General features: G+C 35.9%; 2 protein-coding genes across 7 annotated transcripts; both read right to left on the reverse strand.

Annotated features, from left to right (window-relative positions):
• Positions 1 to 15,520: 15,520 nt before the first annotated feature.
• On the reverse strand, positions 15,521 to 47,669 carry LOC123539123 (integumentary mucin C.1-like). Its single transcript, XM_045323606.2, has 5 exons — positions 47,411 to 47,669; positions 22,017 to 22,866; positions 17,213 to 17,357; positions 16,218 to 16,379; positions 15,521 to 15,641 (listed from the first exon to the last, which is right to left on the reverse strand). Exons 2-5 carry the CDS (start codon positions 22,843 to 22,845, stop codon positions 15,587 to 15,589), a joined length of 1,191 nt encoding a protein of 396 aa, XP_045179541.2. The 5' UTR covers positions 22,846 to 22,866; positions 47,411 to 47,669; the 3' UTR covers positions 15,521 to 15,586.
• A 9,349-nt stretch (positions 47,670 to 57,018) lies between these two features.
• LOC123538081 (uncharacterized) lies at positions 57,019 to 232,769 on the reverse strand. Of its 6 annotated transcripts, XM_053530440.1 has the most exons (140): positions 232,365 to 232,769; positions 229,767 to 229,860; positions 221,789 to 221,876; positions 220,702 to 220,933; positions 220,197 to 220,343; positions 219,082 to 219,210; positions 218,484 to 218,553; positions 218,207 to 218,328; positions 213,286 to 213,396; positions 212,605 to 212,820; positions 211,655 to 211,807; positions 210,846 to 211,017; positions 209,796 to 210,074; positions 209,364 to 209,492; positions 207,995 to 208,182; positions 206,911 to 207,147; positions 206,432 to 206,539; positions 204,829 to 205,026; positions 204,223 to 204,432; positions 201,905 to 202,051; positions 201,078 to 201,239; positions 200,312 to 200,461; positions 198,404 to 198,508; positions 197,726 to 197,867; positions 197,307 to 197,446; positions 196,508 to 196,725; positions 195,752 to 195,944; positions 194,509 to 194,697; positions 194,025 to 194,222; positions 192,340 to 192,553; positions 190,779 to 191,125; positions 189,865 to 190,095; positions 189,380 to 189,523; positions 188,554 to 188,722; positions 188,009 to 188,184; positions 186,767 to 187,028; positions 183,480 to 183,673; positions 182,581 to 182,667; positions 180,819 to 181,058; positions 180,379 to 180,540; positions 179,862 to 180,030; positions 178,725 to 179,059; positions 178,229 to 178,342; positions 177,251 to 177,366; positions 176,064 to 176,304; positions 175,080 to 175,271; positions 174,366 to 174,530; positions 173,582 to 173,863; positions 171,346 to 172,155; positions 170,730 to 170,912; positions 169,764 to 169,891; positions 169,075 to 169,219; positions 167,555 to 167,701; positions 166,985 to 167,218; positions 165,836 to 166,087; positions 164,880 to 165,182; positions 162,181 to 162,429; positions 160,111 to 160,332; positions 159,025 to 159,287; positions 157,329 to 157,606; positions 156,606 to 156,895; positions 156,245 to 156,397; positions 155,364 to 155,387; positions 150,984 to 151,187; positions 150,362 to 150,535; positions 149,272 to 149,554; positions 148,366 to 148,613; positions 147,719 to 147,862; positions 146,609 to 146,798; positions 146,004 to 146,185; positions 145,477 to 145,701; positions 144,618 to 144,958; positions 142,795 to 142,963; positions 141,924 to 142,238; positions 141,027 to 141,206; positions 139,619 to 139,840; positions 138,864 to 138,974; positions 138,207 to 138,440; positions 137,818 to 137,943; positions 136,911 to 137,072; positions 136,129 to 136,264; positions 135,170 to 135,320; positions 134,354 to 134,531; positions 133,865 to 133,987; positions 133,198 to 133,414; positions 131,582 to 131,760; positions 128,576 to 128,755; positions 128,119 to 128,291; positions 127,570 to 127,750; positions 125,822 to 126,115; positions 124,105 to 124,353; positions 123,266 to 123,418; positions 122,436 to 122,630; positions 121,212 to 121,714; positions 117,412 to 117,760; positions 116,028 to 116,186; positions 114,889 to 115,120; positions 113,833 to 114,032; positions 112,669 to 112,680; positions 110,917 to 111,213; positions 110,227 to 110,427; positions 108,270 to 108,740; positions 105,296 to 105,794; positions 104,569 to 104,720; positions 103,881 to 104,024; positions 102,404 to 102,655; positions 101,786 to 102,009; positions 99,725 to 99,886; positions 98,460 to 98,648; positions 87,978 to 88,116; positions 86,752 to 86,989; positions 85,837 to 85,999; positions 85,121 to 85,309; positions 84,555 to 84,744; positions 83,475 to 83,620; positions 82,772 to 83,020; positions 81,544 to 81,814; positions 80,873 to 81,085; positions 77,756 to 78,085; positions 76,981 to 77,211; positions 76,181 to 76,354; positions 75,650 to 75,820; positions 74,126 to 74,701; positions 72,721 to 73,838; positions 71,987 to 72,295; positions 71,428 to 71,676; positions 70,420 to 70,653; positions 69,974 to 70,144; positions 69,217 to 69,372; positions 68,690 to 68,725; positions 67,524 to 67,709; positions 67,011 to 67,097; positions 66,104 to 66,432; positions 65,428 to 65,658; positions 64,627 to 65,036; positions 61,432 to 61,587; positions 60,771 to 61,006; positions 60,279 to 60,494; positions 59,915 to 60,075; positions 57,019 to 59,334 (listed from the first exon to the last, which is right to left on the reverse strand). In XM_053530440.1, the coding sequence occupies exons 1-140, from the start codon at positions 232,465 to 232,467 to the stop codon at positions 59,028 to 59,030; spliced, it is 29,988 nt and encodes a 9,995-aa protein (XP_053386415.1). In that variant the 5' UTR covers positions 232,468 to 232,769; the 3' UTR covers positions 57,019 to 59,027. The 6 variants fall into 6 exon arrangements, with proteins under 6 accessions (XP_053386415.1, XP_053386418.1, XP_053386416.1 ...); XM_053530443.1 differs by lacking the exon at positions 155,364 to 155,387; XM_053530441.1 differs by lacking the exon at positions 112,669 to 112,680.
• Between the last annotated feature and the right edge of the window lie 27,433 nt (positions 232,770 to 260,202).

Below are 260,202 nucleotides of genomic sequence, written 5' to 3' on the forward strand. Positions count from 1 at the left end.
CAGACGTTGTAGTTTATGTATTCAGTATTTAATCTATTTATTCGTTATACCTTTTCTATCTAATAGATATCTTATTATAAAAATATGGCATGCCATAAAAATATCATTTTGTAAAATGTATAATAATTGAATAATTATTTATTAAAATATAAACCATATTCTTAAATATTTTTGTTAAAAAGAAATAACGTATATTGTGACAAAAGAGCACAGTTGTTTGCCCTTGGTTGACCATAACGCGGAAAATAGTTCCTCTGTTTGATGGTGAATATTGATGAAGTTTAGAGTGAAAGACCTGCAATAATTGTATGATTTAATAGAGGAGATACGAAATAGTAGTTATATTTATAATCTGACAGTCTGAACACGTAAATGTACCCTGTTATTAGGACGGACGGATGATGTGGTCCAGTGGGTGGTAACATGTCGTTGAGTTCGCGCATCGGCTCATCGAACTTATTTAAAATCAAAATCCCATGTAAGGTGCTTTACGTGTTGAAGGAGCGACGAACCTTCTTGTATTGGTGCATCCATTGTACTTTGTGATGTCCTTCAAAAACCCAGAACAACTAAAATTTCTAAGAGCCGCCGTTATGAGAAACAGGTGGCAACTATTGATAAACTTGGTTGCAAAAGTGGGTAATATATTATTTGTACGATAATCGTGTCTCAAAAATAATATGGGGCTGCAGTATAAAATAATTTGCATTGTCACAAGGCCTTCTTTTTGTTGTGTCGTAGGTCTGTGTAGAGACCCAGTCTGTGAATGTCTGTACATTGTTTTTGGTATTTGTAATGTGTGTAAATGTTGAGTTCTGCTCAACCTGGGACTAGAGGACATGGACGGTAGCACGCATTTTCACTACCGTTTATGAACAGGCTCAATCAAAACGAGCATGCAATATTTTTGTCGTGCTGAACCAGGAGTTTCTACTTAATCTTATTTCACTTGTCCATTAATGCCATAAACAATAACCTACCTGCCACAGAAGTGAGCCAAGCTGCCTCTGGTTTGCTCATACCCATTTCAGTCACTTGGTCCGGTATAAGACTGAATGGAACATCGTGCCCAAACGTACAGAAACACTGACAGGAAGAAAATGAAACAACTAGCATCCCTGAACAGGGTTTCTTTAAATGCCTGTTCACAAAATGTCTTGATAGCTCCCAATGGTACACTGCATTTTTCATTCTCCTCTTTTATATTCGGTTTCCCTGCCGTGTTAGCGTTAGCGTTAGAAGGAAGGTCTTCCATCGCCGTTGTTGGTTTTAGTAGAAGCAATCCAAGAACTACTCCATTTAAAACAATTCCGCCATTCAAAAGCAGAGTTCCACTCCATCCAAACGATTCCAATAGAAAGTGTGTTAAATGATTAAAGACAAATACACCGACTCCTGAAAATTGATCTATGAGAAATTAACAGTTACTTCCAACTTATAAAATGGTTTAAACATACTTCTAGATGTGCTCTTATAGACTCAATGTCATGTACCACTTGAAACTCGATATATCGAACTCGCTTATCACAAATTCTGGAAGACATTTTCAAGTTGTCCGAGAAACACGTTCACAAACTCTTACTTTAAGTCGAATTTCGGTTACTTTGAAATAAGACGCCCAATCTCTTGAAATTCGAGATACCGAGTTTAAACTGTATTTGATACCGTTTATCTTTTATTCAAAATATAAGTTGCTTCTAATAATTTATTTAAAAGCCTATGTCATTTTACCAGGAAGAGATCAAAACTCAAATTCTTTTTTCAATTCTCTTCATTTGTTCTAATATATAAAATAAGGTTATTATAAATGTAACTTGATCCGGGATGCTGTATTTGGCTCGAGTGTATTTTGCAAGGTCTGGTCACACGAGGCATGCAAGCGCCGAGTGTCATCCGACCTGGAAAAAAATCCACTAGAGCCGAAACAAAGTCCCAGATCTAGTAACTGTTTAATTTAAAGAGACTTGTATTATATACCTCCACCTTTTTGTTGTTGTTTTATTATCAAACGAAATCTTCAATGTAATCGACGTTAAAAATAGAACCCTGGTGTAGTCTGTGTGCGCTATTTATAGAACTTTGTCAGGTCATGCATACTGAATGAAAATAGTCCGGCAACATGTAATACAAAGGGTACAATATGGAATTGTTTTCTGCCTGTTCGTATTTCCTTGTAAATACAAGCCAGATTTTTGACAGAATTTACATAGGTATATAAAAATAATGTATACTAGCCTGAGCCAGAGATGGCAATCCCGTTTGCAATAGCCTGCCGTTCTTTAAAATGATGCATCATGCACACGTTTGCTGACAGGTACATCAAACCAAATCCAGTACCTTAAAAGTCAAAGTTTAAATGAAATTAATTCTTTTAAGAGTCAAGAAGCAAACTTTTACGTTATAAGCGATTAAAAATTAAAATGATTACGTTTACGGCAATCAGACTGAATGCTTACATTTGTATCAATCAAGTAGAATGCTTACGTTTACAACATAGTACAACAATCAAAATAATTCATAGAATATGTACGTTTACAGGAATCAAACGGGACGATTACGTTTACCACAATCAATTGAAAAGTTTACGAGTAAGGTAATCAAACGGGATGATTACGTTTCCAGCAATCCATTGAAATGTTTACCTCTAAGGTAATCAAACGGATTGATTAAGTTTAATGCAATAGAAAAGTTAAGATTACAACAATCAGTTGGAATACCTGCATTTACAACAATAAAATGGAAAGTTTACGTTTAGATGAACTAAATGGAATACTGACGTTTACAGCTATCAAATGAAATATTTACGTTCACGGCAATAAAACTGAATGTTTAAGTTTAAAGCAATCTAATGGAATGCTCTCGTTTACAGTCATCAAATGAAATGATTACGTTTGCGGGAATCAAATGAAATGCTCAAACACGTCACAGTGTCTAGCACAGGATGGAAGCCTACTATACTTCCACACAGCTATAAAAATATCAAGCAATTAACTGTGTAAATATGGTGGCTGATTTCTGCCATTTCGCTCTGGCGTGTTGGCGCCTTACAAATGTACCTGAGTCACAAATTAATGCATCGATACGACAAATAACGACATGTCATTCTGGCGCGTTGGTGCTGTTCAGATGTTCTGACATGCCAGAAAAAAACAGCAGAAATCAGTCACCAAAAACAAAAAGTAAACGTAGTGGCTAAATTACACTATTTATGGAATTTATTTGCACTATTTTATGTATTTGTTTCGCTAACTGTAGTTATTGAAATTGATTATGTTTTCACTCTTTATGTTTTTAGAAATCACCCGCTTTAGTACGTCTGCACTTGTTCAGTAGTTTGTTCAATATTCATGAGCGGTGAAGGATTTCATTGATTTTCCTTTTTTCCTTTGAATAAAAACAGAAAATGAAATTCTATAATTTTCGTCTACTACACTTGATTTACTGGTTACATACTGCTATCAATTAATTTTAAAAGCAATTTATATTTGTAATTTAAAATTAGCTAGTATATGATACGTATGGTATACTTCTTATCGATTTCTTATGAGATTTCAAGATTTTTCGTCTACTCCGGTTACATACTGCTATCAAATAATTTTAAAAGCAATTTATATTAGCTAACATACGATACGCCTGGTATACTTCTAATCGATTTCTAAGCATGAAATAGAATTTGTATGTTTACGTTGAAGTGAATTGGCATGCGTAAGAAATAAACCTAATTTAATTATTATTGTAGATATTTATTTTTTCAGTGGCGTAGAAGCGAACTCAAAGTGTGTGGGGGCGCAAAAGATTGGGGGAAGGGGGGCTCCGTGTCTCTACCCCTGCTCCTACGCCTATGTTTTTTCATCAATTCTGTTCAGTCGGGAATCCAACCCGGGTTGCCTCAGCAATACAAAAATCCTACCATCTTGACCAATTCACGACGGAGTAGTTCGCTTTACGATAAAGCCAACACAGCTTTATAATAAAGACAATTTACCTTAGGAACACCATTATTTTGAAAGGAGAAACTAGTAAATATAACTAAATGCCACTATATCATTTGTAGATTTTTGTGTTTCCATAACATATAATTTATCAGTCCCTTAGTTTTAAAGCCTTCTTGAAATAAACATAAATGAATTTCACAGCAACTCTCAGTACACAAACTCTTTACCGCCAAGAAATCCATACGACAGGCATAGATGTAAAATATTCGATGAGAAAGAGCCGATCACAAACCCTACGGCACTAATGATGCTGCCACTGACTGCAATAACACGGTATCCATACTTTGTACAAAGTGCCCCTGATAGTGGCCCTGAAAACATTCAAACTTTCTTTATGAGGTTTTTATCAACATACGCTTTATATGAATACGCGTGAGGTGCGAAACAGTTTTAACTTTTACTCTATATGATAAACTGTTTCATGCACAACTAATACGTAAAAAGGAAGACTTCAGTCTAATTAGACGTACATGTAAAAATGATGTCGACTGTTCCCTATATATCAATGAATTAACTGTATACTGTTACTTTGACGCTGACCTTGATAACAAACATAACATCTGATTTGTTACAGTGATGCTATTTTTTTTTATTAAAAAACTTACCTATACAGTACATCATGCCACTCATCACCGATCCAATCGCCAGGGTTGGTGCTCGCCCTTGCTCAAACACATCCAGTAACTCAACCAATAAAATTCCGAAAGAAAACGTAATTCCGTCTGTGATAAATCCGACACAAAAAGCGCACAACACAACAACCCATCCATATCCGCCGTCAGAATATTTCTTTTCATTGCAAAATAATTTCATTTCAAATAATTTCAATATATCTTTAAGTTGCTCTTACTGACGTGTTTTAAGATTATAACTGATATACTTTTCAAGTGTTAAACGCAAAAACAAGCTCAAGTTGCGTTATTGTTTGTTATGAGACATTATGGATTTGTCAAAAAAACTAAATTTACTGAACTATGACAGATACCGGTCCAATATATACAGGTCAGTCCTGTTTAAAAAAACACTATCTATTGTAACCCATAATAGTATTTATACACGAATGAGAAATACTCTGTATTTGTTTCTACAGTTACAAAAGCATGTACAAAATTTGATGTAATCAGTTAGGTTTAGACCTGTTTTGTTTCTACATTGTTACAGCGGTGCCTATAATACTTTAAAATATACTAAAAATGTTGACAGATTGTAAAAATGCCAAAACGAAGTTTGCAGAAAAAGTCTTGAAAATGCAATAACCCAGAAACGGCCTTAAATTGTTTTCCTGTCGTACTTATATAGATGTATAGATGGCATTTTGGAATATAGAGTACTGGGTGGGGTACATGATATTATTTCTGAGGAATTTCGAAGCTGCTTTAAAACTAACTAAATTCATTGTGACAATAAGCTGAAACCATGAAGTACTGAACTCTAATTATAGTTAAAAGACTGCAGTTGGAAAGGTTATCAGTATTTTTGTTTCGCAATTTGCGGCACAATCAGACATATATGCGAAAAAAAGTATAAAGTTCTACATTGTCTACATTGTTGAAGACTTGTTCAATGCAAAACTGTGCCAAGTGACACATGTCTCCAATATTAGTCCGTGTAAGTTCAAGTTAATTCTAATAAGATCAAGAGTTTATTTATTTATCATTGTTTCAAACTTGATCTGGAATGGTTTTCATCTGAAATTTATTTCAAAATATAACATCATTAAAAAATAACCGTCATGCCTGTCGCCAAGTAAGCAGTTTATCACAAATGTGCGTTTGACATATTACTCTCTAATAGTTATGTTTGTACTAGAATTCTCTTTATGGTTAATAATCCTCTTGTTGAAGGCGGGTGGTGTTCACAAGAGTCCAGGACCTAGCTCAAGCTCTCCATCAACCAGCCCGTCTCACTCCACTACAATATCAGAAATTATCGATATATCAAACCACTTTCCTTTGTTCATCTGAATGTTAAGAGTCTTCTAATACACAAAGTTGATATTCTATATACTGAACTCAACGAATTTGATATTCATGTCTTCACTGAGACAAGGCTTAACGATACAATTCCATCAGGGGACTTAATATTTTCAAATTATCACAAACCGGAACGCCGCGATCGTTTAGGAGATTCACATGGTGGGGTCATAGTCTATGTCAAAGACAGTCTTCATTATAAGAGAAGGCCTGACTTGGAACTTAATCGTCTTGAATGTGTCTGGAATGAAGTAATCCTTTGTAATAACAAACATGTACTTTTGGAGTTTTCTACCGTCCACCAAACTCAGATGCAATATATAATAACCTCATCGAGGACTCTATAGGGCTAGCAGTTGACTCAAATATTAATGACGTTATCATAACTGGTGACTTCAATTACAATGTCCTCAACTCATTCTCAAATCGTAAAATTCTGGGTCGCACTAAACTGCTGACGACTTAGCTGACGATATGGAATATATAGGAAACTGCTGACCACATAGATAAAGAAGGATTATCGAAAACTGCTGACCATATAGACAAAGAAGGAAAATCGATCCACCGTGAAATTGCCTTTGGGATATTTAACAACACAAAACAAGTGTGAAAGTATGATTATAAATTAAGGGTATATTTTCTTTTTATTAAAGGTATTAAAGTAATAACAAAAATGCTATTCAAAGGTACTGTAATTTATTAATTAAGAAATGATCTATCATTTATAAATATTTAATATCAAGAATACGTAAAATGTCTATCAAAATTAAAAAAATGTGTACATTGTGAAATACAAAACATAATTATATATATAAACTAATTTTGTATTATATTGACGGAAATTATACAATATATCATCACATATCTCTGTAATCATTGAAATTTTTACTTAAAGTAAGTATTTACTCATATTTCTTTGACATATCAGTCAAACTTTAATTAAATCATTCACATGAATCAAAGAAGTATGAATAATTCTTTACATGAATACATAAACAACAAAGTAAAATATGAACACATTATATACAAACATGCAAAATTTAAGATATTATTAATGAAATATCTACCGTTCTTTTATCATAATAATGATAATAATATTAATACGCAATATCAAAAGCACATAACATACATTTGGAACATATTCTATGTGACTTAAATTAGAACTATGTACATTGTGCTGCAAACTGTAAGACAATTCAATATATAAATATAAATGTATCAGTGTTGTATAAGCAATAATAATACATTATATTACACAGATCACGGGAATGATTGAATTGTTTATTTGAAGTTCAAGTATATTACATAAAAAGTAAACTATGAGCAAATTATATACATATCTATAATGATGATCTCTGATTCATATTGAACATTGTACGTAATCATCGTAATCATATGTTAACAGACAGAACAAACAAATTCTACGTCGGCATGCGAAACATCTGCAGGCGCCTCCACACAGTGCTTGTGGTACCAGCGTGAACATTTGTCACACTGTACTTGATCGCCTAAGCAGGCGGGTAGGTTACAAAAACAGTAATTTTCTATCGAAATAATTTTCTGCAGTTTTTTACGACGAGTGCTTACAGTCTTTTTTGTTGTTGGAAATTCCGACATTGTTTCGTTTTCTAGACAAGAGATTAAATGTTGTCTTAGTTTAAAGGGATCAAATATCAAATCAAAACAAAGTTTCTGCCTAATACAGTATGAGGTGGCATAAGCCACAGCAAATAATCCACAGTCGATTGAATTGTCTTGTTTTTGGACCAAAGGAACTGTTATATCAAAACGCTCTTCATTTTTTCCATAAATCTGTGAAAGCTGAATTTTGAGGCCGTCTGGTATAATTCTGTCATTTGGTCTTTCGTTGCCTAAACTGTCTATCAAATATATACTATCATTGTGTTGTATAGATGTTACCCAGTGATCCTTATGATTATGATGGATTTGACACGAAAACTTTTCCTTCGCTGGCTGGAATGGCGTAAAAGTTGTCCAAATTTTTTTATTGTCGTCGAACTTTGGAACTTTTTCGCATAACTGCAAACCGCCGATTTTATTTCCAAATTGTTTCCTTAAAAGTTTACTTACAGCTTCTATATGTTGTGAGTGTAACTTTCCGTTTTTGTCATTTATAATAGTTTTATCCTTATCTGTAAGTTTTAAATTGCTTATCCAAAGGTTTTGTTCTTCTTCTTGAAGGCTGTCGTCACGGCGGTCGCTTAACTCTATCAGTTCTAAATTTTCATCTATAGTTGAAAGCTCATTTAACTTAGGAATTTTACTTTTGCTATTATCAGGAGAGGCAAATCGCAGCTTACGTTTTTTATCGCTTGAAGATGCTTTAGGAGTTTTCATAATTGATTTCGGAGTTGATGCGTCGAACAAAGACCGCCTGACGTCACTACATGTTTCTTGTTTGATTTCCGTTTTAAGCGTTGGTGTAACTGCCGGGCCCGGAGTGCTTGAAATATTTTTATTTCCACTTTTTAAAACAGAGTCTGGTGCCGGATTTACAATAATGTCATTATCGTCTATGTCTCCTTTTCTACCTTTTTTCGTTCCACATTTTTTACTACTTTTGGGTCTACAATTGCGCCGTAACTGAGTAAGATTATATACCTTTTTATCATCTGGCAATGTCATTCCGATTGCAATCATGGCTGAGATGATATGATAACACCGGGCAGTTGAAGGACATGTACACTTCTCCTTTGGGAATAACGTTACTGAGTATTTGGTGCCGTTTGAGCCTTGGACCATAAAAGCGCCCATCTGTGGAACAAGAACAATATTATTTTCTTCTATTACCTTTATTGCTAAGGCTTTTTGACTGTTAGATTTTGCTTCTGGTTTGCGCGAGACATTTTCTATTTCGTCACTGTTATCTTCAGTATTCTGATTCATTCTGATGCCTGAGAGTTCTCCTTTTATTAAATCTATTAATCTACTAGGATGACAAACGTTCTTGGGTAGTGATACAGTGTCAGGATCAAGTGACGCGTATTTATAATTTGGCCGCAATGTCCATTCGCTTTCGCCACAGAAGGCACGTATATATATATAGAAATAATACCACATAACTTCATGAAAATTGTTATATGTGTTCTTTTCATGCATTTAATGAGATAATTCTTACTTAACTTGTTTACACGTTTTGTCAATATCAAACGTAATGAAAACATGCAGACAACAATCCAACCGTTTTTGCAGTCAGCAGTTTGTCAATATTAAATAGGGCTATTTAATATGATTTACACTTTATTTAACCGGTCATTTCTGTATCAGTTTATTAGCAATGTTAATTTACATAGCTATACTGTTCGAATGACTTACTCTTTTTATCTATTTATTTTGTGCATTAATCCGGTACTACATGTGCAAATTAATGCAATTAAAGATCTGTGGATTACACAAGCATGCGATGGCCCTAAGCTAGTGTACTTCTTAATTAACAAGTTTATTGGTGTTATCGATAAGTGTGAACAACAAAATACACAGGGTGTCACTACGTTCAATTCTGTAATGATTAAATGCGTTTCATAAAAAAGACCATACAATATCAAAATGATTTTTAAAAGTATGCGAATCATTCAATATAATTATGTCCACCAAATTAATGCAAGCCAAGACTTTGATGCAATTTAGTGTCTTCGTTCTTTAGTCAACTTAAATATGTTAGCAAGAAATGAAATAGTTCTGCTTGAGCATACGTACATCAGTAAGTACTGAAGATTAGCACCTTCGTGTTCATCCAATTAAGGAAAAACTTGTTGATAATTATCATTTTAGATGAACCCCATTTAAATGTGATAGTATACTTAATTTAGTCGACAAAGTAGTATATTAATGATTTGTGTCACAAAACTAACAGTCATGTATTACCTTTGTATGAAGCAATTATTCATTTTTAGCCATTCATAGGCAATAAGAAGTTATGCTAGTCAATATTACAATTCAATCTTATTCAAATTTTATACTTTTCAAAATGCGAGCAGTATGAAGGCATATGTTATATGCTTAGAAATCTCTTATAAAAATACTTATAATTTCTAGACGGCTGGCATACATCAAAGCGGCAACTGTCGTATTCATGTTGGCAAAAGAAATATAGCTGACGTGACATGCATGATACATATATTATGTAATCTGACTTACCGATTTCGATGTACCATTTCATAGAATTCAAGTGTATCTTCCATGAAATCACGCACAGTAAATCCAGAGTAAGAAAAAACTGGACAACGAGCAAAATTGTCCAAGTATTTTGTCTGAGAATGTCCAACTATCATAGCCATTATGGATTTTTCAACAAAGCACAAATTCACACAATTAGAAAATAATATCACAAATCAGTAATAGTATTCCAGTCAAATATTCATATGAATTGAACATATAATATACAAACATTAATTTTCTATGACTTATATACTTACCATTTCTACTCAAAAGTATCAGCTTGTCCGAGGTGGTGAAACAAAAAGTATACGATCAAAGGCCAATTTAATAACAATTAGAAATAGATTAAAAGTGTAACTTAAATATTCCGCCGACAAAATATATTATTTTCACTGTTTGCAGTTTGTATATAATTAAATAGTTCAAAGACTAAAAACATTAAATAAGCACAAATAAAACATGTGTAACATTGTTTGCAGTTTGGCCAATTTGCCGCTTACTTCAAATAATAAAGTGATTGCATTTATTTTCACTTCAAAATTAGTTAAGAATAATTAATTATTTACACGCATTGACCAAACTTAATTTTCTATAATTATATACAATTGGATCACACACTACAATACGTTAATAATATAAATGATTTTTTTTTCGCATTATAAAAGAATATGAATTACAGCTCGGTAAAAAATCATGGTTAAGATCTATTTTATTTAAAATATTTATACAAAATAAACTATTCTGCGCTCACAATAACATCAGTTTAAACACCTGTAGAATTAGACTAGGCTAGACAATATCGATTTTATTATCCTTCTTTGTCTATATGGTCAGCAGTTTCCGATACCCTTCTTTACCTTTGTGGTCAGCAGTTTCCTATATATTCTATATCGTCAGCTAAGTCGTCAGCAGTTTAGTTTGTTCCTAAAATTCTTTCTATTACAGAGCAGTTCAACATGCAGCAGGTGATTGACGAACTTACACATTTTACCGAAGTATCAGTGTCAGTAATTTATCTTATTGAACAAGACCAGCGCTACCACTGTCCTGTCTATGGATTACGTAAATTCAAAAAGCCAAAGCAAAAATGCTTTGATCAACAAATCTGGAAATATGATCAGGGTAATTATAACCAATTACGCTCTAACATCTCCAACTACAACTGGCCTACTTATGTTGACGTAGATATTGCGAATATGCTTCAGATATTTCCTCCAAAATTATATCACTAGCAAAACAAAATATATCTACTAGCACAATTAAAGTGAGACCAAATGACCAGCCATGGATTACCAACACCATCAAGAGGAACATACGCAGTCGAAAAATGGCATATCGAAAGAAGACACAGTCAGCATACCAATGGCATGAATTTAGAATTCCTCGAAACACAACCAATCTTCAAATTCGCTAAGCCAAAAATGAATACTTTTCTAAACTTGCCGTTATGCTCAAAGATGGATTCTTTACCTCAAAGGACTGGTGGAAGGCTCTAAAATTTTCAAAAGCAGACCTTCATTGAGGATGACGACCGGGAGGTACCAGATCTCGGTCCTCCCATGTCTCAGTCTCTTCTCTCTGAAATAACTCTCAACCCAGATGAAATAAAGTAAGTGCAGAAGTCTCTAGATGTCGACAAGGATGCAGACCCAGATGGCATTAATAATCGAATTCTCCATGAAGCATCTTATGAGCTTTCACGTCCTCTTTGTGATCTTTCCAATGCATCTTTGTAAAGTCCCAATTATATAGAAACAAGCTCATATCTGTGCTGTTTTCAAAAAAGGTGATGTTTCACTACCTAGTAAATACCGTCCAATTTCCCGTTTGAATACAATCTAAAATGTTTTTGAACGTCTTATTTTGAAATATATTTTCAATCATTTGAGAGATATTCAATATCTCACACCTGCCCAGTCTGATTTTATAACGGCTGACTCTACTGCAAATCAATTAACCTACATATATAACACAGGGGTCTTCTATCACAGCTCGTACACGCGGGTATAAGTGGCTCTCTTCTCTCTTGAATATCGGATTACCTTTCAAGCCGACGTCAACGCTTTGTTCTTCATGGCACTTTATCTTCATGCGGGACTGTGAAAGCAGGTATTCCTCAGGGATCCATCTCTTTCTCGTATTCATAAATGATATTGTTGTTGAGACTGATTCGTCCGTTAACTTGTTTGCTGACGATACTAGTCTGTATATTGTCGTTGATAAACCAAATGTGGCTGCAATCCTTCTTCAAAGTGACATTCACAAAATTTCATCCTTGGCTGGGAAAATGTTTAGTAATATTTAACCCTTCCAAATCGGAGTCTGTCCTTATCTCTCGTAAAGTCAGCCAACAACACCACCCTGCTCTGTTTATGTATGGGCAGCTGATTCTCGAAGTACCTTGGCGGCTTTGGTTTCGTTGTTTTTCTTTATTGCATATGTATGTTTTACAGCAATATCTATGTCTTAGCGATGAGGTTTTCTCTGTATGAAGGTTACCAAAAACACACATTAATATGTCGGCCGAAGAACCAGACAACCAGGTTTTCGAATTAGGTGATCATGAGTTAAAGTTCTAATAATGGCTTACAAAAATAACCTCCAAATTAATAAGCAATATTGAAGGAGAAAGGTGGGGATGAGAAATATACATGTAGAAAATGAAATTAAAGAAATAAATTGGTGTAAAAAATAAAGGTAAAAACAAACAACAATGTTTATATCCCTGTGACCTTGGCCTTTGACCCTAAAATAAATGGGGGTCAGGTTCACATCAAGACCAACATACCAATGAAGTTTCAAGGTCCTTCGTAAAATAGTTGTCCAGATATTGAGATATGTTCAGGTCCCTTTGACCATGACCTTTGACCCAGTAGCCCCGAAATTAATAGGGGTCATGTACACATCAAGACCAACATATCTTGAATTGTCAAGGTCTTAAGTGAAATACTTGTCTGGAAACCATTTTCAATTTTCAGGTCCCTGTGACCTTGACCTTTGACTTAAAAACCCTGAAATCAATAGAGGTCATGTACACATCAAGATCAACATACGTAAGAAGTTTAATAGACCTAGGTGAAATATTTGTTCAGATATTGAGTGAACAAAAAGGTTAACGTGTTCAGTTCCCTATGACCTTGACCTTTGACCCAGTGACCCTGAAATCAATTGGGGTCACATACACATCAAGACCAACATATGTATGAAGTTTCAAGGTCTTAAGTGAAATACTTGTCCAAATATTGAGCGGAAGTCATAATCAATTTTCAGGTCCCTGTGACCTTGACCTTTGACTTAAAGACCCTGAAATCAATAGAGGTCATGTACACATCCAGACCAACATAGTATGAAGTTTCAAGGTCCTGAGTGAAATACTTGTCCAGATGTTAAGTGAACAAAATGGTTAACATGTTCAGGCCCCAATTTCACGAATAAACTTAAGTAGTTACGTCTGTTATTTTAAAATCATGCTATTGCTTATTATTATTGCTATTTAATGTTGATTATTTTCTATACCATTGTTTTTATAGCTAAATTAAATATGGTTAGCAGTATGTGTCTGCAGTACTTATTTCAGTCACGCAAATGTGATATTTCTATTTAAGCACGATATAACGAACTTAAGTATTTGTTTAAGTATATTTCTTATTTTTATACTTCATTTTCTGTAAAATTCAGAACCGTTGTGCTTTGATCTATAAAATGTTCATGTACGGGTCTGATATAGATGAAAAAGTCAACATTGAAGACGCATGAAGGGCAAAAACAAGCATTTGAAATAACAGACTTAGCTAAGCAATTACTCAAGTTTCTTTCGTAAAATTGGGGCCAGGTCCTTGTGACCTTGACCTTACACCCAGTGACACTGAAATCAATAGGCATGTACATATAAAAAAACCCTGAAATTATTTGGGTCAGGTACACATCAAGACCAACATACCATGAAGTTTCAAGGTCCTAGTTGTAATACTTGTTCAGATATTGAGCAGAAACCATTTTCTATGTTCAGGTCCCTGTGACTTCGACCAACATACGTATGAATTTTTTCAATGGCCTAGGTGAAATATTTGTCCAGATATTGAGTGAACAAAAAGATTACCATTTTCAAGTCCCTGTGACCTTGACCTTTAATCCTGTGACATTTAAATCAATAAAATTCATGTACACATCAAGACCAACATACATATGAAGTTTCAAAGTCCTAGGTGAAATACTTGTCCAGATATTGTGCAGAAACCATTTTCAAATGTTCAAGTCACTATAACCTTGACCTTTGTCCCAGTAACCCTGAAATCATTAGGAATCATGTACACATCAAGACCAACATACCTGTGAAGATTCAAGGTCCTGGGTGAAATACTTGGCCAGATACTGAAGGAAAAACGTTAACATGAGATTCATTATTCTATCCATCCATCCGCCCATCCGCCCATCCAGCAGCCCGGATAGACTTAATCTACAAGCCGGATTGTTCTTCAAAAACCCGGCCAAAAATGAAAACTTGAAAACAACTTTAAGACGATTTATTTCATGGAAATATGTATCAGATAAGTGCAACAAATATGAATGTAAAAGACAATTACCCAACCTTTGCCTTAGATTTTACATTTATAATTTAACCCGCAAATTGTCTTTAACTCATTAAATAAAGAATAATACTGAGACTTATATTAATTCTGCTTACCCTAATGTTTGTCAACGTTTGGTGACGATGACTGACAATACATGTCTGACCATAATGATAACGGTGCAAGTTACAGGGAAATATTTGTACATTCACATGTGGCCAGAATGACCGACTTGCAGGCAAGACAATATAAAACAAATATAATTATGTATAGTACACTATACAAAAACGAGATGAAAAACCATTTTTAGAAAAAAATAAAACATATGTGAGGTCTCAGACAGATGCAAAGACATAAGATGTTATAATAAAAATGTCAAAAATACCCGATGGCGCTTATTTTGAAATGTGACAAATTGCAATTATAACATGTAAAACTGGACAGAAAAGTCGGCAGTTTCCTCCGATTGATACTAAAACAATCTTTGAATTATTTAACATTTTTATAAGAATGATAATTAAAAATGATATGAGCCATGCCATGAGAAAACCAACATAGTGGTTTTGTGACCAGCATGGATCCAGACCAGCCTGCGCATCCGCGCAGTCTGGTCAGGATCCATGCTGTTCGCTTTCAAAGCTATTACAATTAGAGAAACCGTTAGTGAACAGCACGGATCCTGACCAGACTGCGCGGATGCGCAGGCTGGTCTGGATCCATGCTGGTCACAAAACCACTATGTTGGTTTTCTCATGGCATGGCTCATATGACTTTAACAGAAATTAAATGCTTCCATTTCCTTTTTATGAGATAAAATTTGTGAGAAGTGAAAAAGTGAAAAAAGAAATTTCATGCAATACAATCAATTTTGTCAAAGAGCTCCAGAGTTTAAATCGTAATTGTTCCCAAGCGCTCGTGCAGCTTTACTGAAAGAAATAAAGAAAGGCTTCATGTGTTTTTATCAAAATGAGTGTATGGATATTTTAACACTTAGATAAAGATGTGATAAATGAAATAACATTTTCCAGCTATAAACAAACAGACAAGGCTTTAATTAAATGAACACAATGTTTTATATCAGACCTTAGTAAGTTATAACAAACGATCTCATGAACCAGGTTTTGAAATGTAAATTATTATAAACTGAAAATGTAAAATAAATTAAACAATCTCATGATCAAGGTTTGTGACGTAACAAACCAAGATATATCCAACGAAAACACGTATTTAAAACAAAACAAAACGAAACAAAAACAAACTTAAATGGACTCCACAAACATACTTTTGTTTGAAAAAGGTGCAGCTCTTCTGCAAATGAATATATACAATGTCATATATTTGTTTTATTCTCTTGAAGGTACACGTATTTTTTCAAAGATTTCAGACAAAGAATTGGTTGGGCTTGCTTTTTGAGTTGTACTGCTTTATATTCACGTGTCACTCTGTTCTTGAAATCGCTCGAGCTTATTCTAACAGAAGTGATAGAAAAAACATATTCGTACCTATTTCTTTTTAATTTAAGACATGTACATGTCAGGATCAATAGGAGAATGCAGGCCACAGGAATTAGAATACCAAGAGTTATCTTCCTTTCCTTCAATCGGCTTGGTTTGGATATTTCGCAGCTATCCCCACTGTATTCTGTATCATCGTCTGTTTTGCATCTACAAGAAAATCATATCTTTCTTTTAAGCCCTCCCGCTTTAAAGAGCTCAAGGAGAAAGCTCAGATCTACGGATCGCGGGGTCATGAGGCAGCGTAATACTATGATGTATATGACGATTTGATAAAAGACATTGTGTCTGAAATCATTCGTCGTCTGCCTCTGATTCATATTGAGGAAGTTGGCAGTTACTTGCGGAGAACAGGTTTGTACTGGTACAGAATCCAAGAACACTGGTTAAGTTAACTGCCCGCCGTTACTTAACTGAAATACTGTTGAAAAATGGCGTTAAACCAAGAACAAAGAAACAAACCAACCATTCTTTCTTTTTGCTTTTGAGCTAAACCTCCAAAGACCGCCTCGGTAGCCTAGTGGTAGAGCGTCTGCTTCGAGTTCGATCCCTGGCCGCGTCATACCAAAGACGTAAAAACGGTACTAGTATCGACCTTGCTTGGCGCTCAGCATTAAGAGGATAGTACTATGACTTGTCAGCCTGGTGTCAGTATAATGTGACTGGGAGGAGTATCACGTTACCTGTCTATGGTGTGATATTCCATGGGGGCAGCACTATAAAGTTGGGCATAGTGCTCACTGCTACAAGTAGACACCGTCCTTTATACGACTGAAAAATTGCTGAAAAAGACGCTAAACCTGAACACGCACGCACGCACACGCAGACAAACACGCGCACACACACACACACACACACACACACACACACACACACACACACACTAAACGTCTAAGTATGAAAATGTGAAAGAATATTAAAAATTAATTTGAAATTTTGCCAATAAACATATATAGAAATATCTCTGAGTTACTGCCTCTTACCTGCACATAGGCACGGGCTTGTTTCCAGCCATATCATTTACCAAAGTACACACTCCGTCGTTCTGACAGACTTTATCCTCGCACAAGTAAACACATATTTTATCTTCTTTAGCTTTCAATTTAAATCCAAGTCGACAATGATTACCTGAAGAAAACAGCACTATCTTTCAAATACATGTATTTTTTTCTTTAACTTAATCTATACTATACATAGGATTTCCGCCACCAATGTGTGTGTTATTGATTCGACGCCGCCCAGGAGGCGGCGTCGAGTATATGGAATACATTTTTATTTCGGACCCTGTAAAGATGGTAATGAATAGTTTCAGAGTGATAAACTGAACGCAGTGAATAGTTTGTAAAAGGACCAACGATATTGCACAATAGATTTTAGTGAATAAACAAAAAATGGCAAAAAGAAAACATAAAAAATGTATGTAATGCAACTTATTATGTGATATAAAACAATGTTATCTGTCATTCTTCTCATTATTTGTAGAGCAGAAAATATTTTTTTATTTACAATTTCGTCAAAATGTTGATCCGATTTATTGATAAGGGAGGTTACTCTGTAAAAAAAATCTGGAAAGTAGATTCCTCGGAAGCACCGAGAACAAGGCAAACAGTGAAAATTGCAGACAAGTCAAGTTTTCTATTTCTGATCTTAGCATGACCTACTTACCTATCTCATTTTCTATTAAAAGAGCACACCGCAGATATACCATACTGCAACGCGTGAATTGCGGACAAGTGAGCATTCATGTATTTTACAATAACCTTTCAGTAAACTTCGAAGAGAATATTAAAAAATAAAAATACGGAAAATTACACTTTGCCTGCATAAAATTCCTTGAAAAAACGTATTAAGAAATTAAATAAAGGAATCAATAAGCATATATATGTTGAAATGAACGAAGGAAGTGCCGCTGTTAACTTATTTTTAACCTTTTGTCTTATTGTCTTATTTTCTTTGTTGATAGGTACAGTGATGTAATTTCAGAATGCGCACATTTTTGCAGATTCCTATTTCTATTTGTTTGTTTCTTTTTTGTTTTTGTTTTTTGCTTATGTGACATATACTCATTGTTTACAGATATTCACTGTCAACCAAGGTGTGCAATAAAGAGCCATCATTTGGCAGAATTTGTCAGTGACAAGTTAATTCTTTTTTAAATGTGGTTAGATCGAAATATTAAAAGCCATGGGACCATAACTTATCAAAGCATCAGTGACTTTCAAATAGATTTCCTTGTTGAATTTATATTTTCATTGATTTTATATGACTAGTCAGTTGCTCTGGTTGTATTATATCTTGATACTTGTTTCTTTTTTTTTTCTTTTTTTTTTTACTTTTATAGATAGTTTGTTTTTGTATCTGTCCATTCCTGACTTAAAAAAAAAAACATTTTCATTAAAACATTTTCTACACTTTGGTCATTATGCTTGCTAAATTTCTTGTAATATTAGATTTGAATCTAGACACTGACATATTCCTAGTAACCTTAAGGTTCAACGAGGACTTCAAGTTAATCGTTTGTCCGAAAAAAAAATGAATTCTATGATATTCCAAAAGTATATAGGAAAGATTCATGCTTTGTGAATAGGGGCAATATAGAGATTATTCATGTAACATCATTCTTTTCTTGGACAAAATTTTTGGTTATTTTGGCAACGGAAACAGTAAAATGCTGTGTATAATCTGCATTCTGAAATCTATAACGTAGGTGACTAAGGTCCATAAAACTTCATCAGTGAATAGAAAACACTCATTACATTACATGATAATAAAAATAATGGTGTCTGTGAACCACAACTTTGAAATAATTATCTTTTAAAATTTCCTCATTTCCCAACAAACTGCATTTCTATGAAACTTCATACACACGCTCCTGCATATAAGAACTTTTCACAGGTGCTGACCTTAGTGAAATGATTACTTTAATTGTGTATGTAAACGGACCACCTACTCGCAATGTCAATGTCATTGCAAGTAGAGGATTTGTATTGCATGGTAATATTTTTCTATCATGTTTATTCTTCATGTTTTAAACAGTTTATAACATATATTGTTTTATGTGCTAATGTTGATAATTTGTAGTCAGTCAGACTAATAAAGTAATGATTAGGTGATTTCCCATATTGCAATAAATGTACTTCAGACACAACACTTGGCGGGGTCTTTGATCTTGCATCAATGAATTCCCTTGTTACAGTTTGGAAAGCAGAATGGAGATGTATTTAACAATTATTTCAATATGGTATGATAATATTGACATTTAAAAGCCATTTTGACACCTTTTAAAGATCTTGATTAATTAATTAGTCAAAGATGATCACTTTAAATTTATCCATGTCGGTAGTTTGATAAATATTTGTCGAGATCATTTTAATGTCGAGATAAAATCGTTTTAAATATTCACAGCCTCATTGCAAGCATTCTGTTGCAAGACAGCTATGACTGAACACATGGCTATTTTTGGTTGTCGTGGAAAGGACATTTATACTTGCACTCATGTCATTACGGTTTGAAAGCGGTGAAGTTTAAATTAGTGTCTTACTTTATAGACAAAGATCAACATCTTTAAAACTTCATTAACATTTCAGCAATTTTCTATTTATTCCATGAATTGCGTTTTTTTTGTTTGTTTGTTTTTGTTTTGTTTTTTTGCTTGTTGTTGCTTGTTTGTTTGTTGTTGTTGTTTACGTTTTGTAACTACCATCTTTTTTCTAGATCAGCTAATTTTGATACCAATTGACAAAGCTTATGAAAATGTTCCATTTACCATCTGAATGTTGCCTAGAAGCATCTCAAATGTGCACAGAAGGACTTTTTTGCGAGTCGACTAACTTCAATTTTCTATGTTTTTAATTGTGATTAAGTACATAGTTTATTGTTTTTAATATGAATATTTTCCACAGTGCCCCTCACAGTCCATCACAGCTGTGTGTTCGAAAATTGGCTTGAGTGTGTAGGGGGCGAGTGGGGGTGCCCGCCTGCACATGAAATAATAACCAGAGGGGCACCTGAGGACTTCCTTCACCATTCAAAAACTGGAAAGTCTCCTTCCGAGGGTCCTGCAAAAGGTTTGTCATTAAAAGTATTCTGTAGTTTTGCCATTGGTATATTTTAAAACGTTTCACACTACATCAATTCTTTTCTAAATGGCTAACAATATACATTTGCTTTTCAAATGACCGAGACATTTAAGTTTGAAATATGTGCATCATTTTATAAGTCATTTTGTAACATGGACGATCAGATTAAAATTCAAGGCAATATTATAATGTCACATACGGCTTGGTATGAATGCAAAGCTTGTATTTGATGGAATGTGTTATATATGTGGACCTTAGTGCATTTCAATGTGCACAGTATCTAAGTGGATTGAAGCTAAAACATTGTCAGTCAGAGTTGACGACCGCCTCGGTGGACCTAACACTTCTATTACCGAGGCAAACGTCGCTGCTGTAAAGGCTATGTAGGAACGGGATGTCTGGTGATCGGTGACAGAGATAGCTAGTAGCACTTGCAGATCAGAAGACAGCATGTTCACGATTCTGAAACAGCATATACTCCTAACAAAGATTTCTGCTAGATGGATACCTCATTTGGTTCACTGAGGATTAAAAGAAACAGCGTCTAAAATGTGCCCGGGAACTTCTGAAAAAAAAACAACAGAACAGTTGTAAAAGTCGGGTTAGGTCTAATTTGCCAGTAGGTTACAAAACCTTGATGCACGTGGTTTAGCCGCAGAGAATAACCGATAACAGTCAAAGGAAATGAAATATCAAATATGTCAATGCATTGCCAAGAGAATGATCAGTACTAAGAAAATGCTGTATGCCATCTTCTTTAATTCTAGCGAGTCATTGTTCAAGTGTTTTCATCGTGTCATACACTTACTAGACGCCTCTATAAGAATTCTGAGCTGAAGACAGTGAAAAGGTTTTATGATAAGAAGCGTCAGAGCAAAGGATGGTCAGTGGTCCATTTGATTCATGACAACATCTCTTTTCACAGGTGCGAGGACGTTAAGGGCCTCTTGACATCTGAAAACGTGTATGTTGTGAACCACCAGCCTAACTCACCGGATCTGAGTCCATGTGACTTCTTTATATTTCCAAGGCTTTAGAAAATGCTAACTGGAAAGAAATACACGTTCAGAAAATCAGTTGCCAGTGCTATATAGCGGTGTTTCCTACAGATACCAAAATAAGGCTATTAAATGCATTTCACGATTGGGTAAAAGATGTTACAAAAATGTGTTTCGGTAAACTGTGAATACTTTGAAGGGTTGAAATAAAAATGTTTTTAATTAAACGCTGCACTTCTGAAATCTTATCCTTATGACAAAACTTTTCGCAGGACCCTCGTATGATATAAAATTGTGCAGGTGTGACTAAAAACCCATCAAATTAATGTTAATTGACTTTAAGTTACGCGAAAACCTTGTCCATCGAACGTCTGGTAAATATAATGTTCAAGTTGTCTCCATAGCAACGATAATTATAAATACATGATTTGATATTTTTAGACTTGAAACATTTCAATGCTACATACAGCTAATAGTTTAATAACCGCATCTCATTTCTTTCTTAGTTATTTCTTATTGAATCGCCCTCATATCTTGCATACTAGTAAGCTATGCTCTGAAACTTGGTAAGATATGGCTTTGAAATCACTTATGCAAACTCACGGCTTTAATGAACGTTTTTTAATGACAGAAAATGGCTATTTAGAGGGTTATGTCGAATTATTCAGACTTTTTACTTTGGATATCAAGTTTTGTAAAAATTATCTTACCATTTATAGCAGGATGTGTTTCATATTTTGTTGTTACGGGACCACTCGTTAATGTTGGTGCGGAAGATGTGCGTTTTGTAGATATTGATGATGCGGAAGTTGCCGTAGATTTTGATGTTGATGCTATTGATGTGTTTGGTTCTAGTGTTAATAGTGAAAAGGGTCCGTGTGTTGATGCTGATGATTGTTTTGAGGATTGTATTTTTGTGGACTGTGGTGATGGCAGTGTTGAGCTGGATGATAAGGTTGGTTGTGTTGTCAGGGATTTCGTGACTGGTGGTGTTGTTATTGATGTAGTAGGTTGTGCGTTTGATACTGTTGTTGGTTCTGCTGTTGTTGATGGTGTTTGTTTTGCTATTGGTAATGTGTGTGTTTGTGCTGTTGGTGGTGTGGTTGTTTCTGCTGTTGTTGTTGTGTTTGGTTGTGGTGTTATTGATTCTACTGTTGTTGGTGTGGTGTTTGGTTGTGACGCGATTGATTCTCCTGTTGTTGGTGTGAATGTGTCTGCTGCTGTTGTTGTGTTTTGTTGTGATGCGTTTGGTTCTGCTGTTTTTGGTGTGGTTGTTTCTGTTGTTGGTGTTGTGTTTGCTTGTGATTCGGTTGATTCAACTGTTATTGATGTGTCTGGTTGTGGTTTTGATGATGTGGATGGTTCTTCTGTTGTTACTTCGGTTAGTTGTGTTATTATTGTCAGGTTTGTTTGCGTTGTTAGTGTTGTCGTTTCATTTGCTTCTGGTGTCGTTAATGTAGTATTTATTTCTGCGTATACATCGTTTGTTCCAAGGCTTGATATTATAACCCAAAGTAAAGCAATCAATGTTGTCGGCATTTCGTAATAAATCTTCTGTATCTGAAATATTAAAAAACAATTTACCGGACTTGGTGACATTAATTAACAATTCTTGATGCATAATTCTTCTCTGCGATCGAAGTACAAGATTAATTCTGACAATTACTTTTAAACAAATACTTACCAGATCTTCATCAGTATTATTGCTATCAATATTTGAAGTAAGACCAGTAACTGCCACTGCTAGAAAACAATTGACCACCACCACAATGTGACGGAAGCTAAGATAGCTTAGTTAGCTTGAGAAAATTTTTGTCAAAGCGATGAAGGCACGGGATGCCGACAACAAGCGTTCTTTCCAGTTTTATGCTTTGAAATAACGGGTTCGAACCTGAATACTCAATGCATTTTACAGCGCAGCTACTTGATTCAATAGCGCAAGCAAGTCTAATCGGAAATATAGAACTATTTACTTTGTCTGGTATCATAAGGTAGGAAAATATACAAAATGATAATATTTTTAATATAAGTACGTGAAAATTAAAGGCCTTTGGAAATCTAAAATATAATAGCTCTGAAATTGTATCAAATTACATATATATATTTTTTAAAAATGTGAGACAAATGCTTAGTGGTAAGTGGTTCTTGGCATAGTTTAAGCAAAACTTTCTTTCTAAAAGAAATGTCAGTTTTACTTAAAATTATAACAGTAGCCTTGATACATGAAAACAATACTGTATTTCGTTTTGATACAATCAGTTTTTAAGGTTTTAGTGCTTTTTTCAGTAACGTTTGCGGTCGAGCCAAATTTCCTCCAATTTTGAAAATATAAGATGAGAAAATAGCTGTCGCGACACAGTTTATAACTACTTCTCCTGACTGGGACCTTTTTCCATATTTTATCTTTTTGTCCTCTAAACAGCACATAAATTACACTCATTAATTCTAACAGTTAGGCTGTACAGTAGTAAATAAATTTGCTATATGTTCTATATAAAATGAACAATCTTCTGGTAACACATAGCCAGGTCCATTTTAAACAAGAATTACTAGCCTTAAGAACTTAATTGACCTATAAACCACCAGAAAACACCAAGAAAAGTAGGGGTCAAGTATCTTCTAAAAGTGTGACGGGTCAACACTATGGAATATCTTCCAAACTGACAGCTAAAATGTGGGTATCAACACATGAATAATAAGGTTTGTTTACATTTCTACAAATGCAAAAAAAAAAAAATCTCCTCAAAATGTCAATGAAATAAAAACTGGAGCTGGCCTACATAAAACATGAAAGTGCCACTCTAACTGGGAAAAAATGAGGATTTTTTCTTTCCACCATTATCCGATTAGCCCGGAAGTGCTGCCTGATTACCTATTTAGAACTATTTGACATTTACCAGTCCAAACTATGACGTCATAAAGATGGCTATACCGCATGACTATTTCTGGAAGGTATTGGACCACGTCTGTTACTATTATATATGGTGGCATAAATCTGCCACCACTTAGCTTTTAGTTTTCATGAAACCTTTCGTGAAAATGAAGGAAATTTTCAAGTTAATATTGGAGGATTTCATGAAAACAGAAACATATTATGAAGACTATATAGTTAAATATCTTAACACGAAATTATGCTTGTTAGTGCTCTGAACTGACACCACTTAAAAAAAGTTTTCATGAAAAATTTCGCGAAAATAATAGTGGTTTTCATGAAACCAGATAAATTTTCATAAAAGCAAAATTATATTTGCTCTGGACTACACCACTTAAAGAAAGTTTTCATGAAAATTTTCGCGAAACCATATAAACATTTTCATGAAAATTTTACATGACACCAGTTATCTAAAAATAGATATCTGCACTTTCCCTTAATGTCCTCTTTCTATGTATGCAGTTTGAATAAATTCCCTTAAGTACTTCAAGAGTTACGCCCCGGACAAGTAAATTTAATAAAGGGAAATAATTCAAAAAGTAGGCAAGGTAGAGTTATGGTTCTTGTACACTGCACTTTCACTTAATGTCCTCTATCATCGTGTGCATTATGAACTAAATCCCTTTAGCAGTAGTGGAGTTATGGTCCGAACAAGTGTTACGGACGCACACACGAACACACGGACGGAGACCATTACCAATATCCCCCCTTGACTTCGTCGGGGAAATAAAAATATGTAAACATATTAAAGGGACCTTAACTCAGCCCAAAATAATGATGTTGAATTTTAAGTCGAAAAGAGGCCATAACTCCGCAAACATTTGGTAGGTTGTAACCTAAATCGAATTTTGGTCTATTTTATGAACATATACCTGAAATTGTGACAGAGATATAATTTTTGTGACCTGCACTTCCTTTGATTATGATTAATACGGCAAGTTTCAATGAAATATCTTCGGTGCTCTTGAATATTTGACCAAGACAAGCCTAAATTATGCTATTAAAATAGTGCAAAGAGGAGATAATACTGAAGTAACCTGATAAAGGATTATAGTTCTTGCTCTCTGCATTTTCTCTTGTTGCCATCTATCATCATGTAAATTTTTTTTAAATTCCCTTCAATAGTTTTCAGGGGTTATTTGATGGACATCGACATTTTGCTGAACTTTAAGTTGAGAAAGGTCCTTAACTCCACCATAAATTGGTAGATTGTAACCACAATCAAAATGTTTTCACATGGACACTATGAATACTAATATGAAGCGTTCCGAATGTTCTGTTTCTATTTTTAGTTAAGTAGACTAGTTGTTGTTGGTTTTTTTTTTCACGAAAAAACCAACAACTTTTTTCAGAAAGTAAAACATATCATAAAAAGTTTACCTTCCCGAAAAGTTAGCAGGTTTCATGAAACTGTCTGGTATACATGGTGGCATATTTCTGACACGAGATAGCTAGGTAGCTATCACGATAATACTGTAAATTTTTCAAGAAATGTGTGTATTTTTCTGAAAACATTTCGGTAAAACATAACAGTTTCGAGATATTTTGTTTCCAGAAAATATTTAAGCGCAAATTTCGCGTTAGTGCTTGAAACTGCCGCGACATACTTGGTAGCTATCACGATAATATTCTAAACTTTCCAGAAAAGTTGTGCATTTTTCTGAAAACATTATCACAATAATATGGTGACATATTTCTGCCACGAGACTACGGAAACGTTTATGGGCCTCGCAATGTCGCGTTAGATAACGCAAATATCGACATATTTTCGCGAGAAATCGACATATTATCACAACAAGTCGATATATTTTATTGACTTATTGCATTCATTTTTTCAATGTTTAATAATTTTTCTCGAGATCCGCGTAAGCTATAAAGATATCTCGACATAGTATGACGATATAAAACGCCCCTTTCTTGATTTACTAAAGTGAGTTCTCGTAATATATTCTAGCATAAAACTGCTGTTCTTGTCATTTTTGGGGGGTGTTAACAGAGAGATTTTCGCGCTCATGTGCTGTTATAACACCTTTTTATATATGCCCGTTCCGTGGCAAAGCGTAAACGTATTACGGTTCCAAACGAATAATTCAAATGGAAATGACGTCAACGTGAAAAAGCAACTCAGATATTCCCGCGCTTTTCATGGAAATTTAATGACGTTGAGGTAGAATGTATTCATTTATTAGGTTTTTTCCGCGTTTTATGCTAGAATAGCGTTAGCGCATGTTCATTTCGTGTTATAACATCTTCAGAATCCCTCGGGATACTTTGGTACCCTCGCCATACGGGCTCGGGCACCAAACAATCCCTAGGGATTCTGCAAACGTTATAACACGAAAAACATGCGTTATCCCTACATAGTAATTGCTCTCTTTAGAAATATGAAATTTGGGTTTTCAGGCCCGTAGGAAGTATTTTCATATTGGGCGGGCATTTTCAATACCATGCTAGTAAGACAAATCAAATAGCTGGAAGTTTAATTAGTAGAATAAACGCAATTTTGGAAATTATTTTGTGAATTGTAGCACTGACCCTGTTCCTAGAAGCCTGGCTTACCACCAATATAAAGTGACTGTAGTGCAGTTTAAACTGTACTTTAACAATTACAGCACTTAGTTTGCAATTTTTGGGAGCGCAATGTCCTAAGAAGCGGTTCCTAAAAACCACAGTAACGTTACCATGATTCCTTTGAATTCTGACAACACACAAAAGATATATGAATGTACACAAAAACAAGTTCCATATTTCCTGCCATGAATAAAAGTATACACTATTCAAGTTGACCACTTATAGTATGTAAGTTCCTAATCCATGTGAGGTGACAGATAGCAGACAGTGTTACAAACACACTGGTCCATCAAATGCAATGCTACAGATATTTTAGGATATCCAAGCAGTCTTAATTTTCTTCATATAAAAACATCAACATTTTATTTATTTATTTCCTTCAATCACCTTTTTAAGGAAATCCGACTGTATTCTAGATGAACTTACTTATATTTCTAATTAAAAAAATTGTTGTTATTTTCGGACGTTTTTTAATGAAATCCATTCATAAAACATAATCATTGTATTTTCTTTTAATTTGAATATTCACTTTTTCTTATGAAATCCGTGTTGAACCTTTATGAAATCCATAAAAATAGAAAAAATAATTTTCAAAGAATTGCTTTTCTCACTTATCGGACAGAAAAATCTCTATTTTTAGAAATGCTGGAAATAGAGAATCCATCATTGGTCTTCGGTTAAGATCAGAAAATCCCAACCCGAGGGCGCACCGCTCAAGTCTTAAACGAGGCTGAGCCGAGTTTAAGACTTGAGCGGTTCGCCCGAGGGTTTGGGATTTCCGATCTTCACCGAACACCAATTATGGATTCTATTTCTCACTTACCACAACAGAAACAATAAAAACAAGCATAAAAATATGAAACTACTTAAAACGCGGGAAATTGGCGTCCGTAAGCAGAAGTGACGTCGTAATATTTCAGTGACGCACAATAACAAAGTTCCGCTTTAGTTTTATCGTTTGTAGCGTAACGGTACGTTCTTATCATAAAGTAATGAATTTTGAATCGAGAAATACACTATAAGGAACGGAGAGAAAAGATAAAGGTACCTGATTTTTAATTATTTTACATAAATATTATGTATATTCAGTGCATGAAGTAGTCCGTCACAGGAGTGTGGGATAACCCATGTGAGATAAGATTTTCCAGCACTTCTAAAAATAGAGATTTTTCTGTCCGATAAGTGAGAAAATCTTTTCTCACATGGGTTATCCCACATTCCTGTGACGGACTACTTCATGCACTGAATATACATATTATTTATGTAAAATAATTAAAAAATCAGGTACCTTTATCTTTTCTCTCCGTTCCTTATAGTGTATTTCTCGATTCAAAATTCATTACTTTATGATAAGAACGTACCGTTACGCTACAAACGATAAAAGTAAAGCGGAACTTTGTTATTGTGCGTCACTGAAATGTCATGACGTCACTTCTGCTTACGGACGTCAATTTCCCGCGTTTTAAATAGTTTCATATTTTCATGCTTGTTTTTATTGTTTCTGTTGTGGTAAGTGAGAAATAGAATCCATCATTGGTGTTCGGTGAAGATCGAAAATCCCAACCCTCTGGCGCACCGCTCAAGTCTTAAACTCGGCACAGCCTCTTTTAAGACTTGAGCGGTGCTCCCTCGGGTTGGGATTTTCTCATCTTAATCGAAGACCAATGGCAGATTCTCTATCTCTTTCACAACATCTGACGGACGTCTGTTGTGAAAGTAAAACTGTGGATATCTTACTGTGAGGTTGTTTTCTTCTTTAATTTTCTTTATCTGTTTAATTTGTTTGCTGTTGCTGTTTTGGAAAAAAATATGCACTCAGAAAATATTTATAAAAATGTGTTATGTACTAGTGATATGTTATTTGTTCACAGACAAACCAAACTGTGTATGCAGTTATTCTCTGCTTCACACTATCTGTCAACGAGTAGCATTAAAGCACTTACAAATTGCCGTAAACCAGAAATAATTTTTTAGTCTTGCTATAACTAGCAGCTTTACCGAGTCCCTTTATAGAAAGGCAAATGATCCGCCGAGTGAATATTTGGTGCCTGTAAGTACTCGTAAACTGCCTATACACAGTGAATCCGCATTTTATTCTGGAATTACTATACGTTTTTATTTTATATTTATGTTCATTGTTTACTCTGCTTGACAGTCCGCCAGCTTAGCTCAGTAGGGAGAGCGCAGATCTACGGAACGTGGGGTCGTGAGTTCGAGCCCTGGGCGAGGCGTATGTTCTCCGTGACGATTTGATAAAAGACATTGTGTCTGAAATCATTCGTCCTCCACCTCTGATTCATGTGGGGAAGTTGGCAGCTACTTGCGGAGAACAGGTTTGTACTGGTACAGAATCCAGGAACACTGTTTAGGTTAACTGCCCGCCGTTACATAACTGAAATACTGTTGAAAAACGGCGTTAAATCCAAAACAAACAAACAAAACTCTGCTTGACGAGACCCAAGATCCACGCATACATACTGAATCCTTAACACAACCTCACCTTTCCTACGCCCCTGGTCACTGTCATTGAAGTGACTTTGTTTATATATAGTCGGGTTAAGACGAGAACTTGCGTTAGAAAATCAAGAAAGGGATGGTTTATATCGACATAATATGTCGAGATATCATTACAGCTTACGCGGATCTCGAGTAAAAATGATTAAACATTGAAAAAAGGAATGCAACATGTCAATAAGATATATCGACTTGTTGTGATAATATGTTGATTTCTCGCGAAAATATGTCGAAATCTGCGTTATCTAACACGACATTGCGAGGCCCATAAACGTTTCCGTAATTCTACGATAAATCACACTCGGGAACTTATTATTTCGATTCTAACACGACATACTAGTATCAACTGTGTTAGAAAAAATGTACTTTTAACGACCGTGCTACGCACCTGGATCGGATGACGTCATTGCACGAGAGTGGTTTATTGCAGAATAACCCGAGATAGATTTTGCTCTACATGTATGTAGGTTATTTGCTGGTCGTGTTAGAATATGCCATATTTCATTATTATTTCGCTGTTCATGTAATAAGTTACACTCTGTGAACAGGTTCCCCTCTCTATAATCTAGATTGAATGTAATCAAACAATCTAAACTAAATCGTAGTCTTTTCGCTAATCTGAAATTATACTTCTGAGGACTTAACCATTTGAGTTTAAGGTAATAAATATGTCGTATAAAGGTGTTTTTTTTATCATATCTGATATAATAAAAACATTGAAGAATATCATCATAAAAGATATGAATATCTTTTAAGCCAACAAGTCTGATACTGCTGCAAATCGGATTTATTGAATTTAATTAAGATATAAAGGGCCACCAGGTATTCCACACGTTCCCTGCCACATAAGCTATTCAGTATAATTAAACAGGTTAGGACGACAGATTGACAGATCGAGAGTACAATGCCCAGTTGCAGGGTGAAATATGTCTTAAATTTGTCATTTAAAAAAAGAGGGAAGGACCTCGGACATTTTCCTATTCAGATTGCCTATCCGATTAAGGAAAAAGTGACATAGGGATAGACTTCTGAAATTGCATAGTTACGATAGTTGAAGACCATTTCTTGATAAATGCGACTTCATTTTACAAGTTTATGAAGAAAAAAGACGACTTTGTAGACATTTCTCATTCTCTTTTCTATTAAAATATGAACATAAATCATTTTTACATTTTAAACATCTTTCCCCCCAGTGACGCAACAAAATAATTCACATGCCTTTGTAAATAATTGTTATATATGTATATGTTGCAAAAATTGGCACTTGGTCACAGGTGGGAAAGTGTTTAAAATTGAAAAAAAAACTACGTACTGGGTGTCAGCAAATACATTTTTACATAAATATTTGACACTTATTGCATGTGTTTCCTAAACCTTACATATCTACAGCTTTATTCATTTTTGTAAATATTTCAAGCACAGAACATAGAAAGTCAAGCTAGAAAGCAGACAGATCGTCATAAGTATACCTTATGAATTTTTCAATCAGATCTGTTACCTCTTAACAGTCTAAGTCCGTCGATCGAGTGTCATCAGGATTGAGACAACTGCATCTGTCGTAAGTCAAGAACCAAGCAAGTGGCTTCGACATATTACATATGTGTCTTCAACGTAAACTGACAAACAAATACAGACAAACTTCTATGGGAATAGTGCCATTTAGGTGCAAATGTTTTACCTTTTGTAGGGCACAGCTGAAGTGAACCCATAATGCATTTTAAGAGCAACATTTGCTTTTATTCGATCCAGCATCCTATACCATAACAGAACTCTACCAGACACCATCTCATTAACTAACCCAGTTCCATCCAGATCTTACACTGAGACCCATAGAACTAATACTTACTCGCCCAGAACTAACACTGACACCACCAGAATTAACATCAATTCGCTCACACGTCTGAAACTTATTTTGAAGCCAACCGAAATACTAGTAATGACCTCAAAGAACTAACACAGACACCCCAAGAATATCTATATAAATGTTGATACTAGCTAGTGAAGTTCTGTTCCACTGATATAAAATGCTAAAAGTAAGGCATCCCTGAACCCACAGTGGAATAGGCAGTCTCCTGCACCCCTCCGTTTCAACTGCAAAAGGCCAGCTACGCCAATGTATGGCCAGCTACACCACTGCATGTATTCAATAATAATCCTCCACATAATGCCCGGTCAGTATTGTACATGTGTATAAATACAGTATAGCAATAGATGTATAGAAAACAAACAATAGGCTATGATCAATGCATCGGTGTTATCATGGGCACTCGGGTGGAAATAACTGAGTTACAGTTAGGGACCAAAAGGTTTGTTCCACTTTTATTTTTTCCGTTTCGTTTATTTTCAAAAATGTCAATAGAACTGATAATCTGCATGGTATAAGTTTATTTACTGTGTTAAAATATTTCACAGTAGACATATCTTAAATACCAATGTTTATTTTAACTAAAAATACACATTTCAAATTTTTCAAAAATATGACCCTTATTTACAAACTGTTCGATTTTCAAGAAAACAAATATGAAATAAAATTATTTTCTGTGACAGTTTGATAGGAATATAACTTATTTTTCAGTATATGAAGCTGTTTCATAAAACTATCAGCTACTGAAGTCAAGAAATAGCATTGAACTTAGGGCAAAATCCCTAGCATAATGTCCGATGTCCTTTCTATGATTAAATGTTTCAATAATTCGATATCAAGTATTTTTGTCAGAACAGCCTCAAAGTTTACTATGACTTCTGAAACCTTCTAAGAGAAAACATGACTTTGTAAGCTTTTAAAAAGATGGTCAATAATATAAATATCAAAGATCTTCAAGATCGTATTTAGAAGGTACAAGCACTGAACAGAATTACTTCGCTGGTGTATAGTTACAACTTTAAACGACTGAATAGAAGTATCCAAAACTGTATCACTGTGTGGACATTCAATATTTATAAAACTTGAAGCTCCATCAGCTGTTTCTGCATTTTGATTAATAATGTTGCAAGTTCAGTATTTTGTAAATGTCAATTCACTTAAAAGACGGGAAAATATCATTACAGTAAGCCTAAATATGTACCAGAATATTTTGATGTACAATGTATCATAAATTTATATGCATATTCTATAATCATAAGAATTGTTCAAAGTCTATTCTGTCAGGAATAGTTAGTTAATCAATTGACTATTAGGATATCAGATTTAAACAGTAGAAACTTGAATCAGAGTTGCTCATCACCTACACAATATACTATAAATCATCAAAACAACTTTTAGTTTCTTGAGGGATCTGCCATGTGTGTTTGAAATATAATTAGGATTAAGAGTGAGGAGTTGGGCAAAGATGACCGGTTTAACCTTGCTTACTTACTAAAGGTTCTGGTATCCGGGTTCATAAAGTTCTTAAGGTGCAGGGTAAGAAGTGTTGCTGCTACCCTCAAAGCATACTGCAATGAGTTTTTCTTTGTATATGTGAAGAACGATTTGTTTTGCTTCTAGATAAGGCTTTTGACAGCCTGTGATGTTCAAACACATAAAGGGTAGCAAAAATACCTTAATAAAGAATGATATGTAATATTTGAAAGTATGATTTTCATGCCGTAAAATAAACCGTTCAAATGTAATATATAGACATTCGAACTAAACTACAAACTGTAAACAGACACTGTACATATTTGTGATTAATTGCATGAAAGTTCACAATCTGAAAAATATTAAAAGGATCACTTTCTGACAAGGAGATATTTCAGCCGAAAAACAAATGTTCCTGGCTAAAATGAGATAAATTCGCTGAAACTTCATTGTAGTGTAATGTGACTGGGTACTTGCTGTCGATCTGTCAACTCTTTACTAACTGAGTCGCAATCGTTAATATGGACTAATAACACTACTTCATAACTGTAGTGGGCAGCTTCACCCCAAGTATTTTGGGCAACAAGAAAAAGATGCAATACACGCGCTACTTCAATCACTTTTATTCCTTACGTAGAACGTACAATAGTGTAGCGTAGCGTAGCGTAGCGTAGCGTAGCGGTTATCTGAAAGTCAAAACATTCAAACTATCAGTAACCATAATACATAAAAGAATACGCATAAAACCGCATACGAACATACAAGTATTAACATAAAGAAAACATAATACATTGTACATCTTTAACAAAGAAATTGCGGGAATCCTGCACTAGTTATGTGAACAAAGCCATTACTTAATAAAAATACGAAATCATCTACCTTAACAATAAAAATGTGTAATTGTTTCAAAATAAATTATTTGAACAAAATAATTCCTCCGAACAAGGCAGTAAAAAACAAAAAATTAACTTACTGAACAATGCTATCTGTGCCAAAACGTAGTGAATTGAAACTAAATTATAGAACTCGTGCCTTACTCGACAAATTCTAAAAATCAACTGCGCTCTGGCAAGGCGGCAAATTTTGCGCTTGCATATAGTTATTATTTCTAGGGACAGTTTGACCAACCAAAATGCAGAAAGCGCCCTCTAAGCAGATAAATTCAAGATTTCATTTTCTATATATGGGTGACACTCATCTCTTGTGACCCTAAGCGTTGGCAGGAACCAGAACACTATAAATTAACATTACGTTGGACAGCGGACATGATAAATGTCCATCAAAAATTAGTAAACCCGATAATCAAAACCTGAACAAATATTCGGAGTCTGAAACACCGGCCCTCGATGAACTCTTTTACTTAAGTTCATCCATATATTTTAAGGAAGACGAAGAATATAATACTTATTTCATAACAATAAAAAACATTCACTATCCTCAAGAAGAGTGAGACAAACTAATAACTTCAGTAATATATGTACATTTTTACAATATAGTAGCGTCTGAATATTCGCTAAGGCGTTAATTCCCGTGGCTGATCATTGTTATCAGTTAGCATGAAAAGTTTCCTGCTCTAACACGCATAACATCGTAATCGGCCGTACCTTTACGGACCCATTTACCTTGACCTTACATGACCTTACGAGTCCGTCTCTACCTTTGTTTACCTCGAGAACGATGCCTAATGGCCATTTCCCACGTGATGTCTGCTCATCGCAGACGAGAACGAGGTCATTTACGGACACATTCCTTTGTGTATTATGCCACTTTTGTCTTACCTGCAATGTCGGCAATATTCACGCACCCATCTTTTCCAGAAAAGGTTTGCTAAATACTGAACTTGTCGCCACCATCTTTTACAGTAATTATCATTTTTGTCAAACGTACCTGGTGGGAAACATGCGTTTGAACGCATCAGCAGTATCTTATTTGGTGTAAGCGGTTGTGGATCCTTGGGATCGACACTTACCTGTGTGATTGGTCTATCATTCAGTATTTTCTCAACTTCCGTGATAAGGGTGGACAGTGCTTCATCATTGAGAAGCTGTTCCCCAATGACAGACTTTAAAGCTCTTTTTGTTGCTTTAACAAGTCTTTCCCATACTCCACCCATATGAGCGGCGTATGGTGGATTGAAATGCCATTTGATTTCATTTTGCTGAAAAAATTAGACATACTTTGTTCGTTCCAAGAATTGATAGATTCGTTTAACTCCCTTTCGCGGCTACAAAAATTCTTACCATTGTCGCTGAAAATCTTGTCCGGACGTCCTCTACGGCTAATGAATCGCTGCAATGCACATAAAAACGAATCTGTATCTAGGCTGTGTGCAATTTCAAGGTGCACAGCTCTGCTTGTCAGACATGTAAGTAGACAACCATACCTTTTGTAATGTTTCCGACCTGATTTTACGAACATAGGTCCGAAATAGTCAACTCCTACATAGGTGAATGGCGGCATGTCCGGAGTGAGTCTTTCTTCTGGAAGATCGCTCATCTGTTGAACTTCCGGTCGTTGCAGCTGTCGTTTACACGTAATTACACTGGCTAAGGACTGACTTCACAGTTTGCAGCCCGTGAATTATCCAATACTTTTGCCGCAATAAAGACAAAATATGTACCGGACCCATATGCGCATTCTGTTCGTGGTATTTCTGTATCAGGATTCTAGTCACGTGATGGCTACTTGGTAGAATGATTTGATGCTTGGCATCTACGTGCAGGTCGGACAATTCTACTCGCCCACCGACTCGCAAAACACCATCCTTTAATATAGGACATAGCCTTTTCAAAGAGCTCGAATTCGAAACTCGACTGTTAGCCTTCACTTCACACATTTCATTTTCAAACGCCTGTGTTTGAACTAGTTTGAATATGGCCATCTGTGCCATTTGCATTTCCGTCGCACTTAGGATTTTACTACTTACCCTGTTACGAAGACTTCGCCTTTTCGGCAGGAATTTTGCATTAAAAGCCACTTGAAACGGAGTAGCCAACGACTGCACTTTGTAGCTTATGCCAGTCGGAAAACTTACTTAGCAACGTACCATACTCGAATCACGCTTCACTTGTGTGTTTAGTACGCTAGCCTCAGGCTTGAGCTCTATGTCATCCTCGTGCAAGGTTATGTTACTTACCTTAGCTGGCCACTCTGCCTCATTACCTTTAAGGAATTTCGGGCCAGACAACCATGTTTCAAGCCTTTCGTTCTCTTGCGGATCAATACCTCTTGACGCCATGTCGGCAGGGTTACTCTTAGAGGGTACATACCTCCAGTCATGTGGTGACGTCACCTCATGAATTACGGACAGTCTGTTTGCAACAAAGGTCTTGAACCTTTTCCGTTCATTCCTTATGTACCCCAACACAATCATGGAGTCTGTCCAAAAGTATCTTCCAGAAATTTGGATGTCAAGCTCCTCTGTAACTATCTGATAAAGTTTGACAGCAACTACTGCTGCTGCCAGTTCGAGCCTTGGAATTGAGATACGTTTTTATAGGCGCTAACCTTGACTTACCTATAATAAGGCTGCACTTACTGCGTCCGTTGGCGTCGTACGCTTTACGTACACGGAAGACCCGTACGCAAATTCACTAGCGTCGCTGAACATGTGAAGTTCAGCCTTCAACGTTGACCTGTCAAGGTCACTTGGGATTATACATCTGTCAATACTCACCTTGGATAATGCCGGCAGACAGCTTAGCCACTGTGACCATTTTTCTGCTTCCGCATCTGGAATTAGTTCGTCCCAACCTAAGTTCAGCCTACAAGCACGTTGTAAGATCAATTTTGGTATTAAAGTCACTGGTGCTACTAATCCAAGTGGGTCATACAACGAACTTGCGACCGACAAGATGCTGCGTCTTGTCGTGCCCTTATCATGGAGATTAACATCAAACACAAACTGATCCTGCTTAACAAGCCACTGTAACCCGAGAGTTCGCTCACATAACGATTCGGTGTTAAGATCTAATTTGGCCCTCGGTTCGGCCCGATCCCTTTCAGGGATCGAGTTCATGACTTGTTCACTATTGGAAAGCCATTTCGTAAGTCTGAAACCCCTAGCGGAGTAGTTCTCTCAGTTCAGCGGCAAGTCTAATTCCGAAGTCGGATCCAACACGGACTTCAGAAGGTCGTCAACATAGAAATTACGTTCAACCGTACTTACCGCTTCTTGACTGAATTTGTCCATATTGTCATTTGCGGTGCGCTTTAAACTGAAGGCTGCACAACTGGGCGACGAAGTCGCGCCAAATAAATGTACGTTCATGCGGTACTCCTTTGGCTCCTCGTGTAGGTTACCTCGAGGCCACCAAAGGAACCTTAGGGCATCCCTGTCCTGTTCACACACTCTTACTTGGTGGAACATAGCTTCTATGTCCGCAACCAGTGCCACTGGTGCCTGCTGAAGCGCATCAGTACTCCAGTTATACTGTTGGTAAGGTCGGGGCCTTGTAAAAGATTATCATTCAAAGATGTGCCTTGATACTTAGCAGCACAATCAAATACACCCTTACCTTGCCTGGCTTCTTTGGATTAAGCACGGGATGGTGTGGGAGGTACCAAGTTCGACGGGTTCGAATCCTTCTCTAGCATCCACCAAGGAAGCGTACCCACGTTCGATATACCCATTTACTGTTTCTTTGTACATATCAAGTAACCGATCATCTCTTTGAAGTTTTCCTTTCAAGTGACCGAGACGTATACTGGCCATCTTCACGTTATTTGGAAGACTTACATCAGGGTCCTTCCATGGGAGCCCTAACTTGTAGTGACCGTTTTCTTTTTGTTACCGTACCTTCCATACTGGACAGGGCACGACGGTCCTCCTGTGACATCCCTGTGCCACAACTCTCGACATCTCGAAAGTCAGTAGTCCATAGCTTATCAATTTGCAACTGTGTACTAGATGCAAGCTGAAAATTAATACTACCGTGATCTAATGATGGCCTATTACCTATTGGCCCGATAATGCTCCAGCTTAGCATCGTCCTGATTGCATAGGGCTCACCTCTTTTTCCCCTTCGCTGCTCCTCTACCCAGAATGCATCTGGGGTGTCGCTTCCGACGAGCAACTCTACTTTACCGACATCAATTTTCGGTAAATAAATGCCACTCAAGTGTTTCCACTTACCTGCTACAGACTGGTCCGGTAACGACTGCAATGAGATAGGCAAGGTTTTGACAGACCACACCCTTCTAGGTCAATAACTTGACCTCCATTCAATGCACTTACCTGCAACTGCACTTCTCTGCCAGTCTGATTCTGACTAGACTTGTTAAACTGTAGTTAACGTGAACTTACAAGGTTTACCTTCAACCCCTAGCCTTTTGATAAGACTATCACTGCACAACGTTACATCACTCCCTTCGTCTAGGAGAGCATACGTCTCTACTTGTGAAGATTCCGTTCCTACTACTACTGGAACAATGCGCAAACTGACCTGATTCGGTTGAGACGAGATTCGGAAGCAGCGACATACTTATCCTGCCCATTTTCATACTCACGGTTATGACCAGAGTCTCGGTGAAACATTGTATTGTGTTTCCCGGTACAACCAGAAACCTCGCATAAACTAATTTTCCTACAATTTTGTGCAGTATGTTTAAAATTCATGCAATTTTCACACATTTCATGCTCTCTGATAACTCTCAGCTTTGAATCAATATCAATTAGTCTAAACTCTTGGCATTCCCTTAATTTATGGGCCTTCTTGCAATAAATACATGATAATCGTGCCCTAGGGGTATTTTCTGGGAGAGATTTACCTGAGTTTCTCTTATCAGATCCAGTGGACAGTGTTACAACTTTATTTCTTTGTGAAGGGTTATCATGGGACTTTCGGGGCAAGTTTTTTATGTGCTTATTAGACTCATTTGCAAGGTCATAACCATACATAGTATTTGCAACACTAGAACGTTCCTTTACAAAGGTTAACAGGTGATCGAAATTTGGTTCGACTCCCTGTTCTATTAGGCTACTTGCACGTTCAACCCACTTAGACCGAATGTGGACCGGTAGTCTCCCAACAATTTTTCTTAGGTTTTCAGTATTATTCACATCTGACATGAAGCCTAGCTGTGAGAGAGTGATGTGGCATTTTTCCATATTAAGCGACAGATTCAACAATCCTTAACGTCGTTGCTCTTAATGACACTGCCATTTATCAAACTATCTACATGTGACCTGGCCACTAAATGGGGTTTGCCGTATCTGGATTTCAATATTTCTTTAGCCCTTAAATAGCCTTCGTCCGGAGGCAAAATTACACAATCTTCTATACAATATCTGGCATCTCCCTGACATAACTGAATAAGATAATTTAACCTTAACCTACTATCACTTACCCTTGTCTCAATATTTGTTTCAAAGTTACTAAGAAACTTACAGTAATCAGCAGGATTCCCATTGAACTTAATTAATTCCGGTTTTGGTAAACCATGAAAGTCCTGAACACCGAATTGAACTGGTGGCACGTTGTCACAAAGTCTGTCACTATTTCCTTGGAAAGGTACGTCCTTACTACACTTATTCACATAATCACCCACTTTGTTGTCCGGTGATGAACCGTCCGGTAAGGATAGGTAGTCCATGCCTTCGTCGTTATCCGACTCCTCATCCTCTATGTCGGCCCGCTCTACTTCATGCCGGGCAGTCTGTAGTTCGAGCTCCCGCCGAAGCTCCTCACTCTTGCGTTCTAGTTCTTGTTTTTCTTGTATCTGGCGCAGACGCAGTTCCGCTTTCCTCTTGCGTGACGCTGCGGAGTTGTGTGAAGAAACGGAACTTCCGCGGTTTGTGTTATTTTCAGATGAATAACTCATTCGCGATAACAAGAAGCTGTACCGTTCTTTCATTTCCGTGAGCTTATTTTCATTTATTGACGCCTCACATCTTCGACGTACGTCAAGCAATTGCTCCCAGCAATCACAAAGTTCTTTCTGCAACTGTTCGAACCCAGAGTCACCTGCCTTTAGCTTAATGTCAATTGCCTTCGTAATCCTCGAGAAGCTTGCGACGAGCTTCTTCGCTGTAGCTTCGATTTCTTCTCGTGCCGAGCCGTCAGCCATTTTATGAAATACTAATTCTTATGTCCGGAATATACAAAGCACATATAGTCCAGAAAATTTAACTTTGCACTAACTATGCATAATCCAGTTGTTATTCTTATGTCCGGAATATACAAAGCACATATAATCCAGAAAACTTAACTTTGCACTAACTATGCATAATCCAATTAACTGCAACTTTTCTCGTCCCAGATAATGTTCAATAACTGTCGATCTGTCAACTCTTTACTAACTGAGTCGCAATCGTTAATATGGACTAATAACACTACTTCATAACTGTAGTGGGCAGCTTCACCCCCAAATATTTTGGGCAAACAAGAAAAAGATGCAATACACGCGCTACTTCAATCACTTTTATTCCTTACGTAGAACGTACAATAGTGTAGCGTAGCGTAGCGTAGCGTAGCGTAGCGGTTATCTGAAAGTCAAAACATTCAAACTATCAGTAACCATAATACATAAAAGAATACGCATAAAACCGCATACGAACATACAAGTATTAACATAAAGAAAACATAATACATTGTACATCTTTAACAAAGAAATTGCGGGAATCCTGCACTAGTTATGTGAACAAAGCCATTACTTAATAAAAATACGAAATCATCTACCTTAACAATAAAAATGTGTAATTGTTTCAAAATAAATTATTTGAACAAAATAATTCCTCCGAACAAGGCAGTAAAAACAAAAAATTAACTTACTGAACAATGCTATCTGTGCCCAAAACGTAGTGAATTGAAACATAAATTATAGAACTCGTGCCTTACTCGACAAATTCTAAAAATCAACTGCGCTCTGGCAAGGCGGCAAATTTTGCGCTTGCATATAGTTATTATTTCTAGGGACAGTTTGACCAACCAAAATGCAGAAAGCGCCCTCTAAGCAGATAAATTCAAGATTTCATTTTCTATATATGGGTGACACTCATCTCTTGTGACCCTAAAGCGTTGGCAGGAACCAGAACACTATAAATTAACATTACGTTGGACAGCGGACATGATAAATGTCCATCAAAAATTAGTAAACCCGATAATCAAAACCTGAACAAATATTCGGAGTCTGAAACACTTGCCATATCCTGCAAGTTAACTCTTTTTCCTCTTTGCAAGTAAAAAGCATTTTTTAACTACTACAGGTGAAGTTTGAGCCGTAAGTAGGCAGTGATTTGAAAATACAGATATGTAAATGTCAAATGAAGGTATGCCATATAGGGAAATTGTGAAGTTTTCTGCAGAGAAATGTGTGAACAAATACAAGATTCCTTTTAAAGAGATAAACCCCACAGAATATCTCAAGATGAAAAATATTGATAGGGCAAAAATTATCCTACGGACAGAATTTCTTTAAACTTTTTGCAGACTGAGAATCAAGCTTAAAACAGAAATATGTATCAAAAATCATAGGTACCCAGGCTTGATCTTGAATTACCTTTAAGAGAACTTCATATCTTTTCGATCTTTTTTATTACATCTGATATCATAAAAACACTTTTATGCGACATATTTATAATCTTAAAGTCAAATGATTAATTCCTCAGATTTATTCAAATATAATTTCAGATTAGCGAGAAGACCTCAATGTTAGTTTAGATTGTTTGATTAAATTTAATCTGGATTATAGAGGGAACAGCCTACCTATTATGTGAACAGCGTTAACTTTATTATCCCCTGACCAAAGTCGGAGGGATATAGTTTTGGCGTTGTCCGTCCGTCCGTCCGTCCTTCCGTCCGTCTTTCCGTCCGTCCGTCTTTCCGTCCTTCCGTTCGTCCGTCCGTCCGTCTTTCCGTCCGGAGCCATATCTAGGAAATGGTTGGGAATATTTATTTAAAACTTCATATACATGTTCACCACTATGAGTTCTTGCGGCCCGTCAAGTTTCAATCAGATTGCCCAAGTAACAACAGAGTTATGGCCCTTAGAAGTTTCAAGTGTTAACTATATAGGGTACTATAAATATGGCAATTTCTGCATCATAACTTTTGATATATTTCACCTAGAACTATGAAACTTAAACAGAATTTAGATCACCATAATGTGGTTGTGTACACACAATTTCGTTTGGATTTATTTGTAAATTTAGAGTTATTGCCCTTTAGTTGTATAAAAATCCACATATTTGTACATAACAAACTTACCATTTGGTAGAATTTCATTAATTTCTTTCATTCTTTTCCATGAACATTTATTGTAAACATGTGAAGTTGTGTACCCACACCTGGTCACCCCCTTACCTTGATCCCGCCCCCCCCCCCCCCCCCCCCCCCAAAAGAAAAAGAAAATTCATTATTTTACATTTTTTTCAGACAAACTTCATAAACATCTTCACCACTATGAGGTTATGGGGCCCATCAAGTTTCAGACAGATTGCCCAAGTAACACCAGAGTTATGGCCCTTAGAAGTTTCTAGTGTTAACTATAATATAGGGTACTATAGATCTATAGATATGGCAATTTCTGCATCATAACTTTTGATATATTTGACCTTGAACTATGAAACTTTAACAGAATTTAGGGCACTATAATGTGGTTGTGCACACACAATTTTGTACGGATTTCAGAGTTATTGCCCTTTAATTGTCTAAAAATCCACATATTTGTACATAACAAACTTACCATTTGGCAGAATTTCATTAAATTTCTTTCATTCTTTTCTGTGAACATTTATTAGAAACATGTGAAGTTGCGCACCTACACCTGGTCACCCACTTGCCTTGGTCACACCCCCTCCCCCTCCCAACCCCCCTTCCCCTTTTTTTTCATTTCTTATTTTACTTTTTTTTTCAAACCTTCCATGATTATTTATCAACATGAAAGTTGCCCCACCTCACTCCTCCATACAGTCATGCCCACCACTAATCATGCATCCTACCCCCTCCCCCACCCCCCTCCCCAACTTCACCCTTTTACCCCTTTTTTTTTCATTTTTAATTTTCCATCAATATTTATAATCAACATGTGAAATTTTGTTTCCTCTCCCGTTCCCCCGCACCCCCTAAAAAATAAATATATACATATATAATTATATTTCCGTTCCTTTTTTTTTAAATGTTCAAACCTTCAACATGTTAAGTTGTGACTGCACAAACCTTGCCCTCAGCCATGTTCAAGATATCTTACCTGTGTTCTCTTAAGGACATCTTTTAAGTTCAAATGTACATGTTAATCAGCAACACCTGGTGCCAAACCACTCAAAGACAATATTTCATTCCAGTTAAACTTCAAGCTCACATTTCAATTAACTGCATTTAATTTTAAAAGCTAAGCTTATTACAATAAACATATCCCATTCAAAATAAATTCTTTAGTCAGGATCAAAGTATCATACATTTATTGTGTACTCTTTAATTAAACATCTGTTTTCTGTTAAATTGATTTTGACTAATGAAATTATTTGCTTCTTATTAACATCCTTAACTTTTTGACGGATATATTTTTTTGCCATTCCTCACCACAAACCCTTTCGGCGGGGGATACCAATTCATCGAATTTGCTTGTTAATCTTAATCTTATGCATGTTACTTCAGTGCACTAGAAAAGTAATATATCCATGTTATCTGCAAAATTAATACAGATAACACAATCATGCATCTAACCGTCCTCAACTTGTTTTCTATGATTTTCTCATATTTCTAGACATTCGTTGCATAGGCAGTAGAGATAGAGTAAAGCTCTATCCATCTAGGCAACGTTCACTGCCACGTAAGCTATCCAGTAACAATAAAAAGGTTAGGACGACAGACTGACAGATCGAGAGTATAATGCCCAGTTGCAGGGTGAAATATGTCTTAAATTTGTCATTTAAAAAAAGAGGGAATTTCTATGATTAAGGGGACGCATATTGCTACATTCACAGTTCATACAGAAATGCGGAAGGGGTGCATATTCAAGAAATCGATGGTGGGAAAATAAAAAACATATTCCTAAACCGATATAATACTGATGGACACCTGTAATATTCAGTACTTTGTGGATAAGGATGAGGTACTATGAATGTAACAGGAAAACAGAGGTCTTTGTGAAAGTACATTCAACACAAAATATTAAGATTTTGTATAAGGAAAAAACAGGTTTTTTTACAATAACAGTGTTCCAAATAATGTTGAAGGGATGAAATTTTCTTTCTAACACACCAGGTTTGCTTAAACATGTAAAAATTTAACGTCACGTTATTTCAGCTCGGGATGGACGCCATATTTCTCATTGATAAAAAATGTAAACAAAAAAATCAGGGTGGGATTAGCATTGCAAGGGCATAACATGACATTCTACACAATGAGTACCTTAGATCAGATATCTAAGATGCTACACAGGTCAGGCGGGTTAAATGCATAATGTCGATCACTTGAAATTCATATTGAAAAGGTGATTAATTTTAGTTTATCTACATGGTTTTTAATTTTCCCACGACTTCTCGGCGATTCACTGCAAATGTATTACTGCGCCGGACGAAAGGTAACTCTAATAAACAACGGGAGACAACTTAGGTGTCAGCACGAGTACGATTTAAAAAAAAACATGCCGCTTATTATAATTTCTTATCAAATAATGAATCCTATTCAGATATTCGTCTTTAATATTAGAAAATTATTAATTTCTGTGGACATTCATCAAAAAATATTACTTACAGTGGACTACTTTGCGCATCAAACTGGTTTCCGCTTTAGTTGTGAGGCGCTTCCGTTATACTTTTTGACAACAATAACAAAACACAAAATGAATCAATAAAGTCACTTATAAACCGATTGCTACTTAAATCAGTGTAAGTATATTGTTGTTACAACATTATACATGTTCGTTACGTTATGAGATAAAGTTTATCTTGAACAGCATAATCCATTAATTACGTTTAGATGATATTGCATTTACAACTTATTTGACCCCGTTTTTTACGTGAATGACAGCATTCTCGTGCAACTCGTGCAAACAGAGTTATGAAAAGTATGGTGGAGAATTCAAGGACAAATTATAAATGACATTAAAGTGAGGATAACTGTATATTCGTCCAGTTTTGATCATTGACATTCCTGCTGTGTATTAGTAAGTTTTGTGAACAAGATTAGAATCATGTTACTTTTCCACGTATACACATTGATTGGACCTCTCAACCAAATTCCATACCTTATTTTAGGGATTTTTAAGACAATACATTTTCAAAAGTTTGTTGAATGTGTTTTGATATTTAAGTGCAATGTAGTTCATGAATACCAAGTTAAAAATTAATAATGGCAACATTTCTAGGCCCTTATTGTAAGCCACTAGACTTCTGTAACGATAAATGTTTAATGTATTAAGGGGAATATACTCTTTAAGTTTTGGAATGTGGCATTCCTTGACCACCGTATCTTTTCTTATGCACTACTTTGTAAACAAACTAAATAATGTGTTTTAGCTTACATATGCGAAATGAAAAGCAAGACAGTGAACTTATTTCACATTCTTTCTTCAAATTAGAATCTGTAGGACATTGATAAATGTTTGGACAAGGTGAAGCACTATTATTTTCGCACAAAAAAAGTATTAATTGTTGACTTTGAATGTACACAACAAGTCTTGTGTAATTCAACAATAACTTTCTTGTTTCAGTTTTTCTCATTTTTATTTTAGTGAGCAATCCTTTGTGTACTTATAACAGTTGAAACAGTATCCATTTCATGTACTACAATCTTGTACTTTTTTGCAGGTAAATTTTATCATACCCCACCCACTTTTTTCTAATTTCAAAGTATGCGTCCCCTTAAATGTTTCAATAATTCGATATCAAGTATTTTTGTCAGTCTGAGAACAGCCTCGAAGTTTACTATGACTTCTGAAACCTTCCAAGAGAAAACATGACTTTGTTAGCTTTTAAAAAGATGGTCAAGAATATAAATATCCAAGATATTCAAGATCGCATTTAGAAGGTACATGCACTGAACAGAATTACTTGACTGGTGTATAGTTATAACTTTAAACTACTAAATAGAAGTATCCAAAACTGTATCACTGTGTGGACTAGTATATTATCTATTAAAGCTGGTGTTCCGCCAGAAGCTCTTTCTGCATTTTGATTAATAATGTTAAAAGTTCAGGAATTTTTAAATGTCATTTCACTTTCTTATCTTCAAAGACGGAAAACAAATTCATTATAGTTAGCCTTAATATGAACCAGAATATTTTGATGTATCATTTATATGCATATTCTATAATTGTAAGAATTGTTCAAGGTATATTCTATCAGGCATAGTTAATCAACTGACTATTATGATACCTGTATTTAAATTGTAGAAACTTGAATCAGAGTTGCTCATCACCTACACAGCAAACTAATAATCCTATCAGCCGTTCTACTATCCATAGGACTGATATACAGCAAAAACAAAGCAGAGTAACATTCCAATATCAAGTTTATGACGACTGACATGTTCTGAGACGTATTGGTTCGTTTGAATGACGCACTGAATACCACTTTTACTGACAGTCATGATGTAAATGACTTTATATAAGCAGGCAGACACCAAAAGATAAGGTTATTGCTTGCAATGGAATTACAACAGTAAGTACTTTGGCGTCCGTTACATGAAGAAACTTTGTACATGTACTCATAATCGAGGAATAAAAAAATCCCGTATTTAATTTTACTTTATTTTATTTGGTGGGGGGAGTGGGGGTGGGGGGGGGGGGCAAAGGAGGGGGCATCTATATGTAAGAATTTGGGGTTGTTGCTTTTGTTAACATGAAGACACTTCTGCAACAACTTTATCAGATTCTGACTTTAAGGTACGGAATCCTGTTGGGGCCATTTATAATGAAAGAGGTTATGACCCGAGAATTTTGAGACATTGCGCAAGTATGGTTTTCATCCAATGTACAGTTCACTACTACGCTTTTGGTGGTTACTGACGGTACAAGTGAAAGGCTCCATGACAGATTGTTCTAAAAACCCACAGGTGTGCTGAGCTCCTTTGATGTTTGGACTGTTTTGTTGGGTTCTTAATGGTAATGATTGGTTAACTGCGAAGGCATGAAGTACATGTGTTACCATTTGTTATCATTACGTGCATATGGGATCTGCCATGTATCTTAGAAACATAGTTAGGATTAAGAGTGAGGTGTTGGGCACAGTTGACCGGTTTAAGCTCCCCAAGTATGGTTTGCCAGCGTTCTAAGGTGATGCCCCACTGTGTTTCCGTGTTTGTTTTTTCCCATGCTCTCTTTATAAATGTTCATCTCTACCCCTCCGTCAATGCATATCAGAAACTCTTAGACCATCAAAATAGTAAAAAAATCATGAAAAAGTACTCATTAGTTCTATTTAATATCTGTACTGTCAATACGAAGGTTTTACCTTATTAAATACGTAATATTCATTCCGAACCATTATTCTGATAAGGATTTTGATTTCAACTAGCTTATAAACATTTTCATTCAAAACGATTCCATTTCTTCAAGATCAGTATATATACGATATCATCCGATACGCATTTACAAGTGTTAGAACCTTCGTTTTTTCGACATATGTTAGGAAGCCCTTATTTCTACCAATTATATGTATACATGCATGAAAACATTCAGGTCAACAATTAAGCATATGTATAGCTTTCTGAAACCTTGACATACAGACAACATTGTAACTCCATGTGTATCTGTATAATAAACATAATAACTTACCTTATATCTGTATAATAAACATAACAACTTACCTTATAAACACGTTATAACCTTTCTTTATCAATATAAAATTCAAAACAGGATTTTGAATTTTATTCCGTTCGAACCACACGCGGAAGAAGTAAAATAAATGAGAGTATGTCTTATCAATCTTAAATATTTTACTGATAACGAAGAATAGATGTCGGGAGTTTTTAGAAATTGAGTCACACCTTAATAGGATTTTAAACAGCAGTGTCACATTGAGTTGAATAGATTAAGATAACATTTTTCACGTAAAATATTTCGGAAAAAAAAGACAAAAAAAAAAAAAACGCCTAACAACGTACATGAAATTAATTAAATTCGTTACCCCGGCAGATGTGATGTGCAATGTTGCCTGGTTAAGGAGTTTGTTGAATCCAACAGGTAATTACAAAACACGACAATGGTTGGAAAGGACATTTTATCATTAATCGGGATATGTACTAGAAAAAAGCCGGATATGTACTTGAAAAAAAAGCTGTATCCTGTGCAGATTTTATTCACTCGGTTGAATGTTAATGATTTATTTCCCCCAAAAGGATATAGATATATAACTTGCGCATGAAAGGTACAGAAGTGGTGGGAATATTATAGGGAAACTACACTTCGCAACTGTTGGCTTTGCCACTAATTAAAAGATGTATATAACTGACGGTGTACTAATGATGCCGGACTTGCTTCATTTATAAATCGAAAAATGCATGGAACTTAAACAAAAAATAAGTCTGCTGCTAGTCTATTCATTAAGCATAATAAAACAATCAGCTAACGTCTGACGGCGTTTTGGAGGGGGTTTCCGTATTAGGTGATAATGAGTTAAGTTCTAATAAATGCATACAATGAAAAAACATAAATTAACCTTTAGCCGTCCGCTATTCAGTCAGTAAATTTTCAGTTAACACCTCTTCAAATGATAAATGGTTCTGCCCAAATTGAACGATGGACCAGACCATTATAGAAATAGAGCAGGGTAAAGGTTAATAAGTAATACTGAAGAAAAGGGAAAAAATAAATGGACCGGTAGAAAATGAAATTAAAAAAACAAACTGGCGTAAAAAATCAAAGCAAGAAAACACCATTTTTAATGTCTATATCCTATGACCTTGACCTTTGATCCAAAAATAAAACAGGGGTCATGTACACATCAAGACCAACATACATATGCAGTTTTATGGTCCTAGGTGAAATACTCCAGATTTTGAGTGGAAACAATTTTCAATGTTTAGATCCTTGAGATGTTGATCTTTAACCCAGTGACCCCAACATCAATAAGGGTCATGTACACATCAAGACTAACATACCTATGAAGATTCAAGATCTTAGGTGAAATACTTGTCCAGATATTGAGCGGAAACAATTTTCAATGTTTAGATCCCTGTGGCCTTATTTTTTGACCCAGTGACCCCGAAATCGATAGGGGTCATGTACACATCAAGACCAATAAACCAGTTTCAATGTTTATGTCCCTGTGACCTTGACCTTTAATCCAGTGACCCCATTCTCACTTTAGACCAACTAGGGTAATAGGGGATCATTCTGACCAAGTTTCTTGAAGTTCTGATAAATCGCTATTGAGAAAAATGAATGGTCAAAAAGGTTACCAAAAAGGTTAACACGAGACACATTTTATCAGTCCGCCAGCCCTAATCTACAAGCCGGATTTTTTTTCGAAAACTTTTTGATTGGCTAAAAATGAAATTTATAATTTAGGATGACGTTTTGGTAGTAAAAATGGTAGGGTGTCTCATTAATATTTAATATGCACAAATCCGTTAAGTCCCTCTTTTAGTGGAATACAAAACGTAATCTATTAAGTAAAATGCATGTCTCATACGATGCAATACAGAAAGAAACACGATAAAATGACTTCAGATTAACATTATTATACGTTACCAAAATTATATACCTACAAATACACATTTCAACTTTCTAAAAACAGTTACTTTTAAAATATAATTTGTGTCAGATGAATAAGCAAGAGGGTCATTGAGACCGTAAGTCACTTACCCAACCTTGACTGCTTGACCTTGAATATATGTATGACACATTGAATCATGAATGGTAACAACTGTGTTTAGCATATACTAGTGGATTCTGAAAGGGTCCAAGTGCTACCATTTGAACAAATTATTGTGAAGACCTTACGATGTGGCTATAGACCAAGTGTCATGAAGAGCCGTCTAGCAGTTCATGAGAAGAAGTCGGTAAAAGGTATGTCTAGTTTTAGCTCTAGCAGCCTCTAAAAGGGTCACGCACCCCCACTTGAACACATTTTGGGAGAGAACCTTACAATCATGCTACAGACCAAATTTGATGACGATTCGTGAAGCCGTTGAAGGGATAATCGCCACCATATTGAATACCTTTGGGAGAGGATTTTAAATGACGCTACATTCCAAGTTTGATGAAGCTCCATTGAGTTGTTCATGAGAAGTCGTTAAAAAGAAGTTTCCATATTTAGCTATCACAGCCCCTACAAAAGACCGAGCGCCCATATTCTAATAAATTCCAGAGATGAAATTCATGAGAATTCGTCGTTTAAACGTATTTCGTCCTTTAGATCTAGCGGACCCTCAAAGGAGGCATTTTATCCTTAAAGGGGGCAAAATGCCCCCTTTTAAAAAAAAGAATTCGGAGAGGAAAGTTACAGACCAAGATCCATGCAGCAGTTCATGAGATATCATTTCAAGGTATTTCCCAATTTGACAAACAAATATATTGGAAGAAGATCTTATAATGATGCTACATTACAAGATTAGTGATGATCCTAGTGGTTTATGGGAAGAAGTCTATTTTAAGGTCTAGTGGCCTTTACAAGGGACCAAGCGCCCCCATTTCAACAAATAAAGGAGAGAATCTTATAACAATGCTACAGACCAAGTTTGATGAAGATCTATCATACGGTTCTTTAAAAGAAGTCATTTAAAGTTTTATTCTATCTTAAACTCTGGTGGTCCCTTAAAGGAACCAATCGCCTCAACTTGAACCAATTTTGGAGATGACCTTATAATAATGTTACAGACCAATATTGATGAAGGTCATTCAAGCGGTTCGTGAGAAGAAGTCTTTCAAGTGTTTCCTATTTTAAGCTCCAGTAACCCCTGAAATAGCTCATGCATCCCAATTTGTACAAAGTTGGGAGTGGACCTAATAATGTTGCTATAGACCAAGTTTGATGAAAATCCGTCAGGTGGTTCATGAGAAGAGGCCGTTTAAAGGTTTTTCTATTTTAGCTCTACCTTTTAAGTGCCCTTATTTGAATTAACTTGAGGGAAGACCTTACTAGGATGCCTCAGAACAAGTTTGGTGTAATTCTGACAAGCAGTTTCATAAGTAAACAATATTGACGCATGACAACGGACGATGCACCATCCACCTATATCCTGGCATCATGTGTTCTTGGCGGTCTAACACAAACAGGCATATTTTAAAAATAAGACAACCATTTATAAATATAAATAAATCACCATTTTCTCAAAATTGTATTCCTTCTTGGTCTTGTTATAAAAAACACAATTCTATTTTCGTTGAGTTCACAGTAACACACTTTATCAGTGACCTACTTTCTAGTTCCAGGAAGCACCTGTCATAAATTCCCGAGCTATATCTATGTATAGGATATAAGACGAAAACGATCCAATATGTAAAGTACTGGACTGTCCGAAGCGCGTTAGCGCTGAGGACCGTCCAGTATTTTACATATTGGATCGTTTGAGGCTTATATCTTACTTAAAACATTGTTTTAATGACATAACCAATCAAAAAATTACGTATAAACCATTGACGTTAAATATTTTTAAAATAATTCGGTTTTTATTCATTTTACCGCATTTAATAATAGTTGCTATATGATTATAAAATACTCTGTAGATCCTCATGACTATTTTACGCACGTTTTTCTCATAATGCACGACTGCGTTTTTTCGGGTTTCTCGCCTTCGTAATATTGGACTTTCGTTAGCCCGGGATTCTCGTGATGCTATTGTGTTTACACATGTACACTGATGTACGGAATAAGCAGTATTATTCTCATCAGTGGCGGCGGGAGGAAAGAAATTTTGTGACATTTTAGAAACAAAAAAAAATGGATTTATTTTAATTCATGGCAAGGGTAAAGTGATTAATATGCTCTTTTCATTTAAGTGTGTACAAGGAAACGTTCTTTGTGTTAAAATTTACAAGGGCATGGCGGATTAGGATGTTTCACTAAACATGCTAAAAGCGTAGTTGGAATCGGACAGCTGGAGAAAATGAATGCTGCATGTGCACTAAATGAGAAAATGGGTTGTTTGTTTACACGCCTGGCAATATACTGTTGTGATTTATTAGTTCAATGACAGTTTTTGTTGGGTTGTACATGAATTTGCCCGAAAATCTTCAAATTTAGTGCAGGAAGACTTACAGAACAGACATTTTTAATATATTATCGGATACAGCTACTGGTAAGTCTAAATCATACTAAACTTGTGATATTGTTTTCGTTCCTTTTAACTGGTTAATAAATAGTGGCGAGGCGGAAGCCGAAAACTAAGGAAAACTTGCTTTCAATATGAATTTTACTGATGCACTCGAACCTACGCTTATTTAAGTTATTATCACAATGGATGTTTAATGTAGTTCCAACTGGAATACTGAAATATATATTTGATATCATTCACTTTGAATTTATTAGATTTATTTTCACTAAAATCTCAGTATTTCATAAAAATAGCATAAAATGAAACAGAATATACGAGTACAAAATTAAAAGATATTTCGACAAAACTAAGGTTCATGCAAGTACATATGTCCCTTAATTGCAATTGTTTGTCTTTTCCAATAAGCAGTCTCAAAGACTGAACAAATGTGAGCAAATGCTTCACACTGGCTTCAAACACAAGAAATGAAGGCAATTTATTCTACATCCTGTTTTTTTTTACAGTTTTTTTTTTCCAGTACGGATCTAATACTCAAATAAACATAAACTGTAACTTTCAATACCAACAACAGATCTATGAGCTGCACCATGAGAAAACCAACATATTGGTTTTGCGACCAGCCTGCGCAGTCATGCTGTCCGCTTTCAAAGCCTACTGCAATTAGACAAACTGTTATCGAACAGTATGAATCCTGAGCACACTACGTGGATGCGCGGGTTTGTCTTGATCCATGCTGGTCGCAAACGCACTATGTTGGTTTTCCCACGGCGCGGCTCATATCATTTTCAGGGGTTTACATGAACATTAACGTGTAAGCATTTGTTTAGTTTTTTTCTATGTACAGAAGAACGGATAAATTCGGAAAATGTGGAATGTGACATAACAAAATATGAGCTATGTATACGACGATGCAATGCTTCACTTAAATTTCGTAAATCGTAAATTATTATTACTATTCTTTTTATGCTTCCCGAAGGGCGAGCACTTTGGTTGACACTATGTCCGTCTTTCCGTCCGTCCGCCCGTCCGTCCGTTGTATAACTTGAAAAGTATTTACAGCATTTTATTAAAATTTCACATACTCGTAGAGCAATCAAAGAGCAGTGTCAAAGATCCATAACTCTACCTTACCTAGCTTTTGGATTATCTCCCTTTATTATACAAAATAAGGCTTGTCCGGAGCATTACTTGAAAAGTATTAATGACATTTCATTTAAACTTAACAAAATCATAAAGGCCATTGACAGTACGGCCTCAGAAAACTATCATGATTGGTCTTATAAAACTGCTTTTTAAACAGAGGGCAATACATTCTTGCAGAAGTTTTAAAACTGAAAACGTGAACAATATTGAAGAAATTGTTGCTCTATGAAGTCGTCGTTTAGGGAGTAAGACTACGTTGACGCATGCAGAATACATGTATGTATAATGTTATTTTTAAAATTTTGCGATTTTGTCTAGATATATTTTGCATCTAGAGCTATACATAAAATTTAGTTTTGATATTAATATTCCTTTTTATTTTCAGTACTGTGTTATTTTATTGGACTGCTTTCATTTGATTACAATATTTCTTTATGGAATTACGCTACATGTATTGGTAAATATTGGACTACACGAAGACATTGATTCTGTATATAAATCGTTTTCCTCGTGCAGTCCAATATTAAATACACAGTCCAATATTAAAATAATATTGGATTCCACGTGGAAAATACTGTACTAAGTCCCAGTGAAAGCAGTCCAATATTAAAAATACAGTACAGCGAGAACAAAGGAGTGACGTCATGACAATGTTTTAAAAACCGATATTTTTACGAATCCTTAAAATCACTGTTGTGAAACTGTATCAATGCAAACATTTAAAGTAAATGTATGTAATTTGGAAATATTACCTGTTTTATAAAAATGGAATATATTATTTTAAGAATATTTCTAAATTAAAACGACAGGTATACTCAAATGATATTGTTGCCTAGCAACTTGTGTGACAATTGAAATACCGGTAATTCGAAAAACCCCAATTGCTACAGATCTTTTTCGTAACCTACCCATATCAACATCAAAAGGCTAGAAACTGAATTTCTTTTTAAATTAAATTCTTTTCTTCTATAATATTTTCTTTACAGATAAGCCTGATTTATGTTTAAGAAAATAAAGATGTGTTCAGTTCTTTCTCGTAACGCCTATTGCTACTTTACGGTGGAAATCAGGCAGATTGATGTCATCAAGATTTATTTTGATTTACATCCAGTGCAGAAATTTTGATAACTAATAATGCTTGACGGAAGATTTATGGATATTGCTTTGACGCAAAGTAAACTTTTTTTTATTTGTAAAACAGCAGACACAATGTTTACACTCACGGCATTCACTTGTTAGTATTATATTGCATGCACAAATATGAAGGTCATTTCGATTATAACTCGAGAATAAATGAATGTTGGGCACACATGACATCAGAACACTTTATAACACACCTTGAACAAAGAAAAAGTATTTCTTTACAATAAGGAATATAATTAGAGACTAAGACAGGTATGCTATTCTTTTTAACAACTCTTGACGTTGTCTGGGTTTTTATTTCATCTGATGTGATATGTATATAAAAGAGTCACATTTTTAAACACGGTATTTCAACAACATTCTTCAAAATTTGAATCCAAGTTTCATAATATGTATCTTTAAGAGGAGGAAAGGTGAGATGGAAAGAGGTCATCACTGAACTCTAAAACAATCAAACCACCGCATTTTCGGAAGTGGTAGTTTAAAATGGGCATTTAGAATTTCTACAATTTATTTTGCGGCGGTATCTATCAAACTCTGTGTTATAAACGCTATTAGTTATCTGATGAAATACGCTTGCAAATAATCCAATCTCACATCAATACGTTTGTGTCAAATTGTGATATCAAAACACGATTGATCTGTGATAAATACTTGAAAATGCAAACACGTCTTTTAAAGGCAAATTTGATGGAAAAGTATGAAGGACAAGTTATGACAAGAGGGCTATGATGACCCTATACCGCTAACCTGACTCAAAAGAGGATCTCTACACAATGCTATATAGTCCAATGGCAAATATCTAAGCTCTAGTCCTTAAGGCTTTAGCCAGGATTTTTTTTCTAGTTTTTTTCATGTACAAGCCTATGTAAAACAGGTGACCCTCATCGGCAGGGGCAAGATCTGAACGAAGTTGGTAAAGGCCCTATAGACGATGTCACATATCCAAATGTCTAAGCCCAGTGTCTCGCAGCTTCACAAAAGAAGATTTTTTACGTTTTTGCTATATCATATGATATGTCTACTGAAAACAAGTGATTCCTAATTGGAACAATTATAACCCCAGAGATATGTTTTAAATAAAATTGGTAGAGGACCAGTACACAATATCACAAGTCAAATATTTAAGTGCCAGGCCTTGAGGTTTTAGACAAGACGGTTTTTATTTATTTTTTTTCTTACATAAACGATTGAACCCCAGGCGGGGTCAATTTTGACCAAGGAGCATGGTTTGAATAAAATTGGTACAGGACCACTATAACAGGCTACCTGCCAAATATCTAATCTCAGGGCAATACGGTTTTAACACGAAGAGGTGTTTTGGATTTTTTCCTATAAAATTCTGTTTACTAAGCGAACTCCAGGACCACAGGAGCACGACTTGAGCAAACTTGGTGGAGCACCACTACATAATGCTACATGCCAAATATATAAACATTTAAGCCTTCACTTGTCAGACAAGAAGAATGTTTTTTTTTTTTTTTTTTTTCGTAAATAGATAAGTGAACCCCAAGGAGTGGCCAATTTTGATTACATAGGCATGATTTGAATAAAACTGGTACACTGGTACAGAACCTATATGCAATGCTACATATAAAATATGTAATAGAAAGAGTAGGGGTTCACGAGAATAATTAGGTTATTTCAAAGTCGTAGTCTTCGAGAAATAACCTCATTATTTGAGTTTCCCCTACGCTTTCTATTTTGTATCATGGTCCACCAATATGAACAACGCATTCGGCTACTAATTTTGATGGAAAAGTTCACATTCCATTTTAAGCGTTGGTACTATCACGGCTTCAGGAAGTTCAACATTTCCCTACAGTATTCTATATGTAGGTGGGACCTAAGACATGCATGTTCTCTAACTTAGTTTGAGTACGGCTTAACCACGCCTCTTCCTCAGTTGAAGAATATTACAGATAGAAGTTAATAGTTATAATGACACTGCAGGTAAACCATGATACAACAAAGGTTACTTTGCGGTTTTCGAGAAGAAAGTTTTTAAATATTTTCATTTTCAACCAGAATTCTGCATGGAATGAAATTCTTTGAACAGTTTTGGTAGTGGATCATCCAAGGAAAAACAGGGCCAAGTGTCATAAACTTTTGAGAGATATTGTGAGTAGAAATGTTGACGAAAGGCGACCAGACTATCCTTCTAAAAAAGTATACTAATAACTCACCCTAAACAAAGTTCAGGTGGGCTAAATATAGATTCTGTATCGTATATGGTTTGCGTTTCTTTTTGTCCAGATAGAAAAGGGTCGTACTTAACAGTTAAACTTCAATGACAAAATTATTAGAATAGAACTATATGAATATCATTGCTGTAATTATACTGATGCGAGTGTACATTGAAGGTAAATCGATGACTTGTCAGACCACGATATGTAAACCATACACGGTTAATATATATCCCAGTACCATGCGCAATTCACTCCATAGCCATACATTTCTGCAAGGTCGTGTCAGATCGCTTGAGCTATCCAGAGAACGCTTTTTGTAGACTTGCCTTTTGTAAAATTTCAAATGGCCATAACTCCTAAACCGGACTCGGGACATTCAGATCCTAAAAATATGCACACCTTAATACTGATAGTCTGCATGTTTGTATTAGATCCTTTAAACATTGTCGAAGTTATGTGGACAAGGCTTGTATCAGTATTGGTCAATGCTCAGCATTCAACAAAAATTTCAAAGGGCCATAACTTCTATACAGGATACTTAAGTCCTGACAATATGCGCAAGTTCACTTATAGTGATACGTTTATTTCAGTTGGGCTAAATCCCTTGAAAACTATAGGAGTTATCCGACAAAGATTGGACGGCCAGACAGATGGGAAAGGCGGCAACTATATGCTTTACCTTGGAGCTTAATAAGACACAGGCTAAAATAGAAGAAACCACACTGAATTTTGAATTTTTATTAACCAAAAATAAAGAGCATTGAAATATAAACATATTGCTTTCTTTTTCAAATATATAAATGCATAAATCTTAAACAATGGGTAGAAATGTATCAAATGAATGTGAAATTGAAACACACAAACATCAAATCATGTACAGCAGAGAAAAATAGATCAAAATTTAGACAAAGTATTATGCATAGGTTATTGCTATGTAGTGTGATTTGTTTATAGGTATGATAAACTGGAGATACATTTTAACTCATATCAAATACAAGATACATCTATAGGCTGGCAACTTTTACAACTAGAATGTTGAGCTAAAACAGATAGAATATTTTGAAACCACTTGATATAACTGAGCTAAAAAATAATCGGTATGAAATTTTAGGTTGCAAAATTATAAAATAGCTACGGTAACAAATGTAAATTTCAGCAAGTAGAAAAATATTCAGAATGAAATTTTTCTAAAACAACCACAACAAAATAATTATGAAAGCTTATTAACATATGCAAAAAAGTAAAGAACTTAACAATAAATAAATAAGTGTTTTCATTTTTGGGATGTATAGAACACTAAATATAAGAATGAAAATGAGTGTATCACATATAAAAGAAAATACTGAATTACTTTTTGATTTGAAGTAAAATATTGTTCAAAGAAAACTGATCACAGGGGTTGATTTTGATTTGCAAATTAGTATGTTCTTTGGTTTGAAAATAGTCACTTTGATACAAAAATATTGCAAAAAGTCCTTCCTAAACGAAGGAAAGACTCTTGTTATAAACTTTATGATCTTGATAGAAAAGTTCAATTCATGAACGCTGTAACCATATGTAAAATAAAATGTTAAAGTATATATCAAATGCAAAGTTAAGGACTAAGTTTGCAATGGATTGTAAACTCCTTGGACGGAATGTACGCTACATGGACGGAATATAAATTCCTATACAAATGATAACAAGAATATGGCATCAACAAAAGCAGTTCAACATCAAGTTCAAGAAAAAACAACATTAAAATGCAATATGTAATGAGTGAATAATACATTTCAACCCACTGTTTCTTTAATATTGAACTAGATCGCAAAGTTTATCACATTATCATTGTAAATATAACCACTTTAACAAATTACAAACCCTATAATAAAATACCAAAATATATATAAGCCAAAAAAGGAAAATCAGTTTTGATATGTCCAAACACATAGTATAAACGTTTGGGTAAAGCTTCAAGATCAGGTAAATTTGACAAAAAGACAAACCATACTTAGAAATATAAACTGGTTAACGGGAAAGGGAAATAAACATTGTCTAGGGTAGGATGCATCATTTTGCAGTAAAGCCATAGAATTTGACACAAGAGTATGAAAGCGCAGATTTTTACAGCGTATATCATTATTGCGGAATGTCACTAGAAACTGTTTTCTCAATACAATATTCGTAACACAGTATTCGTAACACAGAAGGATGTATATCAAAGTTCAACATAATAATTATCACAGTTTAACAACTGCTGCAAACTTCATCACAGATCATGTTAAATTCTATTGCTGAAGTGTACTAAATAACTAATATATGTTTTTACACACTATTATCTGAGCTCACAGTAAGAGTTTATTGAAGGTTTATTTGCTTTTACTAAAAGACAATTTGTTTTTGTAGATGCAAGCCGCACAGTGTTCTTGAAGCTTTACCCCTTCCATGTCCCAAGTCCAAAGTAAATCTGGGGCATTTCATTTCAGTTTTGAATTTCTTCGAATTCATTTTGCTCCATTTTTCCTAGCAAGGTTTTCATTTATTTTCCTGTAGTGTCTTCAAAGAGCTGGCATAATGTTCCGCGCATTCTTCTTTATATAATCAAAATTAAGTATAAACTTTTTACTGCCCCTTGGCTGTTGCTTCTGTACTTATCCACAAATAAACTTAATATAAATTTACATAAAATAAATAAAGTAACGTTTGATGTTAATTCATATTATCGAGGAGTTTGCGTATTATCGCTAAACATTTTATTTTTTCCTCGATCTCAGCTCCTTTTCCTTTTTCAAAATGTCTGCCTCCATTGAGGAAATTCTCTTAAGCAAGTCATTCTTTCTTAACAATGTGGTTTCTAACTGTTCTTGTGCGCTTTGTGCGTGTTCCCTTTGTGAGGGATCCCTTTCCATATGTCTGATACCTTCCCGTAATCCCGCCTCCATTCTGAGTACGTCAGATAATTCTTCATTCAAAGAGTCATTTTTAGATTGGAGATCTACTAATTGTGAATCCACAACATCTCTCTGTGTGGATATTGGCGGAGGTGGTCTCCTTTGTTGACTGAAACATTAGATACAAATTTACTCATATGAAACAGAAACAACGAATACAATACGGCAAATTAATATCCTAAATTAATATATCATTCAACTTTATTAAGTTTTACAACAAAGCCAAACAGTCTTCCCTATTCCGAAGAACATCCACTGTTCGAGTCAAAAATGTACAAAAAGAAATACCTATATAATTAGTGGCTATATATGATGAATGAATGAATGAGTTGGGTTTTACGGCGAATCGACACAAAAAGGTCATATATCGCCGATATATATGATGAGATTTTGACATCTTCGACTAACCCTATACAGTTAGAAAAGAACATGAGCGACTGAGCATCACTACAACGAACATTCATTCTAAAGGAGGATTCAACAAAACTCGTCACTTCTTATAAATCATTTGAGATTGCGTTACATTTTAACCTAAATTACAATAATATAAAATGTAGGAAATAAATCATGCTGTCAGAAGATAACTATATACTATCTGAATGATTGTTTTAATTCCGTTATTCAATTCAGATGACAAGCAACAAAACAAAATTTCGGCAGATGCCAGATGCCATGTAAAATGGTCTTACCTAGAACGCGAAACTCTGACGGGTCCTGTACCTCTCAATTCTGCCATACGATTGGCCAGGAAGTCTGAAGTTGCTAGGTAACCTCCCTTTGACGCTAAGTACTGACGTAATCTCGCTGTGCCTGACCTATTTTCGTACCCGTACATTCTCTGGTTCATACGCTTAAATAGTAGAAGAGAAAATAGTTGTTAAATAGGCAGATAACAACATCACTTTAAAACCAAAACAGGTACAGTAGCTTTGATGCATCAATCTGCAACCAAGTTTTATTTACGCCGTAGTAAATAGCAATTAATGTTGTAAAATGTCACTGAATCTAAAACAAATTGGTTTAAAGCAACTTTGGAAAAAAACACGATGGTACCTGAGGAGAGAATTCTTCTCTGGTTGGCCCTTCTACTTTCATGTCTACTAATTCACCAATCACATTCGTTTTCTCATCGGTTTTCTTGGCAAGTGGAGCAAGTGCTTGTTCAAGAGCTGGTCTGCTATTTGTTGCTGGTTGACCAATCAGAGATTGTGCAGTAGCTGTGTTCTGTGACCTTGAGAAGAACATGTCTTGGCACACGACCTTGAGGCACTGTTTATTTAATGAAAATACAAAACAATTAGTAAATGAAATGAATTGTTTTCGCATATATGTGAAAACTTTCTATTAGAATACAATGGAAACTTCAAATTTGAACTACAGGCACAAAATCAATTTTGCTATGACCTGGCTGTGCATTTTTATTCTACTAAAACGTCTAGTAATCAAATGGATGACTCGTATGTAATGTTTAATGAAAGAATTTAGGTTTTATATTCATTTTCATAACAGCCGATTGTACAAAAAATAAACTGTGAAATTCCATACCTTGTAAAATTGTCGCAAGAACTGTGAGTTTCCATCATCTGTCATCTGTCCACATTTGATGTGAGACATTGAATGTAAAATGAGCACAACAAATTCACCAATAGAGTCAATTCTCTCTTTACGCACAAACAGAATATTCCTAGCATGCTCATAAAACACAGAGTTCCTAAATGCATTACGTTCATAGTTGTTTGGAGGCAAGTTAGAGGCTAACAGTAGAGTCACTTCAGGTGTTCCTGAAAAAAAGAGTTTTGTTTTAAGATTTCAAGTGAAACATCAAAGCTTAAACACAAATTTGAAACACTTATAAAATTCTTTCTTCTTTAATGTTGAAACAAAGGGGCCGACTCAGTACTTGTATGATCAAAGATATAACGGTGGTGAAAACATCGAGTTTCTATTATCTGTAATTGATTTCAAAACAGGACGTCAACTGGTCATCTTGTAAACAAACAATAATAAGATGTACAAAGTATAACTTACACATCACGAATATAGTATCTATGCTAAAATGTTTATTCAGCAACAGGCATGCTTTCATTTATGTAAATGAGTAAATTCAGCGGACTGCAATGCTGTCATTTACGAAAATGAGTATACAAGATTATTCTTCAAACTAACACAACTCGTAAAACAGTTTTGGTATGTAGCTTTTTCTTACCTATCTGTTGATGCAGTAATTTAATCACAAATACACCAAACCGGTAAACAACAAACTGACTAGATGAGATCTGGTTAATATCAACCGGAACAAGGTCACCTTTGCATGTCCATTGGGCGTCCTTAATATCAATATATGCTCTACTGTAATCAGCCCCTGCAAGTACATTTCAATATAAGGATATCAAATAGAATGTTGTCATTTGAACTTAAGCAAAAAAAAATCAACTTTAGTATATGACTAATCCATGTTATGTATTTTTCACTATGTTTTAGATTTACACAACAAACGCTTATAAAAAGTATTTTCTGGTCAGTTCTGACGTACTTGCAAATTCCATGGCGGGACCAACTTTTCATTGTCAAAGCTGAATTTCGGTTGTTTATTTTAGCTTTTTTCTCATATCATATCAATCATCATATAAAATGCCTATAATAGCACATGCATTATGGAATCAGTGACATAAATCAAAGCCGAGCGGTTACGTTCACTTTATTACCCTTCACCTATTTGGTTCAAGACATGGCTTAGGGTGAAGAATGTCTCACGTGAGATCAAAACAATTAACTTAATTTATTAATTTTGTTGGGTTTAACGTCGCGCCGACACAATTATAGGTCATATGGCAACTTTACAGCTTTGATGGTGGAGGAAGACCTCAGGTGCATTATTTCATCATGAACGGGTACCAGGGTAGAACCACCGACCTTCCGTAAGCCAGCTGGATGGCTTCCTCACATGAAGAATTCAACGCCCCGAGTGAGGCTCGAAACTACATTGATGAGGAGCAAGTGATTTGAAATCAGCGACCTTAACCACTCGCTTACGGGGCCCCATAATTAACTTAAAGTCAAATGACGCAAAACATGGCTTAGGGTGAAGAATTCCTCACGTGAGATCAAAACAATTAACTTAAATGTCATAATTATGATGCAAGACATAGCTTAGGGTGTAGAATTCCTCACGTGAGATCAAAACAATTAACATAAAGATCATTTGGCGACTTTCCATTGTTTGGTTGTGCAGAAAGGTCCTATGTGCACAGACATTATTTCATCAAGATAAGGAACCTGGATTCAACCACCAACCTTCTGTACGCCAGCTGCGCGGTTTCTTTGTATGATAGAGTTCTACACACCAAATAAAGTTTTTGAACCCAGTGGTGAAGGGAAAGTCATTTGAAGTCAGCAACCTTAACCACCCGGGCACAGAGTCTTCGGTCATGTCCGTACATGACCTGAAACAATGCCGAAGGGGTACAAGTGGTCTTCCACCATCTCAGAATGCTCGCACGAAATCGCCATATGATCTAACCTGTATATGTGTGAATCTAAAACCAAACCAAAACAAGAGGACCATGATGGTCCTGAATCGCTCACCTATCCCCACAAGACCCAGTGTTGAACTGAGTATGACGTCGTTATTTCTATTATTTGACATAGTGACCTAGTTTTTGAGCACATGTGACCTAGATATCATCAAGATAAAAAATTCTGACCAATTTTCATGAAGATCCATTGAAAAATATGGCCTCTAGAGAGGTCACAAGCTTTTTCTATTATTTGACCTAATGACCTAGTTTTTGAAGGCACGTGACCCACTTTTAAACTTGACCTAGATATCATCAAGGTGAACATTCTCACCAATTTTCAAGAAGATCTCATGAAAAATATGGCCTCTAGAGAGGTCACAAGGTTTTTCTATTTTTCGACCTACTGACCTAGTTTTTGACCGCACATGACCCAGTTACGAACCTGACCTAGATATCATCAAGCTGAATATTCTCACCAGTTTTCATGAAGATCCATTGAGAAATATGGCCTCTAGAGAGGTCACAAGGTTTTTCTATTTTTAGACCTACTGACCTAGTTTTTGACCCCACGTGACCCAGTTTCGAACCTGACCTAGATATCATCAAGGTGAACATTCTGACCAATATTCATGAAGATCTCATGAAAAATATGGCCTCTAGAGACGTCACAAGGTTTTTCTATTTTTAGATCTACTGACCTAGTTTTTAACCCCACGTGACCCAGTTTCGAACTTGATCTAGATATCATCAAGGTAAACATTCTGACCAATTTTCCTGAAGATCCATTGAAAAATATGGCCTCTAGAGAGGTCACAAGGTTTTTCTATTTTTAGACCTACTGACCTAGTTTTTGACCGCATGTGACCCAGTTTCGAACTTGACCTAGATATCATCAAGGTGAACATTCTGACCAATTTTCATGAAGATCCATTGAAAAATATGGCCTCTAGAGAGGTCACAAGGTTTTTCTATTTTTAGACCTACTGACCTAGTTTTTGATCCAACATGACTCAGTATTGAACTTGACCTAGATATCATTAAGGTGAACATTCTGACCAACATTCATGAAGATCTCATGAAAAATATGGCCTCTAGAGAGGTCACAAGGTTTTTCTATTTTTAGATCTACTGACCTAGTTTTTACCCCCACGTGACCCAGTTTCGAACTTGACCTAGATATCATCAAGGTGAACATTCTGACCAATTTTCATTAAGATCCATTGAGAAATATGGCCTCTAGAGAGGTCAAAAGGTTTTTCTATTTTTAGACCTAATGACCTAGTTTTTGACCCCACCTGACCCAGTTTCGAACTTGACCTAGATATCATCAAGGTGAACATTCTAAACAATATTCATGAAGATCTCATGAAAAATATGGCCTCTAGAGAGGTCACAAGGTTTTTCTATTTTTAGACCTACTGACCTAGTTTTTGACCCCACGTGACCCCGTTTCGAACTTGACCTAGATATCATCAAGGTGAACATTCTGACCAATTTTCATGAAGATCTTGTGAAATATATGGCCTCTAGAGAGGTCACAAGGTTTTTCTATTTTTAGACCTACTGACCTAGTTTTTGATGGCACGTGACCCAGTTTCGAACTTGACCTAGATATCATCAAGGTGAACATTCTGACCAACTTTCATAAAGATCCCATGAAAAATGTGACCTCTAGAGTGGTCACAAGCAAAAGTTTACGGACGCACGGACGCACGGACGGACGACGGACGACGGACGCCGCGCGATCACAAAAGCTCACCTTGTCACTTTGTGACAGGTGAGCTAAAAACAAAAGAGCTTATCAAATGCTCAAATGAGCCCTTTGCGTAAGTAAAATGCAATTAACGACAGAATCAAGGTAATTATAATATTATATACACTACCTTTGATATGTGGCCGAAGCATTTCGTCAGATGTATCTGTCTTTTCTAGCATATGTTCAAGGTCGTTGATCTGCTTGAACAACGGTGACGCCATTAACATATTAACCCAATCTTGTTCCTGATTTCCAGTCAAGGTAACACCAAGACCTGATGTACCAGAACCAGCTGATGGTTGTCTACTGTCCGGTCTAGTTGCTCCAGCTGGCAAGTTGCCAATTAAAACATCAGACGTTTCTGTCTTGTTTGCAGAGTTAGCGCCTGTTAAAAGACTCTCGTTTTGTTTGTTTTCCAAGTTCTTTCTCTGCAGAGCATTCTCCTCCATCAACATCTGTTTGGAAAGTTTTGCATATTCAGCACCATGTCGTTTTTTCTTTCTTGCTTCGAGTTTTGCTGCTAACGATGACTTTGATCTGTGAATAAACAACGTGAAAAAGATATTAATGAAAATCAAGTATTTAAATCATACTTGAACAAAAACAAATTAACTCATCTTCTTTTAACTGTATAACACAAGTTCTTACACCCTTTCATATCTTACCAACGCGATGCGATTAAATAATCAAAGTAATAAGATCTTTTGCAAGCATAGAACATACTTTATTTAAAAGCCTAGCATTCAGTAAGGTCATGTATACCAAATTCATCTCGGAACAAACTCACTTTATCAACATTTACAAATAACTGCCTGTGCATATCATTCAAGAGAATTCAGATTACTGCGTATAGAGAAACGAACAGGAAATCATACACTTCTTTCCTTTCATCTATTGGCTGTGCATGCTAAAGTTCAAACTTTCGTACCTATCCAGCTCTTCCTGGAAGTTTTCTTGCAATTTCCTCATGTTTTCTTCATGTTCTTGCAGCAACCTTTGTTTTTCACTTTCGCTGAGGTTGGATTTTCTGATCTGTTCCTCTTCATTCCTCTTTCTTTCCTCGAGCTGTTTCTGTCGAAGTCTGTTCTTCTCCTCTTCACGTTCTCTCAATCTCTGTTCTTCCAGTCTTTGCTCATCCTCCAGTTCTTGTTGTAATCTCCTACAAATATCAAATATGTTATGTTTTATAGGTTTTACTGGTCCTTACTGATTTCAACTCATTTAGATTTGAAGATTGAATACTGCTTAAGCCGGTGCTAGGGGGCGTGAGCACTATTGCATTTTTTATTACTGCTCATGAACAGACTCAATCAAACCGAGTCTGCAATTTTCACTGTTTGCCTTGTTCTCGGTGCTTCCAAGGGATCTACTTTCCAGATTTTCTTTATAGGTACATATCTGTCATACATTAATCTGTAAGAAAGACAGCACAGGTGTCTTTTAAAGTTACCATAACAGAATTCGTATTTTTTTCAAATTCTTTTAAAAAGAGAAATATGATTCCTCCATGATAACAGGATGTGATGTGAACATTTTTAAACGATGACGAAACCAATCAGAATCAATAAAACTTTTTCAGATCAAAACTGTTCAACGTTACATACTTATAATGTTCCTCCATTTTTCTTTTCTTTTCCGCTTCTCGTTCTTCCTCTTCTCTCTTTCTCTTTTCAAACTCATCTTGCATTCTACGTAGAACCTCATCTCTGAATCTCTTTGCTTCTAGTGCAGCTAAACGAGCCTCCTCTGCATATTTCTTCTTTATTTCATCTTTAGGATTATATGTTTGCATAGCATCTGAAAGTTCTTGTAGTTGTTTCTCCTTTAGTTCCAGTCTCTGGTGTGTCTGCGTAGTCTCCATCTTTGGTGTGATATCCTTTTCTGCTTGTTCGACCAACTGCTGTGTAAGTTTGTCGAAGTCACGACGTTGTTTCTAAAGGAAGAAAATAGTTTGAACGGTTTAGAACAGACACATTACTTTTCGATTTAATTATTATTTTGTACAAGTTCTTACCAATATTCACTATACATTAATATAAACATAATTTCTTGATTTTGTCCTTAAAATCATCATAAAACTAGAGATGCTTTTGAGAAAAGCGCATGTCTCCCACAACTGCCTAATCATCTAAATAGTAAGTCAGTCTTTATATACTGTTCACTTAGAGCACATGTGCATGCGCATTTTTGAACCAAAAGGACTCTTATACTACTTTTTGAGGTTAAAAATGCGCAAGAAAATCTGAGTGTTTTTTGGTAATTCAAGGGCCATAGTTTGGGCTAGTTATCAAACTTGGCCGAGCACTTATTGGCAAACACATTTTGTTCAAGTTTGGTGAAGATCGGATGAGAAATGTTCGATTTAGAGTGCGGACAAGCTTTATGACAGACACACAGACAGACACACACACACAAACAGACTGGAGTAAATCAATATGTCTCCCACACCACTGTGTGGTGGGAGACATAACTAATATTAAGACGTTGACATGGTTAGAAAAAAAACCCTACCTTCTGATCTCTCTTAAGGTCTTGTTTTCTGGCAGCTAGCTCTTCATCACTCATGCCCTTAGAGTTAGCAACGAGATCCATCATTTCCTAAAACATATTTATTTAAAATACTTAATCAGTTCCGCTACAATACGTTTTGTATAACGTCACACGAAGTTCTGCTGAACATAAAAAGGATTTAAATAGAATACACACACTTGAAACAAAAGCAAAGGCTGTCAAAATAACTAGTTGTGTCAAATTTGACTCCAACACAAATCTAATATAAATCGCATGACCAACTGTCTACACAATACCCCGAAATTAACTGATCTTCCAGTTGTAACCAGTCACTTAGGGTGAGCTATGTGGATGTGGAAAATATTGCAGAACAGCTGGACTGTGTAACTACCTATAATAATATAAAAAACTGTTGAGAAAATGGTGTTCATCCATAGAAAACAAGTAGTTAAACAAACAAAAAAAATCCTTTTTCAAGCCAATCTTGTAATGCATCTTCTAGGTAAATCGCACCTGTTCAAAAGCTTGCAACAACATTTCCCTCTCTTTCTGCCGACTCTGTTCTACTTCAGCTTTAGCACGTCTCTTCGCTGCGGCCATCTCTCGAGCTAACTGATCCTCTAAATGTATAGCTTCCTTCAGATGGCGTTGTCGTAACACTGTGTAGATCAGATTCTCTGCTTTCTCACCATTAATACCCTGAAAACACAATTTCTTTTATATTCGGGCGTGTTCGACAAAAACACCAAAGATTACCAAAATCAAGCAAAACTGTCATTGTCATATGTCATTAATTCACAAGCCATTTAACCGTTTTACATTTGTAAATAATTATGTTGGCATGTTTGAAAGTTATTTTGGTTGTAGAATTGTAGTACAAATTGTATATTACTTTGGCCATCCAGATTATCATCAAATATTTCTAGAAAAAGGCGGTAACCTATATCAAAAGAACAAAACGACATCAAAATTTAATGAATTAAATTGCATTACAGTAAAAAATAATCAATGCTTTTATTAATCCAAAGAGGCTGCATGAAAAAAAAAGAACTTCTTTTAGAAGCAAAGAACGCAACAAAACTCGACTTGCATGTAATTTATCACAGACATTTCTACATTTTCTATCCCAATTTTCTATGTACTTTAAATCAAGTTACTCTGTAAAGATAACAGCAAATTAAATCACCACCATGCAGTATCATTACTGGAAAGCTGTTGTAAAAATTTATCATTATAAGAAATGTGTTAATGTTATTACACAAGACATGCAAGTCAACATTCCTGTAAAATCCACTTAAAGATATACATTCAACATGCCAAAGACGAGTCAACATTCCTGTAAAATCTGTCGGTGAGTAATTCTAATTCCAATTAGAGACATGTACATTTGACATGCCCAAGTTGACAGCTTTTAAACATGCCTAACCAAACTGTTATCGGTTGACATATCTAAATAACCACTGCATGACTGATTGAAATTAAAACATGAAGTTACAACAATGAAGTAATTCAAACCAAATCAATACATGCTTCAAATCATCTGAACCAGTCTACAATATTTTCCTGCCAGAGTTTTTTTTAACATTATTTTACAAATAGTACCACATTCTCCACCAAACAAAACATGCTTTAAAATTACAAACTTTTTTCTTCAAAATGACACGGTAGTTATGATTTACCTGCAGAAGTTTTCTAACTTTGTAGCGTCTAAAATTCTTTAAAATATAATACAAACAGTAAATATAAGTTTCTATGTAAGGGACTATATTGGATGCCTTTCACGTGGCATAAAACATCACATCAAAAGATGTTCAAATTTTTACAGAAGAAAATAAAACTTATTCGTAACTTTCCCTTTAATCTCCACCAATATCTTACTGAAAATCACAAATGTTACAGCACATTTATTTTCAAATAGCAAGACAAAAAATATGAAGACAAATAAACACGTATTGTTTTGCCCTGTAATTTTTGTTGTCTATTACTGTCTATTACTGTAAAATGAGTAAAACGTTTTCTTTCCTTTCATCTCCATATTATTTTAAACCACTTCACGATTTTTTTCAATATCTACATTTGAATAGAACAATCATTAAATTAAAGTTGCATGCAACTAATAAAGTCTTTCTTATATGCGACCAATAAAATGAATTGTAATTTTCATTTAAATCTTTTCATATTCAAAACATGAAGAAAAGCAATATACCTGGACGTTCTTTTTCAGTTCGCTATCTTCCACCTTACGAGCGATTTCATCATTGAGCTTGTCACGCTCCTGTTGCTGTCTGGTCATTTCCTCTTCCATCTCCAGGCGGTGTTTCTCCTCTAGCTGGGCATCCCGTTTCTTACGTCTTTCAAGAATCTACCAATAACAGAAAGCTTTCTAAACAATCTGACAAAATCATAAAATAAACGCAAGTAAAAGGTTTTTTCTCTCCTTATTTTCTTCACAAAATTTCACTATCGTGAAAAACACATTTACTCTCTTTAATTTAAAGAACTTGTAAAACGTGAAAATTTTCAAACTATCATTCAACTAAAAAGTAACTTTGATAAGATTACACTAAACAATTTGACTGTTTAATCTAAAAATGCCTGGTTTGCTTACACAGTGTCGCTACTCATGATTTTTTTTCGCAGGTTTTCACTAACAATTACTGTATATTCTCCAGTTAGTACCACCCCTTAATTAACGCCATTCCCGAATTTCCAAAAAAGAAATTAAAACTTTAACTTAAAGTCATTTAGGTCGTAAGTGAATACATTGGTATATTTATTAAATTACTTCATTGTAAGTAGCATGCATTATTTACATTTACTAAGAAAATATAAAAATACCCAATATTAGGGCATTTATAAATACCTCTCTTTTGCAAAAGGTAATGCCCAGGGGGCGTTAATAAAGTTAAAGACAGTATGCACAAACCATACCCAATGTCATTCCTATACAAAGATACACTTACCCTGTCTTTAATAGCTCTCTTCTGTCTGTCTTTCTCCTGATCAAGATTAGCGGTAAGAGATGCCATTTCACGTTGATGTTCCGCCAGAAGACGTTTATATTCATCCTCAGACATATTCTGCCTATTAAGTAACATGTCACGATCAAACTTGTTTTTATGTTCTGCGACAGCCTGAAACAGAAGACAAAATCGTAAAATACTTTAGAACTCTAGGTATCTGTACTTTTCAAATAAATGCCAAATGTACTTTTTCAGACAACTCTAAGCTTGTAAAGCTTGACATTCAGGAATATTAATTTTTATTTCCAAATATACTACATAATTATCTTTTAATACTTCAAAAAATACTGAAAAACCTTAAGCACATATGTAGTATAGTATGACTGTAAGGCTTAGGGTTAACTTGAAAAAGTATCACTGGGTTCGAGGAAGATACGTTTACATACCAATCTCTTCTGCTGCTGTATCTGCGTTTCTATTGCCATTTCCTCTGTTGCCATTTCTTCGTTCAGATGCAGATTCATCTCTCTTTGTTCATCAAGCTGTCTTCCTTCCAAATTCTCAGCTTCCTGGGTCTGTTTTTCAAGTAACTTTTGCTGTTCGGGTGTAAGTTCATCGCCATTAACCTTTTCGTTAATGTCCATGATGACGTCTGCTGCATCGCTGTCACCCTGGGCAACCTATGAAATCATAATGGAACAGATAATGAGTCTATTTTAAACTGTTTGCACATTACATTTACAATCGACATTGTATTAAAAGACCATCCAAGGGACTGCTAAGAAGTGGTCTCTTAATGAATTTCAGTCAGATGAAAAGAAACGTTATTTTAACTCTTAATGTAACTGTATTTAATATGAACATACATGTATGGTTTAAAAATCTGTTTTAATATCGGGAACTCTTTTCCAAGTCCACAAACTGCGAAAATTATGGCTAGATTGTTTGTCAGTTCGACTGATACAAAGGTTAATTGCATTCAGTCATGTGCAAAACGTACTTGCTAATTACACAGATGAAGAAATGCCCGGTAGAATTTTGGTACCCGGTCGCTTAATAGATACTTTTTTTTCAAATATTTTACCTGTCGGGACTACATTAATGTGGTCGCTAGTCGTTTAATAAAAAAGTCGTTTAATGGAATCAATTTTTGTAATGAAAACGTTCGGGAAGGATTTTGACCGGTCGTTTAATACAAAAATCGCTTAACAGAGGTGGTCGCAAGTACGATGTCGCGTGTATTTTAAAAAAAAACATCCTTCAGTGAAAATTTTGAAACGTACGTTTTTAAATCTAACATTTCACTGAAATAGGTACAATCGCTTTCAAATGATTGTTTCAACACACGAGTATGTCAATAGGTCAGATCAAATGATTGTTTCAATACATGAATACGTCAATAGGTCGAATATATATTTGAGGCATTTTACATATCATTTGAGATATATACTTACATGTCTCTTTGTGATTCTGTCAAGTTCTCTAGCAACAGCTTGCTCTTTTTCATGTTCCTCTCGGACACGTTTTCTAGCTGCTAGTTTACCAACAATCTTGTCTTTCTGTGCCTGTCTCGTCTCATCTTGACGATTCATCAGCTTGTCCATCTCAGCCTGGAACTCTGCAAGGATCTTATCTTTCTCCTCCTCACTCTTGTTGCGCATGGCATCACGCAGTGCTTGTTCCTGTGCCAGTCTCTGTTGCTCCTGAAACGAGTTTTTAAAGTTTTGCAAATACTGGCGAAAATCAAAGTAGCTAAACTGTAGTCCTTGAAAGAGCAGATAATTTAGTGTAAAGATAAATTATATAATCAAAGCTCTGAAATAAATTTATGAATCCATATTAGTGTGAACTCATTATGAGGTTTGATAAGCATTGTTTTGCTTATCAAAGACTTTCATTACAACTTTAATCAAACAGAAAATTCAAGATTCGTTCAAGTTTCAAGTTTCTTTTAAAAAAAATGCTTCCCATTCATCTATTTTATTTTAACTCATGACAATAAATAGATACTACCTTCTCGAGAAGTCTTCTGGCCTCCAGTAGTGCCTTGTCTTCACGTTCTCTGTCAGCCTCACTCTGAATTTCTCTTGCGTCTATCAGCCTCTGTTGCTCTTCTGCAGACATGCCATTTCGTTCTTCATCCATTAACTTCACTGGTTTCTTCCTGTCCTTTCTATTTCGCAAAGCAGCCTTCATTTTCTCTATTTGATCTTGCAATGATAGGTTACGTTCCCGTGCCTGGCGAATCATTTCTTTTTTAACTTCATCATCAACATCTAGACTCTTAATCTTCCTTTCAAATTCATGATCAATTTCAGGTACCTGTAAACATGTTTAAAAAAAAGACTTTCATGTCTTGTCAGTTCTACATAATTTTAACCACAACACAATGTGGTTTGCGTTTCAATAAAAATTAAACATTAACATTACGACTAATGTCTTCATCAAGATTATTATTACAACAAATGAAATATCACAATGGTAACGTAATGTCAAGTAATGAATACACATACCTATTATGCACTACCCTAGATACGACAACACTTATTTCTCAAAATAGAATATTATAAAAAAAAAACCAAAAAAAAAAAACCGAAATGCTGTCTTTTTTCACAATGAGAATGGAACATGTTTTGAGGCACAAATTTTTGCAAATATTTTATTTTTTGCAAAAAAACTTATATGCATGCAAATATAAACTGCTTAGTTTTTCAAAATATAAACTAACCTGAAATAAAATTGTTTACCTGAACTTCATCTCTAGCATTTTCACCTTCAAATTGGATTTCCGCTAAAGATCTCTCTTGATTCTCCTGAAGTCGCAGAAGGTCTCGCATCAATTCATCGTAACTTGGCATTTGAACATCTGGCACCGACTCGATTCCAACTCCCTGTCCTTCAGCCTCTGCACAGTGTTTGCGGTACAATTCCTTTCTTCGACTTCTTCTATTTTCCAGCAGCTTCTTCCTTAGACCTTCCAGCTGCATCTGTTTTTGTTTGTCAAAAGCATCATTAACCTTTTGCAGATTCATTGCATAATCAGCCATAATTCTATCACGCTCTTTCTCACTTTGCACTTTTTCAAGTTTCTGACGCAGATCTTCCTTTGCTTCATACATCATGTTACGTTTCTTCTTTTCAAACTCCTCAAGCGTATCTTGCATAGAATTCATTTCATCTGATTTAAGATCATTTTCAAGCTTGGCTGCCTCATATGCTTGTTTTTCAAACAGTTTTCTTAACAAGTCTTTCCATGCTGCACCAGGATCTGCTACAGATGCTGCACTTTCATTTTTAGATTTACTGTCTTTCTTTTCCTTTGATGCTTTGACAAGAGTTGCTTTTCCTTTCTTAGAGTCTTTTCCAGCAGTATCCTTTGCACGTTTCTTATCTTTGTCATTTGTCACCCCAGTTGTTGTACCAAATGAAGCCTTTTGCTCATCCTGGTTTTCAATATTGAAGTTATTGACATTGTGAACATTTCCGCCGCCAGCAGCGTTCTTGATCAAATTCAACAATTCCGTTGAAAGGTAGAATGGGCCTCCTGATTCAAGCATAGCAATCAATTGTTTTATCAAAGGAACTAACTCTGAATCTTTCTCCTTTTCTGAACTGCTAGCATCACCATAAACTCCACTAAGCTGACAATCATAATCTCCAGCAAGCAATGCACTATGGGTAAGAACAACTTTAGCTTCTTGGCAACAAAGTTCTGATCTCTGTCTCGCATATTCAACGGCCGAATGTGCTTGGTCAAGATGTTCTACATGGGTTACAATCTGACCCTTGAGCTCTGCTAGCAGACGGTTTTTGCTTTGACGGTAGCGCTGAAGTTGAACGTTTTCCCCATCAGTATTTCCAGAACCTAATGAAATAGAAAATAGACCATCCACTAATTCTTTTGACTATTGAATCACTTCCTCTGTGGAGATAGTTAAAACAGAGCATATAAAACTTGGCAAGTATTTAACTGGGGTGTAAACTTGTGATCTGATATAAAAAGATTAAACCGATACATTAAAATGCGATGATTCAGGATTCAAAACTGTTGCATACAAATAGAATACATTTTACTTAAAATAACTTATAAATTATCTTTTCGTTATCTAGATTTGAGCGACATTAGTTTTTTTTTTCTTTTCAAAACCATACCTTGTATCTGTTCCATCTTTTCCTTAAACTTCTTTTCTTCCTGTTGAAGTTTATTAAAGAATTTTCGAACTGCATCAGCAAACTTGACATGTGTTGCTACGTGAGCTTCCTCCATCTCACATTCGCGGGCATCGCAATCAGTCAGCACAGCAACCACCTCTGGTGGCAAGCTATTACTGTATTCATGGTGAGCAGCACCACGCCTTTGTACTTCAGCTTTGCTTGATTCCTGAAGTTGGTTAGCTCCCATATCAATGTCTTCCAATGCTTTGGAAATAGATTGAACAGTAACACTATCTACGTCCTGCAGCAGCATGACAGCCAGTTTGTGTTCGCCTCTTGTCAGTTCTTCTTCCTTCTTGCGTTGAGATTTCCAGTAATGGCGTCTGGTTACAATTTCTTCCTCTAGCATTGCTAGAGCGCCTGCAGGAGCTGTCGGTTTACGATGACCACCAGAGGACAAGGTCACAGGTACAACAGTATCATTCTCTGGATTCAGTCTCACACCAATTACTGGACTGAGTTCACCAGATATGGCATCAATTGCTTTCTTTCCAATATTGATTGGTACAAGGCCTTAAAAACAAAATTATGTCAAAGCTTATTTACATTCATAATCATAATACAGTGCTAATACATTTTATATCTTTTCTACAGTCACTTTCCCTTATTCATGTTGTTATTGGATAAGCTTCAAAATGGTTATTCCATTGTCATTCTGTAGGCATAGGAAATAGAGATCAATATAATTGCACCTTTACTAATCCTACCAGGTGTTCTGTATTACAAAAGTGCTTCTTTTGTGACATTTTGATACAAGCAAAACTGTATTATCTGCACTATTAGTTACTTGCTGGTACTTTATTTTATTACTGGCTTGTTAAAAGTTAATTTTTTACCATGTGCAAGTTGACAGAATCATAGGAACCATGTTTTGAGGGGTAAATCAAACACAAATGAATAAATCCTTAATGTTTTTGTTGTGCAAAAAAGTATGACATTGTGTCTAAAACAGTTTTCATTTTCCATTCAATTGTGTAATTGCAAGGGAAGTAAACTAATAGATATCTCTGCTTATAAGTACTAGCCCAAGGCAAGAGTTGCAACTCCTTGTGGATCACAACTTTAAATTAAAAATTAAAACTTCTGTTATTGATATTAACAAAACTATCATAAAGTTCACATTTGTGAAATCATTTTTGGTTATTTCAAGGACTTGGATATCAATTTCTAGATTTTATTTAATAATACTATCATTGAAAATTTTAGGGTCTATCTCTACATTCTGTTTAAATTTAAATTAGGCCAAATACGAAGTTTCAACTATAGTGTTTTCCTTAAATCAAATTCGTTTTGATAAAATGCAAGTCATTGATTTATTTTTCAATCAGGACAATTTACATTTCATTTTATTTCCTTCTTATGACCAAGTTACAAATTATTAAAATCATTAAGGACTTGCATCAATAAACACAGGACCATATTATCTTATGTACAGATGTGGATTATTTAATAGTTCTTTACCTGCCCCTTCTGGGTCCTCCATTGTTCCACCTAGAGGTATAGTCTTGCCAGTCTGCCTATGTCTCTCAGCACCAAGTATTGGAACTTCCATTCCAGAGCCTGCCCTGTCTGGCATTGTTGTTCCCACCAGAATTGGTAGCATTTGTCCAGTTTTGTTAAGTTCATACATTCCTGAAGAAAATATATGATCACTTTATGAACTGATTCTTGAAGAAATATATCATTTACTCGTTAGTGAAATGCTTCATGGTAAATGGATTAGATTGAGCATTTCACTGCATGAGATTTGTCTAAAATGTAACTGTTTCCAATCTACAATAGTGAAATAAAGCTTTAATTTATATGTTTCTGCACTGAAGTGATACCGACATAAACAAATAGCAATGAAGTTGCATAATAGTAATCGAACAAAAGTTATCGTTCAAAGTAATCATCATTGTTTCTTCATTTCTTTTTTGTTAAGATATGATGTCAAGTATAAAATTATTTGTCAAAGATGTTCCTATGGGCCATACAATCTATAATATATACCTGGAGATCCACCAGTGGTTGCTAGGATAGTTGCCCTCTCTTGTCTTCTCTTGATATCCTGCTGTGAACGTAGTAGATGAACCTTCATCATCTCTCTTGCATGTTCAAGTTCCTTCACTGCTCTTTCAAGATTGGCTTCTTCAAGATGCACATGCACATTGCTGCTAGTGCAAGCTGCAGAAACACAGACATTTCCTAGTTTCATTACTTCTTGACAAAAGTGATTCTTTTATATAAATTTGTCTTAAGCATGAAATGTATCCATCTTACTGCATTAGTTATTAAAGTTTCATAAGTCTTTGAGCTGTATGTTAAAAACAGATGAAACAGCCATCCAAATAGATGCTATACATAAGTACATGGTTAGAAAGGCACTACTTTGAAATACTACACATGAACTTTGATAGTTCGAGCCATAAAGGGGGAGGAGGTAATCAAACAAAAATCAACTATGCCAAATATTAGAGAAAACAGTTATCAGAAATAGGATTTAATAAGAAATTCATATATTTCATGTTCCTAGTGGAAAATGTGGCAGCCACATTTAAATAAGGGCATTATGAGTCTATTATACATAAAGATTAAATTTATGATTCAGAAGGGTTAGACAAGACAACAACACTGAGGCATTGGTAGAAAAATTCAAGAAACCCAAATATTCTCACTACGGAACAACATTAAAACTATCAGTCAGAATTTTATCTATGAAGTGATGGGACACTGAATCACAAGTCATTTTAAAAAAGCTCAAATAAATTAAGTAAGAAATAAAGTCATTTTTTTATTAACATACAACTTACCACCCAGTGTTTCCAAGTATGCTTTCACAGCATCGTTAGCACGAGTTTCACATGCTAACACGTTCGAGTTGAGCAGTGCTTGATATCCTCCAGCTGATGGTTCAACATGTGTTACTGTCAGATGACCACCATGTACACGTACAAGTTTACTGCTGAGCGGCTCCACAAATGTTTCTCCTGGTAATATTGGTGTATTGTCTAGATTTATTCCTCCTACTGGCACAACTTCACCTGAAATAAGGATAGTTTATGTATAGGTTAAAGATAATTACTATCATAGATTTTAATCAAAGCAGACATAAAGAATACTCCTATTCATAAAATGGTACAAATATTTTTATGAAATTGCCCCTTTGGAGCAAAAAGGTACCAAGTGCTGATAATTAAAGAAGGTTATGGTACCTTTTTGCTCTAAGGGGGTGAAATAAGACATGTGAAATCATTTTATGGTCATGAAATTTCTTGGTTAGGCAAAAGATCATGGTCTGCACTGTTCGCTATTCAGTCAGTAAATTTTCAGTGAACACCCCTTTGAATAATAAGTGGTACTGCCAAAATTGAATGGACAAGTTCATTATAGAAATTTAGCAGGGTAAGTATAAACGGTGTTATTTGTTCATTGGAATTCAATTTCAAGGGCTGAACAAAAAATGACAATTAGTCCCCTACTATTATTAATGATATCAATAGACATGATACTGGTATAGACAGTAAACAAGAACATAAGTATAAGCAATTCTCAAATTACAGTTATCAACAGCCAATAAAGTGTTACCTGATTCCAAGTCCAGAGTAACAGACAAGACAGGTACTGGTGTCCCAGAGTTTGGATCAACCATGAGTGAGCCAATTTCTATTGGTGTTTGCAGGCCTGTCACAATGTCAACATGGGTACCACCAACTGGTAGAACGGCCTGTGTTTCCGGGTGTAGAGTAACAGCCAAAATAGGCACATGTAGGCTTGTCTCGGGATCGGACATCGGAGCTCCGTATCTTAAGTCACTAGCATGCTGCATGGGCTTGAGTTTTGTCTTGATTGGGTGACCATTTCTTGTTGGGTAGGGAACAAACGGAATATACTGTGCATCTGTGTGTGGTGCTTCGGCTAGAATGTTTAAACGGTTTCATTTTATTTGAAACTGATCAGAATCACAAATTATGTCATGTCGTGAGTGAAGGCACTGTTGCCTGAAAACAGTCAAGGCTAAAAGGCAAAAAGACTAAAAAAAATGCTGAAAGAAAGTTATCTTAAGAAGTGATTGTAGCATTGTCTTCAACATGGTGGTAATTAAAAAATTTTCGTTCAAACAATAAAGCTGATTTGGGCGCTTAGCACGTTCATTGCATTAAATATATACAGTCAAACCTGTCTTAAGCAGCAAGTCATAGGAATAACTGGCCTTTTAAGACAGTTTATTGCTTAATACAGTTTACTTTGTTAGGAAGGTATACAAATGGGAAATAGCTAATGTGGCTGCATAAGACAAATGCCTACTATACAGAGGTGACTGCTTAAACAGGTTTGAGTGTAGAAATAAACAGGATTTAAAAACAAGAGCTGTCGGAGGACAGCAACGCTCGACTATTTAACAGCCTTGTCGCTTGAATGAATAAGAAAGTCGAAAAAGGGGCATAATTTAGTAAAAAAGTAAAATAGGGTTATGGAACCTGCATAGTGCTTATCAGCTCATGACAGTGAACTAGTGTGTGAAGTTTCAATCCTTTCCCATTAGTGGATACTGAGATACCAGCTTACATACAAAAACTTAACCAAAAATTTCTATGTTGAAAAAGGGGCATAATTTTGTAAAAAAGCAAAATAAAGTTATGGGACCTGCTTTGGGCATGTCAGATCATGACAGTGAACAAGTGTGTGAAGTTTCAATCCGTTCCCATTAGTGAGTACTGAGATACCAGCTTACATACAAAACCTTAACCAAATAATTCTAAGTCGAAAAAGGGGCATAATTTTGTAAAAAAGCAAAATAGAGTTATGGAACCTGTGCAATGTAAGTCAGTTTATCACAGTAAATAAGTGTGTGAAGTTTCAATCCATTCCCACAAGTGGTTACTGAGATACCAGCTTACATACAAAACCTTAACCAAAAATTTCTAAGTCAAAAAAGGGGCATAATTTTGTAAAAAAGCAAAACAGAGTTATGGAACCTGTGCAATGTAAGTCAGTTTATCACAGTGAATAAGTGTGTGAAGTTTCAATCCATTCCCACAAGTGGTTGCTGAGATACCAGCTTACATACAAAAACTTAACCAAATCGGGACGCGGACGCCGACGCGGACGCGGACGCCGACGCATGGGCGAGTCCAATAGCTCTACTATTCTATGAATAGTCGAGCTAAAAAAAGAAAAACCAAATAGTAAAACGACTATTGGCTTTCACACAAGTCACAACACATAAAATACAGTCAAACCTGTATTAATTAGCCAGTTACAGGAGTGACACAATACAACTTCTAATGGCAGCTGTCAAGTAGGTTGAAATAAGAATTATAGTTAGGGTTTCAGAAGTAGGCTGACTGGCTGCTTAAAGCAAGCGTCTGCTTAATACTTGGCCACTAGGGCAGGTTCAACTGTAATGCATTCACTTCAAAATTAATAACTTAAAAAAAGAAATTATTACTAAAACTAAAATACAACAAGAGGGCCAAGATGGCCCTAGGTCGCTCACCTAAGAAACACACCATAACAGTGTAAAACATGTTTGACCTAGTGATTTCATGGAAACAAATATTCTGACCAATTTTCATTAAGACTGGACCAAAAAATTAGTCTCTTGTGATAAAACAAGCATTTTCTTAGATATGACCTAGTTTTTGACCCTAGATGACCCATGTTCAAACTCGACCTAGATTTTATCAAGGCAATCAGTCTGACCAAAATTCACGAAGATCAATTGAAAAATACAGCCTCTATCACATACACAAGTTTTTTCTTTGATTTGACCAAGTGACCTAGTTTTTGACCTCAGATGACCCATATTCAAATTCGACCTAGGTTTCATTAAGGCAATCATCCTGACCAAATTTCATAAAAATCAATTGAAAAAAAACAGTCTCTATCGCATACACAAGATTTTTCTTTAATTTGACCTAGTGACCTAGTTTTTGACCTCAGATAACCCATATTCAAACTCAACCTAGATTTCAACAAGGCAATCACTCTGACCAAATTTCATGAAGATCAATTGAAAAATTCATCCTCTATTGCATACACAATGTCTTTCTTCGATTTGACCTAGTGACCTAGTTTTTGACCCGAGATGACCCATTTTCGAACTCGGCCTAGATTTTATCAAGGTAATCATTCTGGCTAAATTTCATGAAGATCAGTTGAAAAATACAGCCTCTATTGCATACACAAGGTTTTTCTTTGATTTGACCTAGTGACCTAGTTTTTGAACCCAGATGACCCATTTTCGAACTTGGTCTAAATTTCATCAAGGTAATCATTCTGACCAAAATTCATGAAGATCAATTGAAAAATACAGCCTCTATCGCATACACAAGGTTTTTCCTTGATTTGACCTAGTGACCTAGTTTTTGACCCCAGATGACTCATTTTCGAACTCGGCCTAGATTTCATCAAGGTTATCATTCTGACCAAGTTTCATGAAGATCAGTTGAAAAATACAGCCTCTATCGCATACACAAGCTAAATGTTGACAGACAGACGACAGACAGACGACAGACGACAGACAGACGACAGACGCCGGACATCGAGCGATCAGAAAAACTCACCTGAGCATTGCTCAGGTGAGCTAAAAAGAGGCCTCACATTAAAATTCACATACATATAACAGCAGTTTCACTTGACAGTACACAGTAACAAAAGGGAAGCAGAGGTAAAAACAAATCACATGTGCAGAATTAATACCTGTTGCTGAGTCAACAACAAAGACCAGTCGTGATTTGATGGGGTCAAAGGCCACATTTCCTTGTACTGGTAGAACGTGTCCAGTTTGTGGATGGAGGAAGTTGTTTTCTGGAACTTGTTGAGTGCTGCCGTCTGCTAGTAACATGCTGGAACCAGCCTTAGCTTTCAGGAGACCAGTAGCCTTGTCTGTCGTAACAACACTTGATGATTTGCCTGAAATTATTATTGTTACAATCTTTACAAATGTGTAAGTATAATCCTTATAACTTCAACTTATTCTTTGAAAGGAAATGATAACTTCATAAAGAAAACGACTTCTTGTAAATATCAAACCAAACATATATTATCAAAATTTTTATGGATCAAGTGTCCCTAAACAGGCCATACAACTATTCCCTCCTTTTTCATACCTAAAACATTCTGTCCTTGGTCAGTTATGCAGCAAAGCTTTCAAAAGTTCTTTAGCATCTTTTTCATATTAGTAAGTTAACCATAATATAATGCCTTATAATACAGTGTATACTCACACTTTTGTTACAAAACAGTCATTAATATATTTCAACATCTTTCAATTTTTTTTCAGACTTAAAAAAAGTTTTTCGAAATTAAGTTCATGTTTTCACAATTGTGCTACTTTTTGCGGCATGATGACAGAGAAAAAGCTCCCTTACCAAATATGTCCTGTTTTGACATTGGGTTACTTCCATCGAGAAGCTGAGCACCTGTGCCCTGATGAAGAACACCCCAGCACCCAAGTCTGGCACTTTCTTCGGTTATATCTCCAGCCATTTTTTCACACAGAGCAGAAACTCTTGTTGCCATGGCACGATGAGCTTGTCCGTCAAAATGTCCAGTAGCATCAACAATCTGACCTCGTTGCATTTTTTCTGTGTGATCTTTAAGGGTTCGTAGGGCTTCACGTAGAGACGCCTGGTAGCTCACCTATTAAAAAAAAGGAAAGTTCCAAAAGCCACAGTGCATGTTATAATGACCCATTATTAAGAAATATGCATTATTGGTTCTTTTACAGTCTTGATATGTTCAAAGTCTATAATAAAGGTTCATTATATAAGCAAGACTAAATGTGAAACAGTCAGAAAAGAGATGACTAACATGAAAATGGTCATGAAATACTGACAAGCCAATGCATTCCTATTTGCCTGAGAAAATGTTTAATTTGTTTGTAAAAATATTAATACTAGGGACAAAAACTGCTCACATCTGTTATAAAAGAACAGAGAATGAACTATAGTAAGTTTTATAGTTACACAAAAGATCACATGCAGTTTTAAAAACAAATGCTGTCAGTTAGCACTGGAGTGTTAAGTAAAGGACTAAAAGTATGACATTAAATTTTGAAGAAAAATCCTAGTCATAGCAAAGCCCTGGGTCAAAAGTTATAAAACTCATTTTGGAAACCAGTCTCAAAGCTCCAGCATCCTATTGGCTGTTTCTGAGCATAAATTCGAAATTGACCAATGGCAAAGCTACATTTTGAGACTGGTCTCCAATCACTTAGCATATGACAGCTAAACTAAAATATTTATACATGTGTATCTTATTTTCACTCATAATTATGTTATTGCAAATCATGTTTATTGTTAATAATACATGCTCAGAGTGACATCATGTTAACTTAATAATAGCAATCAAGAAATAGAACTGCCATACTTTATCTACAATTTCATATGTACACATAATATCAGAATCGAAATAAGTTATATAATGTATGTTTAAATCAATTTGAATTTGTTTCACACTACAGAGAATATTTTTCTCCAGCTACGCCCTAGCGAAATAAATTCACAAGACTTATAACCTCTTTGACATATTAAATCAATTTAATCACACATTTGCTTAATGCTATATCACAGATTTAGCACAGGTAGGAAAACAAACCTGATGGGCTTCTCTATGTTTCTCATCATCTTCTGCCAAATCTTCCTGCCTCTTCAGAATGGCTTCGAATCTATTTCCAACCTCCCTGCGTCTTTCAAGTTCTTCCTCCAAGAAATGCAATTTACGGTCGTAATCAGCAATGTCTGTCTCAGTGGCTAAGAGAGGAGTACCCTTCATGTTCATCTTAGCAGTCCACATACCCTTTAGAGAGTCAGTCTGCCCAGCAACATTCTGGAACATGTGCTTCACCTGAAAATTGAACGGAAATATTGAATTTAATTGTGCTGTAAAATCAGTATTATTTACAGGGGATTAATCTTCATGGATTTCTTGGTTATGTCAATTCGTGAAATTAAATAAAAAAGAACAAATAAAATTCGTTTTCATTTCATTCCTAAAAATTTAAATTCATGAATTAAAATCCCACAAAACAAATGTTTCAGAGGAAAACACAGAATTTCATCCCGTCAAAACTAAATGATTTCAAAGAATCATAAAACATCATTTTCCAATATCCTCATGCACCTATCCCTCTATCAACTTATCAATATCAAGTATCGGTACTCTTATACCTAACTCTCTGTTCTTTCATATCCACACATTAAAACATTCTTCTTTTCTCTAGTTCTAACAAAAATTTGTAATCGCTGAGAGTCCTGTTTGCCAAGCAGTTTTGACTTTTACAAATCCAACAGACACAAACCTCTTCCTTCTGTTTTCCCAGTGTTTGTGTAATGTTTCTAGATTGTCTTGCCAGTGTGTCATAAACTCTGCCAGAGCTGAAACCCTCAAGATCAACCTGTCTGCTGTAGTCCCAGAACTCGTCTTCTGTGCTTTCACCAACAGGACCTGGAAGTTGGGAAAAAAACAAATATATTGTTAATTTATACTAACTTATTTTAACTCGAGTTAAATTTGAAATACAGTGAAACACCGCTCGCTCGAGGTCGCAAGGGGATGAGCAAAATGCTCGAGTTATCCATGGTTTCGAGCGACCCAAACATTGACCAACATACGAAGAAAATTGAAGTTTGGTTTCCAATTGTCATCGAGACCTTTGCAGAGGAAACGGTGATGCGTAATAATAACACACTCGTGACATTTAAAAAAAACATATTCTAAACGTTATTTATGATAGATCGTAAATTGTACATGTGAGGAAACAGCTAAGACATTTTTTACTAGAAATACTGTAATCGAATTCGAAATTTTCTTCTCCAAATTAATATCTCATAATTATCGTCTCAATTTTATGAAAAGGCTTTATTTGCATGCAAACAACTGTTGATTAAAATATTAAGATCTCATAATTATCTTCTCGATCCCGCGGACAAAAGTAATAATTAATAACAATTTTGATCAATAAAATTTTTCTTCCACCTTCATCAATAATTAATCTCATTATCAGATAAAATATACCGACAAACAAACATTTAAGATAGTGGGGGAATAGACCATGCAATTCTAACGGCGTGCGAAAATTTTAAATTAACCGATACATTCTGACCGCCGAAGGTGTGAAAATTTTGACACCTCTGCTCGAGTTTGCCATAATCAACAAAGAGTAAATTAATACACAGGGACCAGGTGTCATGCTCGAGCGATCGAGTTATCGATGCTCGACCCAGCCATGGTAATTTCACATAGAAAATAGAAGGAAATCGGCCGGGACCACATGAATTGCTCGAGTGAGCCCGGGTGCTCGAGTCATCGATGCTCGAGCGAGCGGTGTTTCACTGTATATGTAATTGAAAAACAATTCAAGCGGATGGTACAGTCATACCTTGTTCAATAGGTAGTGGTTGGAATGCATTCTCATCCTGCATAACAGCCATATTTCTGTGGTATTTCCTCACAGAGTACACAGTAGATCCTTTACTAGCATAGTTGTCAAAGTCGTATTTGGATGTTTTCTCACGATAGAATGGGAACAGGTACATGCTCTTGTTCCAGCCGTACTTCCTAAACAGTACCTGTTGATTACATGAAATAATGTCATATGTTAAAGCTAAAATGATTTTTTTTTTTTTAAATTTCATGCAGACAGAATTTCCTTGATTTGAGTTACTGAACAATGATGTCTTTTTTTCCACTTTAATATGATGTTCCACTTACATTCTTCTAATAGAATTGCTAAAGCAAAATATGTTCCTTTTGCAAAAATAATATGTCTTTCAGTGTGATCCAGATTTAGGCGACATATGGGTATGTGAAAAATTATGAGACAAATTGCACACTTGATGCAAAAGAATATGTCGAAAATTTTCATCCAAACTATGGGCGAGTAGTTTTAACATAATATTACTCTTTCAGCAGAAGTTCAATGTAAGAAAGAAATGAAACACTCACCAGCGCAATGATCATGAGGATTATTATAATTAGCCCTGCCCCAAGGAGAGCAAAAATAACCGGCCAATCAGGAGACTGCAGGATGTCCTGGTTAAATCCTATACCGTTTGAGACAAGGTTTGCCGTGGTCACTGGGAAGAAAGGTCCGGTTGTGGCACATTTTGCTCCCACTTGCATCACACTCACATACTGAAAAACATAAGAGAAAAGAATTGTTACATGAAAAATATATTCAAGGTCACTCAAGTGTTTGGTTTTTGCTTTGGTGTTAATACAGATCTGAAACTTTCAGAAGAGCATTGAGTAGAATCTTGTTTAATTTCACAACAACCAGCTGAGATTGAAAATAATTTTGTCACTCTTAACTATAGCATCTAAGCAATTATTTAGTTATGGTGATGTACAATTTCAAGAGAAAACTTCCAGTTATCAATACGTTTATTACTATTTTGTTTCTAAAACTCAATTTCTAAACAATAGTTCCATGATATGGGACTTCCCAAATGAATCAGTGGAATACCTCACCTATCAGGAGACTTCCTATCATGACTCAGGGGAATTCCCCAAATGAATCGAGTACAGATTTGGGGGTACAATCATCACAGAAAATGTTCCAACTTTCCTGGGTATCAAATAAGTCCTTTATATAATTTATATCCACAGAAAAATTTCACTAAGCCCTATAAATTCAAGAGCTCAAGCATTCACAAACATACCATTTTTTTGTACTGATTAGCACTGGAATAGAACACATATGTTCCAGCATCGTTAAACTGGTAAGAGAAAAGTGTTGTTGATGTTGAAACCAATGCCTGAGCCTCAGCCAGGGTCCTGAACCCACCATAGTCAAACTGGGAGTTGGTATTGAACAAATTGTTTCTGAAATAGAATAAATGTTTTTATTAAAAACAACAAAACATTTTAACAGATTTTGACTCCTGTAAAACATCTAAAGCCATAGTTTTTGCTTTGTATTTATTTTTTTTACTAAGTAGGGTAGCTGAGTAAGGTTATTATATAATAATTATTCTTCCATAATTTGTTTGTTTTTTGTTGGTTTAAATGTCACACCGACACAGTTAAAGGTCATATGGGGACTTTCCAGCATTGATGGTGGAGGAAGACCTCATGTGCCCCTGCGTGCGTTATTTCATCACAGTAAAACAACAGACCTTCCATATGCCAGCTGGATGTCTTCCTAAGATTCAATGCTCCGAGTGAGGCTTGAACCCACATTGGTGAGGGGCAACTGATTTGAAGTCAGAGACTTTAACCACTCTGCCACAGAGGCCACTTCCATAATTTAAGTATCATGATTATAGCATTAATTAACTCTCAAATTAATTGAAGAAAGAAGCCAATTCTGATGATATGTAAACTTTCTTGTACACTGTATTTGTCGTAACTGAAAAAATCATTAAATTTTGTAGGCTCTAAATTTCATACGGGTATCTCATAGGGACATGAATTCTTGTTTTTTTTAAATTTTGAATATAAAATGAATAGGAATTTTACTTGTTCTCTTACTAAATCATGAAAATTAGCCCCCCACGAATATAATGATTTCACAGTAATTCAAACATTTTAACGAAACAAGAAAAGACCTTTGATACATAAAAAGCCCTGCCTACCTGTCATATATTGGGTAATTGTTGTTATCCACTGCCCACAGCATAAATGCCCCATTTTCCAGACACACAATAGGATTTTTGATTCCGGAGAAAGTTGAACCATCATATACACTTGTTGCTAGGAGACGACGACGAGTATACGTGTTTGTACTATCTTGAGTGGCATTTGAAGTGATATTGTCTTTGATGTTAGACAGCAGAAGGGTCTGAAGAGCTATAGGGTCAGGCTCGTACACACCTATATACACAATAATGCTTTGTGTTATTTTTGTTCAGTTTTCAGTGACACTGGCACAGTCCAGTTCATATGGTATCTTTTCAGCTTTAACCCTTACCATGCTGGACACAACTGATTCTGCCTTTGCAACCAGTGTAGATCATGATCAGTGCAGTCTGTTCATGATCTGTACTGTTTGCCATTCAGTCAGTATCTTTTTGGTCATAGTACCCCTTTTAACAGTTAATGGTACTGTCGAAACTGGAAGATGGACAAGTTCATTTAGCAAGGTAAGGGTTAATACTGATGATCTCTTCGTATTATTTCCGGCATATGCTGGCACCTGGGTTAGAACCGTCAACCTTTCATAGGCAATATGGATAGATTCCTCATATGAAACAATTCTACAAATCCAGCTGTAAGTTTCAAACCCATATTGGATTGAGGAATGGTAGAAGATGAGACATAAACCATAAAATCAAATATCTCACTCTTTACCTGTACAAAACTTGTCAATTAATTATTTATGACAATAAACTTAGAGCCACCTCCTCCTGCATGCTTACAGTTTAAGCAGTGGCCACAGCCACATATGGTGCGCACCTGCCATTTGGTGAGGTGTTTAATTAATACAACTGAAACTCAGTACCTCAAATTCCATGGGATCAAACCAAAATTGGACATTTTTGTGCATGTTGTTTTTGGGATGGGCCTTGAAAATGTCTTTGAAATGGCCAGAATTTTTGCGATGAGTACGAAATGTCGAGTTTCAACTGTACCTAAATGTAACTTCTTCTTAAAAGCAAGGTACTCTTTGTATATATAACTAGTTACTATTCTGCACCATTCCAGTTACTGGCTTAGCTAGGTTACAGGATTTTATCCTGTATAATTTCGTTACTATTTATAGTTAGGCATAAAATTATTATAATGAGTATAGGCAAAAAAGCAATAATAGGGTCAATTTACTGCAATCAGGTAAATGTTTAAATAGAATAAATATATTTACCAAGAAATCCATCAGTTGTGTTATCCATTATTGCGAAATAAACTGGTTTTGATGAGTCGTCTAATGTGTCACACTGATCAGAGGTGAAAGCATTTACGGAGTTGATAATGGCAGTCAAACTTGACTCGACAAACTGCGCCTAGAGCAAAAATGATACTCATGTTAAAACAAGAGCTGTCTCCATAGGATGACACATGCCCCCGATGGCACTTTGAATGAATAGTTATGGCCGATGTTAGAGTTTAGGACCTTTGACCTACGGACCTGGGTCTTGCGCACGACACATCGTCTTACTGTGCCACACATTCATGCATAGTTATTTTAAAATCCATGTATGAATGACAAAGATATGGACCGGACACGCCCATCATTGCACTATCATGAAATATGACCTTTAACGTCTAAGTGTGACCTTGACCTTTGAGCTACGGACCTGGGTCTTGCGCGCGACATGTCGTCTTTCTGTGGTACACGTTCATGCCATGTTATTTGAAAATCCATCCATGGATGACAGAGATATGGACCGGACACGAAAATTGCCGACAGACAGTTCAAAAACTATATGCCTCCAAAGTCCCTTCGGGGGCATAAAAACTGTAACAGTATACCAGGCCTTCATTTAACTAGTATTGAAGTGTAGCTAATATTTTTGCATAAATGTTATTTCCTTACAAAGACACTTTCCAGCAGAAAGATACTTTATCTGAAGTATTAATTTGGAAGTAGAGTGGTTATGATATCCATTGAGATTCAAGCTTCAACTAAGACACAACTAAAGTCAAATGGATGTACCGGTATTCTTGCTTTTCAATGGTAAAAAGCTTCCACCTTGCTATTGGTCAATTTCAGAACTGAACTTGACTACGAATCAACCAATAAAATGCTTCAGAACTGAACCTAACTATGAATCAACCAATCAAATTTCAGAACAGAACCTGACTATGAATCAACCAATCAAATTTCAGAACTGAACTTAGTTTAAACAATATTTATTTTCATTATAAATTATACACAAAGTCAAACAGTTTTATATAGCAATAAATAATAACATGAACATAGCTTTCTAGTCTAAGGATATGTAAACAAGCCTGTAGAGGCTTATATTAATACAGCTCCTTGAAAGTTTGTCTTGCGATGTTTAGTGTACGACTACTTAAGCAAACATATTTTGGAGAGTAGAGAAGAAAAAAAAATATTTATATATAAAAAATAAAATAACAGACCATCAAAGAAGAGGGGACAAAAGAATTGTAGGATCAAATTAATACTTCAAAGATATTGAATGCTGAGTGCTACTCGTCTTCAGAAGACAACATACAAGTAAGTTATTGAGTTCGTGGATCAGACTACGATGTGAATCGCCCAGTAGCGAGGATGTATTTCTGTACTGTTGAAAAGACAAGAGCATTTTGATCAGTAGAAAGATTTTCCGACCCATATATCAAGTTTTGGTACGTTACAGGACAAGGCAAAGTTGAAAAGAATCTTTGTCTTTGAGCAGAATATTTTTGACATGCGAGAAGAAAGTGATTTACAGTTTCGATTTCACCACAAGAGCAATAGGGTGATTCAGTAATTGATTTTCGAAAAAGGTCATGATTTAAAGAACTACATCCTAGCCGTAGTCTTGTGTGAAGTACTTGTTCATTTCTTGTACCATGATAATAGTAAGAGTGGGGTTTTTGGCAGTTTGTGTTGAGTTTGTTTTTGAAAGCAGACAGAGATGGGGCTAGTTTAGTTGATTCAGGAAGAGAATTCCAGTCACGTATAACAGAAGGTAAAAAGGAGTCTTTATACAACTGAGTACGTGTATTAATTTGAGGGGTATTATTGATGTTACGGAGATTATATCTTGATTGTGTTTGACCTGGAATGAGTTGAGATAAGTAATCTGGGGCGATATTGTGATTCATTTTGTAAAAGGTTGTCAGTTTATGTTTTTTTCTTCTGTCGGCTAATTTTTCCCATTTGAGTTCAATATAAAGTTTTTCTATATTACATAATTTTGTTGCACGCGTTACAATTCTCGCTGCCTCAATTTGTACGGATTCAATATTTCTTTTTTCTTCTATGGTACAATTGTCCCAGACAGAGTCACTGTATTCTAGAAGAGGTCGGATAAAGGATATGTATAACTGTTCAAGAGACTTTCTGTTTAGTATAAATTTCAAAGATCTTAATATTCCTAATCTTTGCCATGCTTTAGATGTGGTTGCTGTGATATGTGACTGCCATTTCCCGTTGTTGTCAAAAGTAATGCCAAGGTGTTTATGATGTTTGACAGCTTTGATTGGAATGTTGTTCATTTTTAAGACTGGGTGATTTACTTTGTTCTTTTTTCTTGAGATTAGGAGCGTTTCAGTTTTGGAAGGATTGAAATCTACGAGCCATTTGTTCGCCCAGTTGTGAATCTTATCTAAGTCTGTATTTAGAGTATGAGCTGCAGTAAATGGATGGTCTACGATTACATAAAGACTTGTGTCATCTGCAAAGAGTCTGATGTTTGAGTTTACTTCATTGACTATGTCATTGATGTATATAAGAAATAAAAGGGGGCCTAAGATAGAACCTTGTGGCACTCCAGCGGGAACTGTTTGCCATTCAGAATAAGCGTTGTTAATGACAACACGTTGTTTTCTGTCAGAGAGATATAGACTTAAACCAAGTAAGAAGTGTACCTCGGATACCAATAGAAGATAGTTTCTGTATGAGCCCCTTATGCCAGACACGGTCAAAAGCCTTAGATATATCGCAAAACACGACCCTTATTTCTTTTTCCTTCGTCTAAGGCTTTGCAGAAATCATTGTATATGTAGAGAAGTTGATTTGTGGTAGAATCACCTTTGATGAATCCAGATTGAAGTGGTGTCAAAAGCTTGTTTGACATAAGGAAGTTGTATAAATACTTATGGATACATCTTTCCATAATTTTTCCAAGACATGAGAGGAGAGAAATAGGTCTGTAATTACTAGGATTTGATGGATCGGATTTTTTAAATACTGGGGTTACATTAGCCTTTTTCCAACCTGTTGGGACATAGGAATTGGACAGAAGTCGATTGAAATATTCAGATAGTGGAGAACACAACTCGTCCATTGCTTCCTTCAGCAGTCGAGGGCTAATCAAGTCTGGGCGGAGGCTTTAGAAGGATCAGTGTTTGATATGGCATCTGCTACATCCTGAGGAAGTATATTAATGCTGGTAAGGACGGATTCTGCTGTGAAGTGTAAGTTTGGTAGTTCTTTGTTTGTATCGTTAATGGAGGACTGTTTACTGAAGAAGACATTCAGAAAGTTTGCTTTTTCTAGGTTAGTATTGGCTATAGTGTCACCATTTATCAATGCTGGAATTGTTTGATTAGATTTTTCAAGTTTGAGAACAGTTTTAGCTAATTTGAACCAATTTTTTGAAGTAAGTGCATTTGTATTTATTTTCTCAATTATAGAATTTTGGTATTGGGTTTTTGCCTTTTTAATTTCTTTTATTACTTCGTTTCTCATTCGGCGGAATTTTTCCCAATGATAGTCGGTATTTCGCGATTTTGCTGTATTGTGAATTCGGTTTCTTCGACGGATAAGTTTTCGAATATTAGAGTTAAACCAGGGAACATCGTTAGGACGAATCGTAACGGTCTTGTTTGGAATTGAAATTTTAGCTGCTTCGTTGATGGTGGTTGTTATTTTAGATGCTACTAAGTCAAGGTCTTCATTAGATAGAATTTCTTGCCAATTTGTCGAGCCAAGAGTGTTTCGATAGGTGTCATAATCTCCTTGATCGTACTTCCATATGTGTCTTTTATAGCACTGTGTTATTGGTTTTCTCATTTTCAAGACAAGGACTATTGGGCAGTGATATCTAGTTAGATCAGGGATAAACGGATCAGTTACAAAACTGGTTAGAACACTGTTTTGGTTTTTAATGATAAAAATGTCAATAAGAGTACTGGAACTTTCTGTAAAATGGGTAGGTTCGTCAATAGTTTGAATAAAGTTGTATGAACTAATCAGGTTGTTCATTTTATTTGAGTCGGGGCCTTTCATATTATAATTGAAATCGCCTGCAATTATGATGTTTTGAATATTTGTATTGTGTGCTCTATCGATGCTCTCTTCTATTAAAGACCAATAGTGATTATTTGCATCGGGAGGACGGTAGAACCCGCCAAGTAGTAAGGACTTATTTTGGTAGACGCATTCAACCCATAGTGCCTCAAGACCTGGTAAGGAAAGGTCATTTCTTATTTTTCCATGTATATTATCACGAAGATAAATACAAACACCACCGCCAAGTCTTCCAACTCGATCGCATCGGAAAGGCAGGTTGAAATTAGATATCTTGAGAGATTCGTCTTTAACATCATGTGCCAACCAGGTTTCAGAGAAGATAAGAATGTCATATTGTTGTGCCTCTGCTTCAAGAATATCTAGTTTTGGCCGGAGACTTTGAATGTTCACATGCATAATACTAAGACCACTATTCAGGATATTTATAGATTCAGAATCAGTATCACTGCAAACCGATGATTCGCCGGAGGAATCATTTGAAGGACCTGGGTTAGGATGCACGTCTCCAGATAATAGTAATGAAACAGCAGGGACAAATGAGACAAATCTATAGCAATGTGCAGGAAACAAGTATAATTTGGCTATGCAGCAAGTAGATCCAGTCGGAGAAAGAAGATTCATCCTCGCTACGCACCTCCCTGTCTCCAATTTAAGACTTACGTAATACGTTCACTAAGGGTCATAAGGAGAACAGAGACAGAGCGGCACCTCGAAACCCATCGCAGACCAGGACACGAACAAGATTTACAGAATTTTCGGGACATGATTCTGAAATCAGCAACAATCAGCATTCTTCTAGTGGTCTTATTAAGGGGAAAGGATAGATGAAAACAAAAACAAAAATGGAGAAAAAAAGAATAAAGCGGTAGGATCCATAAAGGACGAATTTAACAATGGTACATATTTCTAGAAGCATAAGTAGGAATTCTAGATATTCCGTATGAAAGATCCGGTTCATTAAAGTATTCAAATAGTTATTTGACAGAGTCATGGTTCTTGGCCTATATTGACAATGAATGATGATAAACAAGTGTACATAGTTTCAAGACTGTACCTCTTGTAGCTTTTGAGAAAAGGATGACCTAAACAAAAACAAAAAAATAGCATAAATCACAGAATTTTCTGATTACTAAAAGGGTCATAATTCTGACAAGATGCATATCAGAATCATCATCCATGGCCCACACAGTCAAATAACGATAATGAATAAGTGTGGAAAGTTTCAAAGCTGTCCTACTAACAGCTTTTCAGAAAAGGTGGGCTTAAATAAATTTTTACCTAGCAAATCATATTTTCTAAGTTCAAAAAGGGCCGTAATCTTGACAAAATGCATATCATAATTGTGGTTCTTGGCCTAATACAGTCAACTAACTATACTAAACAAGTGCAAAATTTCAAAGCTATACTTATAGTTTTTGATAAAAGGTGGTCCCAAACAAAAATACCAACCAGTAAACTCAAATTTTCTAAGAACAACGATCAAGTGACAAAAATACCTCGTATATTTTTTTCATAAAATCTGACATGCAAAAATTACGATTATATACGAAAAATATTTTTACATTAAAAACAGTTTGGGCAATAATTTAGCGACGAGAATGTCCACATACGAGAAGAAGAGAGTTGCAAAACATACTTTAAGGAGCTTCAGACATTTACATATATGTACATGTAGTAAGGTAAACATTTGAATTGTTTACCATTTGTTATAAAAGAACGTTCAAAATGCAGAGCGACCGGCGCCGGCGACGCATCGTAAACAGAATGTTTAATTTAGCGGCGAAAATGTCCATAAACGAGAAAAAGAGAGTTGCAAAACATACTGTAAGGAGCTTCAGACATTCACATATAAGTACAAATAATAAGGTAAACATTTGAATTGTTTAACGTCTGTTTAAGGGAAGGTTAAACAAACATAGCGAATGGCGCCGGCGACGCATCGTAAATAGAATGTACAACAATCATGCACACACTAGATTGTAATCAATTAACAAGAGCTGTGCGTAAGACAGCGCGCTCCACTCTTCGACAATTTGACAATAGAATGAATATACGTCTTAATAAGAGACCTCTGCTTTCAAAGGAAGATACAACAAGGGGCATAATTCTGTCAAGAGCAGATACCACACATGCAGATGATGATGGTAAAGAAATATTTTGAATTTCAAGTCATTATCTTATATAGCACCAAAGTTTTGTCCAGAAAACGAAAGTTGTCAACAACAAAAAATGTATGAAAGGAGCAAAGGAGTATAATTAAAATTTGGTCAAAAATACAAAATAGTGTTATAAGGATTGTTACCTCTCATGCAGATGGTGATGATAAAGATACGTTTCAAGATTCAAGTCTTTATCTTATATTGTAATAAAGTTATATCCAGAAAACTAAGATTTCCAAAAAAAAAAAAACTTAAAGTATGAAAGGGTTTTAATTCTGTCAATAATACAATAGGAGTTATGGGGATTGTAACCACATATGTAGATGACAACTGTAAAGAAATGTTTTTATTTTCAAGTCATTATCTTTTAAAATACCAAAGATATGTCTATAAACGAAGGTTTCGAAAAAAAAAAAAAAAAAAAAAAAATTACATGAAATTATCCCAAGTGTAACAATTTTGTGACCTTGACTTGGGTATAATGGGCCCAGCCCCTGCACATACTTTCTTTGTATACTGGACAATGTTTATGTGAACTTACAGTAAGATATAAACAATAGTAACAAAGATATGACAGAAAAACAAAGGTTGCCGAAGAACTTTAACCTTAGAAATAACCAATGTATAACACAGCCCCTGCACATACTTTGTTCGTATGCTGAACAGTGTTTATATGAATTAACAGTAAGATATAAGCAATACTCAAAACAGAAAAGGTTGCTTTAAAATAACTAAGTATACTAGTAACACCTTGATGACCTTAACCGAATAGTGGAGCTCGATATCTAAATATATAATTTTATATTTATTTATTTATTTACTAACTTAATTTATTAACCTTCGTGATATTGTTTTGCTGGCAGACTATAGTAGGACTCAAACATGTAGTCAATTATTTTAACAAAATCGCGCCATTTAAAAATACTGCGCGGTGCAAGCATAGACAAAACTCTAAGTGGAGAATATAGAGCAAAGTAACGCATAAAAAACGCAACAGAGTACAAGCAAAGACAAAATCTGTGACAATGGTATATGTGAAGTGTATAAAGCAAAGTAAAATTATGTCTAAAGCAACCAAACACGTTATTTCAAAACAATATTTGGCAAGTACAATAAGCGGAAATATTATTTATTTAATATCATAACTGATTTATTAATAACAATGGTCTACATGGAATTTACCTGTATACCTATTATTAAATTAGCTCTAATACGCTTACACCACTAACAAAAATATACAATTAACACGGTATGGATCAGTGCATGATTTACGTAGGTTTTTAATTGACAAACTGATGTAGCCAGTCAAGTGGTAAATTTATGTCCTACGAGCATAAGCACATAAACATAATACCGACGGAAATAATTGTTAAAGGTCCAACAGAAAAAGGCGTGGTTATGATACCACTAGCGTAAGGACAAATTCCCACGGCCTGATACAAAAGTACATTGTTTAATATATCGGACATTCACGATTTTCTCGTGCTGGGTTTAACTTTGAGTTACGCAAAGCGAAAAGATGGTAATGAAGTTGGAAAGAACGTTGCAAGTCAGACGTCATACCTTTGCAAGTTTAATAGAAATGAAAATAAATTTAGTTTTATCATAGGCAGTTGCATGCATTTGCAATATGAAATCTTTATGTAATGTTTAAACACAAATTGAAGTCTATAGTCAAAAGTACGGACCATTTTCACGTTGTGCGGTTCATAGAAAATCACACATTTTTAGGCAAGATTTGCAGAGTAATACTACGCTTTAGTGGCAGGATTTTAACACTGTGGTGAAGTTTAAGATGCAGTACGTTGTTTGTAATCATAGCCAATGTTTTGCAAACAATACAAATTATCTATATATATATAGACTTGTGATTAGGTTCTGTGTTGAAAGGATATTACAGACAGAAATACTAAAAAGAAACGTTACCAGATAAAATCGTGGATTTAGAGTTTCGGAAGTGTTAATACATTATATAAACTTAATAGTGTATATTGGAATAATTTAAAAGACTAACATGGGATGACAAGCAAGCACTGATGCAGACAGACGGAATTTGACCATGTAAGTTCGATTTTCGTGTTACAAAAATTACATCTTTATGACGGTTGTAAAATGTGTCACGTGATAAAGCCGTACGGTACATAAACAAGTATGTAGGTCATTGTTATTATGGATGGGTGAAATTAGACAGGTTTTGACAGATTGACAACTGTTCACCTTATCACAACAAATTTTTTTAACACAGAGTTTATGCTGAGCCATTTCTGATGGCCTCAATTGTGTTCAAGTCCTTTATGTGAATTTTCTTCTGTGTTCCTGTAGGGGTCTTTGAAGGTATCGTTGCAAAAACTTTACAGCCTGCAACCCAGCACTTTGATAACTTATTTGCTCGCACGAGCTCACGGGCTTCGAAGGATAGTCTCTCCCTGAAGGGTGTAATGTTCTCTTGAACAAATATTCCCGCACCGAGCTCCTTCCTCGCATCATAAAGCCTTTGTCTTGCATTTGAGTTGGTGAACTTAATTATCACCTTGCGATTGTACACAAATTCATCCTTCCATTTCCCTTTGCGGTGACATTTGTCAATGTCGGATGGTTGGAGTGTTAGTTTTTCGCCACTACGGAGGGTGATTTTGTTAACATGGTCGAGAACTTTTTTGGTCACATTCTCGTTATTGTTTCCTGAATCACCAGGTATACCTGACACATCAAGACACATTTTGCGCCCATACTGTTCAAGTTCGTCTGCGTGCAAGAAATTTTGATTTAGTGATTCTTGTAGTCGTTTGTTTTCCTCTTTTAGAGTAGATATTTGATCTTGGAATTTCAACGTCTCGGCCTGAACTATTTTATGGACTTCATTTTTAAATTCTGTTACTAGCTCCTTTTTCAGTTCTTTAATCAAATCACTTTTTATCTCTTTACCGAGAATGGCCACCAGCTCTTTAAGTTCGTCTTTCGAAAATTTGTCAGCCATATTTGTTGATTTCTTTTGTTCTATTTCGGCCTCGCTTTCACTGTTTTCGCCAATTTCAGAAATCTCAGCACAAAATACAGTTTTATGTTTTTTCTCAGATGGATGTAGACATGAACCAGATTTATTACGCGTTCTTTTACGCTTTTGGGACTGTACAACCCACGACATAAATGTTCATCACAGTGGGTGGAGTACAGTAAGATGGCGGTAAGATGGCGGTAACAAAGGATCTATCACGTATTAGTTCAAAATCACCATCAGATGGCATTTAAGTGTTACAACATAATCACTTTCGTATATCTAATCATCAGAAATGCTTATCACACTATTTAGTCCGTCCTGATTCAAGGAAAGCACGAATTTATAACATATTTTGTACACCTACAAAAAACACCGCCATACTTTTTTCACACCGGAAGTTCCCTACTTTTTACTGAACCATCACATTATGTATTGATTCATATAACGTATATTTCTACCACAGACTTAATAAATGGAATGCATAAGCAATTATAAATTTACTTCTATCAGGTAACCAAATTCTGAATATAGCTATAAATCAATTTGATATCATCATTCATTAGTAAGATAAAACCATTCATATTTGCTATATAATGCTATATTTATCTCTAGCAATTAAATAGTCCAACAAATTCAATCATTTTCAACTCAGTGCAGTGCTTGAAGATGAAGGTTACCATTATAATTGTGTGATTTTTTGCTTCTTTGTTCAACCAGACCGACAAGTTAGCAATTTTCAGGTTATGGATCCGTAATGACATTTTCCTTTACATTAGGTATTCACCGTGTGCATTTGATTGTTTGTTTGTTTTGGGTTTAACGCTGTTTTTCAACAGTATTTCAGTGACTGTAAGGTAACGGAGGGTAGTTAACCTAACCAGAGTTCCTTGATTCTGTACCAGTACAAACCTGTTCTCTGCAAGTAACTGCCAACTTCCCCATTTGAATCAGAGGTGGAGGATGAATGATATCAGACATGATGTCTTTTATCAAATCATCACGGAGAACATACGCCCCGTCTGGGGATCGAACTCACGACCCCGTGATCCGTAGATCTGCGCTCTCCCTATTGAGCTAAGCGGGCGGGTTTTCCGTTTGCTATTTCAGCATTCTATGCTCATTATGAAAAAGCAGTTTTCTGTTATGACTGAAGGATGCTGAAGTATACTCTAAATACATAACTACATGGAAACAGCCAGGCAGCATTATAGATCCACTGCCATAAATCCAACTATATTTAGAATCTTTGTTTTTACTTACAATTACATTTCCATCCGAATCTTCAATTTGCAGATATGCCTCCAGTGGTGCTGACGCACAAACAAATGTTAATAACTGCTGATTTGCAATACGGCACTCAAGGTCGCAGATTGATGAAAGGTCATCTGCATCACATAAACACACACCCTTCTGTTCAATGTAACCCTGGTATAAACCAGTGTCACACTCCTGCAAATTAAATATTATATGTTTAAGATAGAACATTGCTGCATAAATATACCATTACATAATTTTTTCAAGTTAAAGAAGTGAATGAAAAATTAAAATCCTGTTTAGGTGCTGCAGCCTTCCCTATTATAGAAACACTATTTTTCTCCTTTCCTTGGCGTAATTAATCAAAGCAAATTTTGTCTCTATATTTCAAATTCAAAATCACAAATATATCACTGATCCATTTCTTGCAAATCAGACTTATAGTGTGGTAGGTGACATACGGACATATGGACAGCAATGCTATATGCCTCGCACATAAATCTGGGAGCATATTTAACGGACTTCGAAAATTAAAGAAAAATATAACAAGATCTAATGAACATATTCAGAAACTTTTAACCTTTAGCCCGCTGAATTTCTATAACGAACTTGTCCATCTTTCAATTTGGACAGTACCATTAACTGTTAAAAGGGGTGCTTACCAAAAAAAATACTGACTGAATGGTGAACAGTGCAGACTATGATCAGACTGCACAGAAGTGCACGCTGATCTTGGTCTGCACTGGTCGCAAAGGCAGAATCACTTGCCGCCAGCAGGCTAAAGATTAAAGAACCCTAAGTGCCAAATATCAATCATGAAATAGCAAACTTAAAATAAGCAACATAACAACATACCAATGTCAAATGATGCAATATAAGAATCTTTCACTGGTTAAAGGTGCAGATGGAAATATCTGGCTCGTGGGTAACTGTTTAGGCGGTATTAGGGCTGTGCTGAGTTACCGCTTAACTGTTACCAGCGAACCAGATATTTTCATCTAGGGATAGACTCATTTTCTTGCATACTATATTATTCGATTAAAAGAAGAAATAAAATAAAAATACAGCACATTTTCATTATAGTAGCCTTTGAATTTATGCATTCATTCATAAATTAGAGCATGAGGGTCATCTTACACCCTACTGTGTAAGACGAGTTTTTCCAGCACAGGCAAAAACATGTGAAAATGCCTGTTTGGCATTCAAGAAAGGACAATAAAAAAAATCTTAAAACATTTCCAAGAAATACTTCAAGAAACAAATAAACTTACATTATCCCTGCAATGAGCCTCAAATTCTGCAGTTGTTTTACAAGAGCCGTCCTGAAAGCGCCATCTGCCATCTTTACACAAGGGGTATACTTCTTTCTCACAGTCATCAGACCCATATATCTCCTTATAACCAGCAGAGCATACACAACGACGATCACTTTCCTGATAGATATAAAAAAATCACTTTAATTGTACTACTTTATTTTAAGTCAACTGTTAGAAAAAGGTCTACAGCTTATATTAACCCTTACCCTGCTATATTTCTATAATGGACTGGTCCATCTTCCAATTTAGGCAGTACCATTTATCATTTGAAGGGGTGTTTACTAAAAATTTACTGACTGAATAGCGAACAGTGCAGACCATGATCAGACTGCACGGATGTGCAGGCTGATCTTGGTCTGCACTGGTCGCAAAGGCAGAATCACTTGCCGCCAGCAGGCTAAGGGTTAATTGCTCTCAACACCTCATTCCTGGTGGCAGTCATTACCAAGCTGGTACAAGAGAAGGGAAAGTCTAAAAGGAAATGAGCACTTACTGAAATAGGTAATTGCAGAGTTTAGTATTTTACATGTTTTATGCTTAAATGACTGTTTCCTGTTAATTTTGCTTTTTGTTTTTGTATGGTTTCATCACAGGCGGGTTTTTCTATTAAAGTATCTGCAAAACCCTGACGATCAACAACAAAAACAAACAATTTCATCAATGACTCAGTATTCCCCCATCTCTATACAAAGTTTGGTCTACATGTCTTATGTTATTCTTTCTTGAATTTATAGAGTAAAGTTGTTTTTTTTTCTATTTTTAGTAATGGTGAGTTTGACCCTGGCTAAAGCAATTAGAGCTATCACTAAAGGTGATGAATGTACCCCCCACATGCACTGACACAGTACATTGCAATTTGACACACACAAGATTGCATAATTACGTGGACTGTATGTATATAGACTGTATGTATACAGTATAGTAACAAAAAACAAAGTCCCATAACTATGCAGAATATTTATCTAAAAGAACGTAGTATGCACCATGCACAACTAGGGTTGGTACTGATCACCTGTGTGAAGATTCATTAAATTGTGTGCAAGGGTACAAGATTGCATATGCAGACTGTATGTACATAATATGTTAACAAAAAACAAAGTCCCGTAACTCTGCAGTTTTTTTTTCTGAAAGAACCTAACATGCCTCATGCACAACTACTGTTGTTACTGATCACTTGTGTTAAGTTTCATTAAGGGGATGAGGAGCGATGGTGCGCACAAGATTGTGTCTACGGACAGATGGGCAGACAGACAGACGACCTGAAACCAGTGTACCCACCCTTACAACTTTGTTGTCGGGGGTACAAAAAGAGGGCCATGATGAACCTTTATTGCTAACCCAAGTTTTACAGTACAAACAAGCTCTAACAAGAGACATACATTGTATAGCTAAAATAATATGTAACTTGCAGAGTCTAAGGATGAGATTTCCAACATTTTCCAGCTGTAACAGGAAAGCTGGACAAGCAGGGGTTTCCCAAAGGAACATTTCAAAATCAGACAACAGTTGTATGTACTAAGTTATTTGCATTACCTCATTCATAGCAGAAATGAGCCACGTCATGAGAAAACCAACATAGTGCATCTGCGACCAGCATGGATCCAGACCAGCCTGCTCATCTGTGCAGTCGGGTCAGGATCCATGCTGTTCGCTTTCAAAGCCTTTTGCTAGTAGAGAAATCGTTAGCGAACAGCATGGATCCTGACAAGACTGCGGGGATGCGCAGGCTTGTCTGGATCCATGCTGGTCGCAAACACACTATGCTGGTTTTCTTGCTGGTGCGGCTAAAATAAACTTTTGTGCTCTGCAAAGTAATACACTATTCAGTAAACACTATATAAGTATTAAAGGCAATTGATTAAATCTGGAAATCTGGCCAAAACATTCCCTGTAGATGTGAACACTTCCAGCAAGTTTAATTGAAACACGCCAAATCATGTCTTAGATTTTGTACGAGACAGACTGATGAAAAGACAGGAGAACAATGCCAAAAATATATGTATAAACAAAACTTGCCTGGAAATCTTTCCCACCTCCAGTACACTGGCAAGTGGGCTGTCCTGTATTTGGTTGCTGCGCTTCCCCTCCACAGGTAAGACACCCATCCTGTCCTGTCTTATGATTAAAGTGGTCAACCGCACATGGTAAGCAATCAGCAATAGACATCCCTTCTTCTAAATCGTTGTATGTACCAGTTGGACATGGTGTTGGTGTGCCTGAATTCTCAGGGCAGTAATACCCTAGAAAATAAGAAATACTGTATTTATCCTGTTACAATGTTACCATATTTACACCTTTATAATACCACCATATTTACCCTTGTATAATATTACCATATTTATCATTGTACAATGTTACCATATTTATCCTTGCATAATACCGTCACATTTGATTCTGGTATAAAATCAGCATACTTAATCATTGTGGTAACTTTATAATAGTATTATACATCATAAGAATAATCATAGTTTAATTACTTATATATGAACATTATAGTATATCCTAATGCAGTAGAAAAACAATTTATATCAGTGTAAAATGTCAAAAAAAAAAGAACTTACAAAAATAAGAATTATGTGTTACATACTTATGTTAAATGTGAAATTTTACACATAACAGAGCAGATTTTCTAACCTATAGGGCATAAGTATGCCTGGGTGCCATTTGGTCCAAATATATCTGCAAGATCGCTGCTGTTCGCTACTGGGGTATCAGTCGTAGCCATGTCAAGGCAGACAACTCCTGCACGACATGAAGTACACCCACTTCCGTCAGAATTACTATAAGTCCCAGCTATACAAGGTGCACATGTATCATCTAGTGTTGTATGTAGGGCACCAATCATTTCCCCATATCCAGGTGGACACATTGTAGGTTCAATAGCACCTGAAAAAGTGTGAAAAATTATGTTCCACTACACTTACATTTTACATTCAGTTTGATAGTATAAAAACAAGATGTTGAATTACAATGAGTATAGATAAAATAAAGATTTGAATTTTTCCCCTATCTTTTATACTAACAATAGAACTACTAATACTAGTGTATGTTTATACTTACATCAAGTGACATGTAATAGAATCTACAACTGAACACAATTAAACATACTTTTAAATGACAACAAAAGCGCTAAACTATCTCAATATGCATCAGATCACATCAAATTACCGCTGAAATGAAATAATGTACTTAATGAGCAGACAACTTGTCAATTTTCTCAATTTCGACTAATTCAAGAGATATATGCTTTAAGCCACTAAAATTATTTGGCTGGTTATTGTACTTGGCCTAGGTTTATTATTGAGATGCAAATTCTATATAAATTAGGTCTAGTTTCAAGAAATACTGCTCTTAGATTAGTAACTGCGGGGACAATTTTTCATACAATTCTGAGTAATTCAAGGCTAAGAACTGCGAAATGACTGTGACTATCTGGTTGGTTATCAAACCTGCCATGATATTACAGACTAAGTTTGGTCTGGATAAGAATTGCTCAAGTAAAAGAGCAAAGTCAATTTTGAGCAAACCAAGGGCAACAACTCCAACATTCCTACACTTAAAAGGGAACTTAAGTTATGCCTTTGCTTACAGAACCACTGTCATTTTTTTCAAAGTATGAAGATAAACAAGATATGCTGACCTTTAACTTGATCCCACTGACCCCATATAAAGTCCCAAACTTAAACTTTCTAAGAGCTACCTATATGCCCAGTTTGATTTCAATAAATCAACCAAAACTTTATGAGCAGGAACTATTTTTGGTAACAATGACCTTGACATTGACTCCACCAATCCCAAAAGCAATCCGAATCTTGGTTTCACTATAAGCTACACCCTATAGACTAAAGTTCATGTCAGCATCTTAACACAAATTTTATTGTACAGATATTAAAAATTTGACGCCACCCATCAACCTTCCCATCTATTCACCCAGCGATGGCGCCAATCTTATAATTAGATTTTCAGCTTTGGAAAACCTGATTAAAAGATAAATCCCTCACAAATATTTCAGATTCTACATACAGATTCATAAAGATTCCAATATTCCATTATCCTAATGCCTTCACATTTATGTTTAATCAATTAATTTTTATTTTAATTATCACATTACCTGCATCTGTACAGTTGCATGTGTCGAAGTAGTTGCCCGTGCAGTAACTGCCTGATGGACAGCTCGTTGGCTCGGTAGAATTTTCTGGGCAGTAGTACGCTGGCGGACATGAAATCTGAGTCTCCGAATTGTTACAGTAGTAACCTTTAACACAATATAAATAAAATGTTCTGTGAAAAAGTGAATACATGTATATTCAATTGACAGTAAAACTTTCAAGAACCTTTGTACCGGTAGTTGTGAAACTTTCTTTACTCAAATTATATTTTTATTTGTATAACTACTGAAACGTATAATGTAAATGAAACTATGTCAGCGGTGTGAAATAACCGAGGTAAAAAGTTTGAGAACAGTCAAACTGAAAAGAAGAGTAATATTACTCCTGTTGCAAAGCCTTATCTACTGTGGTATCAAGGCTGTGCCGAGTTACCGTTAAACTGTTATCAGCGAAGACCTGGCCCCACGTTAGCAAAACATTTTCAGTCTCAGCTGAGTTTGATAATGAAACTTTATTTGTCATTTAAATCTAACCAGCATGTTTAAAACAAAACAAAGTGTACAGAAGTCTTTTTAGAGCATAAAAAGTTCACAGCATAAAAAGTTCATGAGCATAAAAAGTTCATAGCATAAAAAGTTCATGAGCATAAAAAGTTCATGAGCATGGTAGGAGGAATTATTAACCCAGTACCTGCTTTACATTCTCTGATGATAGAGGCACCTTCTGGGCAGTACTGACCATCTACGCATGGGTAACCAGAGAATGTCATGTTCATATCAGGACAATAAGACCCGGCGGGACACGGGAAACAATCTGGCTCACTCTCCGCAGCAAGTATGTCCCTGAAATTTATAGGTTATCTTATATTTAGAAATTTTATTAGACTGCAATTGTATGTAAATGTAACAACTGATCAATTTTTCCTGTTAGGTTATTCTTTGTAATATTTATTTGAATTGCTTGATTATATCAAAAAAGTCTTTTGAAAGCATAGAATACAGACAAGAAAATAATTTGACCGAGTCTTTTCATGACAGATAATGAACTGTTCAACATTCCCCACACCCATTGATTACAGTCATGAACTGTATAACATTACCCACATACTCTTGTTTAGTCTGTTCATAACATGTTATTCCTCAAACCCTAGCAAAGCTTAAGCCAAAACTCTATAAAAGATAGATTCTTTTGCTTTTATGTCAACCCAGATAAGTTTAGCTACGTCTTTGAGTCAAACAAGAAACAGTTCTAACATAATAATGTAAGGCATTGGAAAAAAATTCCAAAATTTACCTCTTCTGGAATTATTTCAGTCTCATATCAGAACCATTAACCTTCCATGTACCAGGTTAGCTTGATCCTGGTCAGTATAGTATGTTACCTACCCCCAAATGACCCATATAAACTGCTGGCTTACCTGTATGTACCAGCTGGACAAGATTCCGGAACTATTGTTGCATTTGGACAGAAGTAGCCGAGAGGACATGGGTTGACCGTGTAGTTTGAGAGTGCTGGAGTGTCACAGAAATATCCGGCTGGACATGGGAGACACGCACTAGAGTCACTCATTCCTGTCTGGTCATTGTACGTTCCGTTTGGACACATTTCTGGATCTTCATTCACCCTGCAGAACCATCCTGCCCAGCAAGGTTCAGCCACAGTCGAATTTTCCACGCAAATACTGCCGCCAGGACAGGGCTGACATTCAGCTTGTGATACAGCTCCTGTTTTACTGATGAAGGAGTTTGCTGGGCAAACCTGAGGTGTGGTTATTCCTTCTGTGCAGTAGTAACCATATGGACAGGGTCCACCATTCGGCATGTTTGAACTATCAGGGTCCGGTACACCCATACCAACGTAGCATATGAAACCAGCCGAGCATGGACCAGAGATATTACCTCCAGTACAGTAACTACCTATAGAAAGGAAGTAGCAGATAATATTAGTGACAAGTAATTAAATTACAGTTGGAATAAAATACCATATGTTAATAAAGAAATTTTTTTCACCACAGCCACCTGTAAAGTAAATCTACAGACAAAAGTTTACACTGAAAATTTTAGTCAATCAAAATCTGTATTTCTGACCAAGTCTGGTGAAAATGCATCGGTTTATGAGAACACACTGTTTGAAATAAATTGTGAATGATGGACGGACAACCCTAAAAGCTAACCATAAGCACTATGGGTTCAGATGAGCTGAAATTCTTAAAAAAAAACAGAATTTTAATAACCCCTACACCTGGACAAATGAAAGTCAATGACAAAGACTGACTTTTTATCACATGTTTAACGTCGCTGGAGTGAAATAAAGCCATTACTTGATAAAACACTAGTGTAATAAAGCTTTGACGTTGACGTCACTTAAAGTATAGGAGATGTTGGCCGAACTGACTTCTTTATAATAGTTAATTTTTTTTAAAAAATTGATGTTTCGTCAGGCAAAGCTAACATGTGATAAACAGAATATCACATAAATTTTGCGACTTTCCACATTGAATTTATTAAACTTGTTTAATAAACTGATACAAGAGGGCCATGATGGCCCTATATCGCTCACCTGTTATCATTGCACTTAAGGACAAGTCTTCAAGGTCAAAAGATCATAATAGAAATCAATCAAAAGAATTATGAGAAAATATAGTTGAAATTTTCTTTAAGTAACTTTAAAAACAAGATTTGAAAACTTTTTGTAGAGGTCCACTAGGCAATGCTACATGTCAAATATCTAAGCTCTTCTGGTTTATTTTTAGAAAATTTTGAAGATTTTTCTATGTACAATCAAGTAACCCCATGGGGCAGGGTCAATTTGACCCCAGGGGTCATGATTTGAATAAACTTTGTAAAAGTCTAATAGGCAATGCTACATGTCAAATATCTAAGATCTAGGCCTTCTGGTTTATTTTTAGAATTTTTTTTTAAGATTTTCCTATGTAAAATCAAGTGACCCCTAGGGCGGAGTCAATTTTGACCCCGGGGGACAAGGTTTGAACAAATTTTGTAGAGGTCCACTAGGCAATGCTACATGTCAAATATCTAGTCTCTAGGCCTTCTAGTTTATTTTTAGAAAATTTTTGAAGATTTTCCTATGTAAAATCAAGTGACCCCTGGGGCTGGGTCAATTTTGACCCGGGGGGTCATGATATGAACAAATTTTGTAGAGGTCCACTAGGTAATGCTACATGTGAAATATCTAAGCTCTAGGCCTTCTGGTTTATTTTTAGAAAACTTTTGAAGATTTTCTTATGTAAAGTCAAGTGACCCCTAGGGCGGGGTCAATTTTGACCCCCGGGTCATAATTTGAACAACTTTAGTAGAGGTCCAATAGGCAATGCTACATGTCAAATATCTAAGCTCTAGGGCTTCTGGTTTTTGAGAAGAAGATTTTTTAAATATTTTCCTATGTAAAATCAAGTGACCCCTGGGCGGGGTCAAGTTTGACCCCGGGGGCCATGATTTGAACAAATTTTGTAGAGGTCCACTAGGCAATGCTACATGTGAAATATCTAAGCTCTAGGCCTTCTGGTTTATTTTTAGAAATTTTTTGAAGATTTTCCTATGTAAAATCAAGTGACCCCTGGGGCGGGGTCAATTTTGACCCCAGGGTCATGATTTGAACAATTTTAGTAGAGGTCCACTAGGCAATGCTACATGTCAAATATCTAAGCTCTAAGGTTTCTGAGAAGATTTTTTAAGATTTTCTTATGTAAAATCAAGTGACCCCTGGGGCGGGGTCAATTTTGACCCCGGGGTCATGATTTGAACAAACTTGGTAGAGGTCCACTAGGCAATGCTTCACACCAAATATCTAAGCTCTAGGGCTTCTGGTTTTTGAGAAGAAGATTTTTAAAGTTTTTCCTTTCGGTTGCCATGGCAACCAGTGTTCTGCATGGAATTCAATTCTTTGAACAATTTTGAAAGGGGGCCATCCAAGGAACATCCCTGTGAAGTTTCATCAAAATTGGCCTGTTGGTTTAGGAGGAGATGTTGTTTAAAGGAAAGTGTGGACGGACGTACAACGGACAGATGTACAACGGACGGACGTACAACGGACGGACGGACGGACGCCGGACGGTGAGCGATCACAATACCTCACCCTGAGCACTTTGTGCTCAGGTGAGCTAAAAATGCTTGGCAGAGCATTGCATTTTTTTATTTTATTCAACTTGTTTGAAAAATTCAATATGAAAAGACACTCATATAGTATCCTTTATATACCGCAGTCCTTCCAGAGCATTTTAAAACACAAACAAGAGGGCCAAGATGGCCCTAGGTCGCTCTCCTCAGAAACACACCATAACAGTGTAAATATGTTTGACCTAGTGATTTCATTCAGGTGAGCTAAAAACTCACAATTTCAGAAAGGAGGACAAAATGATTTATGTGCCTTACCTGCGACGCAGTCAGCACAATCTTCTGGTTTTTCATTGTTTAGTTTTGTATCAGCTGTATATGTTCCATTAGGACAAAGAACTGGCGATGCCGATCCATCTGGACAGTATGAGTAGGCTGGGCAGTCTACTGGTATGCTTGTATTCTGTGGACAATAATATCCCTTTGGACAAGTCAAACAGGTAATTTCTCCTTGACTGGGCTGGTACGTTCCAGGAGTACATCCTATGGGGTCAGCACTTTCTGCCGGACAGTAAAATCCCGTGGGACAAATATAAGCTGTTGGCTGGGAGTTGTCGATATCGACTGATGATGGACAATAGTATCTTTCATCACAGATGCCTGCAGGACCAGTGGATGCTAGAGAATCACAGTATTTTCCACCAGTACATGGGTAACAGTCAAAAAGTCCTGCACCAAGAGTTTCATTCCTCATCGTTCCGAGGGGGCAGGGCACTGCTGCAGTGGTTCCTGGAAAACATCAAGTTTTCTTCTTAATTCTAATGAATGCAAACGTTTATATAGACTTGCTGCAAGCAGTGTTTCAGAAACTAATACTGAACCCAAATAAAGAGGCACTGCAAGTCACAACTCCAGTAATTCAGGGCATGAGATTATAAAAATGAAAATGAATAAAAATAAAAATGAAAAATACAGATCATTATATTAATTGGCAGTGTACTGCAAACCTAGAAGTGTTCGCGGATACTATATTTGGCGTTTTTCAAAACATGAACATTTTTGCGGATATAAATCTTTGCGGAATCATATCCATCGCGAATCCCGCGAATATGAAGTCGCAAGTGAACATATTTAGTATAATAGGTAAGTATCACTGCACTGTTGCATTTATAGTATTCTCGAAAACATTCAGTTTTATTGTACCCTTCAATTATAAATGCACCCTAATCCTTTTCATCCATATCAATGGTTATTCACACCTCCAATTATTGACAATCAGTAAATTGCTGTTATTACACTGTCATTTGTTTGCCATTTAAATAGGCGATTAATCCACACTTAGCAGAAATAGACACAATACTTTATTTACAAATAATATATCATATTGGCTGCCGACTGCAAAGTGCATGTATATGTTGTTCGATAGATGCATATTAGTTTTGTTTTTATCCCCTGTTTGCCTTACGGATCGATATTGAAAATGCTGTTACTTCATAAATAAATTGTAAATCAATTGAAATAATGTGGATTTGTGCACTCATGTTATACAATTACGGTACTAGAATATGAATTATTAATATCCAGGTATATGTAAGCACAGAACCATTTTATAGCGATCTATATAAGCTGAAGCTAGAATCTTTCGCGTTTTTGTTAGAACAGAGTTTTTTGCGGCTATTTAATTTCACGGAAATATACTACCCACGAAAGGCGCTAATTTAAAAAGCGCGAAAACAATTCTAGGTTTACAGTATTCCTCTGCAAAATTTTGTAACCAATGAAATCACTGCATTTAGAGACTGGTCTTCTACTTCATTTGATAACTTCGGATTCAGAAAAGCCTTTTTTTTTTAAATCCTACATCTTACCCTCTAAATTGTACATGCTTCCTTAAAGATGCATAAAAATGATTTAAAAGAAGGATTTGGCAAACTGATATCACAAACCTATTGATCAATTGAATGTTTGCCTAAGAAAGACTTATAGTCTGCTATTGTTTCAATAAGTAATGCAGTATATAAGACAAATAACCCTATATTTGGCAATTTACATATTGGGTAACTTTCACATCTGTTCATTTTCAGAGATACTTAATCTTCTGTACAATTAGTTATAACACTTAGCAAAAACACATAGCTAAAACAAATACACAATCTATGCTTACACTTTCAATTTGTAGTCTAAATAATCTTTGAAATGGTTTTCATAATTAAAGAGTTCTGACTTTAATGACGACGGAGTCAGTTACACCACACAAATATTTTAAACCCCATACCTTCATCACAGTAGTGAGCAATTGGACACGGTCCATTAGTTCCATCATCTGGTGTCGGCGTTGTAGCATTTCCGAGACACAGATAACCGGCAGTACAGTTTCCGGCTGGTGCGGAGAGTCCGGGCACATCGCAGTACATACCAGGCAAACATGGCAGGCATTCGTCAGATGCAGATACCGCCTCATTCGGATTGTATGTTCCTATTAAATTAGAAATGTTAAATGGCATATATAGGAATCTTAAATACATAAAGCCAACTTTCATTCGTGCAAACTTGGATAATTCCTTCACAGTGACTGTCTTTGCTCAAACTTGTCAGGTCCTGGCAAAATATCTATATAATGTATATCTTTTTTATGGCTTGAACTACTGCTAACTCAACAAATTTTGCTTGTCCCGTTCAGTTTGAGCCAATGAAATTTGACTGTACATTGTAATACAACTGTTTCTATCTTTATAGAATACTACTAATATTTGCTTAATTTTCAATACCTAATAATTATAAAATTTCAAAACATGAAAGGAAAGAAGTTTGCTCATTCATTTTGAAGATGCATATCAAGTAAGTTTCAACATAACACAAGCTTAGTTCATGGGTAATGAAAATTGTAACTGAAATAAAAATGTCCTTTACAGGTATTTGAAGTTTCAACAGCATGTGCCTGTTTTAAAATTCAATGATTCCATACCTGTTGGACAAGGTTCGCCATTATCTACAGTTCCATTCAGACAGTAGTAACCAGCTGGACACGGCAACGTCTGGTTCATAGCAAGGTCCGGACACGACGTTCCCGCCTCACATTCCCTGCAGGAGCCTTCTCCCGTCTGGGGTTGATAATGGCCTCTAGGACATGCTGTCTCCAAAACGGCTCCTTCTAAACAATAATATCCAGCGGGACAGATATATCCGATACGGTTGTCAGTCGGATTTGCGACATCGGATCCAGTCAAACAGATGTAACCAGCGTTACAAGGTAAACTGTAACCTGTAACAGAATCACAACGATATTGGAATTTCTAATAATATGTTGTTTTACTGTATAATACCTAACTGAGTCTTATATTTGTGCATTTCTTTTTATTTCATACACACTTCATTCAGACTACCTTCAATACTTTTGGTGATTCTGCACGTTTGATAAATATAAAGTCATGACGACACTGAATTGATCTGGATAGCAAAAATTAAAACCTTAGACTGTTATTGAACTAGGTGTGTCACTATTGCCAGAAGGCACACCATAGCCATACATTAACATATTTTAACACCTATTTCCCTAACCTGGAATACGGTATCAAATTCACTGTGATGTATAAAACAGTGTACTAGACATGGTTTTACAAAATCTCATAATCCCAATTCAAAACAGTCTCATGCCAATACATGCAAAATAATGCACTGACTAAAGTGACAACAGTAGGCACATTCATTGTAATCATAGAGTAACAAGCTATATTGCATATATTACTAAATACAGCATCAAATCTGTGTTGAATTTAAACGGTGAAAATACATGTATTTTTTTATGCTCAGTTATTTATAATGTCCATATGATAATTTACAAACTAAAGCCGATATATCCTGCTATTTAAAAGGAAAAATACATTTCTAAAATAAATATACTTTTGATTCGTAAAATCTATTAAAATTGATCTATCTTCACATTGGACTGAAATATGGTACGGAAATATGGAACGTGCCTGTACAGATTTTATCACCACTCGGCAAATGGCTGCCGAAAAAATGAAAGTAATGGTCTGCAGTGAGACAAATAGATGTACTGAGTTATAAATTTGAGATTTCAGTTACAACCCATTAATTTGCATTAGTGTAGTTACAAGCAAAATAAATCTAAAACAATCAATATGAACAGATAATATTAGACTGACACAAATGTATTTCACATTAAGAACAGAACATCTGAATGATTTAACTTCAACATATGAGCCGCGCCATGAGAAAACCAACATAGTGGCTTTGCGACCAGCATGGATCCAGACCAGCCTGCGCATCCGCGCAGTCTGGTCAGGCTCCATGCTGTTCGCTAACAGTTTCTCCAATTCCAATAGGCTTTAAAAGCGAACAGCATGGAGCCTGGCCAGACTGCGCGGATGCGCAGGCTGGTCTGGATCCATGCTGGTCGCAAACCCACTATGTTGGTTTTCTCATGGCACGGCTCATATTATTTCGTGTAAAAAATAATAGACAATACTTCATTAACTATGTCTATTTCACACACATCACTTAGCACCAAAACTTTATTTATTACACATGCACATATTTAAAAAAAACAACATTACATAATACTAAGCAACCATGTCATTTCATGTCATCAGTGAGTGAAATTTCATACATACATCAACACACAAATTATATATTAGCTCAATTAAAATCAACAAAAGAAGCATTTTTTTTCTATTTTGCCACACATCTAACTTACTCAATGTCACCCCTGTAAGTATTAACCATATACTAAATACAATACTGTAAATAAAATAATAAAATCAAGGTCACAAGGTCATGCTTTTTTCCATATGCAAATTTCAGCTACAGTCGAATCCACTTATTTGAATACTAATCATTTGACCCAAGTTTTATAAAATTCCTTCAAGGGGTTAGGAGATATAGAGCGAACACGAAATGGAAGGCTCAAACCTTTGACCTTCAGTTGTGACCTTGACCTTGAGCCGACATGGCTGACTCATAAGTTCTGCACATCGCCTTGATGAGGTGATCGTTTGACCCAAGTTTTATAAAATTCCTTCAACGGGTTTAAGAGATATAGAGCGGACACAAAATACTTATAATACTGGTTATTGGAATATTCCGCTTATTTGCATACACAGTGAAAGCACCAATCATTATGTTAAAAGGAGCAAAACTGACTTATCCGACACATCAAATGGTCACTCTGGTTTAATTCAAATAGTCTTAAAATGTCTGGATAATTTGCTAACTTGTTTTGGAAGCCATCTTGAACTAAAAAGTCATCCTGGTGAGTTATATAATTATATAGTTAATTGTTCAAAATTTATAAGTATATATAAATACAGTTGTTTAACTTTCTCTTTTTCGTGGGAGAGTGAATAACTATGGAGGTGGTAAATCTTTGTACTTTGAAATCTGACCATAGTAAGTCATCAATTTCACCCTAAGCTAAATAGAGGCGTACATAAAATATATACCGGTACATACAGGATATTACACGAGTGTCTTTTCACATTGATTTTATTAAACGAGTTTAATAAAATAATAAAATGCGAGGCTCTGTCAAGCATTTTATCAATTTTATTCAACGAGTTTAATAAATTCAATGTAGAAAGTCACAAATGTAATATTCTTTTATCACATGTTAGCCTTTCCTGCCGAAACAAAAATTCTACTTTCTTTAATTATTATAAACAAGTCAATTCGACCGTTTCCTATACTTTAAACAACATCGACGTCAAAGCTTTATTACACTAGTGTATTATCAAATTTATGTAATGGCTTTATTTCTCTCCCGCGACGTCAAACATGTGATAAATGTTACTAAAGAAATCTGGTTCTAAAAGGATGGAAACGTTAACAGAATTTAGGCATTTTATCAAAAGATAAATCTTACCATTCTGGGAGCTGACAGCAGTACAGTAGTTTCCTGGTTTACAAGGTTCACAGTCTGTGAGGTTAGAGTTACCAGTTCCTGTTGCTATGGTACCTGACGGACAAGGGGTTGGCTCGTAGCTGCCCTCAGGACAGTAGTTGCCGATCGGACAGACAGCATAACTTGGATTTGGCTCGATCGTACTACCATTGCAATAGTACCTGAAATGATCAAGCCATAAATCAGAAATATGAAAGCTCTAACTGAAAACTCCAACTCAGAAATGTTAGAGCTCTAACTGAAATGTGAAAACTGTAAATCAGAAATGATGTGAAAGCTAATACTGAAATGTGAAAGCTCTAACTGAAATACGATAGCTTTTACTAAAATGTGAAACTTCTGGCTGAATGTGAAAGTTCTGACTGAAATGTGAAAGCTTTTACTGAAAAGTGAAAGTTCTGACTGAAATGTGAAAGCTATTACTGAAAAGTGAAAGTTCTGACTGAATGTGAAAGCTCTTTAGTCTTGTAGTCATAATTCTTATGGTTTATGAAAACCTGAAACTTAATTTATTGTCAAATAATTGTTCATATTGAAATACTACATCCAATTATTAATTTTCCAGCTTTTGAAGGTAAAATAAGACTCCAGGTGCCCTTCCAGGCATGGCTTCAGGTACAGTAGAGCACCTGAGCTGAACCACCAATTTTCTATAATTTGGCTTGATGGTCCCCTGTAATGAAGAATTCTACATCAAAAGTGAGGTTCTGAACCCAGAACAGTGATGGGCAAGTGATTCAAAGCCAGCAACCTTAACCTTAGTCCGCAACGGAGCCCCAGCCCCAGATGAAATTATTCCTTACCATGCTGGACACGACTGATTCTACCTTTGGGACCAGTGTAGATCATGATCAGTCTGCACATCTGCATGTTCTGCACTGTTTGCTATTCAACCAGTATCTTTTTGGTAAGCACCCCTTTAAATAGTCAATGGTACTGTCCAAATTGTTAAGATGGACAAGTTCATTATAGAAATTAAGCAGGGTAAAGGTTATTCAAACTCTTTACGCAACCTACCCTGGATAACACAATCCTTCTGATTCAGACAGTCCTGCATTCTGGCAATAATATCCTGGCAAACATGGCTGGCACTGTGACGGGTCATTCAGCATAGTCACGTTGTTATAGGTTCCTGCTGGGCATGGGTACTCATTGGATCGAACCACTGACCCTGGACAGTAGTATCCTGTCGGGCATTCATAATTACTCAAGTTGCCTATTGCGCCAAAAGCATTATCACAGAAATAACCTGAAATAATAAAATTTTATAAATGTATTATTTACATTAGGTTAAATGAATTTTTTTTCAACATTATGTCTGTATACTGTAAAATCATTATTCATCAGGGGTTAATTTCTGGATTTCGGGGTTGTGTAAATTCTCAAAAATAAAATCCAAATGAAGAAAATTCCTGTGAAATTTACTTTAACCCTTATCATGCTGGACATGACTGATCCTGCCTTTGCAACCATTGTAGATCATGATCAGCCTGCACATCCGTGCAGTATGATCATGACTTGCACTGTGCGCCATTCAGCTTCTTTTTGGTTTTAACAGTTACTTGTACTGCCCAAACTGAAAGATGGACAAGTTCATTATAGAAATTTAGCAGGGTAAGGGTTAAAGTTTGAAATCCACAAATTTTAACAAAAACTGTGAAATCTAATGCCAACAAAAATTACTGATTTCAAAATACTACTGGTATAATATAATCAATCACTGTTTGTAAGCTATCAAACTCAATTGCATCCTGTTCTACCAATATGAATTATTTACTAAAAGATATGTGTTAGACTGCTAAATATAGTGGATTTCGGATATTTGAATAACCTAGTTGTCAGGACAAAATATTCACACATTTACAATCAGGTGTGATTTGTACTAAAAAACAGTTGAAAATTTGGCATTTTGATATTCGAATACTCTTGTTATTTGAATATTTTGTCCTGAAAAATGTGTTATTCAAATATCCAAAATCCACAGTATTTAAAATCTGAAGTTGTAATGCAAGATTAATTTTTTTTTTATATATTGTAGTCAGCCTTTTATAGTTGCGAAAATTATTCACACAAGTTTAACAAGGCTTTTCATACAAAATTCTTCATTAAATAGACCAGGATAAAAAATAATTTCAACCTAATTTTTGATGATTTACCTGCTGGGCAAGCTTTACATGCATCTTGCTGGTACTCGTTCTGGTACTGGCCACTGGGACAAATAACTTCATTGGCACTATTAGCCAGGCAGAAATAGCCTGGGGTACACCTGTAAGTGTAGGGGTTCGGCTGGGTTTGTCCTTCTGGGCAATAGAAACCTGCAAATACATAAATATTATATTGTCAATTTTGTTTGTTCCATTCTGTAACAATTGTTACGCAACATTCTAAAGTTCATTTAATTTTTTTATGAGGAAATAGGTTACTTAGTCTATGATAGAAAAGATCTACCAAATCCCTAATACAGCTTTTTGTGAACTAAGGCTTCATTTTGCAAGTTTTTTTTTAAATTAACGTTACACTGACACAATTATAGGTCATATGGCGACTTCCCAGCGTCTGAGGATGGAGGAAGACACCAGATGCCCCTCCGTGCATTATTTCATCATGAGCGGGGACAATAGGTAGAACCCACCGACCTTCCGTAAGCCAGCTATGGCTTCCTCTCATGAAGAATTCAATGGCCATGTCAATGAGGCTTGGACCCACATTGGTGAGGGGCAATGAATCAAAGTCAGCTACCTCAATAGCCACTAGGCCATGGAACCCCCATATTTTATGAGATCCTGATAAAGCATACCTGTCACTCTAAAGATCTTCAAGAATGGTAGTAGGATCTTTCTAAATTTTCTAAAGTATTATAACAATCTGTTCAGAAACGAAAGTATTGTCAAAAAAGGCTGAAATTTAAAATGGAAAATACCCCAATCAAAATCGATGTTCGATGCTAAATTTAAAACTTATCAAGATCTATCAAGTTAAAAAGTGCTATCATCACACTTGGAATTCTTTCAAATGTGTATAATATCAATGGTGATTTCTTATGTTCAACATGCAGGACATGGCTGATTCTGCCTTTGGATTTCGCGGTTGTGTAAATCCACAAAATAAAGTCCAAATGAAGAAAATTCCTGTGAAATTTATTTTAACCCTTATCATGCTGAACACAATTGATTCTGCCTTTGCGACCAGTGCAGATCATGATCAGCCTGCACATCTGTGCAGTCTGATCATGATCTGCACTGTTCGTCATTCAGTCAGTGTTTTTTGGTAAGCACCCCATTTAACAGTTAATATACTGTCCAAATTGAAAGATGGACACGTTCATTATAGAAAATTAGCAGGATGAGGGTTAAAGAGAAATAAAAGAAACACCTTGTAATGGAAAAGTTGGATCAAACAGCAGCTCTTCAGTTCATGACATACTGATGTTACCTCTGGCATTAACGACTTGAAGGCTTCAAAATTTTTGTCAGCTGACTAGGGACTTTAATTGTAATAAATAGTCAGAAGTTCAAATAGTAAGAAGTTCCAAAAACATACCAGCATCGCACTGTCCACTGACAGCCGACAGTCCAGTTCCATTACAATAGAATCCACCATCACACGGTGTGCATTCAGCCTCTTCTTTCAGATTTGTAGTCGGAGCATACGTGCCATTCCTGCATGGTTGTGGAAGACCAGTTCCGTTCGGGCAGAAGTGTCCGACGGGACAGTCTTCTTCCTGTGGACTGATTGCCCCACCTGGACAGTAATATCCCTCATCACAGAAACCGTCTGGAGCTGCAAGTTCGGACTGACTACAGTACATTCCCAGGGTGCAGTTGTATTTGTAACTGGCACCTGCTGGGCAGAACGTACCAGGATCACATCGTCCTCCTTGCAGAGTAGGCTGCAAGCAATTATAAATAAACATTTAAATAATAAAATCAGTTAACACCACACTGCTCTTAACTATGTAAAAAATATGACATTTAATAAACCTCAATTTTGCAAAGTAGGCAGAAAGCATTGTAAATACAGATTCAAACAATAAAATCATTAAACACCACACTGCCCTTAACTTATAATGTAAAAATATATCCTTAAACATCAATTTCTGTCACAATTATTACCTAAATAATATTTAAGTCAAAGAAAACTTCTAATTGCCTTGAAAATACATTATTGTGGTCCTGTGAACTGCTATATCAACATTTTGTATTATATGTCCTCAACAGTGAAGAATTGTGTATCAAGTATAATATTCTTAGAACATTCTTACAAACTGACCTTAGTTTATTTTTGAAACTGACTATAACATTATGATCGAAACTGACTATAGCTTATCTTCGAAACAGACCATAACTTATTTTAGAAACTGACTGTAGTTTATCTAATATAAAGGCATGTAAGTTTTATTTGTACATCTAAAAACTTAATCAATCTACAATATGATTAAAATTCTGTTTTGATTAAAAGTTCTATTTAAAATGCTTCATGAGTGTGGCCAATGCTCCAGTAAAGCAATTGAAAATGAAGATGAATGCATTTGAAAAGAATAATATTTTCAATTTTTTACTATTTTTCCAGTATTTCAGTGATACACAAATTATCTGGTGAAATGAGTTTACCTCATCCTAAGGCAATCATAAAACATACAGAAATAGGAATCACACAACAATGACATTGCAGACATAGACAACAATGTTATTTCAAAATTGTTACAATATTATAATTAAAACAACAATAACATTCAAGAATATTTTGAACCATTTGTTAACTGCCTTAAAAATTTAAGCATTTATGTTATAACACTCCAAAGTTACAAAGCATGTTATTTCAAAATCTTCCTCCTTATCGCCCCATCCCCTTATAGCCCCATCCAATTCAACATCCTTGTCCCTAATGTCTTTACACAGTAGAAGTATTACTGAAGCCATTGTTTTTATTACTTCCCTTTACTGGTCTAACTGTTGAAATTCATCATCACAGTGCAGAATTGAAAATAGTGTTTTTTTTTTCTATCCACTTAGTTATGCATAACATCTCTTTAGACAGCTGCTTGATTTGTTTTTAACATAAAATTAAAAGCCCCAACCTATGTATACAAAATCATGCCTGAAGCTTTCCTCTTATTATTTTGTTTACCAAATAATTTCCTATTCCATGTGTTAACTAGAATGTGTCTGTAGGACACAGGGTGTGCCCTCCCACCCCCCACCCCCACCCCCTCCAACTGGTACGTTTGTCACAAATAAGGGGAAATAATTCAAATGTTTGCAGTCTTAATAGGGTATAGCCTCAAAAAAAATTATGAAAAGGATTCATTATTCTATACCACATACTTCTTGAGCTATGAGCATCATAAACAAAAAATCCACTATTTTGGCTATTTCAAGGGCTATAACTCTGTAATAAACGCTAAAATTCTCAAGAAGAATGCCAAGTGTGCAAGGTCACATTATGATAAAGACTCGAGCAAGGTTTCATGAATTTACATTAAATTCTTTCTGAGTGAGGCACATAATTAGGTGAAAATGTGCATTTTTTTATTATTTCAGGGGTCATAACTCTGGAAATAGGGGGCGGACCCAGATGAAAAATAGTAGGTGCGCAAGTTCATATCATGATAAAGACTCAAGCAAGGTTTCATCAATTTATATCAAATACTTTTTGAGCTAGGTGTGTCACAAGGTGAAAATGTGCATTTTTGACTAATTCAGGGGCCATAACTCTAGAAATATGGCGCGGACCCAGATTAAAAACAGTAGGTGCGCAAGTTCATATCATGATTAAGTCTCATGCAAGGTTTCATGAATCTATATCAAATAGTTTTTGAGCTAGGCATGTCACAAGGTGAAAATGTGCATTTTTGACTATTTCAGGGGCCATAACTCTAAAAATAGGGGGCGGAGCCAAATGAAAAATAGTAGGTGCATAAGTTCATATCATGATAAAGACTCATGCAAGGTTTCATCAATTTATATCAAATACTTTTTGAGCTAGGTGTGTCACAAGGTGAAAATGTGCATTTTTGACTATTTCAGGGGCCATAACTCTAGAAATAGGGAGCAGACCTAGATGAAAAATAGAAGGTGTGCAAGTTCATGTCATGGTTAAAACTCATGTAAGGTTTCATGAATCTATATCAAATACTTTTTGAGTTAGGCATGTCACAAGGTGAAAATGTGCATTTTTGACTATTTCAGGGGCCATAACTCTAAAATTAGGGTGCGGAGCCAGACGAAAAATAGAAGGTGCGCAAGTTCATATCATGATAAAGACTTATGCAAGGTTTCATCAATTTATATCAAATACTTTTTGAGCAAGGCGCGTCACGAACTTTGGACGGACAGATAGACGGACGCACAAGAGCAAATCTATATGCCCCCACCACTCATGGGGGGGGGGCAAAAAAATCCATAAAATGTTATAGTTACTATATTCTTTATGAAACTGAATTAAATATGTTAAAGCGTCAGGCATTTAAAGATTAGATAACATTAACGCTGCATGCCTCCAGATTTATGTATTTTGTCTTTGAAATTAAAAAATACTTTCTTAAAAAATAAGTTTATAATTACTAACTGCAACAGAAAGAAATTCTAAAGCGGTTCCAGGAATTTTGGAAACTTTTTATCCACTACAACCTTCTTCTATTCAATAAAATATGTGAAAAAAGAAAACATGTCGAAAGCAATTAAACTGAAATTTGATATAAAATACAAGGAATTTAGATTTTCATTGTATCATATTCATTAATATTATACCATTCAACGATTCCAGTTAATCATTTTCTATCTCTTAATTATTATATCAATTCCTTTCCATTTAAAATTTAGGAAAACTTTGATGTTGGTCTGAAGGCATGTCCCTTTAAATAAAGCTCCACAAACAACACTAAAGCACAATTTTGTCAGTGGGTAACTTTACCAAGAACCACGGCTGGATAAATCAATAAGATAATCATTTAATGAATGTATTTGACAATATAAAACTCTCAACTGTTTTTAACACATAATACATTCATTATAATTTAGTTCTAACACTTATAAATAATATCATAGTTTAGGAAATTCACCTTTTCAACATTATTTTGTCTAATAATTTCCTCCAGTTTCAGTTTTAAGTCATTGACTAGGTATATTTTACTAGAACATGTTTCAATTCTTAAACTATAATTCTAACAATATGTCATTAAGGTAAAATATGTAGTTTCAAGTTTGTTTTAACAGTAATTATAGCTCTTTTAACAGCCAGACAATTTGAAATAAGCTTGCCATGACTTTCAGACTGAATTTAATAGGAAGTATATACAGACTGTAAACTGAATTATTTAGTAAATGTTTGAGATGTCTTACGGTTGCTGTATCTGATCCATTGGTACAGTAGTAGCCTGGGGCACAGTCTCCGGTTGGCCAGACACTGCCATTTCCTGAGCAGTATTTTCCTGGCAAACACCACTCACAATCTGCCAGAGACTGACCGCCGGTCAGATTGTTGAAGGTCTGTGGTGGACATGGGTATTCATTGGCATGGGTTGTATTTTCCAGACAAAAGTGTCCACTTGGGCAGTCATTGACTGAAGGATCTGTGGTGTTTGCGGGACAGTACTTGCCAGCTGGACATGCCTTACAATGGTCCTGATTGGTCAAATCCTGATAGCTACCAGCCGGGCAGCCAATCGGATTGTCTGTACCTTCAGGACAATAATGTCCTACTGGACAAACATCACCAATGATTGGATGAACAGTGCCATTGGGACACTGGTTACTGTCAAGCATGGTTGGGTTGGCTTTGTCCACTCCGGAAACACAGTAATGTCCAGCACCACAGGGACCAGAAGGTCCTGTAAGATTTGACACTGAAATATAAAAAGTATCATGCATTTTTGTAGTTATGGCACAATCGCTATTTATCATCAGATATTCTACAAGTTACTATACAAGTTACTATAGACACGTAAAGCTGCTTGACCAAACAGATCTATGTACAAAACAATTAATGGCTAAACTTTAAAACATACAATAACTTCATGACGATTTACAGAACTGTTTTTTTTTTTTAATTTTTCGTTCTGCTCCAAGTTAAGTAAGTGCCGTTCAAAGCTTAATGAGAGCAAAAGCATGTCATCTAAAAAAGGAAAACAAGAGCTACTTTTGACAAAAGCGCATATGTCTCCCACATCTGCCTAATCATCTAGATTGGCATTTCTTCTCCATTATGTATCTGAGTCAACCATGCACCAAGACCCCTATCACTGGCATCAGTATTTTTGGTCATTCAAGGGCAATAATTCTGAAGTGCCTTGGCTGATTTGGCTAGTTATTAAACTTGGCCGAGAAGTTATTGGCAAACACATTTTGTTCAAGGTTAGTGAAGATCAGATGAGAAATGTTTAACTTAAGAGTGTGGGCAAAATTTGTGACAAACAGACAGACAGACAAACAGATACACCGACAGTAGTAAATCAGTATGTCTCCCACCAATATGTTGTGGCAGACATAGTGACCTTTCAAAACCATTTCGACTTTTACAACTACCGCCTCATGCAAAAATGTTACGATAATCAGAAGACAACATACCCAAGCAGTAGTATCCTCCGGTACACGCTGTACATTCATCCTCTTTCGTCAGTCCGGTAACATCGTTGTATGTTCCAGCAGGACATGGCTGCCAGTCGTACCCGGTGCCGTTGGGGCAATAGTAGCCCTGGGGGCAGGCTGTTGTTACAGAACTTATATCACCCGCTACAACATTGGCTGCCACACAGTAATAACCTGAAATAGAATGGTTTGTTTCTACTTGGTTTGTAAGTTTTTTCTAAATTTTACACGAGTCATGCTATAGGAAAGAATTAGCCTACCAATATTCCTGGACTTCACATCTGTCATCTGAAATTCACATACAGCTTCTAATATGAAACAAAGATAAAAGAGGTAAGAATTGAATTCTTTAATTTATTTTAAACCTATTAAACTATTTTACATGGATTATACAAAAAGTTTTCTGAACTTACATTAACTACTCTAGATGACTGCTTCTTGACTTCTGAACAGTACTCATACCTTGTTAATAAGACTGTGAAGAAACTGGTCAAATTCTGCTCTTGCCAGGAATTGACCCTCTCGCCTCAGAGTCCCTATGCCCTACCTCTGCACCATCCTTCAGGGAACATTTGCCATGCCCATGATCAAACCCAAGACCCTAGTGCAGTAGCTTAACAGCTTGAACTCTTTCACAGTTAAACTCAATTTTTTTTATCTGATTAACAAATACATGTAATATCATATAAGCTGATACCCAACTTTCAGGTCATTATGTATATAATATGTACATGTAATTTTTTAAAAATTTGAACTTTTGCTAACATAAAGTTTCTATTTGAACCTATAAACTTTTATTTATAGTTTACCTTCAGGACATTCTGCACAGGTAAATTCTCCCTCAGATGCTGTATAGAAGCCTGGAGGACAGTCCGCTGGGGCAGCACTTCCTGTCGGGCAGTATTTTCCTATGGGACAAATAACCTCCGTCTCAACACTGCTTCCACTTGGACAATAATAACCTGAAAGTTTAATATGTTCATGTATTTAAAATATAATTTATCAAAACAAGTATAAATATTCAAGATGGTTTTATTTTAGTTTATACTAATTTGTTTTATCTCGATTATGATGAAAGCTTCAAGCTTATTGGAACTACTCCAGAGTACGATTCCTGGAAAAACCAGTACTGGTCATGACAACAGTGGGACTCGAACCCACAACCCTGGATTGAGCAGCCGACACCTTATCCACTAGACCACCAATCCCCTGGTTTTATTTTCACTAATATTCAGAAATAAAATAACATTCAATTTGGTGAATATTGAACAGCATTGTCACTGACTACGAAGCACAATGAAAATATGGCCATTGTCTATAAAAACATGAAATAAATCTAATGCAATTTGCAGCGAAGTTTAACCAATTTGCAGTTTTCCAATTCGGTTAAAGAACAGCTCACTTTTTTCAAAACAAAATAATTCCGCTAATTCTCAAAGCAACCTATGATTTTTATCATGAAAATCATAAATAAAACTGCTACAGTCTTGTGGATCAATATTTGACGTCCAGGTATCTTGCAACAAGATTTAACACAGATAAATAAGTTATAGTTGTACAATTACAATAAATATGGCAAAGGAAGAGAATTTTGATGTGCTTGGCTGGAAAATGTTTTCTAGACAAAATTCTTATCTGGATGACTTACCTTCTTTACAAAGTCCTGTCACATTTGTTAGTCCTTCTCCATTACAGAAGTACCCAGGGTTACACTGTGAACAGTCAGACTGGGCGGCATTTCCGATATTGTCGGAGAATGTTCCGTTCGGACAAGGTACAGGATATTCAGTACCCACGGGACAGTAGTTACCCACAGTACATTGCACCTCTGTAGCTGTTAAGCTTCCAGCGGGGCAAGAGAAACCAGCGAAACATGGTCCAACTACTGCACTCAGGCCTGAAAGAAAAACACACTATTATTTTTAATTGAACTTACGATGCATTTTTTAAAAAAGAATTTTAACAGTAAACACATCTATGATATATTGCCCCTATAACACACTCAGCCCTCTATTGCCAATATCACAAAGCCCCCAGTCGCAAAACACAGCTAGGGGAAGCAAGAAAAGTACATCCAATGTTTCGTGTGTAATTATTTAACTTGGACAAAATTTACATTTTTCTCAAGTATTTTCATGGAAGTGTTAACATGATAAAACCCATATTACAGTATTAAACCCATTAAACTTTAAACTGGTAAAACAGTGTGTTACCCAAAGGAACAATTTAAGAGAAGCAGACGTATTTAGGCCTAACAGATACTACTGTTTCAAATAACCCTACTAACTCTACCACTTGCTGCCGCGCCTAAACTTTTTTTGGCAAAATCTGGCCAAATTTCATTGGTTGCTATAGAATAAACAGTTACTCCAATATCTAGTTATTCAAGCAATTTGATTTGTTAAGCATAGACGCTCACACACTGATGAAACCCTTGTTTATCTTCTTTTGCATTGGTACACATATTTCCGAGTTGCATCAATGCAGAATTAGATCTGATAGTAGTAATGTTTGAAAAATGGCGATAACTTTTGGGGCTTTATCGAGAGTGTGTATTATGTGCCAGGGTTTACACATGCATGTACACCGAAGTGTTGCACCATAAACTTTATCAAATTTGCAGAATAAACAAGTAAAGAAACAGTTTCTACAATTCAACATGGCTATGCTGCAAGCAGCATCTAATTCTGCTGCAACTTTAAACAAACGTATGCACATGAACAAGTTCAAAGCAAATATGAACAAGGAGCTGCGTTCAATAAACGCTTGATGCCCCCGGTGGCATCCTTGTCGATACAAAGCTTCCTAAGTCCCAAACAAGGTTAAGTTCAAAGTCAAGGTCAAACTGAGGTCAGGTGATGTCTGAAGATGAGGAATGGTCACAGGTTACATCTGGATTAGTATTAAGTCATTCTTGTAAGGGGTATTGATGCTAGACGAAACGGTCCCATTTGGTTAACAAAGAGATGGCCCATATAAAGCAACCTAAGTCCAAAATGAGGTCACGGTCAAACTGAGGTCAGGTGATGTCTGAAGATGAGGAATGGTCACAGGTTACATCTGCATTAGTATCAAGTCATTCTAGTAAGGGGTATTGATGCTAGACAAAACGGTCCCATTTGGTTAACCTCGTACGGACAGACAGACAAACGAATGGACAGACAGGACAATCACTATATGTCTCCCGCATCAGTAGATGCAGGGGGCATAAAAAGCATGCCAATTTATAAGCTTTCTAATCCATGTATTTACACATTTACACACCAATAAGTATTCAGAAAAGAAAGGAATAAAATAATTATTTACCTACCAACCCTATTTTTTTCTCAGTGCCATCAGAACTATGAACTATTTTTAGGCCTTACCTGTATCATTACAATAACTTCCTCCTGTACAATTGAGACATTGGTTCTCCGTCTGAAGTCCTGTTGAAGGATTGTAGGATCCTTCCGGGCATGGTACTGGATCTGCTGTTCCCTGTGGACAGTAGGAACCTGTTGGGCAGACATCAGCACCTGCTCCCTGGGTAGGGGTCATAGACTCAGCTCCGGAGATACAGAAGTAGCCAGCCGAGCATTGTCTCTTTGGATAGGTGAGGCCAACCTCGTCACATGCCATCCCTCCGACACATAATGTACAGTTATCAGAATGTGTTAAACCTAGAAAGAAAAAAAAAACAGAATAAAAGTATGGAGAATAACTGTAGAACATCAAAATAGATTAAAACGAACTTCAAACTATTGTAAATTCATCTAATTTCACTGGCATAATTTCCATGGTTTACCCTTACCATGCTAGATTTCTAAAATGAACTTGTCCATCTTTCAATTTTAAATTTGGACAGTACTATTAACTGTTAAAAGGGGTGATTACCAAAGAAATACTGACTGAATGGTGGACAGTGCAGATCTTGACGGATGTGCAGGCTGATCATGCATACATGTCATATGTCCCGGATTGTCCGGGATTGTCCCGGAAATCACATACTCGTCCCGGTGTCCCGGACAGTGTTGAAATGTCCCGGAATATCAAAAAAACAGAAAAACAAAAATAACCCCCCTAAAAACTAGTTTTTTGCCTATAAATTGTTGAATTTTACATAAATAAAACACAATAAACAGTCACTGGTGTCACATTGTTTATTCCAAATTATCCGATAATCAGTTTCATGCCCTCGAGCGGTACACATGTTGATTAAGCTAGTTCCGATCACCACTCACTGCGATCTTTTGATGACCCAGATTAATTTACAGTCAGCTATTTTGATGACCCTGATTATGAATTGATAAAATTATGCAATCAGTAACAGTTTTATGACAATTTGATATTAGGAACAATAGCCGAAAATCTCACTGTTGTTAGCACATAGACGGTGAAGCTACATGTAGCCTTGATTGGAAGAAATGGCTGATTACGGTCAATTAAACAATAATTATTTTAAAAGGTTGTAATCTTTCAAAATGTAGATTGATTGTCACACATATTCTAAATTAAACTTTTGACTACTGAATGCCTTTGCCGGCCGATCCTTAAAAATTGACCCAACCCGAAATAGTTTATATTGATTTTATCTACAAGATTTATTTCATTCCTTTTAGAATTCCATTTTATTAATGACTAGGTAAACTTTTAAGCTTTAAAAAGATACCAAATAAGCTGGATTCTAAATCACGATGACCAGGTTAATTCTTCTTATATAGCAAGTCTCCCAATTCAGTTCACCTCGGGAACGCAACCAATTCACGTGCCGAACTATAGACGTAAATCACCCTATTTACCTCCCTTAGATAGCTAGACGACATTTGCAACAAATTATTCCTAAGCCAGGGAACAATGTTTATCTCCGGAAACTGCTTATAATTTTATGATATTTATGCATGAAACAGACGAATACTAATGTCGCGGTGTATGTCCTGGACAAAGGGTAAAAATCCCGGAAATTTTAACTCAGAATCCCGGAAAGGTCCGGAAAAATTATGGCATGTATGGATCATGATCTACTCTGTTCGCAAAGGCATAATCAGTCGTGTCCAGCATGATAAGGGTTAAGGTTTTTTTATTCCAAGTAAAAGTGTCAGTGTTGTCCCTGTCGAAAACTTTATTAAATCTTTACCTGTAACATTGTTGAATGTTCCAAGAGGACACGTGTGCTGGTCAGCATGTGTAGTCCCATCCGGACAGTAGCTTCCCTCAGGACATATATACTGGGTATAGTTCGAGACACCACCCGCTATACCAGAGTCACAGTAGTAACCTGCTGGGCATGTGTTACATGAGGACTGGATCGGCAGGTCCTGAAACAAGTGTAAAACAAGTGTAACATACTGAACTAAATTCAACAGATCTTTGATAGGTGATTTTAGTTGTAAGTTGACAGCTTCAAAAACATGCATACTTATGAAAGATATGCCAAAATATTTCAGAAAAGTTTCCTGAAATTCTTGTTCCTCATTACAAGACAAAATCATGTTTCCAGTAAACTATTTACAAACAGGATCCTGATCAACGTTGAGGCTCTATAAATTTTACTAACTATAAACACTGGCATTGAAGGCACAGCATTTCCATCACTCTGATTCAATATAAAATTCAATATAAAATTTATGCCAACTTTATACCAACATTATGAATAGGAAAAAACGCAACACCATATATTAAATACCTGATACTGTCCACTTGGGCAATCAACAGGTGCGGACTGGCCTCCTACACAATAAGATCCTTCTGGACAGCTATAGTTTGCAGGTGTTGATGTGGACTGACCGGCTGGGCAGTAATAACCCGGCGCACAGTCGCCAGTCTCCAACTGGGTTCCTTCAGTCTCACAGTACTTCCCTGTAATAGAGTTGTGGCTGAGTCAAATATACTGTGCAACTAGGATAATGTGTCAGCAGAGATAATCGATATAAATATGTTTCAGGGTCCAAGTCAATTTACCTCAGTAGTAGGTTTCAAGCCCATTTACACTGGGAGCTCGGTTCAAAACAAAACAGAGAGGGAAAGTGATTTGAGGCCAGCAACCATAACCAATTTGAAACACTGTTTTTATGAAGTTCATTCAGTAATGAAGTATATATATTTCACGCACATTCAACACAAACCTAGTATGCCAAAATTACCTGGGGTGCAGATGGTACAGCTGGAAAGGGCAGTGCTTCCTTGAGCATTCAGGAAGTACCCAATTGGGCACGGTATTCCTCCTGCGCTACCCTGGGGGCAATAATGGCCATACGGGCATTTGTCTCCTGTCACGCCATCGTAGGGCTGATTCCAATTACTTCCATTATTACACCAGTAACCTGAAAACGCAATTGTTTAAACCATCTGAATACATACATGTAATCTACATCGGTAATGAATTACCATTTCTGGTCAAGTTTACACCCAAGTTACAGTTTATACCATAAATCTGCTAAATAATACCCTCACCCTCATAAACACACCCCAACCCTTTATTTTCAAAAAAAATTAAAAAATAAAGTTAATTTAGGTCATAAGTGAATACCAACACTATAGTAGTATACTGCACACCTGTATTTTCGCGTCAATTAACAATTTTCAGTGATGTTGTAATAAAACCTGAAATCAGTTTCTTTTGTTGAATAGGGAACAAATTTTGCTGTTTCAAAGCTTGTAAAATTTTCGTAAGCAAGTCAAAAGAAAGTCAGAACTCCAAACGAAAAAAAATATGCAAACTTAAGGTTTCACAATGTAACTTCAATACCATGAGATTAGTGATACCGCGATAATAGTGATGTTCAGTATACTATAATTATTTAAGTTCATTCATTAGAAGTTGGATTTATTGTTTAAATTTACTAAAAAAAACAGGTGAAAAAAAATTATGACTTTCATAAATGACCCCCTTTTTCAAAATGTATATATAACACTCTCTAGGGCACTTATAAGGGAGTATACAATATTTAAAGTAAAAACTGCTCAAGCAAGAGCTGTCTCCATAGGATGACACATGCCCCCGATGGCACTTTGAATGAATAGTTATGGACAATGTTAGAGTTTAGGACCTTTGACCTATGTAGGCATAGGAAAAAGAGATCAATATAATTGCACCTTTACTAATCCTACCAGGTGTTCTGTATTACAAAAGTGCTTCTATTGTGACATTTCGATACAAGTAAAACTGTATTATCTGCACTATAAAATACTTACTGGTATTTCATTTTATTATCAGCTTGTTAAAAGTTATTTTTTGCCATAAGTAAGTTGACAAAATCATAGGAACCAGTGGTTCAGGGTTAAATCAAACACATATTAATAAATCCTAAACGATTTTGTTGTGCAAAAATGTATATTATTGTGTTTTAAACCGTTTTCGTTTTCTACTCTATTGTGTAATTGCAAGGGAAGTAAACTAATAAATATCTCTGCTTTAAAGTACTAGCCCAAGGCAAGAGTTGACATTCTTTGCGGATCACAACTCTGAACTAAATATTAAAATTTCTGTTATTGATATTAGCAAAACTAACATACATTGCACATTTGTGAAATCATTTTTGTTAATTTCAAGGACTTGGAAATCAATTTCTAGACTTTATTTAATGTATTTCTATCAATGAAAATGTTAGGGTCTATCTCTAACCTATGGACCTGGGTCTTGAACGCGACACGTCGTCTTACTGTGGTACACATTCATGACCAATAATTTTAAAATCCATGCATGAATGACAAAGACATGGACCGGACACGCCCATCAATGCACTATCATGAAATATGACCTTTAACGTCTAAGTGTGACCTTGACCTTTGAGCTACGGACCTGGGTCTTGCACGCGACACGTTGTCTTACTGTGGTACAGATTCATGCCAAGTTATTTGAAAATCCATCCATGGATGACAAAGATATGGACCGGACACGAATGCATTATCATGAAAAATGACCTTTAACGTCTAAGTGTGACCTTGACCTTTGAGCTACGGACCTGGGTCTTGCGCGCGACACGTCGTCTTATTATGGTACACATTCATGCCAAGTTATTTGAAAATCCATCCATGGATGACAAAGATATGAACCGGACACGAATGCACTATCATGAAAAATGACCTTTAATATCTAAGTGTGACCTTGACCTTTGAGCTACGGACCTGGGTCTTGCGCGCGACACGTCGTCTTACTGTGGTACACATTCATGCCAAGTTATTTGAAAATCCATCCATCGATGACAAAGATATGGACCGAACACGAAAATTGCAGACAGACTGACAGACCGACAGACGGTTCAAAAACTATATGCCTCCCTTCGGGGGCATAAAAACACAGTTTCAACCTGATTTATTATTGCTTACACATGTAAATAAACTGTTTCATTATATAACTTATATTCAGTAAATTACACTCGTCAAAAAACAATAGTATACCGAAAGAGATTATTGACATGAAAAAATATATAATGGCACAAAGGTGTAGCTGATAAACTCTACAGGCAAACCAGTGTCACTTATTTAGTTGTTTTATTATATACCAGTACCTAAATTAACTTTCAGTAACTTCCAGTTAATGGCACTACTGTTGGCTTTCATAACTGGATCGAGTTTACAGGATTCTGTCCTCTACAATTTTGTTACTATTTATAGTAAGGTAAATAACTACTAACTCTTGGAAAGTGTTTGTGCATTGGGTAAATACTGATAGGGAAGTCATAACAGAATTCAATAAAAGAGGAATTTGTCTATTGGCCGCCAGAAGGTGCTATCAGCATATGAAATAAGAATTCTGGCGGTCAATAGACAACTTAAGAAAATAATTTAAATGATAATTATACAAAGAATCTAAAGAACACTGTCACAAAGTCAAACAAACAAAATACCAAATCTGCATTAGGTCAGAGACCACCAATTCTATTTGAAAGTTTGAGAATCAATATCCATCTTGTTTTTTGTTAAATTGCTGTGTAACTTACACTTCTTGCAAAAAAATGTGGATATACACCATTTTGATATTTGGAAAACAATGTGTGTTTTTTGGAAGACAATGCATGTCAATTTATTCAAATGGAATGGAGTGAGTAAGTAGGAGTTAACTGGCCATTTGACATCTATTATAATGAAAGTCTATGGAAAAATGATTGGTGGTCACTGACCATAGTCTGAAGTCATAAAAATCTCACCAGCATCACAATCACCACTTGGTGTATCCAATCTCTCCGTCAAACAGTACTTCCCACCATCACATATTGTTGGTCCATCACTACCCTCAGGACAGTAGTATCTATTCAAACATTTACCTCCCTGAGTATTCAATGTTGGCTTGGACTGCACAGCTCCCTCGATACAGTACCAACCTCCACTGAAAATATCAGAGATTTGCAATTTTTAAAGAGTTTCAAAGCTGTAACATGAATTGTTAGAAATAAATGTAATATTCAAACCCTTACCATGCTCGACACGATCAATTCTGCCTTTGCGACCTGTGTAGATCTTGATCAGCCTGTTCATCCATGCAGTCTGATCAAGATCTGCAATGTTCGCAATTCAGTCAGTATCTTTCTGGTAACCGTCCCTTCTAACAGTTAATGGTACTGTCCAAATTGAAAGATGGACAAGTTCATTATGGAAATTTAGCAGGGTAAGGGCTAAGCAGCATATTTTACAATTTAGTATCTTACAGTCTGAAAGCTTCATGTTTATTTTGTTCATACCAAATTAATGGGGGCATTTTATGAAAAGGTGTCAGTGCCTATTATAAATTTTGGGTTTTGGGTAAATAGAGCCCCAACTGTTATTTTAGGTTTTAGGAAAGTATGCTCCAACTGTTATTTTGGGTTTTCGGCAAAAATGCACTTGTTATTTTCAACTTAGGAAAATAACCTGACTGTTATGTTTTGTCTTGGGGAAAAAAGGTGCCTACGTTGTTTGGGGGGTTTTAGCACAAAAATGCTCCACCCGTTACTTTTGTCTTTTGAATAAAAAAGTGCTATGCCTATTATCTAAATGGAATCGCTGTATCATTTGTATTTATTAGAAAATGAGGTCCACAAACAACTAAGGGACATAAAATCACTCCACTATTTACAGTTATGATGCCGCCAACATCTTTCACATAAATTATTTACTTCAAATGTTTCAAAAATGAATAAAATTTAGAATTTAGTGTTAATTACTTGCTTTCTCTATCCATATTCAATATTTATCAATGGTAAAACTTGCGCATATATAACAGCAATGGTAAAACATAGGCAAATACAGTAAAAATTACACATTATTAAGGTGTATGAGTACCGTTTGGGAAAATGCCGTCCCTTCCTTATCATCTTAGAATAAAACCACAACAAGGAAATTTATTCACTTAGATTTTCAGCACAATTTACAACAATTACTCTTAATATTTTTCAAGCTGTTTTTTTTTTTTTTTTATTGGCTTTAACGCCGCACCGACACAGGATAGGTCATATGGCAACTTTCCAGCTTTAATGGTGAAGAGACCCCAGGTGCCCCTCCGTGCATTATTTTATCACGAGCGGGCACCTAGGTAGAACCACCAACCTTCCGTAAGCCAACTGGATTGCTTCCTCACACGGAGAAGTCAACGCCCTGAGTGAGGCTTGAACCCACATCGATGAGGGGCAAGTTATTTGAAGTCAGCGACCATAACCCCTCAAGCTGTTTTATACAGCTTGGCTTTTGTCAGGGTGTACTGTACAAATGTCAAAGAAATTAATCAAAGTCAAATAAATGGTTAAGAAATTTCACTGATCACTTGCATTGCAAAGAAAATTCTGTATACCTGCAGTTGCCGCTTGGGGCAGATAACCCAGTTCCACTGCAGTACTTCCCGCCAGTACACAGAACGCAGGAGCTGGAGTTTGTCTGCTCGGTATTCGGGTTGAAGGTTCCGATAGAGCATGGATATTCGTAGGCTGAAGTAGTATTCTCTGGACAGTAGTGACCGCTTGGACAAGGGTTGATGGTGTAATCTGATGTGTTTGCTGGGCAGTAGAAACCTGCAAGCAGACATGGTTAAGTTTGATAGGAGGACAAATTTTTAATTATTTCAGTATAATATATCTACAAGAACTCTACAGTAAAACTCACATAATTCTATAGCAAATACAAATGTAATGGTACTAAAATTAATGGTTTTTAACCAAAATCTTTTGTATCTGCAATATTAATCACAGAAAAAATCAGTTGAAGAATATGAAAATGGTTTCATTTTCAAAATCATTCAATTACATGTATATTGTTTATACTGCTCAGTTCCCTGGAATCTGAGACATCGTGTTTCAACATAATTTTACACCTACTACACAACATTATACAGATACTAGATAATAAAGTCAACAAACAGACATAAAGAAAACAATCTGGTTTGCCTGATAATCAAGTCAGCTTAAGTACCCCTATCAAAGCCTTGCAGTTAATGTAAACAAAGAGCGTGTCAAGTCTTTTACCTTCTGGACAGCCTTTACAATAGCTCTGACCCTCCAGGTCCTGGTATGTGCCCGCTGCACAGTTGATTGGTAAGTCCGAGCCCTCGGGACAATATGAACCAACAGGACATATACTTCCATACCCTGAAATATAAACACTCTGACTTATCGAATGCGATTTTGACCAGATTACAATCCCAACCATGATTAAAGCAATATTTTAGTTATATTCAAATGCTGTACTTTCTCCATAACTGCCATATACATAAAAGTGATTCTATCTATGGACAATTCCTTAAATCCACAAACTGCAGTTCCTCAGTAATGATAATATTGCTGCTGTCTGAGAAACTGTATAATAAATGCTGCAATTTAACAACAAATACAACTAACAAACAAAATATGTTAGTAAATGAATGGAAAGTACGGCACACAAACAATAAAGGTGGTGCAAAAAAAGACCAAACTATAATAGCTAATTTAAAAGTAAATACATGTATATTAGATTACCTGTATGTCCACCAAGACCACACGTAGCATTGTAAGTGGTATTAGAAGCATCATTATCCGGATTCGGTCGGTCGACACCAGACTGACACCAGTAACCAGGACTGCAAGGTGCAGTGACGGCGGTGGCTCCTTCTGTGTCACAATACTTTCCGGCACTACAGTCTGTACATTGAGATTCCTGAAAAACGAAGTTCATGTCTTTATCAGTCAAAATAACCAAACATTATAAACACACAAAAAAACATCTAATACAAATCTCCATTTTACAACAAATTAACTGTTAATCATTTACATTTATCAAACAACAATTGCAGGCATTTATGACACAACTAAGCCTTGTATGAAGGAATAAGGCAAAATGTCAATACACACTTAGGACAGCTAGCGTAAATACAACTGGTATGTTATTCGCATTTAGTGTCATTTATTACTGTATATTAAGTGGCTATATTTCGCAGGTAAAAAAATTGGAAGGTGCACAGAACATATGCCTCATCGAGAAATCAAACCTATAATGTTCCTACAAAAAAAAATGCACTCCTACTGAGCAAACCACATGGGCTGAGGGAGTTTGGTATGTAACAATCAACTCTTTAGGGACATCATCCAAAAAAATCAGCACCCAGTAGTTAATCACTTAATTTTCATTTAAAAAAAAAAAAAAATTCTCAAGACGACTACAATTACTAGAAATAACTTGTCGATTACTCAGGTTAACATTAACCTTTACCCTGCTGAATTTCACAAATGGCTTGTTCTATCATTCAATTTGGACAGTACAATTTATTATTTGAAGGCTAAGGGTTATAAACTTACCTGATAATAATTTAACTGTGTTCCAAACGTTCCAGCTGGACATGGCTGCCAGTCATACCCTGTTCCCTGTGGACAGTAGTAACCACGTGGACAGTCAAACTTAACTGATGCAATACTTCCTTGAACTGCCGAGTCATATATACAGTAATATCTGAAATCACAGAATGAACATGAAAAAGATGTTGTTGTTTTTTTTCTAGTTTAAAAGTACTGGTAGGTTGTATGACAATTTTTGTGCTTTACTTCTCTCATAGTAGTAGTTTCCAAGGTGCTTTCTCGTCCTCCACAAACCAGCTTGACAGCTTCCTCATATGAAGGAAATCAATTCTAGCCAGCTCTTATATCAATAAATATCAAATCCAATTTTTAATATACTAACCCTTCTAAAGTCAGTAAGTGTATGATAAAATTCATTATCAGGTGTAAATTAAAATCAGAATTATAGGAAATTTGCAGAAATAACTGCTAAGTCTCTTGTTTTTTTTTTTTTTTTAGATTAACAAAGGGCAGAGAACCCCAAGTACTCTTCATTTTGAAGAATACTTCTCTGAAAACATAATAAGCTAATCAATAAGAACTTCTGTTGACAAGGAACAAATGAGCCGTGCCATGAGAAAATCAACATAGTGGCTTTGCGACCAGCATGGATCCAGACCAGCCTGCACAGTCCCGCAGTCTGGTCAGGATCCATGCTGTTTGCTTTCAAAGCCTATTGCAATTAGAGAAACCGTTAGCGAACAGTATGGATCCTGACCAGACTGTGCGGATGCACAGGCTGGTCTGGGTCCGTGCTGGTCGCAAATGCACTATGTTGGTTTTCTCATGTTGTGGCTCATTTTTTTCATTTGACAAAAAACACATTCCTGCAGACAAAGAACAAACTTCTGTTGACCATCAACAGACTCCAAAACAGATGATTTTTTCTCATAATAGTTACAACTCAAAAGTAATTAACTCACCCTTGTGGACAAGCCTCGCATTCCCATTGTGTTTTCTGTGTTGTATAGCTACCCGCAGGGCATTCCTGTGGTGAGGGACTACCTTCAGGGCAGTGATATGCTATTGGACATTTTGTTGGGTTAGCTACAACTGAACCTGAAACAGGAAAATATATCATTTTTCTTACTTTTGCACATGAATAAAGAAAAACAAGAAAAACTTAAAAAGTAAACAGTCTATAGAATGCCATAAACATCATTTTTACAGCAACAGAAAAATGCAAAAGACCGCATCCAATTAGGACAGGGTTATCTCCATTACTTTTGTACTATGGCTAACGCCTTATATATATAACAAATACATATGTATGCAAGTAAAAAATATATTTTTATGAAAAAACTTTGGAAATGCTTATACTTAGGGCATATGAAGCACACTGGATTTTTTTTATCATATTATACACTTTAGTCTGTAAAATTAATTTCAGCAGTTTACTGCGACAAGTAAGAAGACTAATAAAAGAGCTGTGCCATGAGAAAACCAACAGTGCTTTTGCAACTAGGGGGGATCCAGACCAGCCTGCGCATCCACGCAGTCTGTTCAGGATCCATGCTGTTCGCTAATGGTTTCTCTTATTGTAATAGGATTTGAAAACGAACAGCATGGATCCTGACCAGATTGCGCAGCTGGTCTGGAACCATGCTGGTCGCAAATGTACTATGTTGGTTTTCTCATGGCACGGCTCAAATGGACATGTTCCTGTAAAAATTTTAAGATATTCCATCTTCTATATGATATTTACCTGTGACACAGTAGTAGCCTTGTGTGCAGTTGCCTTGTGGCTCAGTAAGACCTGTTGTTGTACAGTAGAAACCTGCGGTACAGTCCGTACAATTATCAGCATGGTCAAGACGTGTCGCATTTGAGAATGTTCCTGTTGGACATCTTGTTGGGGTATGTGTACCTGAGGAGCGAGAAGTAACAATAACATGATAGTGGATTAAATATGTTATTACTAAGAGATTTTGTGGCCTGATGGATAAGGTGTCTGTCCCACAATGGGGAGATCAAAGGTTCGAGCACTATCAAGGACAGGCCTTCTTACTGAAGAGTGATCACAAGCTAGGTAAATAATGGTTACTAGTTATTTACAGCCTAGTATCTGGCATTAAAAGACAGAAATCAGATAGTAATGCTGTTCAATGTATGTAGGTGTCTCATATAACGTTCATTTCATGACCAAACTTCAATCTCAAAGAAAGATCATTTTCAGCCAAAATCTGGAGGTCAGTGCCTTTATAAGTCATATGTTCCCATTCATTTTACCTCAAGTGCTCCACAATGTCACCTGATACTATTTGAGCCGTGCCATGAGAAAAACAACATAGTGGCTTTGCGACCAGCATGGATCCAGACCACCCAGCACATCCGCGCAGTCTGGTCAGGATCCATGCTGTTCGCTAACGGTTTCTCTAATTGACTTAGGCTTTGAAAGCAAACAGCATGGATCCTAACCAGACTGCACAGATGCCCAGGCTGGTCTGGATCCATGCTGGTGGCAAAGCCATTATGTTGGTTTTCTCATGGCACGGCTCATTTACTTTCAATGTTATCTGGAAACGCGAGGCAAATATTTCCAACCTATCTTCGATTATACGTTTTCATTACATCACCATTAAATAAAAACTATTTTATTCTACAGCTGTTACCTTCTGGACAATATTTTCCTGCAGGGCATTCCACTGGCGAGTCATTGTCCGAGCCCGTCTCGCAATAGAAACCAGGTGCGCAGAGACCAACAGGGGCCGTGAGACCCTGAGCATCACAGTACCATCCTGTTTGTGAACAAATAAAACATTTAGTCATAATAGACTGCAGCCAATATGCCAATACTGCAAGACCATTAATTTTTTGTGGGTGACTAATTTTCGTGAATTTGATGGTCGAGTCAATCCACGAAATTTAAAATACCAGTTAACAAACAAAATTCCCATTCACTTTATCTACAAAATTCGAAATCCATGAAATTTAAAATCCCCACAGAAGCCCACACAGGAGCTTAGTTGGACAAAAACTCCGCTGGGATAAAGTATTTTACCTTGAGTGCATGGAGTGCAGTCTGACTCATTCATCAATCGTACTGCATTTGAGAAAGTTCTGATGGGGCACTTAACAGGTTCGGTGGTCTGTTCCGGACAATAGTGGCCTACTGGACATTCATATGCTTCTGCTCCTTGCATAGGTGCTGCCGTCTGGGAACTGTTTCGGCAGTAATATCCAGCACTACACAACAAGGTGGGAGTGGTCGTGCCTTGTGTACAATAGTATCCACCTGAACAAACAGAACAAATGGCTTGTTTAAACATTGGTATTTATATCTGAAATAGTTATCTTTCAGCTTAGGCTTGAGGTTTGCAAAGTAGGACATACTTGACAATTAATGAAATTGCTATATTTGCTGAAAAGAAGCTGCAAGTTTTAAAATCCAGAAAAAAATTGTCAAATATTACAGTATTTTAATATAAAAAAGTATCAGATTTTCTTCAAATATACCAATACTGCATGATAAATTTTTTTGTACGATTTTCTGTTTCTTAAAAGTTGTAAAACACAAAATTCCAAGTATCTGTTTTCATTTTATCACATATAGAATTATTTGGTACCTTTTCCAAGATTAATCGTGAAAATACATATTTTTTCCCTTGAGAATTGGTCATTTAAAGAAAAGGTACTAGAAATGTAAATGTACACCTACCTGTGCAAGGGTCACATTCGGAGGCGTCGGTCAGACCGGTGTTTCCGCTAAATGTACCAGCTGGACATGGGTTGGCATATGCTGTCTGTGTTCCGTTAGGACAATAATGACCTTCACAAGTAAAATAAACCAGAAATTAAAGTATTTTGATAATATGGTATGAAAATATGCATATATTGATCAAACCATGAGAAAACCAACATAGTGGGTTTGCGACCATCATGGATCCAGACCAGCCTGCCCATCCGCGCAGTCTGGTCAAGATCCATGCTGTTCGCTAACAGTGTCTCTAATTGCAATAGGCTTTGACAGCGAACAGCATGGATCCTGACCAGACTGCGGGGCTGTGCAGGCTGGTCTGGATCCATGCTGGTCGCAAACCCACTATGTTGGTTTTCACATGGCACGGCTCATATGTATATCTATGGAAGGACATGAAAAGAACTACATATGCATGATGCATATATGAAAGCAATGCACAATATTTTTCTCAAGAAAACTCCATATTTAACTGGTGCATGACAGTTCTTTTTAACAGCATATTTCCAAATGATCAACTAGAAAACTGACACTGCAATCAACACAATACTTAAAACTTTTAATCAATGTTATTTAAAGCTGATATATGTAGGAATCATACATGACTTTTAAATTTACTAGTTGTAGCTGTTTGTTGTTTTCCGCTTTCTTCATTTTACTTGGTTTTTGACATCTCAATATTTTTTATGAACTGTAAGGAAGTCCCACATGCTTACCAGTTGGACAAACTGCTGTGGTATAGTTGGTGATGGGTCCAGCTGAGTTATCGCAATAGTATCCCTGCATGCAGGTCTTGCACGTTGATTGACCTGTCTCATCCTGGTATGTGCCTGACGGACATATTGTGTACGTGCTTGCTGCTGCGGGACATTTGTATCCAGCCGGACATTCATAACTACTTGGCGTACTTGTAATTTGTCCAGCCGGGCAATAGTAACCTAAAATTGAGGAGTTACTTTCAAATTACAATGAATGTTTCAGTGGAAAACTTTTTCATTTGAGTACAAAACAATAAAATCTAGACAACCTGATATAATACCTTGACCATTTTCTTGTTTTCTGGTTTTGTTTGTTTGTTTTGGGTTAAGCGCCATTTTTCAACAGTATTTCAATTATGTAACGGCGGGCAGTTAATCTAACCAGTGTTCCTCGATTCTGCCCCAGTACTAACCTGTTCTCCGCAAGTAACTGCCAACTTTTCAATATGAATCGGAGGTGGAGGTCAAATGATTTCAGATGCAATGTCTTTTATCAAATCCTCACAAAGATCATAAGCCTTGCCAGAGGATCAAACTCACAACCCAATGATCTGTAGATCTGCACTCTCCCTGTTGAGCTAAGCAGGCAATCAACGACACATCTGGCTAATTTTTTTTATATATAATAAAGGTTGCCAGAGATGGAATAATAACCATGACTTTAATAAAATTCTATAGTAAAACAATGCAATGTTTGGAACATAAATGTGCAAATTTCCAGAACACCTGACACAAAATGCATCCAAGTCATACTTGGGTAAAACTTGTAAAATCATACCAGATGCACATCACGTGTATGCAGAATACATTTAAAACAAGTATGCCCATGGGCAGAATGTGGAGCCCGCCAGCTGTCAAGTGTGACCTTTACCTTGGAACTAGAGACACTCTGTCTCATAATGGTGAACATTCATGCCAAGTTACATCAAAATCCCACCATGCATGAAGAAGAAATGCTCCGGACAAACTTCAACTTGACCTTTGCCCTCCAACTGCAACCTTGATCTTTGAGATAGAACATGGGGTTTGCACATGACATGCCTTCTCATTGAGGTAAACATTCATGCCAAATATAAACAAGATTGATCCATGCATGTCAAAGTTATGGTGCGGACAAAATTGGACGGATGCACGCATGGACACATGCACATACACCGAACTGCCCATGGCAAGTGGCAACTACATCGAGCAAAACAAAAGTGATGATTAAACAATAGCAGCATTTCTGACTGGACTAGACTGTAACTACAGTCAGTTGCAGGTTTGTTTGTACTATTGTAACATTAGCAGCTTGCTTAAACCAATTTCAAGTGAAAATAAAAATAATCTCTACCATACTGTAACCTGATGAGGATAAAGTCCGTACCTGCAGTACAGTCTCCTTCAATAGCAGACAATCCAGACTGGCTACAGTATTTTCCTGCTGTACAGTCGAGGCAGTATGACTGATTCTGTGCATTTGTGCTGGGAAGGAAGGTACCAGGGTCACATGGTGTGGGAGCTGAGCTTCCAGAAACACAAAAGTGACCTACCGGGCAACTGTCACCTAAAAGATCGTTTAATATAAGCATATCAAAACATAAACCAAAATATACACCTGGGAACCATTAATTTCAGTCATTGGGCAGGCATATTTAATACATATTATTTCATGATTCCTGACGTTACAGATTAATCATCAAATAATTTGTCCTAACAGATTAATCATTAAATAATTTGTCCTAACAGATTAATCATCAAATAATTTGTCCTAACAGATTAATCATTAAATAATTTGTCCTAACAGATTAATCATCAAATAATTTGTCCTAACAGATTAATCATTAATTATTCCTCCTCTAAGATTAATCATTAAATAATTCGTCCTAACAGATTAATCATTAAATAATTTGTACTAACAGATTAATCATCAAATAATTTGTACTAACAGATTAATCAATGAATAATTTGTTCTAACAGATTAATCATCAAATAATTTGTACTAACAGATTAATCATTAATTATTTGTACTAACAGATTAATCATTAATTATTCCTCCTCAAAGATTAATCATTAAATAATTCCTTCTTGCAGATTTATTCATCAAATAATTTCACTTTACAATTTTATTCATCAAATAATTCCTTCTTAAAATTTTGTTCATCAAATAATTCCTTCTTGCAGATTAATCATAAATATATCCTCCTTATGGTAGCTGGTAACTTTGAAGACATTTAAAAAAGACCACAAAAACTGTAATTTTTCTTTATCAAAAAGAGTTTACCTCCAGTTCCGGAAGGAGTTGCCGTTGTGGAATTTCCGCTACAGTAATAGCCGGCACTACAATTTCCTGTTACTGCATCAAGCATGTCAGAGCCACAGTATGATCCTGGGTCACATCCGGTTGGGGATGAACTTCCTGCCGGGCAATATGTGCCAGCCAGACATTTTCCACCTTCAGGACTGGTAGGCTGTGCCAGGTACGAGCCCAGTTCACAATACCAGCCTGGGTCACAGATTCCGGTCGTTTCGGAAAGTCCTTGAGATCCACAGTAATGCCCTGGTGAGCAATCCATGCAAGCTCCTACATCCTGCTGACCTGCAAAATTTTACAAATTGAAATGTTAACTATTTCATGAATAACAAATTCCACAGAGATTAAGATTCTTCTGTTACATCCAGACGTACCTCTGTTCTTTGACTGACTTGCAAGTATTTAAATGTTTCATGCCATTTTATTTTATTTTTCAATAACTGAAAAAAAAATTCAGTTTTCTAAAAAATACATCCAGCTCATTCATGGTCCCTACCATTTTATTTCAGGCATGGGCTGGGCCCTTGGTAGAAGAAGCGACCGTCTTTAAGCCAGCTGGATGGCATCCTCACATTATGAACCAAATACTGTAAAATCATTAAATTTCGTGGGCATGAAATTTCGTGGTTTTGGTCAAAACAGCAATTTTGTGGGGATATGAATTCGTGGATTTCAACTTTTGAATATAAAATGAAAGGGAATTTTACTTGTTCGTTGGGATTAAATTTCGTGGATTGAGTCAACCACGAAATCCACGAAAATTAGTCCCCCACGAATATTAATGATTTCACAGTAGAGGCTCAAACAATAACCTCCAAAAATACTGTTTTAGTGTTTATACCTGTAAGGTTGTTGAATGTTCCCTGTGGACATTTGTACTGGATATCATACTCTGTACCATTGGGACAGTAGTGTCCGGTGGGGCAGGGTGTGTCCGTATAGTTGGTACTGGCTGCCAGACAGTAGTAGCCAGCAGGGCATGTTGTACAGTCTGCCTGATTTACAAGATCCTGGAAGGAGTAATATAAAAAGTTTGGTAAAAAAATCACCATATGATAAAATAACTACATACTGTGAAATCATTAATATTCGTGGGGGACTAATTTTCGTGGATTTCATGGTTGAGTCAATCCACAAAATTTAATCCCAACAAAACAAGTAAAATTCCCATTCATATCAACACGAAATTGCCATTTTGACCAAAACCACGAAATTCCATGCCCATGAAATTAAATGATTTCACAGTAATATAAAGTAGGTCCAAAAACATTTGCAACATTAAAATGATAATCTCACAAGTTAAGTTTCCTGAGTAGACTGGGTCTTTAAATGATAACAAGCATGTATTGAAAGGCAAATTGCGGCATAATGCAAATTATTACATGCTCATTTTAAAACACTACTAAGTTACAATAGACCCTTAATTGGCCAATTTTAATTTTACATCAAAGTAAATATGAAAATATACATACATTACACATTACAGCACAATTTTACTCACATAAGTACAAGTAACAGAAATACAAAATTTAAAAAATGGCTACACCAATAATAGATAATATCTCCTCTTTTTACAAAATCCTGCTATTAACCTTTATTTCCATTTTTTAATAACCTTTACTACCATATTTAGGTATACAAAAAACAAGAAGTTTATTCAGTAAAAATATATGGAAAACCCATTAGGGCACATTTAAAGGTATGGATATGCTATTTTTTGACACAGCCTGAAATTGAGTTTGTATTGATACAGAACTGGGGAGTTAACCAATTATACCAACTTTCATTTTGGTGCTATCATTCTTATTTCAATGTAAAGGGAGGTAATTTATCAACTTTCTCCTTTCAAATTTTCAGACATCAAAATGAGAGACATAGAAAAATATGAAAATTGACAACAGACATAAATGACATGAACTACAGACAGTGACATGATTGTACATAACAGACAAACAGACAAAAATATAATCATACACTTTACCTCCTTTGAAGAAAATGTTAAAAGATTATTTAAATGTTTCATAAAGTAATATTTAAAAATAAATCAATTAATTTTAGCAAAGAATTTTAGAAATAGTTGTATATAAGAGTATATCTATGACTTCAAACTAAATTCTTTAATTAATTAAAAATAGTACTGTATTACAATTACCAAGCAGACGTCTTGTTTCAATAGAGAGTTAAAACACAGAAGTTCTATTTTTAAATTGAAAATTCTATTTTCAAATGAAGAATTACCTGACTGATGGTTGATAATTAGGTAAGGGACATAACTATGATAATTTCTCATTCATACATTTCTTGTGATGATGCTTTGATATGTTGTTATTGGAAAATTGATATATCAATGTTACTGTTGGTTTTCATACAACTCCAAACAAGATACCTTATTTTACTGAAACTATATCATTCAATGTTGATGAAATAGAATGCTTTTTTTTTTATAAAGGGATGTGGTGGGTAAAGCTATTAAAATGCCCGCCACTCAGCTTGGGTGTTAGGGGGCTCAAGCTCAACAGGAGTTACAGCCACATTTTCTCACAAGTCTCCAGTAATGGTTTTTCCATGGGGTTGACTCCACAGTGGTTCAAATCAGTTTAAAGCTTTCTACACAATGGAGCTAAAATAAATTTGTATTAACTGAAAAAATAGATTTCAAAATACCTGATATGTTCCTGCCGGACAATCTTCAGGAATATCTGTTCCCGCTGGACACTTTGACCCAGGCGGGCAAATTCCACCAGTTCCCAAGTTTGTTGAGCCATCAGGCTGTGGCGTATCCACACCAGTGGTACAGAAAAATCCAGGATCACAATTTCCGACGGGTGACGTCAGGTTTGTTCTGTCACAGTACATTCCTCCTGTACACTGCTGACACTCTGAGTCCATTTTTAGACCCTCAACATTTGAGAATGTTCCAAGCGGGCAAGCGGTCCAGTTCATTCCAGTGCCTGCTGGGCAATAAAATCCAGCTGGGCAAAGTGAGTATCCTGACTGTGGATCACCTTAAAAAATAAACATACAGGTACCAATATTGTTTGTCTTACTAGTTAAAACTTTTTATATAATTGGAGGTAAGTGTGAAAATTTTTCAGGTTTCCCAACAAAAGTTCCCTACTATTCAACTGAAGTACAAAAATGCTAGCATAATTAACAAGGAATTGGTAAAACCGAATGATGTTACCCAATTCATGCACTTGTCCCAATATTGGGAAAGTATTTTTCCATCAATGGCCTCTATCATTTTGTGAAGTTTCAATGAAATGCCATTAATACTTTTCAAAAAAATGCTCCCCACAAGCCTTATTTTGAATAAAAAAGAGAAATTATTAAAAAACTAAATATGGTAGAGTTAGGATTCTTTAACAATGCACTTTGTCTAAATGGCCTTTATAATTACCTGAAGTTTCAATCAAATCCGATTAATTCTTTTCAAGTAAGCGAGTAAGCTTCTGATCCTAGATGTTGTTGTTTTGGGGGGTTTTTTTGCCTAAAAAGGTAATCCCATAACTATCACACTTACCAACAATGACTTCTGAAGGCACACAGTAGAAACCCTCTGGACATGTTATGCATGCATCTTGCTGTGTAAGGTTAGTGTATGTTCCAGATACACAGGGAACCGGTGTTCCGGTACCAATGGGACAATGCAATCCAATAGGACAGACTGTGGCATTTGGATTTGGTACAGAAGATCCTTCTGGACAGTAAAAACCTGGGTCACAGTCATCTACTGGGCTAGTCAAACCTAAAATATAAATGTATTTTTAAAGTTATACCATTGTAATATCAAAATACACTGCCTTCAAGGTTCCTTCAGCTGAAATTCATGAAAACATGAATTCACAAAAAAAAATAAGTTAACTGAACTATAGATTTCACACATTTTTGCTAAATCATTATGAAAACTTGAAAAGTATTAGATTTTTTTTCTTCCTTAAAAAAATCTTAATCACAACTTGACCAAAGTAACAACTTAAAACCAACACAATCTTATAAAATTTGCCCTACTGATTAGACGTCCCCCAAAAAAATCATTTAAAAGTTTACCTGTATCATTACAGTATTTTCCTGGGTCACACAGTGTACATGATGAGGAGTTTGTCATTCCCTGGGTGTTACTGTAGGTACCTGCGGGGCATGGGGTTGGGGCAGGAGACCCCTCGGGGCAGTAGCTTCCCGCAGGACAGATGTACTCTGTTGTCTGATTTGATCCTATTTCACAATAATACCTGAGAAATACATCATAGAAATATATAATAATTATGCTTACAAATATCTAACCTGCAGAATATTTTTGTCTGTTAGCTGCACATTTATAAATATCAGAAGGGCATTCATACAGTTAGCAATTTACTAAGAAGTTAGAAATTTGTCAAGATTACAACTGGATATCCTCAACTTTTTAGTGATTACAGACTATGTTGGCCCTTAAATTCTTATTATAAGAACAGGTTGTAGGTTTGATTTGGAGGTTTTGTAATTGAGAAGGAATTGTTCTAAGCAGAATATCATCAAATTTTCTATAAAGCAATCTAAATATAGAAAACTGACCTCACCCCCTGGTAGCCATCTTTTTTTAGGAGTATTAACCTTTAGCTTTTTTGACACAGGATCTCCTAAAAACTATTTCCAGCAAAACAATAATATATTACCCAGCAGTACAAGGACCAGCTGTGGTTGTCATGGAAACACTATCGCAGAAGTCTCCGGCTGGGCAGTCCTGGCACTGTAAAACATCGTCGAGTCCAGTCTGGTTGCTGTATGTTCCCTTGGGGCAATGTATCGGATCTGTGGTTCCTTGTGGACAGTAAAACCCTTCTGGACAGATATTAGCATCTGTTCCTGTAATATCAGAACACAGTTATAGAAAGGCGTGGCAGAAATCATTGAAATTACAGAAATCATATTACTAAAGGTAAAACAATATAACTTGTAGACAGTTGTGTCTTATAATGTGATTTTCAATAAATTTTGCAAAAGTCTATCACAGTCTTTGTTTCCACTGAATTAGTAATGATTTGATCAAGAAAAATATAATTTTTAGGCTCTAACTTACTAAAAACCATACTGTGAAATCATTAATATTCGTGGGGGACTAATTTTCGTGGTTGAGGCAATCCACGAAATTAAATCCCAATGAACAAGTAAAATTCCCATTTATTTTATGTTCAAAAGTTGAAATTCACTAATTCATATCCCCATGAATTCATACCCCAACGAAATTGCCATTTTGACCAAAAACAAAATTTCATGCCCACGAAATTAAATGATTTTACAGTATACCTGTGAGAACTTAAGTGTTTGTGATATTTTGATAACACCTTTCCTTATTGTGAAGGTCAGGAACAGTTTACATTATACTGATCATTAAAATTTGGAAATAGAGTTTAGTTTTCATGTTTTGTTGGCAAATAAAACACGGTTTTGAGTTGAGTAGTAATCTAATCATAAAGGCCGAAAGCACGCAAAACTAAAATCTATTTCCATTCTAAGACATTAGTTCTAATTACACCAGGAAGGGATACTAATTTGGAATCCTTTTTTAGGCGGAATAGCCAAAAGTAGGTCATTTTGCGAAATGTATTTTAATCGACAAGACAATACACTGTAAAATCCTTCTTTGTTTATATAAAAGAAAATCTTAAAAGTGTTAAAATACACTGTACTATCTGGAAATAAACATTTTTGTATATATTTAACTACATCTTTAACAGGCAGTTAAACTGGTACCATAAAGTAAGAGAACTCTGAAAGAAACCAACCTTGATCAGGTGTGGTGGAGTTAGCTCCCTGCTGACAGAAGTATCCAGCATCACAAAGATAGGAATTGTCCATCTGCGTCATACCAGTGACAGGACAAGCGTAACCTCCAAGACACAGGACACAGTCACTCTCTTGTTCCAGGCCTGAAATAAAATCATTTTGAAATACAACCTACACGACTCTTTATACGGGACTGTGCACAAATCTTATTTTAATCACTCTTTATACCAGTACTGTTGTCGTATTCAGAGCAGTAATAACCACTGTGAGATTAAAGTCCAAATCTTCAAGGTAGAGCATCTGAATCCTTATGAACTGGAAAATAATTCCCCATAAATCTATCAATAAAGATTGCAAAGTTTTCAGGTACTGTCTTGAAGATTTAAAGAAAGCTATAAAGGACTGCTAAATGACTGCAGCAACAAATCAGTAGAATAATATAAAGAGTAGTAATGTCTTTTTGTAGCTTCATTAAAGGTATTACATTTCAAGGTAAAACTTTGTTAACCAGACACACTCTGTAATTCCAAACATTTTCCTGTTCTTTCATCTAGTGTCGCAAGCTTGCTACTTGCTGAAGTTGAACAATTTTTTTTCTAAAAATACCTTTAGTATGTGAATAAATTTATTTCAGCAAAACAACTACCTGTAACGTTGTTAAATGTCCCTTCCGGACACGGAAACTCCGTGCTGAATCTTGTTCCATTTGGACAATAGTGTCCTTCAGGGCAGAGTGTTGATGCATTGACAACAGCAATGTCACCTGTGTTGTCACAGAAGTAGCCTGCAGGACACGTATCACATGATGTCTGTGTCTCAAGAGTCTGGTACTTCCCGCTTGAACACTGAACTGCAGCGTCCATACCTCCTGGACAGCGATATCCAACTGGACAACTGAAAATTGAGAAAATATTTTTAAGACTCTAAAATTTGAGAAAATATTTTTCCTGATATACTGGGTACTGTTTGCATCACTTATATTAAATGTTTCGAGCATACAATATTCGAAACAAAAAAAAATATTTACGATATTTCTAAATTCACAAGTTTCAAGGAAACCGTTCTAAAATATTAGCAAAATTTATGTAAAATCATCGACCTTGTTTGAACATAAAGTAAAGCACCATCTGCTTAAGCATCAAAGGCTCGAGAGTCAGGGCTGAGTCAAACAATTTGTTTAGTTTCCTCCTGTTTTCATCATATTCACTATGATGGGATCGCTCAAAACCCTGTGTAACACCAGCGTTTTACTCATCCCTTTCAAACATTAGTGTTTTACTGTAATTTTTTAATGTTTACCCTGCTAAATTTCTAAAATGGACTCATCCATCATTCAATTTGGGCAGTACCACTTGTTATTTAAAGGGATGTTCACTGAAAATTAACTGACTGAATAGCGAACAGTGCAGACCATGATCAGACCGCAAAGGCAGTATTACTTGCAGACAGTAGGCTAAAGGTTAAAAAGCACTTTTAAATGAGAAATAATGCTTTGCTTACTATTGTCATAATATTATGTGGTCTCTTTCATAAAACTGATAGAAATAATTACTTGTAATCAGGTGGTGCTGACACGTTTTGTCCTGGTGGACAGAAGTAGCCTGGGTCACATGACCCGGCCGGTTCAGCATTTCCGGTTCCTGGACAGTACATTCCTCCGGTACAGATAGTGCAATCGCTGATATCATCAGAGCCGGTCACGTTCAGGAAATATCCGGTTTCACAAGCTATGGTACTTGAACTACCCTCTGGACAGTAGTGACCCAATGGACAGATATCTCCTGTAGTTCCATCAGTTGGTGTGGCGACAGATGCTTGTAGTATACAGTAGTAACCTGAAGGTAATCATTGAGGATCCTATATAAGTGTCTCTTGATACTGTATTGACAGAATGATTGAATGCATTGAATAAAATGGTAAAATGTGAGACTCAATCTGCAGAGCACTTTATTGTTTATTATGTTAAATAAATTCAATGCAGAAAGACATGAATGTAAGATTCTTTATATCAGATGTTAGTCTTTTTTTCTGTTGAAAAATAAAAACTGTTCTTCTTTAGCTATTACATATAAAGCTGATTCAACCAGCATTTTCTACCCTTGGAATGATGTCAAGGCCAAAATGTTATTACACTAGTGTAAAACCAACAAAAGCTGCCTGATGACTGCACACTGACTTTTCTCGGTGCTCTACTCTGAATTAGACCTTTGCCAGTAAAAAACTTTATTAAAACTTTAACAAAAAAATTCTATGTTATAATGGGGCATAACTCTGTCAAAATTCAAATAGAGTTTTGGAGATTGTTTTTCCTGTTGTAGAATTTGATAGTAAAGAATAATTTTAAGTTCCAAGTCAATAGCTTATATAGTAACAATGATATCTGACTATAAAAAAAAAAAAAAAATTAAGTTAAAAAGTTGCATAACTCTGGTCATACTCCAAATCAGAGATATGGAGGTTGTTTCTCCTGATGTAGACTTTGATAGCAAATAATTATTTTAAGTTCCATGTCAATAGCTTTGATAGTAACAGAAATATTTGACACTATAAAAAACTTCAACCAACGGCAATGCTAACACTGGCGCTGGGGCAAGTGCAATAACTCTGCTTCTTCAAAAAGTCAAGTCTTTTTTGTCACTTACCTGCAGAACAATTTCCTGTTGGTGCGGCAAGCATGGAGGTCTGGCAATACATGCCCGGGTCACACTGAACGGCAGCAGCAGAGCCCTGCGGGCAGTAGTATCCTGGGTCACAGGGTCCGCCCATAGCTCCTAGAGTCGGTGTAGCAGTTGTTGAGGCATTGGTGCAGTAGTATCCTGAAGTATTCAAAATCAGTAGAAATTTTATCAATATGCATAAAATTATTGATGATTATTAGATGATTTTAGTACACTCATTTTTCATATTATCAAGTTGTTTTTTTTTTTTAATTCAATATTACCAAACTTTTTAGTGATGTAACAGGTGAAAAAAATGTACAAATCACATACTTTGTGTTGATTGTTTAATGCCATCTTACTCTTTGGTACCTTCTGTCTTAACTTTGTTTCAATTTTGAACACTCGAGACTCCTTGTCAAACAATTTATGTTAATATATACACTTAGATGAGCTGAAATTAATTTCAAGAACAAATTAATTCAAACTTCCTTATAAAAGGTAGTGTATCTGTGTTCTGCAAATGGCACAATAAGATAAAAGGGAGGTAACTCTAATATTTTTTAAAATGAGATTCTCTAATTCAAAACTGAAAATATTACGGTACCAGAATCACATTCTCCTGTAGGGTATGCCCGGCCTGGAGTGTCACAGAATGAGCCAGGTGGACAGAAGATACAGTCGGCCTCCTCTGTAGCGAGCGTGAGGTTGTAGTAAGTTCCAGCTGGGCACGGGTTGTCAGTGCTGTAATACGTGCCTGCGGGGCAGTAGTAACCAGCTGGACATGGGTATGAGGTGAAGTCGGGTGTAGCTGTAAAATACAAGGCACTGTTATAGCTGTTGATAATGTATAAAAATATAAACTATGAAAATTTTTTAGAAATTTAATTTGAACACACTTAGCAAAGAATTTACAGATTCTGTCAAACTGAATGCAAATGAGCAAATATAACTGTATTTTGTCTAATGAAATGTTCTTCTATTCCTGTCACAGCCTAAATCACTATAAAAAATTAACATCTTTATTTCAAGAAATTTATAACATGAAAAGTAAAATTCCAAAATTCTCTTTGGTATATAAATTAAAGAAAAGCATCAGATACAAAAAAAAATCTTCACATGTAACTAAAACAACAATAAAACAAAGAAAACACGCCTTGTCTGGATTCTGGAACAATATTTATTAATAAGATATGTCTCATATGATAAAATGCTTTATTTTGTCTGAAGATTTTCCACCATGTTATATGTGCCATAAATAGAAAATCATATTTACAACTCCTAGATAATAAGTGGACATTCAATATCAAAGGTGGTCAATCACATTTAAACAACATTTAATGACATTTCTTACTTTCTGTATATTCTGGTAGAGAATTATTTAAGGAACAAAAAGACTGATTACATAGAGTTAGATTCCTATTTGAAATGTATATTTTATTTTTTTTTATAAAATTTTGTAATTACTCCCCTTTTAAATATGAAAGTATATAAAAAGCTGGGTATTTCTTTTTATTTCGATACAATGTCTAGTTTTACATTTGCATTTGATAGACATATCAACTATTGAACAATCTGAACCAAAATGCAAGTTTAAAAGCTGTGTGTAGCTTCTGAATTCATTTATTTCCAATCTATCTTGGTTGCGCAACCAAGATAGGCGAAGGGAGGTAATAATAATTTTTCAAACTTGCATTTCTAATGAATTCCATCTAAATACATAATTTTTAATGCAAATATTTTACAAATATATTAAAATATGTCTAATATTTATACATTTCCTTAGGCAAAGTATGTTTATCAAATTTATACTTATGATAAAATAACTCTATCTTGGTTGGGCAACCAGGATAGGAAAATGAAATTTTAAAAATACCTCCAGTGAAAATCTAATTTGTATTAAGTGTTAAGTGAACATAAATGAGTGTAAATGATCAGATGCTAAAGTTTCGAACAAATCCGTTACATGGCCAAAATCTGATTATCCACCTTTAAGCAAACATTATGTTAAGTAAAACTTTAAAACACAATAAACAAAATATTACAAACATTTTTGCAACTCTCATGCATGTTGAACATTTAAAAACAACATTAAAAGCATCAGTTAACATGAATTGATTAAATGCTACAAAACATTATAGATGTACATTATTTTTAGCCAACACTTGTTTAATTCAGCCCACATAAAATACTCCAATTGCATTAAAATAAATTAGATTAAGCAATTTATACATTGCTACATCGAACATCATGTCAAATACTGAAGTAAAATGCAAAAAAAAAGTTAAAAAGTGGCAATTTATTGAAGACTGACTTGACCAATCTAGATACCATATGTCATTTTTTAAACTTAGATCTGCAACCTGTCAAAATTCAGGACAATGGCAAGCCGATACCGTCATTTATCAAGTAAAAAATTTTATTTCTATTTTTTTTTTTTGGGTTAGGTTCAACGTCATGCCTACATATGGAGACTGTCCAGCTTTTGATGGTGGAGGAAGACCCCCTGGGTGCCCCTCATAACAATATTTCATCATAAGTGGGATCTTCCGTAAGCCAGCTGGACCCGACCTCCTTACATTAAAGAATTCTACAGCCCACGGAAGGATTGAAACCCATAGCGGTGAGGGGCAAGTCAATCAAAATCAGTGGCCCTAACCACTTGACAATGGAGGCCCTGTTATTTTTGGTCAAATTGTCATCGAGAACCTATTCAACTGAAAATTTTAACAAGAGCTGTCAGCTGACAGCGCGCTCGACTATTCTCAGTACAATATAAGCTATGAGTAAAACTTTAAACATTACAATAAGCATATTCTAAGTCGAAAAGGGGCCATAATTCAGTCAAAGTGCTTGATAGAGTTGTCTGCTCCTGTTTACAGACTGGGGTCATGATGGTAAAATGCAAAATATGAAAGCAATATCTCAATGCAGTTTGAAAATATTTGGGGTGGTATGCAAACTTTAACATTACAACAAGCATGTTCTTAGTCAAAAAGGGGCCATAATTCAGTCAAAATGCTTGATAGAGTTGCCTCCTCCATTTTACAGACTGGGATCATGATGGTAAACAAGTATGCAAAATATGAAAGCAATATCTCAATGGACTTTGAAAATATTTGGGGTGGTAAGCAAACTTTAACATTTGTGTGATGCTCACGCCAACGCTGGGGTGAGTAGGATAGCTCCTCTATTCTTCGAATAGTTGAGGTAAAAAATGACAGTGTACAGCTGAAGCTATTACACTTTGCTTTGGGATACAGTTAAAAAGGCTAACGATGGGTTTATCTGAATATATTTTTTTCCATACAAACATACTTATATACACAAAAAATATATTCCCATAAAAAAAATAACAAGAGGGCCAAGATGGCCCTGGGTCGCTCACCTGTGAAACAAACCATAACGGTTTAAACGTGTTTGACCTAGAGATTTCTTGGAAACAAATATTCTGAGCAATTTTCATTAAAATTGGACCAAAAATGTGTTCTCTTGAGTTTAAACAAGTATTTTATTTGATATGACCTAGTGACCTAGTTTTTGAAGCCAGATAACCCATATTCAAATTTGCCTTAGATTTCACCAAGGCAATCATTCTGACCAAATTTCATGAAGATCAACTGAAAAATACAGCTTCTATCGCATACACAAGGTTTTTCCTTGATTTGACCTAGTGACCTAGTTTTTGACCCAAGATGACCCATATCTGAACTTATCTAGATTTCATCAAGGCAATCATTCTGACCAAATTTCATAAGGATCAGTTGAAAAATACAGCCTCTATCGCATATACAAGGCTTTTCTTTGATTTGACCTAGTGACCTACTTCTTGACCCAAGATGACCCATATTTAAACTCGACCTAGATTTCATCAAGGCAATCATTCTGACCATATTTCATGAAAATCAATTGAAAAATACAGCCTCTATCGCATATACAAGGCTTTTCTTTGGTTTGACCTAATGACCTTAGTTTTTGACCCCAGATGACCAATTTTCGAACTTGGCCTAGATTTCATCAAGGTTATCATTCTGACCAATATTCATGAAGATCAATTGAAAAATACAGCCTCTTTCGCATACACAAGGTTTTTCTTTGGTTTGACCTAGTGACCTTAGTTTTTGACCCCAGATGATCCATTTTCAAACTCGGCCTAGATTTCATCAATGCAATCATTCTGACCAAATTTCATAAGGATCAACTGAAAAATACAGCCTCTATCGCATACACAAGGTTTTTCTTTTATCTGACCTAGTGACCTACTTCTTGACCCCAGATGACCCATATTTAAACTCGATCTAGATTTCATCAAGGCAATCATTCTGACCACATTTCATGAAAATCAATTGAAAAATACAGCCTCTATCGCATACACAAGGCTTTTCTTTGATTTGACCTAGTGACCTAGTTTTTGACCCCAGATAACCCATTTTCGAACTCCGCCTATATTTCATCAACATAATCATTCTGACTAATATTCATGAAAATCAATTGAAAAAATACAGCTTCTATCGCATACACAAGGTTTTTCCTTAATTTGACCTAGTTACCCCAGATAACCCATTTTCGAACTTGGCCTAGATTTCATCAAGGCAATCATTCTGACCTATATTCATGAAGATCAATTGAAAAATACAGCCTCTATCACATACACAAAGTTTTTCCTTGATTTGACCTAGTGACCTAGTTTTTTACCCCAGATGACCTATTTCGAACTTGGCCTAGATTCCTTCAAGGTAATCATTCTGACCAAATTTCATGAAGATCAGTTGAAAAATACAGCCTCTATCGCATACACAAGCTAAATGTTGACGACGACAGACAACAGACAGACAGACGACGGACGTCAGACATCAAGCAATCAGAAAAACTCACCTGAGCTAATAAAAATATCAACCAAAGACCTATCAATTATCTCTACATAATATCTGTACTTGACAATTTGTTCTATGCTGACATTTAACAATTTGTGCTTCATATGACTTACCCGAGTTTGAAGTGTTTGAATAGTCTATATTTATCATAAATTATACATTTAAGTGATACAAAAGAATAATTCAGTATAGCATATTTCTACAAACTGATCTCTATAAAGTGTCACCATGTCACCAGCTAATTTCTAAGGTGTGTTTTAATGTAACACTGTATGTTGTTCAAATGTGACACTGTATGGTGGTTAACATTTGACACTATACAGTGTCATATAACACATGTCACAGCTACACAGCAGTTTTTTCACCAGCCACACAATGTGGTATTCTACCAAATGTAGTGTGGTTTTCACATGTGACACAAAGCAGTTTTCACTTGTGACACAATGTGAAGACTGCTGTGACACAATGTGACTTTTATATGCAAAAAATGAGATTATGACATGTGAAACAATGTAGTTTTACCTGTGGCACAAATATGATTTTCATATGTGACAAAATAAGATTTCATTGTGTGACACAATGTGGTTTTTATCCGTGACACAATATGATTCACTCATATTAAAAATGTGATTTTCACATGTGATTCAATGTGGTTTTCACCTTAAAGTAAACATCTGTCATTTAGCTATTGTGGATTTCATGATGATAGCTCCCCAGTTTACTGTAAACTTAGCACATATTTTCGCTGGGTCAAAATTTCGCGAATTTGAAATTTTGAGTTTGCGAGGTTTAATATTCGTGAAATTGTAAAAATGGTATCCTACCTGAATTAGAATTATACTAATGGTAAAAATATTTATGTAAGGATTTATTTTCGCGAGATGTAGGGCCTCACGAATATAGCGGAAAATTAAACCCTCGTGAAAATTTCTGCTTTTACAGTAGTCAGTACCTTGAAATGTGTCATGTAAAACACTGAAACAAGTTATCTTACCTTGCTCACAGTAATAACCTGCTGGACAAGGTGTGCACGAGTCCATTCCAGTCAAATTGCTATAGTAACCCAGTGGGCATGGCTCTGGAGCTGGAGAGCCTGCCGGGCAGTAGTAGCCCTGGGGACATACACCCCCTATACCTGTCTGTGCACCTACATGAAAAGGAATTGTAGAATCATTTTCATTATCTAGAAAGTCCATTAAATTTTCTTTTAATCTTCAACACAAGAAAAAACTTTTTGTTCTAACATCAACTTATCTTTAGCTCAGACTGTGTGGCTCTCTTGGATGGCAGCTTAATACAGGTTTCACTGTACAAACAGAATATTTATAACGTATCAAGACTTCAGGAAAATTTACCTGGGGTAACGCAGAGTCCATTCACATCAGTGTTGTTACAATCAATAGGCTGTGCACGATCGACTCCAAACCCACAGAAATATCCGGCATCACAGTCTCCAGCTGGTAAAATTGCAGCGTACGAATCACAGTATTTTCCACCAGGACATGATTTACAGTCAGCTTCTGCTTGTAACGCTGTATCATTGTTGTACGTTCCAGGCGGACACTGCTGCCAGTTGAAATCAGTTTGATCGGGACAGTAATATCCCATGGGACATTCACCCACAACATCGCCATTTACGCAATACCTAACAACAAAAATTTAAAACAGATCAATACATACTTTACACGAAACTAGTACGTAAAATAATTAATATTGCTGGGGATTTTCTTCAAAATTCATGGATTTTGTTGTTGAGTTAATCCATAAACTTTAATCCTAATGAACTTCTAAATTTCCAGCTTGATTAAATGTTCGAAAGTTGAAATCAACGAATTCGTATCCCACAAACACAACTGTTATGCCAAAAACCACGAAATTTCATGCCCACGAAATAACATGATTTTACAGTATTAGAGTGTTATTCGTTTAACATATTTTTACATGTAATAAAAAACACAATGTATATATATATTGAAATCTAAGACAGTTTTTAAAAACTGAATTAAAAACTTCTTTTAAGGACAAAATATAGACTGTTTCAATCCAGAATTGTTGAAAATAAGATATTTTCTACACACCATCCAGCTGGGCATATATAACATTGTGAGCCCTGAGTGTGGTTCATGTATGTTCCATTAGCGCACGGAGTGGGTGCAGACGAGCCCTGCGGGCAGTAGTGGTACAGTGTGCACTCATAGCCTGCAGGTGTATCTGAACTTTGACCTCCTGGGCAGTAATAACCAGCTGAGCATGGTCCGGTTGTGGCGTTCAGTCCCTCCGTCTCACAGTATTGCCCAGAGGTACAGGACGTGCATTGACTGGTGTCGTTCAGACTGGTATAAGGGCTGAAGGTTCCCTGAAGAAGAAACAGATTTGACTAGAATTGCAATTCAGAAATACCTGTATAAAAAGACAATGAAGAACATAAATTGATCTATATATACAGGTAACAAGAGCTGTCTCCGTAGGATGACTCATGCCCCCGATGGCACTTTGAAATAATAGTTATGGCCGATGTTAGAGTTTAGGACCTTTGACCTATGGAGCTGGGTCTTGCGCGCGACACATCGTCTTACTGTGTCACACATTCATGCATAGTTATTTTAAAATCCATGCATGAATGACAAAGATATGGACCAGACATGCCCATCAATGCACTATCATGAAAAATGATCTTTGACGTCTAAGTGTGACCTTGACCTTTGAGCTACGGACCTGGGTCTTGCGTGTGACACGTCGTCTTATTGTGGTACACATTCATGCCAAGTTATTTGAAAATCCATCCATCGATGACAAAGATATGGACCGGACACGCCCATCAATGCACTATCCTTTAACGTCTAAGTGTGACCTTGACCTTTGAGCTACGGACCTGGGTCTTGCGCACTGCACGTCGTCTTACTGTGGTACACATTCATGCCAAGTTATTTGAAAATCCATCCATCGATGACAAAGATATGGACCGGACACGCCCATCAATGCACTATCCTTTAACGTCTAAGTGTGACCTTGACCTCTGAGCTACGGACCTGGGTCTTGTGCACTGCACGTCATCTTACTGTGGTACACATTCATGCCAAGTTATTTGAAAATCCATCCATCGGTGACAAAGATATGGACCGGACACGCCCATCAATGCACTATCCTTTAACGTCTAAGTGTGACCTTGACCTTTGAGCTACGGACCTGGGTCTTGCGCACTGCACGTCATCTTACTGTGGTACACATTCATGCCAAGTTACTTGAAAATCCATCTATCGATGACAAAGATATGGACCGGACACGAAAATTGCGGACAGACCGACAGACTGACAGACCGACAGACGGTTCAAAAACTATATGCCTCCCTTCGGGGGCATAAAAATACACTGTTAATGTTCAAATCTGGAATGGAAATAGCAATGATTATCTTAAAAGCCATGTGGTCAATATTCCGAGGTGATCTTTAGTCCTTGTATGATTGGATTAGGTATAGCACTATTTTTATATATTATATTATTATATACTACCAACCAACATGTTTCATCAATTCTGAGCAGTGCAAACTTAGGTCTCAATAAGAAATCAAGAGCTTCCGAAATACAGGGACAAAAACTAAATGTCTTAACTAATTAAGGACTGAAAGAAGTTTAAAATACTATATGTAAAACGTAGATGTGAAACTTCTACTTTTCAGATACGATTTAAAAAATGTCCAATATAATGCAAAAGTTACAAGTCCACTTATGTTCTAAATATTTGTCTGGAAAAGTCTGATGAAAACTTTGTACATACCACTGGACATCTATCTGGTACGTCTGTGCCAATGGGACAGAAATGACCCTCAGGACAGATGTACTGTTGGGAAGAGTTTGAGCCCTGCTCACAGTAATATCCCTCCTCACACTGACCCTCCACTGCCAGAAGCCCAGGGGTAGTACAATAGTACCCTGCAGTACACTGTGTGCATTCTGACTCCGCCTTCAGTTTTGTCGCTGCACCGTAAGTACCTGCTGGGCACGGCACGGGATCTTCAGTTCCAGCCACACAGAATGACCCTTGTAAAATAACACAATACATATACTTTATATATACATATTTTAATCAAATTCAACAGTTTTATGAAGTCAGAGTTTAAAAGCAATTTATAGTTTTTACTATATCTATCTATTTTACAACAACCTATGGCAGACAGATTTTTTTGCACTTTTTTCGCAAAAAGAAAGGACTTCTTCCCAGAATTCTGACCTGCAGGAAAGCACAGTATTAAGTGATTGTCTTGTTCAGGTAATCATTATTTATCAAAATTATTTCAGTTACTTGCTTAGCAGTATAAAACTGTTCTTCAAAAGTAACTGACAACTTCCAAACATGAATATGGGGTTGAGGAAGTTTGTTTGTTTTCGGTTTAATGCTGTTTTCAACAGTATTTTAATTACCTAAAGGCGGGCATTTAACCTAACTCTGTACCAGTTCAAACCTGCTCTCCGCAAGTAACTGCCAACTTCCCCACATGAATAAGAGGTGGAGGAGGAATGATTTCAGACACAATGTCTTTTATCAAACTGTCATGGAGAACATACACCCCGCCCAGGGATCAAACTCACAACCCCATGATCCGTAGATCTACGCTCTCTGGATTGAGCTAAGCGGTTGGGTGTGAGATGGAGGAAGTATAGCAGACATGTTGTCTGTCATCAGAAATCATCGTAGGAATATAACGCTCCTATAGGATTGGACCCTTCCACCTCTTGATGGGGTGACATGAGACTTACTGCTGGGTCAGATTTCAGACAGCCAAGTGTGAAAGACTAAATACTAATGAAACAGCCAAAGTGTTTAGTAGTATTATTAAGTATTAAATCTTCAGTATGAACTTACCTTGTGGGCACTTATTGGCATCAGTTCCTTGTGCCGGGGTGGCAGTCTGCGCCCCAATCTTGCAGTAATACCCAGCATCACAGAGCCCTGTGGGTACTGTGAGACCATTTGTTTCACAATAAGATCCGCCGATACATGCAGTGCACTGTGTGCTATCGTTCAATCCTGTCACGTTGTTGAATGTTCCAACATCACAAGCATAGAGGTCCCCTCTTGGTGTTCCTAAAATATAAATAAAATAAAATTCAAATGCTGCAATTAAACAATGGTCTTTACCTTTATTTCAAATCAATAACAAAAGCTGTTTGTAAAACACAAGCCCTCATCAATGATCTGGAAATTTTCACCCTTCGTTCCTAAGAAACCCAATACAGAAACTAGAAAATGCTTTTGTAAAAAAGCGCATGTCTCCCCCAATGCAAAGTCCTATAGGCAAGAAGTCAATAGGGGTCAGGAGCGAAAGTCAAAGAGACACTGATGGTTGGCTGCAATAGGGATCATCTACTTGGCATGTCCAGTCATCCCGCTAAATTTCAACACTCTTGGCCTAGTGGTTCTCAAGTCACTGTTCAGGCTCCTGTGACCTTGACCTTTGATCAAGTGACCTCAAAATAAATAGGGGTCATCTACTCTGCATGTCAAATCATCCTATTAAGTTTCAACATTGTAGGTCAAGTGGTTCTCAAGTTATTTCCAAAAAATGATTTTACATGAACAGGCCACTGTGACCTTGACCTTTAATAGACTGACCCCAAAATCAATAGGGGTCATCTACTCTGCATGTTCAATCATCCTATGAAGTTTCAACATTCTGGGTCAAGTGGTTCTCAAGTTATTGATAGGAGTTGGTTATCAATGTTCAGGCCTCTGTGACCTTGACCTTTAACGGAGTGACCCCAAAAACAATAGGGGTCATTTACTCTGCATGAACAATCATCCTATGAAGTTTCAACATTCTGGGTCGAGAGGTTCTCAAGTTATTGATTGGAAATGGTTTTCCATGTTCAGGCCCCTGTGGCCTTGACCTTTAACAGAGTGACCCTAAAATCGTTAGGGGTCATCTACTCTGCATGACCAATCATCCTATGAAGTTTCATCATTCTGGGTCAAGTGGTTCTCAAGTTACTGACCAGAAATGGTTTTCAATGTTCAGGCCCCTGTGACCTTGACCTTTCACAGAGTGACCCCAAAATCGTTAGGGGTCATCTACTCTGCATGAGCAATCATCCTATGAAGTTTCAACATTCTGGTTCAAGTGGTTCTCTAGTTATTGATCGGAAATGGTTTTCTATGTTCAGGCCCCTGTGACCTTGACCTTTGACGGAGTGACCCCAAAATCAATAGGGGTCATCTACTCTTCATGACCAATCACCTTATGAAGTTTCAACATTCTGGGTCAAGTGGTTCTCTAGTTATTGATCGGAAATGATTTTCAATGTTCAGGCCCCTGTGACCTTGACCTTTGACGGAGTGACCCCAAAAGCAATAGGGGTCATTTACTCTGCATGGCCAATCATCCTATGAAGTTTCAACATTCTGGGTCAAGTGGTTCTCTAGTTATTGATCGGAAATGGTTTTCAATGTTCAGGCCCCTGTGACCTTGACCTTTGACGGAGTAACCCCAAAATCAATAGGGGTCATCTACTCTTCATGGCCAATCATCCTATGAAGTTTCAACATTCTGGGTCAAGTGGTTCTCTAGTTATTGATCGGAAATGGTTTTCAATGTTCAGGCCCCTGTGACCTTGACCTTTAACGGAGTGACCCCAAAAACAATAGGGGTCGTCTACTACAGCAGCCCTACAACCCATGAAGTTTGAAGGTTCTAGGTCAAATGGTTCTCCAGTTATTGCTCGGAAATGAAGTGTGACGTACGGACGGACGGACGGACGGAAGGACGGACGGACGGACAGGGCAAAAACAATATGTCTCCTGGGGGAGACATAATTATCCCTTAATATTATGTGGTTAACAAATACTGGAACTTACAGAACATGAGAAGTCCAACATCTTTAATCAAGAACAGACAAAATTAACAAGCATAAAAATTTAGATCATCTTTCAACATACCTGGTGGACAATAAAAGCCTGTGGGACAGAGTATAGTATCGTTTATCTCCACAATTCCATAGCTGTTATCACAGTAGTACCCGCCAGGGCATGTGTCGCACGTGGATCGGCCAGTCAACGCTTGATACTGTCCGTTCGGACAGATAATCGGTGCATCGATGCCTTGCGGGCAGTAATACCCTTGCCAACACGGTAACCTGTTAGAAGTTATCTCCCCTTGTGGACAATAGTAACCAGCATCACAATCACCTGTATATGTGAAATATAACGTATTATTTAGTATTTAAATGCCATTCTTTAAAAGTTGCTGCAACTCTGCATTTATCTGACAGTAAAAAATGTTCATGAATTTCTAAAACCTACAAACTTGTTATCCATCTGTAAGTTTCCAAAGTTTGCGCAATTTTCACAGCACTTTCATGTCGCCCTTTTAATAAAAAGTAACCATATATCCAATTTTTGAAGCTCGTAATGCTGTTAGTGGATATATTTTCAGGTCAAATGTTCACGAATTGCTGATTCCCAACATTTCATGAGTGGAAATATTTAGGAATTGCTGAAAACTGAAATGCCAAACGGAAAGTTCAGTTTGTTTACCTTTACATGACTATACTGACATGTCTTGGTGAATGCCAGATGCCATATTTTCATGAATTTCTTGAATTCCCAAAATTCATGAACATTTCCACTTCACAAACTTTTCCACTTATACAGTATTTGAGAAAACGCTGCAATATATTCATTTATGTTTTAAATATGTTTGTTGCTCGCTATAGAATTAAAACAAAATCGAGCCATTCAGAATGTAACATTACCTACAGTATCCTCAGACCTAAAACAGATGGGGAAAAAGGCAAGTTCTTTGAGCTGGAATAAACTTGTCCCAAACTACCTTAATACGTCAAATTTGGGGATCATGGTGAACATATTATACATTGTATCATTAATTTTCCTTTTCTCTAAATTTGCAAAAGCATCTTCACTGAATACTCTAAATTACTGGTACTGACTTTTGACTAACATTTCAGAGTATTTTCTTCTTTCTAATCAAGTAAACTTGCACATTGTATTTCTTTCCTTTGAGGGCTACTTTCTGTTGATTTTTTGGCTATATTAATCAAGAAATTAATCCAAATGCAAATATAAAATTCTTATTTGTTTTTGTGTTTCCAAATTTGAATTACATGAATTCATGTAAAAAGAAAAAGCCCTTTTGGCTTGAAATCATGAAATCTTATGTCAACATAATGTAATCATTTTAAAGTATTTCATCTATAATGACCTAATAAATATTCTAATATGCTTGTTTCTGTTAAAACACACTTACACTATAATGACGTCATGTTAATGTGCAATGACGTAAATGTTTTTGTTGCAACAAAGAAAGAGCGCTACTATATTTTATCTACTGTTTTAAACTAGAGCTATCACTAAAGGTGATGAATGTACCCCTCACATGCACTGACACAGTACATTGAAATTTGACGCACACAAGATTGCATAATTACGTGGACTGTATGTATATACACTGTATGTATACAGTAAAGTAACAAAAAACAAAGTCCCATAACTATGCAGAATATTTATCTAAAAGAATGTAACATGCACCATGCACAACTAGGGTTGGTACTGATCACTTGTGTGAAGTTTCATTAAATTGTGTGTAAGGGTTTGGTAGATTAGGCATGCACAAGATTGCATATGCAGACTGTATGTACATAGTATGTTAACAAGAAACAAAGTCCCATAACTCTGCAATTTTTGTCGCTGAAAGAACCTAACATGCCTCATGCACAACTACTGTTGATACTGATCACTTGTGTGAAGTTTCATTAAACTGTGTCAAGGGGATGAGGAGAGATGGTGCGCACAAGATTGTGTCTATGTATATAGTATAGTAACAAAAAAACAAAGTCCCATAACTCTGCAAATTTTTTTTCTGAAAGAACCTAACATGCCCCATGCACAACTACTGTTGTTACTGATCACTTGTGTGAAGTTTCATTAAATATATCAAGGGGATGAGGAGAGATGGTGCGCACAAGATTGTGTCTATGTATATAGTATAGTAACAAAAAAACAAAGTCCCATAACTCTGCAAATTTTTTTTCTAAAAGAACCTAACATGCCCCATGCACAACTACTGTTGGTACTGATGACTTGTGTGAAGTTTCATTAAATTGTGTCAAGGGGATGAGGAGAGATGGTGCGCACAAGATTGTGTCTATGTATATAGTATAGTAACAAAAAAAACAAAGTCCCATAACTCTGCAAATTTTTTTTCTAAAAGAACCTAACATGCCCCATGCACAACTACTGTTGGTACTGATCACTTGTGTGAAGTTTCATTAAATTCTGTCTAGGGGATTAGGAGAGATGGAGCGCACAAGATTGCGTCTACGGACTGACGGACAGACAGACAACCTGAAACCAGTATACACCCCCTTACAACTTTGTTGTCGGGGGGTACAATAAAGGGCATATTAGAATTGAAATAACCTAAATTAATACACTCAAAGTCGGTTATACCTTGCCAGAATAATTCACTCGTGGAATTGTTCTGCGGACATATAACCTCTTTCCATGTATTAATAACGTTAAAACACATTTTTTCTATACATTATTTCTTAAATAAACAACATCATTGGTCAAAGTTCAACAAAATTTTATGAGGACTACAGAACATCAGAAAATCTCACCGTCTGTTGCTGTGAGATTGTAACTGCCGCAAAACTCTCCAGCTGTACAGTTTAGACAATCGCTTGGCAACGTGCTCCCTTGACCCCCAACATATGTGCCAGGACTGCATGGTGTTGGTGTGTCGGCACCAGTTTCACAGTAATATCCAGCAGGACAGATGTCTCCGGTAGTACCATCGGTGGGAGTCTGGGTGCTGGCCTGAAGTGTGCAGAAGTACCCAGCCAGGCAGTCACCTGTTGGTGCTGACAGACCTTCTGTCTGGCAATATTTGCCAGGGTCACATTGAATGGGATCTGATGAATCTGTTAGAAGAGAAAAATAAATCATTCTAGTATCTTGTAAATTTCAAAAATATGCTTGTTTACCAGTATTCTACACAGAATATTAAAATCTGCATTTGACAATGAAATAAGATCTTACAGGCAATGTGAATAAGGTTGATATTTTGACGTTCATCATATAAAAACACGTTTAATTTTATAAATCTTTTATGTCCCCTGTCAAAAATCTTTCAATTCTTTCCTACTACTGTTGGGTGTTTTAGACCATTTTTCGATAGTATATGGGAAATGCATTGGCCATAATTTTGTTCTTGGATATCAGTTAAGTATATGTAACTAAACATTCCTCGCATATGGCAAATGTGGAGGAGAACATATTTTTTTGTTGGGTTAAGCCACACTGACACAATTTAGGTCATATGTTGACTTTTCCAGCTTTTGTTGGGGTAGAGGAAGACCCCAGGTGCCCATCTGGACATTATTTTATCACAGATGGGCACTTAGGTAGAACCAGTGACCTTCCCTTAGCCAGCTGGAAGGTTTTCTCACATGAAGAATTCTAAAGTGAGGTTTAAAATCAACATCAGAAAGGGGCAACTGATTTGAAGCCAGCTACCTTAACCACTATGGCAATGAAGCTCCCGAGAACATCATGACTATAACACAACACTTACTTGCTGGGCAATAGTATCCAGGAGAACACTTCCCACCATGTGTTGTTGTATTGGGACTCTTCGAGCCGCCGGAACAGTACCAGCCTGCATAACAGTAGCCAGTCGGAGCAGAGTTACCTTCCCCTTGACAGTACTGGCCCCCGGGACAGCTAGTACAGTCTGTGTTGGATTGAGAACCAGTCAGTGAATTGTAGGTACCCTCTGCACACTTGTACTGAGTAGAATACTGGGTACCAGCCAGACAGTAATGACCTGAGAACCAGAATAGAAATACATAGTATTACAAAATATAACCACAAAAATCAGAAATATGGAGAATCAAAAATTAGCAAATGTTTCGTATGGGACTAAAACTTTATGAAAGAAAATGCTTAATTGCCGAACAAAAACAATCTTCAAAACAGAGGTTTCAAGTATGTTCAAAATCAATATTCCACATCATTCTTAGATGATAACAGATGAAACCTGATTATCAAAATATGGACAATTTAAAATTCCTCAAGTTATTCTATGTGAAACTCAAATATAGAATTCAACAGCAAAATGTTTTGATGGGGCCATGTTTTTTTAACCTAACTGGAGATGGAGTCTGAATATGTAAACTCAGGTTTAAAGTGTCAATTACATAAGAAAAATCAACAATTTAATATGTTTGTCGGTCTGTTTGGAGTTTAAAACCATTTTTCAGGAGTATTTCAGTTTTGAATATGTGATGGCAGAATGTAAATATAACCAGTCCTCTTGAATTACAGTTATTTTCCACAAGTAGCTGACAATTACCATATATGAATCAGAAATAACACTTAAAAGTATATCAGACCCACATTGATTTCACTTTTGAAAATATGAATAAATACTACATACAGTTTATAATAACATGAAAGTAACAAATTTGTGTACTAACGGTATCATGCATAAGGTTTGAGATAGCTTAACACAGTATAAATATGTAATGCTGCTTAAAAAATAAAAGTATTTTACAAATGACTGTTACTTCATGACATTTCAATTAAGATTTTAGCGGGTCATACCATGTTGTTTTTTTTAATATAATGAGATTAATTATACACATCAAGCAAATATTCAAAAATAATCCTTTAGCTAAAAATGGGCATAGGATATCTCTAATTAGTATGATTTTTTACATACCCGCTGGGCACGGAGAGCTGATGTACTCCTCAGATGCAGCCACACAGTAGTATCCTGCCGGGCAGGTTTCACACGTGGCTTGCTGCGTCTGATTGGTGAAGGTTCCTGCAGCGCATGGTACAGCTGCAGAAGAACCTGTTGGGCAGTAGTGTCCTTTAGTACACATTCCTCCCGTTCCTGTGTTTGTAGCGCCATCAGGTGTCGCTGTATCCACTCCCACAGTACAGAAATAACCTGAAAATTTCAAAAAGATAAATATTAAATTGTTTCACCAAAATATCTACAACTTGTTTAAGAGAGCATCTGCGCAGTCTGGTCAGGATCCATGCTGTTCGCTAACGGTTTCTCTAATTGCAATAGGCTTTAAAAGCGAACAGCATGGATCCTGATCAGACTGCGCGGATGCTCAGGCTGGTCTGGATCCATGTTGGTCGCAAATGCACTATGTTGGTTTTCTCATGGCGCAGCTGAATTATGTTGAAAATAATTCATGTGTTTAAAACTGATCTTTAACATGGCTGCCATATAGATTTGATCCACTGCTGTAACAATGGTAAAAGTTTAACTTACCAGCAGTGCAGTCTCCAGATGGTGCCGAAAGAGCAGTTGCTGCACAGTATTTCCCTCCGTCACATTGAGTACATTGTGATTCATTAAACAATCCGGTTGAAGCACCATATGTTCCGGCTGGGCAAGCTTGCCAGTCTATGCCAGTACCTGTGATTAATGGTGAAAAATACTAGGTAGAAAAATTGTTATCAAATGTAAGAAATGGTATTAGGAATATATTTTCAGAAGATTTTTCAAAGTCAATCCACTAGCCAGACTAAATCAAGCTACATGTTTCTCTAGGTGATAAGTAATGCAATAAGTTTCTATACGAAGAGGTTGAAGTCTGTTTATCCTTCACTTTTCAAGGAAAAAACAGATCAATTAAAATTTTCTCAAGGAAAATCAAAAAGATCCACAAAGCTATCAACAAGTAATAGCAAGTTGCAAATGAAAAGTCTTGGGTATATGGCTAAAAAGTTATTTACCGGTATAAAAATGTGCTTTGTATAATATTGGAAATCTGACTACTTCATATCCTTAATAGTATACTACAAACAAGAGCTGTCAATATTGGTGACAAATGCCCCCAAAGCATGCCCAAGAATGCTACAATTGTCTGACCAAAAAAATCACACATCATTTTGTGACCTTGACCTTGACCCAAGAAACATGCAGGTGATTAATACCCTCAGACACCACTTTGTTACAGGTAAGGTAAAATGTTCTGATTATGACCTATGACCTCTAAGTGTAATCCTGACCTTTGAAATAGTGGCAAACTTTGCGCACTGTTCATTGTCCCAGTGAGGTAAATGAAGCTAGTTTTATAAAAATCCTTCCAGCAGTTTATAAGACATCAAATGGACATAAAGTTTATTATTCTAGTTACATTATCATGGTGAAAACTTACATATATGCATTTGAAAAATTATTGGCCAGTCTGAACAAAGATATTTGTACCTTGACCTCCAAGTGTGACCTTGACCCCGAACCTAGTGACCTAGGTTATGCACTATGAATAATGTCTTGATGAAGTAAATAATCGATGTTACTTTTATGACAACAATTCCAGCAGTTGTAGAGATATGAAGCAGACAAAAAATTAAGCTACTTGACCTTTGACCTCTAAGTTTGACTTTGACATTAAATACAGTAACCCATTCCACACTTGACTTTCGTAGTATTAGTACAGTGAACATTTATGTGTAGTTATATGAAAATCTGTCAAACTGTTTTGGAGAAATTACTGGTGGACAGACATGTGCGGCTCCAATATATCCCTTTATATTCTTTGTATCTGAGGGTATAATAAACAAAAGTTGTAAAATACAGTCAAAATCGTTTGCACAAACTCAGATAATTAAAAAAACCTATCAAACTCATTGTTAGGTCCTGGCCAGATCTCTCTTATAATACATATTGCTCAATGACTTGAACAGACAATAACTCAGTTTTTTTTTGTCCAATCGAGATCGAGCAAACCAGGTTCTACTGTATTACTATGGTACAAATATTAGTCAACTTAATGTTAATAATACCTTCTGGACAGTAATATCCCTTTGGACAATCTTGGGCGTTGAGTGAAGCATTTGCTGGTACCACTGGCAAACAGTAGAATCCAGCTGGGCATACGTCACATGACGACATTCCTGTAGCACTTGTATAGGTACCAGCTGCACATGCCTGGAACCAGCAAAAATACACAGTAAGTAGAGGCAAAAGGTTCTTCATCATTATCTACTAATAAAATTTATCTTACAAGGTTGTAAGTGGTAAAGAGTAACTATGAGTTGTTTATACCTGAAACAAACACAGACTTTCATATACAATATTTCATTAATGTCATTTTAGAATAAATTTTCGTGCCTTTCAAGATTGAGTTGATACAAGAAATTTGATCCCAAGGAAGCTGTAAAGTTTCCATCTGTTTTATGCTAAAAGGTCAGAGACCATCAATTTATATACCCAAGAAATAGTTTTAACAAAAACCATTTAAATTTCCTACCTAGGAAATCAAATTAATGTGTGTTTCAGTTTAGCATCTTTTTCAACAATTTTCAGCCATAAAGATTTCACAGTATTACTATAAAACATAGCTAAACCTATATAAATTTTAACCTCAATTCTGGTACATGATGTTTTAATATAAAGGATTGTCTTGCAATTTCATTTATTCAGCCCTCTGCAAAGAAAAATCAAACAGCCATAAAAAAGTAGAAACATGTACCAAGTAGTTTGAACTGCCATTTGGACACTGCATTCCTTTAGGGCAGATGTAGTCTGTTGGATTTGGCGCTTTCTGTGCCACTTCACAGTAGTATCCACCCCAGCAAAGGTCCACAGCCGCAGTCTGGCCTGAAGTAGATAGTATAAATCTCAACTAGACTTTCATCTAAATTTTTTATTATGAAATTTCTAATTCATAGAATGCTATCTTTTTTCATACATCCAAATTCCTTAATTATTTTCCTTTAGCAGTTGCCACCAATATCATATCAGTCAATTTGCAATCAGCAGAAACCATATTTTTCTCAGGCATTCTGAGATATACTGTCAAACTGTAAATATTTGTGAACTACAAATTTTTATGGATTTCATGGCTGCATCAATCTGTGAAAATAAACCATTACAAATATATGTATTTTACAGTAAGTCTATCTTAAAAATTTGAAATCCAACAATTCATGTCCTCAAGAAACAGGTGGTTTTGTTGTTTAATGTCCTCAAGACACAGACTATTTTGCTGTTGAATGTCCTCAAGAAACAGCTGATTATTCTGTTAAATGTCCTCAAGAAACTGGCAATTTTGTTTAATGTCCTCAAGACACAGGTGGTTTTGTTGTTTAATGTCCTCAAGACACAGTGACTTTACTGTTTAATGTCCTCAAGAAACAGTTGATTTTGCTGTTTAATTCCTCAAGACACATTTGACTTTGCTGTTTAATGTCCTCAAGACACAGACTATTTTGCTGTTTCATATCCTCATGAAACAGTTAATTTTGCTGTTTAATCACTCAAGAAACAGCTCATTTTGCTAATTAATGCAATTTTATGCCCAAAAAATTAAATAATTTGAAAGTAAGATTTTTGTTTTCTCCTGGGGTTCAACCTCCATGTCTTTGAGCTAATAATACGAAGTCCTCCCTTTGGAGCTAGCCTGGCAACCTCTACTAACAAAATGTCATTTACTTACCATCAGATGGACAGTAATACCCTCCGATACAGTCTTCACAGCCCGCATCTGACGTAAGTCCTGTGGCATTGGAGAATGTTCCAGATGGACATTTCTCTGGATCCTGTGTACCTGTTGGACAGTAGTGTCCCTCTGGACACACAATATAGGTGGCAGTGTCGGCCCCTCCTGGACAGTAGTAGCCTAGAAAATAAAAATATCACAAGGTAACAAAAAATAAACTGACATTCAATTCTAAAAACACAACGTCAGAGCCTGCCTTTGGTTTCGACAAACCTTTACAATTTTTTGCATAAATGGTAGTGTCATTGACCAAATTATAATACAATATATTATTCAATTATGTTCAGGAATAGCTTTTGTAAATGAATTTTGGTAAGTCATATATTGCTATAATGAAAAGTATCAGAGGAAGCCCCAAGCTTATAGTTTAGCCTAGGATCTTTACTTCTTTTTAAGTATATGAAGTATTAAGAAAAACTACCTAGCTGTGTAACTCTCATTTCTTTTATAAAATTATAATCGAACATTTAACCTATGGTTGGTGGATAAAGTCTTGATTTTCTACCTAGTGATCCAATCTAGAAAACAAAATTGAAAGAAACTAAAGCTTTACCTTCAGTACATCTGTTTCCAGATGGCACGGAAGACATGCCATAGGTACCACAGTAATAACCTCCAGTACAGTTCAGACATTCAGATTCGCTCCGTCTTCCGGTAGACGGGTTATATGTTCCAGGTGGGCATTGAAGTGGGGTTGTTGTGCCATTTGGACAATAGTTGCCAACAGTGCAAGTGTCTGCATCAGTTCCCATTGACGGTGTCTTGCTGTTTGAACCAGTTGTGCAATAGTAGCCTCCATCACATTCACCTTCAGGTTCGGACAGACCGGTCTGACTACAGTACATTCCCCCGGAACATGCCTGACAGTCTGATGAAGCAACAAGATTGGTCACATTACTGAATGTGCCAGTTGGACATGGGTATTGCGTAGAAAAGGTGGTATTTTCCAAACAAAAATATCCCGCTGGGCAGGCAGAATCATTGTAAAGAACAACCGGACCAAAAGTGTTGTCACAGAAATATCCAGCGGGACAACCTTTACAGTCTGACTGGCCGGTATCATCCTGATAATTTCCTGACGGGCATCTAGCTGGCGCAATGCTTCCTTCAATGCAGAAATGTCCTTGTGTGCATTCGTATCCGACCGGCGTTGGATTATCCTGACCACCTGGACAGTAGTAACCAGCAGAACAGTTACCATCCGGCTGAACATTTCCACTTCCGGCACAGTACTGACCAGCTGTGCAGCTGATACAATCTGTCTCATTATAGTTTCCCGTGCTGTCGACGTATGTTCCAGACGTACAGGGTGTCGGGGATGAGCTTCCCATTGGACAGTAATTTCCCATCGGACAAATATCACCTAAAGCAACAACACAAGATTCCATATAAAAATCGTCAAATAAATTTCATGATACAATTATCAAATAGTTTCACATTTTTTCTTTAATTTCTAAAAAAAATTTTGGTAGTTCTGTAATTATAAATATCAGGTAAATCTGAAATTAAACTAGAGATACTTTTGAGAAAAGCGCATGTCTCCCACAACTGCCCCTATGAAAAATGTTAGTTTCTCTAGATGTTTTACACGAGTGGATCCAATTAGATGGTCTGGATGAGTGAATCCAATCAGTAATTCAAGGGCCATAAATCAAAAGTGCCTGGGCGGATTTGGCTAGTTATCGAACTAGGGTAAGGTCTTATGGCCAAACACATTTTGTTCAAGTTTGGTAAAGATCGGATGAGAAATGTTTGACTTAGAGAGCGGACAAGAGTAAACAGACGGATTTTTTCGGTTATTCAAGGGCCGTAACTCTAAAATGCCTGGACCGATTTGGCTAGTTATCAAACTTGGCCGAGGTCTCATGGTCAAACACATTTTGTTCAAGTTTGGTGAAGATCAGATGAGAAATGTTCGACTTAGAGTGCGGACAAGAGTAAAAAGGCCGATTTTTCGATAATTCAAGGGCCGTAACTCCAAAATGCCTGGACCGATTTGGCTGGTTATCAAACTTGGCCGAGGTCTCATGGTCAAACACATTTTGTTCAAGTTTGGTGAAGATCGGATGAGAAATGTTTGATTAAGAGTGCGGACATGAGTAAAAAGGCCAATTTTTCGATAATTCAAGGGCCGTAACTCCAAAATGCCTGGACCGATTTGGCTAGTTATCAAACCTGGCCGAGGTCTCATGGTCAAACACATTTTGTTTAAGTTTGGTGAAGATTGGATGAGAAATATTCGAATTAGAGTGCGGACAAGCTTTGTGACAGACACACACACACACACACACAGACTGGAGTAAATCAATATGTCTCCCACACCACTGTGTGGTGGGAGACATAATACTGTTACAGTCTCACTTTCATATTAGAGGACTCCTTCAAGGAATGTTTAGGGTAAAGGTATTTAATTATAATATTTATAGTTTCTTACTTTTTTTGTATTTAAAGTAATGGCAGAGAATGACCCGAGGTGCTGCTCTAGACATTACAACAGGCAGAGACTTGAAATGTTGGCAAAACCACTGACCTTCCATAAGCCAACTAATGGCTACCTCATGTGGAAGAACTCAAGCATGGTTAAAAACCCCACAGTGGTAAGGTCAAGTTACTTGGTTTGGGTCAAAATTGGATTATCTGTGGGACATGAATTTCAATTGTTAAGCCTTAAATGTTGAAAACTTTATATGTCCATTATGATTAAATTTTATGTTCTAATATGATCAGAAATCCAAGAAATTCAGCAATATCAATGCATTCACAGTATTTAAGAACTTTTGGACAAGTACCTGTTGTTCCGTCTGTTGGGTTAGCAACGGTTGCCGCAGAGATACAATAAGATCCATCTTGGCACTGACCGGAGGTATCGTTAAGGTAATCTGAGGCACAGAAGTATCCTGGTGTACACGGGGTCATCTCTGTGGAACCCTCAGGACAGAAGTACCCGGCTGTGCAATACCCGCCACCAGCACCAATTGGAGTTGCAGTCTCTGAGCCCCCGTCGCAGTAATAGCCAGCTGCACAGAGGCCAGTTGGATCTGACAAACCATCAGTTTGGCAATACATTCCAGCTGAAATTAGGTCAAAAATGACAATTTAAACATTTTTACCTCCTTTTTGATATGTAAGAATTAAAGCCATTAGATGGATACTGAAAAATAATTAATTTTCATGGGGGACTACTTTTCTTGAATTTCGTGCCCATGAAATTTATGATTCTGCAGAATGCAAACCACCACAAATTAAAGATGTTTAGCCGATAAAGCTACATTTCCAACTTCAAAACATTATTCACTTTAACATTAAAAATGAAATTGTGTCTCTATAAATACCATAAATTGTTGAAAGTACACCAAAATTTTGAGAACAATTAAAAGGTTTAACTCTTTCATTCAGTTCCTGAATGAGAATCAAGTGGAAATTGTATTAAACTATTCATTTTTAAATATTCATTACGACAAATCAACTTATAATTAAAAATTTTACTACCTATACTAAATACAGAATAAACATATAGTTATACTCTTCTACATGCGCTGACCATTCTTTAAAATGAAAAACATCTATACTTACGTGTACATGAATAACAGTTAGCCAAGCTGGTTCCATACGTAGCATTGTTGAATGTTCCCTTGGGACATGGGTTCTCATACTGTTCCCGGGTACCATCTGGGCAGTAATGGCCCTGAGGACATGGATAGCTTGTGTAGTCATCAGTCTGGTCTGGGCAGTAGTAACCTGTTAATTAATTAATACAGATGTGTAATTATACACAAACTTTTCTGTTTTTACACTTAACCTTCTTTTTAAAAAAAAACTTTGGAATAAAAGATATCTAATAGGAGTATTCAGTAATTCCTCAAGCTCAATGCAATTTAAAAATGACTTGTTTAACAATCAGTAGAAATTTTTATCACTATACTGCAAAGAAAAATATCCATTTTCACAAATTACAATCAGGCAATATCTATGATTGCTTACTTAATTTGAAAACAAAATAAACTTATTTATTATGCCTGTTTGCTTATTTTTCTACCTGTAAATATTCTTCACATCTGAAGACCATGTAGCATAAATAAAGAATTACAGTCAAACTTCATTCGCTGAAACTCGAAAGGACCAGCAAAATTTGTCCGAGTTATCGGTACTTCGAGCCATCAAACAAAATTCATTAAACAGGGATGTTACCAGGACCTGACGAGTTCGAGCAAAGGGTGGTGTACGAATTATATGAGTTTAAGCGAACGAAGTCTGACTGTATTTAAATTTTATTGTCATTTCATTCACCTTGTATGCATGTGTCACAAGTTGCTTGTCCAAGGGTGTTGGCATAGGTTCCATTCTCACATGGTATAAACGTAACACTGGCAGCCGGACAGTAGTGTGCTAGCGGGCAGATATCTCCAGATCCGGTGTTTGTACCATTAGGGTATTGCATGTCGACCCCAGATGCACAATAGTAACCAGCCGCACAGTCGCCTGTAAAATATACAAAAAAAAATTGTATGTGAACATGTCCCAATATATCAGTTAACAACTAAATAAATTGTGTAATAAAATGGTTAGCATAATCATACTCAAATACTGGAGTGAAACGTTTTAAGCAGAGGTGCAGGTTTTTAATTTTTGTTTGGACGAGCTTAAATAATGGAACATGTCTGGTTTACATGCTTTGACAATTCGGTGACTCTAGATTAATTTAACCAGCACTACATAATTATGTTTGATTTTGCACATTATCAAATTTTGCTCTCTATACCTGCTGATGATAATCAATCAGCTTATATCAATCGGTATACTGCAAGGCCCAAAGGTGTTGAAGTCATAGTTTAATATAGTTAATACTAATTTGTCTTTGCTTGATCAGAACCACTCTCAATTTGTCCACTTTGTGGAGAAACCAGCACTGTGTCAATACAGGTATGTTTGTGACCCCCAGTGAGGTTTGAACCCAAGATCCCCAGGTTGAGGGACCGGCACCTTCACTACTAGATCACCTGCCACCCTACTTTCATTTGCAGCTTCCTCTATACAAAAGCACTTTGAGGCTTCGTGGGGAAGGACCCCAGATGTCCCTCCATGCATTATTTCATTACGAGCAGGCACATGGGTAGAACCATCGACCTTCCATAAGCCAGCTGGATGGCTTCCCCACATGAAGAATTCCATGCCCCGAGTGAGGTTCGAACCTACATCAGTGAGGGGCAAGTGATTCGAAGTCAGCAACCTTAACCACCCAGCCACGGCTACCTTGAGGTTTTAACCCCATACCTGTTGGTTCAGTAAGGTGTTCTGTCTCACAATATTTCCCAGCATCACATGGTGTACATTGGCCCTGAGTTTGTAGTCCGGTTGTGTTACTGTAGGTACCTCGCGGGCATGCTTGCCAGTCAAGACCAGTTCCAGCCGGACAGTAATACCCAGCTGGACAGATTGTCTTCTGGCCAATGGCAGCATCACAGTAGAAACCAGCAGGACACTGATTACACTCAGAGGCGTGTGTATGATCAACCTACAAAAGATAATCATTATAAAATATATCATCATGTCTGAAACATTGCCTAATTATACCAATTTCACTTAAAAGTAATGGTTAGCAATGGTTAGATTTTACAAATAGTGTTATACTCACTTCTAACATCACTTCATGCTTACTACAAAAAATGCTTCCTTTTCACGCACAAGGAACTGACAGGTACTTGAAAATGTAGCTCTCTGACTAGTCAGTTAGATTTCTTGATGTCATTTTCAAATCATGAATATCAAAACTGGGCTTAGGTAGTCCAATTCTTTGCAATAAATTCATTCAACACCATTAATCTTGAGATAATATAAAACTATATGAATATTTCTATCTGTCTGCTGTCAAGATTCATTATCATTTTTATTTTTCTACTATAAAATTCTGAAGCTGGCAATTAATGTTATTCAGTAAAAGCAGTACTGTGCTTGCTGGTCAATAATCATTACTATTATCTGAGGTCTGAAGGATCGAAGGTCAATAGTTTCGAATACTGTCTGGCAAGCCTTTAAATAAGAGTTTTATTACATGACATCAGAAAGAAATTTTCATATTTTTTTCCTTCAAGTTCTGACTCTAGCTAAGGAAAAAATAAGCGCTGAACTTTAGACCTGACAATAGCACAAACTATGAACTGGAGAGTTATATAAGGAGTCATGTAATAACATAAACTGCTTCACAATCTATATAGCCTTAACCTTTCTCATGCTGCACATGACTGATCTTGCCTTTGCGACCAATGTAAATCATGAACAGCTTGCACATCCATACAATCTAACCATGATCTTCACTGTTTGCTATTCAGCCTGTATCTTTTTGGTATGTACCCCTTTTAACAGTTAATGGTACAGTCCAAATTGAAAGATGGACAAGTTCATTATAGAAATTTAGCATGGTGCGAGTTTAAAATCTTTTTTGCAAGAAAGCAAGAGCGTACCTCAGTGTAGTTTGCACATGGCAGTGCCTGTGATGATCCGTTAGGACAGTAATATCCTACAGGACAGTAGGTGGCATTCGGCTGCTGGTATATAGTTCCAACTGGGCAGTAGTAACCTGGAAAGTACATACTATATGCACATTTATCATCTCTACAAAAATGTAACAATTTATCTTCATAGGGAATATACATGCCATTCCAACAAAAAAACAGTTCTCATGTTAGAACAGAACAGGCTCTTCTTCGGTAACAAATCTCTGAGCAATGCGAGACTAAGTTTTATGACGCATACATACTGATAAGGAAAAAATCTACTGAAGATATATAATTAGAGAATTGAGATGCTCCTTAAGAAAACTAACATAGTGGCTGTGCAGTCTGGTCAGGATCTATGCTGTTCACCTTTAAAGCTTACTGCAATTAGAGAAACCGTTAGTGAACAGCATGGATCCTGACCACACTGCACAGATGCGTAGGCTGATCTGGATCCATGCTGGTCACAAGGCCACTATGTTGGTTTTCTCATGGCGCAGCTCAATTAATGTTGATTAAAATGTTGACTATAATGATGACAATGATGATAATTATGGTGATGGCAGTGATGATGATGGTAATTATTATGGTGATGACAATGTTGATGATGATAATTATTATGGTGATGACAATGTTGATGATGATGATGATAATGATGACATGAAAATGAAAATAATAAAGACTATAAAGTGATGGGATGAAGTGATTGTGTATCTATTAACAGGTCTTAAATGCCTGGTAAATTTAAGTTTGTTTTAAAAAACAAAAACAAAAAAGACTCTTGACAGGAAAAAGGAAATGTTTTCTTATCCCTAACTCTGGGCTATGTAAATTCTCTTTATGAAGCAAACTTGACCTTTAATTGATTAAATGGAAAACCTTGATCTGGCCAATAAGCATTTTTTTACTCATGCTTGAAAGTCAAGTACAAAAGTGTAATATTACCTGCTCCACAGAGTCCACTAGGCTCTGTAAGACCTTCCTCTAAACAGAAGGAACCTCCTGGACAGGGGTCACATTCACTTTCATACATCAGGTTCGTCTGGTTGGAATATGTGCCTGCAAAGTAACAGATTGATTAAAATATTTGCTCTCTTAAACATGTGCTCAACAGGACAAAGGAATCCAGACAATTTGAAATCTTTTCCTTCTGAGCAGTGTATATGAAGTTGCAAAAGTGAAAAAAGAATATCAGTCTATACTTTGAAATCATTAACATTCCTGAGGGGTAGGGTACTTTTCATACATTTCATGGTCGAATTAATTCACAAGGTTAAATCCCAATGAACAAATAAATTTTCTATTTTATCTTTGCATTTATTCAAAAAAAATTAAATCCTGAGAAAATAGGCATTTTAACAACAAAACCAGAAAATTTCACTACAACAAATTGACTGGTTCTTGTAATAACTAAACATTCAATAAATAAAACCAGTCTAACCTTTTGGACAAGGTGATGGTGTACCAGTCCCATTTCCACAGAAATGTCCAGTAGGGCAGTCTAATTCTGTTGGGCTAGAGGAGCCATTGGGGCAGTAATACCCTGCATAGCATAGTCCACTGTCTGTTGTCATGTTTAATTCTCCGCAATATGACCCTGCTGGACAATCTGTACATTCTGATTCAGCTGTTAATCGAACAGTGTTGGAATATGTTCCTGCAGGACATTTCTGTGGTTCGCTTGTTTGATTTGGACAGAAATGGCCAACTGGACACTCATATGCATCTGAATCTTCCATGGGTGTACCCGTCTCTGCTCCTTGACGACAGTAGAATCTGAAAAGTTTTCAAAATATTTGGTAACTACCGGTATTACTTCCAGTAAAGAATTTTCTTGAGATATTTCTTTGTGTTAATTAAGTCTATTAAACCAACTTTAAGGCAGCAGAGCCGTAAAGACAATCAGTGTTTTCCATACGATTATGTATTCTTCATGTGTGGTTTTGGTGTTCTCCAGTTGTTAAAGAAAATCAATTTTCTGTTACGGCCAAAGGATGCAGAAATAGCATACTAGAATGTGTGTAATAATACAGAAATTGCTCACTGAAATTAAGGGTCCCTACATTAACACAGTCATATCTTTAAGTATTTGCTTTCTGTTCACCAAAAATGGCAGTTCACTTTCAAGGATACATGAGAAAATGATATAGCTTTTATCAATATTTACAACCAATTTACATGGAAAACAGTGACTCAAACATTAACTACTGATATAGCTCAATATGAAGTGACAACTTAACTGCTTTTATTAGTATTATTCAAATGCTGCTACAGGTAAAATTGCTACTTTTTGTTGTATTTTCTTCATTTCTTACCAGAAATAATAATTGTTAAAACCCAACCTATAAAATGAAACAGATCTGAAATTCTCATAAGAACATTGTAAAGCTACATTTTGTAACTAAAGTTCTAACAACAAACATTTAAATGAGATTTCATTTTTCAATATTTTGTTTTTGTTTTATTTCCATAAGTGTCTATGTGTTTGATGTATATGTCATAGAGTTACAAGATTTCTGGATAAAATGACCAGTTATAATGTTGTTGTATTATTTCTTTGATATAAACAAGAGCTTACCCCGCAAGACATGGTTGATTGTAAGTGGTCTGGGCCTCTTGATCACAATAGTAGCCTCCAGGACACGGCGTACATTCCGATATCTCCACGAGACCGGTACTGTTACCATAAGTTCCAACAGGACATCTGTACTGGGTATCGTACTGTGTTCCATTGGGGCAGTAATAACCTAAAGTTAAATAGTGTGTGTTAATGAAGAGCTTGGTCTATTACTTTAAAGTTCAAAAATTTGTAGAATAATGTCACATTATGGGCTCTCGGCCTTCATCACCAGAACTTCATGTGACTGACTCTCACTTCCTAATGCAAAAACTTTAATATGAAAGGCCTTTCACTGGTTCGGGTCAATGTTTGAGCTTTGATATCACAGGTAATTCATTATGTTTCCTTTGCTTTCCTATGTGAATACTGCAACTAACAACTTTGAAATTAAGTTCAAGGCCCGATATTCAGACAAACATTTTCAAATATCATATTCTGTGATACATATGCTACCAGATGAATCAATGCTTTTTACCTTGAGGACAGATGGTGTTGTTGAAAAGGACAACCGGATCAATTGTGTTGTCGCAGTAGTAGCCTTCGGGGCACATCTTGCATGAAGACTGTCCAGTCAAGTCTTGGTATGTGCCGGACAAACACCGGATCTCCTGGTGGCTACCAACTGGGCAGTAATGTCCTAGAAAAATATGGCAGTAAAATAAACTGAGAATCATCTTAAGGAAAGCAACTGAAAACTGTTCAATCAATATGTGAAAAATAAAACCCATAAAATATCCGAAAAGCAATAAAATGTCAGAAATTCATTTAAAAATAACAAATATATTGAATGTATATACAGATTGAAAGGAAACAGTAAAACAAACACATGGGTCTGCATGCTTTAGTTCCATAATTCCATTTTTTTCCAAGGATGCAAGTTAAATTTTCAAGCTGCAATATACAGTTATTAAATACCTTGACTACATGTGTATTCCACTGGGTTTGATATATTCATGCCGGCTGGACAATAGTAACCACCATCACACTCCCCGTCAACAGCTGTGTTCCCATAACCATCGCAATAATAACCTTGCGTACACTGTATACATTCAGCATCAGACTGGGCACCTGTTGTGTTAAGGAATGTCCCAGGTGGGCAGTTGGTGCCGGCTGAGCTACCAACTGGACAATACTGACCAGCTGGGCATATATCCCCTGTGAAAACATGACCATACAACTGTCAGATAATAAATAATATATTTTGCTAAAATCAACTTTATACATTTTAAACCTAACTATTTGCACAGCTCCATGAAAATTCTGAGAGCAAAAATTTAATACAGTATAACTTTTTAAATCTAAAGAGAAAACAAATCTCTATAAAGAAAGACATTCTTCAACAGACATTCCTCTATAGTGACAGACATTCCTTTATAGAGACAGACACTCCTCAATAGAGACAGATATTCATTTAAATTAATAGTGTAGAAACATACTTTCCTCTATTATAGCAATATGCATTCCTCTATATAGACATGTTCCTCTGTTGAGACTGACATTTCTCTATACTGACAGATATTCCTCTATAGAGATAGACATTCCTCTACAGAGTCAGGCATTCCCTTGTAGAGACAGACATTCCTCTATAGAGATAGATATTCCTCTATAGAGATAGACATTCCTCTACAGAGACAGACATTCATCCGTAGAGACAGACATTCCTCTATAGAGACAGACATTCCTCTGCAGAGACAGACATTCCTCTATAGAGACATGCATTCCTCTATAGAGATAGACATTCCTCTATAGAGACAGACATTCCTCTATAGAGACATGCATTCATCTATAGAGATAGACATTCCTCTATAGAGACAGACATTCCTCTATAGAGACATGCATTCATCTATAGAGATAGACATTCCTCTATAGAGACATGCATTCATCTATAGAGACAGATATTCATCCGTAGAGACAGACATTCCTCTATAGAGACAGACATTCCTCTATAGAGACATGCATTCATCTATAGAGATAGTCGACATTCCTCTATAGAGACATGCATTCATCTATAGAGACATGCATTCCTCTATAGAGACATGCATTCATCTATAGAGACAGACATTCCTCTATAAAAGTAGACATTCATCTATAGAGATAGACATTCCTCTGTAGAGACAGACATTCCTCTATAGAGATAGACATTCCTCTATATAGACAGACATTCTTCTGTACAGACAGACGTTCCTCAACAGAGACAGACATTCTTCTATATAGACAGACATTCCTCTACAGAGACAGACATTCTTCTATACAGACAGACATTCCTCTACAGAGACAGACATTCCTCTACAGAGACAGACATTCCTCTATTAAATAGAGACAGACATTCCTCTATAGAGATAGACATTACAGACATTCCTCTATATAGACAGACAGGCATTCCTCTGTAGAAGCAGACATTCCTCTGTTGAGATAGAGACAAGAATTCCTCTAGAGAAAGACATTCCTACACAGAGAAAAGACACTCCTCTTCAAAAACAGACATTCCATTTTCAAAATGGTAGTGGCAGTGGGTTTCAACTCCACTGAGGTCACTTCAACATCTATTTAAGGCACAAGAGAACCTGTTTTAGCATGAGGCAGACTGGCAGACTCAAAATGGATTCACATTATAATGCTACATCCATCTTTTCTGTATCATCAAGACAATATTATGTGATTTTTAAAGCTGACTTACCGTATGCTTGTCCTACTGGTGTAGCTGTGATGGAAGCGCTGGAACAGTAATACCCTGCACTGCATGAACCATTTGTACTATCTTGACCTGTAAGTATATAACTTATAAAAAAAAAGGTTCTACCAAAACTTTAAGACTGAATACTGTAAAAGCACATATTTTAACTGGGTCAAAATTTCGCGAATTTGAAATTTTGAGTATGTTCAGGAGTATAAATATTTGCGAAATTGTAAAAATGGTATCATACTTTAATTTGAATCATACTAATGGTGAATATTTACAAGAGGATTAATTTTTGCGAGATGTAAGGCCTAGCGAATATAGTGAAAATTTAACCCTTGCGAAAATTTTCTGCTTTTGCAGCTTAGAGAAGGATTTTGGACACTGTTGTTAAAATCTGACAACTCAGGACTAAAACCTTTGAGTTTATAACACTAAACAAGCAACACATCATTTCATTATTTTATTTTGCAAAAGGTATGATTTTTTAATCATTCAGGTAATGGTTAAAACTTTTTGGCCAAAGTTGGGGAGAAATTTTTCAATATGTTCATTACTACCAAGTTTGGTACAGAATGTATAATGACACTGACCAATGACCAAGGGGGTGAAAATTCGTGTTAAATGTTGGTAAAAGAGCAAAAAGAATATTGTTATTCTCCATTATTTCATAAGATTTACCAAGGCTTACTACCTGCTACACAATATTTTTTGGAATTCAAAAGAATAAGTTGCAAAATTCATACCAAAATAAGTTTGTACCACTGGTCATTTTTACAGTGCCCACATTTAATAGATTTTTTAAAGATTTTATTCCCATCTGGCATAACTCTATGCAAACACTGATGGCTTATAATGACCTCAACTTTAAATCTATTAAAAAAAAATATTTAATTTACCATCATTGGCACAAAACTGTCCTGGGTCACATGGAATGGCTGCTGCACTTCCCATTGGACAATAGGTACCCGCCAAACACAATCCTCCCTGGGCAGCATTTGTGGGCTGTGCCGAGACAGCAGCCCCTGTGCAGTACCAGCCTGGGTCGCACTGACCTGTGGGGACTCCAAGACCTTGAGACTCACAGTAATATCTGTAAAACAGAACAAAAAATAAACAAGAGGACCATGATGGTCCTGAATCGCTCACCTCTTCCCACATGACCCAGTTTTGAGTATGACGTCGTTTTTTCTATTATTTGACATAGTGACCTAGTTTTTGAGCTCATGTGACCCAGTTTTGAACTTGACCTAGATATTATCAAGATAAAAATTCTGACCAATTTTCATGAAGATCCATTGAAAAATATGGTCTCTAGAGAGGTCACAAGGTTTTTCTATTATTTGACCTATTGACCTAGTTTTCGAAGGTACGTGACCCTGTTTTGAACTTTAAATAGATATCATTAAGGTGAACATTCTCACTAATTTTCATGAAGATCTCATGAAAAATATGGCCTCTAGAGAGGTCACAAGGTTTTCCTATTTTTATACCTACTGGCCTAGTTTTCGACCGCACGTGACCCAGTTTCGAAACTGACCTAGATATCATCAAGGTGAATATTCAGATCAATTTTCATGAAGATCCATTGAAAAATATGGCCTCTAGAGAGGTTAAAAGATTTTAATAATTTTAGACCTACTGACCTAGTTTTTGAGAGCAGTTGACCCAGTTTCAAACTTGACCTAGATATCATCAAGATGAACATTCAGACCAACTTTCATACAGATCCCATGAAAAGTATGGCCTCTAGAGAGGTCACATGGTTTTTTTATTATTTGACCTACTGACCTAGTTTTTTAAGGCACATGACCCAGTTCAAACTTGACCTAGATATCATCAAGGTGAACATTCTGACCAATTTTTTATGGAGATCCATTCACAAGTATGGCCTCTAGAGAGGTCACAAGGTTTTTCTATTTTTAGACCTACTGACCTAGTTTTTGACTGCACATGACCCTGTTTCGAACTTGACCTAGATATCATCAAGATGAACATTCAGACCAATTTTCATACAGATCCCATGAAAAATATGGCATCTAGAGAGGTCACAAGGTTTTTCTATTATTTGACCTACTGACCTAGTTTTTGAAAGCACGTGACCCACTTTCGAACTTGACCTAGATATCATCAAGATGAACATTCTGACCAACTTTTATACAGATTCCATGAAAAATATGGCCTCTAGAGAGGTCACAAGGTTTTTCTATTATTTGACCTACTGACCTAGTTTTTGAAGGCACATGACCCACTTTCGAACTTGACCTAGATATCACCAAGATGAACATTCTGACCAATTTTCATGAATTTCTCATGAAATATATGGTCTCTAGAGAGGTCACAAGGTTTTTCTATTTTTAGCCCTACTGACCTAGTTTTTGACCGCACGTGACCCAGTTTCGAACTTGACCTAGATATTATCAAGATGAACATTCAGACCAACTTTCATACAGATCCCATGAAAAATATGGCCTTTAGAGAGGTCACAAGGTTTTTCTATTATTTGACCTACTGACCTAGTTTTTGATGGCACGTGACCCAGTTTCAAACTTGACCTAGATATCATCAAGGTGAACATTCTGACCAATTTTCATGAAGATCTTGTGAAATATATGGCCTCTAGAGAGGTCACAAGGTTTTTCTATTTTTAGACCTACTGACCTAGTTTTTGATGGAACATGACCCAGTTTCGAACTTGACCTAGCTATCATCAAGGTGAACATTCTGACCAATTTTCATGAAGATCTTATGAAATATATGGCCTCTAGAGAGGTCACAAGGTTTTTCTATTTTTAGATCTACTGACCTAGTTTTTGATGGCACGTGACCCAGTTTCGAACTTGACCTAGATATCATCAAGATGAACATTCTGACCAACTTTCATAAAGATCCCATGAAAAATGTGACCTCTAGAGTGGTCACAAGCAAAAGTTTACGGACGGACGCACGGACGCACGTACGCACGGACGGACGACGGACGACGGACACCGCACGATCACAAAAGCTCACCTTGTCACTTTGTGACAGGTGAGCTAAAAATCAAAGGAAAGCAGAAAAATCTATATATATATATATGAGTACATATTGAAATGAATCTTTTCTTAATGTTTTTTTTGTTGGATTTAATGTCATGCTGAGGACACAATCATAGAGAAATATATGGAAACTTTTCAGCTTTAGATAGTGGAAGAAGACCCCAGGTGCCCCTATATGCACTACTACAGGCACAGGCTGGTACCTGGACAGAACTACCTACTTTCAGTAAGTTGACGGAATGGCATCCTCACATGAAAGAATTCTACATACATAGTGAACCCTTATCTGAGCCTCGCAATGAGAAAACCAACATAGTGCATTTGCGACCAGCATGGATCTAGACCAGCTTGCGCTTCCATGCAGTCTGGTCAGGATCCATGCTGTTCGCTAACAGTTTCTCTATTTGCAATAGGCTTTGAAAGCGAACAGCATGGATCCTGACCAGACTGTGCAGATGAGCAGGCTGGTCTGGATCTGTGCTGGTCGCAAACACACTATGTTGGTTTTCTCATGGCACGGCTTATCTGGAGGGCGAAACTGATTTTGAAGTGTGGGGCAGAAAAAACAGGTGTCAGTTACTGACTACAAACATCATGCCATAAACAGAACGACTGACAGATTAATAAAACGAGCAAAGTGATATATCATCTGTTTTTTGATGGGAGGCATAAATGAGCCGTGCCATGGGAAAACCAACGTAGTGGCTTTGCGACCAGCATGGATCCAGATCCGCGCAGTCTGGTCATGATCCATGCTGTTCATTAATGGTTTCTCTCATTACAATAGGCTTTGAAAGCGAACAGCATGGATCCTGACCAGACTGCGCGGATGCGCAGGCTGGTCTGGATCCATGCTGGTCGCAAACCCACTATGTTGGTTTTCTCATGACGCGGCTCAAATATTTTAGCTTGGCTTGAAATGGTACTGAAACAAGCTGAGCATATATGGTCCAAGGGCACAGCCCCTCCAACATTTATATATTCTATATACTGCCACCACATTTTTTATCAGTTTTATAAACTAATGGGCCAGTCATGTCTATGCTGATGCTGGGCTTCCATGCTTCTGCCTAGCTACATGCCTACAGAAGTATGTAAAGAAATAATACAAATGATATAAGGTTTTCCAAAACCTATGTTAACTGACTTACCCATCTGGACAATCAACACAGTCCGTAGAATCGTAACGTTCTGTCAGATTGTTGAACTTTCCAACTGGACAGGGAAATGTGCTGTCTGAAGTCTGACCAGCAACGCAGTAGTATCCCATTGGGCAGCTGAACGGGTCTGTTGTGTTGAGGGGACAGTAGAAACCTTGTGGACACTGAGCGCAGGTGGCGCTACCTGGGGTATCAGCGTAAGTTCCTCCTGCACATGCTATCGGGGCTGAGGAACCCACAGGACAGTAGTAACCTATAAAGGACAGGAGAAACGTAATACATTATGATTATACAGCTCTCATTACATATCAACTTCACATAAAGTGAGGAACATGATTTTAATGTGTAAAGTCAAATTATAAACAAAATATAACATTGATAATTTCAATTTTGCTCATGTTAAAGAACAACTGTATACTGTGGAATCATTTAAATTCGCTGGCATGAAATTTCGCGCAAACGTGAAAAAGGACTGTTTCGCGCGGGCTTTAATTCGCACATTTTCAATTTATAAATGAAACAATAAATTAAAAAGTAATAATAGCAAGGTCTTAAATTCGCACATCGGTTCTAGCGTGAAATACGTGAATAAAAATGATTTCACAGTATTAGCAAATGAGTACAGTCAAACCTGTATTAAGCAATCTGGGGCTGGTTGTTCGAAACTTTAACCGGCTGTTAACATAACCGCCTGTTAAATTTTGATTCAAAATACTAGACTTGGTGAGAAACACTAGTATGATGTTTTGATTTTATTGTAAAGAGTTTTCATCATGTTCATTGTTCTTAATTCTTACCTTATACATTTGATTTTCAAAGTCGTCTGAAATGCCGAAAAATAACTCTTAAAGTTAATCGACCGTTAGCTTGATCGCCTGTTAAAGTTTCGAACAACTGGGCCCTGATAAGAGAGCAACATTGTTTGGCTGCTTAAGGCAGGTGGTTGCTCACTCAGAAGACAAGTTAACTTAGAACCAAAAGCCGTTTGGAGAAGTCAGCAAACTGGCTGCTTAAGGTGACTGCTATGGGAGGTTAATTAAAATAATTTTGTATGTAATAAAAACATTATAAGCTTCAATTAAAAAAAGTATGCATGCATTCTTTTACGAATCAATTTAGTGTCTTTAAAGTTTGTGAAAGATTCCGCAGTAGAGCTGAAAGTCTATGTCTCGGTACTAATCTAAGTGTTATCAAAGACATCTAAAAAAAGCAAAGCAGATGAAGAATGTTTACCTGTAGGACAAATATCTCCATAAGTAGCATTGACTGGTGCCGCTTCCGATGATTTACTGCTGCAGTAATATCCTGCTGTACACTGGGAACCAGTCGTTGTCATATTCTGGTATGGACAATAATAACCCGGATCACAGTCACGGCAACCAGCCAAGGATTTCACAGTATCAGATGGTCTGAAATTAATACATTTATGAATTCTTTGAAAACTGACAGACAACTTTAATTGGCAATTGACTGAAAATTTAGAATTCTTCTTTTCTAACCAATTCTCGATATTATTACAATGAACCATTTTAAAAACGCAACTTCTTGTTTAATGTGACAAAATTCTGGCTCAGGTCACTGCAAACAAATTATTTATTAAGGACAGCCTGATAACAATTTTCAGTTGAAGTAATATGTATGTAAAATGCCTAGATAACAATAATCAAGGTTTACTGTGAAAAAACTTAAATTCAGTGGGGACTACTTTTTTCGGCCCAAGAATTTAAATGATTTCACAGTATTTATTATCAAAAGAAAGTATGTGTATTCATACATACCCGTATGTGCCTGTTGGGCAAGCTGTAGGATAAGTGGACTGTTCTGGACAATAGAAACCTTTTGGACAGAGACCGTAGTCTGGATTATCATCAACAACAGGGGTCGCCACTTGTGCACCTGTAAGTGTCCAGTACCCAGCCGAGATTGGGCCCGTCACATTTGTTAATCCTGAAAAGTACCAGACTATGAGTAATATCTGGAGTAAAATTTTCATCCATAAGATAACAAAACTTTTCCAAATCAAATATTTGATAATACTTTAATTTATAACCCAGGATATACATAACTGTCTTGGTCAATCTTTTGATGCTTTACTTCCAAAAATATTTCATACAGTGTATATGGATCAAGATTTGTGTAGTAGTGATGCTACATCATAAAGAGCACAAAATTTGAAAAAAAAAAAAAAAAAAAAATCTTTCTAAAACTAACTTTTCAGTGATTATTCTAAAGATCAAGATCAACATGCTTCAACTTTAATGAAAAAAGAATTTATATCATATTATAAAACTGAACTCTGTTATTAGAACTTTTGCTTCACCTGGTGTAAGGATACTTTCAATGCGGAGGCACTGACCTCCAGATTTTGGCTAAAAATGATCTTTCTTTAAAACTGGAGTTCAGTCATAATTATTATGAACATTACAGTACGAGTTTCTGTTTCTTAACTATCTTAAAAATACTTAATCAAGAAAAAGCAAGAGTACCGGCTACGGGTGCCATCGCTCGTCTGCAAGTGCTGGGCAACATGTAAAAAAGAGTTATAGTTCAGATTTTCTAAGTGCAAACAGGGCAATAATTCTGAGGGGTGGTAATAAAGTTTACCTGCTGTTTCACAGTAGAAGCCAGCGTCACAAAATGAACAGTTTGCCTCAGACTCGAGTCCCTCTGCGCCACCATAGGTCCCTATCGGACAATCAGTGCCAGCAGTAACTGGTATTAGAGCTGTACTGGCTACACAATACTTGCCTAAAATGTAAAACAGAAATGTCATTTCAAATACCTCAATCAGAATTCATCATGGTGAGATAAGAATTTACACAAGTAACTTATGCATTTTTTTTCTTTCATTTCTGCTTATTATACATGAATATTACAGAATATGTGACCTATCAATATTCAACAGGTCAATTTAATATCAAAATAAGTTTCACACAGAAAACATGCTTCAGCCCAGGATCAAACTTCTCAACTCTTAGTCTTGTCCTCAGCTTACTGACCTAGTAGGGCAAGCTTGCAGTCTGATGGAGTCTAGAAATACCATTTTACCACATTATGCTCACTCAACCATGAAGTATACAATGTCATACCTTGAGGACACAACACTGGAGCTTGATCGGGGTAACACAGGTATCCGGCAATACACAATTCACAGGCATCCATTCCGGTTCGATTTGCCATGTAGCCAATCTGGCAAGATCTTGGCACATCTGCACCCTGTGGACAGTATTTGTGCTGTGGGCATATGTCACCAATGATGCCATCGACCGGCGCAGCAAGGTGGGAGCCGTTGTTACAGAAATATCCTGGGTCACAGTCACCTGCAAAAATAGATACTATTTAACTCACATATCAAGAATATATATATTCAATTCTCTGTTGTACAGCAAAACCTATCTTAAGCAGCCAGCCAAGGGAGTTGTAAAAAGTGGCTGCTTAATGCAATTAATTTATAGAATGAATTACCATTTTGAGGCACTGGCTGCTTAAGACAGGTTGGCTGCTTAATAGAGGTTACCGCTAAAGCAGGTTTTACTGTATAACTTTTTTTCTTGATTACATTTTCAGAAAGGAGATACTGGAGGCAAATAAAATTATGATAAAATAAAAACTGAAACATGTGGATATTGCCTTTCCTTTATACGTTTAACATAATTTATGTATCATAATTGTACAGGAAGTATTACCTGGCAGATAAATTTTTCCTTAAAAGAAACATCTGAAATAACAGCCTGAGATTTTCTAACAGATTAAAAAACTGTGAAATCATTTTTATTCGCACAGGATGAATTTTCGCGCATTTCGCGCTAGGACCGATGCGCGAATTTAAGACCGTGCTATTATTATTTTTTGATTATTTTTTCTTTTCTAAAATTGAGAATGCGCGAATTAAAGCCCGCGCGAAACAGTCCTTTTCCACGTTTGCGCGAAATTTCATGCCAGCGAATTTAAATGATTTCACAGTACTTTGAGTGCCAATCTACAGATAAATAAAATATCTGACCTGTTACTGCAGTGTTGTTAGTTCCATCACAGTATTTTCCCGGATCACAGATGGTACAGTCGTCTACAGAAGCCCCGCTGTAATGTTCTCGGTACGTTCCTTCGGGGCATGGTATCATGTACGACGTTCCTTGTGGGCAATAGAAACCTGGATGACATCTGTCCCCGTACAAGACAATTGTTAACCCTGTGGAATTATCATCATTGTATACTGGATCAGAGTCAAGACCGTTCAAGTAACAGATATGACCAGCCTTGCAAGGTCCCGTAACCTCGGAAAGACCTCGGTCCTGGCAGTAGTAACCAGTTGGGCAGTCTATGCAATCACTTAAGCTTGATTTGCCAGTCCTACAAAACAGATGTTATTTGTAAAGGTCTAAAAAAGTTTTAAACAGTTCGAAGTTTTAGGCTGCAATGCCATAAAATTATAAATTCTAAAGATATTTATTAAAGGTTGTAAACCTTTAATGATAATTTGCAAATTATCAATTATGTTTTTTGGCGGAAATTAAATGCCAGCTGAGCTCCTTTTGTGTCCAAAATAATAAAATTTATGTCAAATTGCCTAAATAGGTGCTGAGCTAAACACGGAACTGCGTTTTCAAAATACACAAACATGCCTGAAATGTATGACCTAAGATGCTGATTTCTGAGGTTCCCAGTTTACAGGTGAAGATTATATGAAGGTCAAGGTCATCTTTATATAGGTTAATCTATAGGCCTTGCTAAAAGGTTTGTTGAGTGTGAGTATGAACTAAGTCAGGTCATTTAAGTGGGATGTAGGACCAAAAATGTTGTTTAAGGAATTAAGTTTAAAAGTGAAGGTCATAACTGGGTCAAGGTCATCTATATATAGATCAAGTTGTAAGTCTTGCCAAAAGGAACATCGAGTGCAGGTATGACCATAAGGTTTCACCCCTCCCCCCACCCCGAGTGTGAGCATGACCTAAATTGGGTCATTTATGTGGGCCATAGGACCAAAAATGTTGTTTATTAAGGTTTGAAGTTTGAAGCTGAAGATCACAAGAAGTCATTTATACATAGGTCAGTTTGTAGGTCTTGCCATAAGAAATGTTGTGAGTATGAACTAAACCAGGTCATTAATGAGAGCTGTAAGCAATTTGGTTTGTACGGACAGACTAAAGGACAGATCGGCCATTAAGTGTCATTATGGGCCCTCAACCTATAGAACAAACAGTAATGAAAAACCTATTATTGGATACATAGGTGTATGGCAATTACAAATGCTTGGGCTCAATTTAATCTAGTATACAGAATGACTAGCCTATATGAATGACGAATACAAAATGAGCCGTGCTATGAGAAAATCAACATAGTGGGTTTGCGACCAGCATGGATCCAGACCAGCCTGCGCATCCGCGCAGTCTGGTCAGGCTCCATGCTGTTCACTTTTAAAGCCTATTGCGAACAGCATGGATCCTGACCAGACTGCGCGGATGCGCAGGCTGGTCTGGATCCATGCTGGTCGCACACCCACTATGTTGGTTTTCTCATGGCATGGCTCAAATAACAATGTAAGGGTGGGTATACAGAGAACATACTCATTCAGGAATGTTCCGGGTGGACATGTATAGTACTGGTAGCTTCCTTCTGGGCAGTATGTTCCAACCGGACAAATAATGGTGTAATTCATAGCTTTATCCGGACAATAGAAACCGGCAGGGCATATCGTACAGGAACTGGAGTTGTGGTAAGGTGCATAGGTGGCAATAGGGCATTCATCATCAGCTCTCGCGCCTTCAAGTGAAAAATGACCTGAAAACAAAATATAACTACTTTGTTATACAAGTAACTTTAACTATGGTTTAAGTAAGTGCTTTTGAATGTTTATTTTAAAGATGAAAAGAGTGCTATAAAAATCTGGTAAATAATAATAATAAATCAATATCACAATTAAACACCTTAAATACATTAGGCAAATTCATTTAAAACCAGACAAATGCCAGACTGTCACAAAATACGCCCGTCATCGAACTTTGCCTAATTCAAGGGCCATAAGCCAAGAATGCCTGAGTGATCTGGGTGGTTATCAAACTTGGCTGAGATATTATGCCAAGAACATTGTCAGCAAGAATGGTGAAGATTGGATGAAAACTGTTTGACTTGGAGAACGGACAAGGCTAAATTTGCAGTTTTTCGAGTAATTCAAGGGCCATAATCCAAGAGTGCCTGGGACGATTTGGGTGGTTATCAGACTTGCCAGAGATATTACGCCCACAAATATTATCAGCAAGTTTGGTGAAGATCGGATGAAAACTGTTCAACTTAGAGAGCAGACATGCTTTGGACGCCAACTGTTGTTTATGTCAGACTCTCATACTCATTCAGAAAAAATGTTTCAGTAAATCTTGTGCTAAAGACAACTCTGTATAAAGGCTACTTCTATAAAACCTGCTTATTATGGCCACATTTTTTCTACCTGTTTTATCATAAACAGTTAGAACAAAACAACCTGTCTTAACAGGCCACCTGTCAACTAAGACAAACTTTTTGTATTTCCAAAGACTGATTTTTACAGAGAAGACTCTATTCAATTTTTTGCAGGGATTATTTAATACTATTGTAAGTTGAACACCTTACAGGTGTGGTAAATAAGCCAGGGACGTTGCAATTTTTGTTGTTGTTCAAAAACTTACAATATTACAACATACAATCAAAACAATGCACTGGCAGTCTGCATAGCACTGTCGGTTCTGTTCACAGGTTAACTTTAAAACATTGTGGGTTCTATCCATAAATTGTCTTTCGAGCCCAGTGGACTGTACCCTAAGGTGGTATTGAAGGGCAAGTGGTTTCTGTTCAAAGGTCACATTTAAAGGCTCAAAATGCCTTTCTTTCAGTATTATGAACATGAAATATAATAATTTCTTGTTAAATCCTGTTTCCAATAACTATTTCTAGAATTTTTGTCAAAGGTTTGAATATTGATGAATACAGATGGTAATTTTATTGACTAATGTTTTTGATTACCTCCCTTTATGGCGGTTACTGTAAAAAGTTCATACATACGCAGTATTAAAAGCAGCGCTTTTCTAACTACGTAAGTATGCATAACATCCATTCGGATAGCTGATTCATCTGAAATTAACACCTAATTTAAAGCCCTATGAAACTTTAACACAAAATGTATTCTACTTAAAGTTTGAAAATGACTCTACCAGTGAAAATTTCATAAAAATCTGCCTAAGACAGCAATTTAGTTATGACTGAACTATTTTTAATTTACCTGGTCTTGCAGAATACTGATATGCGCTAGAGGATCCTTGTTCACAGTAGAAGCCAGCTGCACAAGGTCCGGTTGGCTCACCACCCGCCACGCTGCTGCAGTAATAACCAGGGTCACATGTTGTGCATTCTGATGTGTCAATAGCCCCAGTGATGTTACTGTAGGTACCCAGGGGACACGGGGCTGCCTCATAAGAACCTATGGTTAGAAAACATGAAGTGCTAAAATGTTTGTCTAAAAAAAAAACCTGAATCAAACAATATTAGCTTGAATTGTGACTACAAAATATCATTTAAGGAAGTCTAGGCCTTTGTTTGTGAAATCGTCACAGCTACCAAAAATGACATCATTAAAATCAACTTACAAATCTTAAATAATTGAATAAAATCCCAATTTTCTTCACACTTATTCTGAATTTTTTCGTTGCAATTTATTCACACTTATATCCTGGCATAATAAAAGTGTACCTCTTAACAAGTCATACCTCGTACACAGTAACCTCCCCTGGAACAGAGTTCTCCCCCTTGAGTGGCAACATCAGTTGGTGTTGATGTAGTGGCTCTGCTGTAGCACAGGTATCCCGGGTCACACTGATCACGAGGCAGGGTCAAACCAGGGGCGTCACAGTAGTATCCAGGATCACAGTCGACACATCGGTCAAGTCCAATCAAATCTGTTAAATGCGAAATACAGCTTATTAAAAATGCATATTAGTATGCCAAATTAAGCCGCAGTGAAAACTAACTACTGGACTCTAGCTAATGAATAAATGAAAACTGAAGGAAACATTTTACATGACTATTACAGTCACACCTGTCTATAAAGACCACCCTTGGGAGAGCCAAAATGTGGTCTTATATTGGGAGGTGGTCTTTATTCACAGGTTAAAATACACTGTAAATATTCAAATGGGAAACAAAACATGTGGTCTTTAGAGCCAGGTGGTCTCTATTCAGAGGTGGTCTTTAACACAGGTTTGACTGTACTGTCAAACCTATGTTAAGTAGCCAGCCAAGGGACCAACACAATCTGGCTGCTTTAGGCAGGTGGCTATTTAAAAAGAGTTGAAATAAAAACAAAAATTCCATTTAGAAAGTTAGCTGACTAAGTGTGCTAAAGCCAATAGGCTGCTTAACCTGTAACCTGCTGGAGGTAAGTGCTTCTGCCTTTGCAAACAGTGCAGACCTGAGATTATCCTGCACATCCTTGCAGGCTGATCATGGTCTACACTGTTAGCTATTCAGTCAGTAATTTTTCAGTGAACACCACTTTGAATCATAAAATGGTACTTCCCAAACTGAATGACAGACAAAGTCAATTTTTAAATTATAAATTTAACAGGGTTAAGGTTGATACAGATGACTGTTAGTGCAGGTTCAACTGTGTAACAAATGCACTTATGTTTTTTTATAAATTTTCACTTTTGAAAACTCAGATGAATCTGCGGTAAAATGGATAAGCCACACTTGCAGTCTAAACCTACCACATTTGCACCAAAATTCCAAAGTTAAAACCTTTAAAAGTCTTAAGACTGAGCTGGACTGCTTCTTGCCTTCACTGATTGATTAGTTCTTCTAGAATTTAAACTTTAAAGTAAAACTTTGAAGCTCATTATAAACAACCTAATGTAAAAATGTTCAAAAATTTCAATTAAACAATTTCTTACTTCAAAATCTTGATTTAAACCAAGAAGAACAATTCAGACTAAAAAAAAAAAAGATATTTACTGGTATCATTGCCATATGTTCCGATGGGACACGGTGTTGGTTTTTCCGACCCAGCAGGACAGTAGTAGCCACGGGTACAGTCTGCCGGTTGATTGGTTGCTAGGCCACAGTAATATCCAGCAGGACACTCAAGACAACTTGCAAGATCTGGAGTGGCGGTAACATTTGTGTACGTTCCTTCTGGACATTTGTACTAAAAAACATAAAATCATATTACAATCTTGCAACTGCTTTCATGCCAGTAAAAAGTAAAATTTTTGCTTCCATGCCCATACAAAGTGAAAATTCATATCTGAGTAAATATATTTTTGAAAACATTAGCAAAATTTAAAATCATAAGTATTCTTTTTAAAAAAAAAAAAACCAACAAAAAAACTACATTTTGTACTTACTAGACATGGTTCTTAATAAAGACTGAAAGCAAAGGGGTCACACTTGCATTACTATTTTTAAACAAAGTTTTAAGCAGTGAAGAAAACATCACACTGTGAATACAATAGTTTTATGCGAGTAAAATTTAGTGTTGTTTCCTTTAGAAATTGTCTGCCAAAAGTACTATGTATTCTAAGCAGTTTCTTCAATTTGCCAACTTACTTACTTTTTTAACTACAGACTCCATCTTTTTAAATGACTCTAAAGTATGTACATAGAAAACTAGGGACAATAGGAAATTCCTCCACAACAGAATTCCCAAATTCCAACTTAACTGTGAACGACGACAAGTTTTAAAGACAGAAATTTTAAAACTCTTCTTACCATATCATTACCATAAGACCCGATGTATGGAGGATTATTTCCGTAGGGATTGGTGAGGTTTGTTGGACAGTAGTACCCCTCTAAACATGCTCCGGTTGTGCTTGAAGACTCTTCTAAACAATAATAACCAGCTGTACACGGTTCGCAGTCTGTCACAGCCCCTGCACCAACGGTGGTTCTCATAGTACCAACAGGACAGTTTACCATCTCAACGGTACCTGTAATGCATACCTTTTGTTTGCAGTGTAAACCTTTCTAAGACTTGCATCTCACTATTGCCGATAACTATAATAAACTACAGTTTTTTTTTTCTCCATTTTCCTTAAAATTTCATTTAATCAGAGTCAGCCTTCCTGTAAACCTTCATAAATTCCTCATCATAAAATCAAATTTCATTTTTCTTTTGTGGTTAAAAGTGGAACATGTCTGTGAGTATTTTATTTTGTTTTGTTTCAGGCATGTGGGAGGTGTTAATCAAAATAGCAAATGAGTTAAACAGATGACTCTACGAAAACAAGTAGGATGGCCTCCTAACTTCCCCTAAAGTGGCTCGAACCTACAACCTTCAGTGGCCAAGTATTAGCTTACCTAACCAGTCCCCTATATATGACCCCTAACCATCCGTTAAGCATTTGCAGGCAAGAAAAGGACTCCTAACATTAAACATTTACAATATTCAGCTACATGATATAGGACATACGAAGGAAGATATCTTGATATTCTTATTTTCAAAGTTAACAGTAGAAAAATGAAGTTAGCCTGTAAAAAACAAAAGAGATGGAAAATTAATATAACTCACCCTGTGGACAATAGTGACCAGTAGCGCAGTCTTGGGCGGCTGGTTCAAAAGAAAGACCGGCGACACAGTATCGACCGGCCGGACATTGTTTGTTGTTTCTCATGTCATCTTCAGACGTTGTAGCATTATCACAATAATGTCTGCAAGAAAAATGGCAACAATTTATATACAAAATTTATAGCCTTAAGAGGATTTTTGGATGTACTTACGTATGTATGGACAGCAGCAATGCTATATGCCCCTCCCCCCCCAAAACCCCCAGCAATAAATGTTAGGGCATATTAAACAGCTTAATTTTATGTTTATGTATATACATGTACTATAAAGTAGTTGTTCATATTTTCAAACATAAATTGAGGTGTTTTATGTCAATTATAATAAAAAGAATCAGCACAACAAAATATATGTTAATAACATACCCTATTTCACAAATAGTACATTCGGTTGCCCCATCTGGTGAGTAAAAACCGGTGGTACACTCTACCGGATCTATTGTACCGTTCTGGCAGGTAGATCCACCGGGACATGTCAAACATTCAAACTGACGCTTTGCTGGAGTGCCTGAAAATATGTACATCAAATACTGTTAAATAGAGTCTAACAAACAAATAAAATTCCCTTTGATTCTATATTTAACCATGTATATGTATATCTGTTCTCCACAAGTACATGTAACTAACAATTTTTTTACATGAATCAGTGGTGGTGGACAAATTATTTCTTCTATCAAAACTTCTAAGAGGGACATAAGCCTTGCTTGAGGAATAAACTCCTATCCCCCTGATTCATAGACACACACAAATGTATGATCATTGTCTTATCATATTATCTATAACTTATATTTTTGTAATGATATATCTTAATGGTATTTCGATTTTAACTGATACCATTATAATTTTATTTATTATCATCATCATAATCTTTATCAACAAAACTTTCTTTAAATACCATTACAATTTTTATTAATATAAACAAGTATCAACTTCTTTTTTCATTATAATTATTATTATTATTATTAAAATTATTAAAGTTTTAAAAAACTAAAATTATCAGACTGAAGGATTTAAGTTTACGAAATGACAGAAAAAGAAACTGACCAACTGGCAGAGCTGTAAGACTACCAGTGGGATCAACACCATATGGCATATATGTTCCCTCAAAGCATGCTGTGGTAGCACTCACTGCAAACTCACAGTATTGACCTGAAAAGAAAAAAACAAGAGGGTTATGATGACCCTGGATCGCTCACCTGAGTAATATGAGCTACATGTTTCAAATGTCAAAATGATGATTTTTAGAAATTTTTTGGAAGATTTTCCGATGTACAATCAAGTAACCCCTGGGGAGGGGCCAATTTTACCCCGGGGGCCATGATTTGAACAAGGTTTTTAGAAGTCTACTAGGCAATGTTACATATCAAATATCTAAGATCTAGGCCTTCTGGTTTATTTTTAGCAAATTTATGAAGATTTCCCTATGTACAATCAAGTAACCCCTGGGGCTGGGTCAATTTGACCCTGGGGGGTCAAGATTTGAACAAATTTTGTAGAGGTTTACTAGGCATTGCTACATGTCAAATATCTAAGCTCTAGGCCTTCTGGTTTATTTTTAGAAAATTTTGAAGATTTTTCTATGTACAATCAAGTAACCCCATGAGGCAGGGGTCAATTTGACCTAGGGGTCATGATTTGAACAAAGTTTTTAGAAGTCTACTAGGCAATGTTACATATCAAATATCTAAGATCTAGGCCTTCTGGTTTATTTTTAGCAAATTTATGAAGATTTCCCCATGTACAATCAAGTAACCCCTGGGGCTGGGTCAATTTGACACTGGGGGATCAAGATTTGAACAAATTTTGTAGAGGTCCACTAGGCAATGCTTCATGTCAAATATCTAAGCTCTAGGCCTTCTGGTTTATTTTTTTTTTAAAAATTGAAGATTTTCCTATGTAAAATCAAGTGACCCCTGGGGCAGGGTCAATTTTGACCCCAGGGGTCATGATTTGAATAAGTGTTGTAGAGGTCCACTAGGCAATGCTACATGTGAAATATCTAAGCTCTAGGCCTTCTGGTTTACTTTTAGAAAACTTTGAAGATTTTCCTATGTAAAATCAAGTGACCCCTGGGGCGGGGTCAATTGTGACCCCAGGGTCATGATTTGAATAACTTTAGTAGAGGTCCACTTGGCAATGCTACATGTCAAATATCTAAGCTCTAGGGCTTCTGGTTTTTGAGAAGATTTTTTAAGATTTTCCTATGTAAAATCAAGTGACCCCTGGGGCAGGGGTCAATTTTGACCATGGGGGTCATTATTTGAACAAATTTTGTAGAGATCCACTAGGCAATGCTACATGTGAAATATCTAAGCTCTAGGCCTTCTGGTTTACTTTTAAAAAAATTTTGAAGATTTTCCTATGTAAAATCAAGTGACCCCTGGGGCGGGGTCAATTTTGACCCTGGGGTCATGATTTGATTAAATTTAGTAGAGGTTCACTAGGCAATGCTACATGTCAAATATCTTAGCTCTAGGGCTTCTTGTTTTTGAGAAGAAGATTTTTTAAGATTTTCCTATGTAAAATCAAGTGACCCCTGGGGCGGGGTCAATTTTGACCCCAGGGTCATGATTTGAACAAACTTGGTAGAGGTCCACTAGGCAATGCTTCACACCAAATATCTAAGCTCTAGGCTTCAGGTTTTTGAGAAGAAGATTTTTAAAGAATTCCTTTCGGTTGCCATGGCAACCAGAGTTCTGCATGGAATTCAATTCTTTGAACAATTTTGAAAGGGGGCCACCCAAGGATCATTCCTGTGACGCACGACGGACATCAAGAGGTCATAAAAGCTCACCTTGTCACTTTGTGACAGGTGAGCTAAAAAGCAGGAAAATATAAAGGTTCCAGAAAGTGTCTTGAACTTGTACTTGTATCTGGAGAATGTGTCTATATGAATTATTTCTAAGTCACCACAGAAGACACCTCAGTTTATTTTTATATCAGTTAACATACCCTGTGTGCAGTTCTTGCATTCATCCACAGCAGTCAGACCTTCTACATCATTGTAGGTACCATTTGGACAACCAAACTCCGTGCCGATAGTTGTTCCCTGAGGGCAGTAGTAGCCCCGGGGACAAATGCCTGACACTTCTTTATCCCCACCTATCAGGCAAAAAATAGACACGTTATTATTAACTGCATTTTCTTGTATAAGCTGTAAGAATTATTACATAACTAAGAATAAATTAAACATTTGTCTAGCAATTAAGACATGAGATACATGTACTATCTAACATACATAAACTTTATCGAAACTGTATTCATTTTGTTGAAAAAATGGGTATAATTGTGTGAATATGTAAAGTTAGAGAACCTGCGCAATGCATATCAGATCACCACATAGGATAAGTGTGATGTTTCAATCAATTCCCATTAACAGAAACAGATATACCTGCTTACGTTCAAAAACTTTGCCAAAACTTTAGTTAATCAAAAAAAAATGGGCCAAATTTTGTAAAAAGCAAAACAGAGTTTAATATCAAACCTGCGCATTGCAATTCTGTTTATTACAGTAAATAAGTGTGTGAAATTTTAATAAATTCCCACAAGTACTTACTGAGAAACCAGCTTATATACAAAAACTTGACCAAACAGGGAGACCGACACCGAAGCTGACACAGACAAATGGTCAAGTGCAATATAAGCTCTACCAATTCTTCGCATAGTTGTGCTAAAAACTAGATAATAACGTAGACATATACAATAGTATTAACAATACCTGTGCAGTAGTAACCGGGAGTACATGGAGTACACTGGGATTCCTCGTACAAATCGCTTGCATTTGTGAATGTTCCAGCTGGACAAGGCCATTGGTCAGGAGCAGTGGTCATCTCTGGACAGTAGTGACCCTGGGCACATGGGTCTGGTGGGGAATGGTCACCTGTAACAATGGTCAGATTTAAAAGAGCAGTTCTTCAGAAATTAAATTATATTTACATATGAGCCGTGCCATGACAAAACCAACATAGTGGGTTTGCGACCAGCATGGATCCAGACCAGCCTGTGCATCCGCGCAGTCTGGTCAGAATCCATGCTGTTCGCTAACAGTTTCTCTACTTGCAATAGACTTTGAAAGCGAACAGCATGGATCCTGACCAGACTGCGCGGATGCGCAGGCTGGGGTGGATCCATGCTGGTCGCAAAGCCATTATGTTGGTTTTCTCATGGCGCGGCTCATATTTGGATTACAATGATTAGGGGGTGAATATTCACTATTACAAACTTAAGTTAAGCCAAGATATATTTTTATTTATTTAAAAATGGTACATAGAATAATGTAGATTTTATACAAAGAAAGTAATAGTACAGCTGTTTTTGTCAGTTTTGTTGAGTTTTACACCTTTTTAACAATAGTATAGTCACTGAAATTGAAGTTAGTTAAGTTAAACAGTGGTTCTTGATCTCCCGCCAGTTCTATCTTCATCCCATGCAGTGACGGGAAAGAATAAATCTGGACATTGCTCTTATGGTCAGATTCTCATACAGAACAAAATCTAAAACTTAATTTCTTGTTCTTTTTTCTTGAAATTTCTAAAAATAGCTTACCAAAGTCAGTTGTTGCCCAGCCACAGATCCATCCTTGCGGACAGGTTTTGCACTCGTCAGCAGATGTCAAATTGTCCGTATCGCCATAGCTACCAGGTAAACATGGGTACTGATCATACTCAATGGTTCCGAAAGGACAATAATAACCTATAAAACAAAAACAAATTTGCATATTTATGTAAAAATTGATAGTGCAACTTTCTGTGAAACCATTATATTTCATGGCCATGAAACTTTGTAGTTTTGACCCAAACGATTATTTCATGGGGAAGTAAATTCATGGATTTCAACCGCTGAACATAAAAAGATAAGAATTTTACTTGTTTGCTGAGATTTCATTTTTTGCATTGACCATGAAATCCACAAAATTTAGTCCCACATAAATAATGATTTCACAGTATTTCTTTTTTTTTAGGTTTATACTTGCTTACAGATTCCTTAAAATTAATAATTTAACAAAATAGAAGAATTTGTGCATGTTTATTTTGCAAAACACAACCTTTTAACACTGTTTCAGAAATGCCATGCAGGTCAAGCTCTGGATTTCTTACCAATCTTATTCTGTCAAGTGCACCAAGACCTTCCCATATTGGCTACATAACAAGGAGTGTCCAATCATGTCCTTAGGATAGATATTCCCATAATTTCCTGATCAGATCTCATATTTCCCCAGGGAAATACCTTTCTAAAAATAGCATGTGGTTAATGGATTTCTTACAAACCTTATTCTAACAAGTGCCCCAAGACCTCCCCATATTGGCTATGTAATAAGGAGTGTCCAATTATGTCCTTATGATAGATAATCCCATAATTTTCCCCATCAGATCCAATATTTCCCCAGGGAAATACCTTTCTAACAAAAGCTGTCCATAAGACAGCGCGCTAGACTTTTCTCAGTGCTTGAATCTGAATTAGAGATTTGCCAGGAAACAAAAATCCAAGTTAAAAAGGGACATAACTCTGTCAAAATTCAAATCAGAGTTATGGGAATTGTGTCTCCTGGTGTAGACTTTGATAGTAAATAACTATTTTGAGTTTCAAGTCAAAAGCTTTAATAGTAACAGAGATATTTGACTTTATCAAAAATTTTAACAAAAAAAATCTAAGTTAAAAAGGGGCATAATTCTGTCAAAATTCAATCAGAGTTATGGAGATTGTTTCTCCTGATGTAGACTTTGATGGTTAATAACTGTTTTAAGTTTCAAGTCAATAGCTTTGATAGTAACAGAAATATTTGACGTTATCAAAAACTTTAATCAAAAATTCTAAGTTAAAAAGGCGCATAATTCTGTCAAAATTCAAATCAGAGTTATGGAGATTGTTTCTCCTGGTGTAGATTTTGATAGTAAATAATTATTTCAAGTCAATAGCTTTGATAGTAACAGAGATATCTGACTTCATCAAAAACCTTAACCAACGGCGACACCGATGCCGGGGCAAGTACAATAGCTCCACTTTTCTTTGAAAAGTCGAGCTAAAAATAGCATGTGCTTAGATGACATCACAGGTGATAGTCATTAAGTCATATTACTAAGATGTCATAAAGTAAAGACATACATGCTAGGATATACCAAAATCAGGTTTGTCGTAGCATATTAGGATTTACATTATGTTTTATTGTGAAGTCTACCTGTAAAGAAGAGTTGTTTTTCCCAGCCCTCGGGGATAGTGTGGAAAAGAAACCTTGCAAGAATACAGTATCAAATTCCCCTAAGCGAGCAAACCCTATCCTATATCAGCAGGCATGAAAGATCAATACAGTCTTCATAATGAGTTGGCCCAATGGGTTTGAGCCAGCTTTGTCCCGCATTTTAAAAATTTGCCATCATTCTAATTATTTTATTCAGGTTTACCCTTATCATGCTGGACACGTCTAATTCTGCCTTTGTGACCTCTGTAGATCATGTTCAGCCTGCACATCCGTTCGCCATTCAGTCAGTATCTTTTTGGTAAGCACCCTTTTCAACAGTTAATTTTTTGTTGGGTTTAACATCATACCGACACAATTACAGGTCATATGGCAAAGCTTTGATGGTGGAGGAAGACCCCAGGTGCCCCTCTGTGCATTATCACAACCGTGTACCTGGGTAGAACCACAGACCTTCCATAAGCCAGCTGAATGGCTTCCTCGCAATGAAGAATTCAATGCCCAGAGTGAGGCTCAAACCCATATAGGTGAGGGGCAAGTGATTTGAAATCAGCAACCTTAACCACTTGGCCATGGAGGCCCCCTTTAACAGTTAATGGTACAGTCCAAATTGAAAGATGAACAAGTTCATTATAGAAATTTAGCAAAGTAGGGGTTAAGTAAGTTTTACCTGTTTTACATGGCAGTATAGTCGTATCAGACATGCCCGTTGTATTACATGCATACCCTTGATGACATTCCTCACAGTTGACAAGATCTACCGCCTTCGTTCCAGCATTAAATGTCCCTGCTGGGCACGGGACTGGCTCCGTTGTAGGATCATTCTCCTGACCTCCTGGGCAGTAATGGCCAACCGGACAGTCTATGCACTGAGTATCCGCTGAAAGTATACTAATTTTTGTAATATTTCTATTCATCAAATGTAACCTGAGAAGATATACCAATGGAACGAGAATCTATTGAAAAAAAGATGGCTTCCAAAAGACATTTCAAGGTGTCATCTGCAATGTACATGGGCATAATATCCACTAAAACAATAGCAGATACTAAATACTATACAAGACTCGTTCTGTATGTCTGACTTCATCAGAACTTTTATCTGAAATTCCAGCATGCCCACTCATTTTCAAAATTCAGGGTACATGTACCTCCTGCCTTTGCAATATAGGAGTACACTTCAAATCTAGGGGTACACTGTATGGTAGATCTGAATTTCTTCTATTTAACTATTGAAATTTGCATATACATGTCTAAAATAGAATGGTTCCTATCTTACCAGTCAATCCTGTTCCATTACTGTAAGTTCCAGCAAAGCAAGGAGTCTGAGAACCAGAACTCATCCCTGCAACTGCACAGAAGAAACCAGGCGGGCAGTCAATAGGAAGCGTCGACCCCTCAGGACAGTAGGAACCTACCGGGCAGGTTGTGCAATCTGTTTCCTGTGTAAGTCCTGTGATATTGTTGTACGTACCACCTGGAATGGAAAGGGTTTTGTTGCTTTAGTACCACTTCAGAGCAAATATATAATGTCATATCAAAATTTTCAAGATCTTATGACAGAAAGACAGACGGGTGTCTTTCCAACGTTATTTCTAATACAGGCAGCACAAAGGTTAACCCTTATCATGCTGGACATGACTGATTCTGCCTTTGCGACCAGTGTAGATCATGATCAGCCTGAACATATGTGCAGTCTGATCATGATCTGCAATGTTCACTATTCAGTCAATATATTTTTGATATACCCCCCCCTTTTAACAGTTAATGGTACTGTCCAAGTTGAACAATGGACAAGTTCATTATAGAAGTTTAGTAAGGTAAGGGTTAAAAGCATAAGTCTTCTTTGAACCAGATGGACAGCTTCTTGACACTGAAAAATTCTATTTTAGCAAAACAGAGCAATCTGTTGTATCAATAAGTTAAACCTGATTTATCAACCAATCAAAAGACACTCATTTAATCTCAAGCGCACATTTTTAGATACTAATATTTTCTCACAATTCAGTTTTGATTATATTCAACCACACAAATGAGGTTTCAATTTATCTTGGCAAAAACCATAATTATTATGATAATGGATGTATTTTCTCATCCCATTCTCTCAAGTGGTGACGATGAGAAAGCTTTTGCATCACCAAGATCACACGAGGTGCTGCACACAAGAGCAAAGTATGATCCCACCTTGTAAAATCTACTAATTTAAAAGCAGAATAAATCCAAAAATAAGTTTCTATTTTTAGTAACCTTTTATTGTATCTGCCCACCTTTTATTTTGATTTTATTTTCTTACTGGGTCATGAATACAAGTATTAATGAAATAGTCCAGACAGAGGCATGATAGGGATTCAGATATTACCCTACTGCAATACACATTTGATTTTCCTGTCAGTTTGTATCTATTTGTGACAGACAAACAATATTTTTACATAATATTTATAGAAAGATTATACTGATAACCTGATGAAGGTATTCTAAATACCGAAACCGGTAGTTATATTAACCCTTACCCTGCTAAATTTCTATAATAAACTTGTCAATCTTTCAATTTGGACAGTACCATTAACTGTTAAAAGGGGTGCTTACCAAAAAGATACTGACTGAATGGCGAACAGTGCAGACCATGATCAGACTGCACGGATGTGCAGGCTGATCTTGGTCTGCACTGGTCGCAAAGGCAGAATCACTTGCCGCCAGCAGGCTAAGGGTTAAATAACAAGTCTTACACTTTTCTGGTGTTCGGATGTTGTTCTGCCCTCCCACCCCTTTAATATAATATTTATAGATATATAGTAAATATGACTGAACGCAAAATATCTGCAAAACTAAAACCATTTCGTATATCATGATCTAAGCTATACAGTCTTTGTAATTTGCCATACCTGGACAAGGGTATGAGGTTCTGGATGTGGTCCCTGCTAAACAATAGTGACCCACTGGACAGTCATAGGTAGAGTAGTCAATCTCCCCAGGTCCTTCACAGTAATATCCTGAAATTAATACATTAACGCAAGTCTCAAACATTATTTGTAACAAACTGAAATTTTGCATTTGTATAAAAACAATGCTGAATATTTATCGAACTCTGTTAAACTATTCTAAAAGCAAAATGACTAACTGACTTAAATCAATGCTGAAGTTTGATATTGTTGGATATCATCATGGAATTTTCAAAAGGAATTTTTTTATAACATGAAAACAAATTTTTGAATTTATTAACATAAAATAAAACTTCTGCTAGTATCATTATGAAAATAACTGATACTGAAAGCCAATTATGTACTTTATGAACAAGAATTATTAAAAGATAAATCAGAGAGCATACATGTCATGGAATATTTAAAATAAAACTTTTCCCAACCTGATGGGCAGAGGACACAAGCTGCAACTGAGGCAGACGTGTTCAACCGGTTATATGTCCCAGCAGGACATGCATGAAACATTTCTCCATCGCACCAGCCTCCTTGGTCACACTGATCTGTCAATGGGCTAGCTGTATCTGACTGCATCTGACATCGGTACCCAGCATTACAAGGCGAACAAGCAGTGGCCCCAGCAGTTGAATAGGTGCCAGCTGGACATTGTTGCTTAAAGGAAGCTGAAGAAAGAAACACTTTTTGTAGAAAAAGAGAAATTGAATATTAAGAAAAGCAGCCTAGGTGAAAGTCATATTACCCACCTATCCCCCTCTCTTCCATTTCCCATGTATTAGCTGAAGTTAAGTTTTACACAGTAAGTCATTACCAGCCATTGATAAACATTTGAGCCACGCCATGAGAAAACCAACATAGTGTGTTTGCGACCAGCATGGATTCAGACCAGCCTGTGCAACTAATAGTTTCTCTAATTGCAATAGGCTTTGAAAGTGAACAGCATGGATCCTAAACAGCATTCGCGCAGTCTGGTCTGGATCCATGCTGGTTGCAAACGCACTAAGCTGGTTTTCTCATGGCGTGGCTCAAATTTTACTTCTTTCAGCAAAGGTTCTGGCAGGCAAATTTTAAGTATAATAAGGGAGATTCAGAGTTATTTTACACAAATTTTGGTTCTACTGCTATGACTCCTCTGCACTTTCTCTCATTGCAATCTGTCGCAGCATTCAGTTCCATTTCTTTCCCTTAAGGGGTTTGTTCTAGTCAAAACTGACATTTTATTTTGATTTTCTAATAGGCATGGAAAGCGAACAGCTGTAATTAGGAAAATATAACGTCCTGGATTGAATATCATTGTTTTGTGTGTTTATATGGGTATAATTACATTGGGATTTTTTGAAAATCATCTAAGGATCATTAATGCAATTCATGGACTTGCAAGAAGTCCCAATGTGGTTTTATACCCCTCTAAATGCACACAGAAATAGCAGTAAATCTTTCATTGTGCAGATAATTATAGAGAATGTAAAAAACTGACACTAAAGAAGCTTCTGTCAAGAATCAAACACCAACCTTTAAAATTTGGGCAATAGAACCCGGGTTCACAAGTGGTACAGTTTGTGGAACCAGCTTCGCTGTATTCGCCGTCACTGTCACATGGTATTCCCGACTCGATTGTTGTAGCACAGTACTCGCCTTCAGGACAAAGAGTACATGCAGACTGGGCTCCAAGTGCAAAATACCCAGGGTCACAAGGAATGCTGTTTCAAAAAGAGATTAGAAAACAATCTACTGAATTTGTACATGTAATTGATAATCCGGTCCATATCAATCAATGGTTAAAGTCTGAAACTTAACCCTCACCCTGCTAAATGTCTATAATGAACTTGTCTATCTTTCAATTTGGACAGTACCATTAACTGTTAAAATGGGTGCATACCAAAATGATACTGACTAAATGGCAAACAGTGTAGTCTGATCATGATCTACACTGGTAGCAAAGGCAGAATCAATCATGTCCAGTATGATAAGAGTTAACTAACTTTTTACCAGTCTATATTTTTAAACCTTGAATACAGATTTTAATGAAACTTGCCATAAATATAGTTACTGTATACAACTTTTCAGCACTACTGATGCATTTTACAAAATGAAGATACAGAAACTTGTATTTTCAGAGATTTAAAATCCGTTTCAGTCTTAATAACGTTTATGAATTTGGACCCAGGTTTAATGTATTATTAAAAGATTTTAGAACTTGAATGCTGAAATGAGTTTCGGGGCATAAAAGGGGTGACTGATGTCCAAAAAGAACTGAAAGACCAATAATGATTTTTTAAATAATTTTTTTGCTATGAATATGAATTATAATGAGCCATGCTATGGGAAAACCAACATAGTGGCTTTGCGACCAGCATGGATCCAGACCAGCCTGCGCATCCGCGCAGTCTGGTCAGGATCCATGCTGTTCGCTATTAGTTTCTCTAATTCCATTAGGCTTTGAAAGCGAACAGCATGGATCCATGCTGGTCGCAAAGCCACTATGTTGGTTTTCTCATGGCACGGCTCATTTTATAATTTTTGTTAAATCTGTCCCTCAATAACTGATTTCTTAAACCTCTGTCAAAGATCTGAATAATTATTTGGTTCAACAAATAGGAGGTATCATTGAATACATTACTTTTTATTACCTCCCTTTATTGCTCTTGATTGTATTAGATTAAGTGCAATATTGAAAGTAGTTTTTTCATAACCTTGTCAATATGCATACTCTCTATTTGGATAGTACCTTTATCTGTTCTAACATAAACATTAAAAGCCTTATGGGACTTTAAATATACAATTTTTTTTAAAATTTATATATAGAATACTCTCATTGTACTTATTGCTATAAATATCATGCTTTAATATCAAAATAACTAACATTTGAAGTTTTACTTACGTGTTGTTCACATCTGTATTTGGACATTCATATCCCACAGGGCATTCAATACAAGTGGACTGGTTCCCGATAGAATATGTTCCTGCCACACAGTCTATCTCTGTTGATGCTTTGGTAGTGGGGCAACGTCTGAAAATATCCAATAATATTTATGCATTTTCTACACATACAATAAAGTCTGAACCAGGAACCTTAATTCTAAGTAAACAGAATGCAACATGTCCGAAAATGTTTTAAATTGATAAATGACAATGCCAAAAAGTTTTACAATTTTGATTTTTGACTTTATTTGCTGATGGATTGAAAAAAAAAATCCAGGATCTTCTTTTAATAGCAATATTTCCCTTAAAAAAAATCGTAAAATTTCAATGATGAGACTTTTACTAATGGAAATGGAACAAGAGATATACATAAGAGTTCCGTTTTACTTACTTTCCAGCTGGGCAAGGTGTACACTCTGTCTGACTGCCAACAGAGTATGTTCCCGACAGACATTCGTCTATCTGACTTGTGTTCGTAAGTGGACAGGCAAATCCTTTTGGACAATCAATACAGTCAGTTGCTCCTGCTTCCGAGTAACTTCCCGCGTTACAGGTGACTATGCCTGTTCCGTCAGTGTTCGGGCACTTGTATCCGGCTTCACACCTGGTGCACTGTGTCTGGTTCCCAGTTGAATAAAATCCTGGAGGACATGATATTGGGGTATCGTCACTGGAAAGAAAATATTTCATGATAAAAGCTGAGTTCCAAGGTAACCATTCAATGTACTAACATATCAAACAGGCTCCTTGGTTATGAAGCTAAGTTTGGAGACCAGTCTCAACTCTCAAGTTACTGATTGGTTTAACCCTGCACTCAAAACATAAACTGACCAATGGCACAACTTCTTTTAGAAACTGGTTTCTAATTTTGATTTCATTACCTCCAGCCAAAGTGAAAAGTTTCAAATGAAGAATGCTCTGTTATTATTTTTGTTTTCTTGTTTTTTTGTGCAAAATGTTTGTTAGTTTGTTTAGTACATGTTTATCCCTATTTTCCACTGACATCTAAGTCATGTAATATCCAATCTTGAGTTTCCAGTTCTATGCTAGGTTTGAGGGTTACAAACTTAAACATGTAATTGACTGTTTCTCAGCAAAAGCTTGAAATTGTTTATTTTCATTGCAATTACAATGTAAAACTAGAGCTGCTTTAGAAAAAAGCACAGGTCTCCCACAACTGCTTAATCATCTAGATTGGCATTTTTTCTCCATTATGTATTGGAGTCAACCATTCCTCAAAACCTGCATCACTGGCATAAGTATTTTTGGTAGTTCAAGGGCCATAATTCCGAAGTGCCTGGGCTGATTTGGCTAGTTATCGAACTTGGCTGAGGACTTATTGACAAACACATTTTGTTCAAGTTTGGTGAAGATCGGATGAGAAATGTTTGACTTAGAGCGCGTACAAGATTTGTGACAGACGGGAGACATAAGAACTTACATATTTGTAGGGCAGTAAAATCCAGCTCCACATACTGTACAAGTTGTCTCCCCATCAATCGAGTATGACCCGTCCGCGCACTCGAAATTTTTGCTTGGGTCAGCTGCATCTGGACAGGCAAATCCGGCAGGGCAAATTGTACATTCGGTTGATCCATTTCCACTGATGAAGCCTACAAAAACCAGAACATGTGATGTAAATTAATAAACTGATGTAAATGTATACAAATCTTCAATCTGCCTCCAACAACAAATTAATAAATTGTCTAAAATCTGAGCCAGAATTTATAAGCAAATTCAAATTTATATTCTCAAAGTGGCTGCTTCAAGCAACAAGCTATATGTCATTGATTTGTTTCGTTTCAAAACGAAAAAATTCAGGTCATATGAAACTTTCCAACTTGTTACTGTTGTAAGACATAAAGTGCCTTCCTGAAATTAATTCAGGCACAAACGGGCACCCGTGTTATATTTTCATTACACTGACTTCTCTAAAGCATGTGTGAGAACTTTTTAACAACTTAATCACCAGCTTTTTTTTTTCTGAAAAATGGCCATTCACACAGTAAAGTCTGCATCCAGCATGAGTATGTCTGCTGCTTTTTCCTTTAAGCTCATCAGCATTACTGTTGTTCTTTGTTTGCTTCTTTATTTCTAAGGTGTGTTGGGGGTTTGAATTTAAGTCACTTGAACACAGTTCAAATTACTTTTTTTTTAGTCTTTTTGGTTTAGGAAAACCCGAGGTTCCCCTTTGCGCATCTATTCAGGCACACGCATTTTTGGGAGCAAAAAAATTAAAACTGTACAAACCTGCATCACACGCAACTGGAGACGCTGTTGTTACTGCGCAGTAGTATCCACCAGGGCACTCGATACATGCTTGGCCTGTTGGCGATGTTGCAAGGTTATATGTCCCGGATGGACATGCTGAAGGGGCTGCATCAGTTGTCATACACTGGTAACCTAGCAACAACAAAATATCAACTCTGTCAAGTAACGATTGTGAAGAGATTAACCACACCTCTCCAAAATATTTTTGAAAAATTATTACCAAACTGAATGTGAAATTTACATTGTACGCAAAGTCTAAATTTAGAATATGACAAATTATATTAATGCAACAGTATCCCAGTAATATAGTAGAAAGTCAGACTCAATATTCGCGAAGAACCTGTTTGACATGCAGTCATGATAAACATTTACATTTCAGAAAAAATCTGTATCAATTCCAACCAAACATATATTGATAGGTACTGTTAAACTCATCCTGATCAAACATCATTATTGTTTACACTGCTAGTGTATGTGGTTAGAAATTCTGTTTTCAGACACTTTTGGAACATTTAATCATTAATACATGTCGTAAAATTCTCATTGCTCTCGTTGTAGAAATGGAGTATTTAAAGAAGAAAGCATGTTTTATTTTCTTTTTTAATCATGCTACCATTTTGACTGAAAAAATTGATGTTGCCGTTGTGTGACTTGTGTCACTTTGATTTAATACCCAACTTACTGCAATGCTTTACATAACAAAAAGGTCCAACTAAAATGTATTTTCTTCAACAATGTTAAGTGGAAGTTGGGATGATGACTGCAAACTAAGGCTATATGTAATCCAAAGTTACAAAAAAATAAATAACAACTAGGTCAAGGGACCTGTTTAGAACAAAGAAAAGCAGCACTGCAAAAGGGGTTAGAATTGGTAAATTTTCTTCAATTTAAATAGTACAGGTATTAATTTAAGAAATGATAAAGTTTACCAGCAGGGCAGTCTGTACAGGAAGTGGCCCCTTGTTCACTATACTGGCCACTAGGACATGGGGTAACTGTCTGTGTGTTTGGACAGTAGGAACCTGCTGGACATGTTGTACACGATGAGGCATTAGCTAGACTGTATGACCCACTGACACAAGCCGTCTCCGATGTCGCTCCCTGGGGACAGTAGTTTCCCGCCGTACAACCGAGGCATGTACCACCTGCAGAAAAACATAAATATAAGAAAGACATACATTGTATGTTCAACTTTTATGTTTATCTTTAAACGTACTGTACTTTAATAACTTGAAAAATTTTGTCTACACAGCTTACATGTTACACAAATTACTTTTAACTAAAACAGAATATAATTTGAGCTGCACAATGAGCAAACCAGCAAAGTGCATTTGCGACCAACATGGATCCGCATCCCACAGTCTGGTCAGGATCCATGCTGTTCGCTAACGGTTTCTCTAATTACAATAGGCTTTGAAAGCGAACAGCACGGATCCTTACCAGACTTCATGGATGTGCAGCTGGTCTGGATCCATGCTGGTCGCAAACGCACTATGTTTGTTTTCTTATGGCACAGCTCATTTGTTTCACATGGCTCTGATTGGTTATTTCAAAGCTCCTTTGAATATACTTCAACACCTCATAAATTACTATTTTCAGAAAACACTAACCTCCAGCGGGACTATATTCCCCTGCACTACACTGTGCGGCAGCTCCACCGGAACATGTAAAACCTGCAGGACACTGAGTGCAAGTAGTCGATCCAGCCGCTGAATATTCATCTGAAAAGTAAGTTTGTCAGACTCTAAAGTATGTTGCAATGGTAGTCATGGACAGGCAAGATTTTGTCAATGTAATATTCAGACAAATGCTACATTTCATCATATAATAAACAGGATATTTCACAATCATGGAACTATTTTCAGATTCCTCAACTGCTATTTCGAAGCTCAAAAATCTCCATGACAACCTAAGAGATGAAAAAAGTGCAAACATTGACAAGAGCAGGGTGGGAAAATGAACATAATGCAGGAAAATGTCAGTATATAGAATTGCACTAGTTTCAAATTATGCCCAGTACTCCTATTTTAGGCCAAATACCTCTTGAGATGTGTAGAACACGAACGTTTAGACCATTAATGCATATTTTCATTTATATCAATGGCCATATCTTTGGTTTTGGCGAGAGAAATTTCAAACAAAACCTAAGGGGCATAACTTCATATTTGTATAATAATCCCTAAATGCTTTACAGCTTTAAGTCAAACTTTTTGATAAACATGGGATACAAACTTTTAGGTCCTTCATGAATATTTCTGACTAAGTCAAGGGCCGTAACTGAGTTGAGACTGGTCTGGCTAAGTAAAATCCGAAACAAAATCCCAGGTGCACAACTTCACATGCTGAATAAAAATCCTATAGTTTCATAACTCTGGGTTAAATATTTTTTCAAGTACTTGTGACACAAAATTTAAGGCTCTTTACATTATTTTTTACTGTCAGGGCCTTAACTCAGGTCTTACTGAGTGAAATCCCAAACATAACCCCAGTCGAATAACAATCCTATGATATTATGATGACTCTATGTCAAATTCATTTTGAGATATGCATTACACAAATCTAATGGAAGGACGGACATAAAGACATTCAAACAGGATAGATGGACAGAGGTACATGCACAGGCAAATTTAGGTGCTCCCCATCCATCCCCCCTCCCTCTCAAAAAAAATTAAAATGAGCACAAAAATGATTTTTTATCTGAACCAGACAGATGGGGTTGAAAATGTTCAAATTTTAGGCCAGAGTTTTTTAATAACTTGGGTTACGGGAGATTTTCCAAAAATGAGCGTAAGGAGGAGGGAATAAAAACAAGAGCTGTCACAGGAGACAGCGTGCTCGACTATTTCGATGCTGGATAGTGAAACTGGGCACATCTGAGGAAACTAGAGCTGTCACTGGAGTGTTTAATGACTCCAATTGTGGATGAAGATATTGCACAATAGCCTGAGTCTATGTCAAAAATATCAACTTAAAGTAATAAGAGAGGTAAAGATAAAATGTATCAAAACACTATATAAGTATATCCTAAGCAAAAAGGGGCATAATTCATTAAAAAATTGGTCCCAGTGTTATGCACCTTGCGTCATATGATAAAGGTAATGATGTTGAACAATTGTTTAAGTTTGAATCAGATCCATTCAGTAATAACAGAGATAGAGTGAAAGGGCATAAAACTTTAACCTGAAATTCTTAGAGTAAAAGGGGGAATAATTCATGAAAAATTGTGCCAGAGTTATGCATCTTGTGTCATATGATGTGAGTGATGATGCTGAACAACTATTTTAAGTTTGAATCAAATCCATTCAGTAATAACAGAGGTAGAGTGAAAGTGCACCAAAACTTTAACCTGAAATTCTAAGTAAAAAGGGGGAATAATTCATGAAAAAATGGTGCCAGAGTTATGCATCTTGTGTCATATGCTGTGGGTGATGATGCTGAACAACTATTTTAAGTTTGAATCAAATCCATTCAGTAATAACAGAGGTAGAGTGAAAGTGCACCAAAACTTTAACCTGAAATTTTAAGTAAAAAGGGGGAATAATTCATGAAAAAATGATGCCATAGTTATGCACCTTGTGTCATATGATGTGGGTGATGATGTTGAACAACTATTTTAAGTTTGAATCAAATCCTTTCAGTAATAACAGAGATAGAGTGAAAGTGCATCAAAACTTTAACCTGAAAATCTAAGTGAAAAGGGGGGATAATTCTTGAAATATTGGTGCCAGAGTTATGGCCCTTATGTCAGATGATGTGGATGATGATGAGGAATAAGTATTTCAAGTTTGAATCAAATCCATCAAGTAATTACAGAGATAAGTTGAAAAAAGAGAAAGTGCACCAAAACTTTAACCAAGGTGGGGACGCGGAAAGACGCCGACGCCGACGCTGATGCCGGGGCGAGTAGGATAGCTCTCCTTATACTTCGTATAGTCGAGCTAATAAAAATAAAGTAGGAAAATGTTAGCATCGGGAAAAAAAATAAAAATAAAATGAAAAAAAAACACAAAAAATTTTATTTTGTAAAATGTGCCACTGGGTTAAAAAAAATTGTTGTTTCAGGCAAATGTAGATTCACAACACAGTCTAGATAAATCAGACAAGTTATTTTCCCAATTTGAAGCATTTTATTCCCACTTTCTTTATTAAAGCCTCCATGTTGTATGTTATAATATTATGTTGTAGAAACTATTAATACTTGAAATTTTTTGCATGTTGCTTGCCTGCTTTAAACATATATATAGCTTGCTAATAAATAGAGACTAAACAGGCCTGGCATTGTATTCTGTTTCTGGTGTTGGTGTGATTATATATAGTGTAGTGTAGTATTGTTGTCACATCCTATGCATATTGTGTTTCTGACCTTTTAACCCTTAGCACGCTAAGTTTCTAAAATGGACAGGTCCATCATTCAATTTGGGCAATACCATTTATCATTCGAAGGGGTGTTCACTCAAAATGTACTGACTGAATAGCGAACAGTGCAGACCATGATCAGTCTGCACGGATGTGCAGGCTGATCATGGTCTGCTCTGGTCGCAAAGGCAAAACTAATCGGTTGTACCATTGTAAGGGTTTAGGAAGACGGAAATAACTTTTCACTTTTTTCTTTTATGATTTCTCCATTTTTCATTTATGCTCCGACATGGCCATTTTTCACTATACATGCCAGACAGTCCCAAGCCTGTTTAGTGGGAGGGGTCTCTTAAAAGTTTCTGAACTCCATATCTGGCTACAACTTTGAAAGTAATTTGAGGTAGACTTTAAGATTTAAATTGCGAATTTTAAAAACAATCAGCAAAGGTACTACGTTCAAACTAACTTACATATTTTCACTTTGTACAGTTACCTTCAATACCATCATCATCATAATCATTACTATCATCACCATACTAATTGGTTCAGAACAGTGCATAAAGTAATAGAATTTAGAGAAAAGGACCACTAAATTGATTAGAAAACATCTTATTTAACAAAAAATATTTTATTGTTTTTTAAATTTATAGCAACAGTCAGCATTTTATTAAAATCTCCAGACTTACTGTTGTTCAGCTACAAAACGAAAATCCACTTAAAAAAATCTGAAGTACATTTTACTTTGAGTAGAATTATGTCAAATTACGTCATTCACCTTGCAATACCCAGCCAGTTAACATCAAAGAAAATCAATAAAGGAAAATTTTGCCGACACTCCTTTTGATGTCAGCTGCCATGTGCTGGTCGAAATGTGTCAAAGATATCAGTTTTTAATAGGTCAGGAGACAAATTGAATGTTTTTTTCTTCTAAAAATACTGTAAAAGGATTTATCATAGATGAAAATCCAAAGTAAGTAGCAAATTTATTACCGGTCGGAAAAAATGTATTAATTTAAACTGGATGTGAAATGTCATTTGCTAAAATATAGTTACTTGCTGACGCTTTGTGCTGAAATTATCGATATATTTTCCACAATTAAGTTACTTTGTCTTCCGACTTAGGAGCTTGTTTCACCAATTTAATCCAAGCCTTTTGTTGTCTGCAATTAATGCCTTCTAAACATGTCAGCTGATCTGGATAACAGTTTATATTTACGGACGTTCTCTATCAGACACAATACTTTCACACTGTCACGCCGGCAATTAGTTAAGGGGCGGAGCTAGTCACGTCATTCTAGTAAAGTTACCTCACGGTGTCCTTTGAGAATATCGGAAGTCCATTGCACACGCTGGGATATTTATTGTAGGTTAATAGACACTGTTTTATTTTCCACCACGGAAAGTAGATGCAAGCGTCGGAGAAAATAAAAATAAAATCGCAATTTTGAATTTTATTTTTATTTGGATTTTGGAGAATTAGGACCCGGCGCTCCCGTAACCCAAGTTATTAAAAAACTCTGGCCTTAATGATTTTGACTATTTTCTGCTTAATTTGGCCAAAATAGCCTGCCGGGGAAATATGGGGATAATATTTGTACTAGGTTTTACATGCCTAATTTTAGTCATTATAGACAATTATGCATGTAGATGTGTTCTGCCTTTTTTTATTTGTGTACTGACTGAGAATCAAGGTTAAAACGGAAATATGTAGCAAAAATCATAGGTACCCAGGACTGATCATGAATTATCTGCCTTTGAAAGTTGGAAAATACTAAGAAGACTTTCAAGGGCAGATAATTCATGATCAAGCCTGGGTACCTATGATTTTTGATACATATTTCTGTTTTAAACTTGATTCTCAGTCAGTACATGTATACAAAGTTTAAAAAAATTCTGCCCACAGGAAAGTTTTTGCCCTATATACATATTGGCAACTGTACCATTTACCCTTAACCCTTATCATGCTGAACACGATTCGTTTTGCCTTTGCGACCAGTGCAGCTCATGATCAGCCTGCACATCCGTGCAGTCTGATCATGATCTGCACTGTTCGCTATTCAGCCAGTATCTTTTTAGTAAACACACCTTTTATAAGGTAATGGTACTGTCCAAACTGGAAGACTGACATGTTCATTATAGAAATTTAGCAGGGTAAGGGTTAAGTAATGTTCATACCGCTTGCACAAGCCACTGGGGCTGCTGTTTTTGTTGGACATTTATGGTTTACCGGACATTGCGTGCAGGTCGCAGCACCACTGAGTGCATAGTAACCGGAACTACATTCTGTTTCTGGGTTTCTGAAAATAAAACAACAAATTAATTTACACAGGTTGGACTTGATGTTTGAAGAAGTTTGAAATTATTATCTGGAAATAAGTTTTTACAAAGTATTTTTTTCTAGCAACAAAATACACAAAACAAATTATATAAGATAACAAATTAGTTCACTTACGCCGGGTTCGTGCATTCATATCCAGCAGGGCAAACTTCACAGATTTTGTTATCCGAGTCAGGGATTTTATCTGAATAATAAATAAATGTACATGCTCTAATGAAGGTAACTTTTGGTCTTCCCTTCTTCAACTAAGAAATAAGACTTTCAGCTAACTGGTCTTTGAGATATCACAGCACCTCAGCATGACTTTTACGACTGCAACATTATCAACATGAAAGTGCTGAAATAAAACCAACGGCTGTGGCATGAATAGAATGGTTTGGTAATGACATTATCCTAATATACTGCCTGCAGATTAAGTGGAATAATTTGCCACAGTTTCAACAGAATTATATGTCTCCAATATAACAACATAACAAAATGGTCCGACAGCAACATGAACCAAATTGCACAAATGTAACACAACCCTGATGAGAAGGCATAAACATAAATATGATAATCTTGTTACAGCATGGCAACCTGGCAGCAACATCACTAGAAACCTCTTGATTCTTTTCCCTATTTTATCAGAACTGCGACCATTCATAAAATCTGAAAACATATATCCCTGAATTAGACCAGAAATTGAAGGCAGCAAGCAGACAGTTGTACTTACCATTAGCACAGAGTGTGCAGCTCGATGATCCAGTGGCAGCAATATAACCGGCAGCACATGCTGTAGGTGATGACATTCCAGTTGTTGGACATTCATGACCTTCATCACACTGTGTGCATGATGAAGCACCTGCAGAAATCAACAAGTCTTAGTTATTTCAGGGTTTCTTTTGCTCTATACTGTATACTATCCGTGAGCAAAACAAATTCACGACACTGCCAAAAACAGCTAAATTTGTCGGGACTGAAATTTGTGGATGTCAATGTAAAAAGATTATAACATTTTTGGCAACTGAATTTTGAATTGAAGTTTCTGCATTCCGACTGGCATAATGGTTTCTTTGCATACATTTTTATGTTACTTCAGTCATCCAAAACAGCTTGAGGTGGGTATCAATTATCAATTTGGTACTTTTACCAGAACAGAACATATACTTTATTCGATTTGTACAGAGTACATGTTAAATATAATAACAAATACTGTTTCAGCTTTTGCCCCTAAACATGTTTAGTTGTTCAAGCATCAATAAAATGGCAGATGAAAGGACTACTTTTGTAATTACTGACAAAATGTATGTTCAAGATGTAATGCATCTTACTTATGGACATCTACAGAATTTTTTTTTTTTCGAAGAAAATATGTTTAAAGTAATGCAAGTCCATGTAGTGTAATTGTGTCCTAAATGAGTTTGAAACATAGTTGCAGAAAATCGCTTTAACACAAATAATTTATTACACGGGTATTTTTTGTTCTCTTTAATCCATCAGTCAAATCCTGCTCTCAAACAGTAAAAGAGAGAGTTTGGAAAAGCTCCATGGAATGGGAATAAAATAAATCAATGGGAAAATCAGAATGATACTAATACCATTTACTACGAAAATAAACAAAAAAGATCTTTTACATTTGGCTATCATAAAAAAAAAACTACAGTTGTTTGCAGTAACACTACCGACCCTTAAAAATCACTGCAACCTATCTTTTTTTCTGTCAAGTCAGATGATTTTTTTTTTCGCTGCATGATTGTTTGCAAAAAGAAAAATCCCTACATATCTATCAACACAAGAAACTTTGGATTGCGTTACCACAAACAAACTATTGTTTAATCACGGCCTTACCTGCAGAACTACTATACTGTCCAGCAGGGCATGGTGTACATGCTTCTTCTCCTAAAAGACTGTAGTATCCGGCTGAACACTGTATTGGAGTTGTTCCACTGGGACATTCAGAACCAGCCGGGCATTGTGTTGTACAACTTGAAGCACCTGTAACACATTATGTATATTATGTATAAACTTAACTGAAATTAAAGCACCGATCAATTAGGAAAATCAATGTAACTTTTGTTACCGAAATAGAGGGACTACAGAAATGACTGCTGATCACACGAGTATTTTCTTCTGATGAAATATAGTAGAACTTAGTTCTCTCAAACTCAGATAATCAAAACACCACACTTTTCTCAAACTGATCATGGCAATTAATACCTTTATAAAGTATATAATCAATGGCTCAAACTACCATTAGCTTGAACAAATTTTGTCTGTGTGTGGCCTGTCGAGTTTGAGATAAGTTTGACTGTGTTGTTGATCTTACAAACTTTATCAAGGTGTCTTTACTTACCATTGCTTGGAGTGTAGTACCCCGAGGTACAAGCTACTGGGGATGTAGCCTGGTTTCCGGTGCAGTAGGAACCAAGTGGACAGTTAGTACAGGAAGTGGCACCAGCTCCAGAGTATGTTCCGGCCAAACAGTTGGTTGGTGAAGATGTACCAGGGTTTGCGCAAGCTGTGCCTTGAGGGCACTGGATACAACCAGAAGCTCCGGCGGAACTGTACTGACCAGCAGCACAATCCTATGACAAAAAAAATAGTTAATTGTACTTGACTTATGTGCTTCTATGAATTTATTCCATATATTACCAAATAAAAGTCAATTGCAATTTTTTATATTTTGTCCCTCAACACAGCGAAAATCCATCATGGAAATAACCTTAGTAATATGAAACTCTGAACTGATAAATTAAATGAATTAAGAATAACTAAAGATTTGGCATAAGTTTCAAGTTTTACCTACCGTAGTCTTCAAAGAGAATTCATAGTTGTATGAATATGTGTATGTGCACTTGTGGAGATATAAGTATGTGAGTTTGTATGGGGACATGTAGATTTACATTCTTTGTTTTAGTCTCATATTTCAAAACACGGCAAGTTATTTATGTGATATAGCAGTGCACATTCAACTTAACTTGTAAAACTATAAGTTTTTTTTTTAAAAAACATGTACATTAACTTATACCAAGCAAGTTCTTTAAAATGATCGGACAATGTTTAGCAGCCACTTAACATTATGAGTAAGGATTTACTATACATAACATGATATGCATATATATGAAACTACAACCTGTCTAATATCAGCATAATTGCTGTGTTATTGAATATAACCATGCAAAGCAAGAAAAATACTTAATAAATTTGTTTTCATATTTAATCATCCTTTGTAGATTTATCAACCGTGTTCTCGGAGACTACAGAAGGAGGTCCAGGGAAAATGACGCAAATTCAAGTGTCAGAAAAAAAACAGACAGCACAAAAAAATTGACTTGGAAGACGAATGTTTAATAAAATCCTACATAGAACAGATATAATGTTGCATGAACTGCACATTTATAAATAAATTATCATTCTATTAACACAAACAGTTACTGTACCAGACAGTCTGCTGACAAAGATGATCCTGTATTACTGTTGTATGTCCCGGCAGCGCAGTCTTGTGCTGCATTGCTTCCTCCTGGACAACTGAAATTGAAGAAAATAATAACATTTATCTTCAGTAATCAAAACATTTTAATCTATGTAAAGTTTCATTTTAAATCAATCATTTTTCATATGAAAGTATAACATATGTGACCGAGGCACTAGAAAAAGGAAGTTTAGACTAATATATCAAGTAAGCGAATAAATCATCAGAGTTCTAGCTATATATTACAGTCTATTTATAAATACCTTCACAAACACAAAACAGAGCACAGATAAATTACAATCTTCTCCAGCGGTGGGCTAGACTAAAGAATAGGATACTAATAAATTATTATGCTTGCATGTGTACACAAACTGTGGACAGACAACCATGGCCTGACATCTGTGCCATTCGCCAATGAGCCTAATGTTACAAATTCAGAGAACTGGCTACAGACTTTTGAAAGTGGTGACAAGAATTCTATTAAAATATGGCCAAATTTTAGCCATTCAGCTTCAATTTGGCAGTTTCTCTCAAAAAGTGGTTACAACTTCCCGAGGCCCGGTGGAGGCCCTAGACAACAAATGTAATTCTACTGGGAACACAAACTGAACTGACAATGAATTATGTAATTCTACTGAGTACACAAACTTTTGACAGACATCAAATTATGTAATTCTTTGTAATTCTACTGGGAACATAAACTGTGAATAGACAATGATTTATGTAATTCTAATGGGTACACATTAACTTTGGACAGACATCAAAATATGTAATTCTACTGGGAACACGAACTCTGAACAGACAATGAATTATGTAATTCTACTGGGAACACAAACTGTGAACAGAAATTGAATTATGTAATTCTCTGTAATTCTACTGGGAACACAAACTGTGAACAGACAATGATTTATGTAATTCTAATGGGTACACATTTAATACCTTTGGAAAGATATCAAACTATAATGTAATTCTACTGTGAACACAAACTGTGAACAGACAAAGAATTATGTAGTTCTACTTACACAGACTTTGGACAGACAACAGATTATGATTGTAATTCTACTATGAACACAAACTGTGAACAGACAAAAACTATGTAATTCTACTGGATACAAAAGCTGTGAACAGACAAAAACTATATAATTCTACTGGGTCCATTGACTTTGGACAAACAAAGAATTATGTGGTACTTCTGGGAACACAAACTGTAAACAGACAATGAATTTATTATGTAGTTTTACTGCAAACCGTGAAAAGACACAGAACTATGTAATTTTACTGGGTACACTATGGACAAACAAACAATTATGTTACTCTACTTGCCTAGTGTATATAAACAGTGGGCAATCAAATGAATAAGATAGCTCATATAATTGTGGACATACAAATGAAATACACAAACTAAGGAGAGATGGACAAATAGCCCAATTCTGCAATATGCACAACCTAAGGACATAGTATTCAGTGGCATTGTACAAAACTGATGCTTGGTTGGTTAATAATAAATAGAGGGCATACAGAAAAGTGCAATTAATAAAACAAAGTACTTTAACTCAATTTTTTTTTAAATTATTTAAATTAAAGTAACAACCTTTCAGTGGGGGTAATGTAGGCATAATCAGACCAAAGAACAAATTCTATTCATTATTGACCTTTGAAATAAAAAAATGTTCAAAAATATCCCTAAGAAGAATTATCAGCACACTTATAAAAATTAACAATTTATATAATTATACAATATCTGTTAACATTTTTTTCATGTTTGAGGTCACCAATTTAGACTGTTTCAATGTAAACGATCATAAAGATACCTTGAAAATTGGAGACCAACAAAAGAAGTGACTTTAATTACGCACATTTCAAGTACGCTTCAAACAATACATGTACTAAATTCTATCATATTATCATCAGGGTTTTAAACAACCTGGCACGCTATCAAATCTACCTAATCAATAATTGATCACAGAGGTAAAGTCTTGTGAAATATTTAAATCTTCCGCATATGATAAGAGAAAAGTGGATGACAAAAACCTATCAACTTAAAATGAATACAACCTTTTAAACATTACATCTTTAACCAACCTCTAAGACATTAGGCAGGAATTTTAGACATTTCATTTTGGTAGCCATTTTTAACCTTTGCCCTGCTAAATTTCTACAATGGACTGGACTCCATCATTCAATTTAAGCGGTACCACTTGTTTATCAAAGGGGTGTTCACTGAAAATTTACAGATTGAATAGCAAACAGCGCAGACCGTGATCAGCCTGAACAGATCTTGGTCTGCACTGGTCCCAAAAGCAAAGTCACCTGCCACCAGCAGGCTAAAGCAGTTACAGCTCATCAGCTGACCTCGGTGAAACATCAGCTAACTATCCCCAGAAAAATGTCATTACTATTAGACCTAAGTGTATATTATTAAATTAATTAGAATAATTTGCCCAGTTAAAACTCTAATCCTGAATAGTTTGTTTTTTTGTTTGTTGGATTTAACATCGCACCGACACATGATAGGTCATATGGTGACTTTCCAGCTTTAATGGTGGAGAAAGACCCCAAGTGCCCCTCCGTGCATTATTTCATCACAGGCACCTGGGTAGAACCACCGACCTTCCGTAAGCCAACTGGATGGCTTCCTCACATGAAGAATTCAACACCCCGAGTGAGGCTCGAACCCACATCGAAGAGGGGCAAGTGATTTGAAGTCAGCGACCTTAACCACTCCGCCACAGAGGCCCCTAAATAGTTTATGGGTTCCAGATGAACAGCGGAAAAAAGAACGAAGGTGCTCCTCTGGCCATTATACTTTTGACAAAGATGATGGGTTTGATACTAATTTTGATAAAATGTTACAGGTAGATAGTAGAGACATAATGACAAAGCAACATCAATGTCTAAAAAAGAACCATATCTAAAATACTTCAACTGATAAATTAATTATCATCAGATTATGTATACATACATCACAGGAAATTGATATTCAATCAAAAAATAACACAGATCCATGTATCTTTCAAAAAATGACCCCCATTATAAAAAAAATCTTTTTCAAGGGAGATCATTTTTCGGAAAATACATGTATATTTTTTATTTTCACATTGCATTATGAAGTTTTTGTGCATGTATAAAGAGAAAATACATTGAACGATCCAATTCTATAGCCTTCGGTAAAATCTTGTAAAACTTTTTCAAAAATGTACTATTTTTTGTCCCGTGATCATGCTATTAATTGATATGGCTTAATGCCAGATTTTCTATTATCAACAGACAAAAAGCTGCTATTTTCGAACATTAAAATATAGGAGACTTATGTGACAAACAGGCCCGCGCTAATAAAAGATAATCCAAACAGATAGGCTTGTGAAGGTTTGCAATTAATCCATTATATATACCTCTATTATCCAAAACATGTTGAAATAAACATATTTTTGTTAGAGTTTAAAGTAAGAATTAAACTGATTACGAAAGTCTTATGAAACCAAGAAAAATCTAGAGAAATCTTAAATCAACAAAGAATTTACAGTTTTTGAAAGAATTTGAAAGTGTTTTCAGAAATTTACATAAAAAAACTTACAACTCATGTCATTCTCTTATGAAATATCATAGGTTTATACAAATGTCCCTAAACTGGAAAAATCTAAATTCTGTGTTTTGTTATCATCAATTCTACATTATTTTACTTCTGTAATCCGTGGTTGTTTTTTTTAAAACTTTTTTTTATGTACTTGGTATTTCTGTCCATGCATGCAACCTTCACAGAGCCAATACAACTGATGTGGTGCTTATGAAGACATCTGACTGTCAGCAATATGATATGACAGAAGTATAAAGCAGGAATGGACTCTTTACCATATTGAGGACATTAGTTAAAATCCCAGAAAGCACTGTCTTTAACTGTAGTCTCTACAATCCCTCACTTACGGCACATTATCAATACTTGTCAGAAGTCCAAAGAGCTATGTGCCATCAAACATAGTGGGATGTCACTGTGGGGTAGGGGATGGTGGAGATGGGGTGGGGGGGAGGGCACCATTGGCCTGGCTTTCCATAAAGCCGGCTGGATATTTCTTCAAATGGCAACGCCCACAGGGGTTCAAACCCAAAGAGGTAAGTGGTAAGTGATATGATTTCAGCTACCTTGACCACTCAGTTAGTTAAGATAAATTTCAAGCAAACTAAAATTTAATCAGAGCTTTAACCTCTCTTAAGGGCCTATTCCCATAACAAAATATACTTATTTTTTCATAATTTGTCCCAACATTTTATCTAAATTAATCATTTTTTTCAAATCGAAGTATTTGATACAAACAAAGAAAATATTATGTAAAATATATATCATTCATAGTGCTTATGATTATTAAAATCAGGCAAATTAAGACCTTATCTGACATATTTTAAAGATACATGAATTTTTCCGCTTGATAAAGGCTAGGACTGCCATTTCAATTAAAAAAAAACAGCTCAGAAGAAAGTAATTTAAGGTTGTGATATTGTGAGGTAAACTTTTACATTTTATAAATATTATATATCTAAATCAGAATTCACTTTTCAACAAGAAAGTAAATAGTTCAATTTATGGCAATACTATGAAATTTATCATACAACTAAGTTTTATTACTTTATAACCTCTCATTTCTTATATATATAAATTAGAATTTTCAATACTACATTTTGTAACCTGAGAAGACGCACCTTATAATAAATACTTTATAATATGTATGTACAAAATGTTATGAAAGTCTTAAGAAAGATTTGGCAGAAATTTCCATAAAATAACAAATGCTATATATTGGTTAACAATTTCAACAATAGATTCTAAAATGTATTAAAGCCCATGTAGGGTACTACCTCAATATTTGCATTTTATATAATACAGTAAACTTTACCCTCATTTTTAAAGCTTTAATGTCAACAAAATTTGTTTGAAGTACTCTACAGGTTTATTTAATTTCACCAGGTTTTTATTTCAAAATTAATTTGTTTAAAGTACAATGCTTCCAAAATTCCTTTTAAATACCTGGTTCATACTTTCTTCAAATTTGGATAGCACCAAAAACTGTAAAAGAAAGATATTTACAGGGCTTTTGCAAAACAGAGTCAGGAAGAATGTCAGGTCTTGTGGCAATACTTTAAATTAAGTTACAAATTGAGATTCTACAAAAAAAGTAAAAAAAAAAAAAAGTAATCAAGAGCAATAAATTATTTTCAATTAAATATTTCCATCAAAATAAATCTTTTGGCATCAATTTTTTTCTTTTTAATCTTTGCGAGGTGAATGATATATTATTTATTTTATACTCTTCTGTGAAATATTGAAATTTATCAGTGAAATAAAATTGATATTTTCACTGTTTCAAACAGTGAAAATATCATTTTTATTTTTCACTGGTACGGAACTACATTTGAATGCGAATGATATGATTTATAAATGATTTGAAATTCCTTGCAAACTATTCTTCAGTAAGGTAAAGTGTAAAGAATAATAAAAGGATCATAATATTTACATTTATCATAATAAATGTCAAGAAATCAGAAAACGTATAGAACTATTTATAGTTTTTCTACAAAGACATCCTGACGTCACGAATTATCACGTTATGATGCGATGCACGCGACGTTGCGCGGGCAAACTGAAAATATTTGGTTAAAACCATTAAAATGCATAAATAAATAGAAATTTATTTGTTTCAGTGCAAGATAGAAATATATTTCACTCGTGAACACCATATTTACATTTTCACTCGTGGCTGCGCACTCGTGAAAATATTGCATTATAGTATTCACTCGGTGAAATATATTTCGATCTTACACTAAAACAAACAAATATCCTCTATTTATTTTATGCTTTTCAATGAAATACTGAAATTTGTCGGTGAAATAAAATTGATATTTTCACTGTTTCAAACAGTCAAAATATCATTTTTTTTCACGGTACGGAACTAACTTGAATGCGAAAGATATGATTATAGATAATGGAAAATTTCATGAAAATATATTCAGTAAAGACATAGATATAAATAATATTTACGGATCATGAAGTATACTTCCATCATTAAATAATCTAAAAGAAGTTGGAACGTCATAGGACTATTTGAAAGTTATACGCTTAGAATCGTGACGTCATGAAATTATGACGTCTGATGCGATGCCGTGACGCTGCGCGGGTAAAATTGACATAAATTGTTTAAAACCATTGAAAATACATAAATAAAAGAAAAATCTGTTTGTTTCAATGTAAGATTGAAATATATTTCACTCGTGAACACAATAATTTACATTTTCACTCGTGGCTGCGCCACTCGTGAAAATATTTAATTATAGTGTTCACTTGGTGAAATATATTTCGATCTTACACTGAAACAAACAAATATCCTCTATATAATTATATTAAATTATTTCCTAATTAGGGAAAATGGGTACAAGTATAGCCCACAAAGCCTGAAATGAGGGTCTTTTAATTAGCTAAAGGAATTAGTATACACTAAACTAACCAAATTTAAAAGTACAAACTACTTTGCTATGGAATGTTCAGAAAATCAATTTTCTAAAACAGAAAATATAATTTTCTACTGCTACAAGTCACATCACTTCAAAAGCCAAACTTTCAAAAGCAACATTCTTTTATGATACAATGTATCCGTTTGTCTATTGATCAAGGTGTTAAAACTTATTAAAAATGTATAAAGTAGTTTGTAAACATAAGTTCATCTATTATCTGGTGATCTATTGATTTTTGCTCCGTGATATATAATATAATGATATCTTTAACAAACAACTTTCACTTCAATTCTCATAATTTCTACAAACTGACATCTTCCCCATCCACTTCTTGATCAGTTTCCCTTTACTAAACAACAATAAATCTGCATCGGCAATTTGCAATACTTCAAAATGAGATGAAAACAAAATAAAGGAAATTTCCATAGCAGTTATAGCCAATTTACACGGACATGAACATTTCGGGATTTTCAACATAGTTGTTTCATTATAGTAGCATAGAATTTTCCTTTGTCAAATATAATGAATGGTAGATGCTAAAAAGCTACAGGTGGAATCATGTGAAAGACGAGTTTCTAAATCATATTATTTAACTCTACTGAAAAAAAATAATAAAGACTATCCTAAAATGTCTGTTATACTGGTACAATTAATATGCAGTCTATAATAGCAAACACCACTTCTGAGCACTAAAATCTGTTTTTGAGAAGTACAATTATATTATTATAAGTCTAATAAGAAATAAATATATCAGAAGGAAAATATCTGTCCCTGTAAAGACGTGCCTGTTCTTTGCTGAGAAATGCCTAAACTTAAATATAAAGAAGTGTCTGTTATTTGTAGAATGTTTTTTTCTTTGTAGATGTGCCTGTTCTTTGTAGAGGTGTCCATTCTTTCTTTGTAGACACGTGTCTGCTCTTTGTGCAGAAGAGTCTGTTCTTTGTATAGAGGCGTCTGTTCTTTAGTTTGTTTATTTGCTTTGTTGGGTTTAAAGTCATAATTATAGGTCATACCACGACTTTCCAACTTTAATGGAGGAGGAAGACCCCAGGTGCCCCTCCGTGCATTATTTCATGATCACGAACGGGCACCTGGGTAGAACCTCTGACCTTCAGTAAGCCAGCTGGATGGCTTTCTCCCATGAAGAATTCAATGTCCCCAGTGAGGCTCGAACCTACATCAGTGAGGGGCAAGTGATTCGAAGTCAACGACCTTAACCACCCAGCCATGGCTACCTTGAGTTATTTATAGAGACGTGTCTGTTCCTTGTAGACATGTTTGTTCTTTGTAGTGAGAAGTGTTTGTTCTTTGTAGAGAAGTGTCTGTTCTTTGCAGAGGTGCCTGTCTTTGTAGAGAGTTATTGTTCTTTGCAAAGAGATGTTTGGTGTTTTTTTAGAGATGTATTTGTCCCTTGAAAGTGTTGTTAATACAGGTTATACGGTACTTACTATTTTCCTTGTGGGCATATCTGGCATGTTCCAGAATCAAAGTAATATCCAGCACTGCAGCTTGATGCACAATCTGTAGCGCAATTGCATTGTCCTGAAAAATACAGTGATTTGCCTGTGAATACATTCTTCATTACATGTTACTGAAAATAGTTATTTTTGTTAATTCACTGAAATGCATTGTTACAAGTTACAACATGCAAAAAACATCTGAGTATTACATAACACAACATAAGCCTACTATTAAACAAAATTAGGTCTGATTTATACTTTGTAGAAATATTCAATTATTGCATATAGATCTATGCACTTAGAAATTTCTAAGCATAATTTCGTATTTAGATCCTAAAATGACAGTCACAATTAAGTTACTAATTTAGATATAAACGTCTGAATCCAAAAAGATATCTAGAAAAAAAAACCTAGAGGACTGAGCAGGTGTCTGCTTAATGGACACTTAAAATGCATGCAGAGCTTCCGTACACATCAACACTTCCTTTCTTGTATCTGAAGTGTCCATCCTCTGATGAGTTTGAACGAAAATTCCACTTGCACAGCAAGTACACTGGGCCGATACATTAAAGCAGTGACAGATCCAGGATTTGCTTTGGGTGGGGGACCAGAATTTTATGGGATTGGGCATGTCCAAATAGAAAACTTCTGACAAGTGCACCTTAAATTGTGTAATCTGACATGTATGTTATATAGTTTGCCCTTGAAACTTTTAACACAATCACACCTTTTCAGAAAAAAGCAATCTGACCAAGCTGATAGCTTTTTAATCAGTCTACTGTAAAGTCCCTCTATTTCAACAACAATAAATATTTTTGATTTCAAGTTTTGAAATGAAAGCATGCCAAATGTATTGTCTAAAACAACTGATTTCTCAACTGAAGGCTATCAAAAAGAGTGATTTGTATGTTTGTGCATTGGGGAGGGGAGTGCAAGCCAGATATTCCCCTTTCAATCTTCCCTCGCTAAGGGCTCTCTTTGGCATAATATACAAGAAGACAAAAGTTTTTCCTGTCTACAGTATATATGTGTATACTTTAGGTGAACTATCAAAATGCATGCAAATTCGAAACAGGTTCTTTTTCAATGAAATCATGTATCACTGAGTCTGTGATAAGCACATTAAATGCCTAACCACTTTTTCTTAAGAAGTACATGTAATTACAGTGCATTGAAGGAAGTGTTGGTAAACTGGATCTCATTTGACTGTCATAAGATTTAGAAGATTTCCCTCTACATTTTATGAGAATTTCAGATATTATCAGTTATTTCCTACATACTTGGGTGAACCTACATTTGACCATTAAAACATTTTAACTGCAAGCATATGTTGACAGAAAGTCTAGCCAAGGTCGGGATCTGACTTCTGAACGGTTTGCAAATTCAACCAAAATCTAACGTTGGGATCCGACGTCTATATAACGTCTAGCTGACGTCAAATGTTTACTGGGTAACTGATAGTGAAAAGACTAGAAAATGTGATACATGTATATTAATTAGATATATCAATTCATTCTTTAATATGAACTTAGGTGCTACCTAGAAGGCAGAGCTCCCTTGAAAAAACACAAGTGCCGCTTGAAAATTAAAGGAGTTCTGCTGGAATTATTATTATTATAGAGAAGAGCATTATGTGCTTTTCACAGTTCAATGCCTGTATATTTTGTTCCCGAAACCTTTTTAAAGAATAAGTTTTATCTACAGACAGTATATTGGAACCTGACATCACTAACAAAACACTTGTTAAATTTCACATCAATGACTTTAATTTTTACAATGCTTTCAAAACTCATAAAAAAACTGAAATAAAAAAGAAATTTTTAAAAAATGGCTCTCGGTGAGGATCGAACTCCCGACCTTTGGTTTTCAATGCGAACTCGGTAACCACTACACCAATGTGGAAATATGACAAATATAAGTATACATCATAAATTTCAGTTATGGCAGCGTGATGAAAATCGTTTTCCATTGAAAATATTGTATTTTATCTTTTTTTTCTTCGTAGAAAATGTATTTAGCACTAAATTCTTATTATCAAACGCTCATTTACATTTTTATTCAACGTTCAAAGTAGTGAGCGAAACGCTTTTGTCAACCGTAAACAGCAAGCGTCTACTGACGTCTTACTGATTAATTACTATGAGCATTGTGTACAGGAAAAAACCCGAACAACACCGATTCCACAACAGTACCACGAATTTTCAACTCGATAGTAATTCTATACACAGTTTTATTCATTTTCTTTTTCACACGTTTAACTGTAATGTGACGCTGTCGGCGCCGCTTAGTGGCGCCGGTAGCTCTGCTATACTCTATATACATAGAATAACATATGACATACAGTACTGCTGTTGATGATGTGTAGAATGAGCAATGTGCCCCACCTGAATACCACACAGAAAGTTACCGAAAGGAAAAATTGTCCATTAAAACATCTGAAAAGGAACTGTTATAATTCCGCTGAAGTGACTACAGACAACTGTGTTTCTCACTGCGATAGGAATACCATAATTTCATAACTGAAATTTAAAATAATGCAAATATGTTACCATCAACTAATTTCAGTTGTGGCCAAGTTTTACTCACCGTAAACAGTTTGTACTGTAAAGTGTGACCAGCACACTAACAGTATGGTCAAGTATCCAAGGTAGTCCTTCATAGAACTGCTGCTAGCACGGCCCGCGTGCATTGCAGATATTTCTCACATATGTATCAAGTCAAATATAAATGTAAAATAGTCTAAAGTTTTGAAAAAAGTATATATTTATTTCCAATTTCACGCAATATAAAATAAGTTCAAGTAGAGGAAGCACAAGAAAATCACAAATCGAAAATATGTTACAAAATAAACGAAATAAAACTTCAATGCATCGAAAATGGACAAATTTGATTCAAAGTTACATCCTTCTGTGTTGTGTTACGAAACAATTTTAGCATATTTCTTCTCAAATCAAATACGTCCACCTCTGCGCTACTTCACGTTTCAACTGACGCTAATGTAAACAATCAACTTCCTGTTACATTTAGACTGCTTCTATAAAATTCTCCTTTCAATAAGATCAGTGCGAGAGTTGTTGAAAAAATCAATACCAGTCTGTATATATTTTATTCGGAAAACTTTGTAAATATCGTAGAAGAATTTGCTACTTGGCAACATGACAACAACAGGTGCTTTGGTCGTAAGACACCAAAATGGATAGAGGTTGCACGAGAGTAAATATATTGGCTAATTGGCTTGTGATAATGTAAATTCACAAACCAACACACTCTTGTCAAAACATATTTCGCTTTAATAAACTTCTTCAGTTGACAATATATGAAATACACAATGGAATACGGAAAGGACGTCAACGTGCCGAAAGGACGTCGACGTTTAGACGCTACAAATAGCTCATAAATGTACATCATGAAATAATAGTCTTTGTTCAAATACTATACATTATTACTCAATTCTTCAATCTAAATAGTTGTAGACGTTGTTATTTAGATAATACACATTTAATCATCATTAATTAACTGGATCAAATGATACACGAACTTCCACAGGGACTTGCATGGCCAGTAAATAATATTAAAAGAAGTGGGTGGAAAAAGCAGTTAATTACATGTATTGATGATTCAAGTATAAACGTTTTAAAAGTAACAGAGATTATTCTTTACAAGCTTAATTACTTGATCACAATGCCATGATAAAGCCAAACTTTGTTTTATATATCAAGAAATTACAATAAATTTTTAACAAAATAGTGCATTCTAATCTGCTTGTATCTGTTAAAACACGTTTACACTTAAATGACGTCACGTTAACGTGCAATGACGTTGAGCGTATTTGTTGTTGTGAATTTCTGCTTTATCTTCCAAGATCCAGATGATGTGAAATTAGGTCCATGTAGACCACCAACTCACCGCTGCTGTTTGTTTTACCTTTTCCATAACAAGGTTTATCCCAATGAATTTGAATATCTAGACTTCTGGAGTTTTATTGATAGGATTTCAGACTCCTGTGGTTTATCCTACATTGATTCCACTTAAGAGTGTTAAAATTGCATAATTTTGTATCACTCAACAGTTTTGACTAAACTTATTGTATTACGAATTTTACCAGTTTTGTAGTATGGTTTTTAAACTGTATTAATGGCTTACAAAAATTCATAATAATGCACCCATTGCATTACATAATTAGCCGTGTGATAACCATAATTGTGCGAAAAATAGTGAAATCAGCATGTCGCCAATAGAGTGGTTCAACAAATAATTATATTTTTTCAGTCATAATTGCAATACATGTACTAAATTGCGATATTTTCCACTTATTTCACTTTGTAAAACTTGAACGTTTATTAAAATATACTGCTTTCATGGGTACATAACTTTTTATTGTCAATGCATTCAATCATGTATTGTCGCCAAAACATTTATCAGATACGTTTCCTTCGTTTGTTATATTACAAGGAAATGAAACAAGGTGAAAATCTTATCTTTATCAGTAATTTGAAAGATATAAGTATATTGAAGTTAAAAAAAAAAACAAAGTATTACTGTCGCCCATTACAGTTAACATTTATGATATGGTATGTTACGACAATTAAAGCCAGATACGTTACCGAATGATTACTGTATAATTTCACAATCAGCAGTCGAATTTTGTCTTTTCTGACACAAAATTAGAATTGCTAATACACTTTCCACTAACATTAAATACTGTATCTTTAAGTAAATGGAATGAAAAAGAAAGAAGAATTTAAATTGCGAAACCAGATACGTGATGGCACGACATCTCTTAGTTTTACATGCAATTTTTAGACTTTGTTTCAAATGAATGCATTCTTTGTACCTATCAGTTTTATAATCATATTTTGAGAATTCCTCAAACATCGTTATCAGTATTAAAGTTAGGTAAATAGCGTAAGGTTCATGATTTAACTACTAATGAACATCGGTAACGTATCTGGCATCTCAATAAACATGTTGCGCGAATAAACTTAACATCTATTTAAACGGTTACAACTCTTATTTAGGTAAAATTTAAAATCTGATATAGTCAACATTTGAGAAAAAGATATATATTTCAAATTCCTGAATGGAGAGAATAAATATCTTCTGGCACTGTAAATAGCATGGTCATATCATTTACGCAGTTGTACTCAGAAGCATTTGATTATTTTGAAATAACATTGAAAAAGCAGCATTTGAGAATTAGATTGAAATGTAACTTTAAGAAATCGTATGAAATAGGTAGTTTAATTTGTCATGTTATTCATCATAAATATGTTTGAAGAGCAACGACTTTGATGATATAACGTATCTGGTTAAATATCATCTTAAAATATAAAGTTATTTTCCTGGTACTTACATTTCTGAACGGCCAAAATAAGCCAGGAGGAAAATTGTGAATCAAAACTAGAACGCTTATAATGACTGAACTGGCTTGCTAAAATGAAATTAAGTTTACATCTGTTTGCATGATAACGAAATTTCATTTGTGGTTTAATTTCGCATTACATCAACACGTCAACAAACAAAAACAAGTTGTTAACCCTCATCTCTTTCTCATAAGCTACTAAGAATATTCTTTAAACTTATTTGCTGTTGCCACATACAAAATGTAAGTTGAATACGGGGTAGTATATTGTCAATCAAGAAAGATAATAAAGTACACTCGAGTTATGTTGCAGAAAACTCAAAGCTTGGTACAGCTCAAACAAATGGTCACTACCTTCGTGAAACCTCCGAAAACACAGTGTAATCACATCTGCCGATACCAATTGAGATATCTTAAATGTTATATATGGTTGTTTTTGCACCAACTTAAAACGTTCTTAAGAAATAACCAGATACTTTACCTTTGAACTCTATATCGAAATCTGAAACCAAAACTTTGCATAAATTTATCGTTGAGACAATTTATTTTTACTTTTTAGCGGTTGTACATAATTCCCAAAGGACGTGAATTTAATTGATCAACATTTTCATGCAATAAGTAAATCTGTTTTGATGATAATATTATAGATGATGTGTAATATACTACCATTGTTCATAATCCATAATTTATGTTACTGTATTAAATGACAGACATATCTGCAGTAGGCTTCGATAATTTTATTTCTCCCGTTAATCTGAGAGCTGAGTAAACACAAAGTTAGCTAGAAATGGAAATCCTTATCATGCTGGACACGACTGATTCTGCCTTTGTTAGCAGTGAAGATCATGATCAGCCTGCACATCCGTGCAGTCTGATCAAGATCAGCACTGATCGCCATTGAGTCAGTGCCTTTGTGGTAAGCACCCCACCCCTTTAAACAGTTAATGGTACTGTCCAAATTGAAAGATGGAACAGTTCATTATATAAATGTAGCAGGGTAATAGTTAAAACATCTGTAATATGACAAATAAGATATTTTATTTCATTTATATATGATACTCAAAATAATGCCCTGCATTACATAGAGCTCTGCTTTTAGAGTTTTCAGTACCATTAAATAACACCCTTTAAAATGTATTTTCAACTAGCAAAATGCGCCCATGTAGATTTTTACCTCTTGGAGGCTTTGTATTTTCAACACAACACAGTTTATATTAAAATTTTAACCGAAGTGCAATTTTGAATTAGTCAGTCTTAAGTGGAATCAATTAATAAATATTATTAGCAACTTTGATATTGCCCGATTTTTGCAATAGGAATGTAGCAGTGCCATTATATGATATACATTTCTTATGTTGTTTTTAACCATAAATATTGATCACATAATGTCTTTAAATATTCACAGATAACAAGTCAACCAGTGTCTTTATTGTAATTGATTTTCAATTGTGTTTGAACAGCGTTTCCATGACTTTTACATGCATGGTTATATTTTTAGACTTCCTCGGCCAATCATACTCACACCCTATAAACGACTGTATTCCCCCTCTTCCTCTCGCGAGTGATCAAAACAATAAACAAACACGCAAAAGGTAAGAATCGTCTTCAAATTAATTATTTGGCTTTACACTGTATGTGTATTTAAGTTAAACGATAAGTCTACATAAATATGTGTATATGGTGGTATAATAGATGAAACTGACAGGTAATGTTTAAAAAATGTTGACTGATCACACTGATTGCATGAAAATTCACTCGACCAAGTCACGAAACTGATGAATATAACGCCAAATTGACTTGTCATCCAATTATCCATGATGTGTTCTATAATAAGTATGCATAATCCATAAATATATGTAAATAAAATGTTTCGTTTCTGTTGCGTTTTTTAATGAAATTAATTTTTACCTAGTCGGTGAAAAAAACATTTACTGTATGCCGACTTGCCAATTTTGATATTTGATCTGAATGCGTAATTGCGAGTGATTCTGTATTCCATCTTGCGAGTACAATAGGCGATTTATGTCCTTCAAAGGCGTAAATGAAATAGAAAATAGGCATACAAAATTGTTTCTTTTGGTCAGTCGTCATATTTATAACGCCATTTAATGTCGAACCCCCCATGCGATGCTTGTACTAATCCATTGGGGGTGGGGTGGAGTGTCTGTGACTCGCTATCCTACTTAATTAAATAATTAACTGAATGCTTCAGCGTCGTTTACATGCAAGTGTTCAGTGTTGGTTTTACACACATATACTATCCTAAAATACGAATTAGAAACTGAATGTATACACAGGGTCCCTACTATGTCTTGTAAGAAATTAACCGTCGATTCCCTATGGAAATCACACGAAGAAATGTTACCTTACGATTTCAAAATATCGATGAGATGAGACAGGAGAGGACTATAGACTGACCCCCGTCTGTCTGTCCGTCTGTAACAAAATGATCCTCTGATTAAAAAAAAAAACTATTCAAATGGAAAAGGATAACGAAAACATTATCGGAAAAGTCGATTAAGTCCTTATTAGTAATTCAGAGTTTTCTTCAAAGTAAATCAGTCAACAAGATTCAAAAGAAGTCAATAATAAAATAAACATGTTATTGTTACAAATACAGCCGTCGTGTTTACTACCTGCTAAGATTTACCGCTATTTCTCATGTCAGAAATAATAATTTGATAGTGATAACGCGCACACGCCGGGATTCTGTTCTTGCGAATTTAGTCGTTTTCATTGCTAGGCCTTGCTCAATACACTTCCGTTGTTTTAAAAATGGCGTGAATTGTACCTCGTCTTTGTTTCAGTATGATCGGCAAATTCCGACATTTATATCGAAAGCTGTATGCTATTTGGTAAGTATAAATGTATGAGAAATTATTATCAAATCGGGTAGTCGTGGGTAGGCATTAGAGATATTGCCATATTAATGGCCGATCGAGAGTTGACAGGCTTTTCATTTGATTTTATCTGGTGACCTAGTTTTTGACCCCACTTGACTCAGATTTAAAGTCACCTATAGTTTATCAAGATTAATATTAAGTTTCATTACGATATGGTCATAGATGTAGCCTCTAGAGTGTTAACTTGCTTTTCCTTTGATTTGACTTGGTGACCAGGTTTTTGATCCATCTGACCCAGATTTGAACTGGACCTAAATATCACAAAAAACGCATTTTGAAAAAAAAATGTTTCATTAATAAATGGTCATAAATGTGACCTCTAGTGTGCTAACTAGGTTTTCCTTTGATTTGACCTGGTGACCTAGTTTTTGAACCCAGATGACCCAATGTCGAACTGGTCCAAGATTTTATTGAGGGTAATATTCAGACCAAGTTACATTAAGATTGAACCAAACTGTGATATCTAGACTGTTAACAACCTTTTCCTTTGAGACAGGAAAGGCCGTACCGGCGACAGTAACCATCAGAACAAATCAACACCCTTTACAATATTTACAAATTTATTTACAAAAGATGATTATCAACAATGAATAGATGATATGAAAAAAAAACTGATTATAAGAAAGAAAAAAAAAAGAAAATTCAGTATCTCTAGATACAAAAGTTCTTATAGTACCATTCTAATCTGACGTGACACAGTTCTTTAATTCAGTTGCGAACTTTAAGTAGCACAAACAATATATGACAACATATCTTCTAATCCAGTCCCTTTAAACCGTGAATACGTTGATTCCGTATTGGCTCCCTATGGTGGTAGGTGATTGCATCCCTGAGCTGACTTCAGAGGATAACAAAAATCATCGTCTTTGCGGTTTACGGCACAACCATGGGACGAAAGCTCTGCGCTGGGAATATCACATCCAGGCGAGTGAAGACAAGTGAACCTCGGGCATTGTACTTCCGGGTTATGACATCACCAGGTAAAATCGTCTGGCGGAAGAAGCTAAAATATATAACATATGGTAAGCACCAAAGCAAAACAAATAAGTCGGGGCATAAAACTGCTCCTTTGGGTACACCATACCTCCGTAGGCTCCCATAAATAATACGTGCTACTTATACAAAACATATGTGCTACTAAGTTCATATGTCACGTGATTAAAATACGTCACTAATTACTTCCATTATTACCAAAATTAATTACTTAAAAGTCTGACATTGAAGTATGAAAAAGATATGAAAAGTTCATGATGAAACATTATAGATACGGAAATGATAAACTGCAGCTATTATTTACAACTACAAATTAACAAAATTCAATGTAAATCAAACGTTATATGTTAGTTGGCATCCATATAATATCTAATGCCATACACTAAAACGGACATTGTATGTGTATGCAATAGACTGTCACACAATTTCATATTACAATAATATATTACATACATGGTACTAGACTTGCCATATATAGTTATACATAACAATACAGTGCAGTGATGGCGTTCCATAACAACGAAATGTTTGACATAAGTTTTTGAAACAAAGTACTTTATAAATATCACGATACAAATTTCAGTATAAATCTAACATCTTATATAAACGAAACATTTTAGATTCCTCTTTCGAAATAATTTACAAAAGTCTGAAAAATTTAATAAATCATCCTGACATACCGAAACTAGCCAAAATCATATGCCGAAAAGTAAATGTTACAGAATTCTGTAGAATGAACAAAAATTTACCAAATAAAAATCGTAATGCAAAAATCATACAAAAATCTAACAAATAAATTTGTTACCTCAATCGAGCATAAATTTCTAGCAAGAAAAAAAATCAGACATAGATTCGTCTATAATGTCGGAAGGTGGTGTGCGCAAGGCATATCTAGTCCAGTCTATTTAAAGGATAATGTCCCGCCAAATACTAAATTTCATGGGATTCACGGCTAAGCCGTGAGCTATGACTATTGTCATTTTCACGGGATTCACGATATAGCCGGGAAATCTGACTATTTTGGCGCGGATTGAAATTGACAATTTGAGGCCCATTATAGTGGTTTTGGGGATAAAAACATAAATTATTGAAGTTTATAAAATATCAACTTTCTTATTACTGAACAGAATTTAATAAAATTTACATGGAAATTTAAGTTATGAAATACAGAAAAACATGAGAGGTATTTCATGCGTGAAATCTGACATTTACCTCAATAACTCAAAAATTTACAAAAAGATGATGCAATACCTGCATTTACACTACAGATAAAATAAGGCCCGTATGTCAATTTGTGACAACATGGTGACCTAGTATTTGAGCCCAGATGACCCAATATCAAACTCGTCCAAAATACTATTGAGGGTAACATTCTGACCAAGTTTCATTAAGATTGGACCAAAAGTGTGACCTCTCAGTGTTAACAGTCAAATTGTTGTCGACGGACGACAACGACAACGACGGACACAGGGTAATCACAAAAGTTCACCGTGAGCACTTCTTGCTCAGGTGAGGTAATAAACCCTCATTTTTTCCTCTAATGGCTCTTCTACTTGTAAAATGGGGACTTGTAAAATAAGACAAGTTTCATGTTACAGTTCATGTGTTTATGGCAAATACAAAGACAAAACTAAAACAGAGCTGTTTACTGTGCAACGCTGTCAAGAGAGCGATCAACAAAGGATTAGTGGATTCAATCTGGCGCTGTTTCACTCCAAATCACCCAATTTACTGCTCATACTGTCACAACTTATTAATTGCAGTTGCGGTTATATATTGGTTTCAATGGTTTGAAATTCTAGAAAATATAGTCTTGTATGCGACACATCGTCGCATTACGGTCTTATGATGGTGAACATTTGTGCCAAGTTATTTCAAAATCCCTAAATGCTTAAAGAAGTTATGGCGCTGACACGAAAAACAGACCATGTTTCACCTTTAAGTGTCACTTTAAAAAGAAAAAAGAAAATAATAAGATGGAAATTAACTACATACGGCTGATGTTTGTATGTAAACTTTGAGAGAGGTAGGTGCAATATCATTGAAGTAATTACACGACCAAATATATGAGGACACATATACAAACAGAACGAACAGACAGACCGCATGGTGACTGCTTTATACCACCCTCCTTCACACATTGTTTGCAATTCCTAAATATGAAGAAATACTACAGGAGCATAGGAAACGCCAACATTTTATAAAGAAGTCACTCACAAACAGGCATACAGTCCTTTTACTAAACTCGCAAGCACTTGTACAGTAATTAATCAAGCGTGCATACAGTCAGGAAATAACACCGAATCTTCTTTCATTTACGGTTATAAACAAATTGGAGAATTTATCAATGATTTTATTTTATTTTACCAAACTAGTATTCTTTCTTTATCCATGAGACAGTGGAATTTACATGTAGGCCATTCTTCAAGCAAGAAAATAAGTACTTTTGACGCGGACAATGTACAATTTCTAGACAAAATCAGTGATCAATCGAGTTTTTTTGCTATAATTCTACCTGTCATCAGACTAACACATTATATACAGAAACAAATCATGTTTAGTTTCCAATAAAATGTAAATATATATACCTTGAAAGCAAATTAGTCACTTTAAAATGCTGTTTTTGAACTTTTAGCTGTCAGTTTATTGTTTTGATCACTCGCAAGAGGAAGAGGGGAATACAGTCGTTTATAGGGTGTGATACTAGTATTGTCGCACTGGTTGAATTTGTGGTCACATGATCAGTAGATCAGTGGCGAACATATTGGTATCAGCGAAATTGGAGAGTTTTATAAAATTATTTGTTAAGGAATTGTTGGATTATTGGATTCAGGTATTTATTGCTTTGGTTTGCAATTTATGATTGCTATGCCTAGATTCATTTGTTGAAGTGTTGTTTCGTTTATTGCAGTTTTTGTCGAGCCCACTTGCGAAGAGCGAAGACGTTCGGTGTATATTCGTTAGTGCGTGCGTCCGTCCGGATGTTTTTGTCCGGACAATAACTTTGGCATATAAGGAGTAATCTTGTTTATATTTGATATAAATGTTTACCTCAATGAGACAGAGTGTCATGCGCAAACACCACTTTCCTATCTCAAAGGAAAAGGTCCGACTTGGACGTCAGAAGTCATGTCAGATCTTGTCCGAGCCGTAACTTTGACATGCATAAAGAATCTTTTTTAGATCTGGCAGGAATGTTAACCTCCATGAGACGGAGTGTCGCACGCAAACCCCAGTTTCCTATCTCAAAAGTAAAGGTCACAATTAGGGATCAGAGGTCATTTTAGAGCTTGTCCAGGCCATAACTTTGATACGTATGGAGCAATCCTTTTTTATTTGGCATAAATGTTCACCTCCATGGGATCGAGTGTCGTGCGTAAACCCCTACTCACTAGCTCGAATGTCAAGATCACACTTAGGGGCCATATGTCATTTTAGAGCTTGCCCGGGCTGTAACTTTGCAATTTTTTTCATTCGGAATAAATCTGACGGAGTGTTGTGCGCAACTCCCAGAGCCTTACCTCAAAGGTCAAAGGTCAAAGGTCATTTTAAAGCTTGTCCGTGCGATAACTTTAACATGTATTTTATTTGGCTAAATGTTTGCCTCATTGAGACGGATTGTCACACGCAAACCCCAGACCCGTATCTCAAAGATCAAGGTCAAACTTTGGGGTCTTGTTCATATCAGATTTTAGGCCATAACTTTGAAATGCACTGATCAATCCTTTTTTATTTATTGGGCAGATCCCTTTTTTAGTCTGGATTACCTGCCCCTTCATTGTACTAAAATACTAATCCCTTTTTGTAGACTTACAATTTTTTCATATAATTACTTCCCTTGCTGTTACTAAAAATAGCTTATTTTGTAACGTGTTTTAATTATTGGCCGTTGGGAAAAACCGAGGCGACTTTTCTGTGATACAACATGGATGGTACCTCAAATTTTTAGGTGTATTTTAACCTATCGCTACCTCATGTACTTGGTAAAAATCTGTTTTGTGGGCTTTTATTTTTTGTGTGTGTTAAATAATTTTAGTTTTGGTCAATATAATTATTGAAATGAAACTTGTTTTAATCAGTGGCTGAAATGTTTGCGTCTTTCAGGCGGTTTGTCAACAAATAATGGGCTCGACATTGTTGGCCTTCGGGCTTCAACATACTAATATTCATCTTGTACACGTTCTTCTGTCATTCTTGAATTAGCGCTAATTTTTAGCTCGACTATTTGAAGAATAGTCTGAGCTATTCTACTCACCCTGGCGTCGGCGTCTGCGTCGCACCTTGGTTAAAGTTTTGCATGCACGTACGTATAGCTATCATTTTTAAAGGCTTTGAAGGGGCCTCCGTGGCCGAGTGGTTAAGGTCGCTGACTTTGAATCACTTGCCCCTCATCGATGTGGGTTCGAGCCTCATTCGGGGCATTGAATTCTTCATGTGAGGAAGCTATCCAGCTGGCTCAAGGAAGATCGGTTGTTCTACCCAGGTGACTGCCTGTGATGAAATAATACATGGAGGGGCACCTGAGATCTTCCTCCACCGTCAAAGCTGGAAAGTCGCCGTATGACCTATAATTGCGTTGGCGCGACCAAAGAAAAAAACTCTTATTTGAATCTATATTTCATACTTGAATCTTAATTTTTCTTTTTCAATTACCAACCTAACTGGGTCAAGTCCCATAACTCGACATTTATTTTGGCAAAATTATTATCCCTTTTGGACTTAGAAAATCCCGGTCAAAATTTGGCATGCAAGTACATATTGCTATTATCTAAAGGCATATATTTTTGAAACTTATGTTTTCTTTATCTAGGCAAAGTATGCCCCCTTTTTGGAAAATCCAGGTTAAAGTTTTGCATGCAAGTTACTACAACTTGAATAAAATTAAATCACATGTTCTGTTTTTAATTCATCATTGGTGAAAGTAAACAAAACATACCCTGAGGGGAAAATAAAGATAATCTGTTGTTAGAGCCCATGTATGTGACACTTTACTTTTGATTGAAATTTATCTTAATAGAAAAACAAAATACAAATATCTAAGTCACACAAAGTTATGTGTCAGTATAAAACAATTTATTCTTCTTTTTGAGAACAAGTGTGGGGAAAACAGAATTCTCTTTGCAAGGAAGTTCAATGTTTAGTTTAAACATAAAACATTATAAGCATGTGAGCAAACTCAGTTAGGCCAATCAAAATGTTGCGAGTTCGATCTCAGTAACAAATTGTCCAGAGAGAATACATCCGAAGTCATTTATTCTCAATCCAGATTTTATGGGGATGTTGTATTTTAGATTACATTGGTCCAGTTAACTGACTCTTGATAACATAACATGAATAGTGTTAAATGGTTTTATAACTGTGTTAATAATATGTGTATAAGTTTATAAATTCAACATTAATTCATCAGAATCATTCTTTCCTGGCGATGTAAAACAGCAATTGTTAAAAAATACAATCTCTCCATATCATTACAAATATCATCTAATGGCATCATCATGATGATCATGGAAAATAATAGTTTGAACATTCATTCGTTACATAAAGAAGCTTGAAATATATGAAACCCTTTTATTTTTTTTTAAATTTATAACTGTTGTCTCTATTTGTTCAAAGTCAAAAGATACTATAGTGTACATATAACTAAATTATGCAGATATTAATATTTAACTGCCTCTTTTCATTAATTGTTAAGACCTGTCATGACTATTTTCTTTTCATACTAAACTATTGGCAAAAAGTCTCATGCGTACACAGGGATATTAATTACATTCCTGTGTATTTAAAATAGAATGATGTACTAACAAAACTCATCAAATATTTAAACTATCTAAGTAACGTTGCATTTGATAAACAAATTCATCACTAGCCAGGTAAATCATTTTCTATGAGATTAGATTGTAGCAGTCATTAATTCTATGTGCTGTGCCATGAATGTTTGTTACTAACAATAGGGATGAGCGCATTGAGAGTGACGTAGTGATACCTGTTATTTGGGAATGTGCTATTGAAACTTCACACGTTTCTTCGGGTTTATAAAACTTGGTCATAGCATCAAGTTCCATAACTCTGACATGTATTTTGCAAAATTATGTCACCTTTTGAACTCAGTCTGGTTAAACTTTTGCATGGAAGTTACTATCTCCAAAATTGATGCATGCAGATACTGGATTGAAACTCTATAGATAATGTAATATTTAAGGTAGGCCTAAACAATTCGAATAGTCGAGCATTGGCTGTCTTACGGACAGCTCAGTCTTGTTGTAGGCCTAATGGCTGATCTACGAACTGCCGCTTCATTCTTTTAATACTTTACATGAATATTCTGATCTTAACTTTACAGCACAGTTGTTAATACAGTAACCGCTCAGAGAACAATGTGTGTGTGTGTGTGTGTGTGTGTGTGTGTGTGTGATCAGTACATGCATGTCAGTTGTAAAAATTTGAAGGGTTCTTGTGTCGCATATAAGTTATGTTATGTGTTGTTTATCTACATGTTAAATATGGGATATGATTAAATTAAGAAATAATATATCTCATTTAGTGATTTGTCGCTGAATAAATTATTGTTTGGAGTTCAGATGCGAAGGAATTATATCGCAGCCCTTGTGATATAATGATACGCATCTGAACGACAAACAATGATTTTACTCAAGAGCAAATCACTAAATGAGATATATTATTTCGATTCTAACACGTTACCAAGGACTTTAAAGTACATCCTTGACGGCATTCATTAAATATTTGCCCGCTTTCAATCGGATTCTTTTCCAGCGCCGTTTGATGCTATGATGTAATAATTGTGACGTCAGAACAGTGAATTGTTGAATAATAATTCACTGTTTTCAGCCTTCTTTGTTTAATAGGAAAATGAATCGTATCGTGTAAGAATATGTGATATGTTAAGGTTCTGCCTTATAAGTTGACCAATAGACTAAATGAGAACTATATGTATTTTATTACGTTTTAAAAATATATTGTAATGTACTTAATAGTAATATAAATGATGCTTTATCTGTAATTAATTAATGCGTCGATTACAAGTATTTTTGGTAGTGTCAAAAATATTGATGTCTTATGTATGTGTGCATGTATGTATATATGTATGTATATATGCCTGATATCAGTCTTTTAGTTATGATGCTTACATGTGTTTTAAAACACATCCATTCTAGTGTATTCCAGACTAACCATCATTCAGTCTGTCTGTCGTCAGTCAATAGACGTATATCTTCATGAGAATGACATTATATTTTATATGGGGATATGTGTAGGATGGACATGTGTTTACCTTAATAAATAGATCTAGTAAACTACCACTGAGTTTAGGCGTGTGACCTAGCAGGAGAAAATATATTTTTGACCATAACTTTGACATTCACGAGTATATATATTTGAGACAAATAAAAAATATTCTACTATACCCTTCTTCGGATATCTTATGAATGGTGTACAGTACACCAGGTTCTATCACGATAAGACCACAAATCGTGAAAACCCCTGGTATGGAGTATATACACCTTTGATATAGGCGGATTACAGTGTGTACTACCTAATTCCACATTCACGTACACAAGACAACTAACGTTTTCCAAACTCAGTTCGTCTAAGGAATACATTGCCAAGTCATGTTAAACTTTACAACATCCGTATTCGTTTTTGTTGTTGTGAGTTTATGCTTTATTTTTCAAGACACATATGGTATGAAATTACATATATGGCTGTGTCAGACCAGCACTACCTCACAACAGAAATCTAAACTACCTAACTTCACATTTACAGTACTGCCTCCGCCTTTTCAAGACCAAGTCGTCCATGAAATGCATCAGCCTTGCAATTGTTCAGTCCTGTCCCAGTTTTGGTTTGTTTGCTGAGCATTTGCATTTCCACTGTCTAATTAAAGCAGTCTGTTTTGTTTATAACAATAGCATTGTAGACATTTTACTCTTTTAAACTTCTTCTTCTTGAGATCTTTCCACTATTATTAGCAAATGCCCTCAACAATATAATTGTTAATGATTGTTCTGGGTCACATAAATGTGTGTTGTTCTAAACAGACGCGGAAGTCTTATATTTCTTATTTGCCTTCGCCGTCTGTCTGTCCGTCCGACCGTCTGCATTTAGCTTGTCCGGCTTTCTCAGGTCAAACTGCTGGCCGGATTTCGACGAAACTTCACAGAGTGGTCAGTATCAGCCTAGTTGTGCATATCGCCGACACGTTCCGCTTCACTGTACAAAATGGCCGCCAGAGCTAAAGATATTCATATATAGGGGGAAGACATATGTTCTTGTGACAAAAGCACCCCCTAGTTCAAAAAAGGGACTATCTAAAATTATGGTTCCTTGTGGTCAGACTACACTAAATAGTATTCCCTATATATTCTATATAAAACTGATAATTTTAAAGAGCTACCAAACATAGCCAGACCTATTTCAGAGAACAAATTCTAACCTCATTTTAAAGAGTTATGATAAAACTGATATAAACTGAATAGAAAAGTAGGGGTCATATATCTTCTAAGAGTGAATTCTCTTGTCACATTTGCTTACTGTAAAATCACATCAAAATCACACTGCTATGACATGGAAGTACTACTCACATTACAATTGAGTTTCACTTCACCAAATACGACCTCCTCACCCTTTTTTTCTACCAAAATGTCAAAAATACATCCACAATGAAATTTAAGCAGAAAACAGCTTTTTAAGTTAGACCTCTGTGGCCATGCCAAGTGAAGTGAAAAAGTCATTGTTCAAAAACCTTTCCGTCATTACGCGACTAGACCAGATGGCTCCCACGCTGGTTCCTTTACTATAGTTAAGCCTTATCACTGCACTTCTTCTTCCTTCTCAATGAGCTCCATCATTGTGTAAAGTTACAACTTGGTACCTTCAATACTTTTTGAGTTATCCTCCAAACAAGATGTATGACATACGGACGTTCCTTTATATGGGTATTTATTTAGCAACTCTTTTGTTCCCCCTATTGTTCTTTTAGCCACGTAAAACAGTTACCTATAGTTCCTATAGCCACCTAAGCATGCTAATGTGGGCTCGGACAGACGGACGGACGGGCGAATGGACTTGCAAGGTTGCAACTACGTGCTCCCTGCTGAAGGGAGCATAAAACCGTTTGATTTCAGATCTTATATACATCTTACGTTTACCTAATAATGAAGCTAGAAAAGTTTACCACTTTTATGGGTACCTGCAGTACCTGCACCTACTGATATAATACTGTTCAGTCTTTGTAGTCTTAGCAGGTTCAAAGTATTCCAGATTCCATGCGTGACAAACATCACGACCGGATTACATATAGGTCATGATACACAAAATGTGACCTCTGGCTTTGGACGGACGAAACGATGTTATACGACGAATGAATATAACTCCATGTCCTCAGGTGAGCTAAAACTGAGCAATACGTAATTTTATAGAAATTACGTGTTTCGTCAAAGATTTGTAATTCGTAAACGTAAATGTACTTATGGCATACTTTTTACAATCCGTGAATGATTCGGAGACATCAGTAAATCTGTTGTTTTTCAGAATAACTTTCTGGAACCACCGAGATTGCATCAGAATAATACTAGACATAAGAAATGGGAAATGCAGTATCAAAAGTTGTTGATGTTGGTCTGAGAATAGCATGTGTTGCAACACGTGGGCAATTCGGAAAATCAGACCAAGGTTATTATATAGGGCCACTGCGATTGAAAGACGATTCTAGTATTGGAATCAAGTTCAATGTTGGAATATGTAAAGTCAATATGAGAATTGGTAAAAACGAATATGGCAGTTTTTCTCTCGAGGGTGATACTACAATCGGTATCCCTGGAATTGCATCAGGGACTTTAAGAGCTGGTGTAGATAGCGATGGGTTTTATGGAGGAATTTCGGGTTCATTGAATGTAGGTTCAGCTAAAGCTAATATTGATATAGTTGCAGACAGCAAAGGAAACATTCGTTCATACAGTGCCGGTGCTACAGGACCATTGTTGACCAACATCAAATATTCGAAAAAGAAAGGCTTATCCGGAGGTACTTTTGGTTTGAGTGTCAATAAGAATAAAGAAGTAAGTTTTGCACATTTAGAGGATGCTTTGATCAATAAAGCTGGAAAACAGGGAAGAGAAAGGTATCAGTCATATAGGAAAGAAACAAAGAAAATGAAAAATGAAACGTCGGACTATTGGCCATATTTTAATGGACCTTGTAAAGCGGTAAAGCGATAAATGCTTAAATTTGTTTGATAGCATGACAGCTTTTTTTTGTTTTGTAAAAAGAAACGATTGAAAAACTTCATCCTGGACAACAAGGCTGAATATTATTTATTCTGGTATGAATGGCACTTTTTCTGTGTAAAATTGTATCCGTGCAAGATTTGTATAATAAATAATTTTTCAAGACTCCCCCCACAGGGAGACATTTATTCAGACTCTTAAGGTAGCCCTGCATGTTTAATAAATCTGAAATAATGTTGTAACGCCATTTATCTGGAAAACGTACAATAAAACATAGACCGGGCATACGGGAACAAAAAAAAGCCTACGATTAACTGGCAACGCACTAGTTTATGATAAAAGTATAATGTTGAAAGTGTTGACACATGATAAGGTTCTAAATAAAGCCCTAAAATCGGTCTCTTACAACTTGTTGATGACATTGTTAATATTATTCTATGGTGTTCGTTGGTAGTGAGATATACAGACGTCACGGACTGCTTCATAATTTCTACGCCGACAACTCCCAGAAAAAAGTGCCATTTGAGGCAATAGAAGCTGTAACTATAAGTAAGGTGTTGAACCATGTTGGATGTTGCCTCGACGGTATTGTCTACACATACAAAGATCCACATGATCAATCTGCTGTGCATATTATGTACAAGATAAAAGTGTACAGGCCATTAGAATCCTTAAATCAAAATACGTATGATAATTAATTCTGCAAGAATTGCAGCCATGACGTACGGCAATTGGTGCTTTGCGTCTACTGTCCTACGCTCTTGAACCCTCTTGAAGTCCCGATTCACTGGCTAACTTAGCGGAAAGCATTATGAGGATAGTGCTTGGACAGGTCACAATATGAATCATTGGGGAATCATGTCAGGTATCTACGGAGTGATATTCCAGTGGGGCAATACTATAAAGATGGGACTGCTACAAGTAGACACCGTCGTTTATATTGAAAAGACGCTAAATGTTTATATTTGTTTATTTTTAATATTTTTATTTATTTGACTCACAATAACAGTAGTCTTATTTTCTTATTTTGTAATATCGCTTTCAAGTTTCAGTATCTTTGCAAAGCATTCTGTAAAGCACTTTTTACACGGTGTGTATGCATATCGGATCCCTCTCTGTGGTAAATGAGAAAACGGATCCCTCTCTGTTTGCGCACAGGACCTTCTTTGTGGTAAACAATGAACTCCAGCGTCAGGGAGCTCTGAAAATTGAAATTTTCATTCTGAATCCAGTACCTTACCTAGTACCTTAGATGAGAAGTCGTTGATCCCGTCTTGTTTGTGAATACACTAGTTATTTTCACCATATTTCCTTAAAAACGCTCTACTTTCGATTTCGTTAAGTTAAACGCACGGGATCCTTCTTAGTCAGTCGGTGCAATTTTGCCTCAAAGGATCTCTTTTGACTCGGCACGGGTACCCTCTTTGCTGTTGTGATAGTTTATGAAATATGTAAGAAGACCCCTCGGAAGCATAGAATGCAAACATGGGTAATCACAGACAGATTTATAAACTATCACATCACCAATCTTTAAATGCCGTGTGACGGCTGTAAAAAGTCTCCCCGTACATGGATTCAGTTTTGACATATTTTCTGGTTCTTTGAGATCATGGAGTCCGTTTAATATTCCTTTTAGAATTCCGCTTTCGCCAGTGTAATGGGGACGTGAGGGGTGTCGAACTTTCTTTTACCTCTCATGAACAGACTCAATTAAATCCGCACCCCCATTTTTTGGCTTAATTGCAGTCTATTCTTCCAAAGACTCTTCTAGCAGAACTTTGTGGAGAATCTGATGTTGTTTTTTTTCCTTCTGTAGATTAATTTTCTTTAAAGGGAATCGATACAATTTGCTCTCGATATTAAATTTGTTAATTTAAAATGTGTTGACGGTTAATTTATCGAATAAATAAGCTGTCAAAGATATTTAAAAACCTTTACCCTTTTAAATTTCTAAAATGCACTGGTCAATCGTTCAATCTGGGCAGTACTACTTATAATTCAAAGGGGTGTTCACTGAAAATTTACTGACTGAACAGCGAACTGTGCAGACCACGTGCAGGCTGATCTTGGTCTGCACTAGTCGCAAAGGCAAAAGCACTTGCCACCAGCAGGCTAAAGGTTAACTTCACTTTTGATTAACTTTGTTTAAAGACTATCTGCATTCCTCAATTTTTGCCAAGCTTTTTGTTATTGAAAAGTCAATATTTGTACAACGTTTCATTAAGTACTATTTTGAAGAATAGATACACGTTAAAACACGGTGTGTATGCATATCGGATCCCTCTCTGTGGAAAATAAAAAAAACGAATCCCTCTCTGCTCGCGCACAGGATCTTTGTGGTAAACAATGAACTCCAACGTCAGGGAACTCTTCGTCCTGAACACAAGTTTGTGCATAAAAACATATGAACAAGGGGAAGACGTCTCTATATATAATAGCTTTTTAGCTCACCTGAGCAATGCTCAGGTGAGTTTTTCTGATCGCTCGATGTCCGGCGTCCGTCGTCCGTCGTCTGTCGTCTGTCGTCTGTCAACATTTAGCTTGTGTATGCGATAGAGGCTGTATTTTTCAATTAATCTTCATGAATATTGGTCAGAATGATAACCTTGATGAAATCTAGGCCGAGTTCGAAAATGGGTCATCTCGGGTCAAAAACTAGGTCACTAGGTCAAATCAAAGAAAAACCTTGTGTATGCGATAGAGGCTGTATTTTTCATTTAATCTTCATGAATATTGGTCAGAATGATAACTTTGATGAAATCTAGGCCGAGTTCGAAAATGGGTCATCTCGGGTCAAAAACTAGGTCACTAGGTCAAATCAAAGAAAAACCTTGTGTATGCGATAGAGGCGGTATTTTTTTAATTAATCTTCATGAATATTGGTCAGAATGATAACCTTGATGAAATCTAAGCCGAGTCGAAAATGGGTCATCTTGGATCAAAAACTAGGTCACTAGGTCATATCACCTAAAAACCTTGTGTATGCCATAGAGGCTGTATTTTTCAATTGATCTTCATGAATTTTGGTCAGAATGATTACCTTGATAAAATTTAGACCAAGTTCGAAAATAGGTCATCTTGGGTCAAAAACTAGGTCACTAGGTCAAATCAAAGAAAAACCTTGTGTATGCGATAGAGGCTGTATTTTTCAATTGATCTTCATGAATTTTGGTCAGAATGATTGCCTTGATGAAATCTAGGCCTAATTCGAAAATGGGTCATCTCAGGTCAAAAACTAGGTCACTAGGTCAAATCAAAGAAAAACCTTGTGTATGTGATAGAGGCGGTATTTTTCAATTGATCTTCATGAATTTTGGTCAGAATGATATCCTTGATGAAATCTAGGCCGAGTTCGAAAATGGGTCATCTGGGGTCAAAAACTAGGTCACTAGGTCATATCACCTAAAAACCTTGTGTATGCCATAGAGGCTGTATTTTTCAATTGATCTTCATGAATTTTGGTCAGAATGATTACCTTGATGAAATTTAGACCAAGTTCGAAAATAGGTCATCTTGGGTCAAAAACTAGGTCACTAGGTCAAATCGAAGAAAAACATTGTGTATGCAATAGAGGATGTATTTTTCAATTGATCTGTATGAAATTTGGTCAGAATGATTGTCTTGATGAAATCTAGGTCGATTTTGAATATGGGTTATCTGAGGTCAAAAACTAGGTCACTAGGTCAAATTAAAGAAAAATCTTGTGTATGCGATAGAGACTTTTTTTTTTCCATTGATTTTTATGAAATTTGGTCAGGTTGATTGCCTTAATGAAATCTAGGTCGAATTTGAATATGGGTCATCTGAGGTCAAAAACTAGGTCACTTGGTCAAATCAAAGAAAAAACTTCTGTATGTGATAGAGGCTGTATTTTTCAGTTGATCTTCATGAATTTTGGTCAGAATGATTGCCTTGATAAAATCTAGGTCGAGTTTGAACATGGGTCATCTAGGATCAAAAACTAGGTCATATCTAAGAAAATGCTTGTTTTATCGCAAGAGACCAATTTTTTGGTCCAATCTTAATGAAAATTGGTCAGAATATTTGTTTCCTTGAAATCACTAGGTCGTACATGTTTTACACTGTTATGGAGTGTTTCTTAGGTGAGCGACCTAGGGCCATCTTGGCCCTCTTGTTTATCATTACATTTGTTTTACCACTTGACGCAAGTCCAAACGAAGATGGAATGTAGACGGAAGGGACTGGCTCGGATGAATATCGTGCCATGTTTATGAAACTTAAGTACGGCTTTCCTTGAGTATAGCAAGTATTTAATACATCAGATGTGAAGCCGTTGATCCCATCTTATTTTAAAATACACTTTATATGGTTATTTTCATAGTGTTTCCTTAAACACGCCCTACCCTACTTTCGATTTCCTTAATGCACGGGATCCCTCTCAGTCGGCACAATTTTGCATCAAAGGACCCCTCTTGACCGTCTGCGCCCGGCACGGGAACCTTCTTGGAACCCTCTCGATGCTTTATAAACCAAGTTAAGCGACAGCAAAGTTAATGTGTTTCTTCTCAACTTTAATATCCAATCTAGTTTCCGTTTGATTAACTGCACAGAATGCTTTTTATCAAAATATTGTACTTTCTGTGCGCTGGCTGTGCTTGGTATATTCTTCTTTACTATATTATGTGGAAGTCAAATTATAAGATTTCCCTTACCGCTTGATGTGTTAAATTTTTCCGCCACTGAATGATGTGCTGTTTTGTCAGTTGCTAGAGTATTGCCAGCGGTAGCTCTGTATGTTTGCATTACAAATAAAATATGATTACATTATTTTGAAGAACTTTTTACTTTTCATAGTGTTATTGTGTAAACTGTATTTCTTGACCGAGAGTTATTCTACTTACCCGAGCGTCACACTTTGGTTAAAGTTTTGCGTGCAAGACCATATCTCAATAGCCACTCCATGAATTAGATTAAACCTTTGAATTCATCAGACTACTGCAATGATGACTTTAGATATGTCTGGGTTGAATTTTATGCTTTGATAGAGGAAATTTTGCGAGCATTTGACTATGAATTATAATTACAAAGTCCAAATATGGGTTATTACTGCTGTGTACGAGTCCAATTGAATTCAGTAATTGAGACTCAACACTGTCAAATTACCTCTTTATTTCACACCATAAAAAAGATAGACATAAAAAAAATCACCCATATTAACTGACAAACAATAGCGCACATTTTCAAATACTTTCTTCTCTGATAATACGTAACACGTTAATTTTCTAACATTTAGGTCTACTCCCAGTGCTGAAATAATGGGAAAAAAACCTTTCATAACATTTTGAACCAAAACCATAATCATCGGATAGCAAACGTTCTAACAAAGAAATTGAGTGCTTATACTTATATGTTTCGTCAGAAATAAACGAAGTTACCGCCATTTTAAAAACTGCTGCTACATACAAGGGAAGTAATTCAAAATGAATCTTTATAAGGAATCGAAAGAGTTGTCCCGTCCAATATGAAAAATATGGATTCATATTAGGACTGCATCCGAGTCGCAAGCAAAACGAGTTAATTAAATGTATAACATGCTTCCTGCTGTTTACTGAACGTTTTAATGATTCTCATTAATAGATTATGTTAATCGTTGGTCATTTTGAGATTACTTATCGCTTTATCTTTATAGAGAAAACGCAAAAAATATATATGCCCTTCTTGTGATCATAACTTGAACGGTATGAGGGTATGCGAAAAATTATGAGACAAATCATTATTTAGTGAAATTTTGAGACGGACCTGTACTATTTTGTTATGAACCTGCGCTCGTGCGCCATTCAGATTGATACGCTGCATAACAACCCCAAGGGGTTGGGGGTCGAGCGTATTTTGGCTCGATAAAATTTTGAGCGAGAGCAAAAGGTTCGCGAATCATAAATTGGTGGACATAGTGTGTAAAAAAGATAAAGGGGTAGTATTTTTAAAAACATTATATTATTTCAACACGCACGCACACCCCGACGTCATACATTTTTACTATTTCATTTGTACCTTCTCTAAATTAGTAACATCTGACCATAAGATTAGTTGCAATGGGCTTTCCCAGTTAATTACCCGCTCCGTGCAGATTTTCACATAAAGTACAGCCTCTCCAGAGCGGCCCTCTCTTTAAAAAACCTCTCTATTTCAACATCATCAGAATTTCTCTAATCTGAAATATACTATCAAATATACCTCCCCAGAACAACAATCTCTCGATAACAGTCAATATTTGTATTTCCCAAATGGTGTTGCTCTACAGAGGTTGCATTGTATTTTGATGGCGGAATTTTGTTTTACATGTCAGAGTTAATTTTTCATTACTTTGAAATTTTTGTAATACAGATGCTATTTGAGAGAAAACATAACTTCTATAAGTCCCGTAAACATGATATATTAAAGAGAGGTTTTGATCTCAATACTATCCTAAAATACGTATACGCGTGAGCGTATCCTTATAAACTTTCGATAAGTGTTGGAAATTGTTACATTCTGAATTTTGACTCCTCAAACTCTCATAAGAATAAACAAGAGCACCGCCTTGCGGGTGCAGACGCTCATCTGTTGTTTTTTTTTGTCTCTGTATAATAGAAATATTGACCTACCCATGATTTTCTAAGTCCAAAAGGGCAATAATTCTTGCAAAAAGCAATGCAGAGTTACAGTATCAGCTTCTAATGGTGACTAAATGCTCCAAGTTTTAAAGCAATAGCTTTGACCATAAAGAAGAAAAGTTGACCTAAACGCAAAACTTAACCAAGACATCTGATATTTAAGTCCAAAAGGGCCACAATTCTTGCAAAAAGCAGGCTGGAGTAATGTTTCTTGCTATACAGAGTCAGCTTTTGATGGTGAACAAGTGTTGCAAGTTTCAAAGCAATAGCTTTAATAGTTTAGGAGAAAAGTTGACCTAAACATAAATCTTAACCAGGAAATCTGATATTTTCCAAGTTCAAAAGGGGCCATAATTCCTGTAAAAAGCAAGATGGAGTTTTATTTCTTGCTGTACAGAGTCAGCTTATGATGGTGACCAAGTGTTGCAAGTTTGATAGCAATAGCTTTGATAGTTTAGGAGAAGAGCTGACCTAAACATAAAACTTAACCAGGCAACGCCGACGCCGACGCCGATCAAGTGATGACAATGACTCATAATTAAAAAAAAATCAGATTAGCTAAAAATGAAACCTTATACATAACGTATCGGCGTCACGTTTTGCCTTGGTATGGCTTGACAAAAGCAACGTAACGTCTCATCATCTTGGTACCAATTGATAATAAGCGAAGTCACGTCTTACTCGTGCGTCTTGTCAAGAAATCTGGAATTGTTATGATAGATGAAGCTGGTGCTTTGAATTATGAATGAGTGAACTATATGAATGAAATGGATCTGTATAAAGTCTATATATTGCTTTTAAATTATTAAGTGAAAACAATTTCTTTTACAAAGTAGAATAAGGGCCATTCGTGTACTGGGAATATATTATGGTACTTATATTCTAGGTTAGAGACTATAAGCTTTTATCAGGTCATGACTATTGTAGTTTTATTAAGAAATTCGTCGTAAGTTTGTGCGATGCGAATTATGCCGAACTGACAATCGTAAATGACTCTACAGTACAATCTTAGTAATTAGAATTCTTAGAATCACGGTTTTGGCATGTTTATACAAGCTGTGTATCTAAATGGTACTATGTGTTCGAAGCGGATACAGACTAACCTGTAAAGGTCTGCCAAATCTTTATAGTCTAAAGGGGTGGCTATATTGGCATGTAGTGAAAAGGGCGCTATATAAATCTGGTATAATAATAATAATAATAATATAATAATAATAATAATAATAGTGCCTAGCTTGCTAGAGTCAACGTGGCAGTGCCATTTAATAAAAGACATCATTGTTCAGCATATGTGGTAAAACTGTAGCCCTTGGTAGAAATGACATTAACGGTAGGCAATAGCTGGCATAAAAGAATTATCAGAATTTTGCATTTTTGGCCATAAAATTGGTATCTTTGGATAATTCTTGCAAAATTAAGCAGAAATGTACGAAAAAACTCTGTGACGGATGTTGTTGATCAAAAGACAGTTCTAAGTATCACCGAGATCTGATGTGACATTGAGGTAATCATGCGAGAAAATTAACAGAACAGAACAGAACAGAACAGAACAGAACAGGAATTGTATTAAGTCTTATGCATATACAGCACATCGACATAAACCAATATAAATATAAATAATAGCATGATCATGTTAATAATGTCAACAATAGTAATATGATAGTCACATAATGACAATCAAATTGATGAGAATGTTTAAAAAGTACAAATTTAAAAGGATTACCTGCATAAAATTAATACACAAGTTAATTATTTTGATACACATTTTACACAATCATGTCGCATTCGATATATTTTGTTTTTGCTTGAAAGCTTTAATCAAATATACAGACATCTTATGCAGCAATGGTTTACTATTAGTTTTCAACATGTCTATTAATTTAGCCATACTTGGTCTAACTCGATAATTTCTTGGTATATGAATAATACGTAACTCTTTAAATGCTTCACATTCCAACACAAAGTGCGGATACTCGTCTTCGGCTACTATTTTATTACAAAGTTCACATATTCTATTTTGTCTTTCTATGCCTCTATGTCGGCCATACTCAATATTGAGCCAATGAGATGACGTTCTCAGCTTTGATAAAATGTGCCGATGTTTCTTATTTTCAATTATTAACAAATATTGAGACATTTCATAGGTTTCTTTCAGCTCGTCAAATAACATCAAGCTAGACTAATGTTAACACTAATCCGCCATTCAGAAATATAAGTGTCTATCAGCCTACTTTTAAACACAGGTATGAAATATTTATCATCTACCGAGGATGGAAATAACCATATTTCACCAAATCCTGAAAGGTTTAACGTATTTTTGACCCTATAAAGCCAGTTATTACCCCTATTCTGACAGCCCACAAGCGTATTACATTTTGTAAAATACAACTGGTCTTTATTAAGAAGTTTAAACCAGTATCCTATTATTCTGATTTTCCAGTTTATATCCTTTCCACGGCCTTAATGTACTAAAACGTATTAGCGTCTGGAGGCCCTTTCACGCTTCCGTAGAAACAACATTTTTTACACGAAATTAATTTAGTAAATATTTCTGAAAAGCCTAGGTCTGCAGCTCTCAAATACGGTTATATCTTACATCTGAGGCATATACTGACACTGTCAGACAACATCAAAAATGACATTTTGAGCGATTTGATGAAGTTCCAAAATTATCAATGTACCCTTCGTTCGTTACGAACCCCTGTGGGATTTGTGTTTATCCCGAACTCAAACATAGGCACCCGATTTTTTGGGCTACGCTCCTGCACCACAGAGCGCGCGCGCGCCGACATATATCGTACCATGTCATGCACTGTAATTCAACCTACCTATATAAAAGGTGAAAAGTCCACAAATCTCCCGTTTTTTTAAGTAACAGGAGAAAATATGCCATTTCTTAAACGGGAGATTTGTGGACTTTTCACCTTTTATATAGGTAGGTTGAAATACAGTGCATGACATGGTACGATATATGTCGGCGCGCGCGCTCTGCGGTGCAGGAGCGTAGCCCAAAAAATCGGGTGCCTATGAACTCAAATATCTTTTCGTAGATGAAAAGCTGGCATGCCATGCTAAAGCCCAGGTAATTTCAATTCGTAAGAAAAAGTCCACGCGCATGCATTTAGACGGGTTGACCCATGCGCGTGACCCCTGACAATACAGCTTTCGTTTTCAAGTTTAGCATTTCTACTTTCATTTTCTTTACTTCGGAAATAGCTGAAGGTCGGGTGACGTCATTTTCTGTGTTGTCAAAAACATACATTTGCCTGGCGAGATTGCATTAATACGTGCTGGACGTCCTAAGGATATAAAGGGGTGTTCTACCTGTCTCACCATAGATCGCTAGATTACTGGTAGACATTTTCACACTTGATATCCGTTTTATAAATTTCCTATGGACTCTTTCAATTTTATCGGCAGTTGCAAAGCCCCATATTTTTGATGAATAACATAATATTGAAGAAACGTATAAATCAAATAAATTTAAGTGAATATTAATCGGTATATCCATGCCTTGTCAATGTGTAGATAGAGCTCATGGCTTTTAAAGCTTTTCCGGCTAAAGTGTCAATGCCACGCCTGAAAGACCCGCCACTGCTAGAAAATTAACTATCAAACTAAATGAAGGCATTGTTAATAACTGGATTCAATTAAAAGATCATATTGTTGCAGGCAAGCCGGTTTTCTTAAAACATGTCACAAGTCAAAATATTTTACTCACAAGAAAAATAAATACATTCTATGATTTCGTAGGTTTCGGCTAAGTGGTCAATTTTATTGCATGTGCTAACCGATAATTACATATCTACTAAAATGCCCACATAGTAATAAGACCTTTGTATCAGAATATAATCATAACGCACGTTCTTGTGTACAGTCCGCCCGATTATCCACAGGAGTCTGAAATTTATCAATAAGACCATAGAAGTCTATCTTTACAAAAAATACCCCTATAGACCATAGAAGTCTATCTTTACAAAAAATACCCCCCCCCCACCCCTATATATATAGGCTATATAGGGGGTATTTTTGTAAAGATATATAGGGGGTATTTTTTGTAAAGATAGACTTCTGTGGTCAATATGACCATAGAAGTCTATCTTTACAAAAAATACCCCCTATATATTTATATAGGGGGTATTTTTTTAGACCATAGAAGTCTATCTTTACAAAAAATACTCCCTATAGACCATAGAAGTCTATCTTTTCAAAAAATACCCCCTACATATATATAGGCTATATAGGGGGTATTTTTTGTAAAGATATATAGGGGGTATTTTTTGTAAAGATAGACTTCTGTGGTCAATATGA

Source organism: Mercenaria mercenaria, chromosome 18, assembly GCF_021730395.1.
Source record: "Mercenaria mercenaria strain notata chromosome 18, MADL_Memer_1, whole genome shotgun sequence".
NCBI classification, from domain to species: Eukaryota; Metazoa; Mollusca; class Bivalvia; order Venerida; family Veneridae; genus Mercenaria; species Mercenaria mercenaria.

What these genes read in the sequence shown, in the direction of transcription:
- LOC123538081 (XM_053530440.1), bottom strand. Translation starts at nt 232,467, where the DNA reads ATGCACGCGGGCCGTGCTAGCAGCAGTTCTATGAAGGACTACCTTGGA. An exon ending in TAATGGAACAGGATTGACTG is followed by an intron (nt 204,433 to 204,828) that starts GTAAGATAGGAA and finishes GTATACTTTCAG; the next exon opens with CGGATACTCAGTGCATAGAC. An exon ending in CAATCTCACAGCAACAGACG is followed by an intron (nt 162,430 to 164,879) that starts GTGAGATTTTCT and finishes TCACATATACAG; the next exon opens with GTGATTGTGATGCTGGTTAC.
- LOC123539123 (XM_045323606.2), bottom strand. Translation starts at nt 22,845, where the DNA reads ATGCCGACAACATTGATTGCTTTACTTTGGGTTATAATATCAAGCCTT. An exon ending in AACACATCCTGCTATAAATG is followed by an intron (nt 17,358 to 22,016) that starts GTAAGATAATTT and finishes TGTTTTCTTCAG; the next exon opens with GTAATCATTGTCGACTTGGA. An exon ending in CTTAAATTAAAAAGAAATAG is followed by an intron (nt 15,642 to 16,217) that starts GTACGAATATGT and finishes TATTTCTTTCAG; the next exon opens with TAAAGCTGCACGAGCGCTTG.